This window comes from Lithobates pipiens, unplaced genomic scaffold, assembly GCF_037356315.1.
Source record: "Lithobates pipiens isolate NorthernLeopardFrog02 unplaced genomic scaffold, aLitPip1_a1.2 Scaffold_13, whole genome shotgun sequence".
NCBI classification, from domain to species: domain Eukaryota; kingdom Metazoa; phylum Chordata; class Amphibia; order Anura; family Ranidae; genus Lithobates; species Lithobates pipiens.
The window spans coordinates 418,666,882-418,955,239 of record NW_027507718.1 but is presented as its reverse complement, the minus strand read 5'-3'; the positions used below and the strand labels follow the sequence as shown (position 1 = coordinate 418,955,239).

General features: G+C 43.5%; 2 protein-coding genes across 5 annotated transcripts; both read left to right on the top strand.

Moving 5' to 3' along the window:
* Positions 1–30,248: 30,248 nt before the first annotated feature.
* On the top strand, positions 30,249–89,618 carry TMEM33 (transmembrane protein 33). Of its 3 annotated transcripts, none has more exons than XM_077477564.1 (8): positions 30,249–30,393; positions 56,567–56,622; positions 62,048–62,142; positions 71,165–71,352; positions 74,061–74,128; positions 79,702–79,835; positions 85,072–85,155; positions 88,530–89,618. In XM_077477564.1, exons 2-8 carry the CDS (start codon positions 56,578–56,580, stop codon positions 88,657–88,659), a joined length of 744 nt encoding a protein of 247 aa, XP_077333690.1. In that variant the 5' UTR covers positions 30,249–30,393; positions 56,567–56,577; the 3' UTR covers positions 88,660–89,618. The 3 variants fall into 3 exon arrangements, with proteins under 3 accessions (XP_077333690.1, XP_077333692.1, XP_077333691.1); XM_077477566.1 differs by having other exon boundaries at positions 30,303–30,388; XM_077477565.1 differs by having other exon boundaries at positions 30,321–30,402.
* A 61,640-nt stretch (positions 89,619–151,258) lies between these two features.
* Positions 151,259–285,777, top strand: SLC30A9 (solute carrier family 30 member 9). 2 transcript variants are annotated; one of them, XM_077477562.1, is made up of 18 exons: positions 151,259–151,448; positions 162,944–163,114; positions 178,861–178,923; positions 182,801–182,900; positions 193,244–193,336; positions 200,905–201,008; positions 209,280–209,338; positions 215,177–215,244; positions 217,763–217,865; positions 241,541–241,596; positions 248,382–248,517; positions 248,601–248,640; positions 257,145–257,216; positions 257,297–257,404; positions 262,182–262,347; positions 263,813–263,942; positions 266,157–266,270; positions 283,037–285,777. In XM_077477562.1, the coding sequence occupies exons 1-18, from the start codon at positions 151,349–151,351 to the stop codon at positions 283,079–283,081; spliced, it is 1,728 nt and encodes a 575-aa protein (XP_077333688.1). In that variant the 5' UTR covers positions 151,259–151,348; the 3' UTR covers positions 283,082–285,777. The 2 variants fall into 2 exon arrangements, with proteins under 2 accessions (XP_077333688.1, XP_077333689.1); XM_077477563.1 differs by having other exon boundaries at positions 151,262–151,448; positions 200,905–200,987.
* Positions 285,778–288,358: the final 2,581 nt, after the last annotated feature.

Here is a 288,358-nt window from a genome sequence, read left to right as displayed (position 1 = left end):
TCCTCTTTACATCTCAGTTCCCTTCACATAATAGCCCTCACCTTACATCACAGCCCTCTTTTCCTTGCATCCCACTCCCTTTCACAGCCCTCCTTTCCTTGAACCCCAGTCCCCTTCACAGCCCCCCCTTTTTTGTAAACCAGTCCCTTCACAGCCCCCCTTTCTTGTATAGCAGTTCCCTTCACAGCCCCCCTTTCTTGTAAATCAATCCCTTCACTGCCCCCCCTTCCTTGTATGCCAATCCTCTTCACGACCCCTCTTTGTTTCCTATTTCCTTTCACAGCCCCCCCTTTTTAATATCCCCCAGTCTCCTTTACATGAAAGCACCCTTCCTTACATCCCATTTCCCCCCCTTCCAATCATAACCTCTCTCCAAACTTTCCAATTCTACCTTGCACAGCAGTAGGTGGGTGGGAGTCAGCGTGTCTGGCTTTTCCTGTCACGCAAGTAAGTGGCCCACCTGTTACTCTTCCATAAATTGTTTACAATTTGAAAAATAACACCTCTGTTCTACATTCATCAGGGAAATATTCCTCGATGCATATTCCATTTGGATCAATTTAGCTTGAACCAGTGGACTAGAATTTAGAATAAATTCTCCTTCTGTTTTGGACACTCCCCCTAAAAGGTTAGATTACCACGGTCTAGATTTTGTTTAAAAAAAAATAGGAGTGTATGCCAAAAGAGATTACATTTCCGGCCAATCTATTTGGATTGATTATTCATATATATCAGTTATTATTCACAAAGGAGAATGATCTGATAAACTGTCTTGTTCTTGGATAGGCACAACACCCAGCCCTTGGAAACTACCCTCAGAGCAGACACAGAAGAATTTCATATAATCGGCATATGCCAGTAGAAAGGCTATAGAGAGGCTGTGGTTAACCATTCCTTGAGGGTTTTGAAAGCTTCCTCCTGAGTTTGGCAATTGGACTGGATAACAACTTGCCCTTCTGCCAAAGAGACTGTCCAAAGAGAAATTGTGTAAGAGGGGCTGCAATCAGAGCAAATTTGGTGAAGTGTCAGTATCAGCCTCCTAGCCCAAGCTGTCTCAGCTTTGAGGGCCAGCCAAACCCATACTGCCTGTGTCTTAACTGGGTCAGGGGACACCTCTCTAGCCTCCACTACATGGCCTACACACTGTATTTCTCATCAGATGACATTTGCTCAGCTTCAGTTTTAGCCCATATTGTGTTAACTGGGTGAAAACTTTATCACAATATGATTTTCAAAGGTTTTAAATAAGATGATGATGTTTTCTAAATAAATGAGAACTGTCACAAAGTTGAGGATCCCCAAGCATCATCCCAGGAGTCTCTGAAAAGTATGTAGCGCTACCCCTGGAAGTTGCTTGTCCCCATTGGTTGCCCTGACCTTGCAAGCTCCCCAACACTTCTGACACCCTGGATTCTAACATACTTAAAGGGGTTGTAAAGGTTTTGTTTTTTATTTTCTAAATAGGTTCCTATAAGCTAGTGCATTGTTGGTTCACTTACCTTTTCCTTCGATTTCCCTTATAAATGTTTTTTTTCCTTTGTTTTCTTTGTCTGAATTTCTCACTTCCTGTTCCTCCTCAGTAAGCTGTTCAGTAAGCTGTTCTGGCTGACTAACCACCAGCTCGGATGATGGTGAGAAGTTTACTGAGGAGAAACAGGAAGTGAGATATTCAGACAAAGAAAAAAAACATTTAGAAGGGAAATCGAAGGAAAAGGTAAGTGAACCAACAATGCACTAGCTTAGAGGAACCTATGTAGAAAATAAAAAACGGACCTTTACAACCCCTTTAACGCAAACATAAAATACAAAGACACAGATAATTAGTAGGATTTGCAAGTCAACACTTTACTGAAAGGTTAAGTCAAACAGACTATAGTGGTTACAGGTATAACCCAATTTGGGTGGTATTGCAGTAAAATAAGATCACAAGTTTTCTCTCAAAGTGTCTGCCTTGATCAGAGTGTATTCGTTTAGGCAGTGTCAGGATGAGCATGCCAGCAAACAAGATAACTCCTCTGTACAGGCTAAAACATATTCCCCTTTGTGCTCGCAAGATATGTGCACTGGCTAATACATATGTTCAAACCAGTGTGCACAAACAAGCCATTGCGCATTCTCATGCACGCCGGCGCTTGCGTGTACCTGTGACAGATGCTGGCGCCAAACAGACTATTTAAACTCAGCCAGTGGTCAGAATCAGTGCTGCTTTGTCTTCAGTAGGGATGAGCTTCGTGTTCGAGTCGAACGTACGTTCGACTCGAACATTGGCTGTTCGTCCGTTCGGCGAAATCCGAACATTTTGGTCCGTTCGTGTCAAATTCGCGTGGCGCTCATGGCCCACAATGCACTGCGATGGCGCAGTGCATTGCTGGCTCATGATTGGCTAAGCATGCACTGTGACCCCGCATGCTTGGCCAATCGCAGCGCCAGCAGCGAGGAGAGCCATGATTGGCCACAGGCAGTGCACGCCCCACACTATATAAGGCCGCCATCGCGGCGGCCTCGTGTAGTGTGTTGGCGTCTGAAGCAGTGGGTGTTCTGTGTACCTTCAACACAGTACACACCGATCGTTTTCGGACGATTTTCTATCTTGCTGTTGTGTAGTGGTTATTGTCTGCGTGCCCTGACCGCAGTATACACCACTATATTCACCTCACCTATATAGCTAGTGATCTATCTTTAATAATAGAGCTTGCAGTCAGTAGTGTTAGGAGATAGTGCGTGCTGTCTGCGTGCTCTGTACCCAGTACATACCGCTATATCCACCTACATAGCTGTTCTCTATTTGAGACCACTTGCCATCTGCAGGAGTTATTGGAAGTTGTGTGTGCCTCCAGCACAGCACAGTATATATCTGTATATACCCCTTTATCTCTGGTGTTCTCTGGTTATTGTCTGCGTGCCCTGACCGCAGTATACACCGCTATATTCACCTCACCTATATAGCTAGTGATCTATCTTTAATAATAGAGCTTGCAGTCAGTAGTGTTAGGAGATAGTGCGTGCTGTCTGCGTGCTCTGTACCCAGTACATACCGCTATATCCACCTACATAGCTGTTCTCTATTTGAGACCACTTGCCATCTGCAGGAGTTATTGGAAGTTGTGTGTGCCTCCAGCACAGCACAGTATACATCTGTATATACCCCTTTATCTCTGGTGTTCTCTGGTTATTGTCTGCGTGCCCTGACCGCAGTATACACCGCTATATTCACCTCACCTATATAGCTAGTAGTAGTGATCTATCTTTTATAATAGAGCTTGCAGTCAGTAGTGTTAGGAGATAGTGCGTGCTGTCTGCGTGCTCTGTACCCAGTAGTGTTAGGAGATAGTGCGTGCTGTCTGCATGCTCTGTACCCAGTACATACCGCTATATCCACCTACATAGCTGTTCTCTATTTGAGCCCACTTGCCATCTGCAGGAGTTATTGGAAGTTGTGTGTGCCTCCAGCACAGCACAGTATACATCTGTATATACCCCTTTATCTCTGGTGTTCTATAATAAAGGCATCTGCAGGAGTTAGTGGGTGTTGTGTGCCTCCAGCACAATATACACTACCCAACTGCTGTTTTACCCAACTCCCTTCAGGCCATTACCATGTCTGGAAGGCCAGCAAGGAGAGGCAGACAGGCGCGAGCTGATAAAAGAGGGCAAGCAGGCTCTGTGTCTAGAGACAACAGTGCTGGTCGTGGACACGGTGCATTGTCATCAGCACGTGGCCATGGGACATGCTTGTCCTTCTTTTCGGCAGCTGGACATGTTGAACCGCAACATGCCAACGACTTGGTAGAGTGGATGACCAAGCCCTCTTCATCCTCCTCATCCTCTCTCACCCAGTCTCAGGGTAGTAGCAAAGCAGCTGCCAACGCATCGTCTTCCCTCCTCTCAATGTCATCATCAGTGACTCCTTCCCTAGACCCACCACGTCCTCCTGAGGAGTCTCCTGAACTCTTTGAGCACATTGTTGGGTACATGCTCCAGGAGGATGCCCAGTGTTTTGTGGGCTCTGATGATGACACTCAGCTAGAGGAAGGCAGTAGCGTGAGCGCAGACAGAGGGGATGCTCAAGAAGGACAGCAATCTGGCAGTCATGTTCCACAAGCTGCAGCATACTGCCAGGTTTGCTACAGCGATGAAGAGGGAGGGGATGATGAGGGCACTGACTCCACGTGGGTGCCTGGAAGGAGGGAGGAGGAGGAGGAGGCACATGTCCAACGGGGCAGGATGCCCTCCGGGGGCCAGCTTAGGGGCAGCACACCGACTGAATCACACCGCAGAGCTCCGCCTGTGCAGAGCGCTGCCTCTGCACGTTATTCTAAAAGTTCTTTGGTGTGGGCCTTTTTTGAGACGAGTGCATCAGATCGCACCGCTGCTATTTGCAACATATGTCTCAAGCGTATCTCACGTGGCCAAAACATCAGCCGCTTGGGCACCACATGCTTGACCAGACATATGTTGACCTGCCATGCAGCTCGTTGGCAAGCGTACCTCAAAGACCCACACCAAAGAACAAAGCGGACCTCTCCTTGCTCCTCATCAGCTGGCATCTCCAACCCCACTAGACCTTCAGTCCTCTCTGAAACCTGCTCTGAGAGGAATGAAGGTGTAGAATTAGGTGTGTCACAGCCAAGTGCTTCCAGGAACTCTGCTAGCGGTACACCCACGTCCGATTATAGCAGGCAAATGTCCCTGCCCCAGCTGCTGGACCGGCGGAAGAAGTTCACTCCCAGCCATCCACATGCCCAGCGGTTGAATGCTAGCTTGGTTAAATTGCTAGCACTTCAACTGCTGCCTTTTCAGTTGGTAGACTCGGCCCCCTTCCGTGAGTTTGTACAATGTGTGGTTCCTCAGTGGCAGGTCCCCAAACGCCACTTTTTCTCACGGAAGGCGATTCTGGCTCTCTACCGGCATGTGGAAGGCAATGTCCTTGCCTCGCTGGACAGGGCGGTCAGCGGTAAGGTGCATATTACCGCTGACTCATGGTCCAGCAGGCATGGACAGGGACGTTACCTGTCTTTCACGGCCCATTGGGTCACTCTTCTGGCAGCTGGGAAGGATGCAGGACAAGGTGCAGTAGTGTTGGAGGTTGTTCCGCCACCACGCTTCCAAAATGCTACTATTGGTTGTGACACACCTCTCTCCTCCACCCCCTCCTCTTCTTCTTCCTCCATGGCCTCTTCCAGTGCTCTGTCCTCCGAACCAGCGGTGCTCCGTAGGCGTTCCAGGGGCTACGCAAGTACGCAGGCAAAACGATGCCATGCCGTGCTTGCGCTGGTTTGTTTGGGGGACAGGAGCCACACTGGGGCGGATGTTTTGTCAGCTCTGCAGGGGCAGGCCAAGAGGTGGTTGACGCCACGCCAGCTTAAGCCAGGAATGGTGGGTTGCGACAATGGCACCAACCTCCTCTCCGCCCTCTGACAGGGACAACTGACCCATGTGCCCTGTGTAGCTCACGTCCTTAACCTGGTGGTGCAGCGGTTCTTGGGCAGGTACCCCGGCTTACAGGATGTCCTGAAGCAGGCCAGGAAAGTCTGTGTGCATTTCCGCCGATCATTTAATGCCTGTGCTCGGCTGGCTGAGCTCCAAAAGGAGTTGAACCTGCCCAAGAACCGCCTTATATGTGACATGCCCACCAGATGGAACTCAACATTGGCCATGCTGCAGCGGCTGCACACGCAGCAGAGGGCCATCAATGAGTACCTGTGCGACTACGGCACCAGGACAGGGTCAGGGGAGCTTGGTTTTTTCTCACCACGCCAGTGGGGCATGATCAGGGATGCATGCACTGTCCTGTCACCGTTTGAGGAGGCCACAAGGATGGTGAGCAGTGACAGTGCATGCATCAGTGACACTGTACCTCTTGTCCACCTCTTGGAGCATACGCTGCGTGGAATAATGGACAGGGCACTTGAGGCAGAACAGAGGCAGGAAGAGGAGGACTTCCTTGCCTCTCAAGGCCCCCTTTATCCAGACAGTGTTCCTGCTGTGCCACCCATCACACAGGAAGAGGATGAGGAGGAGGAAGAGGAGGAGGAGGATGATTGTGTCAGCATGGAGGTGGAGGCTGGCACTCAGCATCAGCATCAGCAGCAGCAGCAGCAGTCCTGTAGGGATGATTTACAGTCCCAAGAAACACGTGGACTTGTACGTGGCTGGGAGGAGGTAGCTGCGGATCATGTTGTCCTTAGTGACCCAGAGGACTCCGGACCGAATGCCTCAGCTAACCTACGCTGCATGGCCTCCCTGATCCTGCAAAGCCTGCGGAAGGATCCTCGTATTCTTCGGATCAAGGAGAGGGACCATTACTGGCTGGCCACTCTCCTTGATCCACGGTACAAGGGTAAGGTTGCCGACCTTATCTTGCCATCGCAGAGGGAGCAGAGGATGAGACATCTCCGGGAGGCCTTGCAGAAAGGTCTGTGCAACGCGTTCCCAGAGACTGGGAGGTTACAAACTCCTGGTCCTGGACAACGTGTTGCTGAGGCATCGGTCAGAAGGAGCGGTGGAGAAGGTGGCCGTCTGACTGATGCTTTCAGACAATTTTTTAGTCCGCAGCCCCAAGGTATGATCGGTTCCAGCACCCATCGCCAGCGTCTGATTTACATGGTGCAGGAATACCTGGGGGCAAGGTCAGACTTGGACACCTTTCCCACCGAAAATCCTCTGGCTTACTGGGTCTTGAGGATGGATCACTGGCCAGAGCTTGCACAGTATGCAATTGAGCTACTGGCCTGTCCTGCATCCAGCGTTCTTTCGGAACGCACCTTCAGTGCTGCTGGTGGCTTTGTTACCGATCACAGGGTGCGCCTGTCCACCGAATCAGTTGATCGACTGACCTTCATCAAGATGAATCAGTCTTGGATCACCCACAGCTACCAAGCACCTGAAGATTTTGTAACCGAATAATTTTTTTTGAAATACCACATCCCTTCAAGACTGCCTATGCTGATGCTGAGTGACTGTCCTGTTATGTTGATTGTCTATCCTCTTCCTCCTCCGCTGATATGTTGGAAGAACATTTCTGGTTCTGGTTGATGCCATCAGCCCAATTTTTCTGCCCCTGTTTAACAGGGGCGTTTAAGTACAATTTTTGATGCAATGCTTTGCAGCAGGGCTAATTCCTGCAATCAAACAAGAGTATATGGGAGAGGTTGCAGTGTGGTGGCACCAGCACCAGTGCCTAAGGCCCAATTTTTCTGCCCCTGTTTAACAGGGGCGTTTAAGTACAATTTTTGATGCAATGCTTTGCAGCAAGGCTAACTCCTGCAATCAAACAAGAGTATATGGGAGAGGTTGCAGTGTGGTGGCACCAGCACCAGTGCCTAAGGCCCAATTTTTCTGCCCCTGTTTAACAGGGGCGTTTAATTACAATTTTTGATGCAATGCTTTGCAGCAGGGCTAATTCCTGCAATAAAACTAGAGTATATGGCAGAGGTTGCAGTGTGGTGGCACCAGCACCAGTGCCTAAGGCCCAATTTTTCTGTCCCTGTTTAACAGGGGCGTTTAAGTACAATTTTTGATGCAATGCTTTGCAGCAGGGCTTATTCCTGCAATAAAACTAGAGTATATGGCAGAGGTTGCAGTGTGGTGGCACCAGCAACAGTGCCTAAGCCCAATTTTTCTGCCCCTGTTTAACAGGGGCGTTTAATTACAATTTTTGATTCAATGCTTTGCAGCAGGGCTAATTCCTGCAATAAAACTAGAGTATATGGCAGAGGTTGCAGTGTGGTGGCACCAGCACCAGTGCCTAAGGCCCAATTTTTCTGCCCCTGTTTAACAGGGGCGTTTAAGTACAATTTTTGATGCAATGCTTTGCAGCAGGGCTAATTCCTGCAATAAAACTAGAGTATATGGAAGAGGTTGCAGTGTGGTGGCACCAGCAGCAGTGCCTAAGGCCAAATTTTTCTGCCCCTGTTTAACAGGGACATGTAATTACAATTCTTGATATAATATTTCACAGGAGGGCCCCTTCCTGTGCCCACCCAGAGTAACGGTGAGGACTTATAGTGTTGTGGCACCAGCACCACAACCACCAAAGGTCAATTTTTCTACCACTGTTCAACAATGGCATGTAATTACAATTCTTGATATAATCGTTCACAGCAGGGCGCTCCAGCGCCCACCAAGAGTCACTTTGAGGGCTTACAATGTTGTGGCAAAACCAACACCTTGTTCCGCCATTTCTGCAGAGCATATAGGGCAGGCCCCTACTTTCAAACATCCAATTTACAAACATCTCCTACTTGCAAACGGAAGGAGACAACAGCAAGTGAAATGAAAAAAGATGGACGACAAAACAAATTATACAGGGGTGATAACCCTTCCCTATGTTTTCCAAAAAGCTTTAAAATAGTTTTTTTGACTGGAGCTACACTTTAAAAATGTGCCAGTTGAAAATTACAAACAGATTCAACTTAACACAACAAACCTACACAGTCCCTGTCTTGTTTGCACCGCCTGTATACTGCTGTTCTGATATATAGGGCCTGGGGGCCACACGCATTTCCTTTTTTTAATATGGGTACGGGGTTCCCCTTAATATGCGTACAAGACCCAAATAGGCTGGTAATGGGCAGGGAGGGCTACCCATGCCATTTTTCTCAATGATTTTCAACCATATTGCAGGAACCAGATATAACATTAAAACCGCAAGCAGTTTTAAATGGTGTTATTTCCGTTAAATGTCATTTTGTGCAGGGACTGTTCTAAACACGGGAAACACGTGGCACTTCACAGGCATACTACAGACACCCCACAGGCACCATATTTAAAGGAATATTTCACTTTTTTTTCCCACTTTAATCGTCATTAAAATCAGTGCTCCCGCCAAAACGGCCATTTTTAAAACTTTTTTTTGCATTGACCCATGTCCCCTGGGGCAGGAGCCAGGTCCCCAAACCCTTTTTAGGACAGTATCTTGCATATTAGCCGTTAAAATTAGCACTTTTCATTTCGAACGTTCGAGTCCCATAGACTTCAATGGGGTTCTAACGTTCGTTTGAATTTGGGGTCCGTTCGAAAGTTCTGGTGCGAACCGAACCGGGGGGTGTTCGGCTCATCCCTAGTCTTCAGCCTCCGGTGTACCTGTATCCTGCTTCCAGTTGCTGACCCAGCTTTACCATTCCCTAAACGACCTGCATCAACCTTGGCTTGTCCCCTGATCTCTGCTTCTGTCTGTTCCTTTGGCTCCTGTTCCACTGATCGGTTCCAGACCCGGCTTGTCTCCTGACCACATTTCTGTCTGTGCCCTGTACCCCGATCTATCCCAGCTGTGTATGACCTGACCTTGCTACTCTGCCTGCTGTCGCCAGAACTAGCTGTCTGCCTGCTTGCTGAAGCCATCTGACGACTTCTGCCCAGCGAGGACACATTCCCTACTGCTAGCAAGACTTACAGGCACTTGTGCCACTCTGCACTGCTGCGCCTCCTGCCTACACTATCAGGGGCCCCTCAGAGGTGTAAGAAAGGTCTTCCTGATCATATCAGGCTCTGCTACCAGGTATGTGATAGGCAGGCTGTAGTGCACAAAGAACATTTCCACTAAAACTTTTGCCACCATGATGGTTTGTTGGTCTTGGATGGAATAGGCTTAAGCGTATCAGGTGAAATGGTCGGTCACAAATAGAACATTGCTTCTCTCACCAGCATTGGATTTCAGGCACAGAAAGTCAATGCAAACCAGTTCTATAGGCCCTTGACTTTGCAAATGTCCCATGGGTGCAGCTTTAACTGGCAAGGTCTTCCTTTGGATGTACAGTAGATAGGAGTGACAATAGCTCTCCACTTCTGCTCTCATGTTAGGCCAAAGTGTCCATGTTCATCAAGGAGAGCAGCCATGACAGTCTGTCTGTTACTCTGGGAGGAATGACTGCCACTTTTCTTCAGTCCTCTAAAGGGCCCCTCCTCTAAAGGAAGCCATCTTGTACCTGTGACCGGCCCCATTCTCTGACTACTTTGGAGTTCTCAACAGAGCTCTTTTGCAATAAACTCAGGTTTTGCTTGTTCAACGCTTCTAGAGCAAGATGGCACGAGTCCTCACTGATCCATCTTTAGATCCTTCTTTGAAAATCGAGGAAACACCTCACTTCTCACTTGGATAAGATTGCAGTAACACTTTGATACTCTGGTTGGGGTAACTCCAATGGCTTCTGCTCCAACAGCGCCCTTATGACAATGTGCAATACCCTGGCACAGAGCTTGCACTCCTTTTGATGTCACAGGAGTCCAACCCTTTGATTCCGGCCAGACTATGAGGCCTTCAGAACAAAGCATTAGCATCCCTGACCCTGGTCAGTATTTCAGGATAAACTGAAATCCAGCCATTGCACCATCAATGTTTGGTAGCATCCAGCTTAGCTGATGACAGTAAATACATCAGAAGGTTATTATCCATCTTCACCATGAAGGAAGCTCCATACAGATAATTTTCAACTTGTCTACCACAGCCCATTTTAGGGCCAGAAACTACAGGATAGTTTTTCACAGATGGGTTCGATTTTCGACTCACATACACTATGAGGTGTAGTTCATCATTCTGCTCCTGGTATAGGACCCTACCCAACCCCTCTCGGCCTGCATCCACATGAAGCTCATATGGCTTGGCTGCATCTGCATAAGCTAGTACCGGTGCTTCTGTGAGGCTTCTCTTGTGGTAATGAAAATCTTTCTCCCTTTGTGGGATCTACTGCTCTTGTGTAGACTCTTTAAACTTCCAAGCACCATGTTTTACTTGGCTCATTCTTAAACAACTCATTGAGTGGGTGAATGATCTTTGTAAAGTTCACAATAAAATGTCGATAATAGGAGCTGAACCCTAGGAAAGACCTCAATTCTGTTACGGTTCTTGGTCAGGGCCAAGTGGTGACTACTTCCAACTTCATAGGGTCTGTGGCAATGCCATTTGCAGAAACGACATGTCCCAAGTAGGTGACAGAAAAATGTCAGTTCTATCAAGTTTCTAACAATAACTTCAGTCCCTCTTCATGAAGGCTCTGTAAAACCTTCTTGAGCCTTGCTCCATACTCTTCCAAAGTCCTCCCAAAGACAATGATACCGTCAAAATACATCAGGACCTCGATCAGGTTCATCTCCCCAACTGTATGCTCCATGAACTGTACAAATGTAGCGGGAGCCCCCGATAGACCCTGGGGCATCCTAATAAACTCGAAGAACCCCAACTGACACATACCTTGGAGGTGGGCCTGACGTGCAGCGGGAGACCTCTCGTACAGCCCTGGCTCCGGAGTCACTGGAGTTGAGACAGTGACCGTAGGAGCATGACCCTGGGGCATCCTAATAAACTTGAAGAACCCCAACTGACACGTACCTTGGAGGTGAGCCTGACATACAGAGTGAGAACTCTCGTACAGCCCTGGCTCCGGAGTCACTGGAGTTGAGACAGTGATCGTAGGAGCATGACCCTGGGGCATCCTAATAAACTTGAAGAACCCCAACTGACACGTACCTTGGAGGTGAGCCTGACGTGCAGAGGGAGACCTCTCGTACAGCCCTGGCTCCGGAGTCACTGGAGTTGAGACAGTGACCGTAGGAGCACAGTGAGGTATGAGTGCCTGCAGGGTTCTCTTGGCTGGAGATGATGGCAGCTGAACAAGAGCCAGCTTTGGTGCGATGGATGCAGGATACAGGATGCATGTGCGCTTAGGGATGCAGGTCAGCGGATGCAGGAGCGTTGAGGGGCAGCAAATGCGGATGCACTAAGATGCAAGAAGCAGGCAGGAGAAAGATCAGACAAGCCAGGTCATACACAGCGGATCAGTCAGCAGAGACGGCAGATAAGTAAACAGTTAACCACTTCAATACAGGGCATTTATACAGCTTCCTTACCAGGACAATTTTTAGCTTTCAGCGCTCTCACACTTTAAATGCCAGTTACTCAGTCATGCAACACTGTACCCAAACAACATTTTTATCATTTTTTCCATAAAAATAGAGCATTCTTTTGGTGGTATTTAATCACCACTGGGTTTTTTATTTTTTTGCGGTATAAGTGAAAAAAGAGCGAAAATTTATACGGCTACATCTCTTTGGTAAAAATAAACCAAATTAGTGGATATTATTTAGTCTCTTTGAAAGTTATAGAGTCTACAAGCTATGGTGCAAATCATTGAAAATTGATCACATCTGATCACACCTGATGCACTGACGGCCTATCTCATTTCTTGAGGCTCTGAAATGTCAGGAAAGTACAAATACCCCCCAAATGACCCCTTTTTATAAAGTAGACAGTCCAAGGTATTTAGTAAGAGGCATGGTGAGTTTTTTGAAGTTGTAATTTTTTCCCACAATTCTTGGGAAAAAGAAGAATGTGTTTTTTTTGTTTTGTTTTTTACAAAATTGTCATAATAACAAGTTATTTCTCATACACAGCATATGCACACTTCCAATTACACCCCAAAATACATTCTGCAACTCTTCCCGAGTATGGCGATACCACATGTGTAGGACTTTTACACAGGCTGGCCACACAGAGAAGTCCAAAATGCAGGGAGCACCGTAAGGGGTTCTAGGAGCATAAATTACACCTCTAATTTCCTAATGACCTATTACATTTGTGAATGCCCTGGAGCACCAGGATAGTAGAATTACCCACAAAATGACCCCATTTTGGAAAGCAAACACCCCAACGTATATTCTATGAGGCATAATGAGTCTGTTGAACAGTTATGTTTTTTCCACAAGTCTTCGGAAAACGTGGAAAGAAAATGAAAACATATTTTTTTTTACACAAAGTGATCAGTTTATAAGATATTTCTAACTCAAAGCATGTACATAGCAAAAATTACACCCCAAAATACATTCTGCTACTCATCCTGAGTATGGCGATACCACATGTGTGTGAATTTTACACAGCGTGTCCACATACAAAGGCCCAACATGCAGGGAGTGCCGTCAGGTGTTCTAGGAGCATAAATGACACCTCTAATTTCCGGCCTATTACATTTGTGAAGGCCATGGAGCACAAGGACAATGGAATTACCCACAAAATGACCCCATTTTGGAAAACAAACACCCCAAAGTATATTCTATGAAGCATTATGAGTCTTTTGAGCAGTTAGTTTTTTTACACAAGTCTTCAGAAAACGTGGAAAGAAAATTAAAATCTTTATTTTTTACACAAAGTTGTCCATTTATAAGATATTTCTAACACATAGCATGTATATAGCAAAAATTACACCCCAAAACACATTCTGCTACTCCTCCTGAGTATTGCGATACCACATGTGTGAGACTTTTACACAGCCTGGCCATATACAGAGGTCCAACATGGAAGTGGTACCTTCAGGCGTTCTAGGCACCTAAATTACACATCTCATTTCGTTCCTACCTATCACACTTTTGAAGGTCCTGGAGCACCAGGACAATAGAATTACCCACAAAATGATCCCATTTTGGAAAGCAAACACCCCAATGTGTATTCTATGAGGCATGGGCTGCAAATAGGTACTCGGGTACTCTGACGGGCTGGTGACAGGTACTCTGTTACTCCGACGGGCTGGTGACAGGTACTCGGGTACTCCGAAGGGCTGGTGACAGGTACCTGGGTACTCCGGGCTGGTGACAGGCATTCGGGTACTCAGATGAACTGTGACAGGTACTCTGGTACTCAGATGGGCTGTGACAGGTACTCAGGTACTCAGATGGACTGTGACAGGTACTCAGATGGGCTGTGACAGGTACTCAGATGGGCTGTGACAGGTACTCAGGTACTCGGGTACTCAAATGGGTTGTGACAGGTACTCGGGTACTCAGATGGGCTGTGACAGGTACTCGGGTACTCAGATGGGCCGACAGGTACTCAGATGGGCTGGGACAGGTACTCAGGTACTCGGGTACTCAGATGTGCTAACAGGTACTCGGGTACTCAGATGGGCTGACAGGTACTCATATACTCAGATGGGCTGTGATGGGTGATGACAGGTACTTTGATGGGTGGTGACAGGTACTCTGATGGGTGGTGACAGGTACTTTGATGGGTGGTGACAGGTCCTCTTAATTGGGGGGGTAATCAGTGTGATTGGTGTGTACACTGAGCGGTAACGAGATGTTACCGCAATCTCCTCCTCACACACGATCAGTGTGTGAGGAGGAGAACCCGGTAACATCTCGTTACCGCGGTTTGTTTACATTCTGTGACCGGCTGTGATTGGACACAGCCGGTCACGTGGTAAAGAGCCAATTTCATTGGCCCTTTACTGCGATCGGGGTTGGGCTGTGTCAGGGTGACAAGCCGCATCCCCGATCGGCGCTCTGCACGCGCCCTATAACGGCACAGTACATGTGACCTGCTGTGATTGGACACGGCCGGTCACATGTATCGGGGGGGGTCGATGGGGATAGAAACCACACAGATCAGGGATGGGCTGTGTCCAAGGGACACAGCCCATCCACGATCGCCGTGCTGCGGGCCCCCGGAGGCCCGCAGGAGCGGCGAAAATACAGAGGCCGTCATATGACGTCAACCCAGGATGGGAGATGCCATCTGTAGCCGTCATATGACTATGGCCGGGTATTGAAGTGGTTAAGTAAGGTTAAGAGAGCCAAGGGTCTGGACTGGAGACAGCAGCGAGGTCAGGAAGCCGGGTCAGTATTAGATCAGATGCAGGCTCAGGATCAGGTCACAGGGTAGAGCTGCAGATCAGACAGCAGCTGCACTAGCGCAGCTGCTGTCTTTATATAGGCCATTTGGCACCAGCATTAATGGCTAACGTGTGTGCGTATTTTCACGCTTGCGCATATGCGTTCGCCTATTAGCGCTAATGTGTGTTAGCCTGTTAGCCAGGTTTCCACTTTAGCCTATGCCCGGCAAGACAGGCACCTGCTAATGCACATCTGCGCATTCCATGTCCCTGACACCAACAGGCAGATGAATGCCATCTTCACCCTATTGTTAGGGTGCATAGGGATCTAATAGCATCCACTCTAACACATTGAACCACTTTGCCCCAGACAAACACCGAAGGGCATCTTCAATATGAGGGGTAGTGTACTGATCAGGAATGGTCGTACTGTTCAAGGTCCTATTATCATTACACCCACAACGCCCTATTTTTATTCCTCACCACCACTATAGGGGAAGCAGAAGGACTCCTGGATTGCCAAATGACTCCTGACTTCTTCAACTCAGCTAGCTTCTCCCCGAGATCTTCCAGATCACTCAGTGATACTTGCCTTGCCCTTTCCCAGGAAAGATTTATCCTCCTGCAACCGAATCCGGTGCTCAGCACTCTTGACGCAACCCATGTCAAAGTCATTCTAGGAGAACATCTTCTCCCACCTAGACAACTGCTCTTGGACCTTTTCTTCCCATTCAGGGGCAACAATATGGATGAAGAGAGCGGTTCCCCCTCTAAATTCTGTCTCCTCTCGGTTATTTCCGTCAGGGTCACTGGTAGTGGCTGAACTCAATCGCCCAATCAGCATTCAGGGCCTAAATGAAACTTGATGATCAGTGACATTCCTGAGAGTGATACCTTCCCTCCATTCCCGGACAGGGCTTTGGTAGGTACTATCTCCGGAAACCAATTCCACACCTGCTTTACTTTGTTGAGAATCAGTCTCCAAGACAACGAAGTGACCTGGCTGATCTCAAGTCAGCTTGACAGTAGCCTTCATGCAAATGATCGTGTGTCAGGGCTGGCTTAGCCCTTCCTTCTCTGGGCTGGCTGCTCAGCTGTCGGCTAATTGCCAGCTCTCATCTCTCTCCACAGTTACCCAGCTGTTCCTGATCTTGCTCGTCTGACCTGCCTACTTAGCTCACTTCATCTCTGCCTTCGCTTTGGTCACATCACAAGAAACCATCTCCTGCGTAAAGACTGGTTTGCTGACATCCCTTCTGGCTCCTTATCCTGTTTGCTGTTTGCTCCACTTGGATCCCTGACTTCTGGCCTGGCTGATTACCCGATCTGGTTATTGAACTCTGGACTGGCTGACTACTCGATCTGGTTACTGGACTCTGGCTGTGCTTTGACTACACTTACTCTAATTTTTATTAATAATCAAGTGTGATTTAATTGTACTTCTGTCTCGGTCTGATTCATGGTTTCTGACATCTTGCCAGGCTGAAACACATCTCTCGTTTCCAGCCTCCATAGTCTTCCCACCCCCTCTACTGTGGCTCTCTGTACATGGACTAAGGCCGCGTACACATGCGGGGACTGTTCGCCCAACTTTGTCCGTCAAACAGTTTTGGCAAACAGTCCGCTCAAAATTAGCATGGACGGACATGGCCACACACGACGAACGAACAGTTTGCTGAAACCGTGCGCGATGACGTGAACGGCACGTACGACGGGACGAAAAATACGACGTCCTATACACTGCATTATAACTTTCGGCGTGTAAAGCCTTTCTGAGCATGCGCGGAACTTAGTTTGTCGAACAAGCCTACACACGAGGGAACTGTTCGCTGAAACAAGGTTTCAGCGGACAGTTTTTCGGAATTTCCGAAAAACCTTGTTCAGCGGACTGTTCGCTGAAACTGTCCGCTGAAAGCCCACACACGAGCGGACTGTCCGCTGAAACACTGTTCAGCGGACAAAGTTGGGCGAACAGTCCCCGCGTGTGTACGCGGCCTAACTGTTTAAGGGCCTTATGCAGTTGAGGATGTATCCCTTTAAGTGTAGAATTTTCCTTCCTGGCTAATGGAACCAGCAACTTTTCACCAGGTCAGTGTTAGCCCCAATTAGCATTGAATTTTATCCAACCTTTGGGGATCAAGGGTACACAAGAACAAGCGTGTCAAAGGTTTTGGTTTTCCCTGCAAAGGTGATCTTGACTGGAATATATCCATTTTAGGGGAATTTCTCAGAGCCAATCCCCCAGATCTCCAGCACTTCCAGCTTACCAAAGGGAATATGATTCAAATGCTTGTCATAGAAATCCCAGTATAGCAAGGTTTCCTGTGCTCCAGTATCTAAAAGTGCACTAGTGTATATGCCCTTTACTTGCACTGACACTGTTGAAGAGAGGCCTATAAACCTCTGCCATCAGTAAATGGCTGTTTTCCCCTGCATTCAGGAAGTGATGCAATTATTCCCCATGTTGAACACTAGAGGGAAAGTGATCCATGCATATCACATGAAGGAGTGTCACTGAGTGAAGGTAACACCACAGCCAGCACTTGGCTACAAGGGCTCTGATGATGAAGGAAATCCCTATTGAAAGGCGTCAGACTGCAGGGACCCTGGTGAGGTCACTATGCTTTGGTCATCGTTCAGTCTGAGAGTGTAAAGCCACAGAAAATGGCCTGATGAGCGCCATTACTACCTATGCTTGTGAGTAGTTCTTATTTATAATACAAGTTGTGGGATAATGCACATGAACCTTTCCCTGTGATATACACTTTCCCTAGCAAGAGGGGTCTCTGTCCTTGACCTACCACTTGCTCTAGGAATGCTCAAATTATGTGGGTCACCCTTTTTTATACAGTCCCACACCAAGATGGCTGCCGGAAATCTTGAGAGAACATAGGTTCCAATTGGACAGCTGACCTCCCTGAGAAACAAACAAGTGGACAATTCCTCTAAGGCCCTTTCACGCATGTGAACCATTCCTTTCAACAGTTCAGTCATGTTTTTTCAAAGCAAAGAACGAATTAAGTTGACATCAGTTTTTCCTTGCAAAAACTGACTTTTTGTCCGTTTACATGTCTTTCTTGTTCAATACATGGGTGGGTGGGGGAGATACAAATCAAGTATTTAGCAAATAACCTGCTGCTGCCATGGTGCAGATCCTCTCAGGGATTGCTTTAAGGGGGATGGTACCCCCACTTTCTCTGTAAATCTCTTTTCCTAAGGTTTTGGGAGAAGGGATTTCTTAGTTTACTTTGGTTTTGTCAATTCAATGTTACGGTTTGCGGGGTTGCAAAGTTAAACATTTAGCCAGTGCCGGCTTAATTGTTATGGGCCGCAGCTAAGATGTGGCTGGACATGTCAGTCATTTCTAAATAATGTTCTTACATAAAATGCGGGTGGCAATAGTGAGTTTCTGTACCCTGCTGTGCACAATCACTTTCCCCACATAGGGTTACACCCGTTAAGCGGCTTCATATTTGAGGTCACTAGGGTGTATTGAGACTAGGTCTTGCATACGCGCATAGCGTATTAGTTGTTTCTGAGTTTGTTCTTTTCTACACTTTCCTTTCCCCACTCCCCCCCCCCCCTTTTTTTTGTCCTTGAAGGTCTCCGGCCTCCGCCAGCTCTCACCATGCCCACAGATAGCAAAGAGCCAGCTCGTCTGCTCTCTATTAATGTGAAGGGGCCGAACACCCCAGAGAAGCGCAACATTGTTATGACTAATCTGAAACATATGAAAGCTCACATTTGTTTTCTGCAGGAGACACATTTTTGTGCCGATAAAATACCAATTCTCAGGAATCGCTTTTTCCCGATGCATACCATGGGCGCTCATCTGACTCCAGGTCCAGGGGGGTATGCGTTCTGATCCGCAACACAATTCCGTGGCTGGTGGAAGATAAGTGGAATGGCACGGAAGGCAGGGCACTGTTCGTAAAGGGAACACTAGGGGGTTCTCTGGTCACGCTAGTGAACCTATACCTCCCAAACACAAACCAAATCCCTTTCCTAGACCCAATCCTGACCAAGCTTGGAGCGTTTGCGGAAGGGACAGTGATTCTGGGAGGCGACATGATCTTCACCATGGACCCTACCCTAGATTCATCCAGGAAAACCTCCCAGCTCTCCTATGTGGTGCTGAAACACCTAAAGAAAAGATTCTATGCTTTCCACCTAGTAGATGTGTGGTGGATTCTCCAATCCAAATTATAGAGACTACACATTCTACTCACACCCTCACGAACTGATCTCATCATGACGTCTCAATCTCTCTTGTCTAAGGTTACATCTGTATCTATCAGTTCCATAACATTTTCGACCACGTACCGGTTCTGGTGGACATAGACCTCCTAACACCCACATCTAAACAGTGGACATGGAAGATCAAAAAATCATTGATCCAACTGCCAGAGGTAGTCGAAAAAGTGTCCAGGGAACTAAGACAGTTTTTTGCCGAAAACGTAAATTCAGAGACAGCCCCAACAATGATATGGGAGGCACAAAAGGTCTCTTAATAAAAATAGGGTCTCGAATCAAGAAAGCTAGAGAGCAACAGATTGTCAAACTTCTAGGCAAGATCCAGTCCTTGGAGGCCACCCATAAACAATCGCTAGCTACCTGAGCTCTGGCAGATCTAACAGCTTTGAGGAACCAGTTGTGCACCCTGGCTCTACACAGGGCAAAAGTAGTAATATCCAAATGCAGGAAAATGTTTTACATGCACAGTAACAAAGTGTAGCAAACTACTGGCATGGGCTCTAAGAGCCCAGCAAGCTTGAACGTTTATCCCCGAAATATACACTGAAAATCACAATAAGGTCCACACTAAAGAAGCCATAGCAGACCAGTTACAAAGGTTTAACACCACGCTTTACAACCTCTCACGCCCAACTTCGGACCATACGCCACCCTTAGAACAGGGCAATATACAAGAATACCTTCAAAGATCAGGTCTCCCCCACCTCTCAGATGAGGAACTAACTGAACTAGAGAAACCCATGTCAGCAGACGAAGTGGCCCTAGCGATGGCGCGCATGCAACTGGGTAAAGCCCCGGGCTCAGATGGATAGTCCCTTTTATATTACAGGACCTTTGGGGAGCTTCTGACCCCACACTTCCTCTCAGAATACAATGCTGTGAACCCCCCCCCCCCCCCACTTGGCCCATCCTTTCGAATCCCTAAGCTGAGGGGAGGTATTGCTTTGCCAGATGCTAACCTCTGCCTAATGGCATGCCATCCATCTGACTCGGGTTCTGGACTGGTGTCAACATGGAGCCCTGAAGCAGTGGGTACAAATAGAATGCTCCCTAACAAAGACCAGGTTGGAATCGTTGCCTTGGTGCCAAAAGCCCCTGCCAAACCGAATAATGCACCACCCTATGGTGGGAGAAACGTGGCAAAATGTCCGCAAAGCTTTCCGCGACTTCTTGGTCTCAACGCTTCCATCTCCGCTCACTCCCATTGTTGGAAATCCGGCCTTTGTTCCGGGACTCAAGGACTTTAGATTCCTGGAGTTGCTAGAGGTCGTATGATCACAGGCGAGACACTTCCTTATCAATGACCAGTGGAAGAACAGGCAACAAATCACTGGCGGGACTGTCTTTCTGGCAAGAGATACAGCTGGCCCATTTCATTGGATCCCTGCCTTCACCAGAGGCTTTTGGGAGGCAATTAACCTCCTATGAACAGTTGAGCCAGGAACAAACTCCGCTGAGACACGCTATCTTCCAGACCTACCAACTACTAGTAGCCCGACCCCCAGACTTCAGACCTCCCTACATAACCAGGTGGGAAAGTGACCTGGGGTGCAATTTACAGAGAAACAAATAGACCGGCTCTTCCTTTTCGCCCATAACACTTCTATTTGTGCCAGACATCAGGAAGCGGAATACAAGCTACTATCCAAGTGGTACTATACCCCGGAAAGACTACACAAGATCTTCCCCCAAAGTACAGACCTTTGTCAGAGATGTGGGGAGCAGTCCGGTTTGCTCCTTCATGTCTTCTGGTCCCATCGAGCCCTCCGGTCTTTTTGGACGGAAGTGCACTGCATAGTGAAAAAGTTTACAGACTGTGAGGTGCCAGAGACACCTGAATTCTTCCTTCTTCACCATCATAAGATCCCCACTAAAGCCTACAGGAAAACCATTATCCCTCTCCTGCTTACAGCAGTGAAGAGCTACATTACCTTGCTTTGGAAGCAGACACAGCCCCCATCGGTGGTGGCCATATGGTTGAAAAAAGTTTCAGAGATAAAGGCAATGGAAGACTTGGTGGTCACACAGAAAGGGCTCAGTGAGCAATTCTCAAAAAAATGGTTTCACTGGCACGAATTTGTCTACTCCAAGGAATTTACTGAGCTTCTGATCTAACTTCTCAATGCTACAATGATCGTTCACTCCCCCCCAGAGGGGCAGGGTGAGGCTAGATGGAGGCACAGACATCCTCCCTGATCCTTCCTCCCCCATGGAGGGGAGAACCCCCCTCTTTTTTTTTTATTTCCTCTCTTTCCCCTATCTCCAATTCTCCCCTTTCCTATTCTCTGTTTCTCTATCTAAAATACTTATCTTCTTCTACCTATTTTGGGACGTTTGACCCCGGGACCAAAGTGATCCCTGCTACCTTTTCTTTTTTTTTTACATAAAATACGTGATTGCCGTTTAAAGGTGGACACGTGGGGTGCAGAGCCTCACTATTTTTCTACAACTTGATGATAACCCACAGAGGGTGTAATTTTAATGTGTGACTATACTGTTTGTACTATTGAATGCCCTTGGGGAGTTTACTGTTCTGTACATTTCATTGAGATTGTATATGTGTTTTCACATGAATACCTTTCTAAAAATAAAGAATAAAAAAAAAAAACACAGAGGTGATCAAATACCGCCAAAAGAAAGCTCTATTCGTGGGGAAAAAAAGGACATAAAATGTATATGGGTACAGTGTTGCACGATCACGCAATTGTTAGTTAACCGCTTCCAGACTGGCCCGTGTACATATACTGCGGCAGGGCGGCCCTTCAGCGTGAAATGACATACCTGTACATCATTTCCTTTTCTGGGTCTGGGGTGCGCATGCCCGCCACTGGCAACCTGCTCCCGCTGTGACTGGACACAGCGGAAGCCAATCAGCGGGTCCGCTGGACCCGATGTTCGCCGCCACCCGGTGATCTTTCCCGAGAGAGGCAGAGTGGCGATCTGCCTATGTAAACAAGGTAGATCGCTGTTCTGTCAGAGGGGAAGCAGGCACAAGGATCTCTGTCTTCCCACAGTACAACCACCCCACACACAGTTAGCAAGCACTCCCAGGGAACACATTTAAACCTTTGATCGCCCCTGATGTTACCCCCATCCCTACCAGTATCATTAGTACAGTGACAGTGCATATTTTTAGCACTAATGAGTCACTGTTCCCAAAAAAGTGTCTTAGTGTCAGATTTGTCCGCCGCAATGTTGCAGTTCCACTAAAAATTGCAGATTGCCGCTATTACTAGTAACAAAAATAAAAAAATTGTAAAAATCCCATAAATCTATCCCATAGTTTATAGACACTATAACCTTTGCATAAACCAATCAATATACACTAATTGGGATTTTTTTCCCCAAAAATATGTAGCAGAATACATATTGGCCCAAATTTATGAAGAAATTTGATTTTTTTTACTGGATATATTTTATAGCAGAAAGTAAAAAATGCTGTTCAAATCTGTTGTTTTTTTTTTTTTTGTTTATAGCACAAAAAAATAAAAATACAGCTTTGCACAACTGCGCAATTGTCAGTTAAAGTAATGCAGGGTGTATCGCAAAAAATGGCCTGGTCAGGAAGGGGAGGTAAATATTCCAGAGCTGGAGTGGTTGTATGCCCTGAAAAAAAAAACACCTGTAAGGCAAAGGCATAATGAGCTTGTATGTACAGCATACGGACTTATTATGAAATACTTACCTTAGAACGAAGCTCCTGCACTACCCCCTGGTCACTGCTGAGGGGGTTGACATGTTACCTCGGCATTTCTTCTGGGTTTCCGTCTCTGGTGCTGTGAGTGGCCAAAGCCACAATGACCTCAATCCCGCACGGGAGCCCTCTTTCCGGCAAGGTCCAGTGTTCTGTCAAAATAGCCAACTCATCAGAAACTCCAACTACTTAACTTCCGGTTTCATCAGTAGTTGGAGATTTTGACGAACTGCTGTTTGGACACAACACCGGCAACTGAATACAGTTCGGTGCTAGAATTGCCACTTCATACCTTTAAACCCAAACACCTTTGAATTACACAGGTTCTGAGGCTAATTAAATGCAGATAAGGCACCAAGTGAGTTTAATTACCACCTTAATCAGCCACAGAACCTGTGTAATTATTATGTGTTCAGGTTTAAGGCTGGGTTCACACTACAGCGATGCGGGAACGCCGCGAATCCGCGGCGGGTTCCCGCATCGCATACCTCCCGGCGGCAGTTCACACTGCCCTATGTGAACTGCTGGGAGTGTCAGTGAAACATTAATGACACCCCCAGATCAGTTCGCATATCGCAGTGCGATCTGCAAACTCGGACAGGAATCGGATCGCATGGTGTGAACACCCATGCGATCCGATTCTGCTGCGGACCAAAAATAGGGTCCTGTGTGAGTTTTGGGCGGGTGCGATGCAAATTCAGCTATACCACCTGTATGGCTGAACTCGCATCGCACAGAGATCGGATGTGATTTGCACTGCAGTGCGGTGCGAATCACATCCGGTTCTCGTAGCCGCAGCAGTGTGAACCCAGCCTAAGGGATTAGGAGGCAACCTTATCTGGTGAATGATATTGTGAGCGGAGATCGTTACTCCACTCTGATACTAGCAAACAAAACGGCCGCCTCCGAGTCGGCGACAACTTTGTCCTCGTTAGCCACTGTGCTGTCAAAACAGCTATATCTTCCTGTACAGGACTGTATTCGGTAGCCAATGTTGTGTCCAAAGAGCAATTTGTCAAAATATGCAATTACTGATGGTTTAAATAAACCGGAAGTGACATGGTTGGAGTGCCAAAACGCATGCCAAATCGCTGTAACGTGAACCAGGGCTTAGAGTGTATGCGGCGCTGACATCAGTGGCTGCATGCAGGTGAATATCTTCTAAACCGTGCAGGTTTAGGAGATATTCATTGTACCTACAGGTAAGCCTTATTAAAGGCTTACTTGTAGGCAGGTTCGCCATCAGGGAGTACAGCCGTTACAAATGTAAGGGGCCTGCCCAGGCCAGAAGAAGGCAGGATGGGTGAAGGGGATCCGTGCTGTGCAGTATAGAAATACAGTTATATAAATATATATAAATCTATTAGGGCTGTGGAAATGAAAGGTTAATTCCTCTATACATTTTTTTGATCAATCAAAATTCTTTTGATCGTACTCACCTCTCCACCGGCTTCCGGGTCTTCAGGGAGTTCCGTCGGGGATCCGGTGACGTCACGGACATCAATGTCACTCGACTCCTCCCCCTTCACCAAGTGCCTCCATCTGCTAACAAAGGAAAGGGGGGAGGAGTCTGGTGACGTTGAAGTTCTGATTGAACGTAACGCATACGGGGGAGGAGCTACGCATGACATCAACCGCTGCTGCCCTACGGAACTAACACGATTGTCAGCTTTACATGCTGTGTTTTTATGATCTTTATGTGAGTAGTTTGTGTTTGAACACAAAAATTGAATCTTATACTTAAGCAGTGAGTACTTAGATCTTTTCTTTCTACCCATGACCTCGCTAAGATCTAAGGAGACGTGAGAGAAGTTTATGGTCCGTGTTAACCCTTTTGATACCCGCTTGCATGACCACCTGTTTGCACAGGGGTCCATGCCATAAGGTGAGAGTGATTAGTTAGACCGGAGGTGGAGGGATTGTCACGCTACTGTGGAAAAAAAAATTACGTCAGTGCTACAGTTTGAATTTAAAACGTATTTGTGTGAACTGTGAAGTTAAGTCATGGATTATGGAAAATAACTAGTGTCAGGTGATTGTATATAGTGTATACCACATTTACCACTGATTAATTCAGAGTTGCAATGCAAGGAGATCAGCTAAAAGTAGTTGGATCTGTATGTGCGTTATAATTAATCAAAATTTGTTGATTAATCGATTGTAAAAAAAGCGATTAATCAAACATGAAAACTTTAATCAGTAACAGCCCTAAAATCTATATATAAATCACAGTTTTTGCAGTTCTCGTATCATTGATTTTAGAAATTGAACTCTTTACTGCCACCTCTGGCTACTATGTGCATGTGCACCCCTCGTGTGATAGTGATCTGCCTGTACTATGCTTCTCAGCAACAAAAAATGAGCAGAAACCAAGTAGGAAGTTACAAGTAGGGGCTGTTTGTGTACAGGGAGGGGCCAGAGGCTTTTGTGTGTACAGATTTGTGTATGTGGGGCTGACATATATACAGGTGTGTGGAGGGGTGGCTGACAAATATACAGGTGTGTGTGGGGGGGCTCTGACATATATACAGGTGTGTGTGGGGGGCTCTGCCATATATACAGGTGTGTGTGGGGGGGCTCTGACATATATACAGGTGTGTGTGGGGGGCTCTGACATATATACAGGTGTGTGGGGGGGGCCCTGACATATATACAGGTGTGTAAGAGGGCGATGACATATATACAGGTGTGGGGGGGGGGACTGACATATATACAGGTGTGTGTGGGGGAAGCTGACATATATACAGGTGTGTGGGGGGGCCTGACATATATACAGGTGTGTGTGGGGGGGGGGGCCTGACATATATACAGGTGTGTGTGGGGGGTGCTGACATATATACAGGTGTGTGGGGGGGCACTGATATATATATACAGGTGTGTGTGTGGGAGAGGTTGAAATATATACAGGTGTGTGAGGGGGGCTGACATATATACAGGTTTGTGGGGGGCTGACATATATACAGGTGTGTGTGAGGGGGGCTGACATATATACAGGTCTGCGGGGGGCTGACATATATACAGGTGTGTGTGTGAGGGGGGCTGACATATATACAGGTCTGTGGGGGGCTGACATATATACAGGTGTGTGTGTGGGGGGGCTGGCATATATACAGGTGTGAGGGGGGGCTGACATATATACAGGTGTGTGTGTGGGGGGGCTGGCATATATACAGGTGTGAGGGGGGCTGACATATATACAGGTGTGAGGGGGCTGACATATATACAGGTGTGTGTGAGGGGGGCTGACATATATACAGGTCTGTGGGGGGCTGACATATATACAGGTGTGTGTGAGGGGGGCTGACATATATACAGGTGTGTGGGGGGGGGGGGCCCTGACATATATACAGGTGTGTGTGAGGGGGGCTGACATATATACAGGTCTGTAGGGGGCTGACATATATACAGGTGTGTGTGAGGGGGGTTGACATATATACAGGTCTGTGGGGGACTGACACATATACAAGTTTGTGTGAGGGGGGGCTGACATATATAAAGGTGTGTATGAGGGGGGCTGATATATATACAGGTATGTATTAGGGGGGCTGACATATATACAGGTGTGAGGGGGGCTGACAAATATACAGGTGTGGGGGGGCTGACATATATACAGGTGTGGTAAACTAAATAAACGTAGCAAAAACATATTGCATAGTAGTGGATCCCTTAGCCAGCTACGCCATATTGGCTAAGGGATCCAAAGGGCGAATAGTACCCACAAGTGATAAATACCAATTTGGTCAATAGGGAAAAAATAATTTATAATAATAAGAGGATACTTCTCCATTCGACATGGATGTACATGCGCTGTTATTATAAATTATTTTTTCCCTATTGGCCAAAATGGTATTTAGCCATTATTATAATCTGGCCTATCTTCATCGCTAGTGTGGGGGCGTATTTAATTCTTTATCCTCCTGTGGCCATAGTGGACCGGAGCTTGGTTGGCAAGAGGGACCCTATTGATGTTTTATTGACACCTTTCTCAAATCCTGCTGGTTTTATTATCATTACTATTGTGACTATGACTCAAACAAGCAATTTTTTGGTAACACTGGTAAGATTCCATGTGGACTTTTACACTACTGGGCAATATGTTTTTGCTACGTTTATTTAGTTTACAATTCAGTGCATGTGTATATGATTACAGTTCTTTATTTGTTATGAAGTCTTCTCCGTATCTTTCTATTGTCTCTAGCCCACTGTACAATGTACCTAAACTCCTGAGGAAGCTCAGATATGCGAAACACGTTGAGTGGTATTTGTTGAGTGGTAGTATTCGCTTCAATCAATTATTTTGTTGTGTACAAAATTTTATGTGGATATGCATTTTTAACTTGTTGTACATTAACTTATGATACTTGTAATAAAAACTTTTTTATGGATATTGTCTAATATCTATTTTGCTTAAGACACCTTAAAAGTTCTGGGGTTTGTTCACCCCATAGTCCTTTTCTTTGTGTCCATTCCTTAAGCACTTCACATCCCGGCTATTGTCAAATGAAGTCCGCAGGAGGGATCTCCCATCCTGGGCAGGCATTATATGATGTACTGGGCTTCCCGGCCATCTAGGGTGCCCGGCGGCCGCAATGGCCCCTGGGCACCCGCGATTGCCAGTAAAAGAGCCGGGACACAGATCCACGTCCTGTCAGGGGAGAGGAGACTGATCGTGTGTTCCCAGTACAGTGGAACACCAATCGGTCGCCTCCCCTTGTGAGTCCCCTCCCCCTTCAATTAGAATCAGTCCCTAGGTAACATAGTTAACCACTTGATCGCCCCCTAGTGTTTAACCCCTTCCCTGCCAGTGGCATTTATACAGTAATCAGTGCATTTTTTATAGCACCAATCGCTTTATAAATGTGAATGGTCCCAAAATAGTGTCAAAAGTGCCCGATGTTTCCACCGCATTATCACAGTCACGATAAAAATCGCAGATGGCCGCCATTACTAGTAAAATAATAATAATAAAAATGCTATAAATCTATCCCCTATTTTGTAGACGCTATAAATTTTGCACAAACAAATCAATATTTTCGCTTATTGCGATTTTTTTTTACCAAAAATATGTAGAAGAATACACATCGACCTAAACTGAGGAAAACATTTTTTTTTTTTTAATTGGGACATTTATTATAGCAAAAAGTAAAAATATTGTGTTTTTTTTTTCAAACTTGTCACTCTTCTTTTGTTTATAGCGCAAGAAATAAAAACCGCAGAGGTGATCAAATACCACCAAAAGAAAGCTCTATTTGTGGGGACAAAATGATAATCTCGCTGATAATAGCCTTCTTGATTCCCTTCAGTCTGGATTTCGTCCTCAACACTCCACAGAAACTGCTCTCCTAAAACTAACAAACGATCTACTAACGGCCAAAACCAATCGACATTATTCTGTACTCCTCCTCCTGGACCTCTCTGCTGCCTTTGATACAGTTGACCACCCCCTCCTTCTCAAAAAACTCCACACCTTTGGTCTCCGTGACCTTACTCTACGATGGTTCTCTTCCTACTTATCCAACCGCACCTTTAGCGTTTCTTACAACTCTACTTCCTCCTCTCCTCTTCCTTTCTCTGTTGGGGTCCCCCAAGGTTCTGTTCTTGGACCACTCCTATTTTCAATCTATACCTCCACCCTGGGTCAACTGATAGCCTCCCACGGCTTCCAATACCACCTCTATGCTGACGACACCCAAATCTATCTCTCTACCCCTCAGCTCACTCCCTCTGTCTCCTCACGTATCACTAATTTACTATCAGATATATCAGTCTGGGATGTCACACCACTTCCTCAAAATCAATCTATCCAAAACCGAACTTATAATTTTTCCTCCCCCATATGCCCCTTCCCCTGATCTCACTGTCAAAATTGATGGCACAACCATAAGCCCATCCCCTCATGCCAAGGTTCTAGGTGTAGTCCTGGACTCTGAACTCTCCTTCAAGCAACACATCCAATCACTGTCCAAATCCTGCCGCCTCAACCTCCGCAACATCTCCAAAATACGCCCCTTTCTAACCAATGAGACAACAAAGCTCTTAATTCACTCGCTGGTCATCTCTCGCCTCGACTACTGCAACTCCCTTCTCATTGGCTTACCTCTACATAGTCTAGCACCTCTTCAATCCATTATGAATGCCGCTGCCAGACTCATCCACCTTACCAATCGCTCGGTGTCTGCTACTCCTCTCTGTCAATCCCTCCACTGGCTTCCGCTCAGCCAAAGAATTAAATTCAAAATACTAACAATTACATACAAAGCCATCCAAAACTCTGCCCCCAGCTACATCACTAGCTTAGTCTCTAAATACCAACCTACTCGTCCTCTTCGTTCCTCTCAAGACCTCCTGCTCTCTAGCTCCCTCATCACCTCCTCCCATACTCGACTCCAGGACTTTTCCAAAGCCTCTCCAATCCTATGGAATGCCCTACCCCAATCTGTCCGCCTATCTCCTACTTTATTAGTTTTTAGACGATCCCTGAAAACACTTCTCTTCAGAGAAGCCTACCCCACCCACACCTAACTGTATTTTCATTTTCTCCATCAGCTCATCCCCCCACAGTTATTACCTTTTGTTTCAACTTGACCCTCCTTTCTAGATTGTAAGCTCTAACGAGCAGGGCCCTCTGATCCCTCCTGTATTGATTTGTATTGTAAGTGTACTGTCTGCTCTCATATTGTAAAGCACTGCGCAAACTGTTGGCGCTACATAAATCCTGAATAATAATAATAATAAAAATGTAATTTGGGTACAGTGTTGCATGACCGCACAATTGTCATTCAAAATGCAACAGCCCTTAAAACTGAAAATTGGCCTGGGCAGGAAAGGGGTGAAAATGCCCGGTATTGAAGTGGTTAAAAGGGATGTGGATGGAAGCGGATCGAAATAGACGATCGTGCGTTTTTTCATAGAGTTGTATTGCTATCCGTTCTGCATCCGTCCACGGATGGATGAAAAATAATCAAATGTATGAAAAGGGCCCAACAGACTCCAGTCCACCTTCACAGCGCCGCCTACAGGATAGAGGGGGACCTGCCTCAGTCCTCCCAGGGATGTGCTGTCAGTGTACACCCAATGTCCTCCTGGGTGTACAGTGACACAGATGATAGAACTCTCAGCCTCCATTATTAATAAAGGAGTGATCACACCAGGAGCGGACCTGCTCGCCGTGTACTCCGCCCAGGACCAGCCTTCCCTCAGTCACCATCACATGGCACCTGTCATCCACCTCTGAGCTCCCTCCTCGGCACACAGAATATTCCAGAACAGCCCCCTCCCCCTCCTCCGCCATTGCACAATTCCCGCTGTCCATCAACGTGACGTACACGAGGCAGGCCCCGCCTCCTTGTCATACCGGTGTTCTGCCTAATACAGTCCGGCCATCATTTGCTGTCCGCTCCGTACTGCGCATGCGCAGTACGGAGCAGCCGAAGCTTCGGAAAAAGTCCGAAGTTGAACGGCGCCTGCGCCGTGAGTGGAGGCGTAGCCCCACTATCCAAGCGGACATAGGGTTAAGAATTTTAGAGGGCCCCTCGCGGGCGAGCTTCGCTCGCCACGCTTCGGGCTCGGCCTCGCTCCGCTCGGCTCTTTTTTATTCTAACTCTATGTCCACTTGGATAGTGGGGATAGAACCTGGACTCACGGCGCAGGCGCCGTTCGTCCTCGGCAATTTTCGGAATCTGTGTTCCTGTGTACTGCGCATGCGCAGTACGCAGGGGACAGCTTCTGATGGGGGACTGTATTTTACAAGACACCGGCGCTTCCTGACCACGCCCCGTCCTCCGTTCCATTGGTGGAAGTGACGAGCCGCCGGAAGAGGTGTCAGTCCGGTGCGGGGAGCAGGGTGAGGTGAGGACGGTACGGTGACGGGGGTGTGTACGGTGTGTGTGAGGGGGAGGACAGCTGGAGTAGCCGGTAACCAAGGCTGCGTTGCTAGGGACGTGTGGTAGGCCTCATCCAGAATGAATGGAGAATGGGGGTTCATAGTGCTGCAGTGTCAGTCCCAGTGCTTGGCTTCTAAGGCCGTACAGCCAGAATGAGGGGGGAGGGGGCTGAGCTCCCTGACACCTGTGTGATCTCCACATCTCATGACATGTTCATGTTTCTCTGTGTATGTGGGGGATCTGATGGCCTCCACACAGTCACCTAAAGGATCAGTCCACCTATAGAGGGGGATGGGGGCCGCCATTGTGGAACTGCTTCTGAAAATGCCAGATACCTGGCTATGTCACAATCCAGTACCTATGAGGAAACTGCCATTACATAGCATGGGGATACAGCCTCTCACTACAAGGCCAAGTATAGACTGATAACAAGAGAGGGGACTACAGATCCCAGCACAACCTCTATACACTCTATATTATGGGGATGCAAATCAGTACCGGATCCCTGCATCGCCCCTGTATGTGTGCGTGGAAATATCATCTTTCTGTAAACGCACAGGGCAGTGTTGGATGTGGTGCCACCTGAATTCACAATTTTTGCTGCTTCCCGCATGGCAAAGATGGCCGCTTTGTGCAGGGTGTACACATGCGCCTCCACGTTGTGTTGATAAGCAGTGGCAGCTGGTGCTCCATTTTTTTTGGGGGGGGGGGGGGGGGGCGGCGGTAAACAAACCACTCCCCCAGAGGAGAATCAGGAAGACCATAGCGAATATTCACTATTGTCACACAACTGGGTGGGCTCAGGGCACAGTGCTCTAAGCCCCAAGCCCATCTATTTTTGAAGCCAATTAGAGCCTCAGGCTCTGATCATGTGCTTCAAAAAAATAAAACTCCATTGAAATCCATGCATCCGGTGCCCTACCTATAGATTAGGGGGGCGGCGCTCCTAATGGATGGGCCACCACTACTGATAAGTGTCACAGAGCAGAGTTTACTGCCAGACCGTTGTCCCTGTCCAAGCTCAGTGACATTAAAGTGGTGTTGCCATAAAAAAAAAAAAAAATATATATATATATATATATATTGTGGCTTCACAGCCGGGGGCCTACTGCACATGCGCGAGCGGCGCAGGGCGCTGTGATACGCCGCACAGTCATCTGGGACACGTGACAAGTCCCAGATGACTGTGCGGCGCGAGGAGAAGTGATGTTACCAGGCCAGGCAATGATCCTGTTGCTGGGGGGTCCCTCCTAATCTGCCTTCTTCATTGCCTGGGCTGGTAACATCACTTCCCCTCGCGCCGCACAGTCATCTGGGACTTGTCACGTGTCCCAGATGACTGTGCGGCGTATCACGGCGCCCTGCGCCGCTCGCGCATGTGCAGTAGGCCCCCGGCTGTGAAGCCACAGCCGGGTGCCCACAGTAAGAATGGCAGCGCCGCGATCGGAGTGGGGAACGAGGGGGGGCTTCGTTCCCCCGCATCGCTGGACCCTGGGACAGGTAAGTGTCCGATTATTAAAAGTCAGCAGCTGCAGTATTTGTAGCTGCTGACTTTTTTAAATTTCTTTTCTTATGGGGCATCCCACTTTAAACCTGCACTGTTAGGCCCCATTCTCACCTGTGCAACCCATCATTTTTATGTTCCTTTTAGTTTATGTGAATGGGCTTTGCTATGTGCGACAAAAGCATCAAAGTACCTTGTTTTATTTTTATTTCTTTTTTCGTGACAAAATGTAGGACTGCTATCAGCATTTGGGGTTCCATTAAAAAAAATAATGGCTCCACAAGTGCATTGCACATTTTTCTGTTCCTTTAGCGCCTTTCCAAAAACGTGGGCAAAAAAATGCGTTGCCTAGGTGTACATGCAGCTTTAACCATTTCAGTACTGGCATTTTCACCCCCTTCCTGCCCAGGGCAATTTTCATCTTTCAGCACTGTCAAACTTTGAACGACAATTGAGCGGTCATGCAACACTGTACCCTAATTACGTTTCTATCATTTTTTTTAGACTGATAGAGCTTTCATTTGGTGGTATTTAATCGCCACTGGGTTTTTTATTTTTTGTTAAATGGGGAAAAAAAAAATACTTTTGGGGGGGGGGAATGTTTTTCTTAGTTTCTGTTATAAAATTTAGCAAGTAAGGTATTTTTCTCCTTCTGGCATGCACTGATTAGGCTGCACTGATCAGTGAGCTGATAATTAGTGCACTGATTATCAGTGTAAACAATGTATTGGGAGCCTTACTAGTTATCAGCTTTCCTTTCCTCCCAGCTGGTGAGGGAGGACTGCCAATAACTGACAAGTCTGTTTACATGTGATTGGCTGTGATTGTGCATAGTTAAAGAGGAAGTAAAGCATCGGGGGGAAAAAAATAAAATAAAAAATACACACTGCAAGGCAAAGGCATAATGCGCTAGTATGCATAGTAGGCTTACCTGTATGGGTGCAAAGGATCGTCACCGATCCGTGATCCAAACGGGTCACCCCACTCAGATTGGCACACGCCATCCCTCCATACTCTGCAGTACTCTGCCGTACCCAGCCAGTACTCTGCCGTACCCAGCCAGTACTCTGCCGTACCCAGCCAGTACTCTGCCGTACCCTGCCATACCCTGTAATGCTCTGTGATACCCAGCCATGCTCAGCCGTACTCAGCCAATGTTACAGTGGGGGAGATTGTGGATATTAAAGTGGGGACTATATGGTGGTGGAATTTTCACAGGTTTTTTGCAAATTCAATTATTATTTGCTGATCCGAAAAATGATCCGATCCGTGACTCTGATCCGAGGAACGATCCGATCCGTGAGTTTTTTTGATCTGTTGCAACCCTACTTACCTGTAGGTGCAAGAAATATCTCCCAAACCTAAAAGGTTTAGGAGATATTTGCAGAAATAGCCACAGCGATGTCTACGGCGCATGCACGGGAGTGACGTCATCGCGGCTCCGGCCAGTCACAGCGCCTGATGTCTACGGCGCATGTGTCGTAGACATCGATGCGGCTATTTCTGCAAATATCTCCTAAACCTTTTAGGTTTGGGAGATATTTCTTGCACCTACAGGTAAGCCTTAATCTAGGCTTAGGCCTTCATGTGTGCCCCCAAGGCAGCTGCCTCAATGCAACATATTAGGGCTGAAACAACGAATCGATTATTAAATGAATCGATTACTATTTTCATAATTGATTAATCGGCCAGTAACAAAATGGGGTTAAATCAGGGCTCGACAAAACCCAGGCGCCAGGTCGCAATGGCGACTGAAAATTGTGTCCTGGCGCCTGGGTTACACTGCAGCAGTGGTTGGCATTCCTCCCATGTGGCCCCCCTCGCCGTGGGTGACTACAGTCGAGCTGCCCGATATTTGAGGCCACGGCTTTGTGGCCTGCTGGAGCAAATACACGCTCCTCTTGTGCGAACCAGCGCCCTCTGGTGGGTGGTGCTGCGATGAGCACGGCTTGCACTCACTCCAGTGGAGGAAGTCAGCAGCGGTGGCCGCCGATTGGCTGTTACCGGCCGCGCTGCATTCTGGGGTTTGTAGTCCAGAGCGCAGCACGTCAAAGGACAGATAGAGCTGTCTTTGGCCAGGCGAGGGGGACGGAACGGAGACGGGAGCGCTCCGCTGGTGGGCACTGATGAGGTGGCAGTGAATGTCATTATTAGGCTGTACTGGTGAACACTGAACTGTACTGGTGGGCACTGATGAGGTGGCAGTAAATATCATTATTAGGCTGTACTGGTGGGCACTGATGAGGAGGCACTGATGTGGTGCACTGGTTAGCTCTTATGTGATGCACTGGTGGGTACTGATGAGGTGGCTCTGATGGACACTGATAGGCTGCACTGGTGGGCACTAGTTAGGTGGCACTGGTGGTCTGCACTGGTGGGCACTAATGAGGTGGTACTGATGGACACTGATAAGATGCCACTGATGGGTACTGATGAGGTTGCACTGACAGGCTGCACTGGTGGGTACTAATGAGGTAACACTGATGGGCACTGATGTGCTGCACTGGTGGGCACTAATGGACATTGATAGGCTCCACTGGTGGGCACTGATGAGGTTGCACTGACAGGCTGCACTGGTGGGCAATAATGGATACTGATAGGCTGCACTGGTGGGCACTGATGGGTTGCACCGTTGGGCACTGATGTGGCACTGAAAGGCTGCACTGATGGACACTGACAGGCTGAACTGGTGGGCACTAATGAGGTGGCACTGATGGACACTGATATGCTGCACCCCACCTTTCCACCCTAAACAATAACCTCCTCCCCAGCTCTCCACCCTAGATTTTCTTAGAAGAAGGAAAAATAAAAAATAAAAATCGGCCGCAACATATATCGGCCTCCCCGATTTCGAAATATTGGCATTTTTTTTTTTTTTTAACTTGCCACCAAGCGTGAGCAATTCTTATTGCCCGACGCCCCAAACATGCAGCTCTAGGCACTGGGTAGCTGATTTAAAAAAAAAACTGGCTCCTAATTTTTTTAGCTGGCTCCTAGATTCTAAGCAAATTTGTCAAGCCCTGGGTTAAATTCACAATACAATTCACACGATATCCCCCCTCTAATGGTATATACACGATATCCCCCCTCTAATGGTATATACACGATATGCCCCCTCTAATGGTATATACACGATATGCCCCCTCTAATGGTATATAGTTTCATAGTTAGTAAGGTTGAATAAAGACACCAGTCCATCCAGTTCAACCTGAGTGAGTGTCTACAATTGTCCCTTTTCCCTATACATTGCTATACCCACATCAGTCCCTATCTTCAAGGAGCCCACAATCCAAGGTCCCCATTCATATACTAGGGCCAATTTTGGACAGAACGCCAATTAACCTACCTGCATGTCTTTGGATTGTGGGAGGAAACCGGAGTACCTGGAGGAAACCCACGCAGGCACAGGGAGAACATACAAACTCCAGGCAGGTAGTGTCGTGGTTGAGATTTGAACCAGCAACCTTCTTACTGCTAGGTGAGAGTGCTGGCTCCTAGATTCTAAGCAAATTTGTCAAGCCCTGGGTTAAATTCACAATACAATTCACACGATATCTCTCCTCTAATGGTATATACAGTATATCTTCAATAGTATATATACCCTCTAATATATACAGTATATCTCTTCTGTCTGTTATTCTCAGAGTGGATTATATATTTTGCTCCCTAACCATATAGTTGGGTATTTATATTTACCACTGCATAGAGATATTTAAGAATAAATTGCCTTTTTTTAAAACTTTACATATTAACTAAGGCTGCTTTCACACTGGGGCGGTATTCAGGCGTTACAGCGCTAAAAATAGCGCCTGTGTAGCACCTGAAAAAAACCGGCCCCTTTCCCTCCAGTGTGAAAGCCGGAGGGCTTTCACACTGGAGCGATGCGCTGGCAGGACGGTGAAAAAAGTCCTGCTAGCCGCATCTTTGGAGCGGTGAAGAAGCGGTGTATTCACCGCTCCTATACCGCTCCTACCCATTGAAATCAATGGGACACCGCGGCAATACCGCCGGCAAATCGCTGCTGCAGCGGCGCTTTGCGGGCGGGTTTAACCCTTTTTCGGCCGCTAGCGGGGGTTAAAACCACCCCGCTAGCGCCCGCAGACCGCCGCTAAAACGACGGTAAAGCGCCGCTAAAAATAGCGGCGCTTTACCGCCGACGCCGCTCCCGCCCCAGTGTGAAAGCAGCCTAAATTATACACCACACTTTTTTTAAGGTTATTAACCGATTAATCGAAACAATAATCGGCCAACTAATCGATTTATGAAAATAATCATTAGTTGCAGCCCTACAACATATCCTGTTGTACACGCTCAGCCGCATTTCTCAATAGCATATATATTTCATAAAGCAACCCTAGGTGTGAATTCTGTCCATGGAGGCCGACTCCACCAAGCCCCCCTACTGACCTGGGAGGACCTCCTAGTACCCTTATCGGTGACCTGCTTATGAGTCAGAGACCTGGAACTTGCATGTTGTACATGAGCATGAGAAAAATACCCAAATTCCTTGTCTTTATAGCTGATCTGGGTCATCAACTTGAGATTTTGAAGCTGCAGTATCAGGATGACAGCCAGGGGACACAGTCCCAAATAAAGGCTCCAGAAATGAGAGCCTACATTATTCACATGAGAAGTTTTGTTTAAAATTTCCAGCTCTAGGATTGTTTATTGGAGTTCTGTATGTATTCACCCGTTAACTTTTTGTATTTTCGTGTAGAGGGGAAATCTCCATGTATAGATGTTTGTGTTCGCTTCCTTAGTATTATATTAACGCTTTCATCATTTGAATTGGCTGTAACTATAATTTCTCAGTTTAACAGAAGAGTCTGCAGCATCATTAAGGCTCTGTTCAGTGTCACAGTGGTCTGCTTAATGAACTAAAATGAATTAAAAAAGGTTCATGCAGCATTTTTGGCATTGTACAGTGTATTACGATCACACTAACACCTGAACAGTAGTGGTGCAATGGATCAAAAAACTCACGGATCGGATCATTTTTTGGATCAGCAAATAATAATTGAATTTGCAAAAACCTGTGAAAATTCCACCGCCATATATTCCCCACTGTAATATTGGCAGGGTATGGTAGAGCATTGGCAGGGTATGGCAGAGCAGGCTGTCAAAGAGCGGCTCAGTGGGCACTACAGATGCAGCCCACAGCACTGCATCCATCCGATCTCTCCCCCTCCACTGTACAGATCAGTACACAGAGGGGGGAGAGGAATCGGCGTCATGACATGACACCGGTTTGTTTACAAGTGATCCCTCTATCATTTGATGGAGCGATCACATTGTAAATGGCCTGGGTGTAGAAAGATGCCCGCCGCTTCGGAGCTAGGTTGAAGTCGTGGCCTTTCCTAAGGCCGTGACCGCGGAGCGCTCCACGCATTGTGGCGTGTGCCGATCCGAGCGGGATGACCCGTTCGGATCACGGATCGGTGACGATCCGTTGCACCCCTACTGAACAGGCCCTAAAGCCTTGTACACACGATCAGGTTTTCGGACAACCATTTGTCTGTTTTTGGTGCATGCTAGTCTCATATCGAAAGTGAAGAGGTTATTCACCATACGAAAATTCTCGTATGACAGACTACAACTTCAGAAGTGACTTAAACCGTACTAATTAAAACTAAAATTAGACGTTGAGTTCACGTACGGCAAAAATTTTATAGTCTGCACATCCAGCTTTTGTCAAATGAAAAATCGCAATCGGCTGTCGAAAAGCACCATACTAATGATCCAAAAATCAGCAGATCGTTCGGACGAAATTTTAACATCTGATTTTCGTATCGTGTGTAAGGGCCTTAAGAGTCTGTATTAGTGGGCAAAGGCAGTGTACAAGTTTGAGATGCGTCTGCAATCATTCATGATTAATTGCTAATGCAGTTGACCTGCTTCAAGGCTAGGTTTACCCTTTTTTGTTTTATCTCTCTCTCAGCTCCCCTATGTACCTACCAATATACCATTAAAGCGGAGGTCCACCCTAAAATGGTCCTTCCGCTCATCGGAATCCTCCCCCCCCCCCCCCCTCCGGCGCCACAATTGGCACCTTTCAGGGGGGAGGGGGGTGCAGTTACCTGGATAATCCAGGTAACTGCACCCACTTCCGGGATAGCTCTCTGCGGAAACGGGCGTAGATTACGCCCCTTTCTGCAAGTGCCCGCCCCTTTCTGCAAGTGCCCCGCTGCCTGCTGGGAAAACACACAGATCCCAGAGGCAGCGGGGACCGTCCTTATTGCGCAGCGCGGCTCGCGCATGCGCAGTAGGGAACCGGGAAATGAAGCCGAAAGGCTCCATTTCCTGATTCCCATACCCAAGATGGCGGCGGCAGCACCCGAGAAACGATCTACAGATCGGCTTCGGGTGCCCACATCGCGGGCGCGCTGGACAGGTAAGTGTCACTATTTTAAAAGTCAGCAGCTGCAGTATTTGTAGCTGCTGGCTTTAAAAAAAAAAAAAAAAAAGCGGAGTCCCGCTTTAATGTACTTCTGTTGCAGAAAAATAAAAGCTTTCTTTGATTTTTAGAACAAGGCCTTACCTTAGCCCCTGCTATGTTCATACGCAGGATAGTCCTTTCAAGTGAATTGGCCCCCCAAAAAACATGTAAAGAGACGTGTATGTCTCTGTCCGCTCCCTCCTATGTACATGTATAGTGTATCTGCAGATATCTGACCTTTTTTAAGAAATCCGCATCGACTGATTTATTATGCAAATTAGGCCTATGCACGGTGTACCAGAGCCAGAAGGTGAGTGCGGGGATCGGAGGCAGGGTGGGCTGGGCCGGGGGCAGGGTGGAAATTTCCCCCCAGGCCGCCTACCTTCTATTCAAAATGGCCGCTATCTGCTGACTGTTTGTTTTTTGTGGAGGAAGTTGGCCTCAGCGGCCGCCGATTGGCTGTTACCGGCCGCGCTGCCTTCTGGGAGTTGCAATCCATCCATCAATCAATCCATTGAACATTCTTCCTGAATGCATTTTTTGGCTTTACAAAAAATGCTTCTAAACTCAACTGCCTAGAAACTACTATAAACGACCCTGTGTACATGTCCTGATAAGATAACATAGAGGAGCGTTCAGGAGCAGCTGATAAAACGCCCAACTGTTCCTAAACATCTGTTTAACCAGCAGCAGTGTACATGAGGCCTTAATGTGGCCTTAGATATAGCAGAAACGCTTTGCAGATTTTGCTTTCCATGATCTTCCAAAAGTTTCAACCCATGGCACTGCAGTATGTCTTGCGTGGCGATGATGCACATGAAAACATTGCTGTAGTGCAGTGATGGCGAACCTTGGCACTCCAGATGTTTTGGAACTACAATTCCCAGGATACTCATCTACACTGCAGAGTGCATGAGCATCATGGGAAATGTAGTTCCAAAACATCTGGGGTGCCAAGGTTCGCCATCACTGCTGTAGTGCATAGGTGTGAATGGGCTCTTACTGTCTTATCTGCCAATGGTTTTTGTAACTTCAGCTATTCTTGTGACATACACACACCCTGCTGCCTCCAGGGTCAGTTCATTGCACAATGGTGAAGATGCTGAATCGCTGCCAGTGAGAAGTTTGGAGAGGTTGATAATAGAAAGTTGAATTGCAAAATCAGAAACAACATATTTCACATTTCATCTGTCTGCCCATTCGTGTGTGTGTATATATTTATAAAATTTCAACTGTGTTTTGCTTTAAAAGCAAATTTAGGGTGTAACATGACAAATGGTCATGTTCCACAGCCTCCCCCCACCCAGACCTATATAGTAGAGCGGGACGATTAATCTTTAACAAAATGCGATCTCGATTCAACCCTGCTCACGATTCCACCCCCTAGAGACCCTAGAGAATAAAATGGAGGTTGTTGCAATATTTTATGTCACACTGTACTTGTGCAGCGGTCTTTCAAATGCAATTTTTGGGGAAAAAATACACTTCAATAAATTAAAAAGAAACTAAACAGTAAAGTTGGCCCAATTTTTTATTTTTAAGATGTTATGCCACCAGAATCTTAAGAGAATCGTGATCTTCTAAGCAAAAAAATTGTGATTCTTATTTCAGCCAGAATCGTGCAGCTCGTCAATATAGATTGTGGCTAAACTGGCTGTGTGGTGGGCTTGGCATATTTGGGGTGTGGGAAGAATACAATTTTGACTGCGAGATTGCAGCGTTAAAGTGGAACTAAAATCTTTCGATCAACATTGTTAAATCCCCATACTGCTAGCATTAGTAAATAAATAGGAAGGTATATTGTATTGACTTTTTTTTTTTTTTTTTTTTTTTTTTTTTTTTTTTTTTTCTACATTTAGTTTAGAATTGGCTTTTGGCCAGAAGTTTTCATGGGCTTTTTTTTTCTTCTGGAGTTGGGGAGGAAGGGCTTTCTGAGCTAATGCATACCCTCCTGTCTGCATGTCTGAGCTAAGGGAAGATGGATTCCAGAAAGTAAATGCTAAATGAATTGCCTGCCCTTGCTGAAAAGATGTCTGCTGCTAGAAATACTGGGGGGGGGGGGGGAGATGGAAACATGGGTGGATGGTGGAGTTTGCTTGGAATGTTACCAATTAGTTAAAGTGGAACTTCGATCTCTCAATCAGCATTGACTATTTTTAAGCCTCATGCTCCATATTTACTTGTTTTAAATCCTTTAACATTTCTTCAGTTATTTCCTGGTTTCCATGCCTAAGCAAATGATGTCCTACATCCCAGCAGTCTCAGGAGAGGAGGTTTTTTTTTCTTAGCTAAACACACCCTCTTGAGACCCTCTTGACTTCAGCAGCACATGCGCTCCGGGGATTCTCGGCTGAAAGTCCGGCAGCCGGGAAGAAAACGCCCACGCATGTGCAACATCGCGACTCCGGACACTCACAGCGCCGGAGCCGTGATACCCGGAAGACACGCTGAGGGAACATGTGAGCTCCCTCGGCGTGGACCGAGTGAGATGCTGGCACCTCCTTCTAAGGTAAGTATTTCATAATGACCATTATGCCGTTTCCCTTACAGGTGTAGAAAAAAAAAGTCAGCGGGTTTACTCCCGCTTTAAGCATGTAGCCACAAACTTGCCCCCACTACATGCTTGCTCCCATAAACAGTGCAGACATCATGGACATTTATGTTCTCATACATAACAAACATTTACTCAAGCATGGCTTCAGACATGTCAATTACTTTTGCTCAACAGTTATGGTAGAATGGCAGGGATTTTACGTTTCAGGACATAAATGTCTTTGTGCACGAGGCCTTGGGGAGCAAGCGTGCTTTTGTTTGGAATCAGTAGATAGACTGTGGCGCACACACACACCGCAATCCAGAGGTGAAAAAAAAGCTGATCGCTGGCTAATGTTAAAGGGACATCAGTCCCAAAGATTAACCTCTTGAGATCCGCGCTATAGCCGAATGACGGCTACAGCGCGGACCTCCTTTGCCGGGACTACGTCTATTGACGTCGTCCCGTGCACGAGCGGCCTGCGCGCCCCCTGAGGGGCGCGCTCTGTGATCGGCGAGTCAATGAGACTCGCCTGATCACCGATCCGAGCAAGGGGTCGATCCCGACCCCTTACCACATGATCAGCTGTCAGCCAATGACAGCTGATCATGTGCCAAAACAGAGCCGGTAGAAAAAAAAAGCCGATCACCGGCGGCCAGTGTATCAGGACCCACCTGCCCCCTGCCAGTAACCCCCAGAGCCTTAATAAAGTGCCACCCAGCAGTGCTCCCCATCAGTGACCATAATGCCACCCAGCAGTGCCATAATCAGTGCCCACAGTGCCATAATCAGTGCCCGCAGTGCCATACATCAGTACCCACAGTGCCACCTATCAGTGCCCACAATCTGCCTCAACAACATTGCTGCACCTCAGTGCCACATATCCGTGCCGATCAGTGTCATCTATCAGAGCCACCTATCAGTGCCCATCAGTCCCATCTATCAGTGGTACCTATCAGTGCCGCCCATCCGTGCACCCCATCCGTGCCACCTATCTGTGCCCATCAGTACTGCCTTATCTGTGCCTATTAGTGTCGCCTTAACTGTGCCCACCAGTGCCGCCCATCAGTGCCCACCAGTGCCGCCTCATCAGCGCATTTCAATGAAGGAGAAAAATGACCTGTTTGCAAAATGTTATAACAAACTAAACATGATTTTTTTTATTTTTTTATTTTGCATCTTTTTTTGTTTGTTTAGCAAAAAATAAAACTCCGAGCTGTAACTAAATACCACCAAAAGAAAGCTCTATTTGTGTGAAAAAAATGATAAAAATTTCATTTGGGTACAGTGTTGTATGACCGCGCAATTGTCATTCAAAGTGCATCAGCGCTGAAAGCTGAAAATTGGTCTGGGACTGAGGGGGGTTTAAGTGCCCAGTAAGCAAGTGGTTAAGGAACACAGGCACCTCATCTGTGCCAATCGGTACCCCCTTACATTGCCACCTGCCAGTGCCCACAGTGCCACCCATCAGTGCCCATCACTGCCGCCGCATCAGCAGGAGAAAAATTACTTGTTTGCAATTTTATTTAATTTTTTATTCAGTCTTTTTCAATATTTTTAACAAAAAATAAAAACCGCAGAGGGGATCAAATACCACCAAAATAAAGCTCTATCTGTGGGGTACAGTGTTGTATGACCGTGCAATTGTCATTCAAAGTGCGTCAGCGCTGAAAATTGGTCTGGACAGGAGGGGGGTTTAAGTGCCCAGTAAGCAAGTGTTTAACAGGTTTTTTGCTCTGCCAGAGAGACTATCGGGGATCTAAAAGCAGAGAAGCACACAAAGCGGCTATTCACACCCCTTCCCTCTGCTGCCCATTTACAGAAGCCAGAATGTGTTCACACAATACAAAGGCTTCTGTGACTGGGCAGGAGGAGGTGAGGGGCAAGAATAGCAGCTGCATGGACTCTACTGTTGAAGGTGTAGAGATCAGAAGAATACCTGCTCTGTGCAGTGGTTTTGCACAGAGCAGCCCTGGTCCTCCTCTTCTTGGATCCCCACTGGCGCTCCTGGCCCCTCCCTCCTTCCGAGTGCCCCCAGAGCAAGCAGCTAGCTCTGGGAGCACACAAGCAGGCTCACTCCCAAGCTGCTGCTTGGAATCTGTCCTGGAATTCAAAAAAACTATAATTGTACCGGCGCTCAAAACTACTCCTTCTTTCCTTGTAGGTGCGCTGCAAACCCAAAATGTTTTCCCCACCTATGTGAGCTAAAAATATGTACAAAATAAGCTTAGGGTTTGCGCCTCCTCTCACTATTATCCCCAAGACCCTAAAAAGTGCTTATACTATGTGTATACCAAAGCCACTTATAGTCACTCACTCTATTATTACAACATATAAATAGTGATCACCGAAGGGAACCCCCCCCAAGTATACATCAAAATCACTGCTCCTATTGATAATAGAAAACACAAAATTAGTGTAAGTGTATATCTCATTAGATCAAAGTCCTTATGCAATGGTTCTTTAATCCGGATCAAGCTGCTTGGACTCAGGTCTGATTCACCCTTTGATAAATATTCCACACGTGTCACCGAAAAAAGCCAAATTGTGCCACCACCACCTTTATAGAATGGCCACTCACCAGACTTCACCATACAATAAGCCTTCGGTTCATTCAATGGATAACCACTCCTCAATCCACTCTCCCGTTAGCAATTCCTCAATATCCATGTATTCATATAAAGGTAAATGAAACCAACATAGTGTAAAACCGTTTCACCTTTAGGCCGGGTTCACACCGCTGCGATGCGGGAACGCCGCGAATCCGCGGCGTTTTCCCGCATCGCACGACTCCCGCCGGCAGTTCACACTGCCCTATGCGAACGGCTGGGAGTGTCAATGATATGTTAATGACACCCCCAGATCCGATCGCATATCGCAGTGCGATCTGCCGACTCGCACAAGAATCGGATCGCATGGTGTGAACGCCCATGCGATCCGATTCTGTTGCGGACGAAAAAAAGGGTCCCGTGCGAGTTTGCTGCGGGACCGCTGCGAGTTCAGCCATACTATCTGTATGGCTGAACTCGCAGCGCTACGGAGATTGGATGTGATTTGCGGTGCGAATCACATCCGGATCTCCCCCCGCAGCAGTGTGAACCCAGCCTTAATTATGAAAATCTTTTAAAACATATCGCACTCACCTCTCAGTGTGTCTACAAGCCGACACCAAGCTTATCCAGCCATAAGTAAACAACATGGAATCGGGCAAGCCAATGATGTTCCGCAGGTGGTTCTTCCCTCCCTCTACTCAGCCAACCTGTTCCTGGCTCCTCCTTGAAGAAAGTGTATCTCCCACAGCTTCTACACGTTTCGCAGTTTTTGCGTCGTCTGGAATTCAGCTTTAAACTGTTAAAATGATTAGCATGCTACTGCTAGTGTTTGGTAGCAAAGAAAACGTGTAAACATTGTATCCTCTTTCACTTTCTACAAAGTGCGAATTCTAATTCTGTGTGCTGCAGCACATCGCAATCCACTGTAATGTGCTTCTATAAAATAATGCCTGATTTTAACATTATCACAAAGCATAAAGAGCAAAGGATCGTCTCTACTCCCTACCATCCAGGTGGATAAACGATAAAGAGCGGCCTCGGCCTTGATGCATATCATGCTGGTGTGAACAGGCCATATACCTGGAGTCTCCAATTTTTTTAAACAAAAGGCCAGTTTACTGTCCATCGGACTTCAGGGGGGCCAGACTGTGGCCAGGGAGAATAGTTTTTTTTTTTTTTGGCATCAGTGGAAGTAAACTATGCCTGATTGTTGGGGTCAGTGGGAAAAATAGCACCCCTTTGTTGGTGTCAGTGGGATAAATAGTTCCCTAAGGGATGGATAAATGCAAGCAAAGGGCCACATCTGGCCCTCGGTTCACAGTTTGGAGACCCCTGCCCTATACAAAGCGAGACGTTTTGTCTTGTCTTTGCATTGGAGCATGTGGTTTTTTGCAGCTCAGCTGAGGCTGGTGTGAACGAGCCCGAAGACTGATCTAGATATACAGTGTGTGTCTATAAGATGTCACCAAGTAAAAGACCAAAAGATACATAGTTCAAGGGTCAGTGAACCTTAATTGAATGACATAAGATGAAGCATATTTGTAATCTGATCAGGGTATTATCGCCTGTGTCAGAATGTTGGTAAAAAAAAACATACATTTGAGTGTGGATCCCTAGAAGACAGGCTCGCCATGTGTTTGTGATATCCATTCAGTTGCGTTCGACTCTATGGGTTGATTTACTAAAAATGGGAAAATGCTAAATCTGGTGCAGCTCTGCATAATAGCTAATCAGCATTTACCTTCAGCTTGTTCAATGAAGCTTTGCCAAAAAAAACCTGGAAGCTGATTGGTTTCTATGCAGAACTGCACCATATTTTGTACTCTCCAGTTTTAGTATATCAACCCCTATGAGTCTGTCAAAGGATTTGTGTTCTTTGTCTACCTTTCCCTAAGATTTACACAGCCCTACCAAAAAGCAAGGTTTGTACCCCCCGGCTTCTCTACTAGTAAATTAGAACAATTGGGCTTGTCCCTGTCTCCAGCCCTTGACAGGGCAACAAAGAAAAAAAAGAGAGGACTGATGAGTACATATACTCTGTCAGTCTGATCTTTCCTCTTATCAGCTTGTTCTTGTTGGGCTCCATTCACACCTTCCAGAACTTCTTTTGTACGACACGCATCCCACAAGTACGCGTGCTGCGATTTGTTATGCAACAAACACAGCAAACTCGCACCACCATTGGGAAATGATGGCATTACAAATGCGCGACCTATGTTTTTCCACAATTCTGAATCGCGGGCAGAACCGTGCTGATCCCACCTGAAATTCAAATCGCCCAGGAGTGATTGAAGCCTTCGCATATAAGAACTGCAGCACAACTGATTGGCCCCTAATGCTGTGGCTCCCTTTTGCATTATAAACTCTGTTATAAAGTGGATTGCATCTCGGCACTGCTGATCTTCTTTAGCCTCTTTGCAGCCCTTCCTGTCTGTAGGCATGCATTACAGCGATGGCTGCCTGGCATTTCTCAAAGTAGGTTTAGCAATGGTGACAACAGTGCAACATGCCTCATCAATGAAGTCTTGTAGTTTCCGTTGCATGCATGTATGGTACTGCAGGTTGACTACATAGGAGAACAATTGGGAAATGGGGACAAAGCATTGTCCCACTCTAACAGTAAGTGTCTGGACAAGGACATTTTTGCCAAGTTCACTCCCAGAAGTTTAAAATTCAGAAGGTATTTGAGTAATGCTGGCCATACAGGGATAGATTTTCAAACAAGAATATTGTCCAGTCATCAAAGGTACAAAGAATTTTAGTACCTTTTTGATGTAGAGCTGCACAATTGATAAGAATCGAGATTGTGATTATTATTTTTTTCCCCCCTTCGATCTTAACAAAGCATTTTCCCAATTCGATGCAGAGTTCTCTGCTCAAGCTGACAGCTGACAAAAACGAACAAAAAAACAAGCAGTTTGCCAAGTTTCACAACATTCCTCAGCTGCTATAAACATTGCAACGTTTTTTGTTCTTTAGATCAAAGGAATAAACTTTGGTCTGTAAATGAGGGAAGTTTAACCAATTAAAGACTTAACCCTTTTCTGACAGTTTTTTTCTAGAAAATTACTTAGGACCCCCAAACAGCTTTATTCTAAAAAGAAAATCGCGATTCGATTCAAATTTTTACCAGAATTGTGCCGCTCTAATTTGATGACTGGACAAATGTTTGAAAATTGCACTTGCTTTTAACATGCAATTTTAGAATAAATCTAATTCCCAAAGAAAACTGTATACACTATTCATAATTCATTCAAGAAAAAAAATTCATCCTGCTCCTTTTTCAATTTTCTCCTCACAGTGGTTGAAAATGAATGTTGATTTGACCCCACTAACAATTAGAAAATTAAAAGTTCTTAAAACGAGAGATTTCAAACAAAAATCTATGTGTATTGCCAGCATAAAATTCTCTATAACACAGTGGAGTTCAGCAGTACAGACAGCAGGTCATGTAAATATTGCTTGCTTTCCAAGGAGACATTTCATGTTAGAAATACAGGCAGAGTATGCTAAAAGAAAACTGTGGCATTCCATTGTAGCTCTGGCTGTGTGTTTAGGGTCGTTGTCCTGCTGGAAAGTGAACCTCCGCCCCAGTCTAAAGTCTTTTGCATAATCTAACAGGGTTTCTTCTAAGATTGCACTGTAATTTTTAAAAAAAACACATTCACCTCCAGTGCTAATAGATCTTCCCAGGTGAGGAGTAACAGATGTCAGATAAAATGTTGGTGTGAAAGGTATATATGGTATCCCAGAACTAGGTGGATGCTGCCTTCCTCAGATGGGGTAATCCGAAAGGAACTACAAGAAAAACATAAATGAAAGGTGTGCACACCTAGTGCATTACCAGAGATAATTTAATAAGAAATGTTTGTATAAAAGTGGGTACTCACAAAATACAACTAACAAAAGGCCATAAACACAGTACATGGACATGCGCAGAACACGGGTACAGCTAACGTGTTTCGGGGGTGCACTCCCTTCCTGGGCCAGTGCCAGTTATGGGGGGAAAACCCCAACAGACTCCAGCGGCGATTTCAAACCTGCATTTCAGTGCAAGTTGGGGGATTTGAAAGACATCTGTGTGGGTTCGTGCACAGATGTCTATTGAAATCGCCCCCAAAGTCACCAAAACTACTTTTCTTTTTCATGCATCATGGGACACAGAATTGGGCTAATATTCATTACCTGCTGGGTTATACTTCATCTCCAGGTGAATGGGCACTGGTAGACCAAAGGTCTTTAGACAGGAAGTGATCCCCCCTATATAACCCTTCCCATATAGGAAGTAGTTCAGATTTTTACCAGTGTCTACAAGGTGGATGGCACGATTGTTTGAGCCCTCTAGTCCCACAAACGGTTCTTAAATGAATCAAGGGATTGACCGATCGGATCCATTTGACACAGGCTTTATCTGCTAAGATATAAATGGTACCTGAGCCTTGCAAAGAAGACCCAAGATCCTGCAAGGTTTTGCCTGTAATGTGGCATCTGGGCACTGGACCCTGTGAAATGGAATCCTGGACACTAAAGCGCTAAGGCATTCCTGCAGGGGGCTGTATAGGTCCAAGGGAGTGAACCCTAAACCTGAAAAGTGTACCCAGTCCTTGAAGGTCCTCCAGTGACAGAAACCTGCCGTGAAAGGTGAAGATCGGGCTCTTAGTTTCTAAGCTGCCCTGCGCCTGGTCGGGTAAGTGAAAATCCCTCTATTATTATTATTGTTGGTATTATTGTAACAATCAGTCAAGCTAGCTAGAGGCTGGACACCTGTGTGCAGTGACCATATGGGGAGTTGTTGGGCTAGCTGCGTTTGTTTGCAAAATGTACCTTATTTAAGCTGTGTATGCCAAGCATGCAGTGCTTTCAGAAGGCAGTTGTGGGACACAGAGCAGGCTCTAAATCAGGCACTTGCAGCGGTTAATTTCTCCTTATCCGGGTCACGTGAGTCACCAGGTGTTGCTTGTCAGGCTAAAGGTGCTTAGCAGGATTGTTGCATAGGGGCTTGGTGAGCCCTAATAAAGGGTCTCCCTTCTGAGGTGTGTTAATGCTACACTCAGGTACTCCCTTTTTGTAGGCTAGTAACTGTCTTCAAAAAAGAAGAGCAGGACTAACACTACAGGAAAGGGAACACCTATGTCATCAGTAGTTCCTGATGAACCTACTTGTATCCCTCACATTTTATCTCCCGAAGGACCAGTGGCTTCCGATCAATCTGAGCCGCTGCGCCTATCTGGGATTGTGCCTACAGTCACTGCTGCTGCTTCACCCTTTACCACTAAGGGTGACCTGTCCTCAGCCCTAGTCGGGTTAGAGCACAGGATTGCTGGCACAATTGCCTCCATCCCACAGGGTGGTAAGAAGCATGATGGATCCCCCTCCCTGGAGCCTCCTAGTCTGGAAAAGGAATGGGTTGAGGATGGGGAAAAGCTTAAAGCTCAGGATTCTGTGGATGTCCTGGTGGATGAGTCTGCTTCCAAGCAATCTGCACAAGAAGATATCTAGTTGATGTTCTGCCTTTAAGTTGCCTCTTGCAGAGGTTACTGAGCCTCCCTTCTCCTCCCTTTGGGATCCCTGAGGCCTCTTTAGGCCACACAGGCTTTCCCCTTGCACCCTCTGTTGGAACAGGTGGTGTATGCTGATTGGGAACATCCTCCTAAGAGGTTTTCCGTTTTTAGATCCCATGAATGAAAAGTTTAAGAAGTGGAGCATGCCAGCCGTAGACGCAGCAGTCTCTTAAAGAGGAGGTCCACCAAAAAAAATTAAAAATTAAAAGCCAGCAGCTACAAATACTGCAGCTGCTGACTTTTAATAAATGGACACTTGCCTCTCCAGGGTGCCCGAGATGTCGGCAGTAGAAGCCAAGCAATCGATCGTCTCTTGGCTGCCCCCGCCGCCATCCTCGGTGAGGGAATTGGGAAGTGCAAAGTTGCGGCCTCATTTCCCGGTTCCCTACTGCTCACAAGCAAGTCACGGTCTGTGCCCGCACTAGTCCGTGCTGTGTTCTGGGACCTGTATGTTTCCCAGAACACAGCAGGGGGTGACGCGAAGGGGTGTGACTCCCGTGGGAGTCTATTCCCGGAAGTGGGTCCAGATACCTGAGGGTTCCGAAAAGTGGAGGTTCACTTTTTGTGTAAACCTCCGCTTTAAACGAGAACTTGATTTGTCCGGTAGATATTGCACAGGGCTTGAAAGACCCTGTTGACAAGAACTTTGAGTCAGTATTAAAGGCTTCCTTTTCTTTGGGCAATTCAGCTATTCAGCCAGCTGTTGCAGCAATTAGTATCTACCAGTCTGTAAAAGATCAGATCAGACAACCTGACAGGCCTAACCAGGAGGATAATCTGCCTGACAAGAAAGCAGATATTCCTCCAGCGTTGTTTCGCTGTTGACGCATTAATGGATTCAATACAGCAGGTTTCTTGTTTCTTAAGGCTTTTGTGGCTTAAGAACTGGTCAGCCAAGCTTCCTTGTAAGAAGTTATTGGCAGGTTTCCCCTTTCATGGGGAACATTCATCTGGTGATCATTTGGACAAATCTATCCAAAAGATTTCCAGTTCTCTACTTCCTGTGAGGAAAAGCACTAGGCATCCCTCTTTTAAAACTTCAGGGACTGAGTCCTCAAATGTCTCAGCGCCAAGGCAGTTCTGCTGCCAACAGGGCGCAAGGCCAGTGGCAAGCCGCAAGGCCAGGGCCAGAAAAAGCCCTGGGTCCAAAATTCTTTAAAACCCAGCACCAAGCCCTCCTTTTGAGGGAACGCCCCCACTCCATTGGGTGGGGGGAAGGCTGCTGCACTTTGCGGACATTTGGAGGACAATGGTTCAGGACGAGTGGGTCACTTCAACTATATCCCACAGTTACAAGCTAGAGTTGCGGGGGTTCCCTCTCAGAGGTTTTTAAGATCCAGCGTTCCCTCAGATCCTCCAAAAAGAGACTTATTGCTTCAGGCACTACATCATTTAGTGCATCAAGGAGTGATTGTAGAGATTCCTGTAGATGAAACGGGGACACAAGGCCCATTTTGGACCTAAGATGCCTGAACCGGTATGCACAGATCCAGTCCTTTCGGATGGAGTCTGTCCGCTCAGTAGTAGTCTAACTCCAGATGCCTCCATCAATATAAAGTATTTTATGTACCTATCTTTCAGCCTCATTAGAGGTTCCTATGATTTGCAGTAGAGGAACGTCATTTTCAGTTTGTGGCTCTACCCTTCAAGCTTGCTACAGCTCCCCGGTTGTTCACAAAGGTCCTAGCACCAATAAGGGCCCAAGGGATCCTGGTGCTCGGATATCTGGATGACCTCCTGCTCAGCGATCACTTGCTACAGGCTCTAGAACAGAGCATAACATGCACAGTGCGATATTTGGAAAGCTTAGGCTGGATCATAAATACCGAAAAGTCAACCTTGACACCAGCTCAAAGTCTAAAGTATTTAGGTCTGATCCTGGATACGGTCCAAGCAAAAGTATTCTTGCCACCCGCAAGGATCTGTGCCCCGAAGGATCAGCTGCATCAGATAAAGGGCACCAGACAAGCCTACTTCCGGCTCTGTATGAGTCTTCTAGGGAGGATGGTATCCTCCTTAAAGGCAGCGCCCTATGCCCAGTTCCATTCCTGGCCTCTTGTTGGCTTGGAACAGGAGAGGACAAGCCCTGGATTATCCAATGTTCTTATCTCCTTAGGCACGCTTAAGCCTAAACTGATGGATGCAGGATCAGAACCTGTGAAAGGGAAGACCCTTCCTCCCGGTAACTTTGAGAGTACTGACTACAGATGCCAGTCTCTCAGGTTGGGGAGCGACCCCAGAAGGGCTCCGAGGAAATGGTCAAGGACAGAACAGATCCTGGACAGTGGAGTTCAGGACTATCCTATCGGGGTTCAGTCCAACAATGCCACTGCAGTGGCCTATATAAACCACCAAGGTGGTACCAGGAGTTGTTCAGCTTTGAACCAGGTGGACCAATTGCTAGCCTGGGCAGAGGGACATGTGCTGGTTCTATCAGCAGTCCATATCCTGGGAGTAGAGAACTGGAAGGCAGATTATCTCCGCCGCCAGCAGATCTGCCAGGGGGAATGGTCCCTACACCCAGGAGTGTTCCAGGAAATTTGCCATTGTTGGGGATGGCCAGAGGTTGACCTACTGGCATCCAGGTTCAGCAACAAGCTACAGCATTTTGTGTCCCGAACAAAAGATCCTCTGGTAGTTCCATGGAGCCAGTACTCCCTGGTTTATGCTATCCCTCTCCTTCCACATTTGTTGCGCAGGATTCGAAGAGAGGGAGTTCCAGTCATTCTGGTGGCACCAGCCTTGCCCAAACCGCCCTGGTTCCCGGATATTGTGAGACTGACATCAGACGGGCCGTGGACACTTCCACGTCGACCCAATCTACTGTCTCAAGGTCCTATATTCCACCCCAATTTGCATGTCTCTAAATTTGATGGAATGGCTATTGAAGCCAGGATGTTAAAGGACCGTGGCATCTCGGGACCAGTGGTGTCTACCCTAGTGAATGCTAGAAAAGCTGTCGTTAGGAAGATCTGTCATAAGGTCTGGAAGACTTGTATTGCTTGGTGTGAAGCCAAAAAAAATTGCATCATCGGAAATCCGTGATTGGGAGAATTCTCTCTTCTACCATCAGCTGTGGAAATCACATTTGGCTTTGAGTACAATAGGAGGTCAAGTTTCGGTCCTATCAGTATTCTTCCTAAGGCCTTTAGCCTCCCATTCACTGGTCCGAACCTTTATGCTGGGGCAACTCTCTTGCCCCCCCCCCCCCCCCCAATTAGGTCACCTATATTTCCTTGGGACTTGAACTTGGAGCTGTCTCTGTTACAGAAACAACCATTTGAGCCTATCAAGGAAACTCCATTAGACTTGCTGTCACGCAAGCTAGCCATCCTGATGGCCATCACCTCGGCTTGAAGGGTGTCATTTGGCGGCCATTTTGTGCAGGGAACCATACTTGATCCTTCACCACAACAGGGTCGTGTTATGGCCTGCTCCATCCTTTTTGCCAAAACTGGTGTCGGCCTTTCATTTAAATCGGGACATTATTTTGCGTTCCTTTTTCTCTCAGCCTTGTTCAGCAAAAGAGAGATGACTGCATTGTTTGGACGTTGTCCAGGCAGTCAAGGTTTATTTGTCTGGATCTGCAGAGATCCGAGGATCAGACTCCTTTTTTATTTTATGGAGAGGACCCAAGAAGGGGCAAGCAGCTTCCATTGCTAATTGGATTGTGTCAATTGGTCATTCAGGCCTATGGTCTGATGAGAGCTCACTCTACCAGGTTGTATGAACCTCTTGGACTTTTTGCCATCAGGTATCTGGCTCAGATTTGTAAGGCTGCTACCTGGTCTTCAGTGCATACGTTCACAAAATTTTATCAAGTGGATGTTCGAGCAGCCGAGGATTCTGCGGGCTGGGCAGCCGTATAAGGTCTGATGGCTATTGTGTGGCAGGGTGTCTCCCTCCCTTCAAGGCTATTGCTCTGAGACATCCCAGCAGGTAATGAATATTGGCTCAACTCTGTGCTCCATGATGTATTAAAAAGGATTTTTTCATCATATTTACCTGTAAAATCCTTTTCTTTGAGTACATCATGTGGCACAGATGTCCTTCACCTCTTTTTGAGGATTCAGTGCTTGCTACAAAACTCCAGTACTTTTATCTTGGCATATAAAGCCTGTGTCAAATGTATCCGATTTGTTCAAACCCTTGATTCATTTAAGAACAGTTTGTGGGACTAGAGACTTGGAGCTCAGAGAGCTCAAACCAACCGTGCCATCCACCTTGTAGACACTGGTAAAAAACTGAAGTACTTCCTGTATGGGAGGGGTTATATAGGGGATCACTTCCTGTCTAAAGACCTTTTGGTCTACTAGTGTCCATTCACCTGGAGATGAAGTATAACCCAGCAGGTAATGAATATTAGCCTAACTGTGTCCCATGATGTACTCAAAGAAAAGTATTTTACAGGTAAGTATGACAAAAAAATCCTATTTTGGCAATTGGTGCGGCGTTGCGATTCGGAGGGTAGCCAGCAGTAGACATGTCAAATCGGCCTGATGTGAATGGTGGCTTATTGTCAAAGCGTATTAACCACTTCCCGACCGCCGCACGACGATGTACGTCGACAGAATGGCACGGGCAGGCATATGGGCGTACATGTACGTCCCTGCCTTCCCGCGGGTCGGGGGCCCGATCGGGCCCCCGCCCGGTGCCCGCGGCGGTCGGTATTTGTTCGGGAGCGATCCCGGACGAGGGGACGGCCATTCATTCATGGCCACCCCCTCGCGATCGCTCCCGACGAATGAAAATGCTCCATGACATCACTTCCTCTCCTGTAATGTAAACACAGGAGAGGAAGTGATGTAATCTCTCCTCCGTGTCGGTATTTTTCGTTCCGACACCGAGGAGAGAGGATCGGTGAGTTGCACCAACACGACACTACACAGTAGAACATGCCAGGCACACTCACACCCCCCCGATCACCCCCCCAATTACCCCTGCCCCCCAGTCACAGTGACACCAATGTCATTTTTTTTTTTTTTTTTTTTTTTTGCATTGGTGTCATTTGTGACTGTAATAACTGTTAGGGCAGTTAGGGTTAGTCCCCTTTATGCCCCGTACACACGATACGAAAATCGTACGGAAAATACCGCTTTCGATGCGATCGTACGATAATCGGATCGTTAGTACAGAGCTTTCGAGAGCCGATTCGAACAGTACATCCGATATTATTCTATCGGACGTGCACGGAATTTTTTTTCGTACGATGCTAGATCGTACGATTTTCGTGTAATCAGTACAGCTATCGTTCGAAAATGCAATACAAATGCATTACAACACATGACATCACGTACGAATTTTTTTTATGTCGTGCGGGAATTTTCGTGACTTTAGTAAACTCATCAGATTCGATCTGAGATTAGCATGCAATAAAAAACGGACGTTCATTCGTCCGATAATCTCATCGTGTGTATGGGGCATTAGTTCTAATGTACCCCCCTAACCCCCCCAATAAAGGTTTAACCCCGTGATCACCCCCGTCGCCAGTGTCACTAAGGCTGGGTTCACATTGCAGCGGTTTATGAGAACGAATGTGATTCGCACTGCAGTGCAAATCACATCCGATCTCTGTGCGATTCGAGTTCAGCCATACAGATAGTATGGCTGAATTCGTGTCGCACCCGCCGCAAACTCGCACGGGACCCTTTTTTTGGTCCGCAGCAGAATCGGATCGCATGGGTGTTCACACCATGCGATCCGTGTTTGCAGATCGCACTGCTATATGCGAACTGATCTGGGGGTGTCATTAACATTTCACTGACCCTCCCAGCAGTTCGCATAGGGCAGTGTGAACTGCCGCCGGGAGGCATGTGATGCGGGAACCCGCCGCGCATTCGTGGCGTTCCCACATCGCTCCAGTGTGAACCCAGCCTAATAAGCGATCATTTTTCTGATCGCTGTATTAGTGTCACAGGTGACGCTAGTTAGGCAGGCAGGTATTTAGGTTCGCCGCAGCTTTTTATAGCGCCAGGGACCCCCATATACTACCGCATAAAGCCCCCTGATTGCCCCCTAGTTAACCCTTTCACCAGTGATCACCATATAACTGTTACAGGTGACGCTGGTTGGTTAGTTATTTTTTTATAGTTTCAGGGCACCCGCCATTTATTACCTAGTCTCACTAGTGTACCCCTAAATTTAGGGGTGTCTACTTTCCAAAATGGGGTCATTTGGGGGGGGTTTGTGCCATCTTGGCATTTTATGGCCTTCAAAACTGTAACGCCCTTAGAAAGCCTGAAGGCGGTGCTTGGTTTTCGGGGCCCCGTACGCGGCTAGGCTCCCAAAAAGTCCCACATATGTGGTATCCCCGTACTCAGGAGAAGCAGCAGAATTTATTTTGGGGTGTCATTTCACATATGCCCATGGCATGCGTGAGCAATATATCATTTAGTGACAACTTTGTGAAAAAAAAAAAAAAGTTTGTAATTTTCCCGCAACTTGTGGCAAAATATAAAATATTCCATGGACTCAACATGCCTCTCAGCAAATAGCTTGGGGTGTCTACTTTCTAAAATGGGGTCATTTGTGGGGGTTTTGTGCCATCTTGGCATTTTATGGCCTTCAAAACTGTAATAGGTAGTGAGGAGTGAAGTCAAATATTTACGCCCTTAGAAAACCTGAAGGCGGTTCTTGGTTTTCGGGGCCCCGTACGCGGCTAGGCTCCCAAAAAATCCCACACATGTGGTATCCCCGTACTCAGGAGAAGCAGCAGAATTTATTTTGGGGTGTCATTTCACATATGCCCATAGCATGTGTGAGCAATATATCATTTAGTGACAACTTTGTGTAAAAAAAAAAAAAAAAAATTTTTTTTTGTCATTATTCAATCGCTTGAGGCAAAAAAATAAAATATTCAATGGGCTCAACATGCCTCTTATCAATTTCCTTAGGGGGTCTACTTTTCAAAATGGGGTCATTTGGGGGGGGGTTTTGTACTGCCCTGCCATTTTAGCACCTCAAGAAATGAGATAGGCAGTCGTAAACTAAAAGCTGCGTAAATTACAGAAAACGTACCTTAGTTTGTAGATGTGACAACTTTTGCGCAAACCAATAAATATACAATTATTGACTTTTTTTTTTACCAAAGACATGTGGCTGAATACATTTTGGCCTAAATGTATGACTAAAATTGAGTTTATTGGATTTTTCTAATAACAAAAAGTAGAAAATATCATTTTTTTTCAAAATTTGCGGTCTTTTTACGTTTATATCGCAAAAAATAAAAATCGCAGAGGCAATCAAATACCATCAAAAGAAAGCTCTATTTGTGGGAAGAAAAGGACGCAAATTTTGTTTGGGTACAACATTGCATGACCGCGCAATTACCAGTTAAAGCAGCGCAGTGCCAAATTGTAAAAAGACCTCTGGTCATTTACCAGCAAAATGGTCCGGTCTGAAAGTGGTTAAACAAGCTGAAGTTATAACTGATTAGTTACTATGTACAGCTGCATCAGATTCTGTGCATGGGTTTTAGTAAATCTCCCCGATAATGTCTGCTTTGAAGTTGAGGATCTTTGGTATGTTTACATTTTACGCTTTGTTTTCCCAGATATTGCAGCCATGGCGGACTCGGTTCCTAACACTCCTCCCCCAGTAGGGGCAGTGGTAAGTAATGTATATTGCAGTTTACCAATCCTTGGATGTGGTGGTTGAATTTGTATTTTTTAGACTTTTTTTTTTTTTCCCCCCCCTTCGTCTTCTTTTGGTGATCCTGCCAGTAACACACTTCTTGTACTAGGGTGACAACTCTTGCTATACTGTATCTGTGGAATAGCAGCATTATCACCCTAGGGTGATAATACAGAACCCCCCCCCCCCCCATAACACAGGAAGTGTTCTGTAGTTCAGAAGTGCAGGGTTGATAACACTACAGGGAGTAGAGGAATAGATGAGTCCACTGGATTTCTGGTAGGATCAACAGGTATTTCTTAATCGTACATCACGGGACACAGTGCCATAGTAATTACTATGTGAGTTATAGGTCAACTTCAGGTGATGGACACTGGCACACCCTAAGACAGGAAGTCCATTCCCTATATAACTCCTCCGACTACTGGGAGTACCTCAGTTTTTTTGCCAGTGTCTTAGTTGTTGGTACGAGTAAAGATTTGCTGTGCTGAGCTCCACTGGAATATTCCTTGCTGGAGCAGGCTATGCAGCCGGGTCCATTCAAAGTATCTTTTTAGGCCGAATTGAATGGTACCCGGGCCCGTGGCAGAATCGAGGTTTAGCCCATAACGCTTCTCTTTTTAGAGAGCTAGACCCCGGATCCAGTACTTTTGTTTTTTCCAGCCATAAGGTTTTTCTGGCGGGGTCTTTAACGGGTTCAGGAGTGTGGATCCCCCGATTAAAAAGGGGCCCTGGTTCCTGAAGTTTTTTAAACGGAGCCCACCACAGAAATCCCTGCGGTGGGAAAGGCAAGTGGGGGTTTCTAAGGAATTTTTAAGTTTCTTATGAATTGTCTCCTTTAAAAAGTAAATGTCATGCCTAAAAGTCACCACTGGGGGCTGTATAGAGCACTTACCTTGCCATGCTTTCTCAGATCATGCTGTGTCAGCAGACACTGACTTCTCTCTGGCTAGCATTCACAGGACTCCGGTAAGATGTTGGGGGATTTTTTTCCTAAAAGCTCTCCCCCTCTCCCTAAGAGGGAGAAGCCAGAACGATCAGCGGATGCCACTCCGTTCTCCACCACCTCTGTGGTTTGTGTCCGCTCTCCTCCTCACCACACACACACACACACACACACACACACACACACACACACACACACACACACACACACACACACACACACACACACACACACACACACTCTCGATCCAGCCGGATCGGAGGCCTGCACTCATGCGGGAAAACGCTCTTTTCTATTTTGTTCATTGACGGACACCGCTCATTTAAATCTTGACCTTAGGGTTATATCACCACCTTCAGGAGAGGAACATGTAAAACATGGCAAAACTGCACAGCACCGCCCAGGGGGCAGTCCCACTGGCTATGACTCCTCACTCTGCTTCCTGCAGCTCAGTTTTTTTTCTGCCTAATGTAGAAGGACCTAGCTCCTTCTTTTTTTTTTTTTATTTTTTTTTTTTTTTTTTTATTTTTTTTTTTTTCAATTTTGATCCTGTGATCTACAATCAACAGCCGGGCTGGGTGACAGGCTGGATAATATAGATTCTTGTAGTCTCCCCAGCCTGGCCATCGAGCGTGAGCAGACCCTAGCTACGTTCTAGGTTGGCCACGACATGCCCCTTTCTGGTCCAGGGGCGGCTGTTGAGCTATATGCTCCGGGGCACACACATGACCGGGCTACTGCTGTCCGTGTCAGTGTGCTGTGGCTGACAGCCACCCCGTACTGCTCAGGTGATGGGTCTGTGGGGGAATGCGTCCTGCAGTCTACCCTTCCTTGGTGAGCGGCTCTTTGGAGCCTCGTTGGAAGAAATCATCAAGAATGCCACAGGTAGGAAGAGTACCTTAATCTTACAGACCAGGAAGACTAAGGAGCCACGCCGTAGGCAAGGGCCCTCATTTTCCGCTCATAAACGGCTTTTTCGTCTTCCCGGGTACTTCAGCTAAAGGTCCCTAGCCTGACAGGACGACCTCTGAAGGACGAAAGCGTCCCTGGAATCACAAGCCTGCGAGCAAAAGTGCTACCACATGAAGGTCAGGGATGCCTGACGAAGGAGCACTATTAAGCGTTATCACGATCTGGACCCCTACAGACTGACTATCCTCCGCTGATCATTGCCGACCTCAGCCTGGGACACTGGAAACCACCAGCGCCGCCAGACGGGACTGCACAGCACAATAGGATCACCTTCTCTGGAGCCAGATTGCCCATTATACTTGCCCACCCGAACTTCATCATTAAGAAGTGCCTGTTTTTAACCAATACAGAGTGAGTGCATTTTGACTACAACCAAATAAAACGTGTATTGTGCTACTGCACTTAGGTTGGCGCTGCTTGTTTTTCCTTTTTGTATCTCTTCTCAAGGTCTCTTCTGCCTTCTGCCTTCAGCATGCTGCCTCCTGCCTTGCGTTAGCAATTTCAAATACATCAAGAGTCATAATAATTGAACGTTGACCAATTGCTGCCTTTTAACAGTATCCCATTCGTGGACATTTTCTTAATCCCCTCCGTACTATTATTTTTTTTAAACATATCTATGCACCAAGTTTTCTTTAGTTTTCTTTATCGCCTAGAGGCGATTCAGTTCGCATTGTGCGCTATATAAGTATTTCATTCATTCATTCATTCAGTGCACCAAAAATTATTGTCCTTCAGGTTTGCCCCCGTCCGTCTCACGGGTGGGGGTTCGCCTTCGGGAGTTTGCAGCCCAGTGGGCCTCTCGGCTGTCCGACCAATGGGTCTGCAAACTGATTTCCTCTGGCTGCAAGATAGAGTTCCTCTCTTGGCCACCAAACAGATTCTTCCCTTCCAGCATACCCTTACTCCCGGCTCACCGGGAGGCCCTATTGGGGGCGGCAAGGGATCTGCTAAGGGGCAGGGTGATGGTACCTGTTCCCGGAGTCGGAAAGGTTCCAGGAGTTCTACTCCAATCTGTCTGTAGTTCTCAAAATGGAAGGTGTACGTCCAATCTTGGACCTAAAAGACCTTAATTGCTTTGTGAAAGTACAGAGGTTCAGAATGGAATCAGTTCACTCAGTATTCGCTTCACTCCATCAAGGGGACTTCCTGGCATCTTTGGACATCCACGATGCTCACCTGCACACACCCATATGCCTCCGGCATCAGAGGTTTCTGCGATTCGCAGTTGGGGACGCCCACTACCAGTTTGTGGCTCTCCCTTTTGGCTTGGCATCAGCCCCCCGAGTCTTTACCAAGGTATTGGCGTCTGCATACATATTCCATTTCTAGGATCCTGCTGTTTCTACAGCGTGGAGTAGACCAGAAGTTGGCTTTGAGCACCATTAAAGGACAAATATCAGCCTTGGCATCTCACTCTCTAGTGAGCACCTTTTGTTCAGGGGGTCCGACATGTAGTTCCTCTGGTGCGTCCACCGTTACCCCGTGGGATCTGAACCTGGTGTTATCAGCATTTCAGAAACCGCCATTTGAGAATATCAGAGAAATTACCTTGTTGACTCTTTCCCAGAAAGTGGTCTTTCTAGTGGCCATTACATCGGCCAGGAGGGTTTCGGAACTGGCGGCCTTGTCTTGCAATTCGCCCTATCCGGTTATCCATAAGAATAAGGTGGTGTTGCGTCCGCAACCTTCCTTTCTGCCGAAGGTGGTTTTGGTGTTCCACATTAATGAAGACATTGTGTTACCATCTTTGTGTCCTAAACCAACACATCCTAAGGAGGTGGCCCTTCATTCCTTGGATTTGGTCCGGACTTTAAGAGTGTATTTGTCTGCCACCGCTCCCTTTTGGAAGTCAGACTCCCTGTTTGTTTCGGTAGCTGGTCCGAAAAAAGGTGTGGGGGTCTCGACGGCACCATTTCCAGGTGGATCAGACAGATCGTGGTACAAGCCTAGGCCTTGAAGGGGCAGGTGCCCCCCTTTCCTATCACAGCCCATTCCACCAAGGCAATTGGAACCTCTTGTGCTTTCCGACATCAAGCGTCAGTCGCTCAAGTGTGTAAGGCGGCGACTTGGTCGTCCGTTCACACTTTTACAAAATTCTACAAGGTGGATGTAAGCGCATTGGCTGATGCCTGTTTTGGCCACAAAGTTTTGCCGGGGGCCGTGTAATGTTGCACTTCTTCTTCTTTTTTTTTTTTTTTTCTGTTTTTTTGATAAGAAAATAGTTACCTTTTGAGTATAAGGCACTGTTGCATTGTTACCGCAAGTTCTGATGCAGTTAGATAAGGTGGTGACTTCCTTGTTAGGGAGCACTTCTGATTGTGGGTGAAGTTCTTTTATGCTGTTTCCCACCCCTCGTTATGACACTGCTTGGGGGCCTTCCCGATGGTCAAGAATAAAGGAGCTGTGTAGGTCAGTGAACGTAAGAGAAAATAGGATTTTTGTACTCACCGTAAAATCCCTTTTCTCTGGAGTTCATTGACACCGCACCCTCCCCTCCTATTGATTACGTTATACTGCTTATTGATGTACTGAGGCTGCAGAAAGCAGGGGTTGTTACTGAAGGGACCGCCCCTTGGGCGGAACTAGAAAGTTCTGTTTTTTGTACACGATAACATGTTCTGCCTAGTCCTCTCCTGAAGGTGGCATAACAACCCGATGGTCAAGAATAAAGGAGCTGTGTTCAGTCAGTGAACTCCAGAGAAAAGGATTTTATGGTGAGTACAAAAATCCTATTTTCTTAAGTACATCACAGGACACAGAGGTTCCCCCCACCCCCCCTTTCTGGTATACATGTGAGTTGCTTTGCTACAAAAACTGAGGTACTCCCAGTAGTGGGAGGGGTTTTATAGGGAGTGGACTTCCTGTCTTAGGGTGTGCCAGTGTCCATCACCTGAAGGTGGTCTGTAACCCACATAGTAATTGCTATGGCTCTGTGTCCCGTGATGTACTTCAAAGAAAAGGATTTTACAGGCAAGCTGTTAATATTTTTATATATTTTTTTTTTTTGCGTTTGATTAACAGATCTATGAAAACACTTTCAAAGATGTATTTAAAAACAAGAAAAGTGAGCAGAGAAAATGTCATTGTTACGGTTTACATACACTGTGTAAGTCAGTGTTTCCAATTTGAAGCAAATTGTACAAGTTATGAATCTTGCTCATGTTTTTTCTTCAAGCATAACTTTATTCATGGTTCTGAATATTGGATGTTTTCCAGAAAGCAGATACATGTAGCTATTGAAGCCTATTGATAAATTACAAATAGTGGTTTATAACCTGAACCATTTCCTAGGAAGGGCTCCATATTTCATGTTCATCTTTGTTATGGATTGGTACATCCATGGAAGGAAGGAATCAACCGCATCATGGGATATTTAGTGCTATCATGAGTGCTGTCACTAGTACCTGTATTATGTGTAAACTGTTTTATACACAAAAGTGTATTAATTGTGTTTTCTGTCTTCCTTTTTTTTTTCTGTAGCAATTTATGATGGCAAATAAACTTGACACTGCAATGTGGCTTTCTCGGTGGTTCACGGTATATTGTTCAGCATTATTTATTCTTCCTCTTTTAGGGTAAGCAATCACCTTTTGGTCTTGGCATAATGCTTTTAATTAAAACAGGGTTAGAATCTAGAGCTAAAGTTTAAAATATTAGGCTTAAAATCCTTTGCTTCACATGGGGACATAAAAAAAAAGAATCAACAGAATGACACCATAAGCTCGTAAACCGCAAGTTTGAGGTCCGGTGCATTCATTACATGTTACACTCTGATTATGGGTGTATGTAACATGTTATGAAAGGCGACATTATCCTTTTTAAACTTGGATGTTACATGGTCCCCATCAGGGTAACCAAGATGTGCCCACAAGCGTCTTCGACCCTTTCCCAATAATGTGGCCAGTTGAGCCCTATGTTGCACGTTTATTGGCAGTGACCAAACCTGAACAGATTTCAGATTAAACTTTTCAAACGCCTCCGCTTGGTTATGTGGGTGAACATACTTGGAACCCTTGAAATAGCCCTCTTTCAAAAATGAGATATTGCGGGGACCATCTTAAACATTTGAGGTGATCGGTCTTCTACATAATTCTCGCAGGTAGAATTGATTGCATGGAACTGGAACCGGTCAGTAGCAATCTTCAGTTATGCCAAACGGAAACTGAATTGGATCATAATTAATACTACATTTTCATGCACTCTTAATACCTAAACTAAATTTGACAAGATGGATACACGATCTGGCAACATGATTTTCTCTTCCTCTGTTCTGTTCTTATTTGCTCAGGTAACTTTTTTTTTTCTTTATAATTTTTCCTTTCTTTTTCCCTTTGTGTCACAAGTAGGGACTTGGCTTATCATTGTCACTTTGTGTGTAGGAGGCCTGTGTATGCATATTAAAACGATCTGGGATTAGCAGCAGAATATTTCTGTTGATACATGGCATATGTTCCTGCTAGTCATATGGTGTTATTCAAGCATTAGAGGGATTTACATTCTGTTCTAATTTAGTTTAGTTTAGACAAAAAACCCTCTGGTCGGACTTTTTAGGGCATGAACTTCAACATGATTTAAAAAGTTTAACAGTATACTTTATTGATATGGAAGCATAACAAAGGACAATATGAGACAAAAAGTACAACTGCGGTTCCAAAAGAAGTTGTCTGTGAATATGTAGGAATAACCAATTTCAGACCTCACATGACAGAGACCAACGAGTTTCGCACACTTAAAGTTTCTTCAGGGTTGGGTGGTTACAGTACAAAACTTTTCCTAGTAACTATTTCAATACTCGAATGTCTCATCAGTACCACCTGCTTTCAGGACTACTTCCTGGCGTTATGCCCTTTGTTCACACCCTTGTTCTGTATCTGTGGCTGGCTGTATTACTATGAAGCTCAGATGGCTTCTACGTAGGTTCAGAGGGGATTAGGTGGGTTTCCATCTAACTCCTTGTGGGGAGAGTGGCGCAAGCCCCAGTGTCCTGATAACTGGACTCCTGGCAACAGGCAGTGGCAAATAAACCTTTGTACTTTTAATTGAGGTGGCTACATCTGTTATGCATGTGTCTGCATGAAGAGTTTTTTACTGTAGCCACATACCCCTGAAGAAATTTTAAATTTTCGAAATGTGTCGGGCTCTTTCTGTCATGTGACAGTTTACATGGTTACAAAGTAGGTGAGGTTGAAAAAAAGACTCAAGTCCAAACTATGTGTGATTATATGTCAGTATTACATTGTATATCCCTGTATGTTGTGGTCATTCAGGTGCTTTTCTAATAGTTTTTTGAAACTATTGATGCTCCCCGCTGAAACCACTGCATGTGGAAGGGAATTCCACATCCTTACAGTAAAGAACCCTCTTTGCAGTTTAAGGTTGAACCTCTTTTCTTCTAATTTTAATAAGTGGCCACGTGTCTTATTAAATTCCCTTCTGCGGAAAAGTTTGTGGGGTTACCAGTATAGTATTTGTAAATTTAAATCGTATATCCCCTCTCAAGCGTCTCTTCTCCAGAGTGAATAAGTTCAGTGCCTGCAACCTTTCTTCATTACTAATATCCTCCAGTCCCTTTATTAGCTTTATTGCCCTTCTCTGTACTTATTCCCTTTCCAGTACATCCTTCCTGAGTTCTGGTGCCCAGAACGGGACAGTATACTCCCAGGTGAGGCCGGACCAGAGTCTTTTAGAGGGAGAATTATCGCTTTATCTCTTGAGTTAATACCCTTTTTAATGCATTCCAATATTCTTTTTGCTTTGTTAGCAGCAGCTTGGCATTGCATGCCATTGCTGAGATTACTAGGACCCCCAGGTCCTTTTCAATCCTTGATTTCCCCAGAGGTTCTCCACCTAGTGAGTGGATTACATTCATATTTTTGCTACCCAAATGCATTGTTTTACATTTTTCCACATTAAACCTCATTTGCCATGTAGTTAACCACGCCATTAATTTGTTCAGATATTCTTGTAGGGTTTCCACATCCTATGGGGAGGTTTATTACCCTGCTTAGCTTAGTATTGTCTGCAAATACAGAAATTGAACTGTTTACCCTATCCTCCAGGTTGTTTATGAACAAATTAAATAGGATTGGCCCAGCACAGAACCCTGGGGGACCCAAATTTCCACCTTTTTAACCATTCCGTGTACTCCTAATTTATCACCACCCTCTGAACTTGCCCTTGTAACCAGTTTTCAATCCATCTACTCGCCCTATGGTCCATGCCAATGGAGCTTACTTTGTACAGTAAAAGTTTATGGGGAACTGTGTCAAATGCTTTTGCAAAATCCAAATACACGTCTATGGGCCTTCCTTTTATCTAGATGGCAGCTCACCTCCACATAGAAGGTTAATTGATTTGGTAAGAACGATTCTTCATGAATCCATGCTGATTACTGCTAATGATACAGTTTTCATTACAAAAATCTTGTATATAGTTCCTTATCCCCTCCAAGAGCTTGTATACTATTGATGTTAGGCGAAGGCCTCATGTACACTGCTGCTGGTAAAAGGAAGTTCAGAGGCAGTTGGCTGCTTTTTTCAGCTGCCCATGAACTCCTCCAATGTTATCTTATGAGAATATGTACACAGGTTCGTTTAATGCCGTTTTTAGGCAGTTGAGTTTAGAGGCCTTTTTTGGAAAGCAAAAAAAAATAGTTCAGACGCTGAGTTTAGAGACATTTCAAGTGCCAAATGCTTCTAAATGCGGTAACTCGTGTTTTAACTGCGTTTTTTTTTTTTTTTTTTCAAACGCTGCAAAACTGACGTTTTAACCGTGGGTTACTATATGTCAAGTTAAATCGTTCAGGAGAGGTTGTAAAAACGTCCCGTGTACATTAAGCCTAACTAGTCTGTAATTCCCAGGGATGTATTTTTGGCCCTTTTTAAATATTGGTGCTACATTGGCTTTTCTCCAATCAGCTGGTACCATTCCAGTGAGTAGACTCAGTAAAAATAGGGAACAATGGTCTGGCAATTACTTGACTGAGTTCCCTAAGGACCCTCGGGTGTAAACCATCTGGTTCTTGTGACTTATTAATGTTAAAGCGGTTTTAAACCCTCATGTTTTTTCATCGAATGCAGTCTATCAGTATCTCTAGTTCTCCCATCTTGTCCGCCAGGCTCCTGGCATTGGTGAACATGCCACGTAAATAAGACCAGTCGCATACTGTCCACTTATTGGATGTTCCAAGATTGCAACTAGGACTTGTTACTATACTTACCTTGTTTTTTTGTATGCTTTAGTCAACCTACCTCTAATTCCCCCAATACCTCCCTCTGGAATATGTTCCACGTTGACTATCTCTGCCCTCTGGGCTCTCCTTTTAGTATGGAGGTTCTTCTTCGTGCTGACAGTTGCTTCCCTAGATTCATAACCTGGGCTTCCAGGCAAACGATGTGCTTACATTTTGCACAGCCGTATTTGCCCTATATCAGATTATTAAGGAACGCAACATGCTGCAAGATGTACACAGAGTTGCATCTCCACGCCCGCCGGGCATTGTACCTACTAATTTAATGAGGATTGGGGTTTATACCCTGTCCAAATTAACTAACGACTAGCTTCCTGACACTAATATAAAAATAGTGTAGTGCTAAAAACATTAGAATTATAGTATACTGAAGCGATAACAAATTAAAAAGTCTGTGTGATGGTATTCACTGGTAAATAAGTGTAGAAAAATACAAAAGGAGAACAGCTGAATGTCCATAAATATATAGTAGTGATTCTTCACTCAAAAGTGACGATGTGCAACAAGTGGTGGACAATAAAATAATGTGAACGAAATACAAAATCCTCTGTGGTAAGACAATGGGTGGATACTCTTACCAGATGTGGTGGACCCACTTGCCAGCAGTAATGGGTCAATCAAGCTTGTGTGGGCTGCATGCCTCAGTGTGGATCAGACAGGAAGAAGGAATCTCCTCAGCAGGCTATACCCAGTATGGTATACTTCAGTAATGGCAATCCTGACACGGTACCTGGATCCTTGTAGTTCACCGGTAATAATGCTGAATCTCCGCTTAGAGTACTGACCCTTAGAGTGTCGAAATGTGTAAAGGAGGCTAAGCCAATAGGGATCAACAGGAGAAAAAAAGGGAAAAGGCTCCATACGGTGCAGGTCAAACCAATTAGGTTTATTTAAAAAAGCGGTACATCAAAATGTAATGAGCACAAAAAAAGTGATCACAGGTAATTACAAATGGGGAAACAAGCAATATGAAAAGCATGCGTAGCCATGCAACGCGTTTCATCTAAAACAGAATTCAACTGGGGCATTTTGACACTAATGCTCAACACGCAGGTACTCAACAATACAATACACAGGTGCTCGTAGCCCTTGTGCGCTCACAATGCCCAAGTACTAACGATCCACACACAGTACTCAGATACTTAACACTACTCGGGTACTCTCAACACTCGCAATACTCGGGTACTCGCATACACTGTCAGTCAGGTTTTGTAGTTTGTGTCACTCTGCACAGCCTCCCCTTGTAATCTGACCCTAGCAGTCAGTCACCTTCAGTCCGTCACCTTCAGTCCCCCTTCACGGATCAGCCTCACACTCTCCCTCTGGTCTGCACTTTACTTACCCACCGCCTCTCCCTGTCAGCCTTCCACTTCCCGCCTCCTCTGTCCGCGTCTGTGGGTTCATTACTGTCCTCACCACGATGTCCCACTCATTTCTATTGGAACCGATTTTGTGGGTTTTTTTTTTTTGTTTTTGTTTTTTGTCTTATATTGTCCTTCTTTAAGCTTCCATGTCAAGGTATATGGTTAAACTTTTTAAATCACGTTGAAGTTTGTGCCCTAAAAAGTCCCACCAGAGGGTTTTTGTCTATGCTATTTAGAGAATAGGGATGCTGCCATAATCTCACACTCCCGTTCAACATCAGATCAATTTTATTATATATTCTAAATTTAGTTTTGTTGAGAAAATTCTGAATAAACGGATTGTAATATAAAATATTAGACTTTTGATCTAATGATGACCTGTTCATTAGGAGCGCATTTCATATTTAATAACTCCACCCAGAAATGTTGGTCTGAAGGTACCCAAACACATTAAATGATTGGTTCACTGTGGGGCATAGCTGACACTCTTATTTAGCCAGCTTTGTTGAATTTAAGGCTGAAACACAGTTACAATACAATGTGCTGTGGAACATGCGCATTACCACAACAAACATTGTTATGTGCAAAAATCCTGCCAAGCAGTGTAGAATGAGCGCCGCTTATTCTACACTGCTTGATAGGATTTTTGCACATTATTATTTATTTAGAGTGGCAGCAAGTTTGTTTTTTAGTGTAAGCGCAGTGTGCGAGGGCGGAAGTGTGTATTATTATTTTTTTAATTGTTATGTGCAATTCATTTTCAATGGCACCCCAACACACTACAGTAATGGCGCTCCGGTGCATATGTGTTGTAGCACCTCACAGTGCATGGTAAGCATGTGCGTTCTGGTGCATTGCATATCCGTTTTTGGTCTGTTCTTGTGTGTTCGCAGCTGAACTGCTTTAACACAACACATGATCATACATGACACAATGGGGGAGATTTACTAGAACTGGAGCACTTCAGCTTGTTCAATTAGGCTTTGACAATAAAACCTGGAAGCCGGGTTCACACTGGTACGACACGACAGTCGCACCACTTTGAATCCGACTTTGCCCTGCGACTTGATGTCCGACTTCAATGAACAGGGATCCGACTTTGATCCCCAGCAATACTAGGCACTGTTTCTGGGTTGAATCTTTAGGGGGAAATCCACACAAAATGTTAAAGAAAAAAACCGGCATGGGCCCCCCCCCCCTCCAGGAGTACTAGGCCCTTCGGTCTGGTATAGATTTTAAGGGGAACCCCTACGCCAAAAAATAGTGTGGGGGTCCCCCCAAAATCCATACCAGGCCCTTATCTGAGCACACAGCCCGGCAGGCCAGGAAAGGGGGTAGGGATGAGCGAGCCCCCCCCCCCTGAACCGTGCCAGGCCGAATGCCCTCAACATGATGGGGCGGGGTCTCCGGATTATGTCATGTAGGTGACCCTGCCAATATAAGTAGTGGCAGAAGGCGCACCCGGCATTAGAGCGGGGGGGCGGCATTAAGGCAACATCAGGAGAAGACAGCTGAAAAGACTGGGCAGAAGACAGCAGGCAGAGGGAGAAGAACCGGAGAGAGAGAGCGGAGAAGAACCAGCAGAGACAGAAAAATTCAGTGGAGGAGGCAGAAGAGCCAGAGAGGGGAGAAGTCGGATGAAATGCCGGATCTGCCTTAATAAATTATTTTAAAAACCTGTGTACTGCGTTTTTATTTTTGACACTTTTTTTATTTTATTTTTTAGATGAATGGGTAGGTGTACCCCATACTCATTCACATAGGGGGGGGCGGGATCTGGGGGGCCCTCTTGTTAAAGAGGGCTTCCAGATTCCGATAAGCCCCCCCCCCCCCCCGCGCAGACCCTGACAACCAACAGCCAGGGTTGTTGAGAAAGAGGCCCTTGTCCCCATCAACATGGGGACAAGGTGCTTTGGGGTGGTGGGGCGCAGAAGTCGGACCGCCTTGTGTTGGACCAGTTACGACGGCTCCCATAGGGAAACATTGATTTTCACACGACATGAAAATCACGCAACACGACATGAGTGCCCAATGTCGGAGCGTTTGTCGTACAAGTGTGAACCCGGCCTTAATCTTAGCTGACAAAAAGCTCTGTAATACTTACCTTTTAGTCGTTTTGTGCTACCTCCACCTGCTGGTACCTGAGGATAGAGGCCACCAGCATTGCACATGGTCAAATGATTATCTGTGTCTGAAATTAAAGCCAATGTTTACTGCATTTGAGCACTACAAACCAAAAACGCTATGTAATTCATTTATTCAAAGCTAACGCCTCCATCCATCCATGTCTCTATGCTTTATTTTGATGAGAAAGCACTTTGAAAAATACCCCCCTAGCATTTCTGCCTGTGGCCATCTTGTGTAAGGGCAAATGATTTATGTAGCATTTATTTCCTGGGATCCATCTGCCCTTAGCTCAAGCAGGCATGCAGAAGAATGTGCTTAGATGAGAAAACGCCGCCTCCTCTTTCCCCTCTTGAAAACTCCTGGGATGTATGACATCGTATTCCTAGGCAAGAAACCAGGAAGTAGCTGAAGAAATGTAAAAAAAAAAAAAAAAACATTTAAAACAAATGACATACTTTCCTATCTATTTACTAATGTTAGCAGCATGGGGATTAAAAATGTTGATTGGGAGAGGGAAGCTCTACTTTAACCCTTTTGATGGAGAGCATTTGACATACTGCTACTGCTTTGTGTGAGTATCGGCAGCCAAAGGAAGTCTAAAATTGTGGATTAGATATTTTGCAGCTTTTCTTATCCAAGTTTAGTATTTGGACAGTGAGAAGTGACAGTTAAACAGTTAAAATAGGGTTTAGGGCAGTTCTTAAAAAATCTTCACAAAGCTAAAACGAATGCTGAAATTATAATTTTAGAAATTATCACAGTACAGAGAGGCAGAACAGGGCGCATCCCCATTCTGACAGGGGTCAACACACCCAGGGAACACAGTTAACCCCTTTGCCCACTAGTGTTAACCCCTTCCCTGCCAGTCTCGTTTATACATTGAGCATTGCAATAATGTCACTGGTCCCCAAAAAGTGTCACTTGGGGTCAGATTTGTCCGCCGCAATGTTGCAGTCCCGCTAAAAACTGCAGATTGCAGCCATTACCAGTAAAAACATTAAAGAAAAATAAAAGTTCATAAATCTACCCCGTTTTGTAGACGCTAAACCTTTTTCGCAAACCTTTTAAGCTTTATTGTGATTTTTATTTTATTTATTTTTACCAAAAATATGTAGCAGAATACATATTGACCTAAACCTAATGAATACATTTTGTTGTGGTTTTTTTTGGGATATGTATTATAGCAGAAAACTTCTTTTTTTTTGGGGATATGTATTATAGAAAAAAACTCTTTTTTATGGTGCAAAAAATAAAAACCACAGAGGTGATCAAATGCCACCAAAAGAAAGCTCTATTTGTGGGGAAAAAGGACATCAATTTTGTTTGGGTACAACATTGCACAACTGCGCAATTGTCAGTTAAATCGACGCAGTGCCGTATCTCAAAAAATTGCCTAGTTATTAAGGGGGTAAATACTTTGGCTGAAGTGGTTAAAGGTGCAATGAATGCCAAGATCCTATGTTACTCCAATGCACTGGTCTTTTTGAACACTATAGTTTTGATTGCTGTGGGCTTGTTACATTTGATCAAAATCCATCGGATTGAAGCTTTGGGTAAGGCAGAATAATGACTGGAATTATGACCCATCATTTAGGGCAAAGTATTGTTGCTTATCTTGGGCACAAAATGTTTGACCGATCTCTTTTAAGGATGTGCCTAAATGACCCATATTGAAAACTAGCTGTCACTTATATGCATTCTAAAGGGTAGTTTATCTTTAAATGTACCATATGCCAGATTTAATAAATGTAAATGATGGCAAGAAATGCCATGCAGTATTTTTTTTAAACACTTTTAAAACTATCCTTTTGTTTTATTTAGTGTGGTCACCTGTAATTGTTTTTTCTTCATTTGCAGATTAAATGAAGCTGCCAGTTTCTATCAACGTGCCTTGTTGGCCAATGCTCTCACCAGTGCTCTTCGGCTGCACCAGCGGTTACCTCACTTCCAGCTGAGTCGGGCATTTCTGAGCCAGGCTTTGTTAGAAGACAGCTGTCATTACCTGTTGTATTCACTCATCTTTGTCAACTCATACCCTGTCACTAGTATCCTTTGCCAAGTGTCCCCTTTAGACAGCACCTTAGTCTCCCGAATTGGTTACTCTCTGAGTTGGACTGAATTGAGTTGACAATCTTTACACAAATTCTGTGCATATTCATTCAGTTATCCAATCATGGAAAAAGCAGTTCTTTTTTTACCTATTTGACCACAATTGGATAATCTAAAGTCATTCTAAAGGCTGAAGGGCTTTTTTTTTTTTTTTTTATTTACCTGTATGCATGAAGGTAAAAAACCCTTTGTGTTTTGCTCCTACCTGAGCCCCCCCCCCCCCCTCAGATCCAGCGATGTGCACAGGAGCCCCAATTGTCCTGGGTCTCTCTCTCTTCAATGGCTGACACAGCAGCGGGAGCCACAGCTAGTGAGCTGCGGCTCTGAGATCTATGGATGCAATGAGCTGAGCTTAGGAGTGAGTACACACCAGTGCCTCCATAGCAAGTGGCTGGCTATTGGGGTCATCGGTCAAGGGGAGGAGTGCTAGTGGGGGACCTGAGAAGATGATCAAGGCTGTTCTGTGCAAAACCGTTCAACTGAGTAGGTAAGTATGACAGATTTTTTTTCTCCTTAAAGTGATTGTAAAAGCTTGTGTGTTTTAAAAAAAAAAAAAAATGCTATACTTGCCTTCTCTGTGCAGTTGCCATAGATCAGCCTGGATCTTCCTCTTCTCGGGTCCCTCTTCCCTGATCCTGGCCTCTCCCTCCTGGCAAGTGCTCCCACAGCCAGCAGCTTCCTATGGGGGCACCCGAGCAGTGTCACAGCTCTGTGTGTCCATTCAGACATGGAGCCCTGAACCCCCCCCCCCCCCCCCCCCCCCCCCCCCATTGGCTGACTGAATTTGACAGCCGTGGGAGACAATGGCGTCGCCGTTGTGCCTCAGCCAATCAGGAGGAGAGTCGTGGACATCACTGGAAAAAGATGGGGCTTATGTAAGTAATTAGGGGGTGCTGGGGAGGCTGCTATACACAGAAGGTTTTTTATCTTAATGCATAGAATATATTAAGATATAAAAACCTTCTGCCTTTACAACGTCTTTAAACAAGGGTGGTGTGCCTGTCATGCTGACCCTTTTGCTTCAAAACTTTCAGTTACTAATCTGAAAGCAAGTTTGCTGATCAGGACTTTCTATTTTTCTGATCTGCAGACCTGTTCCAGGTCAGAGTGTCAAAGTATTAAAGCCAGGGCAAAATCGTACCAACTAGTCAAATGGCTTTTTAGGAAATTGGTATTCTCCATATTTGTCATTTACAGGTTTGCCTCTGGTATTGCTGCACTCATTTACTCATTATTGTTAGTTTTATTTAAAAGCATAATCGCCAGAATAAGAATCTATATCTGATTTTTTTATTTTTTTTTCCCCCCCAATGAGATGATTAAAAAACAGTACATACAATTACAACCATGGCCAAAACTATTGAGTGACACAAATATTTATTTTCACAAAGTCTGCTGGTTCAGTGGTTTTAAATCTTTTTGTCATTTGTTACTATGGTATACTGAAGTATAATTTCCAAGTATTTCATAAGTGTCTAAGGTATTTTTTTTTTTTTTTTTGCCAATTACATTAAGTTTATGAAAAGAGTCAGTATTTGCAGTGTTGGCCCTTCTTTTTCAAGACCTCTGCAACCTCTGGTATGCAGTCAATCAACTTCTGGGCCACATCCTGACTGATGACAGCCCATTCTTGCATAATCAATGCTTAAAGTTTTTTAGAATTTGTTCACCCACCTCTTGAGGATTGACCACAAGTTTTCAATAGGATTAAGCTTTTGAGGAGTTTCCTGGCCATGGACCCAAAATTTTGATGTTTTGTTCCCCAAGCCACTTGGCTATCACCTTTGCCTTATGGCAAGGTGCTCCATCATGCTGAAAAAGGCATTGTTCATCACCTAACTGTTCTTGGATGGTTGGTATTTTCCTCTCGGAGGATTTTTTTGTACCATACATTCATGGCTGTGTTCTTAGGAAAAATTGTGAGTGAGCCCACTCCCTTGGCTGAGAAGCAACCCCACACATGAATGGTCTCAGGATGGTCATCAGGACTGATGGTAGCACTCACCTTTTCACCTCCGGACAAGGTTTTTTACGGATGCCCCAAACAATCGGAAAGGGGATTGATCAGAGAAAATGACTTTATCTCAGTGGCTTCTTTGCTGCCCTTTTTGACACCAGGCCATCCTCCAGAAGTCTTTGCCTCACTGTGCGTGCAGATTTAATCACACCTGTCTGCTGCCATTCCTGAGCAAGAGCTGCACTGGTGGTCCTCTGATCGTGCGAAATCTGATCACTGATGGTCCTCTGATCCTGCTAGCTAAATCAAATGTAGGAGATTGTCCTGGCGCTTGCTGGACTTTCTTGGGTGCCCTGAAGCCCTCACAAATGCAGTGGAAATATTTTTTGGGGGATGAAGTTCATTTTTATGGAAAAGAGGGGCTTGACAAATCATCTGTCTGATCACTCTTCATAACATTCTGGAGTATATGCAAATTGCCATCATAAAAACTGAGGCAGCAGACTTTGTGAAAATGTAATATGTCATTCTCAAAACTTTTGTCCACGGCTGTAGATTGTATGGAAAAAAATAACAGAACAATGACAAGAGGGACTGTCTTTTGCCTAGGTTGGCTAGTAAAAACTCGTCAAGTATAAATTGAAGAGAAATGAATCATGTTGTGTTTTTCTTAATACCTTTCTTCAGTGAGCATCTTTCCTGTTCTGCTCTTTTCAATGCTTCATGCATCTTCATGGACAAAAAAAATCTTGGATGTAAGTATTCTGTCTGAAGCTTTAGGCAGCTTGCACTGCACAGCAGTAATAACCTGGGAATTTACAATATGTTATTACTAACATGAACTTGTATGTATTCTGTGTCATTTTATTTAGTCAGTGTTGATTATTAATTTAAATACGACAAGGACAATATATAACAGCTAGGGCTGCAACTAACGATTATTTTCATAATCGATTAGTTGGGCGATTATTGTTTCTATTAATCGGTTAATAACCTTAAAAAAAAAGTGGCTCAAATTGACGTTCATTTTCAACCACGGTGACGGGAAAGTTTGGAAATAATAGAAAACTTCTTGGTCAAGGGAATTTTTAGACAGTGTATGTGGTTTTTGTTCAGAAATTAAGTGAAAATTTCAAACAAAATTCTTTCATACAACGAATGTACAAAGATTTTTCATCTGAATATTCTCACCTGAAAATTGATCTGTGAGGCCAGCATAAGGCTCGGTACACACCTTTACAGTGTTTGCCCCATGATCTGTTTCTGCGTTGCTTTTTTGCTGTCCGTTTTGATTTTTGCGCACGTGATTTTACTGTAATTTGCGTTTTTTTGCATATTTTTTTTTTTTTTGGCATATTAAAAAACACAAATTGCTGCAAAAACACATTACATTCTTTTCTGCAGCTTCTCCATTGAAGTACCTTGAACCAAAAAAAAGCACCGTTTTGCCTTAAAAGTCCCTGACCCTTTCCAAATATGCAGCGGCTGAAAAGAGCACAGATATGAACATGTCCAATAGGAAACCATGTAAATGAACTGTAGTGCGTTTCTGCAAAAAGCACCAATAAACATAGATGTGAACCAGGCCTAAGACGTTTAGTAACATAATGTAGTTAAAAAGACTAATTAGCCCTTTATAGTACAAAAAAGGGGATAATCACTACTGGAAGGGGTTCATTTTATTTTTTTTTTAACTGTAGAACTGTGAAAGTGGTATTTACAGTAGTGATTATATTTTCGTACTATAAAGGGCTCATTTTAGTTTTTTTTTTGTTTTGTTTTTTAACCCCATTATATTACTGGCCGATTAATCGATTATGAAAATGGTAATCTATGTCATAATCGATTAGTTGTTTCAGCCCTAATAACAGCGGTCACCAGCCAGTGGTCCATGGGGAAATTTTGGTGGTCCCCAGGGGTTCTGCAGCAACTCAACAATGTGGTGGATGTATACCGCCCCAATGTTTCCCGTGTTGTTCTCAATGCACTCTGACAGTCAATACTGCCAGCGCGCATTGATGCGCAATGTCTCCTCTGTAGTTCTGGCTCCTTTGAACTCAAAGGGAGGCCACAGGAGTAGTGCAGAGAACAGGAGGGGACTTTCAATGGCAGTACTGATCACGGACTGGGAGGGAGCACTGAGCTCGAGCAAATGGCTGAATAACAAGGTGAGATCCAATGATGAGTCTGTGCGAGGCTGCAGTGTGATGCAGAGTGGGGGGGGGGGGGGGTGATCCACGGGATTCACAATTGTGAAAATTTAGTGGTCCGTGAGGGCTGAAAAGTTGGCGACCACATATATATATATATATATATATATATATATATATATATATATATATATATATATATATATATATATATATATATATATATATATACACACACACACACACACACACACACACACACACACACACACACACACACACACACACACACACACACACACACACACACACACACACACACACACACACACAGTATCTCACAAAAGTGAGTACACCCCTCACGTTTTTGTAAATATTTTATTATATCTTTTCATGTGACAACACTGAAGAAATTACAATTTGCTATATAACAGTAAAGTGTCATGTTATATCAGTGAATCAATCCTAAGTATCATGCAATTAATACATACATACATAGATATAAATTCAGATATCATATAAAAATAAATTGCTAATGTGCTTAAATATTCAATATCATTCTGTGTAAAAACATACAGTCCATAATGAACAATGTGTAGACAAAATACATATAACATGAGTATAAAGTGAAGATCCTTGTGCAAAAGTGCTTCCGCCTTCGTGATTGCCCTTCCCTCCAAGTGTGTACAGTTTGGTCTATACATGTTGATGAACCACCCCTGGGCTCTATAGGTAAGGCTGCTCAGGTGTCCTGGAATGGTATCCTTATAGTAAAAGAAATGAACTGCATAGTGTAATACCATTTAAAATCCTTTATCCTTTAAAAAAAAAAAAAACATAAAAAGGGGTAATCACATATTGAAGGTGCTAACAGTGCAACAAACTTTAACAGACCAATCTGTGTAAATCCGTGGAGATATTCCATTTTGCAGTCTCCGCTGACAGCATCAGAGCAGCTGCTCCTACCCACACTGTCCTGTCCCTTCCCCAACGCGTGTCGACACAGGAAATCACATGTTTTCCTCAGTGCTGTCCCCATCAGCACCCAGCCATTAATGTCTAAACCAGTGGCAACAAAAGTGAGTACACCCCTAAGTGAAAATGTCCAAATTGGATAATATAATATATATATTAGTTTTATAGTGTTGTTCATCATTTTACAGGATGTTCCAAAAGTCTGGATCCATTGGAAAAAATGCACTTACAATTTGTATTGCAGTAATTGCTCAAATTGATGGACTTCACAGCACAAAAATACTTACTGAACATTTCCTAATGTAGCAGAACTTATGCTACATGCAGAGATGATTTCCTCCTTTGGGGCCATGCACATGGATGTATTTGCAGACGTAAAATATTCCTGTATTTCAGCACCCAGGTACTCCAGCTGCTGAGTAATTTTGCCCATAAAAATGAATTTAGAAAATATGTTGTACATGGGGATACGCTTGTACTTGCATTTACAGGTGCATGCATATGGACATATTTTCCAGAACGCAAAAGTATATACGGTACATATTATACTTTTAGGAGAGGGGGGAAAAATGGATCTCATAAATTGTTAGTGACAAACGAGCACACTAGCAAGTTTTTCATAGGTTTGCTTTTGCTAAAATTTGAATGACATTGTGTTTGCTGTGAGCATTGATGCTTGCGCACTGAACACAGATGTCATGCAGATCATCCCACATAATTGTTTGAACCCGTGGCCTAATATTACATTGTTATTGTCTAGGGATGTGGATCTGGCCAGAGGGGACCTGATCTAGACTTGCCCGGGCTAGAACAACTGTCCAGGTCCCCATACTGAATCGGAGAACATTGATGTCCCTATACTCCCGATGTAAACAGAATGTGGAAGCATTCTGGAAACTTTTGATTCTACGGCATGCTCATTTGGAGCAATCTGTAAAAGCATTGGAGGCCCAGGACATAATTAATTCTGCATTTGGGCTTAGTGCTGGATGCTGGCTGTTCCAAGTTGCACCGAGACTTGGACTTGAAGGGGCCACTGAAACCAGGTACCCGGTAAAATGTATCCACATTCTGATTGGTAATAGTTGGGTGGTTCTAATGAGGTGCCCTTTGGGGAGAGCAACAAATGGAAATAAAATATAGATTTTTGAGGAACTGAGGCTTTGAATTGTTATGCAAAAATAAAGAAAGAAAAGTTTAGTGAGCAAAGTTCAAATTGATAGCATTTGTACATATAGACATCATGTAAGGAGTTGTAGGCCAATGACTCACAGTGCCTTGAAAAGGTTTTCACACCCCTTTACATTTTTTACATTTTGTCATGTTACAACCAAAAACGTAAATGTATTTTATTGAGTTTTTATGTGCTAGACCAACACAAACATAATTGTCAAGTGGAAGGAAAATGATGAATGATTTTTAAACATTTTTACAAATATCTGAAAAGTATGGCATGCATTTGTATTCCGCCCCGAGTCAATACTTTGTAGAACCACCTTTCACTGCAATTACAGCTACAAGTCTTTTGGGTATGTCTCTAGCAGCTTTGCCATTCTAACCCATTAATATGCTCGATCTAAAACATTCAATTGTAGCTTTGACTGTATGTTTAGGGTCGTTGTCCTGCTTGAAGGTGAACCTCTGCCCCAGTCTCAGGTCTTTTGCAGACTCTAACAGGTTTTCTTCTTCCCATCAACTCTGACCAGTTTCCCTGTCCCTGCTGAAGAAAAGCATCCCACAGAATGATGCTGCCACCACCATGTTTCACGGTGGGGATGGTGTGTTCAAGGTGATGTACAGTTAGTTTTCCACCACACAAATCATTTTGCTTTTAGGCCAAAAAGTTACATTTCGGTCTCATCTGACCAGAGCACGTTCTTTCACATGTTTGCGGTGTCCCCCACATGGCTTTTCGCAAACTGGACTTCTTATGGTTTTCTTTCAACAATGGCTTTCTTCTTGCTACTCTTCAATAAAGGCCAGATTTGTGGAGTGCATGACTAATAGTTGTCCTGTGGACAGATTCTCCCACCTGAGCTGTGGATCTCTGCAGCTCCTCCAGAGTTACCATGGGCCTCTTGACTGCTTCTCTGAATTATGCTCTCCTTGCCCGGCCTGTCAGTTTAGGTGTGCAGTTGTGCCATACTGTTTCCATTTTCGGAAAATGAATTGAACAGTGCTCCATGAGATGTTCAAATCTTGGGATATTGTTTTATAACCTAATTCTGCTTTAAACTTCTCTACAACTTTATCCGTGACCCGTTTGGTGTGTTCCTTGGCCTTCATGGTGCTGTTTCTTCACTAACGTTCTCTAACAAACCTCCAAGGGATTCACAAAACAGCAGTATTTATATTGAGATTAAATTGCACACGGGTGGACTCTATTTACTAATTAGGTGACTTCTAAAGGCAATTGGTTCCACTAGATTTTAGTAATGGGTATCCGAGTAAAGGGGGCTGAATACAAATGCACACCACACTTTTCACATATTTATTTGTAACAAATTTTGAAAACCATTTATCATTTTCATTCCACTTCACAATTATGTGCCATTTTGTGTTGGTCTATCACATGAAATCCCAATTTAAGTTTTTGGTTGTAACATGACAAAATGTGGAAAATTTCAAAGAGTTATGAATACTTTTTCAAGGCACTGTCCCATATGCACATGGGAATACCTACGTAGCTCACTAACGCGTTTCATCCAGGTATAGTTATAGAGTTTTTGAAGACAATATCCAGAGCTTGGGTGCAATAAGGTCTCAGATAATCTTCCAATTGTACCTCCTAGGGTTTGTGTGCTGGACAAGCCCCGACAATAAGGTTATCTGTAGTGGCACTTTGGGACTTTTGTGTGATGGGGACTGAGTGTTTTGAAGGAGGAGTTCACTTTTGGGACCATGTCGGATGGGCAATTATTTTAATTGTTTACAGTTACCAGTGAAGGCTTGATTGTTGTCTGCTGCTTCCTGAAATACTTAAGAAACAAATTGTCTAGTGATGGAACAACAAAGACTAGTTCAAAGTGTCACTTAATGACGGGACAAATCTGATATGGCCCTTAAAATGGAAAATGGCATACCCTGTGTTTGCATATGCTTTTGAAATTGTTTAGGTAACATGCAGAGATGTAAAGCTGAATGGTTTTGTTTACTGATTAAACTTTCATAATTAATCCTTGTATTTTATTCCCTTGGTTTAGGCCAAAGATGCAAACAGCATGGCACTTGTCAGGTCTCTTCTGGACAGAATTAATGCAAATCAGCAAAATATACTGAAGTTCATCGCTTGTAATGAAATCTTTTTAATGCCTGCAACTGTTTTTATGCTGCTCAGGTAACTCCTCTTTAATCATTTCTGAATTGTAAGTGGAAGACAAGGCGCCCGAATAAAACCGTTTATATAGTAGAGCAACATGTTAAAGCCTTCACTTATATTATGGTACTTCCACAATGTAATTTTATAATCTTCTAAAATCAGGTCACATGATCTTACTGTCTTGTTTGCTGTTATAAAACATTCAGCCTGGGAGGGGTGTTGCTGCAGAGATTTTAGGCCAGGGGTCTTAAATTAAAATGTATGGAGGTCCAGTTGGTAAAATTTTCCTGCAGCAGAGGTCCAAATCTCATGTTTGCCCTGTAACACATCACAGCAGTGCTCTCACTCCCTCCCCCTACACATTGCAACTCCCCTTAACATCACTGCACCCAATTACACTGCAGTCCCCTTCACGTCATAGTGCCCCATTACACATAACAGTGTCCCTTTATTACAATACACCTTTGCACACCGCAGTTCCCCTTATCACAGTCCCTCTTTACACATCAATATCACCCCATTACACTGAAATCCCCTTCACGTCATGGTACCCCTTTAATTTCCAGCCTCCCCTGCACCATCCTACCAGTGCAGAGGCACTTATCGGCCTGACTGTCCTCTTCCCAGGCCCAGTGCTGGTATCATCCTTACAGCGGATGGGAGCAGGAGGTGCTGTAGATCTGGATGAAGGGCGGGAGCTGCCAAACTTCAAAATGTCAACAAGCGGGTGATCACCCAATTGTTAACTTGAAAAGACTCCCGTACTTTGCCGATCTGCAGCACCTCCCACTCCCACCTGCTGTGTGAATGATAGCGGCAGCCTGGTGGGAGACCCGGGAAAAAAACGCACAACTTTTTAGGTGGCACGGCCACATTCCGGACAGGACTGTTGCTCAGTCTGGACCACGGTCCGCTATTTAGTGATCACTGTTCTAGGCGATAACATCCAGTTACATGACAATGGAAGATGAAATTGCACTCAAAAGGGATAATACAGAGCGATTCTCTGTTATTGATTGGCCTCTGAGAGCAGGGAAAGAAGTTTCCACTTCTAGTTCATGTATTGAGATGTTGTGGGAGCAGAAGTGGCAGAACTGATGCCATTTTATTGTATTTCCACCAGTACAGTTCTTGTTACTCATGTTGGGGCCTGAGATATCAATGATGCAGAGTAATAGTTTTAAAAAGTAATGTACATCGTCTTGGGCTCCTAGCAGTGGAAAATGTGCACTCAAAAAAACATTTAATTTTATGTGTTCATGTTGGCTTGTGGCTTTGCTTTGCTGTATCGTGACCTGCATGCATTTTCTTTTTTTTATGAAGTAAATTCAGGAGTAAAAACGTAGGATTCTGAACTTTTTCACTTTAAGCCAGATAAATATGAAATTGTGTATAAATATTTGATGTTACCCCAACCAGCCAGCAGAGGGTGTGTAACCTGTTTCTTCAGGGTTTCAGAAAGCTGGCTTACTGCTGTACTAGAAATATAGATCCAATAACACAATCCTAGGTTGCACATTCAGCTGAATGATTAGTGGGAAGGAATCCACTCTTCCACTTTAAGCAGAGAGGGCTGTCTACATGTATGTCTAAGTATATGTTACTTTAACAATGATGATTGCTTATGTGCTGGATTAATTAAGTTCCTAAAAACTGCCCCTTGCATATTTTTTATTTTATCTGTTCTCACTAAGTACCTGATGATGCAGTTCCCTTTTTTAAATTGACCATGCCAAGAACAGAAGTAGATCCTTGCTGGCATGGTCAGTTTGCATCCCTGGGATCAATGTTGTGAGATGTAGGATGCCATGCACATGCATGGCAAGCCTGCATCTCCTGTGGTCAGTTTTGAAGCCACGCCTGCCCCTGCCCAGCGCTGTTTCAGGTGCAGCCTGTAGAGGGTTGGATCAGCCTGCTGAAACAGCGCACAGACTGGGGACGTATGTCCCTCCTCTGTGCTATGTCACACTGGCTGTACAGGCACCACCTCTATGGGGAAGGAGATGGAGGAGGAGGAGGAACTGTTACTTGACCATGGACTAATAAAAGGTACACAGCAGTTACTTTTGGTAAACATACAGGCAATTTCAGCCTACAATTAGGGTTTGCTGTTTTGCTACTGGCTTTGAAGCTGGTGTGTTCTAATACTTTAAACCTGCAGGAGCAGCCACCAAGTAAAGAGCCCTGAATTAAACTTTTATAGGGATTTTATACCAATAAAAACTGCAATAATATTATTTCAGCTTATAAACCTATAGGCTACTTTCACACTGAGGCGATTTACAGGTTTTATCACTAAAAATAGCGCCTGTAAAGCACTTTCACGCTGGAGCGGTGCTCTTGCAGAACACTAGAAAAAGTCCTTCAAGCAGCATCTTTGGGGCGGTGAAGGAGCGGTGTATAAAGCGTCCCTGCCTATTGAAATGAATGGGCCGTGGTGCTACACGGGTATTATTAACCCCTTCAGCTGCTAGCGAGGGGTTAAAAACCTCCCTGCTAGGGATCGAAAAGTGCCGCTAAAACAGTAAAGCGATGCTAAAACTAGCGGCGCTTTAAAGACGAAGCTCTCGCCACCCCAGTGTGAAAGTAGGAATAATGTTCAGTTTAGTGACTGTTATCCACACAGCTGATCTAAGAATGCTGTTACTAAGCATGTACCGCCTACTGTCTGCAATTGGTGAATATGAAATGGCTAAATATGTATTTTATACTTTCAATTTACTTACAATATCCACATCATACAGATCAATAGCCACAGGAATACTATAACAGCAAAATATGAGAGCAGGATTCACAAGTTTAGGTAAAGAGATTAGGAATCGTAAGCCTAAAATAAAATCATTCAAAAAGAGCCTCAGAACGTTGTGTGATTGTGGAGATTTTCTTTGTATACAGTAAACATTGACAAAGGTAAAAACAGCCTTTTTCACTTCCACATGAATGCCTTTATGGTCTTACAGAACCCGTATAATGGGAAAATCGATGGTAAGAATGGTGTAGTCCAGGGGGGCCCAACCTTTTTAAGAGCGAGGGCCACTTAAGCAACTTGGTAACCAGTCGTGGGCCACAATGAGTGGAGCAGGCGGATGACAGGTCACGGCTACTTTATAGGCCCTCCGATCCACGCAGATGGAAGGGGGCGAATTCCCTTCTATATTTTTTTTTTTTTTTTTGTTATCGTTTTTTAGGACCAGATTGGAGGCAGGTGGGAGTAAACAGGAAAAAAAGTCTGTTTACATCTGCCGCTCTGTAGAGGGGAATTGAGGGTCCGATTGGGTAGGACCGATCGTGTGAAAAGGGCTTAAACTGCTTTCACACTGATTACCCACACCGCAGGTGCAGCGTAGTGCACCTGTGTCTATCCTGTGGGTTAACTGAACTTTGCCATAGACTCTGCCGGTGGCAAAAGCCGGCGCTGTACAGGAAGCATCGGCTTATGGGCTCTGCTCTGCAGCCGTTTTCTTCCTCTACCACCAGCTTCATTCACAACACCGATGCTGTGGTATGACGGGTCGGCAACCTGCGATCTGTGCTTGCTAACCTGCCATTCCATCGCAGGAGGTCGCGGGCCACATCAAAGAGTTCCGCGGGCTACTGGTTGGCCACCGCTGGTGTAGTCAATACCACTAGGTTGTAGAGGATGTGCAAGGTTGCTCATGAGTCGAAACTCTATTTCCATTTCCCCCAAATTTTGTTAGTGATTGTAAAGTCTCTAGATTTTTCACCTTAATGCATTTGGTGAAAAACCTTCTTAGCTGCAGCTGCCCCCCAGGGCCCCCCTTTTTCTTACCTGAGACCATCTGATTCAGGGATGAGCACAAGTCAGTGGCTCCAGCCGCTGTCTCTGTCCTCATTGGACAGATTGATAGCAACAGGAGCCATTGGCTGTGTCAATGGACGCAGTAAAGGGACTCAAACGAGCCCACACGAGTGCCCCCATGGAAAGCGTCTTCCCTTGGGGGCACCCGATGAAGGGGAGGAGCCAGGAGCACTGGCAGGGCACCCCAGAATAGGAGGATCGGGGCTGCTCTGTGCAAAACCCTTGCACAGAGCAGGTAAGTATAACATGTTATTTTTTTTTTTTTAAAGAAAAAACCTCCAGGCTCATGTTATTCTGTAGAGGGAGTATCCACTAGTTTTTTCCAGACATTAAAGGAGAAATACAACCACAGCTTGTTTGGCTGTACTTTTCCTGTGGATCACAAGTGCAGTTTGTTGTGCACTCCTGTGACCCGTTTTCAGTAGAGAGCGGGCTGTATCCTGCTGTTTGCTGACGTCACAGAGCCGGTTCAGGCTTGGGCATGATCGTGACATGGTGTTTGTGGTGGTGTTTGAGCTGGCGGGGGGGGGGGCAGATTCAGCATCGAATTAATGCTGCATCCACCTAGGTAAGTATGATTCTGGGAAAAAAAACACATCTCTTTTGGTATCCAAGAGTGCTGTTCAAATCCAGCATTAGCATTAAAACGGAGTTCTAGTCCCCAAACACTTTTTATTTTAATTTTTTTAAAGCCTGCTCTGTATTTTCTCCAAACATGTCTATAAACATTTACAACATGTCATACCTGTTGCCCTTTTACTTTCTTTTAAAATAGTTTATTACTTACAGATCTTGGTAGTAGGGAGGTTCCTTTTTGCTGTGGGCATCTGAAGCCCTCTTGTCTTAATTTCCGGGATTTCCTCCCAAACTCGCACATGCGCAGTAATGCCTCAGCGCGGCAGTTCTTGTTTCTAACATGTTGCAATGTCAGTGGAAGTTCCCACCCCATTGCTATAGCAACCTGTCAGTCCAGGGGGGAAGGTAATAAGTCGGATCTCCCATTCGCGTCATTTGATCTCTGCAAACAACGCATGGATTTGGCAGCAATCGATTCCCAAGGACTCCTGGGATACATGACGCCGCTATCCCAGGAACCCTTGCGAATCGCCTAGTGATGTAATCGCCTAGGCAGGGACGGATGGAATTAGAAGAGGAATACAACTGAAAAAGTTACTTCTAAGTAATATTTAAAAAAAAAAAAATGTTTATGAAACAGGATGAGCTAAGGGGGGATACAATAGGGAGAAAGTTCATAAAATGGGTGGAACTCTGCTTTAAATAAAAGTAGTCTCAGGTCTTTTAAACACTTCATAGATCCAGATCGCCAAATATCCTTTTAAAAAAAGTACGTTATTTCTAGCTGTGAATTTAAAGAAAATGTATACAAAACAATTCTTCACCCCTTTTAACGATATCTGTATTTTTCTTTTCTAGTGGTCAAGGGAGCCTATTACAGCCATTTATTTACTACAGATTCCTGACCCTGCGTTATACTTCCAGAAGAAATCCATACTGCCGGTAATTTTATGTGCTTCATACTGTATATACAGCTGCTGTTGCAAAGGGTTAGATAGGATAGAAAGTGAAAGAATTGGCCTCCTGGGAAGAATTCCGTTGGTCTTAATAGGAAGACCATAACCATGGCATGGCAAAAGGTATTGCTTTCTCTCAGGCAACAAAATAAAAGTTAAGTAAGAACAGTGCAGTGCCTAAGTGATCAAGAATAAATATAACAATCTTATAATGAAAAACCAAAGTGTAGACAATATACCTGTAACAAAAACGTAACTTTAACCACTTCACTCCAGACCTTTTTCTGACACTGTAAAAATCAGTATTTTCTGCTTGAAAATTTGTTAAAACCCACAAACCTTTTTTTTTAAAGCAGATGCCCTAGAGCACAAATTGGTGGGTGTTTCAACTTTTTTTTATGTCACAAGGTATTTGCACAGCAGTTTTTACAAACAAATTTTTTTTTTAGGAAATACTTTTATTTTTTTTAATTATTATTTTAATGCAAAAAACAAACAATTTTTTGGGCAAAATAATGTGGTTATGTTACACTGAGTAAGTAGGAGGAGGAGCATTTGGCAGGTGGGAGTGGCCAGGAGCGCCTGCGGGGGACTTGATACGAGGAAGATCTGGGCTGCTCTGTGCAAAACCACTGCACAGAGCAGGCAAGTAGGACATGGTTGTTGTTAAAAGAAAAAAAAAAATTCTTAAAATCACTTTAAAGGACATGTAGTCTTGATGCCCAGTGTCTTTGGAAGTAATTGTGTATGTGCTTCCCAACTGGAAGTTGGTGGAACTGCAGCACCAGCTATAAGCAGGGGGGTGCTTTTTAAATAAGGTTTACTAAAAATAGTAAAGTAGAGCCGATTAAATAGGGCAATTTTTTTTGTACACAGTAAATTGACTTACATTGAGAGCTTATTTTTCCATGGAGGGTTTAATACTATTTTAAAAGGTTAGTTCAGGTCTACCAAGTTATCTGACCGCCTCACACAATTATATATCCTACATAGGACCTATCTGACTCCGCTTCGCCTGGCTAAATACAAGCCTAACCATAACCCACTATGTCCCAGATGTAATAGCCCTGATAGCACATTTTTCCATATCCTCTGATCATGCCCGGATATACAGGATTATTGGACTCCAGATTGTAAAATTTATCCAACTTAACAGTTTCCCCAAAACGGGGCCTACTGGGGATACTTCCAGACCCTGACTCTGACAAGTTTCACAAAATATTCCTCCAGGAATCACTCTTCACTGCTAGGCTCCTTATAGCTAGAAGGTGGCTGCAACCTATGTCCCTGACTCTCCAGGAGTGGAGGTCTGCTGTTAATAGGGTTCTCCCCTAAAAAAAAGAAATATACGCTCATAGAGGCTGCCTGTCCAAATATGGCAAGATATGGGACGCCTGGTTGGGTAACGCTGCTACCTGCAATACCATTTCTACATAAGACTTGTGGGTTTGTCTGAGCCTCTTGCCCCTCCTTCCCACCTTAATATGTATGCCAGTTGATATATTGTGCTTATGTCTGTACCTATTGGACCCACTTGCTATATCAATGTATGTTGTGCACGACCAACGCAGATGCCCTTGGGTTCTCCCCACCTTATCAAATGTATACTAAATGCTGTCACTAAGAATTGTAAGTTGTAAACTGCCTTCGTTTTCACAAATAAGTTTTGTTGTTGTAAAAAAAAAAAGTTCAGGCCAAGTCATTTCATCCAGTTGGGTGGGTCACTACATGGTTTCTTCTTTGTCCTTGGAACAGTTGAAATGTTCCAGTGTTATCCCTCCTCATAATACCTGTAATGTCCCCGGGGGCTCAGGTGATCCCACCACCTAATTCCCTAAAGCAGGCCATAGATGATTTGTTTGTTTTTTCCTTCCACCATGGGTTGCAGTAAAGAAAATTTCTTGCAATGTCTCCCACAGTACTTTTGTGTTCTGCCGCTGTGGGGGCACAGGGAGCCTTGTCAGGCAGCAGAGCACAATCATTACTGCCAGCAGCTATAGCCACTAGCAGTTATCGTATGTAAAAAATCCGACAGGTTGGTTGTACCCATGTCGATTGATGGATCAACTTGGGTACAACGAGCCTGCCCATAGATCAGATTTTGTCCGGTCCCTGCCGAACTGGCTGAGATTTGGTCCACCTGTGGCTGGTTTAAGAGACTAAAAGAAACAAATGATTGTTTAACCTCTTCCCTCCCAAGGTACGTCATATGACATCCTTGACTTTGAGCAGGTATATCTGAATGATGCCTGCAGCTACAGGCATCATTCAGATATCGTCTTTATCATCCAGCGATTCCCTACGCCATAAGAGTGATCATAGCAGCTGTTCCGCCGCTTGAACGTTCTTATGAGCGGTGAGAGGGGACGTCCGTCCCCCGTCGCTTTCCGGTGCTTCTACCCACTTGCTGCTTCCATCGATGAGTCAGAACGGATCCGCCGGCCCTGGATGTTTTACCATAGAGATTTACGGCTTCCCGGCCTAGAGGTGAGATGTGAGGTCTTATTGACCCCCATATCTCACTGTAAAGAAGACCAATCATGCCATATTCCTATTACAAGGGACGTTTACATTCCTTGTAATAGGAATAAAAGTGATCAAATTTTTTTTTTTTTTTTTTTTTAGAGTTTCAAACTAAAAAAATAAAAGTAAAATTAACAATGAAAAAAACAACTAAAATTGAAATCGCCCCTGTCCTCGTGTGCTCACACGCAGAAGCGAATGCATACGTAAGTCCCACCCACATATGAAAGCGGTGTTCAAACCACACATGTGAGGTATCGCCACAAACGTTGGAGCAAAAGCAATAATTCTCGCCCTAGTCCTCCCTCTGTAACTCAAAACATGTAACCAGTAAAAAAATGTAAAGCATCACTTATGGGGATTTTTAAGTCCCGAAGTTTGTGCAATTTTGAAGTGTGACGTGTTGGATATCTATTTACTTGGCATAACAAAATTGGGCTAACTTTAATGTTTTTTGTTTTTTTTTCAAAGCATGAAACAAAAAAAAGTGTTCGAAAAATTGCTGCGCAAATACCGTGAAAGATGAAGGGTTGCAACGGCCGCCATTGTATTCTATAAGGGTCTATGCTAAAAAAAAAAAAAAACTATATAATGTTTGGGGGTTCTATGTAATTTTCTAGCAAAAAAAATTATGAATTTTACATGTAGAAGAGAAATGTCAGAATTGGCCTGGATGGGAAGTGGTTAATACTCCAGCATCTACCAAAAATTTAAATATCGGTTTTGGGGGACTTGACTGATAGATTTATGTTAAAACAAATTCATTATCTCCTACAGCAAAGTACTTTTTTAAAACAGACACTTAACAAACAATTGTGTTTAATTCCACATTTACAGGACTCTGTTCACGGAGCTGAGGATTATCATGGAGCACCTAGTTATGAAGCCAGCGTGTCCGGACTTTGTCAGAAGACTGTGTCTCAGCAGCATTGCTTTTATCAGCAGACTGGCACCGACTGTTGCATAACTTATTCTTAACTTATACAATGTGTATGTAAATGAGCATTAGCAGCTGGTATTTCTGCTCTCTGTATGGTAATACGGTCGTTTTACTGCAACCTAACGGCATCCAGACCGGTCCATGCGAAATGATGCTCCTAATGCCTTTTTATAAACATCTTGCTACAGTATCTTAGAGTTTTTCTGTGACAGTGTCCCCAGTCAGTGAATGTAGACTTCATTCTTTTTTGTAAATAATACAAATTGTGGTACCAAACCTTGCTTGAGCACTATCCGGGATCTGATTTCCAATGATCGCCTTATAGAGTTGCAGCCTCAGGTTTCCCTGCCCCAAGCTGCAGAAATGCACAGACCAATTTATCAGAAACAGACTGTTTGTGAATGAAAGGTAGTGAAGTCTAAATGTTTTAGCTCTATATATTCACTGGAATACACTAGATTGAACATTGTGTATATTAAAAAGATTTTACTTTTTTTGCCCCACTTATATTCTTTGTATGAAGATTGCTATTGAAATGTAAATTAGAGTAGAGGAAACAAATTTATTTTAGAGCATTTGGGGTATCTAGCTTTCTGAGATGTCAAATTCATTGTATTTTCTTTTTTTCTTTTTTTTTTTAGTTTATAAGAGTGTACAAATAAAAGGAAGAAAATGCAATAAAATTCATACATTCGCCATTCATAATAACTAATGTTTTAGTTTATTTTCAGTGATTGATCACTGCATGATTTTGGTTGTTTTTGTATTTAATGCACAGGTTAGCTCTTGGTTTATATCGACAGTCGTCATTACAGTGAAATTCAATATTCATTCTAAATGAATAATAATAAAAAGTCATTGATACGTCCTATGTTTATACATGTTTTTATTTGGTGATACACCTTGTTTTAAAACTACCTCAGACTTGTGACATTCTTTGTGTATGTGATTCAGCCTTACTCAATAAAAACTGCAGTCTGTTCTGGTTTGTGAGTAGCAGTATCTTCTCTAAAGGAGGTGTGCTTAAAATGCTTCTAAAAGTTCATTTAATTTTTTTTTTTTAAACAAAATAACAAGCATGTCATACCTGCTCTGTGCAGTGGTTTTGCACAGAGCAGACCAATCCTCCTCTTCCCCCTCTGGCGCTCCTTGCTCCTCCCCCTTGGCCAGTGCCTCCAATACAATCCACTTGCTATGGTGGCACTGGTGCGTACTCACTCCCAGACCCCATTCTATGCTTCCATAACACACACAGAGCTGTGGTTAGGCAGCCCCCGGTACCCACCCGTACGTGTACACACGCACGCACACACACACACACTTTCTCCTCATTGGCTGTGATAGCAGTGAGAACAAATGGCTCCCACTGCTTTATCAGCCAATGAGCAGAGAGGGACCAGGAACAGCTAAGGCTCTCATGCACATCACTGGATCAAGAGGGGGCTCAGGTGAGGGTTTGAGGGGAGCAGCAAACAGGAGACTTTTAACCTTCATGTATAGTATTCATGAAGGTAAAAAAAATCTTCAGCCTATACAACCACTTGACAATGCCTCTATCCACTTTTATACCCAGGAGGTTGAAATTGTATTTGTTTTGCATCATCAATGGTCCATGTCTACAGTGCCTTAAAGTATTCATACCCTTTGAAATTTTCCATATTTTGTCATGTTACAACCAAAAATGTTAAATGTATTGGGATTTTATGTGATCAACACAAAGTGGCACCTAATTGTGAAGTGGAACGAAATAAATAATTTTCAACTTTTTTTTACAAATATCGGAAAAGCGTGGCGTGCGTTTTGTATTCAGCCGCCTTTACTCTGATCTTCCTAACTAAAATCTATTGGAACCAATTGCCTTCAGAAGTCACCTAATTTAGTAAATAGAGTCCACCTGTATGTAATTTAATCTCAATATAAATGCAGCTGTTCTGTGAATCCCTCAGAGGTTTGTTTGAGAACCTTAGTGAACAAACAGCATCATGAAGGTCTGGGATAAAGTTGTGGAGAAGTTTTTAACTACTTATGGACCGCCCGCCATCATTATACGTCGATACTTTGAAGTGGACTATCGTTGTTATGGCAGCAGCTAGTTGCCATAACCCCGGTATCCTCTTCAGCGGGCAATCTGTTTTCAGATAAAAGTGGTCTCTGTGGCAGATTCGCCGCAAGATCACTTTTATCAGCGATGGGAGGGGCCCCTCTCGCCGCACTCCAGTGCCCTCCGACACGCTCTGGAGCCGTCGATAGTGACGGAGGCAATCTGGTCCTCTACCGTGTGTGGTGTGTAGATGAGTGAGGGGAAGTTGGCCCCCACCTGTCTCCATACCATTGCAGGGCGGAAGCGATGTCAAAACGTCACTTCCGCCCATAGCTCTTAAAGAGATTTATTTTTTAATTTTTTTTAAGTGACATTCAATTTTATTTATTTTTATTGCATTTTCGTGCAAATATGAGATCTGAGGTCTTTTTGACCCCAGATCTCATATGTAAGACGTCCTGTCATTATATATATATATATATATATATATATATATATATATATATATATATATATATATATTTTTATTTTATTTTTTCTATACAGGGATGTTTAAATTCCTTGTTATAAAAATAAGTGACACAATTTTTATTTATTTTTTTTAACCACTTCAATACCGGGCCATAGTCATACGACATCCCCCATCCTGGGTGGCTCGTTACCATGTGACCGGCTGTGTCCAATCACAGCCGGTCACAGAATGTCAACAAACTGCGGTAATGAGATGTTACCGGGTTCTCTTCCTCACACACCGATCTTGTGTGAGAAGGAGATTGCGGTAACATCTAGTTACCACTTAGTGTACACCAATACACTGATTACCCCCCCCCCCCCCCCTTAATAGGACCTGTCCCCAATCATCATAGTACCTGTCACCAGCCATCATAGTACCTGTCATCACCCGTCACAGCCCATCTGAGTACCCGAGCACCTGTCAGTCCATCCGAGTACCTGAATATCTGAGTACCTGTCGCCTCCCACCTGAGTCCCCTAATACCCGAGTACCTGTCACAATTCATCCGAGTACCTGTCTCCAGCCCATCAGAGTACCTGAGTACCTATTTGCAGCCCATGCCTTATAGAATACACGTTGGGGTGTTTGCTTTCCGAAATGGGGTCATTTTGTGGGTACTTCCATTGTCCTGGTGCTCCAGGACCTTCAAAAGTGTGATGGGTAGGAATGAAAGGAGATGTGTAATTTATGCTCCTAGACCGCCTGAAGGTACTACTTCAATGTTGGGCCTCTGTATATGGACAGGCTGTGTAAAAGTCTCGCACACGTGGCATCGTCATACTCGGGAAGAGTAGCAGAATGTGTTTTGTGGTGTAATTTATGCTATGTGTTAGAAATATCTTATAAATTGACAACATTGTGTTAAAAAAAAAAAAAAAAAAATTTAATTTTCTTGTGTATAAAAATGAACCATTCAAAAGACTCATAATGCATCATAGAATATACTTTGGGGTGTTTGTTTTCCAAAATGGCTTAATTTTGTGGGTAATTCCAATGTCCTGGTGCTCCAGGGCCTTCCCGTAAGTGTGATAGGTCGTTGGGAAATTAGAGGTGTAATTTATGCTCCTAGAACGCCTGACGTTGCTCCCTGCAAGTTGGGCCTTTGTATGTGGCCAGGCTGTGTAAAAGTCACACGCATGTGGTATCGCCATACTCTGGATGAGTAGCAGAATGTATACGCATGCCAGAGCTAACGTGATGCAGACTGGAGGGGAGGAGCCAGGGATGTCGGCCGCGTGAGCGTGTGGAGAGGATGCGTGGGAGGGGGCCCGTGCGGAGTGAGAGCCTGCACAAGCCCTGAAGGTGATCCTCCGGTTCCCCGCGAGCCCTCGCAAACCCCATACAAGCCCATGCAGTGCTGAAACGCCTGGCAGCTGAAGACTGATGGCTCAGGAGCGGGAATGCAGTAGCCCTACAGTTTGTCAGCAAGACAGGCTGTACTACACCCAGCAATTCCCTGGAGATTTTGGGTGACATCTGAGCAGCCAGAGACCGCACGTCACGCAGGCAGGCAGGCTATGGTAAAGGGCATTTGATTCAGAGAACTAATAAGATAAAGCTTTCAGTTTTCCTTCAGCATACAGTAAGTGACGTTGCCGTCCCCCCCCCCCCCCCCCCCACAGGAAGGAAAAAAAAAACGCTGAATACCATAAGCCCCTAAGTTCAAGGTTCCTGAGCCTATAATAGTACGTTTTCTTTTTTGTGAACATTCACATTTGACATGATTAACTTGGTGGCACGTAAGAACCAGTAGTGACTGAGTGTTTGGTTGGCCCAGAACATTGAACCTTTAAACTACTCTCCTTTTTTGGGGGGGGGAGGTAGCTACATGTGCCCTTACTATTAGAATACGGCACAGTGGCATAAATGGTCTTTTTTCCTTTCTCTTACAAGGGGTGAGACGAGGTTTAAAAAGCATAGTGTTACTTAGAACTGACAAAGCTGACCAATCATGAAAGGTCGTTCCCAGAGAGGGACGGAACCTAAGAACACACGGGATAGCTTAAACACTAGCTTGAGTCAGAAATATCTTAAGGACGGCAATTTAAAGAGCCCTGGTATGAAAAAGAAGCAAAGTGCGACTAAATTAAAAGAAAAGAGTTGGAGAAACAAAGAGCAGAACAGGAGAAGATACGGAATGAAATAGGTTTAGAGGGAGCCCGGGCACCAAATGAGCCAGTTGAATTAGGGGATATGGTACAACTTTCTATGAAAAACTGAAATTATGGAAATGTTTAACAAACTAGAAATCTCTATTAAATCAGAGAGCAATAATCTAAGAATAGATATGGCTCACCTGTTAAGGAGGGTGGAGGAAGCGGAGGAAATATCTGGTAAGCAAGCACAAGAAATAAGGGGACTTAAATCTCAAGTGAAGGCCTTGCAAATTAACAACAGAGCAGGAGAATCAAAGTAGACGTCAAAACCTCCATATCCGATCCCTACAAGAACAACAAGGGGAAGACCTGTCAGAAAAAATGGAAAAGCTATTCAACCCAATCCTAGGCAGAGGAGGAGAACAGGTTTTAAAAATAGACCGGGTTCACAGGATTAGGAAATCCCCAGGGCTAAGAGAAGGGATCCCTCGAGACGTTATAGTCAAGTTTCATGCGTACGAGGATAAAAATAAAATTTGGAATAAATTGAGAGGAATACCCCCACTAAAATTTGATGGAACTTAGATCCAAGTTTTCTCTGATTTGTCAGACGGGACACTAGCCTGGAGACAAAAATTGAAGCCTCTCTTAGGTTTATTGAGTGCGGCAAATTTAAAGTATAGTTGGGGATTCCCATCAATGTTAATGGTTCATAATGAAGGGAGGACAGCCCGACTGAGATTCCTCGAGGATCTTCAAGAGTTTTGCAAAAGCTTGGATATCCCTGTCCCTACTATTCCAAATTAATGGAAAGAGCTAAGAAAAGCGGGGCGGATAAAGGGGGCAAAGGGGGTCGCAGTTGGGTTTTCGAAGAAAATAAAATTTACGGTAACTGAAAGAGTGACTGTCCCAGAAGGTTGTTTTCTATTTATAAAAGGCAAATTGGGTGAGCGAATATACACTCTGGCTAACCTTTACTGCCCAAATAAAAATCTGATTTGTTTCCTGAAGCAGACGTTGAACCACTTGGAGGGGCTTAAGGCAGGGTAGCTTATCCTAGCGGGGGATTTAAACATCAGCCTGGACCCCTTGATGGATAGTACGTCCCGTGCTCAGGGGACGAGTAAGGTACAATTAAATGCGATAAAATCTAAATTGCATCAGTCCCAAATTATAGACATCTGGTGGGTGAAACATGCTGAGATCAAACTTTATACCTTCTTCTCCCCTGTGCACGGGACTTACTCTAGACTAGACTACACATTTGTAGATCATAGAATGATAGAACGAGTGATGGGATGTTAAGATAGAAACAATGTCTATATCAGATCATGCTCTGGTCTCGATAAAGCTAAGGACCTTCAGTGAAAAAAATAAAAAATAAAGCTTTTGGGAACTATTACAAAGAACTTTATGCAGTTAAGAAGAAGGATCAGTCTGTGCAGGATGAGGAAGGAATAATGAGAGAATTTCTAGATAATGGTGCATTAACGTCATTATCAGAAAGTGACAGGATCAGTATGGAGGGACCAATAACAGAGGAAGAAATTTATGAAGCCTTAAAAAAGTTGCCCTCGGGCAAAAGCCCGGGGCCAGGTGGTTTTTACAATGTTTTATTATAAAAAGTACAAAGAAATATTGGTCCCAAAACTCTGCCACTATTGGAACAAATTAGGAACAGAATGCGTAATGGGAAGAGATGCTCTGTTGGCATCAATAACAGCTATATTAAAAGAAGGTAGGGACTGTAGTCTCTGTTTGAGTTACAGACCTATTGCCTTACTGAATACCGATATTAAATTATATGCAAGTGTATGGGCTAACAGATTGAAGGAGAAGATGCCCAAGTTGGTCCATCCAGACCAGGTCGGTTTTATAGCTGGTAGAGAAGGAAGGGATAATGGTGGCACTACTGCTCCTACAGGCTGCTAAGATCGGGGGTGACCCCAGCCTACTCCTGTCGATAGATGCCGAAAAGGCTTTCGACAGGGTAGACTGGAGTTATATGCTTAAATCGCTGGAGGCCATGGGAATTGGCCCCAGGATGGTCAGCTGGATAAAAGTGTTATACAGGGACCCCCAAACGATGGTAAAAGTGAAAAGTTTTCAATGAAAAACGGTACTAGACAGGGGTGCCCACTGTCCCCCTTATTGTTCATACTGTCCCTGGAGCCTTTATTGGCATACATCAGGGACAGTGTGGACATTGGGGGGATTAGGGTGGGAGAGGAGGAGCACAAGCTAGCAGCATTTGCTGATGATGTGCTCTTCTTCATAACAAAGCCTAGGACAACGATCCCCAACCTGTTAAAAGTATTTAAAAAATTTGGAGAAATCTCAAATTTTTTAATAAATCCGAACAAGTCAGAAATATTAAACATCAATATAAAGAAATCAGAGGAAGGAAATCTTTCAAAGGAATTTAATTTTTCATGGAGAAATGATATCAAATATCTAGGAGTAAAATTAACCCACACCTTAAGGAAAACTTATATGATAAACTACATACCTTTACTGGACGAGATAAGAGAAATTAAAAAAATGTCAAGTTGCTCTCTGTCATGGTTTGGGCGAATAAACGCTGTAAAAATCACGATATCCTCCAAAATCCTCTACAAATTCCAGATGCTCCCCTTAAAAAATCCGCAATCCTTTAGAATTTTTAAAGGTATAGTATCTAGCTTTATATGGCGCAATAAAAAACCCAGACTTTCAGCCACGATTTTAAACCTATGAAAAAATCAGGGAGGCCTAGCGATGCCGGATTATAAGAAATACTATAATGCGGTGATACTCTCACGATTAATTGAATGGGCAAAAGAGAGCAGTGATAAAAGATGGATAAATATAGAATATACATTGAGTAATTCACATTTAGGTCACATAATATAGAATCCACCTCAATTTAGAATACTGGACCAAAATACACATGATATTACACGCACAATATTTAAGGTATGGGACAGGTTACATATTCACAAAAAATGGAAGTATAATTCACCGTTGATCTATTTAAAGGAAAATTAATATTTTGAGCCCGGGAGGAGGGAAGTAGGGGAAAATTGGATTAAAAAAGATAATGTGCAAGTGAAAGATATAGTAAAAAAAATTGTCAAATACGTACTTTACAAGAACTTCAATTAGACACGGAGGTGATGAAAATTGACATATGGAGGTTCATCCAATTGAAATGTTTTCTAGAGACATTACCAACTCCAATTAGATTTGGAGAAGAGTACACCCCGTTAAAGAGGTGGATCATGAAGGGGAACTCTAAAAATAATATAACATGTTTGTACAAAATTCTCTCTGAGGGATATGGATTGGATGTCCCTCCATATGTCAAGAAATGGGAAAGGGAAATAGGAACTAAATGCACTACACAGAGATTAGGGAAAATTTGGAAATTGACTCACGGATATGCGATAGATGCCAAGATGGCAGAAACAAATTATAAATGTTTGGTAAGATGGTATCTCACGCCTGATAGAGTTAGTCACTTCCAGCAAGAAAGGTCCTCCGAGTGTTGGAGAAGGTGTAAAAATAAAGGTACAATGTTCCACATTTGGTGGGACTGTACCATCATTAAAAAATATTGGTGGGAGATACTAGACCTTATAAAGCTAATCACTAATGAAATAATTCCAGCGGATCCATGGACGTGTTTATTCCATGGGACTAATAGATCAGTGAGGCAATATAAAGCTTTGATAATTCCAATCCTGCTTAACTTAGCAAAGAGCCTAATTCCCAAAAAAATGGCAGGAAACAGAAAGTCCTAAAATCCGGGATTAGATATTCAGAGTTTTTTGTGATATATATTTTTGTATGTTGGAAAATTGTAAAATTAAATAAAGAATTAAAAAAAAAAAAGTAGCAGAATGTATTTTAGGGTGTAATTTTTGCTATGTACCTGCTTTAAGTTAGAAATATCTTATAAACTGACCACTTTGTGTAAAAAAATGTTCACAAATGTAATAGGTCATTAGGAATTTAGAGGTGTAATTTATGCTCCTAGAACCCCTGATGGTGCTCCCTGCATGTTGGACCTCTCTATGTGGCCAGGCTGTGTAAAAGTACCACACATGGTATCGCCATACTCGGGAGGAGTAGCAGAAAATTCTTAATTTTCCCAAGAATTGTGGGAAAAAAATTACAACTTCAAAAAACTCACCATGCCTCTTACTAAATATCTTGGACTGTCTACGTTTCAAAAAGGGGTCATTTGGGGGGTATTTGTACAGTCCTGACATTTCAGAGGCTCAAGAAATGAGATAGGCCGTCAGTGCATCAGGTGTGATCAGATGTGAGCAATTTTCAATGATTTGCACCATAGCTTTTGGACTCTATAACTTTCAAAGAACCTAAGTAATATACACTAATTTGGGCTATTTTTACCAAAAAGATTTAGCAGTTTAAAATTTGGCCCAAATTTATGAACAAAAATGACTTATTTGCTAAATTTTATCATAGAAACTAAAAAAAAGTTTGTTTTTTTTTTCAAAATTTTCACTCTTTTTTTTACTTATGTCGCAAAAAAATAAAAAACCCAGTGGTGATTAAATACCACCAAAAGAAAGCTCTATTTGTATGAAAAAAATGATAAAAATGTTGTTTGGGTACAGTGTTGCATGACCGAGTAATTGGCATTCAATAGGTGAGAGCGCTGAAAGCTAAAAATTGGGCTGGGAAGGAAGGGTGTATAAATGCCCTGTATTGAAAGAACAGTATAAAAGGTAAAATAAATAAGGAAAAAATTTTTAACATTTTAAACACGCCCCCCGTCCAGCCAAGCTCGCATGCAGAAGCGAACGCATACTCGAGCAGCGCCTGCATATGAAAAGGGAGTTCAAACCACATATGAGTTATCGCCACGATCGTTAGAGCGAGAGTAATAATTATTGCTCTCGCTCTACCAATCGCGGCGATACCTCACATGTGTGGTTTCACTACCGTTTTCATATGTGAGCGCTACTCACATATGCGTTCGCTTCTGTGCGTGAGCTCGTCGGGATGGGGTGTTTTAAAAAAAAAATATATAATTCTTATTTATTTTACTTGATTTTATTTATTTTTACACTGTTTTGAAAAAAAAAAAAAATTGGATCACTTTTATTCCTATTACAAGGAAACCCCTTGTAATTTAAAAAAGCATGATAGGTCCTCTTAAATATGAGATCTGGGGTCAAAAAGTCCTCAGATCTCATATTTGGACTTAAATGCAATAAACAAAAACCCAAAAAAATGTAATTTGAAAAAATGACATTGAAAAAATGTGCCTTCAAGAGTTATGGGCGGAAGTGACATTTTGACGTACATTGTCGTGCGTCGGTCGTACCGTGGTTAACCACTTCAATACAGGGCACTAATACAACCTCCTGCCCAGACAAATTTTTAGCTTTCAGTGCAGTCGCACTTTGAATGACAATTGCGTGATCATGCTACACTGTACCCAAACTACATTTTTATCATTTTTTTCACACAAATAGAGCTTTCTTTTGGTGGTATTTGATCACCTCTGGGATTTTTATTTTCTGCTAAACATATACAAAAAAAAATGAAAATTTTGAAGAAAAAAAGTTTTTGTTTCTGTTACAAAACATTGTAAATAAGTAAGTTTTTTCCTTCACTGATGGGGATGCACTGACGAGCACTGATGATGGGTACTGATAGGTAGCACTGATATGTACACATAGGTGGCACTGATGTACACTGGATGGTACTGATGGGCATCACTGATTGGCAGGCATCCATTTTGGGCACTGATTGTTATCCCTGGCGGCCATGGTTGGCATACCTAGTGATGACTAGTGGTGGGCATCCCTGGTGGTCCAGTGTGGGCATCCTTGGGGGGGTAATAATCAATAATCAATCAGCATAGACCACCCCCCCCCCCCATCAGAGTGTGCAGGAACTACTGTTTCTGGCACGGGCTCTGAAGGTCCGGCACTGTAAACCAGACCTTCAGAGCACATGCGCCGATGATGTCATTGGCTGTATGTACTCTGAATATCTCCTAAACTGCAAAAGTTTAGGAGATATTCACAGTACCTACAAGTAAGCCTTATTATAGGCTTATCTGTATAGTAGCAAAATCATTAATTCAAATTCTTTATATAATTATGTATATTAAATTACAGGGCAATGCTCTATGCAAGGATCCATGCATACCATAAGTCATTCACTGAAAATAACAAGTATGATAAACTGACATAAGTCTTCAAGGGGAGATTCCCATTATCTTTAAAAAGGAATAAATCATAAACAGAGATTTCCCACATATCAAATCACATGTATCGTTACCTAAAACACCAAACTACAAAGGACATGATATCTTCTTCTCAATGTACTGTAAGAGAACTTTGCACAAAAATTTTTGGGAGAAGGGAAGAAAGAGTTGTTTTCTCCCTTGAATAATTGACATTCACATTATATTTAATAAAGGTCTTATTTTCTTATGACCAGCAAAGTCCACGATATTGGGACAGTGCGCCAAAGAGTTATGAAGGCGGGCAATCACTGTCAATATGATGCATATTAACAATATGGTTCATAATAATGCCAGATTATATGATAGGACAATCTGAATTCCAATTATGTAACTGAACTGACGACTAGTGGGCAGAAGGAAAATTAACAGTTACCGCCCAATTTTGAAACCAATTAGAAGAAAGTAAATATTGATCTGGTAGTCGTCATTAGAAACAATAGATCCAGATCATATATAAGAGATTTCACTGCCTTAAAAAGAAAAAAAAAGGGGGGGAGGGGACACGCACACTTTCTGACACTTCCTGGATGACACTGAGAAGCCTGCTGCCCGTTGACCACTGCCAATATCACTGACCTCTTGCTGCTGAGACGAACCACCATCCCATCCCATATCTCTTTGAACATTTTTTCTTTTGAAGCAGCGATGAGATAACCTAAGTACCGTATGTTTACTAACCTCTTTGCTTCTAAGATCGTAGAAATTGTATTTAACTGCTAGAGTTTTTATATATAATAATCTACATTGTGTGGGGCAAATTTATCAGTTTTTTCCCACGTATTTCGTATGTTGAAATTGTATCGTGTATGGTTAAATTGGATACAGGTCTGTGTTGCAACTAGGTTGCTATTGTTGGTATACTAGGTTAATTGTTTATTGTTCATGCAAATTTAACAGATCTATTGACTTTAGAACTTCTTTTGATTATAGTAGGGTTTTGCTCTTTGAGGAACATTTCTTTCCTTCCTACAGCTGTGGAAAACAAGAAACTGCCTTAAGAGTGTTTAGGTATTTTATTTTGATATTTTGAATCAGGGTTTATCAAATTTTTCTTGTTGGTTGTATCTGCTTCTTCGTTTTCTCAAATTTAAAAAGTAATTCCATTTCAGTTGTGTTGATTTTATTGATCGTGTATTTGAATAATAATCACCAGTAATTCTAATTTTGTAAGTAAATATATAATTATACTTGTATTTTAATAAATGATCTTTATTTATTAATTTAATCGGAGGATATTTATATATTGGTCAGAAATCACCATTGGCTTAAAGAACTCAGAAAATTGTTGTGGTATACTATTGAGTGTCTGAACAAAATTCATATTGTTATTCGCCATAATCGGCTGGAGGCACTGTCTATCAACTTTATTTATAATTTAGGCACCGCCCCTTTATTAATAATTTAGAATTCGCCAAGCCCCTACTTTTTATTTAATTACATATTCCCCATATTTATCATAATTCGATTTTATACCACACACTCACGACACAAAAAGTTGATCGATCAATCAACTCGGTACATTCAGCCTGCCCATACATGGTTTGAATCTCGGCAGTTCCTTATGAACTGCCCGAGATTTGAACCAACTATGGCCGGCCCAAGTGAAAAGGTGAGAGAGGGGGAAACCAGGTGATTGCTAAGAAATAAAGAGAATTAACTGGGGGTTTCTTGTGGTTTGGTCCAAGATAGAGAGCTGAGCTATGAATAGCTAAGGCTAGAGTGAATCATGAATGGAAAGGCATTAGTAAGCTAAATTTCTGAGATTTTCTGAAGGTTCCATGACTTTCATACTTACCATCCTGTTTGTGGACAATCAACATCTGCCATGACCAGTGATGTAAGTAACTGAGTTAAAATAAACTTACGTTACGTAACGCAGTTACTTTAGAGGGTAACGAGTAATCTAACTGATTACTCTTCCCCTCATGGTAACTCAGTTCCCATTACATGGGCGGCATTACCTTAAATACATCTACCGCCTAGGAGGCCCACTGTGGCTGCGCTGCCTGGCCGTTCGTTCTGCCGCGGGGAGGGGAGCTTTTGCCCGCTGAGCTGAGAAGAGGCTGAGACTCAGAGAGACTGTCTGGACCGCCCCATCCTGCCCAGCCTATCCAGAGAGAGCATGTAGGGAGGCGGGGCAGACACAGAAAAATGAAGTCAGCTGACAAGCTGACACCAATCGAGTGAAGGGGAGGGTCTCTCTCTCTCCCTATGAGGAAAGGCATCCCTAGAGGCATTCAATTAAGTGACTGATGATTCGAATTGCAGTGCAATCGATCCATCCCAAGTCCTCCACCACCTCTGCTTCTTACTGATCCCATCCCTACCCACCCACCATCACTTCTACAACAGAGGTGATGGGGGGATAGGGTAGGGAAGAGATCAGTGGTGGTGGGGGATGAGATCAGTAAGTGGCAGAGGTGGTGGTGGTGGGAGAGGATGGCACCACCACTGCTGCCACCCCCCCAAGTACCACGCTGGCTGCCACCCCCCCAAGTTCACCCCCGTTGCCATCCCCCAAAGTACCACCACTGCCACCCCCCCAAATACACCACCACCACCCCCCAAGTACCACCGCTGCCACCCCCCAAGTACACCACCACCACTGTCACCCCCCAAGTACCACCGGTGCCACCGCCTCAAGTACCACCGCTGCCACCCCCTCAAGTACCACTGCTGCCACCCCTCAAGTAACACCGCTGCCACCCCTCAACATTTGGGTTCAAATAAATACCATATGTTCTAAAATACTGTATATAGTATTTTTATTCTTCAATCAGTTAATATAAACATCTTTGATATTATAGATGTTATAGAACGCAATTGCATTATAGAATATTTAAAAAAAGTCACAGTTACATTGCTGATGACCAATACTGGCCATGACACATTCCATGATGAATGGGTTAAGGTGTTTGTGCTACTTGTATGGATATAAATTCTGGGGTATTTTCCTGACACCCTTTAGAACTGAAGTGGTGTGTACAGTGGCTAAATCTTCAGCATTACAGAACAAATACAGTTGAATGTGACTAATGGCTACAAACTGTGTAAGCTGATAGTTTTCCTGCACACTTTCACAGTTCACTAATAACACCCACTCATGTTTGGTAAAGTGAAAGGGTTTTGTAGGACAAGTACAATAAACAAGACTAAAAAAAAATAGTCTACAGCTATATCACATAACATGTAAAACCATGGGTCTTTCCTCAAAAGCATTATATTTATAATGGACACTGTTTTGCAGTCCACCTACCATGCGTATAAAGAAAAGTAAAAAGGATAAGTGCAGATTTTGAAGCATGTTACACATTACACCCATATTTAGGGTGTGACATTTAAAATGCTCCAGCACGTGTCCACCTCACCCTTCCAATCCTTCCCCCTTCAACCACTGTCACATTTTGAAAACATCACAGCTGTGCAGGGCTCTGCCTGCACAGCTATGTCATTCACTCACAGGAATCTGTAAATAAGAAAAATACAAGTCCTGTCTGCCACTGTGGCAAGTCCCATCTGCCACTGCGACAGACAGCTTGTAGTTCTCAATGAACTGGTAGGGCGCTGATGAGATTGCTCGCAGTTCATTCATAAGCCCTGCAGCTTTCAAATTGGCAGCACATACAGAGCTGAAAGGCTTGTCTGCAGGAGCCTGGCATTGCACCCATGATTACCCGCGATCAGTTTTCAAATGATATTATAAATACTGTATACCCTTTACAGCTTTAATTATTTTTTCTTGTATTCTCACCCTAATGTATCAGGAGGAAAAGCCAAACAAGATATACAATCAGATCTTTTCATTTGACTTCATATATTGCCTTCATTATACAGTATGTAATGAACAAAAGCCATATGAAATATTCCCTTTTTTTCCCACATCTATTTGTAATATCTTGTTTCCTCTTCTGTTTTCTTTGCTATTGAAGAAATCAGAAAAATATATTGAAGAAAAAATAAGCACATATTACAGTTTTAAAGTTTATATGATGTAACTCTAATATGGAGCATAGTAAAGGCTGAATTTATTAATGCAATATCCTGTGTGTTAAAGCTGTTCCAAAAACTGGCCCCACAAAATAAAAATAAAAAATACTTAAAGCCCAGCTCCAGGAAAAATAGGGAATTTAAATAGCTCATTGTAAATCAATTACCTTACTCCTTAGTGTTGATTTCAACACCTCTTCCTAAGCCAATCGACAGTATAATGGATTATTGTTGCAGTTCCCTCTATAAGTAAAGCTAATATTCTGCCCTGAGGGCCAGCATTTTTCCCTGCTCGTTATCTTCTTTGGCATCGGTCCCCTCACTGCCCCTGTGAGTTTTCCTGCCTTTAAAGCCTATCAGAAAGGACTCCACCGTTGAAAGTGTTGCCAACACAAATAAGAGGTGTCCACATAAAGCAGGCAGTATAGATCAAAGTTGGACCCCTGGAAGTAAAAAGAAGAAGAGAGAAGGATCATCCCATGACTGTGGTTTCAGGTAGATCTTTGAATAGGTTTTTATTTTCATACCAAAAGGTTCGTTTAACTCTTTCGCTGCCAGTCCCTGTGCTCCATTTTTACACTCAGTGGCCAGGCCATTTTTGCAATTTTTCCATTGTTTTTTATTTTTCCCTTACAGCTTTCAGAGTTTGTTAAAGACCCCCCAAGCCATATCTTTTCTTAAAGCACATGACCAGTAGAATACAAATAACGTGCTACTGATTTTTTTTTTACAATAATATTTGTGCAAATGTTTATCAAAACAATATGCTCGCTAAAAACACCCTAAAATCAGTATTAGCAGAGAAAAACACACAGTACATTTTACAAAATTCCTACTAAGGCCCCTTTCACACAGAAGGGATCAGTAATAATCCACCCCGTGAACATCCGCTTGCTCAGCGGGGATCGCTCCGTTGTCCCCGCTGAGCCGGCGGATAACAGGACGGTCCCGGCACACTGTACCGGGACCGCCCTGTCAGCTCTCCGCTCTCCTCTATGGGGGATCGGATGAACACGGACCATCTGTCCGTGTTCATCCGATCCGCTCTGCAGACGGATAGAAAAATAGGATTTTCCTCCGTCTGCAGAATCGGACAATAGTGGAGGCAAACGATATCGGGTGTCTGCGGATGTTCATCCACAGACACCCGCTATCCCATAGGGATGCATGTATGTCTGTATTTCACCCGCTAATGGATGGATGAAATACGGACATACGGTCCGCATGTGTGAAAGGGGCCTAAAGGTAAAAACTTAACCTGTATTGAGTTAATAAATAACAAATATTTGTAATTTTAAAATAAAAAATCTGAAGGTTTTGATTGTTCCTTTACAGCTAATGATCATTTAAATTACGCCTTTTTGCAAAATGTTGAAAACTGAACGTACGCAAAAATGTAAATAACCACATTTCTCAAAAAATCGGAAGATTTTCATTGTTCCCTTACAGCTTTCAGAGTTTAATGACCCCCCAAACCATACATTTTCTGAAAGCATAGGACCAGTAGAAAAAAAAGATGGTGCTACCCATTTTTAATGCCCCACGATATTTGCACAAATGTTTACCAAAGCAATATTTTCACTAAACATACGCTAAAATCATTATAATGCCTCATACACACGATCAAACAATCTGGTGGAAAAGTCCGGCGGACTCAAGTCCGCCAGACAATCCCCCCGTGTGTGGGCTCCGGTGGACTTTTTTTACCCAAAAGTCCGGCGGACTAAGAAAGTATTTTTGTACTCCAATCTGTACGCCGGACTCTCATTTCGGCGGACAATCCGGCTGTGTGTGTGCCAGTCCGCCGTACTTTTGAAATGAACAGACTTTTCCCGCCCGGAGAAAAGTCCGCTCATTTTGAGATCATCTCCAGGTAGCTGGGGCCAGCGAAGGAGGCGTCGCTGGGCCCGTCACCTGGTATGGAGTTAAAGGGGAATCCCTACACTGAAAAATCGGCGTGGGGGTCCCCCCAGGTCCATATCAGACCCTTATCCGAGCACGCTACCCGGCCGGCCAGGAAAGGGGGTGGGGACGAGCGAGCGGCCCCCCTCCTGAGCCGTACCAGGCTGTGTGCCCTATACATGGGGGGGTGCCTTGGGGAAAGGGGGGCCCCCCACCCCAAAGCACCTTGTCCCCATGTTGATGAGGACAAGGGCCTCTTCCCGACAACCCGACAAGAACAGAAGACGGCGGCAGTGGCAACAGAAGACCGGGCCACCACCTGTAAAAGAGCTAGAAGAAGGCGCAGTGGCCCAGCAAGAAGAACCGAAGAGGGGGACAAGACCCCCGAAGTCGGAAGAAGAGGGCGGCGACAAAGAAGAAAGCCAGGCTCCTCCGCTAGTAAAAGAGCTAGCAGAAGATAGCGGAGGAGTCCGGCGAGAAGTCCCCCGAAGACGGAAGAAGACCCCCGGAGCTGTGCAATAAACTATTTTATCCCTTGTGTGTTGTGTTTTTTTTAAACTTTTTTTCACAGATGAATGGGTAGGGGTACATTGTATCCCATACTCATTCACATAGGGTGGGGGGCCAGGACCCGGGGGCCCCCTTATTAAAGGGGGCTCACGGATTCCGATAAGCCCCCACCACCCGCAGACCCCGACAACCAACGGCCAGGGTTGTCGGGAAGAGGCCCTTGTCCTCATCAACATGGGGACAAGGTGTTTTGGGGCCCTTTTCTGGCCGGCCGGGTAGCGTGCTCGGAAAAGGGTCTGATATGGACCTAGGGGGGGACCCCCACGCCGATTTTTCAGCGTAGGGATTCCCCTTTAACTCCATACCAGGTGACGGGCCCAGGGACGCCTCCTTCGCTGGCCCCGGCTACCTGGAGATGCACTCAAAATGAGCGGACTTTCCTCCGCGTGTGTGGACGAGTCCGTTCATTTCAAACGTACAGCGGATAGTCCGGCGGACTTAGTACGCCGGATTAGTCTGCTGCAAAAGTACCGTGTGTGGGCAAGTAGCTCGTTCGGAAAGTCCGGCGGAAAGTCCGCCAGACTAATTCCGCCGGATAGTCTGCTACGTGTGTACACGGCATTAGAAGATACAAACACAGCACATTTTACAAAATTCCTGCTAAATTCCTACTAAATATAAAAGCTTAATCTGTATTGAGTTAATAAATAACAAATATTTGTAAATTTTAAATTAAGAAACAGTGAAAATCTTAAAAAATCTGGAGGTTTTCCTTTTTCAATTACAGCTTTCAGAATTTGTAAAAGACTCCCCAAACCATACATTTTCTGAAAGCACATGGCCAGTAGAATAAAAAGAAGGTGCTACTGATTTTTAAGGGACCATGATATTTGCAGAAATGTTTATCAAAACAATATTTTCACTAAAAATACCCTAAAATCTAAAAAAGTAATCGTGGATTCATGCATGGCAAAATGTACAAAATGCCTGCTAAATTCCTAGTAAATATAAAAGTTAAAACTGTATTGAGTTAATAAATAGCAAATATTTGTACATTTTAACCACTTCCCGACCGCCGCACGACGATGTACGTCGACAGAATGACACGGGCAGGCATAAGGGCTTACATGTACGTCCTTGCCTGCCCGCCGGTCGGGGGCCCGATCGGGCCCCCTCCTGGTGCCTGCGGCGGTCGGTATTCGTTCGGGAGCGATCCCGGACGAGGGGACGGCCATTCATTCATGGCCACCCCCTCGCGATCGCTCCCGACGAATGAAAATGTCCCGTGACATCATTTCCTCTCCTGTAATGTAAACACAGGAGAGGAAGTGATGTATTCTCTCCTCCGTGTCGGTATTTTTCGTTCCGGCACAGAGGAGAGAGGTTCGGTGAGTTGCACCAACACACCACACATACAGTAGAACATGCCAGGCACACTCACACCCCCCCTTTACCCCCCGATCACCCCCCAATTACCCCTGCCCCCCCAGTCACAGTGACACCAATTGCTTTTTTTTTTTTTGCATTGGTGTCATTTGTGACTGTAATAACTGTTAGGGCAGTTAGGGTTAGCCCCCTTTAGTTCTAATGTGCCCCCTAACCCCCCCAATAAAGGTTTAACCCCGTGATCACCCCCCGTCGCCAGTGTCACTAAGGCTGGGTTCACATTGCAGCGGTTTATGAGAACGAATGTGATTCGCACCGCACTGCAGTGCAAATCACATCCGATCTCTGTGCGATTCGAGTTCAGCCATACAGATAGTATGGCTGAATTCGTGTCGCACCCGCCGCAAATTCGCACGGGACCCTTTTTTTGGCCCGCAGCAGAATCGGATCGCATGGGTGTTCACACCATGCGATCCGAGTTTGCAGATCGCACTGCGATATGCGAACTGATCTGGGGGTGTCATTAACATTTCACTGACACTCCCAGCAGTTCGCATAGGGCAGTGTGAACTGCCGCCGGGAGGCATGCGATGCGGGAACCCGCCGCGGATTCATGGCGTTCCCGCATCGCTCCAGTGTGAACCCAGCCTAATAAGCGATAGTTTTTCTGATCGCTGTATTAGTGTCACAGGTGACGCTAGTTAGGCAGGTAGGTATTTAGGTTCGCCGCAGCTTTTTATAGCGCCAGGGACCCCCATATACTACCGCATAAAGCCCCCTGATTGCCCCCTAGTTAACCCTTTCACCAGTGATCACCATATAACTGTTACAGGTGACGCTGGTTGGTTAGTTATTTTTTTATAGTTTCAGGGCACCCGCCATTTATTACCTAATAAAGGTTTAACCCCCTGATCACCCGGCGGGTGTCATTTGTGACTGTAATAACTGTTAGGGCAGTTAGGGTTAGCCCCCTTTAGTTCTAAGGTACCCCCCTAATAAAGGTTTAACCCCGTGATCACCCCCCGTCGCCAGTGTCACTAAGGCTGGGTTCACATTGCAGCGGTTTATGAGAACGGATGTGATTCGCACCGCACTGCAGTGCAAATCACATCCGATCTCTGTGCGATTCGAGTTCAGCCATACAGATAGTATGGCTGAATTCGTGTCGCACCCGCCGCACCCGCCGCAAACTCGCACGGGACCCTTTTTTTGGTCCGCAGCAGAATCGGATCGCATGGGTGTTCACACCATGCGATCCGAGTTTGCAGATCGCACTGCGATATGCGAACTGATCTGGGGGTGTCATTAACATTTCACTGACACTCCCAGCAGTTCGCATAGGGCAGTGTGAACTGCCGCCGGGAGGCATGTGATGCGGGAACGCGCCGCGGATTCGTGGCGTTCCCGCATCGCTCCAGTGTGAACCCAGCCTAATAAGCGATCGTTTTTCTGATCACTGTATTAGTGTCACAGGTGACGCTAGTTAGGCAGGTAGGTATTTAGGTTCGCCCCAGCTTTTTATAGCGCCAGGGACCCCCATATACTACCGCATAAAGCCCCCTGATTGCCCCCTAGTTAACCCTTTCACCAGTGATCATCATATAACTGTTACAGGTGACGCTGGTTGGTTAGTTATTTTTTTTATAGTTTCAGGGCACCCGCCATTTATTACCTAGTCTCACTAGTGTACCCCTAAATTTAGGGGTGTCTACTTTCCAAAATGGGGTCATTTGGGGGGGGTTTGTGCCATCTTGGCATTTTATGGCCTTCAAAACTGTAACGCCCTTAGAAAGCGTGAAGGCGGTGCTTGGTTTTCGGGGCCCCGTACGCGGCTAGGCTCCCAAAAAGTCCCACACATGTGGTATCCCCGTACTCAGGAGAAGCAGCAGAATTTATTTTGGGGTTTCATTTCACATATGCCCATGGCATGCGTGAGCAATATATCATTTAGTGACAACTTTGTGAAAAAAAAAAAAAAAAAGTTTGTAATTTTCCCGCAACTTGTGGCAAAATATAAAATATTCCATGGACTCAACATGCCTCTCAGCAAATAGCTTGGGGTGTCTACTTTCTAAAATGGGGTCATTTGTGGGGGTTTTGTGCCATCTTGGCATTTTATGGCCTTCAAAACTGTAATAGGTAGTGAGGAGTGAAGTCAAATATTTACGCCCTTAGAAAACCTGAAGGCGGTTCTTGGTTTTCGGGGCCCCGTACGCGGCTAGGCTTCCAAAAAGTCCCACATATGTGGTATCCCCGTACTCAGGAGAAGCAGCAGAATTTATTTCGGGGTGTCATTTCACATATGCCCATAGCATGTGTGAGCAATATATCATTTAGTGACAACTTTGTGTAAAAAAAAAAAAAAAAAAAAATTTTTTTGTCATTATTCAATCGCTTGAGGCAAAAAAATAAAATATTCAATGGGCTCAACATGCCACTTATCAATTTCCTTAGGGTGTCTACTTTCCAAAATGGGGTCATTTGGGGGGGTTTTGTACTGCCCTGCCATTTTAGCACCTCAAGAAATGAGATAGGCAGTCGTAAACTAAAAGCTGCGTAAATTCCAGAAAACGTACCTTAGTTTGTAGATGTGACAACTTTTGCGCAAACCAATAAATATACAATTATTGACTTTTTTTTTACCAAAGACATGTGGCTGAATACATTTTGGCCTAAATGTATGACTAAAATTGAGTTTATTGGATTTTTCTAATAGCAAAAAGTAGAAAATATCATTTTTTTTCAAAATTTGCGGTCTTTTTACGTTTATATCGCAAAAAATTAAAATCGCAGAGGCAATCAAATACCATCAAAAGAAAGCTCTATTTGTGGGAAGAAAAGGACGCAAATTTTGTTTGGGTACAACATTGCATGACCGCGCAATTACCAGTTAAAGCAGCGCAGTGCCAAATTGTAAAAAGACCTCTGGTCATTTACCAGCAAAATGGTCCGGTCTGAAGGTGGTTAAATTGCACCTTTTTGTGAAATGGTGAAAACTGAAGGTATGCAGAACTGTAAATAAATATAATTTACTCTAAAAATCCGGAGGTTACCATTTTTCACGTACAGCTTTCAGAATTTGAAAAGACCCCTCAAACTAGACATTTTCTGAAAACACATGACCTGTACAATAAAAAAAGTGCCACAGATTTTTTGGGCCCGCAATAATTGCACAAATGTTCATCATATCACTATTTTCACAAAAAATACACTAAAATCATTAATATGCACATAAACACAATGTAACAAAATTCCTGCTAAATTGCTACGAAAGCATCGTTCACATGTGGCATACTAATACTAATGTAAAATTGGGAGAAAAAGCTCTGTTCGTGCAGTGGCTACATCCCAGATTGCATCAATGGGACTGCCTGCACAGAGACACATGGAACAACTGTGCATCCCTGTAAAGGTGCGCTGTGTATGCCCTGTGTGAACAAGGCCTTAGGCCCCTTTCACACAAGCGGACCACCCATTATTCTCTATAGAGAGGCTGAAGTAAATGGACATGTGTCGTTTACACCCACCTGTATCCGATCCAGTCCAGACCACTAAAAACAAACGGATGAGCATTCCATTCCCCACACATCCAGCAGATCGGATCGGATGGTATCTGATGGAAATGGACAGGCGGTCCATTTCCATCCGACCACCCCATAGAGAACAGCAGGCTGTTTCTGTGTCCGCTCTGTATCAGTGGAGTGGACACAGACCGAGCAGGCGGATCTGCTTGACAGAGTCCACTCCATGTGACAGGGGTTTTACCAGGAGCAGCTGGTCCATCAGGGGCGCAGGGGTGTCGCCCCTCTGCAGGGCACCGGACCCATACGTTTGTATGATTTTAATTTTATTTTTTTCAAGCCACATGAGTAGAGCCTGAGGCTCTAATTGGCTTGAAAAAACATTTTTAACAATAGTGAATTAATATATTAATATTCTCTATTGTCTTCCAGCTTCTCTCGAGGAAGCCGTGGAAGGGTGAGTGCGGGGGGAGACCGTCACCATGGAGGAGTGAGTTCGGGGGGGGGGGGGGTGTTACTGTGCCAGCGGACCTGGGGGGGTTGCCATCCCCCAAAAAAGTCACTGGGTCTTACTATGTTTTGTTATTTTTTTGCATTTTTTTTATTTTGGGAGGGGGGGTCTTTGGTGAGATATCAGAGGTCTAAACAAACCCCCATATCTCTTTTTTTTTAGACAGATTAAGTCCCTTTCTCTGCAGCACTTTACATGAATGAATAAGGATCTGTATAGAGATTCCTAATTCATTCATAAAATGACAGTCTGATACATAGTAAAACTCGCAGTTTACTATGATCAGCTGTCAACTGTGGGACATCTAGGAGCAATCTGTAGTGATCGCTACCTGTGCCCACTCTACTATGGGGGGCTCAACTTCACCCGCACCGCTCCCCCACCCTCCCCCCTCCGCACTCCCCAGCCTGACAACTCGCCAGAGCTCAGTGCAGGTAGAAGCTGCAGGCTGTGGGAGGGAAGAAGGGATGTTGCTTGGAGCAGGCACGGGGGTGCGAGGGTATTAAGGGGGTGATCTGAGTGATAAGGGAACACATTTGGATCCCCCCAAGCCCCATGCAGCACCTGAAGCCGGGGAGAGTGGAAGAGGAGGGATGCTGGATAATGATGGTAGCTGCAGTGTGTGGCCTGTCCGGCAGACCTCCGCTGCAAAGTCCAGAGGTTTGTCCGCCAGATAGTCCGATCGTGTGTACGCGGCATGAGTGTCAGTTGTTGTCTTGATTGTGAAAATAATGCTTCAGGGAATGCTTGTGCATGCACTGTTAAATCTGATACACCCTACTGGGACTGGTATTCATGAGTGTGCATCTGGAAAGTCCACTAAATGACCCCTTTGATGGCTGCAAGTATAATGTTGCGTACACGCGGTCAGATTTTACGATGGGAAGTGTTGGATGTAAGCTTGTTGTCGGAAAGTCCGACCGTTTGTATGCTCCATCGAACATTTGCTGCCGGACTTTCCGACAACAAATGTTTGCTAGCAGGTTCTCAAATTTTCCGACAACAAAACTTTGTTGTCAGAAAGTCTGATCTTGTGTACATAAGTCCATCGCACAAAAGTTCACACATGCTCTGAATCAAGCAGAAGGAGCCACACTGGCTAGTGAACTTCCTTCTTCTTGGCTCGTCGTGCATCTTGTACATCACCGTGTTCCCACATTCGGAATTGTTGGCCAACATGAGTGTAACCATGTGTATGCAAGACAAGTTTGAGCCAACAACCTTTGAACAAAAAAAATTCACAGTTTTGTTGGCAGAAAGTCCGATCGCGTATACGTGGCATAAGACCTCAGAATGCAACCAAAACTGTCCTAGAAGTTCCAACTCGAATGTAAGAAGCAATAGGTCATGCAATAACATACCTAAATAAATAATTATTCTTGTTGTTTATAGTCGATTTCCTACAGACAAATTGATTATAATATATCTAGAATATTATTGGTTGCCTCTAGCACATCCTCTTAGCTAGATGACTGGTAATGAACGAGGAAATGGCAGCTCCTGGTAAGCGTCAGTGTCCTGCATCAATAAAAAAGTCCCAGCATGTCTTGGTAGTCACTAACTTGCACAGCATGCTGGGACTAATGCTGCGCTGAATATCTGACCAGCCTCAGGTTGCCCATAAACGCTCAAGTGCCTGCACTCTTATGAACTGAAACTGATTTTTTTTTCTCTATTCAGTAACTGAAGAACAGAAATGCTAATGCCGGACTCCAGGGGAAATATAACGCTCCTGCATATTTGAGAAAATGTGAGGCCCATTCAGTGAAATCTAATAAACATAATAATCACAGGCTGCTGACACTAAAGAAAAAGGACCTCATTCGACTTTTCTTCTATGCAGCGATTTACTGCTCCCCAATGATTGGAAAATTGGATCAGAGCCGTAAATTATCCATACCTCTAGCAGGCAATGAAAGTTCAGGGATCCATATTTGTGAAGCAATGTGCTTAAATCAGCAGAAATGATACATTTCACAGTGTAAAATTGGAACTATCAGGGGCTTTACAGCGTGACTGAGGTAAACAACAGCTTACTTGCAATTTGGTGTTGCCCTTTTTCTCAGCATTTGTTTGGTATGGTAAATAATATTTCAAGACAAATTGAATTGCTGTGTTCTCTGCTGGGCAGTCGCATGCAAGCTTTATTGATGTCGAGAAAATGAAACTGCTTAATGTGATTTCTGAGTAGATTTCGGACAACTATATTAAGGTTTGTTTGCTGATGTAGTTATTTATTGTAGTAAAAAATTAATGCTGATGATTATTCGGAGTAGAACCCCTTACTTACTTTTTTCCGAGGGGTCATAAAAATGTATTTAAATTGCTGAGATGTATAAAAAGGCAAGGGAAAGGAAGTAACTGGGGCTGAAGTTTACTGTAAAAACTCAAACAGCGGGATGTAAATCTGGGATTAGACTACACTTTATGTTACATTGTATGGCAATGGAAACATGGAATTCTAGGCAGAATTAATCCATTTATAACAATGATTAAATTGCAATTTGAGGCATCAAACACAACCAAATTACCAATTTACTTGATTCCCCCTCTCCCTCTTTTTCCTCCCTTCCCTCCTACCTGTATAGCTGGGTTGTGCACAAAAGGCCTACTCGGGCCTGGTGATCTAATGATGTTCCCTAGAGATCTGCTGCTTCACTGCAGCACACCCGATCCTGCTCCGTCATCTTCTTCTGACATCACCAGGGGGGCGTGTGATATTTCTTCCAGGTTGTGGTGCAGCACCAAGGTGACACGCATGCGCAGCGTCATGAGGGGGCAGGTGCAAAAACAATAAATAGACAGCCAGCCCCCATTATGGTTCGGTGCAACCATGATGGGGTGGATGAAGTTCTGCTTTAAATAGACCTTGTCCCTTAAAGAAGAACTCCATGCACTATGAGTTTATTATGATGTCAGCAATGTACTGCATTTGCTTTGTGTAATTTTGCATGCATTCCACGCTAATAATTATGTTACCAAAATTAGAGTGTGCTGTAAATTGCCTCCAGCATTGTTCCTGTTTATTCTTCCTGGAGGCTACCATTTTGCTGAAGCCCATAGCCGAGCAGCAGTAATTCATAAAGTGGAAATAAACCTATTGATTTAATGGATTAAAAATAACAGTTAGGGTCCTTTCACACGGGGCGGATCAGTTCTGATCCGCCCCGTGGATGTCCGTTTGCTCAGCGGGGATCACTCCGCCGATCCCCGCTGAGCAGGGAGATGACAGCTCCGTCTCTGCACACTGCGCAGGGACGGACCTGTCACAGCGCCGCTCTCCCCTATGGGAGATCGGATGACGACGGACCGCAGTGCCCGTCGTCACCCGATCCGATCCGATGACGGATGGAAAAATAGCTTTTTCCTCCGTTACACTTTTTCGGATCGGAGCGGGTCGGATGTCAGCGGACATGTCACCGCTGACATCCGACGCTCCATAGACCTCTATGGAGCACCCGTTCAGGTCCGCCTGAAAAACTGACAGGCGGGCCTGAACGGGACGTCAGTGTGAAAGGGGCCTTACATTCCTGGAATGCCGGGATTGGTAACTGTGAAATTTGCTTGTGTCCTCAAGCAAACTGTCAAACCATCAAATAGCTGGTGTCATAACTGATCACATGCAGCACCATGGCAGTTGCAGATCAAACTGAAGCAGCTTCCCTGGCTGTAAAGAATAGGAGGGTTTAATTCCACTTTAAGGCTTTCAGCAGATCGGCCTCTACAAATTCAGAAGTGCCTAAAAATGCCTAAACACAGAGGACAACTGAGCATGTGCAGAGCAAGGTGAGGCCGTGTATTACTGGATTATGAACAGTATAGACACAGATTTTTAGATTTTTAATGTTTTACATAACTATACCTGCAAAAGGGGCTAGTCTGAAATGATCTAACTTTTCTGCCTAAAGTTCCACTGGAGCCTTTTCTGGCACTTTTTGTTTCACTAAAAATCTGCATTTTTTGCTGGAAAATTACTTAAAACCCCCAAACAGTTTATATATATATATATATATATATATATATATATATATATATATATATATATATATATATATATATTTATTTATTTATTTATTTAGCAGAGACCGTAGAGAATAAAATGGGGATCATTGCAATTTTTTTTTTTTTTTCAAATATAAATTTTATTAATTTTCAAACAATGCCCAACATGGGCATGGACATATCATACAACATAGAAGTGGGATACATAAAGGGGAGGGAGGAAAAGGGGAGCACATATTGAACAAATGTGCTGAGAGCAAGGGAGAGGTAGGATCATAGAAAACACTGTACATGGCATACCCATAACACCTCCATGAAAGACCTAAGTCAATCTGTCATCTGGGGAGAACCGCGTGTCTACGCATAAAATCTGCATTAAGAAGTCAGAAGTGTACTCGGGAGCCTAGATCCTTTCAGTTCCCCCTATCTCCGGCTCTCGTCAGAACCTCGACACCCCGGCAAAAACCCAGTACCAAGGGCAGAGACCATTAAGGGTGGGGGAAGGGACACCGACAGGGGAGACTGAGGGGGGAAGGAGAGGGAGGGGGAGGAGAGGGAGAGGAGGAGAGGGAGGGGAGGGGGGGGGGATTCTGGTTGATTCAGGACTGCCCTAACCCACATGCAGTATATATCGCTGACCATATTACAAGATCCTCAGAGATACCCCTTCGGGCGAGAAGATAAATTGGTGCCAGAGTGCCCATGTTTTCCTAAATCTTTCCTGCTGTTGCCTCCCCGTAAGCACCAGGTCCTCCAGTTTACTAATGTCCTCCACCCTACGAATCCAGGGCGCCACCGATGGAGGGGCCTGGCTTTTCCAGTGGAGCGGTATACATGCTCTTGCGGCATTTACTAGATGACATAGAATGGATTTTTTGTACTTTTTAGTGGACATGGTATTTACGTGCAGGAGGAAGAAGGCCGGGTCGTTGGGGACATTATACTCCGTAAATTTTTGAATAACGGTCCTAACTGTGGACCAAAAGTGAGACAACTTCGAACATGACCAAAACACATTGTCATGGTTATGCATTAGAGTTGTTCTCCTTACCTGTCTGCATGTGTTCATTTCTAGAGACCAGCTGAGCTTCACCTGACTGCTTTTATTTCCTTCCTCTGGAATGGCTCCACCCTAGCCCCTATCAGACTACACTATATTAACCTTTGCACTGCTAGCCTATCCTGCTGATCAACCTTTGTGTATTAGCTTCCTGTTTCCTGTCGTGTGCTCTGCTTCTGATTTCCGTTACCGACCTTGGCGTGTTCTGACCATCCCTGCTTGCCTGTGACCCTGACCTATTGGCGTGTACCCGACTATTCTGTTCTGCTTGTGGCCCCGACCTTGGCTTTGTCCCTCACCATCCCTATCCTCCTGTTACCTACTGTGGGTGTGAGCTGGGGGACCCTGGGGGTCGCGACCTGGAGCCAGTTGCAGCCAAGACCATCTTCACCACTCGAAGCTCTGGTGAACACCAGCTGGCTCTTAGACTCCGCGCCCCGGGGAATCTTATGCTCTTACCCCAGTGGGATCTGTCCCCCGTCTGCAGCCATCAGCCGTAGGGTCCACAGCCTTGCGGTGCATCCCCAACCCTACGGTGTGCACCTGTCACCTGGGCTCTAGGTGACCTGACAGTTTGATCAGCCATGGACCCGGCTGACGTGCCGCTCCCTGCAGTCGATCCATTGCAGGGCATAGTGCGGAGACTCGAGACCCAGGAATCTAATCAGACTCAGGTGATGCGATTCCTCCAGGATCTGGCTTCTCGCTTCGAGCAGCTACAGGCTTCCTTGGGAACCCCGAACCCGCAGCCTCAAGTACAGTCTGCGACTGCACCTATCGCACCAGTCGCATCCACACATTCATTAGTACTGCCTGCTCCGTCCCGTTTCTCTGGGGACTCCAAGGCCTGCAGGGGCTTCCTCAGCCAATGCACCATTCATTTTGAGCTCCAGCCTCAAAACTTTCTATCCGATCGGGCAAAGGTAGCCTATATCATTTCCCTCCTCTCCGGTGAAGCTTTAGCCTGGGCTGCCCCCCTGTGGGAGAAAAATGATCCAGTGGTTTCCAGCCTGTCCGACTTCTTGAAGCTCTTTCGTAACATCTTTGAGGAGCCAGCTCGGGTTTCTTCTGCGGCTAGTGCCCTTTTACGCCTTCGCCAAGAATCTGGTTCAGTGGGCCAATATGCACTTCAGTTCCGTATCCTTACAGCGGAATTGAGCTGGAACAATGAGGCCCTGGTCGCAACCTTTTTACATGGCCTCTCAGACCGAGTGAAGGACGAATTAGCAGGAAGAGCTATCCCCGCCGGTCTAGACGAAGTTATTTCCTTATGTAATCAAATTGACATTCGCTTCCAGGAGAGGTCCTTAGAAAAAAGACGCCAGCACCCCCCAGGTTCTAGTCAGCCTGAGCTTTTTCCCCGTCGCCCTGTGGAGCATCCTCCATCTGCTGAGGAGCCCATGCAGCTGGGCCGGACCAGACTAACCCCCGAAGAACGTGCTAGACGCAGAACTCTGGGCTTGTGTCTTTATTGTGGGGGAAAGGGTCATTTTCGTGACTCCTGCTCGCTCCGTCCGGGAAACGCTCGGGTCTAATACATTTGGAAGGTGGAGTATTGGACCCAGAAACATCACCTTCTCGTCTCCTTCTTCCGGTGTTCCTCCATGTAGGCACTTCTCCCCAATCAGTCCTAGCATATCTGGACTCCGGGGCTGCCGGCAATTTTATGGACTGGAGAACTGCCTCTTCTATGAAGCTTACCCTTTCTCCCCTCGCTACTCCACTAGTAGTCTCGGCAATTGATGGCACTGTGCTCCCAGGGGGTCCTATCCATTTCCAGACGCTACCTATTAGGATGTCGGTAGGGATACTCCACCAGGAGTGGATCTCCTTCCTCATCCTACCCAAGGCCTCTACCCCCATTGTATTGGGTCTTCCTTGGCTGCAGCTCCACTCGCCACATGTGGACTGGGTATCTGGGCAGATCCTGGCCTGGGGTCCTTCGTGTTTCTCGTCTTGTCTTTCCAAGGTGACCCCCAAGAGGAAACTTCCCATTGCTACCACATCTGTCTCGTCCGATCTTCCTGCGGCTTATAGCGATTTCCGGGATGTGTTCTGTAAGAAGTCTGCTGAGGTACTTCCTCCTCACAGATCTTTTGACTGTGCTATTGACCTTGTCCCTGGAGCAACCCTGCCCAGGGGTCGTACCTACCCTTTATCCATTCCAGAGACCCAAGCCATGTCTGAGTATGTCGCTGAGAATTTGGAGAGAGGTTTCATCCGGAAATCCTCATCGCCTGCAGGAGCAGGGTTCTTTTTCGTTGCCAAAAAGGATGGCACCCTCAGGCCCTGCATTGACTATAGAGGTTTAAACGCTGTGACTATTAAAAACCGTTACCCCTTACCTCTAATATCTGAGCTATTTGACAGGTTGAAGGGGGCTTCCATTTTCACTAAATTGGATCTCAGAGGTGCATACAATCTCATTCGAATACGAGAAGGTGACGAATGGAAGACCGCATTTAACACTAGGGACGGGCATTACGAGTACTTGGTTATGCCTTTTGGTTTGTGTAATGCTCCAGCTGTGTTCCAGAACTTTGTCAACGAAATATTCAGGGATCTACTGTACCAGTTTGTTGTCATCTATCTGGATGACATTCTCATCTTTTCCCAAAATCTGCCTGCTCACAGAAACCATGTACGCACCGTACTTCAGCGCCTTAGAGAGAACAATCTCTATGCCAAGATGGAGAAATGTTCCTTTGAATGTTCCGAGGTCCTGTTTCTGGGATGTTTTGTTTCTAGTGAGGGTCTTCGCATGGATCCCGGAAAGGTCTCTGCCATTACCAACTGGCCCCTTCCTGCTAGCCTCAAGGCCACACAGCGCTTCCTTGGCTTCACAAATTATTATAGGCAGTTCATAAGGAATTACTCTTCCATTGCTGCGCCTATTATCGCTTTGACCAAGAAGGGTGCTAATGCCAAAGACTGGTCTTCCGAGGCTGTCTCTGCGTTTCACGATCTGAACCAGGCCTTTGTCTCTGGACCCCTCTTGAGGAGACCAAATCCTGAAGACCCATTTTTTATTGAAGTAGACGCTTCTTCGATGGGGGTGGGAGCTGTGCTTCTTCAGGACTTTGAGAAGAAACGTCAACCATGTGCGTTCTTCTCCAAAAAAAATTCTCAGGCAGAGAGAATTTATGCCATTGGTGATCGGGAACTTCTCGCAATTAAATTGGCGTTGGAGGAGTGGCGTCATCTCTTGGAAGGTTCCCCTCACTCCATAACGATCTTTACTGATCATAAGAATCTACAGTACCTACAGAATGCTAAACGTCTGAACCCCAGACAGGCCAGGTGGAGTCTCTTCTTTTCTCGTTTTAAATTCACGATTACGTACAAACCTGGTTCCTGCAACGGTCGAGCTGATGCGCTCTCTAGGTCATTTGACACCTTGGACGAGGAGTCCAACCCTGATCCTGAGCCGATCATTCCTACCTCTTGCATTGTTGCCCATTCTACCACCCTGGAATCAAAGATTCCTCCTGGTAAGACCTTTGTTCCCACGGAGCTAAGAACCAAGATCCTTCGTTGGGGACATGATTCCAAGATGGCAGGTCATGCTGGGTTCCTCCGATCCTTCCTGCTTATCAGTCGTCACTACTGGTGGCCTAATCTCCGCTCGGATGTTAAAGACTATGTTAAGGCTTGTCACGTCTGTGCTCAGTCTAAATCTTCCACTCAAGCCCCTGCTGGTCTTCTCATGCCCTTGCCCATTCCTAAGGAGCCCTGGTCTCATATCGCCATGGATTTTATCACTGATCTTCCACTATCGGAGAATAATACGGCCATTTGGGTAGTAATCGATCGGTTCTCCAAGATGGCTCATTTTGTTCCTCTTCCTGGTCTCCCTTCTGCCCCTGCCTTGGTTCCCATTTTTGTACGAGAGATTTTCCGCCTTCATGGTGTTCCTTCGCATGTCGTCTCGGACAGGGGTGTGCAATTTACTTCTCGTTTTTGGGGAGCCTTTTGCAAATCCCTCGACATTACCTTGGATTTTACCTCTTCTTATCATCCCCAATCCAATGGCCAGACTGAGAGAGTTAATCAGGAGTTAGAGGTCTTTCTCCGTACCTTGGTCTCTGCCCATCATAATGATTGGGCATCACTATTACCGTGGGCTGAGTTCTCCCACAATAATCATGTTAACGTCAGTTCTCAGAAAACACCCTTCCTCACTGTTTATGGAAGACATCCTCAGCTTCCCCTTCCTATGATTTGTTCTTCTGACATTCCAGCTTTGGCTACTGTTCAGGAATCATTCAATTCCATGTGGGCTGACGTTCATGATTCCCTCCAGAAAGCTGCCAACAAATTCAAGAGTTTTGCTGACCGTCGCAGGAGTAAGCCACCCTCTTTTCAGCCAGGAGACAAAGTCTGGCTCTCCACCAGGAACATCAAACTCCGGGTTCCTTCCCTCAAATTTGCCCCAAGATTCATTGGTCCATACACCATAATTTCTAAACTGAATCCGGTTTGTTTCAAGCTCCAGATTCCCAAAAGCCTCAAAATCTCTAACTCCTTCCATGTTGCCCTTCTAAAGCCGTTAGTCCTCAATAAGTTCTCTCGTCCTTCCCCTACCATAGCACCGGTCTCTGAGGATGATCAGGAGTACGAGGTTAGCCAAATTTTGGATTCCCGACTCTGTAGAGGCATTCTCCAGTACCTCGTGCACTGGAAAGGTTTTGGTCCTGAGGAGAGGTCGTGGATTTCGGCTTCCGAGGTCTTTGCACCTCGTCTGTTGAGGAAGTTTCATTTGAAGTTCCCCTCTAAACCTGGTCCCAGGCGGGGGAGGGGGAGGCCTCGTAAGAGGGGGGGTACTGTCATGGTTATGCATTAGAGTTGTTCTCCTTACCTGTCTGCATGTGTTCATTTCTAGAGACCAGCCGAGCTTCACCTGACTGCTTTTATTTCCTTCCTCTGGAATGGCTCCACCCTAGCCCCTATCAGACTACACTATATTAACCTTTGCACTGCTAGCCTATCCTGCTGATCAACCTTTGTGTATTAGCTTCCTGTTTCCTGTCGTGTGCTCTGCTTCTGATTTCCGTTACCGACCTTGGCGTGTTCTGACCATCCCTGCTTGCCTGTGACCCTGACCTATTGGCGTGTACCCGACTATTCTGTTCTGCTTGTGGCCCCGACCTTGGCTTTGTCCCTCACCACCCCTATCCTCCTGTTACCTACTGTGGGTGTGAGCTGGGGGACCCAGGGGGTCGCGACCTGGAGCCAGTTGCAGCCAAGACCATCTTCACCACTCGAAGCTCTGGTGAACACCAGCTGGCTCTTAGACTCCGCGCCCCGGGGAATCTTACGCTCTTACCCCAGTGGGATCTGTCCCCCGTCTGCAGCCGTCAGCCGTAGGGTCCACAGCCTTGCGGTGCATCCCCAACCCTACGGTGTGCACCTGTCACCTGGGCTCTAGGTGACCTGACACACATGCAACATCGTGCCCTGTTCCAGTCCGCATCTCCAACAAAGCGCAGAGGTGGTTGGGTAGAAAGAATGCAAAGCCTGAGGAGTTAAGTACCATCTCGTCAGAAGTTTATAGTTTGTTTCCTGTATGTTCGTACAGACAATGTAGATTTCAGGGCCAATGTTACAATGTTTTGAGTCTGGCTCGGAGTAAACGTACAGTTCAATTCCCTCTCCCATTTTGTCAGGAAGGTCAAATGAGCGTCATCCCCGGGTGTGATAAGAAGATTGTACATTGTGGACAGCGTTCTTGGAAGCACCCCGTTGCCAGAGCAACATTCCTCAAAGGCGGTCAATGGTTCGTCAAATCGAAGGGGGGATGGGAGGGCTAGAAAAAAGTGTCTAAGTTGGACAGCAGTCCAAAAGGCTAGTTTATAGGGTCCCGATGTATTACAGAGCGCCTCTATGGACGGCCAGTCCCCATTTGTCCGGAAACATCGTGCTTGTGTGCACTTGTTACTGGACATGGCCTGCAGAAGACGGGGGTCCATTCCAGGGGAGAATTGCGGGTTCTCCATAATAGGAAATAGCGGAGAGCTAGGCGTGGATAGCGACTCCTTTGAGCAAATCTGTGACCCCACCCGTAGCGTCGTCCCTATCAGGGGATGCCTCTTCATGTGGGCCGGGAGGTGCTTATAACACCAGGCAGCCCCTGGTAACGGCACCCGGACCTGGGCCTGCTCCAACTGGATCCACAGCTTCAGATCCCGGTGTCGGCACCAGTCTACAATTCTACCGAGGTGTACCGCCTGATAGTATTTCTTCACATCTGGAACGGCGAGGCCGCCGAAGAGTTTGGGCATGGAGAGCAAATTCCGGGCCAATCTCGGTTTCCTATATGCCCAGATAAAGCCAGTAAACAAACCGTGTATCTGTCTAAAATATATCGTAGGGACCGAAATAAGGAGTGCTTGCAGCAGATATAAAAATTTGGGCAGGATGCACATCTTAAGCAGATTACACCTGCCAAACCATGAATGGAGGCCTTTATTCCAGGATTCCAAAAGAGTCCTGGTTCTGGCCAGCAGGGGAGGGAAATTAAGTTTAAAGACGTGATTTAGATTTGCAGGGACAAAAGTCCCCAGGTACGACAGAGCCGTGGACGTCCATTTAAAATGAAAGCTGGACCGAAGCCCTCGCATGGTCGCTTGCGACAGTGCTACTCCCATGGCTTCCGATTTAGTGTAGTTAATCTTTAGATTAGAGACTTGCCCGTATTCCTCGAATTCCCGGAGGAGATTTGGGAGGGATATCACTGGATTGGAGAGGGAGAACAGCAAGTCGTCCGCATACGCAGAGACCTTGAATTGAGCATCACCCGCAACAATGCCTTGGATATCGGGGTTATTCCTTACTTTACATAGAAAGGGTTCTAGGGAAAGGGCAAAAAGAAGGGGTGACAATGGGCAGCCCTGCCTGGTTCCATTTTTAATCAGCAGGGGCTCCGACAGTATCCCATTCACTTTAATTTGTGCCGTTGGGGCACCGTATAATTGGGCTATCCACCTAATCATTTTCTCACCTAAGCCTATATGGTGGAGGACAGGGAACATATACGCCCAGTTAACCCTGTCAAAGGCTTTTTTCAGCATCTGTATTTAGGAAAACGGAAGGAGTGGGGCCCTGGTTCGCGATGTGGATCAAATTCAATACCTTGGTTGTGCTGTCTCTGGCTTCCCTCGTGGGAATGAAGCCCACCTGATCCTGATGGACTAGGGACTGTACGTGTCTGGCCAAGGGGGTTGCTAATATCTTGGTGAATAATTTAAGATCCGTGTTCAACAACGAGATTGGTCTGTAGCTACTACAGGCCAAGGGGTCTTTGCCTTCCTTGGGGATGACCGTGATATGGGCCCGAGTGGTATCAGTGACGAAGGTGGCTGTGTTCCCTATGTCATTAAAAAAGGTCACCATATGAGGGCTAAGGATGGGGAATAATGTCTTATAATACGGGAGAGTGAAGCCATCCGGTCCAGGTGCCCTCCCAGGTTTAGCCGTATTAAGCGCCGACTCCAACTCTTCAGGAGTTATCGGGGGCCTCCAATTCAGCTACGCTGTCAGGTGATAATGTAGGGATCTGACTAGAACTTACATACGCCTCCATCAGAGGTCGTCCTCCCGGAGGGGGTGGCAGATTGTAGAGGGTATTGTAAAAAATTTTGAACGCAGCCGCTATCTGATGCGGGAGGCCGACATCCACGTTCGCTTCTGACCGAATTCGAGGGACATAGGTCTGTGTCTTAATGTCTCGGACCGCCCGCGCCAGAATACGCCAGCATTTATTTCCTGATACACAGCCACCATATATGAGCAAATGACCCCTCCCCCAAGCAACCTCTCCAGCATGACCGGGGGGTCGCACTGCATATTTTATTTCCTTGTTGTGGGGTTATGTACCATCTTGTTAAAAGTTTATATGACATCTCTCGTGTTTGTGAGTCTATAGCAACCGAATAGGTTCGTCTAATTATCCTATTTCTATGATGATCGTTACTTAAGGGCCCAATTTCACTTTCCCACTTTTCTAGGTAGGGGGGTAGTTTTGCTCTATTCTTTCTATTAGGATTTTATAGAGTTTTGAGATCCTTTTTTCTAGGCACTGACGGTTCACTAATAGCTTCTCCAATGGTCTAAATTGTTCCTTACCCCGTAGTGGCTGTGATAGAGACTGAATGAAATAATATAATTGATAATATCTCCATTTATCTAATGGTTTGTGACCCCATTTCCCTATAATTTCCTCATATGTGCAAATCCTATTTCCTTCCATCACCTCCTGTAATTTAATGTTGTCTTTCTTAACCCATCTACTATAATATAAATATTCCTCTTGACCTGGGATAAAAAAATTGAGTGTCCAATAGTGGCATTAATGGTGAGTTGTGCTCCCAGTTATGTCTCTTATTTATTGTGTCCCATATCTGAAGTAGGTTTTTTGTCAGTGTATTTGTGCTATGGCCTAATTCTCTATATTTTGCAGGTATCCATACTATTTCCCCTAATTCCCTTCTACTTAACTTAATTTCTAATTCCACCCAGTCCTTTCCCTTTTTATTGTGTATCCAATCCGGGATTCGTGAGATTGCTATGGCCTCATAATACTTTTTAAAATCAGGCATTGCCAACCCTCCCCTATCTTTACTTCTTATCAAGGTATTCAGTGCCACCCTCGCCGCTTTTTTTTCCATATAAATCTATTAATCATAGTTTTAAGTTTATTTAGATAGACCTGTGGTAACGCTATTGGGATCATTTGGCATGTATAAGTGAAAATTGGTAAAATAAACATTTTAACTACGTTTATTCTACCTGTCCATGATAGAGCTTTATATTGACACTTTTCCAAATGTTGTTTAATTTTATTTAGTATGGGTATATAGTTGGCCTCAAACAGATCACTCATCTCTGCTGTCAACCTTATTCCTAAATAGGCCAATTCCCTCCCACACCATCTAAAGGGAAATTTAGATTGGAGGGTGCTCTGCTCTGTTATTGGCGTGTTTAGATTCAAAATTTCGGATTTAGTTATATTAACCTTAAAGTTAGAAACCTTCCCATATTTTGATAATTCTTCCATTATCGCTGGTATGGAAGACCCAGGGTTGGTAATATAGAGCAAAAGGTCGTCCGCAAACGCCGCGACCTTGAACTCCCTCTCAACAGCCTGTATCCCATGAATGTTTTGATTCATCCTAATGGCCATCAGCAGGGGTTCAAGCGACAATATAAATAATAATGGGGATAGCGGGCAACCCTGTCTTGTCCCGTTGAACAACTCAAGGGGACAGGACAGGGCCCCATTTATTCTTATTTTAGCTTTAGGGTGGGTGTATAGGGCTTCAATCCAGCCCCTCATCCGCTCCCCTAATCCATACCGTTCCAGCACTTCGAACAGGAACCCCCACCCCACTCTGTCAAATGCCTTTTCCGCATCTATCGACATGAGTACCGTGGGGGCACCCTGTCTTACGGCTTCTTGGCATAACATAATGGTCTTTAGTGTGTTATCCCGTCCTTCTCTCCCTTGAATAAATCCAACCTGATCCTGCAGTATCCACTCTGACACATGGGGTCCTAATCTTTCAGCGATAATTTTTGCAAACAATTTAATGTCTGAGTTTAGTAGGGAAATTGGCCTATAGCTTTCTACTGCAGTTGGGTCCTTTCCCTCTTTCAAGATCAGGACCACATGTGTCAAGAGTGTTTCTTCTCGAAATTTTTCGCCCTTCCCCACTGCATTAAAGTAGTCACATAATTTTGGGACTAGCTGTTTTTGGAATTGCTTGTAATATGAAATCGGGAAACCATCAGGCCCCGGGCAACCTCCCTTAGCTGTATTTTTGATCGCCCTCTCAACCTCCCCCCTTGATATTGGGGCTTCTAGTGCTTCCATTTCTATTTGCTTGGCCCTGGGGATATCTATCCGATTTAAGTAATCCTTTATTTCCTCCCATCCTCGATTCTCTACCTTATCCTGTTGACCGATATTATAGAGGCCCCGATAATATGTATAAAATGTGTTCACAATATCATCTGGCATATTTTGTATGTCCCCCTCAGCATTTCTCACTTTTGGGATAAAAGTTCTACTTTTCTTTTCCTTCACCCTCCTAGCCAGCCATTTACCTGGTTTATTCCCCCACTGGTACCTTTCTCTTCCCAAAATATGGTAAGCAGTTCTCCTATCCTGCTCCAAGCAATCATCTAGCTCTCGTTTTTTTATTATTAAATCTTGGGTGTCCCGAAGCCCCCTTGGTCTCCTCATCTGCTCCAATCTCTGGATTTCCTCATATAGTAGAGTTTTCCTCCTCTCTCTCTCTCTCTTTTTCCCTGCACCGATCCCTATTAATACCCCTCTTATGACTGCTTTGTGCGCTTCCCATAATACAGGGCTAGAGATTTCCGGTATGTCGTTCAGACTAAAAAATTGTGCAATCTCATGCTCGATCCTTCCTACTGTATCTTTATCCTGTAGTAGAGATTCATTCAGTCTCCAATTCATCCTCGGTCCATGATCCTTCCTGATCTCCAGCTGGATCAACACAGGTGCGTGATCTGAAACTGTTCTTATTTTTATTTCGGCCTTCTTAAGTGCCCTTAGGAATGAGTGTTCCAAAAAGATATAATCTATTCGGGAGAAGGAACCATGGACCGAGGAAAAACATGTATAATCCCTATCTTTTGGATGCAGTGTTCTCCAGGTATCCTGTAATTGATATGCGGTTAACACCCTTAAAAACATTCTCTGTTTATGTTCAGATATCCTGGGGCCCGCCCCTGTAGTATCTATTTTAGGGTTCATACTCCAATTGAAATCCCCTGCCAGGATTAATTTCCCTTCTTTAAAGTCTTCTATTTTATTCAATACTTTCTTCAGGAATCTACCCGTATTCTTGTTTGGGGCATATATGTTGACAATTGTACATTTAAAATTAAACAGCCTGCCCTTTAGACACAGGTATCGACCCTCCGGATCCACTAGTCACTCTTCTAGGTTAAACCTCGTTGTTCTACTGAAGCCTATCGCAACCCCTCTCGAGTAGGGGGATGGGGAATCCCCATAAAACCAAACCGGAAAATTAGCCGAATTCAATCTAACCCCAGAAGTGCATGTTATATGCGTCTCTTGAAGACATACTATATTTGCTTCCATGTATTGCAATTCATCGTTTATCCTATATCTTTTCCTTTTTGTATTTAAACCCCTTACATTATAAGTAATAACGTTAAGAACTACCATACCTCCCTACCCGGGGTAATTCCCCCTCTTTTTTTTTTTTGAGGCGTCCAGTGGATCCAGTGGTACCTGTCCCTACTAGCCCTATGGGAGGACCGAGTGAGAGCCCCAAGAAGCAACCAAAAACACCCCCCCTCCCTCTCCCTCTCTCCCCCCCTCTCCCCTCCCTCCTCCCCCCTTGTCCTATAACGGAACGTCTTGTTAGACTGGGTAGGACACCCCCCTTCCCGTTAGGCCTATGGCACTGGTGGACCGATATTTGTATTCGCCTCACCCCCATAGTGTCCCTGGGGCTCGCACCCTTATCCGTCTGAGACTCCCCCAGCCTTCCCTCCCACCCTCCCCCCATCTCCCCTCCCCCCGCACTCCTCAGCTCCCAACGTGGCCCATAACTCAACTCACTTCAAGTAATCGGATTCTTTCGTCTCCAAATGCTCGGTCCATCCTGCCTCTTCCTCCCCTGGGTGCTATTCCCCTCACCCCCTAATGCATCTTCACAAGCCCATTCTATCTGTGGGGCAGGATGTATACCTAACTGCTCACAAAATTCTGGGAGGTCTTCTGGGAAGCGTAGAACTGCAGATCGTCCCTCTTTCTTTCCTATGAGGCATGCTGGAAATCCCCATTGATATGAGATGTCCGCCGCTCTCAATAATTCCGTGAGTGGTTTTAAGTATCTCCTTCTTCCCAGTGTCTCCCCCGCTAAATCAGAGTAAATCTGCAGTTCCGTGCCCTCATGGACCACCCCAGACTGTATTCTCACTCTTCTCATTACCTGCATTTTTTCTGCTACGTGATGAAATCTCACTATGACGTCTCGAGGTGCTTCTGATCTAATTCCCCGAGGTCGTGTCGTTCTGTGTATTCTATCAATTTTCAACGGGACTGTAACTTCCTTGTCCAGTAGGGGGTTAAAAATCTGTTGAGCTATCCCTCCAAGGGCGGAACCGCTATATGTCTCAGAGAGACCTTTTATCCGTATGTTCTTCCTCCTACTTCTATTTTCTTGGTCCTCCAACTTATATCTAATTGTTCTATTTGCCCTCCGAAGGGCTGTTATCTGCTCTAAAATTCCATCCATCTTATGCTCTTGAATCTCCACTCTGTTTTCTATCTCCTCCACTCTCCCTAAGACCAAACCTATATCACTTCTTATTGTTGCGATATCCGCCCTTAGAGAGACCTCCATTCTCGAGAACATCTCAGAGAGCATCTCCCTAATTTGTGGGGGCTGGGGGGTTTCCCCATGACTATCCGAAGCCATTTCTTCTGCCTCTCTGTTAACCACCTCCACCTCTCCCCGGGGATTATTCTGACCTACTTCTTCATTCTGTGGGTTTACTCCACTTTTTTTTTTAAGCTCACTTGACTTTATGGCAGGATTTTTTACCCCCCTACCCTCTTCCCCTTCTGTCTACTAGGGCCCAAGCGGGATGGCTTTTCTGTCCTGGGGCTACCGGTCACTTCATCCTCTCTTATACTAGAATTTGCAGCCATGTATTTTTGGATTCCGACCGGGTTTGCAGCCGGGGTGATCGTCTTATTTGCTTTACCTGTCTTTCCCCTCATTTTGGTAGGACCTAGGCTCCCCTCCCACTATCTAACTATCACCAGGTTATTCTCTTTACTATTTTCCCCCTCCCTTTTTCCTCTTCCTTCCTTTCCCCCCTATCTCCACCCTAATCTAATATACCTCCCTTCCAAACTGCTGAAAATCTCCCAGGGATCCAATACCACCCACAATGAGGTACAATTAAATCAAAAGTATCGACGACAGCCGTTAGCTTGCTTTTCAAGGAAAAAAAAAAAAGAGAAACAAGAAGGGGACATAATTCAATTACTTTCCACGTTATGAGTAAATCCTCTGTCCAAGTCCATACCGTATAACTCCACGGTTTACTTATAGCGTAGTAAACTAGGTAACAGAAAGTTATTGATATTAATATTGTTATAGCTGTTATAATGAATTCGGCTTACACTGGTAATAAATTATCTCGCCCTAAAATCAAAAAGCAGAAAGCGATATCAAATATATCCAGTCCTTTAACTACCAGATGGAGGCGAGCAAAATAATCACACAGCAAGGGAAGGTTTTAAATGCATTTTTCCATTTTTCCAGTGAGAGAAACTCTTACGTCAGACATTAAACTTCAAGATACATCCAGTGCCTTCTGTTCAAAGCGGCACAGACTTCACCCTTTGGTTATATACATATATATTAAACTGTTCTTTTGTGTTCAAAGGGGGGTTCAAAAGATGGAGCAGGTTCCAGCAGCAAACAGTTTATTACTTTTCTCTTCTTATCTCTTCCCCCTCTCCTCTCCAACAACACTTAAAGCATAGCTGCAACAGGTATGGGGCATGCAGGGGAAGTACTGTCCTTCGGGGGTCCGCATTCAAAACCAGCCTACTTGTTCCATAAAGGAGCAGGGGGGAGGGGTACACTCCCAATAAGCCCGAGCTATAACCAGGGGGATATCTTCCTGTCTGATATACTGTCCGTGCCCTCCTCCAACCTTAGGCTGCCCCCGTCCCCGTCTGACCGCTTGCCTTACCGCTGTCCCGACATCATGGATCGACCGCCAAGCACAGCTCCTTAGAACAGCAGCTCCTCTCCAGGCGCCAGGTTCAGCTGTCTTCTGGACAGGGGTCTTCCTCGCTGAGGGGTGGGCATCCGCCGGACCTTCCACCGATTCACGGGCCCGAACAGAAGCAGGATGTGAGCGTTTTACTGTGTGTTAGAGCTCAGGCCGCGCCGGCCAGCCGACTAGCGTGTGTGCCAGGGCCACGAGAACCGCCGCAGCCGGTTCGAATCGGCGCGGCGTTGCTGGAGCTCTCCGTGGGCCAATAGAGTGGCACGTAGTGCAGCATCGAGAGCACGCCGGGGGGGAGACAGAGCGAGGTCCTCAGGAGATCCGGCGAGCGGCTGCTTCTACGTCATGGCGCTCCGCCCCATTCCCCGGTCAATCTGACCACTGCTGGCGCTGTCAATTTTCGCTCTTCTTAAGTCGTGCATCAACATACGGCGTTTCTCTGGGATGTTAAGACCTTTCGCGTTTAAGGAGTACAGTGTCAGGCTGTCCATCCTCAACCAGAAGGGGAAGAGAAGGAAAAAAAAAAAAGAGGAAGGGGGGGGGAAGGAAGGGGGGGGGGAAAGGGAAGGGAAGGGGGGGGTAAGAGTGGGATAGGGAAGGACTAAGACACGACAGGGAAAAGGGAGGGGGGGGGAGGCAGTGGGGCGGAGTCAAACTAAGCCGCCAACGGGGGCCCCCACTATCCTCACAGCAGGGTGTCCCCTAAGCCCAAAAACAAAAATGCTGCCAGGAGAGGTATGGGAAGGTAGGGACGGAACAATAGGGGATAAGGGGAGGGTAGAAACTAAGGACAAGCAAAATGCTTGTGTGGCACGTCTCTACCAGAAGTGGCCGAGAGCGTGCCGGTCTATGTGCATTGCAATTTTTTATGTCACACGGTATTTGCGCAGCGTTTTTTCAAATGCAATTTTTGGGGAAATAATACACTTTTAATGCAAAAGAGCAAAATATATAACCCAATTTTTTGGGGAAAAATATAAAAGCTGATGTTACCCGAGTAAATAGATACCTAACATGTCACACTTTAAAATTGGAATAGCAGCAAACTACAATACCTAAAAATTCTCAAAGGCAATGCTTTAAGAAAAATTACAGGTTACCTGTTTAGAGTTACAGAGGAGGTCTAGGTATAGAATTATTGCTCTTGCTCTAATGTTTGCAGCAATACCTCACATATGTGGTGTGAGCATGCGTGCGTGACTTATTTATGCGTTCACTTCTGCGCGTGAGCACGGAGGGATGGGGGGGTCTTTAAAAAATAAATAATTATTTATTTATATATTTTCTTACACTGTCCGATATATACATTTTTTTGTTATCACTAAACTGAATGAATTATTTTACAAGGTGAGGGTTTACATATACTTTAAAGGAGATTTGCAGCCAAAAAGTGAACTCCTGCCCACCCTTCCTCTGCTCTGCTACATGTATAGCGGCTTTTTATTTTTTCTAAAATAATCTTTATTGGAATTTTATCAATACACTGTGATAAACATAGAGCAGTAGACTCATATATAGAAAAGTACATTCAAATGCTTATTCACAATATCATGTAAGTAGCCTGTTCACATTAATAAGTAGCATAATTGAGCATTTCAATGGATTTTGTAACTACATAACATCGATTCAATAGTAGTACATACAGTCCCTTGAAAAAGTATTCATACCCCTTGAAATTTTCCACATTTTGTCATGTTACAACCAAACACATAAATGTATTTTATTGGAATTTTATGTGATAGACCAACACAAAGTGGTGCATAAATGTGAAGTGGCAGGAAAATTATAAATGATTGTCAAAATGTTTTACAAATTTTCCTCCCCATCCTGTCGCCTCATCTAGTGACCCTGTATAACTCGCTGCTTCTAGGTAAGTCCCCTCACCAACATTTTCTTCACTCCTTCATCAAGGTCATACCTAAACAGGACAAGGACCCGACCCTACCAGACAACTACAGACCTATAGCCCTTTTAAATTCAGACTACAAACTATTTACAAAAATCCTTGCCAACCGTTTGTCCCAATTCCTGACGAAGCTCATAGACAGAGACCAGGTGGGCTTCGTTCCTACCAGACATGCGGGTGACAACACCTGGCGAACTATAGACATAATTGACATGCTGAACAGGGTTCGCCGCCCTGCCCTGATTCTCAGTCTGGATGCCCAAAAGGCGTTTGACAGGTTAAGCTGGCCCTACATGTTCGCAACCCTCACTAGATTTGGACTACGGGGACCCTTTCTCTCGGCACTACAATCCCTATACTCCAACCCCTCTTCCCAGGTCCGATTACTGTCCTTCACCTCCCAATCATTCCTTATGACAAACAGGACGAGACAGGGTTGCCCTCTCTCCCCGCTCCTCTTTATACTCTGCCTAGAGCCCCTGGCAGAGGCTATCAGATCTCACCCTGATATCAAGGGGGTACCCATGCGGCAAAGGGAGTATAAATTATCCTTATTTGCGGATGACGTCCTCCTTACTCTGACCAGTCCCCACATTTCCCTCCCTTCCCTGCATGCCCTACTCACTCAATTTAGTTCCCTATCAGGCTATAAGGTCAACACGGCAAAGACGGAGGCCCTCCCCCTCCATGTTCCCCCGGAGGAACTTCTGCATCTGCAAAATACATTCCCCTACCGATGGTGCACATCGTCCCTCAAATATCTTGGGGTTCAGCTAACGACTTCCTACTCCGCCCTTTACCCGACCAATTACATCCCTTTGTTTAAGTCTATCAACAGTATGTTATCTCGATGGACCTCCCTTCCTCTGTCCTGGATAGGCCGAATTAATGTGCTAAAAATGTCCATCATGTCAAAACTGTTATATTATTTTGAAACCTTGCCTGTCCCCATCCCGATGTCACAGATTAAGTTGCTTAAGCGCTAGTTCTTGAAATTTATTTGGAATGGCAGGGCCCATAGAGTGGCCGGTTCGGTGGTTTTTGCCCCCAAGGATCAGGGGGGCATGGGTGCCCCGGATGTCTACAAATACTATCTGGCATCTCATTTGCACTTGATAGTCTCTTGGTCGTGCCTGAGACCTCCGAATCGCTGGACGGAGATTGAGATGGGTTCCCTATATCCGACCCATCCTTGCTCCTTGGCGTGGTCGCCGGGGCACAATGGGGGACCCCGGGCTTCTGGATCTCTGCCTGGGTCCCATGTTGTTCACGCTTAGACTGTGGCGTTCCTGCTCTTCCAAATTTGCATTGTCATCACCCTGTCCCCCCCTCTCTAATGTGCTGTTTAATCCTTTAGTTCCTGACAGTCTATCGCATGTTCGTATGTTTCCCTGGGCTAAAGAGGGATTGTTCCAACTCCGCCACTTCGTTCACCCTGTCACGCGTAAACTTAAGCCCTTTTCGGCCCTCCAAACTGACAGTCAACTCCCAAACCACATGCGGTATTCGTACCTCCAGATAACTCACTACTTTTCAACTCTTTCCCCCTCTCTCTCCCTCACCACACCGACGCCTTTTGAGCTGCTCTGCTCCCAGGGCCCCTACCAAGCAAAGCTTATCTCTAGTATTTACCATATACTGCAGCAGAGGTCCTCTCTCACTGCCCTATCCCACTCCTACATGGACAAATGGACGCAGCTCCTTAATCAACAAATCACTCTCCCGCAATGGTCCAGAATTTGGTCCTCCACCTCTAAAATTTCCAGATGCGTGGCACAGAGAGAGACAGCATATAAAGTCCTACTGTTCTGGTATAGGACCCCCGAGGTTATTCATCGGTATGACCCCTCTCTTTCTCCCATGTGCTGGAGGTGTGGGAGGACCAAGGGAACGCATTATCATATCTTTTGGCAATGTGCTCTAATGACTCCTTTCTGGTCCATGGTATCTCACATGCTCCAGCAGATTTTTGACACCCCCATTCCATTGGATCCTGTCCACTTTCTCCTAGGCCTTCCCTTCCCGGAGTTGGGAAAGGCAGCTAATAAATTAGCCTCCTATGTGCTGCTTGCTGCTAAAAGAGCTATCCCCTCTAATTGGTTGTCTACTCAGCCCCCAACCCAGACTCAGCTGATACAAACCATCAAGGACATACGCAGGATGGAACATTTGACGGCTATGGTGGAAGATGGGATTGACCGGTTTGGCGTGATTTGGACCCCATGGGATGCCTCGACCTTTGGGCTCCCACGGGTGCACTTGGTACCCCTAGCCACCTGGTCGGTGTCCATCTCCTAGTGTTCCCTGACCTTCTCGCTCCCCAATGTTTTGTATCTTGTCGGTACTTTAAGTCTTTTTCTGCTGGCCCAATGGCCACTCAAAGCTTACCTTATGTCTTGAGGAAATTTATAGTGGTATGTAGCCCTCTTTTGTCAGATATTAGTCATGTTATTGAAGCACCAGTTCAAGACCCCAACCCCTGCATTACGACATATATGATGTCTCTCAGTCTTTCTTTTTATTTTAATATTGTTTTACGTAATACTTTTCTGTTGTTTATTTCCTTTATGCGTTTTGTTTTGCTTTGTTTTCTTTTAGTTATTTATTTTTATCCTTTGACTGCTACTGTATATCTGTAGCCACCATGAGGTTATATCAGTCTCTCCAATACGGTATGCTCCAGACTTTCTCTGTCTATTGTCAGTTCTGTATATTTTCATTTTCTGTAAAAAAATTCTCTCAATAAAAACTACAATTTAAAAAAAAAAAAAAGTGTGGGGTGCATTTGGATTCAGCCCCTTTAACACTGATACCCCTAACTAAAATTTGTGGAACTAATTGCCTTCAGAAGTTACCCATTTAGTAAATAGAGTCCACCTGTGTGTAATTTAATCTCAGTAAAAAAATGCAGCTGTTCTGTGGAGCCCTCCGAGGTTTGTTAGAGAACCTTCGTGAACAAACAGCACCATGAAGGCCAAGGAACACACCACACAGGTCAGGGATAAAGTTGTTGAGAAGTTTAAAGCTGGGTTAGGTTATAAAAAAAAAATCCCAAGCTTTGAACATCTCACGGAGCACTATTCAACCCATCATCCGAAAATGGAAAGAGTATGGCACAACTGCAAACCTACCAAGACATGGCCATCCACCTAAACTGACAGCCTGGGCAAGGAGCGCATTAATCAGAGAAGCAGCCAAGAGGCCAATGGTAACTCTGGAAGAGCTGCAGAGATCCACATCTCAGGCGGAAGAATCTGTCCACAGGACAACTATTAGTTGTGCACTCCACAAATCTGGCCTTTATGGAAGGGTGGCAAAAATAAAGCCATTGTTGAAAGAAAGCCATAAGAATTCCCGTTTACAGTTTGCGAGAAGCCATGTAGGGGACACAGCAAACATGTGGAAGAAGGTTCTTTGGTCAGATGAGACCAACATAGAACTTTTAGGCCTAAAAGCAAAACGCTATATGTGGCGAAAAACTAACACTGCACAACCCCCTGAACACACCATCCCCACTGTGCTGCCCCAATGGGGCATAGAATTTCTAATAGATTGTTCCTTAACCATTTTCTATGGACTTTTATATTTAGTTCACATGCTGCCATGGTCTAGTGACCTTTTGTGGTAATGCACTTGTTTCTTATGTTCTTTTTCCCTTATGTTATAACACACTTCCTTTTATATGTAATGCTCCACCATTCTTCCCGTGTTTGTACTTCCTATGTCATGGTTGCAGCTACAAGTCACATGTAGCAGGGCCCATGTATTCTGCATTGTAAGCTACAGACAATATCATCTTTTGACCACATAAATACTACAACCTATTTATCTGTTTGTATCCTGTCATCTGCTGTAACCTGATGTTCAGAATAAAAGCATCTTGTGGATGGAATCGGTATTTGGTGAGTTCAAACTATCCGATGAGGATTGTCCTCAGTGATTATATCTTATACAGGCCAGGCATCACAAGAGATAGCCGCTTCACAACAATCGGAGTCAGAATAGTCAAAAGATGTATAGAATTCCCACAGGCTGCTGTGTATATGTGTGCGCCTGATCTGCAATCAAGCTCAGTGCCATCTGCCATCTTGTGAAGTACATGGTTGCATGAGTTTACTGCACTTCATGTGATTGTTAAAAACTGTTTCTCTACATTGAACTGTGTTATCCCACCTGTCTAAGCTGCTGTTCATCTTCTTAAAGAGACAGTACCGTTTATTGCAAAAATATGAAAAAAGTCTAGACAATAACCTTTTCTAGCTGAACCAAAGCAGATTCATGATGCCTATGAACCCACAGATGTAAAAGGAGCAGATTCTGCAGATATTTCCGAACAGAGCGTAAGAACCAAACGTACAATAAAACCAAGACACTGCTAGAGATGAGTTCTCCAGCAAAATGTCAGACTTATGGGACAGAACTTCACACTGCATGTCAGTTACACTTTAATGATTGATGAGCTGAACTAAAAGACTCTATAGATCGCTTATCTGTTGCGTATGAATGTTACCAGTGGCTGTTTGCAAAAAATACACAGTAAGACTTGAGAAAGCCTATGGTAGTTCTGAAGCCATAGAAAGTGACTGCAAAACTTCCCAAAAATAGGGAACAAAGACTATCGAAAGCTCCAATCAGAGTGATCTTCTCATGGAGCTGGAGTTGGCAAAGGCAGACCCATGTCTAGACTAAGCTTCCTGGACACTAGACTTGTGCACAATGGAAAATTTTGTTTAGTTTCGGTTCGTTGTCATTCGTAAAATACATCATTTCGTTCTGTTATATTCATTATGTTACGTTAAGACGTTTTCGGATAGTTCGTTATTATTCGTAGAGTGTCGAATTCATTCGTTCCTATTCGTTGAAATTCCCTTTTTATGTATGTATAGACATTCGTGATAATGATTCGTAGTTTGGAAAGTCGTTTGTTTACTGAATCTTTTAACACACACAATGACAACGTCTCTTCTCCTCGGCTCAAATACAATACAACACCCTTCTAACTCAGTTCTCAGGAATGCACTTTGCCAGTAATCCATCCTCCGGCACAAAATTAATTAGCTGATTGGACTATAAGATTTACTTTGAGCTGACCTTTTGTTTCATTAGATCTTTAAATAATTACCAAATTCATTTGAATTCATTTGAATTCATTCGTTATAATTGTTTCTTATTCGTTGTTATTCGTTATTTTTTTATTCGGACATTCGGATGCATCGATTCGTAGTTTGGAAACTCGTTTGTTTATTGAATCTTTTAACACACACAATGACAACGTCTCTTCTCCTCGGCTCAAATACAATACAACACCCTTCTAGCTCAGTTCTCAGGAATGCACTTTGCCAGTAATCCAACCTCTGACACAAAATTAATTAGCTGATTGGACTATACGATTTACTTTGAGCTGCCCTTTTGTTTCATTAGATCTTTAAAGTATTACCAAATTCATTTGAATTCATTCAAATTCATTCAAATTAATTCGTTATATTTCTTTCGTATTCGTTGTTATTCGTTATTTTTTTATTCGGACATTCGGATGCATCCGAATGTCCAAAAGATGCAAAATTCGGCCGAATTTAGATTCGTTACGAAACGAATTGCACAAGCCTACTGGACACTGCTCATGTTGTCAATCCAGTGGTGTCTAAACTGCCATATGGCCTGTAAGAGAAATGGGCACAACAAAGCTCAAGGTACAAAAAAGACTATAACGTATCTTTTCCTCCATTCCCATATTTTTGCAGGTTCATCAGTGATCAAGCCTGGATGAGAAATTATCCCAGCTTCAGCTTCATTGAAACCAACTTGCCTGCTTCATCTTCATCAAGGAATGATAAAATAGCAGCTAAGCGTAGAGACTTTAATTTTTCAATATCTGTTAAAAGGACAGACATCTCATTACCCATATCCTCTCCTGCTCACAAGAGCGATTCGGGTGACAGAGATAAAGACCCTAATCGTCAGTACCCTATTCACAAGAAGCCTCAATCCCTAAAGAAATGTTGTGGGCTTAGGGCAAAGATGCTACAAGAGCGCAGGGAGATTCTTCAGAAACTTGGAATACGCTACAGGTGCTGTGCTTGTTATGGACATTTTGCTAAAGACTTTAAAGTTGTCATCAAGTGCACAGAATGCAGTAGCGACAGAAATGTTACAGCTATGCATCTGGACCCACCATCAGACAATTCACAGCAGCCTTCTACCTCCAGCCCTGTCTCAAGTCATGGCTCCAGCCACAGCTAACGTTTCTTCTTCATGTAGAGAAGTCTGTGGAGAAGGCTTAGATCACAAATGCTGTGCTAAGATATGCCTAGTCAAGATATACCCAAACCTGAGGAAGTTATTAGTATGTATGCCATAATAGATGAACAGAGCAACAGATCCCTGGTTAAGCCTAAATTCTTTGAGATCTTTGGTATAGAGGGATACACATCACCGTTTACTCTCAGAACCTGTTCTGGTCGTGAAGAGACCTTCGGTAGAAGTGCCGATGAGTTCATGGTCTCTCATATCAATAAGGGAGAGGGCATACCCCTACCAACATTAGTTGAGTGTGGCCAGATACCAGATGAAAGGGAAGAAATTCCTACTCCAGATGCTGCATATCAGCATCCTCACTTGAGGCACCTTGTTAATGAAATTCCAACAATGGACAGAATGCTGATATATTGATCTTGATAGGAAGAGACATTCTCAGACTACACAAAGTACTAAGCAAGCAGTGCAGTGGACCTTATGATGCCCCTTACGCACAAAAACTTGATCTAAGCTGGGTAATCGTGGGCGACGTATGCGTGGATAGAATGCATACGTCATCCGAGATCCACTCCTTCAAAACTTACATATTAGGAAACGGACGTGCATCCCACTTCAAACAGTGCCCTCGCCATTATGAAGTAAAAGAGAAGCCTCTTGACATTATCCAAGTACCTGATGTCACTCCTAACCTTTGTGATGACAACCTAGGTAACACAGTGTTTTGTACTACAAGTGATGACAACAAAATAGCCTTGTCAGTCAAAGACAGAGAGTTCATCAAAATAATAGACATACCACCTGTACAGAGAAGTCTGGGCCTACGGTGGGTTTAAGTTTTTTTCTATTATGGTTTTTCTTGGTATAGTTAAGGGGGAAAAAACTGGAATAGCACTATTTTCAGTTTTTTATATTTACGTGATGATGTCAAAATCTTTAAATATAGTTTATTGGAATATTCGGGGGGTGGGCAATCCTACCAAAAAGGTCATCGTGCTATCTGCACTGGAAGCCCAGAAGGCAGGTCTGATATGTCTTCAGGAGACATACTTAACTAAAGACACCAACACACAATTTAATAGAAAGCGGTTTATAAATCAATATCACTCAGTGTACTCCTTTTACTCTAGAGGGGTGAGCATACTGGTTAAGAAGGAGGTGTAATTCTCCTGTAGAGATTTCAGTATTGACCCACATGGTTGCTATATTTTTTTGGATTGTTTGATAGAGAGTACACCATATGTATTGGCGAATAGTGTGTATATCCCCCCCCCCCCCTCGTTTAAACTTGAGATTCTATACCGGTTATTAAAGTTTGTAGAGGATAAGGTGAATATTCCGATATTAATTATGAGGGATTTCAACGCAGTCCTTGATATTAGTCAGGACAGATTCCCACCAGGAAATAAGACAGTTAGGCCAGCGGAAGGTCGTTTGGGCCAATTTCTGGAGGAATTGGGTTGGTGGAACTTATAGAGAGTTAGAAATCTTAACTCCCGGCAATACTCCTGTTTCTCTAGCACATACCATGCACTCTCCCGCATAGATTTGGCAATGGGTAATAGTGAAGCATCTCAATTAACCAGTTGCCGACCAGCGCACAACGATGTACGTCGACAGAATGGCACGGGCAGGCAAATGGGCGTACATGTACGTCCCTTTAAATTTGCCGCCCTGCCATCGGGAGCGTGCCGCCGGCGGCGCGCTCCCGCACTGTTCGGGACCCCCGTGAGTCCGGTCGGGGGACCCGCGGACTCGATCGCCGCGGGCATCCCCGCGATCGTCTCACGGAGCGGCCGAATGGAGAAGTGCCGTTGTAAACAACATTTCTCCATTCTGCCTAGCAACTAGTGACGCTGATCTCTGCTCCATGTGATTGGAGCAGAGAACAGTGTTCACTAAATGAAAGCCCAACCCCCCCACAGTTAGTAACACACCCCTAGGAACACTTAACCCCTACACTGCCACCCACTGGTTAACCCCTTCACTGCCAGTGTCATTTACACAGGAATCACTGCATTTATATAGCAGTGATTACTGTATAAATGACAATGGTCCCAAAAATGTGTCAAAAATGTCCGATGGGTCCCCCACAATGTCGCAGTCACAATAAAAATCGCTGATCGCCGTCATTACTAGTAAAAAAAAAAAAAAATAAATAAATTATTAATAAAAATGCTATAAAACTATCCCTATTTTGTAAACGCTATAATTTTTGCGCAAACCAATCAATAATCGCTAATTGCGATTTTTTTTTACCAAGAATACGTATCGGCCTAAACTGAGGGAAAAAAATGTTTTTTTATATATTTTTGGGGATATTTGGGGATATTTATTATAACAAAAAGTAAAAAATAATGCGTTTTTTTCAAAATTGTCGCTCTATTTTTGTTTATAGCGCAAAAAATAAAAACCGCAGGGGTGATCAAATACCACCAAAAGAAAGCTCTATTTGTGGGAAAAAAAGGACGTCAATTTTGTTTGGGAGCCACGTCGCACGACCGCGCAATTGTCAGTTAAAGCGACGCAGTGCTGAATCACAAAAAGTGGTCTGGTCTTCGACCAGCAAATTGGTCCGGTCTGAAAGTGGTTAATAAAAAGCATAGAGTACTGGCCAAGGGGAGTATCGGACCATTCTCTTCTAGTTATTACTGTAAATTTAAACGTCAGGAACACACTAATAAGGTGGAATATAAATCCACTATGGTTGAAATTAATAGAGAATCCAGAAGAAATAACACTGAGGTTAAAGGAATTTGTGGAAACTAATGAAGGGACAGCGTCAGCGGGGGTGATTTGGAAATACTTCTAAAGCCTTCCTTAGGGGGTTGTTAATAGAACAGGTTGCAAGAATTAAGAAGAAACCTAAGGTGTGGGAAGAAAATCTAAGAAAGGAAGTAATGGAATTAGAGAGACAACATGTATTAGACCCAACCTCAAAGAAGCAAAAAACATGGCTAGTTAAGCAGCAGGAATACAGGGAGGCCATAATAAGAAACACTGAAAATAAGAGACTCTTTTGGAGACAGAACTCCTTTGGAGAAGGGGAAAAAATGGGCCGTCTATTGGCACTTCTTGTGAGGACTAATTCCACTCCGTCGGGTATACCCTCGATTAGGACCCTCCGAGGAGAAGTTACATCCGATCCCGGGCTGATCATGGATACTTTTTCAGAGTTCTATGGGGAATTGTATAAATCGCGACAGAGCCCAGACAGTGGAGGGATGGAGAGGTTCCTGGGGAAAATAGAACTACCCACTCTCTCGGAGAATAATAGGAATATGCTTGATTCTCCAATAGAGTTGAAGGAACTGACACGGGCAGTAGCTAGTATGTCCAATGGAAAATCTTCTGGCCCAGATGGGCTGCCACTGGAAATTTATAAGCAATTTGGGGGGGTTTTACTTCCAGAACTCCTAAAGACGCTAAGATGGGTAGCCAAGGGGGGAAGGTTACCACTATCAATGTCAGAAGCCACCATTACAGTTTTACAAAAGGAGGGGAAAGACCCTCTGGAAGCATCTGCATATAGACCAATATCCTTATTGTGCTCTGACATTAAAATAGTGGCAAAGGTGCTGGCATTCAGGGTAAACAAATGCATATCAAAACGTATTCACGAGGATCAATCAGGGTTTATCCCAGGAAGATCCACAAGTGTCAATATAAGAAGGGTCTATATGAACCTCCAGGTCCCGACAGAGGTCGCTGGCTCGAGAGCTGTCCTGTCCTTGGACACAGCCAAAGCGTTTGTTAGCCTTGAATGGGGCTACCTCTGGCGGGTCCTGGAAAGGTTCGGATTTGGCGAAAAATTTATTCAATTGCTAAAAATTTTATATAGATACCCAAGCGCAAAGTTAAAAATCAATAATGAGTATTTGGAAAGGATCCCGCTGGAGACAGGGGTGTCCGTTGTCGCCTTTACTGTTCGCATTAGCGATGGAACCCTTGGCGTGTACAGTTAGGTCCTCAACGGCGTTGCATGGATTTCAAAGGAAGTGTGGGGAGGAGAGGATAACTCTGTACGCGGACGACGTCCTGTTCTTTCTGGGGGACACTGAAGGGTCATTAGTCGAGGTAATGCGTATAGTGGAAGAGTTCGGTAGATTTTCAGGATTGGTTATTAGCTGGGAGAAGTCATCACTTATTCCAGTTGATTTACCAACTAATCCCACTCCTATACGAATACCCCAGTTAAAAATAGTTGACAAAATGAAATATCTTGGGATAGCGATGTCAAAGGCCCCGAACCAATATATTACTGACAACTTAGTCCCCCTACTGCAAAAATGTAGACAGAAATGTGACATCTGGGGGGCGTGGCTTGGTGCGCAACAGAGATGGACGCCTAATACAACAGCTCCGACAACACCGCAGCCTTAACCCGCCTTTCTGCAACCAGATCGCTGTATCATGAGCAAGAAACCCCATGGCACACCTTGCACAAGATCCCGGAGACTAGCAGCCGAGTACCGGGGGAGAAATATCTTGGATCTCTTCAGGAATCCATCGGCAAACAAACACAGCACGCCGGGGGGGGGGGGGGAAGATGGCGGCGCCGCATGCAGAGGAGGAATACAGCAAGGACTCCCAATCAGCACTGGACGATGACGGTTGCCACTCTTCCATAAAGGCCAGATTTGTGGAGTGCACAAATAATAGTTGTCCTGTGGACAGATTCTCTCACCTGAGCTGTGGATCTCTGCAGCTCCTCCAGAGTTACCATGGGCCTCTTGGCCACTTCTAATATTAACGCTCTCCTTTCCAGGCCTGTCAGTTTAGGTGGACAGCCATGTCTTGGTAGGTTTGCAGTTGTGCCATTTTCAGATGATCTATTGAACAGTGCTTTGTGAGATATTGAAAGCTTGGAATATTTCTTTATAACCTCACCCTGCTTTAAATTTCTCCAGAACTTTATCCCTGACCTGTCTGGTGTGTTTCTTGGCCTTCATGAGGCTGTTTGTTCACTAAGGTTCTCTAACAAACCTCTGAGGGCTTCACAGAATAGCTGTATTTATACTGAGATTCAATTATACACAGGTGGACTCTATTTACTAATTAGGTGACTTCTGAAGGCAATTGGTTCTACTAGATTTTAATTAGGGGTATCAGAGTAAAGGGGGCTGAATACAAATGCACGCCACACTTTTCACACATTTATTTGTAAATCAATTTGAAAACCATTTATCATTTTCCCTCCACTTGACAATTATGTGCCACTTTGTGTTGGTGTATCACATAAATTCCCAATAAAATACGTTTTTAGGTTATAACATGACAAAATGTGGAAAATGTCAAGGAGTATGAATACTTTTTCAAGACATTGTATACGGACTGCATATACTTGTGTCGCTGAAGAGTTCTACTGCTTTGATCAAGCGACCATCCCATAATATCCCTATTCCAGTTTAATCCCTTAAATAAAGTAACAAAACAAAGCGCTGGACTGTTCTTCTGACTCAAGTGTGCTGTGAAGATGCCGTGTGCCTGGTTGTGCAGGGTGGGGAATCCCTTTCTGCTTGCGGCTCCTTAGGGGGTGCTCTATAAAAGGCAGAAGGCATATTACTTCTGTAGTACTGTCTCCTGAAGAGCATGCGCTATGTATTTTTCAAATTTAAGGTTACACCTGAACTGCAGTTTGGTTTGGGTAAAATTGTCTAAATCTGGACCTCAGCATCAGTCTGACTGGACCATGAGATGTTCGGCCTGACCACAGGGGGCACTGTCTCTTCTGGCAGGCATGGAACTATGGTCTGGTTGGGTGCTTAAGTTACTCTCTCTCAGAGCCCGTCCAGTGGGAGTGGCGCTCTTGCTGTGCTTTCTGGGAGAGGGTATTTAAGATGCGGATGTCACGTGTGTCACAGATCAGCTGCGGAGCTGATCTGTGTCTCACCTTTACTGCAGTGGGTCGGCTGGCATCTGTTGTTCCACTGTCGGGTGTTCAGCTCTGTGCACTCTGCAGCTATGGGTGTCGCCGCCCTTCACCTGTTGCCTAATATATGTTTCCTTCCTGCTACTTCCTGTCGAGCCCCTCATGTGCTTCTCTATTTAAATCCCTTCCTAACTAGCTACCATTGCTTGAGCAATGTTTGTTTCTGAAGCTCCCTTGTGTAACCTGTTTTACCTGACCTCTCGTGAACTGATCTTTTGTGTACCGACCCGGCTTGTTCTGATTACATTGTCTGCAGCCCGCCCTGACCTTGGCTTACTATCTGGCTCTCCTTGCTTCATCCATCCATCCTTGTCTACAGTGTCTTCTGGTACTACCCTAGCGAGCAGGGTGAACCCGGGGGGTCGTGACCTGGGGTCAGTACGCAGCTAAGTCCAAACCTTCGTGAGAGGGTTCCTGGCGGAACACCGGCTGGCTCTTAGATTCCACGAACTGGGGCATCCCGTGTCACCTGCTCGTCTGTGGGTTCACTGTAAGTAGTACCGTGACAACGTGGTTCGGGGTTCCGGTCCAGAAGAATGTATTGACTTCATGTTCCTGGTCCTCCTGACCAGCCCCCAGTAAGGCTATGGCCTGGGGTGCGGATCCACCCGATCATGTTGTCTCAGGGCTGGCTAGCCCTAGGCAAGGAAACTAAAGGAGGATTCTGAGGTGTTTGGGTGCCGTCTCCGGTTTGGGAGAGACCTAGTGACTTCACACTATCCAGGGGAGGACTCTTCAGAAGAAGGCCACCTACGGGTTGGTTTCTTAGCAAGAGCCTGGAGGAGCTGAAGTACCTAAGAGAATCCGGTCTGGTGGATATCGCCAAGCTGGCTGAAAGAACCAGGTATCACACGAGTGTTCTACAAGTTTAGTTTTCCTACGTGTTCTACAACAACGTCTGTGGCAGAGACTTGTTCCTGAGTAAGCACCTTGTTGGCTGCTAGGCCTTGTGAGAGAGGGACTGTCCAACTTGAGTGAACATCCATTAGTGAATGGCTATTCTCTGGATGCAGTCAAAGTAAGCAAATCCCTTGTACACACGGTCGGAGATTCCGACGGAATGTGTCCTATCGGACCGTTTTGTAGGATAATCCGACTGTGTGTGGTCTCCATCGGACTGTTTCCGTCGGAGTATCCGACGGACCAAGTTTTCCAACTTGTCCGTAATATTTTCCGACAAAATGCTCCGATCGGACATACTCCGATCATGCGTAGCCTACTCCGACGGACAAAGTGCCACGTATGCTTAGATCAAATTCCTAGACCAAAGCTATTGGCTACTAGCCTGAATGTAGTTCCATCTTAACGAAATAACGTCATCACGTTATGTACAATCGGATTTTCTGACAACTTTGTCCGACCGTGTGTATGCAACAGTTTCGGACAAAATCCATCTGACAAAATCCGTCGGACAAAATCCAACGGATTTGGTTGTCAGAATGTCCGACCGTGTGTAAAAGGGCTAAGAGTACCTGAACTTCCTTTCCAACCCTCTGATCCCATTTTAAGAGACTGTTCATTGTCTAAGTTTTTGCAAATAAAATCCATTTAAGTGGATCTGTCGTCAGTCTCTCAAGTTACTGAGTCATCTACCACTGGACACGCCTAGACGTGAAGTGTGGAAAAAGAAGGTAACGGTAAGCCCAATCTAACCAGCAGCTCCTTCAGGTGTTAGTGCTACACTTATGTGCTGGTGTTCCCTGCCTGAGTGACTACTACAGAAGGTTTGCTCTTATGAATGGCAAGGTGTGCTGAAGAGCTCTGTCAGTATGTCAGTGTGATGTCACCACTATCTGCAACAGTGCAGAAACTATAACTTTTGTGTGGACATTCTATTCTTGAAAATATAAAGGCCAATGGACGGGGGATGTATTGGGTAGGCCTCTGGCAAGTAGATGGGCACAAAATGGTGAAGGCTACTAAATACCAGCAGTGTGTCATTGTCTTATCCAAGAAGAGGCAGGATGGGAGCTTGGGTCATTTGGCATCAGCATTAGGCCAATTAAAATCCCCTTTACAGGCTTATTTATACACCAGCACAAATTGACCACATTTATATTCCTGGCAGCCAAAAAACTATAGCTCCTGCTTGGAACACAATCCTTCCCTTCCATGAGGTCAAAACCTGTTTACATGGTTTCATGATCAATGAGAAGCTATCAATCATTTTATCAGACACCAGTGACAAATTTCTTAAACGTCACCTTGGGCTAATTGTTATCTCACCCCTGTGGACCCAGACACTCTCACAGTGTTAGACCACTCATAGGTCTTCCTAGGACCCGGGATTGTGACCTAGACCACCATGTGACCTTCCCACCCCCCTCCCATTTCTTCTTCTATTACTTGATCCCCGTCCTCCTCTTCCCAGTCTGTCTATCTAAGCTTTTCTCTGCCTCTCTTTCCCTGACACTTATAAGTCTCTTGATTTACATTTACCCTCCCTAAACTCATGATATACTTACCTCACCTTACCTTTAGAGTGGATTGCCGCCCCTGTCACTATAGACTACACCTTTTGGCTTGTATTTCATTGGGACAATAGTTTAGGTTTTATGTATTTTTTTTTTTTATAAACCCAATGATCTCATTTATAAATGTTTATATTGTGATGTACAATATGTGATAGCTTTTGTCCTACTACCAATAAATTGTAATTATGAGGAAAACCACTTGGTGGTGCACTCTTACACTTCAAAGGACCACTATACCATAAAAATATTATGTACACCCATCATACAGAAAAAGAGAAGTTCTATTGTACATAGGGAATGGAAACTACAACCAGCATACAGAAGATGTGAAATTCTACTTTACCTTTACATAAAAAGAACAAAAACTACTGAGAATTCTATATAGTATGAATCACTAACAAAGTAGTGTTTTGCCATGTCCATTTGTAGATGTCAACATTTACTTTTTTTTGTTTCATTCATTTTTAAAGCGGGAGTAAACCCGCAGATGTTTTTTTTTTGCCACCTGCAAAGGAAAAGGCATAATGAGCTAGTATGCACCGCATACTAGATCATTATGAAATACTTACCTTAGAACGGGGCCCCGACATCTGGCCCGATCCACGCCGAGGGAGCTGACATGCTCCCTCTGCGTTTCTTCCGGGTATCGCGGCTCCGGCGCTGTGAGTGGCCGGAGCCGCGAATATCATCACTCCCACGCATGCGCGCAGGAGATTTCATCCCGGCTGAGTCCGGCCACTGCCAGGCTTTCAGCCGAGAATCCCCTTGTGCGCATGCGCCGCTGCAGTCAGCGGCGCATACCGAGGGGAATATCTCCTAAACCGTACAGGTTTAGGAGATATTTTTTTTACCTACAGGTAAGCCTTATTATAGGCTTTCCTGTAGGTAAAAGTAAAAAAAATGAGTATACAACCGCTTTAATGAAAAAATTGTATATAGTGACAAACAATACATCAAGTGTTTTAAACAAATGTTAACAAGTGTTACACATTTTTTTATCAAAACTTTTTTTTTATTGACAAGAAAGACAATTAAGTGCTTGTACAATATAGATTTGGAAAGCATAGATGTCAACCATCAACATTTGCATTGATTATTAAATATAGGACCAGGTACAAAGCATCATATTCTATATAAGGCATATCCAAAACCTGTTTTCCTTCATTCTTTTACTGTGCAAAATGTACAGAGATAGTTTATGGCCATACATTAGATTTAGGCAGCAGCAAGGCCACACCACTCTTTTACAACTGGGCCTAGATCCGCACGTTTAGCTATTGAATCTTATGTGGATTCTGAGTGAAAACAATGATAAATAGACCCACTAGTGTACAATTTAGAAAACCCAGTAGAAGTCCAACTAGGCAGCTCTTTGCGTAACACATTAGCAAGGTCCCCTTTTCCAGAAGTGTATAAAACCCAAGGAAGGGGTCAAAGTTATCCTTTAACTTCTTCAGATCCACGCTACAGCCGAATGATGGCTACAGCGCGGACCTGCTTTGTCGGGAGTATGTCTATGCAGGGCGCACCCAGCGCGCTCTGTGATCAGCGAGTCTATGAGACTTGGGTGATCACAGATCAGAGTAAGGGGTCGATCCTAACCCCTTACCACGTGATCAGCTGTCAGCCAATGACAGCTGATCATGTGATGTAAACAGAGACGTAATCGGCTATTTTTTCTCCTCGCGCTGACAGCATGAGGAGAAAAAAAAAAGCCGATCACCGGCGGCCGTGAGAGGTACATCAGTCCCGATCCCAGAGATCTGCCACCAGCTCCTCAGTGCCCATGTGTGCCACCTGCCACTACCACCTAGCAGTAGACAACAGTGCCACCTATCAGTGACCACCAGCGCCACCCATCAGTGCCCACACTGCCAACTATTAGTGCCCACAATCAGTGATTCATCAACTGTGCTGCACATCAGTGCCACCTATCAGTGCCCATCTGTGCCACCTATCAGTGCCCATCAGTGCCATCTATCAGTGGTACCTATTATTATTATACAGGATTTATATAGCGCTGACAGTTTATGCAGTGCTTTACAACATTAGGGCAGACATTACAATCAGAGGTCCCTGCTTGTTAGAGCTTACAATCTATCAGTGCCCATCAATGCCATCTTACCAGTGGCCATTAGTGCCGCCTTATCTATGCCCATAAGTATCGCCTTATCTGTCCCCATCAGTGCCGCCTTATCTGTGCCTATCAGTGCTGCCTTAACTGTGCCTATCAGTACCCATCAGTGCAGCCTATCAGTGCCCACCAATGCAGCCTATGAGTGCCGCCTCATCAGCACATATCAATAAAGGAGAAAAATTACCTGTTTGCAAAATTTTATAACAAAATATGAGAAACATGATTTTTTGTTCTAAATTTTGCATCTTTGTTTGATTAGCAAAAAAAAAAAAAAAACAGCTGTGATTAAATACCACCAAAATGTCATTTGGGTATAGTGTTGTAATGCCTTAATGCCAAGCAGCCACATAAATGTAGTTGTAAATGTGTAAACTACTGCACTGAGAGTGCACTCCATGCACGCTGCGAGCATGGAAGCCGGCAGGGGTCGCTAAACCTTAACGAATAACTAACTGTAGCAAATGACATTTTGGATAAAATGTCATACGGATGTAAATTTAGTTTTTGCCTCAGAACAGTAGTGGGGTTCTGAGTGTTAATTAAGTAGGTAGGCCTTAACACCAGTCTGGCCAGGCTGTGTTTGGAAGTTCTGCCTGATCATGTGAACGGTGAGGTGCACATGACAAGCCAAAACCAGGTTTGGTTGGATGTTTAAGTATCAGCCTTCTCTGAACCAATCAGTTGGAGTGTCGGGGCCCGCTGAGGAGTCTGGGAAGGGGTACTTAAGGGGTCTGGGTTATGTGTTTGAGGGAGAGGAGTTCGTGGGACCCGTGGGGTCTGGTCTGGTTCCAGGACCGGGGTAGCCCCATGAGGGGTCACGGGGTATTCAATACCCCACAACATGTTCCTGTGGAAGGCCCCTGATAGACCTGTCTGGTCTGGGGTAGGGATCCATCTGTTCCCGAGTCTTGGACCCGGCTGGTTTGAGGCGCAGTAACTGAGGGAGGATTCAAGGTGTCCGGGTGTGCTCTTGGCTTGGAGAGGCACCACAGCTCGTCGAAGTGACGCTTTTCTAGTACCATTAAGGAGATGGGAAATGTTCCGGGTACTGAGGAAAAGGTTCCTGTTCAACTTTAGTTACAACTTGTCCATGTTCACGGGACTGTTTCAAGTTTTTGAATCAATGTGCTGACTGCCATGATCTCTGGCTGGAGATCTGTTCAGCCCTGAAGTACCCAGCTGCGAGTGGGTACTCTCTGGGTGGAAATAGAGACTTTGCTAGGCCTGCAGTTCAAGGTGCCTGAGTTCTTCACCCTTACCCTCTGTTCCCTAAAAGACTGTGTTGTCTGGAAGTTATTACCACAAAATAAAACCTTTTAAAGAGGACTTCATCTGTGTCAGTTTTCAAGTCGTTGGGTATCAACCCTGGGAACCCCTAGACGTGGAAGAGCAGGCCGAGAGAAGGTAACTGGTAAGTCCAACAAGTTAAGGCCGCACAGCAAAGGTTGTGGCCGCTACATAACGGCAAAACTTTTTTTTTCGTTTTGGATAGAGTGTAGAGGAATAAGAATGCCTGTAATGTTTTTGTTACTGTCTGTGCCTCCATTTAGGAGATTCGCCCTTTCTATTTGTCCTTTTTACCATTATCGTTGAAAGCGAAAGTAAAGGAAAATCCCACATTTTGAGTTGTTCCCAGAAAAGTAATAGAGGTGAAATCTTCCAAAGGAGACACTGGTTCCGGTGACCTGGGGGTCCCCAAGGAATTTCCTTAATCTGCATTGGATTTCCTCTCACTTCCTTTTTGGCTATGGGACAGGAAGTGAAGGGAAATCTCTGCAATGGGCCACAGATGGCAAAAAAATCTAATCCTTGCATTGTGCATGCAGATCCATTGCCAGAGAGGATTTTACAGTTTTCCAGAGTTGGGCTTTAAATTCCAAACTTTCTGCAGTACAAGACAACACTCTACTAATAACATGTGCTGACTAATCACATGGCATTCTGAATGAATACAGTACATCTATATTGTACAGACACGCAATACAGCTATATTCAGACAGTCCTCTGTACTTCTTGTGGCTTTGTTAATAAAGTTGGGTGAAATGAAGCTGGGAAAACAATTTCTGACTGCTGAAGAACTTCCTGACCCTCTGATTGGTGGACGAGTGCAGCGGAATATCACAAGTCTACAAACACTGACGCCTCCTTCTACAAGAGATAGGATAACACTCTGTATTGGAGTAAAGTCCGTACCGGTGTAATGGCTCTGCCATTACATTGTAAAGGGCGGAGTCATTTTTTTGAAGACCAATGGAATTGAAAGCCGCGGCCACTCTCTGGGAAGATGTCTGCCGCACTGGAGACAAAGCTGTAAAGTGTGTGTGTCCTCTAGTGTGCGGAGCTGCTGACAGGTACACAGACATCCGTATGAGCGGACTTATCAGCCCGGAGAGATCAGCGGTCAGATGGCGGGGGTGTCTGCCCAGAGCCGAGGCTGGTCCTCACTCTGCAGGCTCTACCTCCGGCTTCATGCGGTCAGAGCGAGCCCCGGGACAGTCTGCCATGGTGAGTAGGTGATTGGTGGAGGAGGGAGAGGCCATACAACGTCTATCGTTACCCCTTGGCTACTGACATCACAACTTCATTCCAGCCAACGCATCTACAAGTCTGCTTCATAGATAACTCAGTGTTCTGTATTATTTAACCGCTTCAATCCTCTTCTCCCAGTACCCAGGCATCATAGGGATCTCCTTGATAAAAGGTATCAGTCAGGAGAAGGTACAAAAGAATTTCCAAGACATTACATATACCATGGAGCACAATGAAGACCGTCATCATCAAGTGGAGAAAATATGGCACATATGACGTTGACAGTGACGTTACCAAGTACTGGACGTCCCTCCAAAATTGATGAGAAGAAAACTGGTCAGGGAGGCTGCCAAGAGGCCTACAGCAACATTAAAGCGGTAGTAAACCGCTGGAACCCCCCCCCCCCCGAAAGACTGGCATAATGTGCTAGTATGCATTGCATATTAGCACATTATGAAATACCTTAGAACGAAGCTGCCGCAGCGGCGCTTGGTCGCTGCTGAGGGGGCTGACATGTTTCCTGGTGTTTTTCTTCCGGTTTTGGGGGCTCCGGCGATGTGAGTGGCCAGAGCCACGATGATGTCACTCCTGCCTATGTGTGCGGGAGCCCTCGGTTCCATTTCAAAGCTCTGACGGTCCGGCACAACACGCCGGACCTTCAGAGCGCATGCGCTGCTGAATATCCCCCTAAATGGTGCATGTTTTAGGAGATATTCATTTTACCTACAGGTAAGCCTTAGGCCCTATTCACACTTGTACGTCACGACAGTTGTATGACTGTGGATCCAACTTCAATGAACAGGGATCCGACTTTGATCCCCGACAATACCAGGCCAGTGTTAATTTTGGCAGCATATTTTGATTTAGTTTTAGTCTTAGGACTAAAATGGCATTTTCGTTTTAGTCCCATTTTAGGATTCTGCAATTGATTTAGTTGACTAAATCTCCAGTATATTTTAGTCGACTTAAACTAATTTTAGTCGTCTAAAATCGAATGGGTGTAATTCGATTGTACTGCATTAGTTAACAATTCTCTACAATTTGCAAACTCATTATATACTGCTGGAGTGAAAAATCGAATATGTTATTTATTATTACATTGAGGTATGAATGCGCACTACAGACCAGTGTTGATTTTGAAGTAAAATTTCAATTTAGTTTTAGTCGTTGACTAAAATGGCATTTTAGTTTTAGTCTTTTCAGTTTTATATTTATGTCAGTTGACTAAAATAATAATTTAGTCGACTAAAATGTTTTAGTCAACGAAATTAACACTGTACCAGACACTGTCTGGTATGAATCTTAAGGGGTAATGTTTTAAAAAAAAAAAAAAAACCCGGCATGGCTACCCCCTCCAAGCACATACCAGGCTGTTTGTTCTGGTATGGATTTTAAGGGGAACCGCCACGCTTAAAAAAACTGCATGGTGGGTCCCCCCAAAATCCATACCAGACCCTTATCTGAGCACACAGCCCCGCAGGTCAGGAAAGGGGGTGGGGACGAGTGCCCCACCCCAAAGCACATTGTTCCCATGTTGCTGAGGACAAGGGCATCTTCCTGAAAAACCCTGGCCATTGGTTGTCGGGGTCTGTGGCCAGGGAGCTTATCGGAATCTGGAAGCCCTCTTTAACAAGGGGGGGCCCAGATCCTGGCACCCCAAGAACCAAACAGGGCTAGAAGATATCAGCAGAGCAGGGAGAAGAAATCGGAAGACCCTGGAGCTGCCCAATTACTTTAAAAACCCATGTACTGTGTTTTTTTTTGTTTTGTTTTTTGACACATTTACCCCATACCCATTCACATGGGGTGGAGGGGGGGGGACTGGAATTAAGATAAGCTCCCCACCTGCAAAGACCCCGACAACCAATGGCTAGGGTTGTCGGGAAGAGGCCCTTGTCCTCATCAACATGGGGAATAGGTGCTTTGGGCCAGGGGGCCCCCCCTGCCCCAAAGCCCCCACCGCCCCATGTTGAGGGCATGTGGCCCAGTACGGTTCAGGAGGGAGGGGGCGCGCTCGCTCGTCCCCACCCCCTTTCCTGACCTTTCATGCTGTGTGCTCAGATAAGGGTCTGGCATGGATTTTGGGGGGGGGGGAACCCCACGCAGTTTTTTTTTTTTTTTTTCAGGGGGGTTCCCTTTTAAAGTCCACACAAGTCCGAAGGGCCTGTATGCTCTTGGAGGGGTAACCCATGCCGGGTTTTTTATTTATTTATTTTTTTTACATTTTGCGTGGAGTTCCCCCTTCAAAATCATCAGAGCACAAGTCGCATGCCAAAGTCGGATCAATTAAGACAGTGATCTGACTTTGATCCGACTTCACTGATATTCAATGGGCTGAAGTAGGATCAAAGTAGAACCAAAGTAGTGCAGGGCCTACTTTGAAATCGGCACGACTTGTACTTGTATTACTATGAATGGTAGTCATTGGAAATCATGGGGAACGACTTGTCATATGACTTTGCAGTCTCAAGTCGTAAGACAAGTTGTACAAGTGTGAAAGGGTTCTTGTGTGCATAAAGCAGCGCAAATGAGCCTATAACATATCCCATGGTCTATAGTCCATCGACCATTCCCGGAGAAAGCAAGATAGGATGGCCAGATTCCTCCATACAGTAGCACCATGGAGAACAAAAGTATCCACCCTCCAACAGAAAGCTGGATCACAACAGAAAAAAGAAAAAAACAAATGGAATTTGGAGGCTGAGTTAAGAATACATACTCCAATAGAAACTGAATTGTGTGTCCCTTTAACTACTTTCTGCCCGGCCTATTGTAATAATACAGCCAGACGGCGCTTTCTTATTCCGGGCGGATGTCCTATGACATCTCGCCACTTGGGTGCACCCGCAGGGACGCTCAGCAGCACGGTCTGTGTTCGATGTGTGCCTTGGCTCATTACAGATCAGGGTAAAGGGCCAATCGCAGCTGCCCTTTAATATGTGGTTGCTCTGTCCAATCACAGCGAATCCCACAATTTAAACAATAGCCAGTACCTTGTTGTTACCAGTTCTCAATCCTCACACACAGACTGTGTGAGAGGAAGGTCTGTACCAGGACCTGCGAGTTTAGCAATTCTACTGCAATTTACTGTGAAATCATACTGAGACAATGACGCACACATAGCCACCTGTCAGTGCCCTGATTGCACCAAGTATACCAGTCACACCAGTGGAGCTGCCTTCAGTGCCCCGATCAGCTAGTCTACCTGCTGCACCAAAATGTGATGGGTAATCCCCTAGAGCGATTAACGGTGCTTCTTGGATGTTGAGCCTCTGTTTAACCAGGCTGTATAAAAGTCTCACACGTGGTATCGCCATACTCCATAGGAGGAGTAGCAGAATGTATTTTGGGGTGACGTTTTTGCTATGTACATGCTGTGTGTTAGAAATATCCTATAAATTGACAACTTTGTGTTTTTAAAAACAGAATGCGCCTTTCCTGCACTGCATTTTAAGCTGAACTCTGGGAATTCAGATACTTTGTAAAAAGGGTTGGATTGCTAAAGGTTAAGTCCAATGAGACAAGGTGCATGCCACCCCATGGACTTCTCTCTTTATTTTACAATTGGCGTTTTTATTGAACATCGGGCGTACAGCTATCGCTATACTACTTGCGCTCTGCTGAACTTTCTTGTCACTTGCATGCAGCCATTGTGCTTGCCACACTCCTCCACTTTATCCCCAATCACAGTGCGCTTTGTATTATATGAACCCACATTCTCCACATACAAAGCTGCCTGTGAATGAACAGTGGAGGGAAGGGGGGGGGGGGGGGGCAGAACTGTGTGTGTGTGTGTGGAGATTGCCTCTCCTGTCAGAGCTCTGGTGTGCAGCAATAGCTGTAAATAACAAAAGTCCAAGAGGTGGCATGCGCTTTGTTGGATTTACCTCATAGTAAACCTGCACATTTTAATGGTGGCTGAATTCCTGGAGTTCAGCTTAAAGTGATTGTAAAGCTTTGTGTTGTTTGTTATTTAAGAAAAACAAAAATGTCGTACTTGCCTGCACTGTGCAGTTCTTTTTGCGCAGAGTGGCCCCGACTTCTGGGGCCCCCCGGTGGAGCTTCGTATAACCCTTAGGAGAAGCACTCTCCTGGGAGGTCACCTTCTGAGTGTGCTGCCGAGTCCAGCATTTGCATCCATAGATGCAGAATGCCGGACTCGGTCCCGCCCCCTGGCGCCTGCGTCATTGAATTTGATTGACAGTGGGAGCCAATGGCTGTGCTTCTATCAATCTATCCAATCAACGGGCAGAGGGGAAGAGTGTGTCTCCGGCATGGGAATTACGGGGCTCAGGTGCGTAAAGCTGGGGGGCTGGTCAGTGACAGAAGTTTTTTCACCTTAATGCATATGATGCATTAAGGTGAGAAAACATGAGGGTTTACAACCCCCTTTAAAGTGATTCTAAAGTCAGTTTTTATTTTTTTAAATGACAAACCATATACTTACCTGAAATAGTTTTGCACAGAGCGCCCTGGATCCTCTTATGCAGGGGTTCCCCCGTCGGAGCTCCTGGCTCCCATACCAAGCCATTTGCTAAGCCATTGTCTGTCAATCTCGCTGGTCACGTGATCTTAAGCTGCGCCACGCCTCCTGATGCTAAGACAGACAACTTTAGGTCTTAGGGCTCGTTTACACTTGCTTTGGCTTCAACAAGGCTTCAGACAGGCTTTGTTGAAGCTCTTATTATTATTATTCTGTAAAGTGCAGTGCGAACTGTTATAATAATGGTGATGATATACTATAATGATGATAATATCTTCTAATTGAGACAACCAGAATAATTTGTTGTCTAGGATTGCCCTGTTTTAGGAGCATTGGGAGGGGTGCAGTTGTTACATTTCTATGCCTGACATCTGAAACCTTTCATACTGAGAAGTAGGATGGCAACCCAGCTCCTGGTGTGTGTGTGTGTGTGTGTGAGACACGCTTCCATAGGTCCGTTCTTTAGAGCAGTGGTCTCTAAACTACGGCCCAGGGGCCAGATGTGGCCCTTTGCTTGCTTTTTATCTGGCCCTTGGGGCAATATTTCATTCACTGACGCCAGCGAAGGGGCACAATTCCTCCCAATGACACCAAACGATGGAACCCAATGATACCAATGATGGGGAACAATTCCTAACAATGGGGTACAATTCTTTCCAATGACGCCAATAAGGGGCACTGTTCCTACCAATGATGGGGCACCATTCCTACCAATAAAACCAACCATGGGGTCCAATGACACCAATGTGGGGGCACTGGTTACTTCAACTGATGCTGGGACATTTTCTCCTGCTGGCCACAGTCTAGCCCTCCTAAAGTCTCTGGACAGTAAACCGGCCCCTTGTTTGGAGACCCCTGCTTTAGAGGGACACATGGCCATTTTTCAGCTTTCTCTGAAGTTGCGTTCTAGTTATATTACAAGTGTAGATGTAAAAAGGACTTCAACAGACTTATTATTATTATTTATTTTTCTTTTCTTTTTTTTTTTTTTTTAATGCTAGATTTACATATTGGCCTTCACCTGCAAAAAACTAACTTGTACTGTCACAGCTGAAAAAAAAAAAAAAAAAAATCCACTAATCCAAATGTTATGTAGGTGTGAACTGGCCATAATAGAAAAAAATCTTCTTTTTATTATTATATATTTTTTTTATTCTAAATGGCAGGAGCTTTTTCTGATCTGACGTTGCACTGTATGCACAGATGATTCCTCTGAGGTTGGCATTTTCTCTGAATGTCTGTGTGGCATAGAGGTTTCTGGTCCCTCGTCCTATAGTACAGTCACATGACATGCAGAGTGCTGGCTTTTCTAGAATTAACATTGAGTGTTCAGTTATAGACTTTCTAGTGTCACATGCAAGCATATCTCCTCTATCCTAATTCTGTGGTACAGCTTTTTATATCATATAGTGCTTTTCTTTTAATGAATTGTTTCTTTAAAAAATCAGCACCGCAGGTGTCATTTTATCAATTGATGTATCCGTCAAGGGAGTTGAATATAATGCTGAGGACCTGTCAAAGCTGTAGAAAACTAACAGACCTCCTATAAGCTTGGCTTGGCTTCCAGTGCAGGAGATCTGCCAGTACACAGATTATCTGACCTTTAAAAACCAGACACTGGGAATAACTTGTCTGTGCCTAAACCTCTTCAAAGCAGAAGTGTGTGTGTGTGTGTGTGTGTGTGTGTGTGTGTGTGTGTGTGTGTGTGTGTGTTTTTTATTTATTTATTTTTTTTCCTGGGATTTAGGATCAGTAACACCACGTACCTCTGAAACATATCCCACATAATGCTGATTGCTTGTTAGTGTATAAATGTTCCCCGCAGGGATGACAGGTCCTCTTCTTAGCACTGTAGGAGTTACAGCTAAGAAGATGTGCCCTTTGCCACATTCCAAATGCGTTCCATACAGAAAAATATGCAACATATGCTACTTTTGTTGACTGCACTGTTGTGAGCTAGCGCCATTGGAATCCATGTTGAACAATCTGTGCATTTTTGATGCAGAATACCAAAGCACAGGACTGCTGTAAAGTAAATCTATAGGCAAAACGTTTTCTCTTGTTTTCCATAGCGTAAGGGAGGGTTATATCCCCCTGTCAATTATTTTATTTTTTCCCCCCTGTGCCCAATTGGGGAGATTTCCCTTCACTTCCTGTCCCATAGCCAAACAGGAAGTGAGAGGAAATCCCTGTAAATGAAAGTGATATTAAAGCTTTGGATTTATTTACAGTAAAATAACAAACATGTCATACCTGTTTTGCACAGAGCACGCCCAGTCCTCCGCTTCTTGGGTCCCCTGCTGACGCTCCTGTTGAGTGCCCCCATAGCAAGCAGCTATGCTATGGAGGCATGCAGACAGGCTTGATCCCGAGTCATGGCTCTTCATGTCCATTTACACTAGGGTTGCCACCTCATCCCTTTAAACCCAAACCCATATTAATTACACAGGTTCTGTGGCTGATTAAGGTGGTAATTAAACTCATTTGGTGCCTTATCTGCATTTAATTAGCCTCAGAACCTGTGTAATTCATATGTGTTCAGGTTTAAAGGGATGAGGTGGCAACTCTAATTTACACGCAAACTTTTTTTTTTTTTTTTTTTTTTTTTTTTTTTTTCTAAAACCTATTATGTGATCTGATCCAAAACTAAAGAAAAAGTTTTGCCTATAGTTATACTTTAAAGAGGAAGTGAACTCTCCCACTCTGATGCTTCTTGTCATTTAGTCCATTATAATAAGTAATTATCAGACTATAGCCACTGTAATCCAACCCAAATTGCATATTATTACTTACTGTTTAAAGAAACTTAAAAAAACTTGTTTCCAGGGGTTAGGCAGCGCCATCTTAAGTATTGTTTTGAGTCCACAGTAGAGTGCATTTCCGCCCTTACATTGAGCACTTCCTGTACTGTTAACCAAGCCTCCTTCTCAATCCAATGTTTCTATGGCAACCCTGTTTCTCTGTTCATAGCTGACTTGTTTTATTTCATAGTATTTACTTGTGCTGATTATCTAGTGTTTGCCTGTGCGAGTCCATCAGCTTCAGCTGATAAGACTGCAGTAATGCTGTCCAATGCCCTGCTTTACACTGCATGTGATGTCACATGGTGTGTAGGAGGAAGCTCTGAGTGATTATGCAGCCTCCTGGGAGTTCAGTGGTGTGCCGTCAGAAGTCCTATAAAAGATAGATAAGCACATAGAGAGTGTGCTGTAAATCAGGGGAGATCTGGGCATGCTCAGTGACGTCATTCTAAAGAACAAAAAGGATTACAACAATACTAAGCAAGTAAGGAGATATCTACAAGCAGTGTTCATTGGGGTTTTTTATGCTGATTTACATGGGACAAAGTTGTGGGGAAGGGTTTACAACCACTTTAAGAAGTCCAGTCAGCCACCTGCCCTTTTCTGTCCTCTCCTGTGTTCAGAAAAGGCCTTGTATTGTTTTTACAAAATGCAACATGTTCTGTGAATGGGGAGAGGTGGATAAATAACAGGATCCACTCACAACTGGAGTTGTGCTTTACCCATGGCTTCCTGGTGGAGCTGGGCTTTAAGCATGGTTTCCTGGCGTGGGTCACCTTCTGTAAAACATTTCTTGATTTTGGTAATATAACTTGCCTGTACCCTTGTAATTGCGTGTTTAGCATTTTCTAAATCCTTTCTGTTTACTAAAATGTAGTTTTTCATTTAATGTATTATTTGCTACATATTTAAAGTGGTTACCAAAAATGTATTTTTTTTTAAAGCAGATGTACTCCGTTGGCCTGTGTGAAGTACCTCCCTGGGGGGGGTAACATACCTTCCCCGGTGACAAACTCCAGTATACCAGGCACTTCCCCGTGTGTCACTTTTATTGGAATAAGAAGAGCTCCCAGCAGCCGGGAACCAGCCTTACCGCTCTGAGCAGGGGAATGCTGGTTCAGACTTGTGTTATGTGAAAGTAGATACTGAAAATTCAACGTGACTCTTGTACAATGATTTTCCTAAGTGACCAGGATGGGTCATGCGTGACATATCATTGCTCAGAAAATTAACTTTAATCAGGAAGTACCATTATTGATTTCACATGACCATCAATTTATTTCTACTTTGCTAAATTCTCCTTTCCCTCTTCTCTCTTTTTTTTTTTTTTTTTTTTTTTTAATTTATTTTTTTGCAGTGATATTTTGGAAGCATCATTTAGAAGGCTGCCTTGTTCTTATGACAGGGATATGCAATTAGCGGACCTCCAGCTGTTGCAGAACTACAAGTCCCACGAGGCATAGCAAGACTGACAGCCACAAGCATGACACCCAAAGGCAGAGGCATGATGGGACTTGTAGTTTTGCAACAGCTGGAGGTCCGCTAATTGCATATCCCTGTTATGATGCTTCTAAAATATAATACTACAAATCTGTACTGTAAAATTAAAACAGAGGGATAGGGTGCGCTATGGAATCTGTTATACAGAGAGTATATAGTGTAATATAGGTAAGAGCAGCCTCTATTATGTTTCCATCCAGATGGATGGAACAGTAAAGTAGGTGAAAGAAGGAGAATAGATGTGGCGCTATACCTTATTAAACTCACTAAAAAATATAAAATATAATATAATATAAAATAAAATTGTACAAATTTTCCAGCTTGCTGGCTAGTATTTTTTAAAACCAGCGAGAAACCTTAATGGACTGTATAGTAAAATCAATAAATAATAATAAAGTGCTGGGGGTTAATCCTTATTAAATAGTGAATGCAAAGTGAATATAAATTTTCCAGCGTGCTGGTCAGTAAATGCAATAAAACTGTACGGTCCACTCAAATTAGGTAAAGGTGAATAAATAAATAAATAGTAAAACTATCATGAATCAATCAATACTCAATAGTGAAAACTGCTAAAGTTGCTTGTGACTGTGATTGTAGCACAACCAAATAAATGGACACAAGGGGAACAATCAAAACTATATAAACGTGAATACTGGTGGGGTGGTGGGTGTAAACACACTGTGTCAAATCTCAAAACATGCCAAAAATACCACAATATAAAAAATAGAAAATTATATGCAGATAAGAAATAAAAAATAAAAGATTAAAAAATTTAGTCCAGAAAGTAAAAAGTAAAAAAATCTTGCGGTAACAAGTCTAATGTGAAAGTCCAATTGAATAGAGTTTAAAATTAATATTTAAACATGAAACGAATATTTGGTGATGAAAAAGGTAAGTGAAGAAAGTGACTTCGATATTCGTTCGCAGTGAACGTTTGCAGTGAACGTTTGCAGTGAACGTTTATGGATTTTGCTCTCACCAGAGATATGACCCCGTCCGGGGTGGATCAGCCTCCACAGTATAAGCCACTGTGTCGCTTCTTGGGCTGTCTCTGCTATGCTGCTGGGGAGATCCTTCGTTCTTCCGTGGGGATGTTGTACCTCGTTTACATGTGATAGAAAAGAGGACTGCCCATGGTGTAGTATGTTTGAAACTCAGTTTATTTGAAACAACCTTAAAAATACTCACATTTAGTGCGAAAAAAACACATATTGTATTAAAAGCGTTCGGAACATCCACTCGGCTGACACGCCGTTTGTGCTGAAGGTGTACGTATCTGGCCACGCCCTACGCGTTTCGTCATTCAGACGTCATCTGGAGCGGCCATCTTCATACACCTTTCCACCTTTACTGCCTGCTGGGCCGGCATAACAATAGGCTTAGCATTGACAATTCCCTCAGCCAATATGGCAGCCGGGCCGGCATAACAATAGGCTTAACATTGATAATTACCTTAGCAAACATGGCGGCTGTGACCCCCGCACATGCGCGATTGGTCACTATACCCTATAAAAGTGGAAAGGTGTATGAAGATGGCCGCTCCAGATGACGTCTGAATGACGAAACGCGTAGGGCGTGGCCAGATACGTACACCTTCAACACAAACGGCGTGTCAGCCGAGTGGATGTTCCGAACGCTTTTAATACAATACGTGTTTTTTTCGCACTAAATGTGAGTATTTTTAAGGTTGTTTCAAATAAACTGAGTTGCAAACATACTACACCATGGGCAGTCCTCTTTTCTATCACATGTAAACGAGGTACAACATCCCCACGGAAGAACGAAGGATCTCCCCAGCAGCATAGCAGAGACAGCCCAAGAAGCGACACAGTGGCTTATACTGTGGAGGCTGATCCACCCCGGACGGGGTCATATCTCTGGTGAGAGCAAAATCCATAAACGTTCACTGCAAACGTTCACTGCGAACGAATATCGAAGTCACTTTCTTCACTTACCTTTTTCATCACCAAATATTCGTTTCATGTTTAAATATTAATCTTAAACTCTATTCAATTGGACTTTCACATTAGACTTGTCACCGCAAGATTTTTTTACTTTTTACTTTCTGGACTAAATTTTTTAATCTTTTATTTTTTATTTCTTATCTGCATATAATTTTCTATTTTTTATATTGTGGTATTTTTGGCATGTTTTGAGATTTGACACAGTGTGTTTACACCCACCACCCCACCAGTATTCACGTTTATATAGTTTTGATTGTTCCCCTTGTGTCCATTTATTTGGTTGTGCTACAATCACAGTCACAAGCAACTTTAGCAGTTTTCACTATTGAGTATTGATTGATTCATGATAGTTTTACTATTTATTTATTTATTCACCTTTACCTAATTTGAGTGGACCGTACAGTTTTATTGCATTTACTGACCAGCACGCTGGAAAATTTATATTCACTTTGCATTCACTATTTAATAAGGATTAACCCCCAGCACTTTATTATTATTTATTGATTTTACTATACAGTCCATTAAGGTTTCTCGCTGGTTTTAAAAAATACTAGCCAGCAAGCTGGAAAATTTGTACAATTTTATTTTATATTATATTATATTATATTTTATATTTTTTAGTGAGTTTAATAAGGTATAGCGCCACATCTATTCTCCTTCTTTCACCTACTGTACTGTAAAATGCCTTAGTCTTGATACCAATGCTTTTGTTTCTTGTTGCAGGGTGGCAGAACACTCTGAAGAGCAGAGGAGTCCTATGCTTAATGCCATCTGGTCGACTGCCAGTACAAGCACAAATCAGACTTTATACTTCTGATGATCAGAAGGAAACCAACAGACCAACAGAACCCAGTGCCACAAGTTCCACAGATAAATTCGCAGCAGGTACACCAGGTAATACCCGTCCTCCTTCTTCTTCCTTTTTTTTTTTTTAATTTTTTTTTTTTCTAGCTTCATGGATGAAATGAAAAATGGACACACATTGCATCAGCTGCATGACACCTGACAAAAGAAGATTGTTCATTCTTTAGGCTGCATTCACACCTGAGCGTTTCGTTTTCAGGGAGAAAGTTGTGCCTTTTTGCCACGATTTTTAGTTTTTTGCCGTGATTTTGTACAGGTCAAAGGGTCACCAATGTAAAAAGCAGAAAAAACGCCTGTAATCTGCCCAAAAAATAATCTGTACTTTTTTTGAGCTTTAGGCTGCAAAATGCTCAGATGTCAACAGGGGCCATTTTAAATTAATGGGATCTTGCTTGTTGGGCGTGTTTTACGAACGGAAAACGCTCAGGTGTGAATGCTGCCTTAGCAATACAATAGCAGAGGATGCCGTATAAAGTTTAAAACATCATACATATAAATGGGTTAATGAGCAGTGTCACTTTGCTCATTCAGAGCAATGCCTCCTTTATTAGCCACTTACGCCATATAAGCCACTGTTGCTTAAATTGAATGGGGATTCTCGGTACAGGGGAGTATAGGACCGCCTTTATATGATAGTCTTTTGGCCGGAGTGGCCAGTCTCCAGGACTGTGCATGGTCACGTTAGCACAGTAGTGATGCCATTCACTCGGGGTAGACAGCTGCAGTAGGGAGTGAGCATGAATTGACGAGTATACTTTTCTGGAGAGTTGCGCTATCAGGAGGCACTTTCAGTTTTTCTTTGGGCAGGTGACAGTGTCTCTTTAAAGTGATCCTAAACCCACAACAGTAAAATCAGTCTGTACTTTCAGTAAAGCATGCTTGTTATACTCACTGTGGAACCTAAGGGGTTAATCCTGCGCATTGCCTAAAAAGGCTGTTTGATCCTGTCTTCTCCGATCGTCCCCTTTCTGTTACTGTCTCCAATCCATCTCCAGATAGAACAGAGCCTTGGCAGCACTCTACACATGCTCAGTTTGGTGTGTGTTTGTGTTTGTTTGTTTTTCTTTTTTTGCTCTGTGCTGATCACATGCACTCACCCATCAGCGCTGTTCAGACGGGGTCAGGGGTCCTGCAGCCTCATAGAACAGTCAGAGTAGAATGAAAACTCCTGCTACAAACTTTAACCGGACACTCGAAGTCACAAGATTGCTATATACTGCTGAGGAGAAAAGTTATTTAGAAGAGCTGCAGGAATAGCGGTTAAGAATCGAGATCGCAATCTTAACAAAGCATTTTCCCAATTCTATGCAGAGTTTTCTGCTCAAGCCGACAGCTGTCAAAAAAACAAACAAAACAAAAAAAAAACAGGCAGTCTGACAAGTTTCTTAACGTTACTCAGCCGCTGTGATAACTAAACATGTAACCTTTGTTCTTTAGAAGATTAAAGGAATGAACTTCGGTCTGTAAATGAGGGAAATTTAAAGGGGTTCTAAACCCTCGCCTTTTTTACCTCAATGCATTGAAGTGAAAACCCTCTTGTAGTCCACCAGCCCACTAGAGCCCCCCTTTACTTACCTGAGCCCGATCGTTCATGCGCCGGGGACGAGCACACCTGCTCTAGCCGGTGTCTCTGGTCCTGATTGGATAGATTGATAGCAGCGCAGCCATTGGCACCCGCTGCTGTCAATCAAATCCAATGATGGGGCGGAGCTGAGTCCTGCTGTCTGTGTCAATGGATGCAGGAGCAGGAGACGGGAGTGCGCCGGCACTAGTTCCCCGAGGGAGAACGATTCTCTGGGGCACTCGAGAAGAGGAGGAACCAGGAGTGCTGCTGAGGGACCCCAGAAGAGGAGGATCAGGGGCCACTCTGTTTAAAATGAACTGCACAGTGGAAGGAAGTATGACATGTTTTGCTTTTGTTTTTTAAAACTGAATCTTTTTTAGTTCACCTTTAACCACTTAAAGACTAAACCTTTTTCTGACACTTGGTTTCAAGTTAAAATCATTATTTTTGCTAGGAATTTATATACTTGGAACCCCCAAATATATATAATATAACTGAGACTGAGACTCTGGGGAATAAAATGGCAGCTGCTGCAATATTTTATTTCACACTGTATTTGCGCAGCGGTCTTTCAAATTTTTTTTGGGGGGGGGGAATAAACTTTTTAATTAAAAAAAAAAAAAATATATAGTAAAGTTAGCCAAATTTTTTTGTATAATGTGAAAGATGTTACACCGCGAGAATTGTGAGCGAATTGTGATCTTGATTCTCGTTTTTCCCAGAATTATGCAGCTCTAGTATTTAGCACTGAAAAAGAAAGTAAACTGCGCTTGTGTAAACGTATTAAACTTGTATAGCAGCACCACTGACGTGAGATATGATCACATAAAAAATCTTTAGCAGAAGTGTTGCGCTAATATTTATTTTTGTTTAGCGTAACACTTTTTCTATATACTTAGTATTTAGCAGGTTATGTTTACTAAAATAATTCCATTTCCATGTTCTGTGGGAGACCATATAATAGTGAATGCAGGGTCCTGGGTTTAGTAACACTTTTAACCACTTCAGTACTGGACACTTTCACCCCCTTCCTGCCCAGGCTAATTTTCAGCTTTCAGTGCTGTTACTTTGACAATTACTTAGCCATGCAAACTGTACCCATATGACATTTTTATCATGGTTTTTCAGACAGCGCTTTCTCTTGGTGGTATTTAATCATCACTGGGTTTTTTATATTTTTTGCTAAATAAACAAAGACAAATTTTTCTGGGGGGGGGGGGGGAAAGGTTTTTCTTAGTTTCTGTTTTATAAAGTTTTTATCAAATAAGTAAGTGTGGGGTTTTTTTTTATTTTATTTTTTTCTTCACTGACGCGGTAAACGACTGCATCGGTCACAGACACTTCCTGATGTATGTACAAGTGAGGACATCCAGGGATGCCCTCCAACAACTGGAGAACAGCCGTGAGGCCGTATATCCCTTTTAGACCCTGAATGTCTAACGAGAACCTTACAGAAAAAAAATCATCACACGCCTATGTGTTGCACCCAAGTAAATAAAATATTTCCTCCGCCAAAAAAAGTGAGGCTCCCCCACCCCAACATGTACACACATACAAACCTAAACGCATGCAATGTGCTCCGAGGTCTGAAAACGTTGATTGCAATAAACATATTACATATCCCTGCACATGCTAGAATGAGAGCAATAATTCTAGCACCAGACCTCCTTTGTAACACTAAACTAATGATTATAGGGTACTGACAAGTTTTTGGTATATAGTTACGTAGTCTGGTTTAAAAAAAGACACAAGTCCATCTAGTTTAACCACTTGCCGACCGCTGTTGGCATATATACGTCTGCAGAATGGTAAGGCTGGGCAAAGTAACGCGCTCGCCTGCCGCGAGCTCAGTACCCGCGGACTCTATCTCTGCGGGGATACCCGCGGTCGTGTCATGGAGCTCAAGAACGGGGAGATGCCGATGTAAACGGTATCTCCCTGTTCTGCCTAATGACAGGACACTGATCGCCTGCTCCCTGTCATCGGGAGCAGTGATCAGTGTGATGTCACACACAACCCATCCCCCAGACCGTTGGAAACACTCCCCTAGGACATACTTAACCCCTCCTCGTCACCTAGTGGTTAACCCCTTCACTGCCAGTAACATTTTTACAGTAATCAATGCAATTTTATAGCATTGATCGATGTATTAATGCCAATGGTCCCAAAAATGTGTCAAAATTGTCCGATGTGTCCGCCATAATGTTGCAGTCACCATAAAAACGCTGATCGTTGCCATTACTAGTAAAAAAAAAAAAAAAAATATTAATAAAAATGCCATAAAACTATCCCCTATTTTGAAGCCGCTATAACTTTTGCGCAAACCAATCAAACGCTTATTTTACCAAAAATTTTAACAAAAATGTAGAAGAATATTTATCGGCCTAAACTGTTTATAGCGGAAAAAAAATAAAATCGCAGGGGTGATTAAATACCACCAAAAGAAAGCTCTATTTGTGGGGAAAAAAGGATGTCAATTTTGTTTGGGAGCCACGTTGCACGACTACGCAATTTTCAGTTAAAGCGACACAGATCCGAATCGCAAGAAGTGCTCTGGTCAGGAAGGGGTTGAAGTGGTTACCAACCAAAAACAAAAAAAAAAAAAAAAAAAAAAAAAAAATCATACAATCCCATTGACACAATCCTATACCCACAGTTGATTCAGAGGAAGGCAAAAACCCCCAGCAAAGCATGATCCAATTTGCTATAGCAGGGGAAAAAAATTCCTTCCTGATCCTATGAGATTCAATTGGAGATTCTCTGGATAAACTTTTATCTGTAAACGGGGCTGGATTAACGTAGGGGCTATTGGAGCTGCAGCTCCAGGCCCCTACCTTAATATAGGCCCAGCTACCCAAAAAAGGACAGACTGCCCATCGAAAGCAATGGGTCCACGGGAAGAGATCTCCCCCGACGGGCCCTGCATTCCACATGCAACGCCTGGGCAGGGTGGTGCAATTGATAATGGGCACTGCATGAGCAGTCCTAACAGAAGCCTGGGGCACGTCAATGCAGGGCTCTTGCATAAGTCTGGGGCTTCCATAGCATTAGGTCTGCGCAGCTGCACTCTTTCAGCCCAGAGTGCATTCCGATGCACAGCCCTTACATAAACTTGGCAAATCAAATGCCAAGCTTTCTTAGTGTTATGCCTGTGTGGCTGTGCCCTTTTGAGTTTGGGTGCATGCCAGCACAGGCTCTTGGAAAACAGAAGGGTGCCCAGTAAAAGTCCACCAAAATCCTCAGCACCAAGCACATGATGCTCTTAATCTGGCCCGGTCTCTAAATGTTTCCAGTTATATTATGTACATTTAGGAAATAATCCAGGCCTTTGCTTTAAAAAAATAAAATAAAAAAATATATATACGGAGCTGGCCAGAACCACCTCTGGAGGGAGTCTATTCCACATTTTCACAGCTCCAGCACTGGGAGTCTCAATACAGGGAGAAACCTGTAGAGAAAGAGAGCAACATTGTGCTGGCAGTATTGTGTGTGTGTGTGTGTGTGTGTGTGTGTGTGTGTGTGTGTGTGTGTGTGTGTGTATGTATATCTATCTCTTCTTGATAGATAATAGACCTAAATGCATTTGTGGCAGCACACTGTGAATGGCTTATTGATTTGAATGAAAGCTTGATGGAAAAAAGTATCTGCTGTATTTGCAAGAAAAGCAGTGAATAAACAGGGTGCATAAATGCCAGACAAAGGAAAATGCAGTAAAACCTATATACTACGTACTAATTCACTACAAGACTATTGTTATGATTGCTTCATCATCCTTTTAGGCTCCATGCACACTGGAGCTCATAAATGGAAGTTTTTTTGGGATTTTGGGCATTTTATTTTTTTTTTTAAATAGCCCATAAACTCCACTCTATTATCTTATGTGTCCATGCACACATGGACATTGTTGGATGTTTAGCAGCAGTGGAGTTTATGGGCTGTTTTCTGAACGCCATAAAATCGTGCTCAAGAGCAGTACTGGAAATGCCAGACACGTGAAAAAGGTGTTAAACGAGGGTTAACGCTGTAAAAAGAGCATTAAGCCTCGTTCAGCGTTTCTCTGCCTCTATTCAAAATCAATGGTTCCCTATGGGAGCCCATTGATTTGAATAGAAGTCGGATCATCATGATCCGACTTGCGGTGTGACTTGTGTGTTGAGGATGAAAAAAAAATTGGCGTGGGGTTCCCCCTTGGACGATACCAGGCCCTTTGGTCTGGTATGGATTTTAAGGGGAACCCTCTTCCCCGAAAAAAACTGAGTGGGGCCCCCCCCAAAAATCCATACTAGACCCTTATCTGAGCAAGCAGCCCGGCCGGTCAGGAAAGGGGGTGGGGAGGAGCGGTACCGTACTGGGCCACATCCCAAAGCACCTTGTCCCAGTGTCGATGAGGACAAGGGCCTCTTCCCGACAGGAGAACCCAGGAACCACCAAAGCAGAGAGAATGGCACCCCATGATCACATAATCATGATCAGGTGGATTTTTAGCTGCCCAGATTACTTTCTACATGTGTCAGAGCCTGCTTATTAAAACTAAAACAAGCTTATGGCTGCAGTAGTGCTAGACACTTTCAAAATGCTGAGGAGGTTGAAACCCATCTCAACACAAAGGTAACCAATGGATCCACCACTGCAGTCTTCTGGGTTCCAACTGGATGCCTTTTCATGATATTGTAATGGCACTGCAGTCTTCTGGATCCTGGGAGTGCCCACCGCTGGGTCGCCAATAGGAAATGTCAATGTCTCCCCGGCAGATGCAAAACCCTGAAAAGGACCCGCATTTGCATGAAGAAGCTAGAAGACTTGGGACCCGGTGCGTCACGTCACAACAGGTAGGCAAAGGAGGTTTCAGCTTAGTTTTTTTTTTTTTTTTTTTTAAACTAAGAAATTCGTTTTAAGGGCCAAAGGGTGAGGAGGGAGTTTATGCCCAAAGTTTAGCTTCAAGTCCTCAAATTGGATGCTTTTCCCTGGAAATGAATGCATGTGTGGGTGTTTTTTTATTTTATTTATTTTTTTGCTCATATGGCTTTTTACAAACTGTGGTCAGCAGTAAGGAAGTCGGCTTTTGCATATGAAAAGAAAGTTTAACTAAAAAGCATCAAGTATAGAAAACAGCTGACCTGCTTCCCAAGTTTATAAATATAAACCATGTATCAAATGCACTGGAAGAGGCTACTTATGGTGACTGTATAGATGTAGCAGGTAACCCTGAATGTCGGTGTGTGAGCGGCTGCTACTGTCGGCTGTTTCTCTTCCTTGATTTTCTCACCAGAGAATTTATTTTCCTTAGAACTGTAAATGCCACATCAAGCACTTTGCTCTTTTGTTAGAATAAAGGCTTTGTTTTCAAAGCTTTCCTTTAGACTGCTAAGTACTTATGCTGGCAGTTTAGCTGTTCTAAATGTCGTTTTCTATGAAAAGACGATGAAAATGTTTCACACAAAGCCTCATAAATGTTCAGGATTTAACACAATGGGATTGGTTTTTGGTGTGTGTGTGTGTGTGTGTGTGTGTGTGTGTGTGTGTGTGTGTGTGGAAAAAAAAAACGCACCCCTAGTTTGTGTATGTATGAATGTCAGTTAGGGACCTCAGATTGTAGGGCAAGAACTATTGTGAATATAAAAATAAAATAGATCTCCTATCTGTCCTGTTTTTTGTTTTTATCAATTTACAAAATGCAAAGTGAGCAAAAAAAAAATGGGGGGGGGGGGGGGGGGGGTGAATCAAAATCAAATCCTCATTTTATGCGACTACCCTTTGGCTTCAGACCATCATAAATTCTTACACTTGCACACTTTGTAAACTTGCACAAAGTTGGGGATTTTGTAGGATTAGCGTCGGGTGTACAATAAACCAATTATACCAATCGGGGGGGGGGGGGGGGGCTAATGATCATCAATTTCATATGTAGGTTGAAACTAGTGGTCGACCAATATGGGTTTTTCTTTGGCCGATGCCGATATTTAGAAATCGCGGCGGCCGATGGCCGAGTATATGATGCCGACTTTTATTTTTATTTATTTATTTTTATTTTTTTCCCCTTCATCTCATAAAATCTAGCAGTTAGACACCTTTCACACTGGGGCGTTTTTCAGGCGCTTTTGGGCTAAAAATAGCACCTGTAAAGTGCCTGCAAAACTACTCCCCTGCAGTCTGTGTGAAAGCCCGAGGGATTTCACACTGCGGCGATGCGCTGGCAGGATGTACATCGCTCCTCCACCACTCCTGCCCATTGAAATGAATGGGCACCGCTGCCGAAGCGCCTGCAATGCGATTTGGCAGCAGCATTCCCGGGCGCATTTAACCCCTTCCTCAGCCACTAGCTGGGTTATAAGTGCCCCGCTAGCAGCCGAATAGCGCCACTAAAATGATGGTAAAGCGCTGCTAAAACTAGCAGCGTTTTACTGTCAACGACTGCCCGTTCCAGTGTGAAAGCAGCCTTAAGTAATAAGTGATACAGAAAATTTCTTACATTTAAACATTTATTAAACAAAACAAACCTCCAATCAGTTCACTTATATGTATAATTTAGATTAAAAACTATATATTAAATACACAAAAACAGGTAATCAAAACTTTTGGATGAAAAAAATGGGCTGTCTTTATTATTTTTTAGTGTGGTGTGTTGTTTTTTTTTATTTTTTGTGTATTTTTTTCCAAAAAAATTGTGTTTGAAAGATCGCTGCACAAATGCCGTGTGACATAAAATATTGCAACAACCACTATTTTATTCCCTAGGGTCTCTGCTAAAAAATATATATAATTTTTGGGGGTTCTAAGTAATTTTCTAGCAGAAAATACAGAATTTCTACTTGGAAGCAACGTGTCAGAAAAGATTTAGTCTTTAAATGGTTAAACTGAGAACTCTACACACCAAGTTCAGTCTGTTGAAGAAGAAACATTGTATCTCTTTGGTCTTTTCTTGGCAGACTGCCCAGAGAGAAGACAAGTGGCTCCACAGACTTCAGGCAACTTGCATTGACTTCTATTACAGAAGTCTTTTGCAAGTGGTGTTCAAGATATAATTGCCTTTTTTTATCAGCACAATCGGCAGATGCCGATTAATTAAACGCCAAATTTCAGCCGCTATATCGGCCGACCTCTAGTTGAAACGCAGTCATTAACTGAAACAGTTTTGTGTGGGAGGCTTAAAACTAAGGGAGGAACAGCCAAACGCTGCTGCTAAGATGAGGATATGGAGATCAGTTTCATATCACGGGTCATACACCATGGCAAGACTGAGAACATCAACAAGACCCAAGGTAGTTATACTGCATCAGAAAAGTCTCCCCCAGGCGAACATTTCAAAGCAGACTGGGGTTTCAAGAAGTTCTGTTCAAGCTCTTTTTGAAGCAGCACAAAGAATCGGACAACACTGAGGACCGTAGACGCCGTGCTCAGCAAAAGAAACTTAATGCAGCAGATGAAAAATGCATCATGCTTCCCTTCGGCATTGGAATATGACCAGCAGTGCCATCAGCACACAACTGGTAGAAACCAGTGGGACCCAATTACATCTGTAGCACCGGCTCCTGAAGAGCACGCGCTATGTTTCTTTTATTTATTTATTTTTTTATTTTTTTTTAAATGTAAAGTTACACCTAAACTATAGTTTGGTTTGGGTAGTATTATTCCAAATTTTGACCTCCACATCAGTCTGACTGGACTATAGGGTGTTCGGCCTGGCCATAGGGGGCACTATCTCCTCTGGTAGGCATGGAAACAGTCTGGTTGGGTGCTTTAAGGTTACTTTCTCTCTGAGACAGCCCAGTGGGAGTGTCACTCTTGCTGTGCCTTCTGGGAGAGGGTACTTAAGATGCGGATGTCACATGGTTTGGGGTTTCCGGTCCTCCTGACCAGCCCCCAGGACGCCTATGGCTTGGCGTGCGGATCCACCCGACTACGTCTCGGGGCTGGCTAGCCTGAGGCGAGGAAACTAAGGAAGGGATTCGGAAGTGGTCCTGTGCCATCTCAAGTTGTGGAGAGGCCCAGCAACTTCGTAGTTATCCAGGGGAGGACTCTTCAGAAGAAGGCCACACGAGGGTTGGCTTCTTAGCAAGAGCCTGGTAAAGCTGAAGTGAATCCAATCTTGTTGCGGTATTGCTGGACCAGCTGCAAGATACTGGCACCACACGAGCGTTCTATACGTTTTCCAGTTTCCTTGTTCATGTTCTACAACAAAGTCTGTGGCAGAGACTTGTTCTTGACTCAAGCACCTTGTTGGCTGCTAGGCCTTGTAAGAGAAGAACTATCCAACTAGCGTGAACATCCAGTTGTGAATGGCTATTCTCTGGATTTATTCAAAGTAAGAAAGTTCTTTATACTGACTTTGACACTAGGAGTACTTGGACTTTTCCCCTAACCCTCTGATCCTATACTAAGATACTGTTGTTAACTACGTTCTTGTAAATAAAAATCCCTTTGAGTGGATCTGTTATCAGTCTCTAAAGTTTCTGGGCCATCTACCATGGGAAACCCCTAGATGCAAATCAAGGTGAAGAAGGTAACGGTAAGCCCATTAAAATCAGCCGCTCCTTCGGAAGTCAGTGCTACACACCCGTCTATTGTCCCCAGAAGTCTGGCCAGAAGTGGTCTTCATGGAAGAATTGCAGCCAAAAAGCCATACCCCCGACATGGAAACAAGGCTTAGGGACTCAAATATGTACAAAAACATAGAAACTGGGGTGCAGAAAAATGACAGCAGGTTGCTCTGGACCGATTGTGTCAAAATCTAATCTGAAATATTTGGCTATAGCAAGAGGCAGTTTGTTTCTCAAAGGGCTGGAGAGCGGTACAATACCTGTCTGCAGGCAACAGTGAAGCATATGGTTGGTGGTTCTTTGCAAGTTTGCCGCTGCATTTCTGCAAATTGAGTTGGAGATTTGGTCAGGATGAATGGTGTCATCTATGCTGAGAGAGAAGTGATCACTGTCATGTGAGTGAAAGCGCTTCTACCTAGGACACACACACACACACACACACACACACACACACACACACACACACACACACACACACACACACACACACACACACACACACCCTTCATTGCCCCCTAGTGGTTAACGCCTTCTCTGCCAGTGTCATTTACACAGTAATCAATGCATTTTTATAGCACTGATCGCTGTATATATGGCAATGGTGTCAGAATTGTCCAATGTGTCCGCCATAATGTCAGTCCTGATTTAAAGATCACTGCCATTACTAATAAGAAAAAAATGATAATAAATGCCCTAAAACTATCCACTATCCTCTTTTGTAGACACTTACTTTTGCACAAACTAAGTAATATATGCTTATTGAGATATTTTTGGTTAAAAAAAAAAAAAAGTAGAATACATATCGGCCTAAACTGAGAATTTTTTTATTTTTTTTTATTTTTATTTTTTTTGTTTATAGCGCAAAAAATAAAAAAAACGCAGAGGTGATCAAATACCACCCACCAAAATACATCTCTATTTGTGGGGGGAAAAAAGGACATCCGTTTTTGTTTTTGGGTTCATTGTTGCTCAACCGCGCAATTGTCAAAGTGGCACAGTACCGAATTGAAAAAAAGTGCTCTGGTCAGGAAGGGGGTAAATAAAACCTTCCGGGGCTGAAGCAGTTAATAACCCAATGTGAGATTTTTGTTTAGCACACAATTTTCTTCTACATGTTTATTGTGATTTATATCTCACTTTTGTGGTGCCGCTGGACAATTTACACTGTAATGGTGGTGTGATTCTTCCTTTTTATATAATAAAGCAGCCCAGACCTTGCTGCACTGGTGTAAGGCACACATGTAGGCTCTTTTTATCTGAACCGCTTATGGCACGTGTACCTGTTTTTGTCTGTTCATTAACTTTCTTTTTTTTTTTTTTATTGTTAACGGCATGTTTCTAAGCATAAGTAATGCAAGTGTTTCATAATATGCTTTAAAATGACTGCAGCTATTATATTCAACCCACGTGAAAAAGTAGTTTCTGGTAACAAAATAGTCACTTATTGCAAATTCTGAATATCTGAACAGCATTACTTCAAGCCTCATCTCCCACGGATAAGATTTATAAGACAAAAACATCTGCCATCATTAGCAAAACAAACGGATATTCATTTTCTTGCAATCCATTAGTCGTTTTGTATTTTCCAAGAAGTTTTCTTTTTTATTGTGTATGATCACTAATGATAAATGTAGGCCTTTAAAATTTATCTTATGCACTTTACCAGTTGATATTCTGACAAATTTGATATGTAACCACAAAACTTGCTGTCTAGCTATTTATAGAAGACCTATGATGTTGGTGCCTCATTTTAGCAGGCCATAGGTGGGTCAGTTTTCTTTTGTTTGTTTTTTTTTTTTTTTGTTCTTTTTCGTTGAACCAGCAGATTCAATGAAAAAAATTGACACACGCTTGATGTGGAATCCTCCCCTCTGAGCTATTGCATTTTGATTGTGACCACTTCCCTGCCATTGGAATGCACTGATCAGCATTGCAGGCTGTAGCTGACGGCACTGATTGAGTGAGGAAAATTCTACAGGGCATTTGTACAGAAGTCGATTGGTAGATCAACTTCTGTGCAGCATCCCTGCCCAAACACAGATTCTTAGCGCCGCTTTACTATCATTTTAACCCCTGCTAGCGGCCAGAAAGGGTTAAAACCACGCTTTGCCAGCGGTATAGCCATTGATTTCAATGGGTAGGAGTGGTTTAGGAGAGGTTAAAGATGCTGAGGCTAAAGATGCTGCTAGCAGGACTTTTTTTATTTATTTTTTTATTTTTATTTTTTAACTGTCCTCCTAGCGCACCGCTCCTCCGGCTTTCACACTAGAGTTACATAGTTACTCAGGTTGAATAAAGACACCAGTCCATCCAGTTCAACCTGAGCGAGTGTCTACAATTGTCCCTATCCCCGTACATTGCACATTCACACTGCTTCCTACCCTCAAGGAGCCCACAATGCAAGGTCCCCATTCATATACTGGGGCCAATATTGGACAGAAGCCAATTAGCCTACCTGCATGTCTTTGGAGTGTGGGAGGAAACCAGAGTACCCGGAGGAAACCCACGCAGGCCCAGGGAGAACATGCAAACTCCAGGCAGGTAGTGTCGTGGTTGGGATTTGAACCAGCAACCCTTCTTATTGCTAGGTGAGAGTTCTAACCACTACACCACTGTGCCGCCCGAAGTGACAGGAGGCACTTTTTTCAGGTGCTATTTTTAGCGCTGTAGCGCCTGGAAAAACGCCTCAGTGTGGAAGGGACCTAAGTTAGCCTTAATGTAGTACCTTGTCTGTCTGGATTTCCTTCTCTAGGGCCCATTCTATTTGTCTATGTACCAAACATACGCCACCACTTCCACCAATGTTTCACAATTCCCAGGTTCTCTTCTACATTTCAAATAGACCACCTGAAATTATTCCTCCAACCAGTATTATCTACTGTATAATAAAAACAATTGGTGCTCTCATTGCAAAGGCATTTAGTTTGCAGAGACCAGATTTCAGGGGCCCTGAATTCCCTGCGGTATGGTGCAGTGCATTTATCAAAAGTCAAGTAGGGCATGCACTACCCTTTGTACATTCTGGTGGTGCAGTTTGCAGCCCATTCAAATAATAAATGGGCTGCCGAATCTCCCTGCAGGGGAAATCGCAGGAATGGGGATCACGATCCTGGGCGTGTTGGCCCTCAATACACAACATTACTATAGTGGAATGACCTATGGAGAACAGAAGGCTTGAGGGTGCGTTTTTTTCTCTCCAATCAGCTCTCTGAGCTCTCCACCCCCCCCCCCCCCTCCTCCTCCTCTGCTCTGACCGCTTAGACAGGTTTTATACATTTTGGACTTTGAACCAATGTAGACCAGAGAAGACTGCAGACAGACCGATCTAGACCATTTCATTTCTTTGTATGGCGTGAGGATAGTTACTTCACTGGGCATATCATGACATCATTACCTTCTCCTCTCTTAAGGACTCCAGCGGTGACATTTCTTTTACCATTTTTCCCAGCTCAGGCCAGTTTTACAAGCGCTACACTCGCCAGCAGAGCAGCAGAGGTGGTTCTAGGCTTTGTGCGGCCTTAGGCAACACTTCGATTCTTAGATTTAAAGCCCCACTCACACCCATAATATTGCGCCCCCCCACCCCCTTGTGAATGTGTATGGGGTACATGGAAAATTTTATTTATTTATTTATTTATTTATTTTTTAAATGTCCCTTGTGGAGCTGCCAACCGCCACCGCTGACTGGAAAGAGGAAGAATTAAAAACCTCCCAGTCCTGACGAAGACTCCAGCCGTCAGATCGCTCTTAAATGACTATGGGGCAAGGGCCACCCGGTAATGTCACTGGGTGGCGCCACCCACTTGTGACATTGCCAACCCAGCATGCCTTCGGTTGATGACGTCACAAGGGAACGGGTTCACCGGGTGGCCCCGTCTCTTAGTTGTTTAACCACTTAAGGACCGCCCGCCGTCATTTTTTTACGTTGCTACTTTGAAGAGGAATATTGTTACAGCGGCAGATTTTCAGATAAAGGTGGTCTCTGTGGCTGATTCACCACGAGATCACTTTTTTTTTTTTTTTTTTTTCCTTCTATTTTTATTGGGGGTGGGAGAGGCCCCCCCCCCCCCTCCCTCCATGCTTCAGTGCCTTCCGCCGCTTACCTGAGCCATCGGCAGAGGCAATCAGGTTCTTCTCCCTGTTGGGCATGGAGACAAGTGAGGGGAAGATGGGGCCCCCACCCGTCTGCATATCATTGCATACCATAGCTCTTAAAGGGACTTATTTTTTATTTATTTATTTTTTGTCATGCGTGTGTTTTTTTTTTTTTCTTTTTTTTTTTGTTTTTTCTTTTTTTTATATTACAAGGGATGTTTACGTTCCTTGTAATAGGAATTAAAAGTGACACTTTAAAAAAAATTAAAGTGTAAAATGAGAGAAAATTTAAATGCTCCCCGTCCCGCCGAGCTCGCGTGCAGAAACGACCGCATACGTGGGTAGCCCCGCATAACTCTAACTCAAAACATGCAACCTGTAGAATTATTATTTTTTTTATTTTTTTTTATTTTTTTTTATTTTTTTTTTTAAACCTTGCCTACGGAGATTTTTAAGGGTAAAAGTTTGTCGCCATTCCATGAGCGGGCTCAATTTTAAAGTGTGGCACGTTACTATTTACTCAGCATAACATTATTTTTCACAATATAAAAACAAATTGGGCTAAGTTTTACTGTTGTCTTATTTTTTTTTAATTAAAAAAAGTGCACATTTTTTTGGGGGGAAAAAAAAAATACTTGCAAGACCGCTGTGCAAATACGGTGTGACAAAGTATTGCATTGACTGCTTTATTCTCTAGGGCAGTGATGGCGAACCTTGGCACCCCAGATGTTTTGGAACTACATTTCCCAAAATGCTCAACTACACTGTAGAGTGCAAGAGCATCATGGGAAATGTAGTTCCAAAACATCTGGGGTGCCAAGGTTCACCATCACTGCTCTAGGGTGTTAGAACGCCCAAACATATATTTTTTTTTCTAAGTAATTTTCTAGCAAAAAAAAAACATTTTAACGTATAAATACCAAATCTCAGAAAGGGGCTCAGTCCTTACATTTTTTAAGAGCTGTCAGACGGCGGGCTCCTTTTGTTGGGACTGGAGAGGTGTATGGGTTTTTTTTTTTTTTTTTTTTTTTTTTTTTTCTGCAGTGGCGGGGGGGGGGGGGGGGGTTTGGGGGGACGTGATTTTTCTGCCACTAAACTCTCCTGCCAAAATGAGTACAGCAGCGTTGTGATCCCCATCCTTCAAAAGTGTAAAAAGGTAATGTGTTAGGTAAATTAGGTGGCCACAAGACCCCTGTGAGCCGTAGACGACCGCTTAATTTGCCTAATTAATGAGCCGCCTCTGCTCATCAGGGTTTCACAGCTTTGCTGCTTTCTCAATTACCAAATAACTGAAAACCCAGAAGGTGCATATATCACATCATGATTTGTTACTTATTCTTTTGCAAACCCTAAACTAGGGCATGGTCTTTATTTGCCTAGCAGTGCAAATCAGACTGTTCCCTATAGGCTGCTACCCTATAATACTGTATTATGAATTTTACAGTAGTAGTAACAAATTGACATCTAAGAGACAGTTTTAATAGAATATTAATCTAAAATGGGATTGAGAGATAATTCTGAAAGCAATAATTTGTAGGAGCTCATGTGTTTTTGAATGTTTGTTTTTTTTGTATTTACAGGGCAGGATCCCAGCAAACCAGAACAGAAGGGCATGCTACCTTCCGATCCTATTCAAGTCAAAGGTTTGTGATTCAGTAACTTTCTGCTCATCAGTATAGTGGGTGGACTCTGTTGAATAACAGTAATTTTGAGTAAGGCCCCTTTCACACGGCTGTTCCGCTGACATGAGTCTCTGCTAAGCTCCGTTTTTTTTTTTTTTTTATGACAGTCGAAAAATGGATGTTGAAGCCGCCCCCCCACCCCCCCCCCCCCCTTCCTTCTTTTTTTTTTTTTTTTTTTTTTTTTTATTATTCCCCTCATTAAGCACACTGTATATAGCTGGTTGCTAAGGAGGGGGTCGGGAAGCTGGCTGCCGTGTTCTTAACCAATGAGTCATCCGCTGTAGGGACCTCCTCAAAATCCATACCAGATCCTTATCTGAGCATGCAGGTCAGGAAAGGGAGGGGATGAGCGAGTGCTCCCCCCCCCCCCTCCTGAACCATACCAGGCCGCATGCCCTCAACATGGGGGGGGGGGGGGTGCTTTGGGGTTCCCACCCCAAAGCACCTTGCCGCCATGTTGATGGGAACAAGGGCCTCTTCCCGACAACCCTGGCCGGTGGTTGTCGGGTCTGTGGTCGGGGGGGGGGGGGGTTGGCTTATCGGAATCTGGGAGTCATTGTCAAACGTTGACAATTCCTTTATTAATAGCTCTGTCTCTTCCTGCCACCATCTTCTTCCTTGCCCACGGTTACCCAATAAAAAAAGCTGCTTTTCTTCAATTGCCGTCATCCGCTGTCTGGCATCTGTTATATAGCCATGGAGCATGGCTATCCGCTGATGTCACCTGGAGAGCCGTCCCTTGTGACATCACAGGGGGCAGGCTCTCCATTTGACGTCATCTAATGACCATGGCTATATAGCAGATGCAAGACGGTGGTCGACAACATAACAGAGGAAGACTGCAACAGAAGAACAGCGGCTTTTTTTATTTTAATTATTTTTAGTGGGTAACCGGCAGCAAGGAAGAAGATGGCGATGGGACAGAAGGCACCAGGAGAGACAGCAGGAGAAGACAGCGGCGGAGAGGATGGCACTGACAGAGCTATTAACCACTTCCCGCCCGGCCTATAGATTGACGGCCGGGAAGTAGCTCTGTTATCCTGACTGGCCGTCATATGATGTCTAGCAGAATAACATGCCGGTGCAGGTCAGTCTGGCACACCGCATCTCCGATTGTGATAAGGAGCCTCTGTCAGGTGGTGGTTTTTTTTTTTTTTTTTTTGTTTTTTTTCCCCTGTAACTGAACAAAAAATGGATCCTCTGTGTGAAACCAGCCTTTATTAGAAACTAACAGTATTTCAGATCTTCCTTATTCGTCAGTGAAAAACCGGAAGCCCCCTGCTGGCACCACATTTCCACTTAGAATTCCTAATAAAGAACACTGGGATGCTCATATTTTTTTTAAATTGTGTTTAAATTATTAGATGTAGTTATGTTCCCAATATTTACATTGCATACGGACATTAATAAGCATCTGATCTTGCCTGCAATGACAACTGGAAGTATCATTTTGTTGGACTGTGTGTTATTGAATGCTATAGGTGTAGGCCATTTACGTACCTCCCGAAGCCTGTCCAAAAATCTCCCAAAGATAGCCTCTCCTATACTGCTTTACTAGAATGCTGCTAAGATACTCCCAGCCATTACCCACTATCACAGGAGCGAGCTTATTCTCTGAGTCAGAACACCTTGCATGCGCTTTCTTTCTGCTTTTGCAGTAGCGCTAAGCTCAACAATGCTTCAACAAAGTAAATGGTGAACCGCTTATGTTTGGTAGTTTGAGAGTTCACTCCTGTGATGGTGGGAGTGTCTTAGAAACCAGGCAGGATGGGGAATGCAATTTCTGGAAGTTTTTCAGCCAGGCTTTGGGAGGTAAATGGATAGCCTAGCAAGGGCGTTGCCTAATTTTAGTGAAAGCTGCAGTTTGGTTTTATCTACTGGCAGTTTTAGCTTTGGCAAAAGCGAACTAACCCTTTAATGCACTTGCACTCACACACACTAACACCCACACCCACCCTGTTTGCTAAACATGTGTAAAGCATTTAGACGCATTAAGCTCTTGGGTGCTAATTAATTTCATTGGCCAAAATAATTTTTTCTATTCACTGAAATTAATGCTCAAGTTCTTAATGTGCGTCCAACTGAGTTTACATGCTTCAAGTGTTTTTTCTGCTAAGAAGCTGCTATTCATGGACGAGCTGGCAGTGGGGTTTTTTATTTATTTTTTTTCTCTGCCTTTAAACATGCCGACCCTAAACTCATTTGTGTGTGTGTGTGTGTGTGTGTGTGTGTGTGTGTGTGTGTGTGTGTGTGTGTGTGTGTGTGTGTGTGTGTGTATGGATACATGTTTAGAGGCAGGAAAAAAAAAACATGCCGGATGCCCCTAACCGCCATATTTAAAAACATCCAGTGTTCATGAGGCCTTACATTTATATTGCATCCATAAGTTCAAGGAGTACATTCCTTTTTTAGTCTTGCGATCAGTATGCTATAATGACTAGATATGAATTTTAATTAATGGAAAAAGAACTGCGCTATTCAATATAAGTAAGTACTAGAAAGCTGCAACTCTAAAGTGATATACAACACAAACAAAATGGTAGAACATAAGGAGCTGCGCTAGTGATGAACAATAAATGAAAAAAAATAAGTGAAATAAAAACACAATTAAAGTGCAATTGTGCATATATATATATATATATATATATGTGTCTGTCACACCAGAGTTGTCATAATATTGGTGAACCCTATTGACTGGATCAAAAATGCATTACAAAAAGTCAATGTTTCTGGTGATGGAGGCAAATATGCACAAAACAGTCAGTGACAGTAGTAATCAACGCGATGATGATGTTGTAACACCCTGTGACAAATCTTCCTGGGTCAGGAAACAATGTGATTCCACCGCCTTAAGGGATGCAGGCTTGCCAGATTCCCAGCTGAAAAGGGCTTGTCACCCAATCCTGGGTAGTGAAAGTCTCCCACTGCTGCAGACGGCCGCTACAAACGACTCCCAGACCTGGCGTCTCCCGAATTTCCAGTTTAGGCAATCAGACAATCCCGCTATATCAGTATCAGCTGACACACTAAATAATTGGTGGTGAAACACTGGGTCCAGCGGAAGGAGAAAAGGTAAGGTTCCCTCTTTCTCAACGGAACCCTCACTTCCTTTCTCTCATCCGTTTGTCCCTCCGCTTCCGCCGTACGTGTCACACCACCAGATACCAGTGGCATGACACGTGACAAGTACGGCACAAGCGGAGGGACAAATGGACGAGGGAAAGGGAGCAAGGGTTGCGTTGGGAAAGAGGCAGCCTTACCTTTTCTCCTTCCGCTGGACCCAGTGTTTCACTACCAATTTTTCAATGTTTCAGCTGATACTGACATGGAGATTGTCGGATTGTCTTAACTGGAACTTCGGGAGACGCCAGGTCTGTGAGTCGTTTGTAGCAGCTGTCTACAGCAGCGGGAGACTTTCACTACCCAGGATTGGATGACGAGCCCTTTTCAGCTGGGAATCTGGTAAGCCTGCATCCCTTAAGGTGGTGGAATCGCATTGTTCCCTCACTAATGAATTTTAATTGCACTTGCTTTACAAGTCTGTGTTCTCTGTTAGAAAAATTTGTAGTGTTGGATTGACTAGTGGAGGAGAAATGGTTGTAGAATTGAGGAACCATTCAGGCCGCTCTGATAAACCACACTTGTCCTTTTTGTTGAGAGCAGTGGAAAAGATAGGCCCTTGAACAACATCCAGTACCGATGCCCTGTCATCTGGGTTATTTAAGATAATGGTCTCTAATAAATTTTATTGAAGATTTCAAACTCCTCCCCCTTTATTTTTTATTTTGAAATGGTTTACATTTTTTTTTGTTTTTTGATACATATTTGTTTATTTCAGTTAAGGCAGTTCTTAAAAAGAGAGATTATGGAACAAAATACATGAAGAATAACTTCATCACGGGAGTACGAGCAATGAATGAATTCTGCCTTAAACCCAGGTATGGAATACACATTACAACTGGTTGCACACCTTATTTAATTCTAATCCTGTTTGTCCTACAATCTTTCTTAAGATCTAGTCGTGGCTGGCAGGTAAGATAGAAATCCTTGCAGGAGGGAGATGGAAAAATGGTTTTCATGAGCTGGAGCTTCCCTTTTTAGGTGCGATCACTTCTTGGCCGTACTTGTAGGAATTTTAGGGCTGTGAGTGTTAACATCTCATAGGATACTAGGCATGCTTTCCTAAAGCTGAACTATAGGCAAACCACTGTTTCTGTCCCATTTTTTTGAGATTTGCACAGCTTTGCCTTTATGGTACAGTCCTGTCTAGAAGGCTAGGCGATCTTTCACTTACAGGTCCTCTCTCCGTCCCCTCCATTGCAACATTGTGACCGGTTAGTAACTGCGCACTGCTGTACGGGATTTAAAGTGAAAGACAGTCAGATCCACGGACTTGAACTGCTTTCATAAAATAAATAAATAACTGCCTATATTGTTTAAAGTCAAGTAATACGCTGAGGTTACTAAAGTTAAATCGACCACACTTTGTAAAGTGCAGTTGCTCCAGAGCTTAGTAAATTAGGTGAAGTTTCACTTTGCATAGAGTACCCAATCACTTAAAAAAAAAAAAAAAAAAAAAGGCATTTTTGCTTGCACATGATTGGATGACGGAAGTCAGCAGAGTTTCTGCTCATTTACTAAGCTCTGCATCCTGCAAATAGGATTTTTATAACGGCTTACCTGTAAAATCCTTTTCTTGGAAGTACATCATGGGACACAGAGCACCATTAATAACTGTATGGGTTATACGCCACCTTCAGGTGATGGACACTGGCATAATTAGACAGGAAGTCCACCTCCCTATATAACCCCTCTTACACAGGAAGTACCTCCGTTTTTGTAGCAAAGCAATACATATATACATATCCCAAAAAAGAGGGGAGGGACCGCTGTGTGTCTTGTGATGTACTTCCAAGAAAAGGATTTTACAGGTAAGTGGTTATAAAAATCCTATTTTTTTTCGTACATTACGAGAGACAGCGCACCAGTAATAACTGTATGGGATGTCCCAAAGCAATGCCATCTGAGGGGAGGGAGATGCAAAAAAAAATGCAGACTGCCGCCAGACATGAGTGCCTATACTGCTGCCTGCAGAACAGTGCGCCTGAAGATGGCATCCTCTTGTTGACCTACACCCACCTGAGAGAATTTTGTGAATGTATGTACTAATGACCATGTTGCGGCCTTGCAAACCTGAGCCATGGAGGCTTGGTGATGAACTGCCCAAGAAGCACTCACTGCCCTGGTAGTGTGTGCCCTAGGAAGAAAAGACGGAGCTTTTCCTTTTTTAAATCGTAGGCCTGAATAATGACCTGATGGATCCACCTAAAAATAGTTGATTTTGACGCTGCTTGCCCCTTTCTGGGACCTTCTGGTAGCACAAAGAGTCGGTGTTCCGTATCTGAGCTTGTGCTTTCAGATAGAATTTAACCGCCCTTACTATGTCAAGGGAGATTAGTAAATTTTCCTCTGCAGAATGTGGTTCTGGAAAAAACGAAGGTAGAGAAATAAATATCCTGGTTCACATGAAAGCTGGATACTACCTTAGGTAAAAAGGATGGGCAAGGATGTAAGACCACCTTAAGTATGGCTGTTTACAAGAGAGAGCTGCTAACTCAAACTCTCCTTGCGGAGGTTATTGCCACTATAAATACCAATTTCTTTGTCACAAGGACAAATGGAGTATCACATATTGGTTCAAAAAGAGATTCCTGAAGGACCGATAAAGACTAGGTTCAAATCTCATGGACACAGAGGTGATCTGACTGGAGGATTTATATGTGATACTCCTTGAATAAAGGCCCGAACTAAAGAATGAGGTTTTTGGAAGAAAACTGACAAAGCTGAGACTTGACCCTTGATAGTTCTTGTAGCTAATTTCATCTCTACTCCTGATTGCCGGAAACCTCCAGCTGTTGCAAAACTACAAGTCCCTTCATGCCTCTGCCTCTGGGTGTCATGCTTGTGGCTGTCAGTCTTGCTATGCATCATGGGACTTGTAGTTCTGCAGCAGCTGGATATCCACTAATTGCATATCCCTGCCCTATAGTATATAGCTCTAGAGGCTGGTTTTCTATCATTAATCGAGGTAGTTCTTACTGAACTTGAAATCCCACGACGCTCTAGAACCAGGGTCTCCACAGCCAAACCGTCAAATTTTAGCGTTTGTAAGGCAGGATGGAACACTGGCCCAAATCTGGGTCAGTACTGGAGAGTCCAAGGATCCCCTATTGCCATCCTCGCGATTTCCGCATACCAGGATCTCCTGGGCCAAGCCAGAGCCACTAGGACTACAAGATTCCATTTCCCTTTTAATCTGCGTAAAAGATGTGGGAGCAAGCGCACTGGACGAAACGCATAGATTGGAGAAAACTGATCCCAAAGAGTTACCAATGCATCTGTTCCACAAGCCAGTGGATCCCTTGCCCTTGACACAAATTTTGTCCAACTTTTTGTTGAACCTGGACGCCAACAGGTCTACGTCCGGGGTGCCCCCACCTTTTGGCATATGGCCTGAAAGACATTGGGGTGCAGAGACTGTTCTCCTGGGAGCAACCTTTGGTGACTTCTGCCTGCCTGACAATTTTGCACTCCTGGGGATAAACACCGCAGCTAGGCAGGGCACATGCTCTTCTGCCCAAGAAAGAATATGGTTTACCTCTTTGGGCAGCACGACTCCTGGTGCCGCCCTGATGATTGATATAGGCTACTGCCATGGCATTGTCAGACTGAACCCAGACAGGACAGTTTCATAGACTGTCTGTCCAGGCCTTCAGGGCCAGGCGTGCTGCCCGAATTTCTAAAATGTTGATGGGAAGGAAACTTTTGGAATCCGCCCATTTCCCCTGGACAATCTTTGTTTTTTTTTTCCAAGACTGCTCCCCAGCCCAAGCGGCTGGCATCGGTCGTCATTATATTCCAAGTGACGGGTATGAAAGTCTTCGCTTTCTGTAAATTTTTGGCTGGCAACCACCAATTGAGACTTTGACAAACACTTGGAGTCAAACTCATCGGACAATCCAAATCCTGACTTTTCCTGCTCCAGGCAGCCAGGATACTGTTTTTCAGAAACCTTGAATGAAACTGGGCATAGGGAACTGCCTCTAATGAGACTACCATCTTCCCTAACAACCTCATGCAAAGACCGGACAGAAGACCTCTCCTTTTTGTCCTGACTGAGAGTACCAGATCTCTTATGGCACAAATGATTGCCTGGGGTAAAAACACTTTCTTGTGGGTAGTATCTATGACTAAACCCAAGTACTCCAATCTTTTTTTCTGGTCATAAGGACGATTTTTCTAGGTTGAGAACCCAACCTAAATGTTTCCAGGTATCTGACTGTGCTTATCACATGCTGATCTAGCCCTGCCATGGACTTGTCTATCAGCAGCAGGTCGTCCAGGTACGCCACCACTGTCACACCCTGGGCTCTCAATCTTGCCAAGAGCAGAGCCAGGACCTTTGTAAACACCCAAGGTGCAGTGGCCAACCCGAAGGGCAAGGCCACAAACTGAAAATGCTGCTGTTCTACTGCGAATCGCAGGAATCGTTAGTAAATATTGGAACATGGAGATATGCATCTTTGATGTCCATTGATGCTAGAAGTTCTCCTCCCTGAAGGGTAGATACCACTGAGCGAATTGTTTCCATGCAAAACGAACAATTGTTTAGGAATTGGTTTAGACCCTTGAGATCTAAAATGGGTTTGATGCTTCCAACCCCTGTTCTCTTAACCCCCCTGACGGTATTCCCGAGTGTGGCTCGGGGTGAGATTTTTGTACCATTAGCGGTAACCCCGAGCCACACTCGGGATTGCATCGCTGGATCCAGAAAGACATAACTTACCTTGTCTCTGGGATCCCGCGATGTATCCCCGCTGTGTACGGCGGTCGGATCTTCCGGACCTTCCGCCCGATGCACTGTGTGACCTGGCTTCCGTTCCCTGCGAGCGTAGCGACGCAGGGAGGTGGAACCAGCGCCAAATTCAAAAAGTATAAAGCACAAACACACTGATACATTGTAATCCTATTGGATTACATTACTAAATAAAATAAAACTGACCTTAGCTTGCCCCCATTGCTTTATCCAGTGCCCCTGCCTGCAGTTTTACTATACTTTGTGTCTGGAAACTGCAGAGCGACCATGGCATCAAAAAAGCGCGCCTCTACCTCAAAAGTGGCATACGACCTGTTTGGAAACAGCGACAGCGATGCAGAATCCCTTGCAGAAGTCAGTGATAGCGATTCGTGGGGAAGTTCGTCGTCAGGCACGGAAAGCGATTTTAGTGATGATCCTGCGACTTTGCCAAGTGATGTGCGGACTTGGTGCTCAATTGATTGCGGTACGGAGCATGCAGCGCCCCCAAGATTTCCATTTACTGGAACACCTGGTATCAAAGTGGATGTGGATGACAACCCATTGGCATATCTCCAACTATTTTTGACCGATGAGGTTATAGAAAAAATTGTTATGGAGACAAATCGGTACCACGAACAACAAGCTGCTACGCATCAGAGGTTTGCAAGGAGCAGAAAGTGGGAACCTGTAACCAAGGAGGACATCTGGAAGTTTCTGGGCCTCATAATTCTACAGGGAGTGGTTGGTAAACCCCTGCAGAAGTGGTACTGGACCACTAACAAATTGCTCGCAACTCCTTTTTTTGGCACCGTCATGTCGGAGTACAGATTTTCCCTTATAATGAAATATCTGCACTTTGAAAATAATGAGGAATTCGACGAGACTTCTCATCCAGCACCAAAACTAAAAAAGATTTGGGGGCTTTACCAGATGATTCAGAAAAATTTCCAGAAAACCTATATACCCGACAGACATCAGTATCGACGAAAGTCTGATGGCCTATAAAGGAAGACTCAGCTGGATACAGTTTATTGCGTCCAAGAGGGCACGTTTTGGAATAAAATCATTCATGCTCTGTGAATCCAGCACTGGGTACATATGGAATTCTATACTTTACACCGGGAAAGGAACCAAGTTCAAGGAGACATTCAGTAACTATGGACTGGCAACCGCTTCCGTGCTTACTCTAATTGAACCGCTGCTGAATCAGGGCTACTGTGTAACCACAGACAATTTTTACAGTTCTCCAGAACTCTATGAGTTCCTTTTGCAGCATAAAACAGATGCATACGGGACCGTTAGAGCTAACCGGCGTGACTTGCCACCAACCTTTGTCAATAAAAAGCTCAAGGCAGGAGAAATAGTTGCCTGGCAAAAAGGAAAAATGATGGCACTGAGATGGCGCGACAAAAAAGACGTGTGCCTAATGAGTACCATTCACAACACCTCTACTGTCATGGTACACACAAAAGGTGGAAAAGACATCATGAAGCCCCAAGTCGTGATGGACTACAACCATACTATGGGAGGTGTTGACCGTGCTGACCAGGCCATGACTTTTTACCCAGCCATGAGGAAGCAACAGAAAAAATATTATAAAAAAATCTTCAGGCACCTTCTGGAGCAGTGCCTGTGGAATGCTTTCATTCTTCTAAAAAAAAATAGTGACAAGCCTGTTGTTCATGCGGACTTTGTGTGGAAAGTTGCCAAACTTATTTTCCTCAGGCACCAAACACCAACGTCTGTAAACAGATCTGGCCGTCGTGCTGCTGGCGTTGTGAACCCGGAACGCTTGACTGGTCGGCACTTTGTGGACCACGTTCCACCAACAGAAAAGAAAGCAGCACCCACAAGGATGTGTGTCGTTTGCTGCTCTAAGCGTGACGACACTGGAAGGAAAATTCGAAAAGAAACAAGGTTCTACTGTCCTGACTGTGATGTTGGACTTTGTGCTGTACCATGTTTTAAAATTTTCCATACCAGAGACGTTTACTGAAGCAATATGACTACCAATATTTTTGATTATATTATTTACTAAAATTTATTGAATAAAAAGTATGATTATTATATTATTTTGTATTATTTACAGTTATTTATTATATTATAATTTATGATTTTGTGTTTCAAACTTTATCCTACCCGGCATGTCTACTAGACTTTGGTTTAAACAGATTTCAGTGAGTTATTCCTAAGAATTGCAGGCTTACAATATAAAACGCCAAATTTCCATTCAAAATAATGGTACCGCTTTCAGCACCTAAAATCCGAAATAATCATACCGCCAGGGAGGTTAAGGGAGTCTCTGACAACCCCTGAGATAGCAGCAGGTCTAGTGCCTGATATGAGGACTTTGTTTTTATTGGGTCCTTAGGAATGCTCAATCTTAGAAAGTGAGATGGTGGAAACTCTAGTTTGTACCCCAGAGGCACTGTGGAGATGACCCATTTGTCCTGGATTTCCTCCCGCCACACTCCTGAGAACTGTCAGAGCCTTTCCCCCCACTTGATTGAGCGGGGGTGCCTCTTCATAAGGAGGCCTCGGGACTCTGCTTTGCAGACTCTTGCCCCCCCCCCCCCCCCAGGGCTTCTTCTGACCCTGTGTTTTTGGTTCTGAGGCCTTCCTCTTGGAGTTGACGGTGGAGGCCTTCATAACTGGAGGCTGTTACCCCTGGCGGTGGAGAGGCAGAACGTTTGAAAGAAAAACGCTTACTCTTCCTCTTTACCAGAAGAAGAGTACTTTTTCTACCAGATATCTTTTGGATATATTTATGCAAATCATCCACAAATTATCGTTCCCCATGAAAGGGAAAACCAGTCAGCAGCTTCTTACAAGGCAACTCTGCTGACCAATGCTTAAGCCACAAAATCCTGTGCATGTGAACTAACAGAAGAACAAGGCGAGATGCCTGATGAATAGAATCTTTAATAGCGTCAACTGCAAAATAAAAAGCCCTGGGAAATTCTGCCAAATCTGGGACCTCTTCCCCTTTTTGATGACTTGTTTTACTTTGTCATCGAGAGATTGGCAGATGCTAATTGCCGCTTCAGCAGGCTGTGCAACTGCACTAGCCATGGAAAATGGCTTTAAGCAATGTCTCCAGTCTTTTATCTGCTGGATCCTTAAACACCTGAACATTGTCTACTGAACAGGTAAGACTCGTATTCAGAGAGGAAACTGACACATCTACTGCTGGCAAACTCCATTTTTAGTGAACTTCTCCTCCATAGGATAAATCTGAGAGAATCTTTTTAGGAGGAATAAAATGCCTATCTGGATGATCCCAGTCAGCATAAACTGTTCCAGCAACAGGTGTATAGGAAAAGCATGTGAACCCGGAGGAGGTTGCGTTGAAACCAAAGAGGAGAAAGGTGCTTCAGCCGTTTCTGCTAAGGGTAATTTATAACAAAAACACACTGTTTCAGTGAGCGATTGAACAAACAACTTTTGTGACTGTGAAGCTGAACCCGAATCCTCTGGGATAGAGTCCTCCAATGAGGAACCATCCTCCTGCCCCTCTAGTGGGACCACCAGGTGCACATCCGACTTCTTCTTTAACCACTCCTGATCCGCAGATGCCGAGTCCAGGGCAGGGGAAGGGGATCTTTTGCGTTTCCTCCCAGCCTGGCAGGAGGATGTGAGAAAACTAGCCATATTTCCTTCCAAACTAGCCAGAGCTGTAGCCAAATTGTCTTTAGTGGCAGAGGCTGGAATGTTGGAGGTAGCTACAATGCCTGATGGCTCCAATCGCTCGTTGGCCGCTTCAGGACTTTCAGGAGAGGATGATACTATGGAGGAATGACTAGGGGGTGCTCAGACCCTGACCGCTGCACTTTTGTGCTACTTCTCCCTGTTTTTGTCCCTCTCTTTTGGGAATACATAGTCCTAAGCACACATCAGTGGTACTATTACCATGCATCTATTGCTGAGCTCAGTCTTGGCAATGGTTAATATGCCGCTATCAATGTCAGCAAGATGCTAAGTAGATGTGTCTGAATTGCCTGTAGCCAATCGCTCAGTAAAGTTCTGCTTTAATGGCTGTCACTCTACAAACCAATGAAAAGGGTTTCTGTGGAGAACATTATATATATATATATATATATATATATATATATATATATATAGTGAAAGTGGCCACACTTATTCATCCAATATAACAAAATGTCATCTGTCAGGGGTACATTGAACAGGGAGCTGAAAAATGCAATATATTTATCACACTCAAGGTACTCCAACTATGTTGCAGGGCATTGCTTTGTGCAACACAGAACACTGCTTCATTTTTTTTTTTTTTTTTTTTTTTTTTTTTGTATGCAGGCATTTCTGTTGCACCAGTTCTATTTTTAGTAGCCATACAATAATTCTTATTGCTGATTCTCCATTAGCATGTTCTTTATTTACTAAGCACCTGATTTAACCAATTAAAGATCGGACCTATTTTTCAGACTTGGTGTTTACAAGTTAAAAAAAAAAATTACTTAGAACCCATCCCCCCCCAAAAAAAAAAGCTTTTAACTTGGTAAATAAAGTACATACTAATTATTAAATACATATTTTTTTTTTTTCCTTTTCAGGCATCCTAGAGAATAAAATGGTTATTGCAATACTTTGCCACACCATATTTGCGAAGAGGTCTTACAAGCACAATTTTTTTATTTATTTTTTACTTAAAATAAGACAACAGTAAAGTTAGCCCAATTTTATTTATTTTTTTAATATTGTGAAAGATGGTGTTAAATTGGGTAAATTTGATACCCAACATGTCATGCTTCAGAATTGCACCCACTCGTGGAATGGCGACAAACTTTTACCCTTAATCTCCATAGCCAACAAACATTTCTACAGGTTACCAGTTTTGAGTTAGAGGAGGTATGTTGCTAGAAATATTGCTCTCCAATGATCACGGCAATAGGCACAAATTACCGCTCCAACCTTCGAGATCCAGTGCTCACCCTAATGGAACTCACAGGTGCTGGCTCTGCTCAAGATTAGAAAAATAATTCCTGGATGGCAGCACATCAAAAAAGGCATCTTTATTGGCAAACTATTAAAATCCAAGTACAGTCACCTCATAAAAAATAGGGAAAACAGGACAAATGGCTAACGCGTTTCACGCCCTATCATGGCACTTATTCATAGCTCAAAACCTCACATGTGTGGTTTGAACTCAGTTTTCATATGCATACTTGCTTATGCTTCTGCGCACAAGCATGGCGGGACGGGCGATTTTTAAATTTTTTTTTTTTTTTTCCCTTTTACACTGTCCGTTTAAAAAAATAAACAAAAATTTTGAGTCACTTTAATTGCTATTGCAAGTAATGTAAACATCCCTTGTAATATATATATAAAAAAAAAAAAAAATAAAAAAATAAAAGCATGACAGGACCTCTTAAATGTGAGATCTGGGTCAAAAAGACCTCAGATCTCATATTTACACAAAAATTCAATTTTTTTTTTTTTTTAAGACTGGAGGGAAGAAGTGACATTTGACGTTGCTTCTGCCCTCCAATGTTATGGAGCGGAGCAGGGGTCATCTTTCTCTGCCTCCAACCTGTGAAGGGGAGAGGACCAGATCGTCTCCACCGCTACTGATGACTCCGGTAGCCACCTTGTAGTGGATCTGTTGCTGAGACCACTTTTGTCTGATAGAGGACTCTGTGCTCTTGAAGAGGATACCGGGGTTATGGCAGCTAGCTATGCCATAACAAAGATATTCCTCTTCAAACAGCTGACGTAAAACAACGGTGGGCGATCCTTAAGTGGTTAATTCAGCAGTGATCTTTTGCAGGTACTCTTGAAAATAAGATTTGAACAGTTTAGGGCCCTTTCACATGGATGTTTTTGATGCCTTCCCATTGACTAAGGGCTTTTTATAACTGATCCCTTTTTCAGTTAAAGCGGAAGAAAAGCAGAAGAAAAATGCATCCCTTTAAAAAATAACATGTGGAATTCTTCACACCAGTCGTTTGCATTTTAGAAGTCCTGCTTGCTACATTTTTGGTGGATGTTTGCGTGTTCAATGGCCCTTTCATGCTATCAGTTTGAAGGCAGCATTTGGCTACTTTCACACTAATCCATTGCATAAATGCATATGCATTTCCGGTGCATCCTGCACCTGTGGGAAAAAGAACATGTGACTCATAAACCGCACAAAAAAAATAATGCAACCACAGGTTTTTGCCATATTTATTTTTATGCAGTTTCCATTCATTTCAATGGGGAGGTGCAGTGTGTGTGTGTGTGTGTTTTAAAAAAAAAAAAAAAAAAAAAACGCAAAACTGATCAACGTGAAAGCAGCCTTAGGGTTGATGACTTCAATATAGCTGCCTTGGATTGGTCTATTCTGTGCTGTGAGGTCTGTGTTCTGATCTTTGAGCTTGATGAGCTTCTAATCTTCTTTCATTTGTTTTCCTTTTTTTGCATCAGTGACCTGGAACCACTGCGGAAGATTAGACGGAGAAGTCCCCATGATGACACTGAATCTTTTACTGTGTTCCTAAGGTCAGATGTAGAGACCAAGTAAGTGATATTGATGCAAATAAAAACTTTTTCCTGTGTGTGACTTGGATGTGTTAAATCCATAGGAACCCAATTTAACCCAAGGTGCAAAGTGAACATTTCAATTATCAGAACGCAGCTGCTTTTGTTGTATTGTAGCTCTCTAGGGGCACCATTAAATAAGTAGTATTTTGTATCGAGTGTCAGCTGCTGTCATCTCTATCAACTTTGGGGAATCTGTCAGGGTACCTGTGTTGGAAGTCTCTGATGGAAGCAGTCATTTTCTGACTCCCAACAAATTCTGGGGCGGTGAGGTTCCATCTGAGACTGTTCGATATTTTTTTTTTTTGGCATATTTGATAAGTTGTCTAAGAAACTATATTAGGACATCATTTTCTGTAAGCTTTGCTTTTAATAATCCACACATGTTTTACAACTTGATCCCTGAGCACCTTTCTTTCTCACCCTCCCTTCCTGTTTGGAACAAGCAGAGCATGTTAGTTGTGATCATATGCACTGCTCTATGCACATTACATATCTCATAGAACATAGTCCCTAATCCATCTCCAGAGTGAGCAAGAGAGGGTGGCTACATTCATTGGGGCCATGGAAAACAACACACAGTCGAAAAAACAAAAGGGATTGGTAGATTTGGAGGAGGCTGAGAGTAAGACTTTTTTTTTTTTTTTTTTTTTTTTTTGAGTTTAGAATACATACTTAGATTTTTATCATTTTTTAATCCAGAGTTTAATTTCACTTCAATGAGGAGGTACACTCCTCTGGGGAAAAAGTTAAGTCATCAGCTACAAATCCTGTAGCCTGTGCCTCTTCACTAGCTTCTGGGTTCCTGACGCAGACATCTTAACTGTGGGCAGCTGGCTATGCTGCTTTCGGCTTCACAGCTGGCTGCCCACTGTGCATGATTGAGCGCACTCAACTTTGTGAATTTCCTGCAGACTTCTGGGACCTGTGACGTGTCCCAGAAGACCGGGGGAGAGAGGAGAACTTCCTCTTAGAACACCTAGGCAAACCAAGTGGTAGTGGGAGCGGGTACCTGCTCTCACCCAAAAAAAGACACGCCAAATTTGGTTGGGGAGGAGCGGTGGTGGACTTAAAGCCGAACTTCTCATTTTGGGTGAAGTTCCACTTTAAGGTTCCAGTATTGAGCAAAATGCTTTTTTTTTTTTTTTTTTTTCCTCTCTCCTCTGTAATAGCAGTAAATTATAATCCAGGTTAGTTTAACCAACAAGAATTGTGACCCAAAAGAAGATGGGGGGGGGGGGGGGGGGGGACCTTGCTGATACTGGTGCTAAGTGAAGTATCCCTGTATACAGATATGCCTAGATGGTTTCTGTCTGTTGTGCTGACTGTAAACCAGTGGTGGAATTACCAGGGTCGCAACAGTCGCTCTTGGGACAGGGTGACACTGGCATTGTCCGTTCTATCTCCCCTCCACCCTCTCTCGCACGGGATGACAGAGGATACAGCTGATCTATTCCTCCTTTTTCCCCCTCCCGTCTCCTGTGTGTGCTCTTTGGGAAGTGTGAGCTCGTTCGCTTTGTATTTGACTGTCCGTGGAGCACACAGGACAGGAGAAGGGAGCGGGGAGAAGGGGGAGCAGATCAGTTGTGTCCTCTGTCATCCTGTGCGAGAGAGGATGGACGGAGGGGGAGATGGAACTGTCAATACCGGTGTGTCTGTGGTGCTGTTCCATGAGAGTCACACTCTCTGCTCAGAGCCGTGCTATCCTGAGAAGGCAGACATTGATGGGCTTCATTGATGAGCACTGATGGGCTTTGAGGAACACTAATAGGCAGAATGTAGGCAGTATTGATGGGAGGCACTGATGGGCATTGAGGACCACTGATGGGCAGAACTCAAGCAGCATTGAAGAGTACTGATAGGTGGCACTGATGGATGCTGTTAGGCGGCATTAATGAGCACTGATTAGGTGGAGCTGATGGGCAGAATCGCTGGGCTCAAATAGGCGGCATTAATGAGCCTTGATGGGTAACCCAAATAGGCGGCATTGATGGGCACTAATAGGTGGCACTGATGGATGGCACTGATGATTGGGGCACTGATTATCAGTGTAAACAATTTACTGACATTCTTGCCTGTTAGCGCCTCTCCTTTCCTCACAGACACAGCATGGGAGGAAAGGGCCACAGATAACCGGCAAATCTGTTTACATGTGGTCAGCTGAGCACATGGTAAAGGGCTGCTGTGATTGCGTTGGATGTGCGTCCCAGGGGGCATGTGGGAAGCAAGGCTCAGGGAGGAGGTTCATTACACCCTCCCACAATTGGAAGGGAGGGGCAGGGGGGCCCATCATGTTGTTTTGCACCAGGGCCCTGAAGGTTCCGGTTACACCTCTGCTGTAAACATAAACTAAAGCTAATGACCGTCGGGTGATTATTAGGCTGAAAGGGCATCAATTAAAGGCAAGTAGGAGCCTGAGCACTTGAAGAACTTGCACGCAAAGCTTTTCCACTCTATTTGTCTAGGTGCTGGTTGTTCCCTTTTTTTGTATAAAAGGAAATGAGGCTTACACCATGTGTATGCAGCATACACAGGTCAGCCCAGTCATGGGAGTGGATCGTGGTGGATCTGGGAGGTATAGTGGTCCATCAGAGGACAGTGAACTCTTATTTTGCAGACATTTCTCAGGGTAATACCATTTTACATATGGAACACAATTATTATTAAGTACATCCTTGGTATGCCACTTTTTGTCCTCTCCTACATTCTGAGTGCACTATAAAAACATGGAAGTCGCTACCCCATTTACTGACCTCTGCACTGCTACCAAAAATAAAATAAAAAAATATAATGTATATATTTATATTCTATCCCTTTTACCATGTGATTAGCTGTAGCCAATCACAGATCGCATACTGTTTATGAATGGTTACCCTATTATTGAAAGCTAAAACTATTGTTAAAATTCAGTCTATCAGCGCACACCTAATTTGCATTTGTAATGAGAAACTCAAAGTGGTGGTAAAGCTTTTTACCTTAACCACTACAATACAGGGCACTTTCACCCCCTTCCTTCCCAGCCCAATTTTCAGCTTTCAGCGCTCTAGCGCTTTCAGTGACAATTGCGCGGTCATGCTACACTGTACCCAAATGAAATTGTTATCATTTTGTTCGCACAAATAGAGCTTTATTTTGGTGTTATTTATTCACGACTCCGTTTTTTTTTTTTTGCGATATAAGCGCAAAAAAGCGGAAATTTGGAAAAAAAACAATATTTTCTTTTTTCTATTTGAAAAGAAATCCAATAAAATCAAATTTTGTCATAAATTTAAGCCAAAATGTATTCTGCTACATGTTTTTGGTAAAAAAAATTCCGTTAAGTGTATAATAATGGGTTTGTGTGATCACGGACATATGTACGCAAATGATCATGTACATATGTGTGCAGGTGATCACGTACATATGTGTGCAGATAATCATTGGGACATGTGATTTTAGTGGGACATATGTGGGGGACATGTTTTTATTATTAGGGACATGTGTTTTTATTATTTGGGGACATGTATGTTTTGGGGACATATGTGGGGACTGTGTTTGTACTGTGTGGTGTGTTGTGTGTTTACACTACACTGATGATCAGTGAGTAAAAAGCTGTAAAAAGCAGCCCATACTCACTGATCATCAGCCGGCTGCAGCGTTCTGCTCTCCTCTCCTCAGCGGTGACTTCCGTGTGAGGAGAGGAGAGCCGATTGCCTAGCAACCGGCTGTTTGTTTACATCACATGACGGCCGTGATTGGACACGGCCGTCATGTGATCAGGAGGGCCAATCACAGAGCCCTCCTGCCGATCTGAGATGTGCCGTGTCCGGGTGACGCGAGCACATCGGGATAGCGCCGCTGCGCGGGCGCGATCCCGCTACTCCTGAATGACGTTCCTGAACGTCCTATCAGGAGTAGACGGCTCCCACCCGGCCGTATATATGCATTGGCCGGGTGGGAAGTGGTTAATGTGTTACTAAACCTAAAAACTATTTTTACCTTTTTTAATGCATTATTTGCATTACAGTAAAAAAAGGTTTTCAGTTACCTGTGCGCCCCCCTCCCTGTGTGAAGGGGAAGAGGGGAGAATAGATCAGCACTGTGCAGGACACTATCTTTTCTCCCCTTGCTCTTTACACTGCAATCAAGCAGCAGCAGCAGAAGCCATTGGCTTTTGCTGCTGTCATATAGAGGAAGTGGGGGAGCGGGCCTAAGTCCTGTTGTGTAAGCCTATGGAGTGCGGCTCCCTAGACCGCTCAGGATCGCAGGGACTACCTCCTCCCATAGCCATGTGCAGACCCCCCCTGACTACCTTGAGGTGGGAAAAGTATTTCATCCCCCTGCTGATTTTGTTCATTTGCCCACTGACAAATGATCAGTCTAAAATTTTAATGGTAGGTTTATTTTAACAGTAAGAGACGGAACAAGAAAAAATTCTGAAACATGCATTTCAAAAAAGTTATACATTTTATTTACACTTTTTTAATGAGTGAAATAATTATTTGACCCCTTCACAAAACATAATTTAGTACTTTGTGGCAAAACCCCAGAGGTTATGGCAATCAGAGGTACGATGTTTCTTGTAGTTGGCCACTGGGTTTGCACACATCTCAGGAGGGATTTTGTCCCACTCGTCTTTGCAGATCCTCTCCAAGTCATTAAGGTTTCGAGGCTGACATTTGGTAACTCGAACCTTCAGTGCCCTCCACTTATTGTCAATTGGCTTAAGGTCTGGAGACTGGCAAGACCACTCTAGGACCTTAATGTGCTTCTTCTTGAGCCACTCCTTTGTTGCCTTGGCCTTGTGCTTTGGGTCATTGTCATGCTGGAATACCCATTCATGACCCATTTTCAATGCCCTGGCTGAGGGAAGGATGAATTTGACAGTATATGGCCCCGTCCATCATCCCTTTTTGATGGTCCTGTCCTCTTAGCAGAAAACACACCTGAAGCAGAATGTTTCCACCTTCATGTTTGAGTTGATGCCAAAGAGCTTGATTTTGGTGTCATCTGACCACAACTCTCTAACCCATTTCTCTGAATCATTCCGATGTTCATTAGCAATCGTCAGACGGGCCTGTACATGTGCTTTTCTTGAGCAGGGGGACCTTGCGGGTGCTGCAGTATTTAAGTCCTTCACAGTATAGTGTGTTATCAGTTGTTTTCTTGGTGACTATGGTCCCAGCTGCCTTGAGATCATTGACCAGATTGTTCCGTGTATTTCTGGGCTGATTCCTCACCATTCTCATAATCGATGAAACTCCATGAGGTGAGATCTTGCATGGAGCCCCAGTTCAAGGGAGATTGACAGTTATTTTGTGTAGGGCTGAAACAACTAATCGATTATGAAATTAATCGATTACTAATTTCATAATCGATTAATTGCCCAGTAACATAATGGGGTTAAAAAAAACTAAAATGAGCCCTTTATAGTACAAAAAGAGCAAATAGCTACTGTAAATATTACTTTCACAGTTCTACAGTAAAAAAAATGAAAAGTAGGGACTATCTGCTTTTTTTACTATAAAGGGCTAATATTAGTCTGCCTTAGACCTGGTTCACATCTATGTGTTTATTGGTGCTTTTTGCAGAACTGCACTACAGTTCATTTACATGGTTTCCTATAGGACACGTTCATATCTGTGCTTTTTTTTCATCCGCTGCGTATTTGTAAAGTGTCACTTTTAAATGCAAAACGGTGCTTCTTTGGTTCAATATACTTCAATGGAAAAGCTGCAGAAAAGCATGTAATGCGTTTTTGAAGCAATTTGTGTTTTTAATCTGCCCAAAAAAAATACAAAAATGCAAACTGCAGTAAAATCACATGCACAGAAATAAAAAAACGCACAGCAAAAAGCACTGCAGACACAGATCAAAAGCAAACTGCATAGGTGTGCACCGAGCCTTATGGATCAATTGTCAGATGAGAATATTCAGGCGAAAAATCTTTTGTACATTCGCTGAATGAGAGAATTTTGTTTGAAATTTTCACTTGTTTTTAAAATTAATATAATTTCTGAATGAAAACCACATACACTGTGAAAATTCCTTTGACCAAGCAGTTTTCTATTATTTCCAAATTTTCCCGTCACTGTGATTGAAAATGAATGTCAATCAGAGGTTATTAACCGATTAATCGAAACAATAATCAGCCAGCTAATCGATTATGGAAATATTCGTTAGTTGCAGCCCTAATTTTGTGTTTTCTTCCATTTGCAAATAATCGCGCCAACTGTTGTCACTTTCACCAAGCTGCTTGACTGTTGTCTTGTAGCCTATTCCAGCCTTATGTAGGTCTACAATCTTGTCCCTGGCATCTTTGGACAGCTCTTTTTGGTCTTGGCCATGGTGGAGAGATTGGAATCTGATTGCTTCAGTGAACAGGTGTCTTTTATACAGGTAACAAGCTGAGATTAGGCACACGCCCTTAAAGGGAGTGCGCCTAATCTCAGCTTGTTACCTGTATAAAAGACACCTGGCACCCAGGAATCTTGCTAATTGATAGGGAATCAAATACTTATTTCACTCATTAAATGCAAATCAATTTTTATAACTTTTTTGAAATGCTTTTCTTGATCTTTTTGTTGTTCTGTCTCTCACTGTTAAAATAAACGTATTAAAATTAGATAATTTCTTTGTCCGTGGGCAGACATACAAAATTGGCAGGGGATCAAACTTTTTTTTTTTTTTTTTTTTCCCTATACCTAATCTTATCCAGCACTGTGCCATAGAGAAGTGCTGTTCTCTCTCTCCCCCTTCTCACTGGACTCGGTCAGGGCAGTGGGAGCCATCAGCTCCTGCTTCTGTCGAGCAAATCCAGCGGCTTTCTATGGTGCAATATGGAGAAAAGAAGCCTGGAGCGCCAGCAGGGATCCCAGAAAAGACGGATTGGGGCTGATCTCTGCAATCCAGAGCAAATAAGTATAACATGTTTGCTTTAGAAAAAAAAAAAGGAACTTTACAATGACTTTAAAGGGTAATTGCACTTTGAAAATGCAAAAAATATATAGCTTTAGAGATAGATAGATATCTCATATATTCAATTACTACACATATTGTAATTTTTAAAGTGGTTCTAACCCTTTTATTTTTTTCCTCTAACATAAGAGGTTTATACTTATCGGCTCTGTGCAATGGTATTGCAAAGAACAGCCCCGACCCTCCTCTTGCCGACACTTTCTGCTCCTCCTCTTCTGTGTATGAACTCCTACCAGGCTGCTATGGGAGCACACATGTGGGCGTGTTTCAGAGTCAGGCTGTTTACGTCCTTAGACACACAGCGTGGCATGCTTTGGGCCCATTTCCTAGTTCTCTCACAGGATTTGACTGACAGCAGTAGGAGCCAGTGGCTCCCGCTGCTTTCAATCTGTCCTGTGAGAAGAGGAAGAGAGACCAGCGTTGCTGCATTCAGGTAAGGTTCTCTTGGCGTTTTTTTAATTAAAATTATTCTGCATTGGAGACTTTTTTTTTTATGTTCCTGTTATTTAGCAAAAATAGCACATTAGCAGTATAATTCTGTATGGTGTGACTTTGTGCTAATTAGCAATGTTAAAACCTTCTTTTCATAGGGCGGTGGAAGTTTGGGGGAGTCCTGAAGCCATTTTTAGGGAAAGAAAATTAAGAAAAGAAGAAGAGATTGCATACAAAGAAAGTGAGTTGCTTATCTCCAATGGTAAGATAAATATCCAGTACAGCATATACAATGCCACTTATTATCATGTGATGAGCACCAGCTTCTAAAAAGAATAGTTCATTCAGGTGTGAATACTCAGGAGCATGGCTGTAAATTCAATTTTTAGAAGCCCCTAATTCAGAACATAATTATAAACTGTATGACAGACAATTGATTACTGTGCTGATGTACAGCGTTTTTGTTCTTATTTTGGCTTAGCGAAAAAAAAAAAAAAAAAAATCTGACTAGACATATAACATTCCCTGTAGTTGTAAGTTACTTCATCGCATTAAGGGCCTCTCAAGGTCCACTTCTTTTTATGGTGACTCATGTCACTGAACATGTAAAGCCAACTGTTATAAAAGGTGTACCATTTTCCAGCAAGCTGAGGTGAAATGATGCCATAAAATAGGATGATGTATATAACAGAATAAAATTCCATGGTATACCATTTCATAACAAACTATGTTGAAATCCATTATCAACTAAAATAATGTAAAAAGAAGAATGAAATGCAATTAAAAAGAACACAGGACCCCCCCCCCCCTTTTTACCCTTGCTCCCCATCATTCATAACCCCCCCCCCCCAGACCTGGAGGAACCCCAGGCGTTCTCTTGGCGGCCCTCACATGGCTACCCACGGGTTCAAAACTTTCTTTCCTCATGCTCCTTCCCATCCTGGGAGAATATTCGAGAAACACATGGTGCACCAGCTAGTGAGCATTATCGTTTCATTCAATTGAAACACTGGATTGCAGCCTTGCGTCGCATGTCCACTTACCCGTTTCAAAAGACCTTTTTTGGACACGCATGTCAGCACGCCCCTGGGTCCCCCGGCCTCATCTCGGCTATCTATGCATCCCTGAATGGACGCCCGCCATCAGCACTCCTCTTATATGGCCCAATGAGAAAGGGACCTCCAGGCCCCAATAGACTTGGAAGACTGGAGTAAGGCCTGGAGAATGGTAGCCAAATGCTCGTTTAATACAAATAACCTAGAAGCAACATACAAGGTACTATTCCGATGGTACTGGGTACCGGCTTGCAAAGCTCAGGCCTTCCCAGGAAGTACTGACAGATGGTTTCGCAACTGTGGACAGCGGGGGGATGTTATACACACAGTGGTCCTGCCCAAGACTGGTGGGGTTCTGGTCTAGGGTTTTTGGTTTACTGCAGACACTCTTCCATCTAACAGTCCGAAGGGACATTAGGCTAGCTCTACTACATTGTCCAATACCTGGTTTGCACGTTCCTCAGCAAAAGTTGGCCACTTGCCTCTTTATAGCTGTCAAACGGACCATAGCCCAAGCCTGGAAGACTCAGAGTAGATTTCCAAGGGGTGAAGACACGTATGACTGCTATGCTACTTCAGGAACGCATGTCCAGCATTGCGCATGATTCACATGCCAAATTCCTCAATCTGGGAGCCGTGGATCTCTTATGAGTTCCCTAAACTCCAAGCATCATGCCTGGTCTGACTCCCCTCAGTGGGGCATCCGCGTCTGAGTTTCCCTGTCCCTTTCCCCCCTCACTCCTTCCCCTGATCTTCCTTCTCTTGCCTCTTAGCTCTTTACGCTTTTTTTTTTCTAGTCTTTCACTTTCCAATCTTACTGCTGCCCCCTATGGAAGGGGGTAACTGGAGAAGGGCTTCCCCTTCGGAGACGACATGGGGGATGGGATACCTTACACAGTAGCCAGTTTTGATACCATCCCCTGCTTTCATTATGCTATGTGTTATTTGTGAAGGTTTGCTCTTTGGAATTGTATTCATGTTTTGTAGCCCCTGCGAGGGCATTTAATAAGCGTATTCTATTTTCTTGTTTACTCAAAATTCCAATAAACATATTGAAACAGAAAAGAACACAGGACTTTGGGCCTGCCATAATAAAATGTACTGGTATTTATATTGTAGCCTTTGAAATAGGCTGCACCTATTTTAGCAAAAGAAAAAGACTTGGGCACACACTATCTGCAGTATACAATGCTCTGTTTCAGTGTGCAGCTGGTGTCCTCTGTGTAGCAGTGACAAGTGGTGTCTTGCATTTTACAAAGCAAGGCACTATTTGCTTTTTTTTTTTACTTTTATTGGAAGTGTATGCTTCATTCAGGTCTCTGAAATGCAGCAAAGTGACATTGCATTCGCCCTGGAAAAGCAAAGCATGTCTGCCTTTTTCCGCACCACTCACACCAACGTTTTAGTGTAAGCAATTGTTTTATATGTGCCTTTGTGGTGACTTTTATGTTCATCCAGTGTGGAAAAATGCAGGTCACTGCAGTATGTGTGAACAAGCCCTTTAAGTGATACTAAACTCTGGTTAAAAAAAAAAAAAAAATCTATTCAAGTTACAAACACATTTGGTAAGGTTGAGACAACCAGTCTATCAATTTCAACCCATGTGTGTTTTGTCACTACCATTTACCATATCCTTATATATTCGCTAAGCAGTTCTCTCAAAAATATCTTCTGTTGTGTATAGCTTCCTCCAAATCTGTTTTGCTGATGCTTCTTCCTGTCAAAGGGTAGCTACCTTCATTCTCCATTGCCCCACTGCTTGTAGGAAAGTAGCCACCCTCTCTTGTTCACTTCCAAGATGGACTAGGGACTGTGGACTATGGGATTTGTAGTGTGCATAGAGCAGTGCACATGACTGCAACTAATGTGTACTGCTCATGCGATAGCACAAAGTTAATTAACTTCACACACTTTATTGGAATTTTTTATTTTGGCAGACCAGCTAGGAACTGGCTGGCCGAGGCCCCTCCAACACCGTGGCTAAATCAATCAGGTTTTACAGACCCATGTTGATGATGTCGGGGCCAATGTCTGATAGATGCATTGGGTCGTGCCTAAATAGACCAGGCAAAAACCCCTCAAGTTCAACATGTCGATATGATAGTCCACCAGAGGAAGCTATAAAATGGACTGTCCTTTTCAGGCATCTCCAAATCTTATCAATGTAGTGAAAATTACCCTGTCAAGTTCACATAAGCCTAGGAATCATCTGAAAATAGGCCAGAACAACATGAGGGAATAGTGGTTTTTAAAGAGCAAAAGTCCCTTTTCATCTCCCAGAGAAGATCCTAAGTCTTTATTTTCTCAAAATCATTAGCCCCAGTGTGAATAATTAAAACGTCGGGCAGGGGCCAAATACTTGACAAATGGATCAGTTGGTCTCTAACATTCCTTCGTCAGAGGCCTCCAATGCCCCACCAAAGAATCTAGAATACATCACAGTTCAAACCTAAATTGTCAGAATAAGTCCTGGTCTGAGCTTGATTCTTGGCCCAATAAATAAATGAGTGACCAACTATCCAAATTGTTTGCTTGGAAGAACCTGAAAAAGGAACAGAATGAATTAACAAGTTAGGACGGATATACATTTTGTACCCATCTAAGATCAGCATGGGAGAAACTTAAATGATTGGCAGTTGTGGCAGCACCAATCCTAAAGGAATGGGAGGTAAAGTGGAAACTGGAAAGATTTTAGACCTGAAGAAAAAATCGCCGAAAACAGAATAAAGTAATACATCTGCCCACTGAGTCTGTTTTTAGATCCAATAAAGAATATTTTAATAGAATTAACATCAAGAGACGTGGGAAGATAACAGCTGGATGACTATTTATTTGGAGCGGTGAACAGTTCTTGAGGGTGGCAGAGATCAATCCCAGATCAAGCCCCAGAGGAAATCTGGGCAAAGGAAACCGATCAGATCTGCCTCTGCAGCCATCTCTTGGAACCTGCAAAACTGAAAATGGGTTAAAGCATCCGCTATGATCTTGGCTCTTGAAATAAATCTTGCCTTTTAAAAAGATACAGCATTAAACTTCATGAAATGTAACACAAGAAAACCTGAGTAATTTAACAACCAATTCTGATCTAGAGGATGACTGATTAATTGAATATAATACACCCTTGTTATCTGCATGCAAGAGAATGCACTTATTCTTGAACATATCACACCAGATAACCACCAAAGCTACCACTTGACATAGTTTTAGTAAAACTAAATTATGTAGAAGTCCTCCAACTCTTGTGCCATTCAGCAGCACACCAGTGGCCTTGCAGAAATGCACCAAAGCCTACAGAGCCGGTAGAATCGGTGAAAAATTTTAGGCTGAAGTCATCGGTCAATTCTTCCTGCCATATAGTAGACCCATTAAAACTGCTCAAGAAAACATTCCAAATCTTTAAGTCTTAATTTGTTTAGAAATAGTAATATGCGCAAAGGGATTTTAAATGCCCCTTGTAGCAAAAGCCAATGGACTAGAAAATATTCTAACCACTGGTATCACCCTAGCCTCAAAAGGTGAAAAGACCAAGAAGGGGTTGGATTTCCTTTAGCAAAGCTTTATGCCTAGACAGGAAGGAAGTGTTTATGAACCTCATACGCACCAATTTATTCATAGGTAGCCTGAACTCTATATTATAGGAATCAATAATACCAAGGAATTCAATAATGGTGGTTGGCTGTCTTTTTTTTTCTTTTTTCTTTTTCTTTTTCTTTTCTTACATCAGGGGACACAGAGCCATAATAGTTACTATGTGGGTTATAGGGCCACTGATAGGTGATGGACACTGGCATGCCCTAAGGCAAGAAGTGTACCCCCTATATAACCCCTCCCACTACTGAGAGTCCTCAGTTTTTTCACAAAGGTGTTGGTCACGAGTAAAGATGTGCTGTGCTCCACTGGAGGCAATCCTTGCTGGGGCTAGCCATGCTGACCGGATCCGTTCTGATGTCTTCTCATGGGCTAAATGAATGCTACCCGGCATTGTGTCCGAAGAAACTAGGTTTTGCTTGCCAACGCTTCTCTTTAGAGAGCTGGGCCCTGGGATCCAGTACTATTTAGTAGTAAAGCCATAATGTTTTTACTGGCAGGGTGCTGTCGCAATTCCAGGGTTGTGGGTAACCCGGTTCCTGAAGGTTTCCTAAAAAGTCTCGGAGCCCACCGTGTAGGGTGAAGATTGGGTCTTTGATTGGCTCCCTGATTCCTGCAAATGAGATCTGAAATAAAGCTGGCCTTGACTTCTATCAAGGGCCAGATCCCGGCCTTGTCAGTGTTTTTTCAATGGCCTCTTGCCGTTGAAGAGCAGGGGAAGAGAAAGCAATACATTCCCTTGATGTAGTAAGAGTGATCAGAGTCTATTTAAAGGCAACCGCTCAGGTTCGCAAAACACGTGTTTTGTTTGTACTGCCAGAAGGTCCAGAATGTGGACAGGCAGTGTCAAAATCTACTATTTTTTTTATTTTTTTCTAAATGGATCCGTCAAGTGATTGTTCAAGCTTCGACTTAAGAAAATTCTTCCTCTTTATGCTAGAGCACACTCATCGAGGGCGATTAGTGCCTCTTGGGTGGTGCATCATCAGGCCTCTGTCTCAGATCTGTAAGGCCGCGACTCATACGTTTATCAGATTTTATCAAATTGATAATAAAGGTCATGAGGATATTGCCTTTTGGGTGCAGTATACTGCAGGCTGCAGTAGAAGTCCTCTGGCCTCCTGTGTGTGTGTGTTTTTTTTTTTTTTTTTTTTTTTTGTCTCCCTAACTTCAGTTGCCATTGCTATGGGACATCCCACATAGTAACTACTATGGCTCTCTGTCCTCTGATGTAAGAAAAGACAACAGGATTTTTAAAACAACTTGCTTTTTAAAATCCTTTTCTTTGATGTACATCAGGGGACACAGAGGTCCCTCCCTTCTTGGTATACACTTGTATTGCTTGGCTACAAAACTGAGGACTCCCAGTTGTGGGAGGGGTTATATAGGGAGTACACTTCTTGCCTTAGGGCGTGCCAGTGTCCATCACCTATCAGTGGCTCTATAACCCACATAGTAACTACTATGGCTCTGTGTCCCCTGATGTACATCAAAGAAAAGGATTTTACAGGTATGTTGTTTTTTAAAAATCCTGTTTTTCCTGTGCCAGCGGGACCCCAAATGATTTGCAGGTATTAAAGAAGCAGGATAACCTCATAACAGATACTCGAACTGGGAGGGGCCAACAAAAAAAGTAATCTAAATAGTGAAGGAATCCACCCGTCGATGTATTTTCAGAAAATACCCATTGTAAAAAGATAGATGGAGAAGGCTTCGAAGTAGAAACATGACAATGAAAAGCCAATAGGCATACATCTATTGAAGTAAAATGAGTCATTCAATTTGAAAAAACAGAAATTTGGACCCCATAGGGTCTACATGAAGAAAGACTATTTTTATGTCTGCTTTGGCTAAGAGGGCTGATTTACTATAGCGTCTTAATAAAACCAAAGCCTCGTCAAAAGATGTATAGGATGCAGATGCCTCCATATCTCCGACCTTGTCATTAAGGGACTTATCGGGGAGAGGACACATGGTGAATTAAAACTAAAAGCCCCCGACGGTTTTGCAAGTGAAGGCTTTCTTAAAGCATCTAACAGCTGAGTGTGGCCAGCTACAGTAAAAACCAGCATTTCCAGGTGGTAGGGACGTGGGGGGGGGGGGGGAGGACGCTCGGTGATGCTTCACTTCTGGGAGCAGGGTCAGGCAGGCAGTGCTTCGCGGAGCATGCGTGCTCCTTCATCATGCTGATGTGGGTTCTGATTGCTTGGTGCCGACCAATTGGCATGCACCTAAATGTACCTCCTGACAGGGTACGTTTTGGAGATTAAGCCAAGGGGAGGGGGGGGGGGGCTTAAGATGAACTTACCCTTTTAAGGAAAAATCCTAATGAAATGATGCTCCCATGGTTACAGAAAAGGTTTGTACCTTGCTGTTCCCACCCACACTCCTGAGTTAATTGCTCATTTAAACTAGGGAAAGCAGATTAAGGTGTAAAAACCTCCCCAGGCTCCCTCCAGCACTGTGACCGGGCCCCTGCAGGTTCTCTCTAAGCTGCAACCAGCATTCTCAATGTACCATACCAGGCTAATGTCCTTTGATGTTCAGTGATGGTGAGGCTCTGCCCAGATTCTGCGGGAGGCGAAAAGTGCCAACGCAGGCCTGGAGTGAGGAATCCTAAAAGCGAAACTTCCTTTGAAACTCTCCCCTAGACATAACGAGCAATAAACCCTTGCAACGCATCTATCAGTGTGCTGTGTAATATTACCATCTGGCTGAGACCAAGTAATGGAGAAACACAGCACTGCTGGCCCCACAGCTAGGAGGACCCTGTTATTATGCCCACTGATCTGCCATCCCATCCTTCTCTTCGTCTTCCAGCACTACAAATGTCCTATTATAATGAATGCCTCTCCCCTCCTGCCCCTGAGCTAAGCACCAATCGTGATTATCCTCACCTTTAAGTCCCACAGTCCCTGAGCATGGCTGTCACCGTTGGGACTGCTCATGTCCCAGGTGTCCAGAGGAGGTAGGTGGCTGTGATGCCCGGGGATCGGTGATGCTTTCCTTTGGCTGGCAGCGGGGAGAAGGAGATCCATCACATCTTCCCACTCACCAAGCTGCCAATGCAGGTTAATGCGAGCCCCGTGATCTACATAGACCAGGGGAGGGGGGGGGGGGGGAAATCTGTCATACTACACCTCAGCCTCTGCATCCATGGATGCTCACCTGTTTTATCTTGGCACCCCCTACTGGTCAGTCCACCCCTGGTTTTGTTTACATTTCAGCTGTCAGCAGGGGAACCCTGCTGACAGCTGAATGAGTCATTAATTGTTGACCATAATTGCCAGCATTCTTTTGTTTACATTTCAGCTGTCAACGGGGTTATCCCACTGACACATGACAGAACCGAGCCTGAAGGTATCGGTGCATTTGCAAATGCTTAGTATAGGCACCGGTATTGGTGCAACCCTACTATTTAACTTATTTGAAACGGGTACTGCATGACATGTTTGATTGTCCTACAAACTTTTTGGTGACTGGAAATCTTTTAGGCCTGTATTCTTTAACAAGATGTCACTTTTTGTATTAACAGTGCCTGTGTGTTTTTTTTTTTTTTTTTTTTTGTACATGTTTTTACATGTCTTTAATTAAATTTATTATGCATCAGCTTCTTTCAAAGTGTAAAAGCTAATTGCTGGCAGTTACAAAAAATTCTGTGCAGCAATTTTTGTAAATGTCAGCTATTGTTTTAAAGAGCAGAAATCCATTCATATACTTTTCATCTGTCATGCAGCAAATTGATTAATTGTACATTCTTTTTTTCATGCACTGAGAGATGTCTTTCTTTAATAAATAGCTTTTATGGGTCCTTTTCTTTGAGTCTACTGCATTATTTACTAGGAAAATAAGTTTTACTTTTGTTCTTTGTCCTTTTTTCCTTCTTTTAGATACGTTTAGAAATAAGAAATTATTAAAGGAATACAAGGATTTTCTAGGAACTACAAAGGTATGTATGTGTGGTTGAGCTGTTAAATTTAACTCCTATATAGTTTAAAGAGTCGTGTGTGTGTATATGTGTGTGATTTTATTTATATATATATATATATATATATATATATATATATATATATATATATATATATATATATATATATATATATATATATATATATATATATATATATATATATAAAATTTACACATTTTATATTCTCACAAAAGTGAGTACACCCCTCACATTTTTGTAACTATTTTACTATATCTTTTCATGTGACAACACTGAAAAAATAACACTATGCTACAATGTAAAGTAGTGAGTGTACAGCTTGTATAACAGTGTAAATTTGCTGTCCAATCAAAATAACTCAACACACAACCATTGACCACTTCAGCCCCGGAAGAATTCGCCCCTTCCTGACCAGGGCATTTTTTGCGATGCGACACTGCGCCGCTTTTAACTGTCAATTGCACGGTCGTGCGACGCTGTACCCAAACAAAATGTAAGTCCTTTTCCCCCACAAATAGAGCTTTCATTTGGTGGCATTTGATCACCTCTGCGGTTTTTATTTTTCATGCTATAAACAAGAGGAGCGGCAATTTTTTTTTTTTTTTTAAAAACACCATCTTACTTTTTGCTATAATAAATATCCCAGATTTAAGGTTTTGGCTGATATGTATTCTTCTAAGTATTTTTGGTAAAAAATAAAAATAAAAAAATCGCAATAAGCGTATATTGATTGGGCCACTTTCGGCCCAATTTGGACATTTTCACTTAGGGGTGTACTCGTGTTGGAAGCGGTATAATCATTAATGGCTGTGTGTTATTTTGAGGGGACAGCAAATGTACTCTGTTATACAAGTTTTACACTCATTACTTTACATTGTAGCATAGTGTCATTTCTTCAGTGTTGTCACATGAAGATATATTAAAATATTTACAAAAATGTGAGGGATGTATTATAAATTATTCTGAAAGATCACCAATGAGCCATACAATTGAACCCCTCCAATATAATAGAAGGGAAAGGCACATGCCGTGGACAGCAGAGAGGGAGTGGTTAATTTTAATATATCTTTTGCTGTGGTGACCCTTAACATGCCACAGCTAATGGAGCATCTGACATCATTCTATTTAGCAGTGTGTCAGTGTCCAGAACCCACAGACAAGTCTCTAATATCCTTTTGCAGGCCCAGAAATATAAAATGCATTTGTAAAAGGCAGGCATAGTTAAATTGATTACAACATTGTATAATTATTACTAAATTTTGCCTTCCCTGGAGTTCCCTATTAAAGCCCTAGCATGGTTGCAGCTTGATGTCCACAGGGAGGTACCCTTCACAGAGAGACATACTCACCACGGTTCATGAGATAGGAGGGGGAGGTTTCTGGTGGTGGTGTTACTGAAAGTGTCCAATTTGAAGCCAGCTTTAAGTATAACTAGAGGAAAAACTTATTTTTCTATTTGTTTTTGGTTTTGAATCACGTGGAGGGGGATTAGAGCACTTGTCAGTTTATTGCTGTCTGTGTCCCTGTTGGGTAAGTTCAGTCTCTGTTTGTCCTGTCCCCCATTATCCTTGTCATTGAAGGTAAAAGAGAATCCCCAAATTCTGGGTTGTCCCCAGAAAAGTCATGGTAAATATTCCAATGAGGACGCTAGTTTTGGTGATCTGGAGGTCCCCAAAGAATTCCCTTTAATTTGCAGGGATTTCCTCACTTCCTGTTTGACTATGGGATAGGAAGGCTAGGACTGATCCTCCCCATTGGTGTGGACTTGGGGGCAAGGTAAAAAAAAAAAAGAGAAGGAAAAAGGAGAGGAAGGAAAAGGGAGAAGCAAAGAGTAAGGGAAGAGGACCCCCACAGGTTCCAGGCGAAAGGTGTGAGGTAAGAGGCACTGGGGGTCCAGTCAGACTGAGAGTAAAGCAGTGTCTAGATGCAGATGAGTGTTGTCACAGACTCTCAAACATGGCATTGGTGTCATTAAGTATTTAAGTGAGCTTCTCTTGTACCATGACCCTCATAAGTCATTGCTTAAAGTCTGTAAACCCTTACATATACCCAGTGAAGGGACTAGCCTCAGGTCATAAAGAGTTGAAACAAATCCTCCTACATTGGTTGATTTCTTAATTTATAAGCTTCTCTTAGAGTGCAGAAAAAAGGGGGCAGAGAGTCAAGTAATGCTGGCCATACACGGTTCTAAGTTCGAAAGAATTTTCTTTCAAAAATTGTATCTAAGAATTTTTGTACGAATTTCGACCCATTAGTGGGCTGCAGCACCAGCCGATTTTTCTTACGGCAATCAAATTTTGAGGAATCGGAGATGTTGGAAATTTTTTGACAAAGCAAATGATTTTCTAATCAATGCTGTGAATCGTGGGAGAAATGTAATAAGAGAAAAAAATGTGCATGTGCAAGAAAATTTTCGAAAAAAAAAAAAAAAGCTTCCCGGCCACAAATTATTTTCTGCTGCAACATGAGGTGAAATCGAAGGCTTGGTTGGCCGAATTTCGAAAATCAATAGTGGCATTATCGGATCACAAAAAAAAAAAAAACAACTTTCTGATTTTGAAAAGAAAATTTGTACGAAATTCGACCATGTATGGCCTGCATTATACTCTGCAGGACTCATTGAGAACTACGATTGTTGATTGGAGGGAAGGGACACGCTCCCCTTCACACAGCACACAGGAACAATGCTGAGGCAGTCACTCAGCTGGAGGTCCCTCCTCGTCACCTTTTTGTAATCTTGGTGTGAGGATAACGTATCCGAAGTGATTCATGCTGATAGCAGAGGAATGAAGCAGCAGACAAACGACACCTAGTGCTCTTAATTGAGACAAGTAGACACTATAGAGGGATATGTTTTGTTCATATTTCATGTCTGAGGTTTACAACCAATTTAACCTCCCCTAAAAGGGAAGGGAGGTGTTCTTGAGCATTTAAAGTTTCAATCTAGTGCTCAGATGGCTGGGACCTATATTGAATTTGCACGTTTTGTAAAGGTGGTCTACGCTTTACACTGAAATCAGGTCTTGAAAATGCTTTAATACTTCAGACCCAGATCAAATCAGGAAAGTTTGGGGGGGGTGGGGGGTGGGAGAGAGTCTGCGCTCCTTTCGGGGTCATTACTTCAGTTTAACAGCCGGGCAGCTAGGATTTTTAGAACTTATTACACTATTTTTATACCCATTTCTCTTTCATTAAATATTTCTGGTAAAGCGCTAGTGGTAGTCTGTGACTGTGGGCTGCACATGTCTTTTTGATATTAAGGCTAAGTTCACGATTGCAATAAATTCTAACGCTTACACTAGCATGAACCAACGTGCCTATAGCATGAACAATAGTTTCTGACACGGTGAACGCCCGCTACGTAACGCATCATGGATGCCCTCCGAGGGATATTTTATTTTATTTATTTATTTTTTCTTAAGGGGAAATTGTTATGATATTTTATAAACACTTCACTTCATTCTTGCTGTGAACGCTACAGGTGCGTTAACGGCAGGTTTCAATAGAATTAAATGAAAGACTATTTTTATTGAAGCATAACAACTCGCATGTCAAGGTACATAAAAAAAGCGCTACTGAATTCTCGAATATAAAGCATTAAGTAACACATCAAGTATGAATAACAATAAGGAGTTGGTACGGATGTACCAATGTGTAACGGAGGTGGTTCCAAGACAGGGGGTGTCAAGTCCACATGGAAGAAGTAATACAAACATTGTAAAAACTTTACTGTGGAGTGACAATCAGTACCCCGAATAGAGAGGGGGTTTCGTCTAATGTTGGACAGAGGAGTTGACAAGCTTTAACTCCTACCAGACTTGACATGCAGCTTCATTTTTGCCATTTAGTGATTTTGAATGACACAAATGCTACATGTTTTTTCAAACGTAAACAGCTCTGTCCGCTGTCCATATGATCCATTCTAGACTGCTTTGCTGGGCATTCGGTGGGTGGCTAATGCCAATGGGAAGAGGGCCTTAGTGAGTGGTCCTCAAGCTCCAGGGTTCCTCTGCTTTATGTGTTTTTATTCATATCCGGTGAAGGAAAGATCCTCATTAAACTGGCTTCTACTACTTGTTAGGTTTTTCTTTTGAACCTTCTTACTTTTTTTTTTCTTTGCTTTCCATTCTTTTTTTTTTCTCTGGTCTTCTATACGCCTTTGATCTTTTATAGTATATCTTTCTGCAAGGAATATAAAATTTGGCGCATGTATTTTTCAAGGGCCAGCGGTGAACACAAATGCAGGATCAATGGTTCTGTAAAAGGTCTGTCATCTCTAGCAGTCTCTAGTACAAGTGTGTCTCGGCACACTTGTAAATGAGCATTTGAAAAGAAAAAGGAAATGCATAAATCTGATTTATTGCTTCATTATTGTATAATATCACAGGTCGTTGCCCTAAACTTTTATTGTATAAGAGATAATACTTTAGACTGCACATTTGTGGGTCTAATAGTTGTCCGTTTCAATGCATTCCAGGGAATACTGTGACCTCTACCTTGGAGAACATCAGTTTTCCTTGTTAAATGATATTAGAGAAATATGGAACTTAAAGCAGATTTTCACCCACTTTCTCTTTCGTGCCCCCTTATTGGTACCTGCGCTTCCTGTAGGTCCCCTCAGTCTCTGCACACTCTGGACTTCGGAGGGTAAGATTGGATGAGACAGACCTGTGATTAAGGTGCTGTAGGTCTGGCCTTACAGTGGCCTAAATACGCTTTCTTAGTAACTCCTCCTGCGCTTCCAGCCCACCCACCCCCCCAGCTGCCCTGCTCATGCACTGCGAAGCATCTTCAGGGGTCCAGCCACATGGACCAGGAAAATAAAGCTGGCCACCTGATTGCCTCGAAGCCTCCTGGGAGTGATGCAGTTATCCAGCCTCCTTTGGATAATTGAATTACTCCCAAGAGGCTTTGCTTTCTTTTCCTGGTCCATGTGGCTGGCTACCTGATGACGTGTCGCAGTGCTGGAGTTATTAGGGGGCTGGTTGCATGAACCAGGAGGAGACAGACTGGATAGATGGTGACGTGGGACTGAGTCATCAACAGAGCAGCCTGGGCAGCTGATTCGCTTGGTGTAAGAGTATGTTTATTAAAGTGGTATTAAACCCAAAAGCAAACATTTATTATATTGCAGCTTACCAATTTTTAGATGTGATGGCTGCATTAGTTTCCTTTTTTAGGCTTCCTTCCTTCTATTTGTATCTGGTGATTCAGCAAGTAAGTCTGTTGTTTTTTCAGAAGCTCAAGCTCTCCAGCAGAATGTTTGTTTGCTACATGGATGAGAGAAACCACATACCACTGACAGGGGTGATTTAAAGGAGAAGTTCACTTTTTGGAAAAAAAATAATGCACATTTATTTTTGCAGGTAAAAAAAATGTGCATTTTATCATTTATTTTTGGTGCCTTTTAAAGCAAGGCTAGGCAACCCCGGCATTCCAGCTATGGTGAAACTACAAATCCCGCCATGCCTCTGCCTCTAGAAGTCATGCCTGTGATTGTCAGGGTCTTGCAGTTTCAAAACAGCTGGAGGGCCAAGTTTGCCTACCCCTGATCTTAAGCATTGCACCAGCGATCAACCATGCAGATCTTCCAGGGTATCTGCTTGCCCATACATCTTGTAAATACTGTTTGAAGGGGAACCAATTAAAAAAAAAAAAAAATAAAAAAATAAAAAAAAAAAATCGGATCAAAAAACATTAAGAAAAGGGGGGTAAACTACTTCTTTAACACACCCTTGATATAGCTGCTTTAAACTTCATAGATTAACCTCCTGTAAGTAATGTGTGACAATAGTTGAGAAGAGGAGTTTGTGACCCTTTCTATCTGTTTTCTTACAGCCTCGTTTAAGCACATCCTCCATTTTTCTCAAGGGCCCTGGGAAAGTCGTTATGGTTGCAATATGCATGTAAGTTATGGGGGCTGTTTAGAAGTGTTTTAACACAAGATTAACACAACTTTCATCCAGCATGCACACATTTTCTCACTTGAATTCTATTAGAAAAATGTGTGACTCTTGGGTGAAAGTTGTGTAATTCTTCTATAAAACGTATGCATTTTTTTATTTTTATTTTTTTTACTGCTTCTGCTGTTAATTTGAAATTTCAGATACATTTGTTTTGTATAGAGTGGGAAAATCGCCACTCGCGTCATGTGCTGGTGACAGGTGGTTACTGGCACAGGAAGCGAGTGCAGATCTATTCTAATTGGACAATGAATACAGAAGCATGGAGGTTCATATCATTGTGCAATATTCAATGTATTCAATGGTCATGTAGGAACTCCTTAGTTGAGGTTATTGAATAGTTGTACGAGAATATCTGTTTTCTTGTAATGTAGTAAACTCTGAGCTGCGGAGGGAGGAAATCCTAATTATGGGAATCTCCCTGTGGCTCAGACAAATGGAATATGTAACTCAGGGGAATGGAAGGCTAGAAAAGAAAGAGCAATGTAGGGGGAGTTGGTAAGAAGGCAGTCTTCAAAAGGCAGTGGGAAACATGGGTAAGGAAGAGTGGAGGTGGAAGCTTGACAAGCTGAAAGCGGAGCTCCAATGCTTGTTTACCTTCCTGATTTCCCAGCCATGTCATTCATTCACATAGATCTGAATAAATCAACTACAAGTAACTGCTCGTGCAGACAGTAAGGGCAGACAGCTGTACTGAGTGTCTGTCATCTGCTGCTTGTGGGTGCAATGCTCCTGTTCATTTTATTATTTTATTTTTTATTTAACCTACAAAAAATGTGTGTGTTTTTTTTTTTTTTATTTAATTTTTATTTATTTTTTATTTCTCTTTGAGCTTGGCTAGTAACCATTTTTTTTTAAAATTTTTTTTTATAAAGGTATATAAACAACCATTAAATTTTTTTTTTTTTTTTTTAGCCACTTCATCCTTACCCCCTTAATGACCAGACCAATTTTTGCAATACGGCACTGCATTATTTTAACTGAGAATTGCATGGGAGTGTGATGCTGTACCCAAATAAAATTGATGTCCACACACACACACACACACACACATACACACACACACACACACACACAAATAGAGCTTTCTTTTGGTGGTATTTGATCACTTCTGCAGTTTTTATTTTTTGCACTATAAACAAAAAAAGCATTTTAAAAAAAAACAATATTTTTTTTTTACTTTCTGCTATAAAACCCAATTAAAAAATGTAAAAATCAGATATCTTCTTCATTTTAGGCCAATATGTATTCTGCTACATATTTTTGGTTAAAAAAATTCCAGTAAGCCTATATTGATTGGTTTGCACAAAGGTTATAGCATTTACAAACTATAGGATATTTTTATGGAATTTTTTTTGTGTGTGTGTGTGTTGTTGTTTACTAGTAATGGTGGCGATCGGTAATTTTTTGTGGGATTGCGGCAGACAAATCGGACACTTTTTGACACCTTTTTTTGGGAACAAAAAAGGGGGAAAAATGACATTATTACAGTGATCAGGGCTAAAAATATGCACTGTTACTGTACTGACACTGGCAAGAAAGGGGTTAACATCAGGGATGTTCAAATGGTTAATTGCGTCCCTAGGAGGTGCTTGCTAACCGTGTGGGGGATTGACTGGGTGAGCACAAGGATCCGTGTTCCTGCTTAGCAGGAACAGAAGATCTGTGTCCTCTGTCAGAACGGCGATCTGCCTTTTTTACATAGGCGGACCATGTTCTGCCTCTCTGGGGAATTATCACGGGTGGCCAGACATCGGGTCCGCAGGACCCGCTTATTGGTTCCGCCCCTCTGTCCAATGGCTGCATGCACTCCCACAGTATCTATTACACAAAATTACATACAGGTACATGATTTTGCACAATAGAGCCGCCCCAGTTCAGTATATATGCGGTGGGTCGGTCGTTAAGTGGTTAATATTCGACACCCTCAGACCACTCTTTAACTGAATAGCTCTACTTAAGCAGCAACTTATCTTCATCTCACTGTTGGGTTATTTTCTAAAACTGGAGAGTGCAAAATCTGTTGCTGCTCTGCATAGAAACCGATCCATTTTAAGTTTTTATTGTCAAAGCTTAATTGAACAAGCTGACGTTGGAAGCTGATTGGCTGCCATACACAGCTGCACCAGATTTGCACGCTCCAGTTTTAGTAAATTTTCCCCTGTGTGTATTTATTAAATGGACTAAACAATTGTTTTATGTGACAACCTATGCAATGCCCCATTTCCCCAGCAGGGGGCTTTGGTAATAATGACAGATGGTTTGAGGGTGAAGAATAAGTTAGAAAAAGAATAAAACCATTTATAAACTGAACAGGTTTGTTTTTGTTATTTTTAGATCACTAGGTATATTGTATTTTTTATGCATAGCATATGGTAAATTAAGTCCTTTTGTCTGCCAAGTTATATGAATAATTCTGATTCATATATGTATTACTTTTTTTTTTTCTTCCTGAATACAGAAATGGACTAAACTTTTTCTTTAAACTTTTGGCCTGGGTGTACACCGGCTCTTCTAGCATGTTTTCCGAAGCCATCCACTCCTTAGCTGATACATGTAACCAGGTAAGATGATTGGCCTCTTGATTAGGTCTTGGCGCATACATTTTGTTGTATTTCTTCTCATCCTCATTAATGTATTTTCCATTCAGAGATTAGCAATTGTTCCTTCCCTAGAGTATCAAGAGTAATACCTGATAAGTCTGTAATGTTTAGGCTTTATCCTTTTCATTGCTTTGTCTGTAAATGTCTTCCCAATGGATGGCAGAAGTGACATAATTCCATAGTCTGTCCAAATTAACTATTCCAATTCTACCACTAGATGGCACTGTGCTTCATTAATGTTCAGCCACATTGCAAAGCATTGCTTTCAAGAATAATTCTTGTCTTGGTTCTATATGTAAAGTATTTAACCTTTTCATACAGTTTTCTTTTGGCAGCTAAGAAAAGTTTTGTTGCTAACAAACTATTGTACATGTTTTAAGTCTTGTGCCAGGATTATTGTGGGTAAAATAGATAAAAGGTGTGTATTTCTCATTGAAGGTTAAACGTAAAATGTTACTAAACCCACAACAGTAAAATCAGTCTGTATATGCAGTTAAGCATGCTTGTTGTACTCACTGTGGAACCTAAGGGGTTAAATCTCCGCATTGTGTAAAAATGTCACAAGACTGCTATATACTGCTGAGAAAAGGTATTTTGCAGTTTTATATTTACTAAAATAATTGTCTCCCACTGTGTACTGCTGGAGGCCAGATATAGGGAATGCAGGTTCTAGGTTTATTAACCCTTTAAAGGATATCCTATAGTCGCAGCATACACCTTCTATTTATACCATCAGCATTGTAATACTAATACAAACAAAAGTTGTTGTTGGGGGAAAAAAAATATATAAGCTTACCTGAAAGATCTCTTTTTATGTGAGTTCTGCCTGTCTGCTGGCCATCTGTTTCCACAACTTCCTGAAATCCCTGCGTGCTTTGCAGCTTCTTCTCTGCTGTTTACTTTTTAATTTCTAAGAACTACATATCCCATGGTACCTTGCTGCCCGCAAATTGTGATTTCCCTACTGACTTCTCCTGAAACTCCTCTCAGCACCTCTGTAGTTCAGAAGACGGGCTTTGTGAAATGTGTGACACAGCACGTCTACTCACAGGGCTAGTTCACACCACATGCATTCCGGTACCTTTTTTTTAATTTTTTTTTATTTTTTGCATTTCGAATGCATATAAAGTTGGTTAATTGGTTTTCAATGGCATTGTTCACGCCAGTGCTTGCCGTTCCAGAAAAAAAAAAAAGACTGGAATGTAGTAAATTGCATCAAAAATGCACTGGACCCCAGTACAATGGGGGGAAAAAATTGAAAAAAATAAGGAAAAAAAAGCATCTGGAATGTATCAGAAAACGCATTAAAACCCACTGGAACACATCAAAAAGCATCAAACACACATGCAGTAACGTATCCGGAATGGATCTGGAGTATGGTTTGGTGAAGTGAACTAGCCCACGGGATTGTGAATACATGAAGTAAATGTTTGTTATTGTGAAGTAAATGTGTAAGGATCTTACAAAGTAAGTTTAAAAACTTTAAGATCATTCAAATTATTAGAAGTGGGCTAGACCAGAGATGCACTTTAAAAGTTATCTAATAAATTGCCCAAGGCTATCTGCTGCTGTAAACATGTATCCACATCTATCTGCACATGCAGTGGTTACCTGCAGGTAGGGATACATTTTTGCCCTTCTCTCTGCATCCAGGGTCAGAAATTTGTCCCTAACAGCAGCACTGTGACCCACGGTTTGTTAGCATGTCACTCAGTCGATGTGGGGAGTAATGTAGATGATACCGAATGTGCTGCAGGAGTGTCAGCAAGGGATGGAGCTCATCCCAGCTCCTGTAGTTACTGAAGGGAAGAGAGAAGAAAAATTCCTGGTACCGCAAATCCAGAGTCCCATGGTAATGTAATGGGAGAGTCTACCTCAGCCCGGGTTCCCGCCAGGCCACACCCCAATGTGTTTTTCTTTGTCCCCCGGGGCGTAAACATGGGGACCACTAGATGTACAGATACATGTTAACAGCAGTGGCTCTTTTCAACCCATCACTTAGGTGAACAGGCTGAGCAGCTGCCAAAAATTGGAACATCTGAGATCCTGGCTCTAGGTATTCAGGGTATATTTGCCATTCCATGGCTATTTAGAACATATGAATGAGATCTAAAGCCTGGTTCACACGGTAATTCTGTTTTTAGTTTAACCCAGCGGGCTGAATGGAAAAAAAAACTAGGGAGCTTAGGAGGAGCTTGCTGTACTAGTGAGTACACTACTGCGCGCATTGCGTTCTATTCAGTTGAGTGGGGATACTTTTTGCTGCAAAGTTTCATGGCCCCACTTTGCTGTCACATGATTTAACTGTACCTCCCCCAACATAAAAGTGTAAATGATGCCTTTAACCACTTAACAACCGCCGCATGCCATTGTACGTCATCACAATGGCATGTACAGGCACAAGCACGTACATGTACGTGCTTGCCTTCCAGCGGGTGGGGGGTCCGATCGGACCCCCTCCCGCTGGAATGCGGCGGTCCGTTTCGCTTCAGGAGCGATCCGGGATGAGGGGATGGCCGTTGGTTTCTGGCCATCCCCCTCTCGATCGCTCCTGGCGAATGAGAAGCTTCCTCCCACTGTGTATTGTATACACAGGCAGGGAGGAAGTGATGTCATTCTCCTTGGGGCTGTCCTTTTGACCGGACTACGAGGAGAAGACTAAAAGTAAGTGCACCAAACACTACACTGACACACAGGCACACAGATCACCCCCTCTCCCCCCAGTCACAGTGTCACTGATTGCAGTGATCATTTATTTACTGATCACTGCATTCAGTGTCAGTTGTAAAAGTAAAAACTGTCAGCACAGTTAGTGTTGGGTCCAGGGTAGCCCCCTACCACCCCCCCCAATAAAGGTTTAACCCCCTGATTGCCCTTAGAGTAAACCCTTTCACCCCCTTTTGCTAGTGTCACTAAGCGATCATTTTTCTGATCGCTGCATTAGTGTCACTAGGTAGCTAGTTATTTTTTTAGGTTCAACGCCAGGTTTTTATAGCGCTAGGTACCCCCATATACTACCCAATAATGGTTTTAACCCCCTGATTGCCCCTAGTTAACCCTTTCACCAGCGATCACCGTATATGTGTCACTGGTGATGCTGGTTAGCCAGTTAGTTATTTAGGTTCCCCGTCAGGTTTTTATATAGCGCCAGGGACTCCCATATACTACCTAATAAAAATTTGAACCCCCTGATTGCCCCTAGTTAACCCTTTCACCAGTGATCACTGTATAAGTGTTACGGGTGACTCTGGTTAGTTAGTTGCTTTTTATAGCATCAGGGCACCCACCATTTATTACCCAATAAAGGTTTAACCCCCTGATCACCCGGCGGGTGATATCAATTAGGTTTTAGGGTCAGGGTCTGAGTCGCCCCAGGCAGCGCTAGGCTAGTGCCAGTACTGCTAACACCCATGCGCAAAGCATACACCTCCCGTAGTGGTATAGAATCTGAACAGATCAATATCTGATCTGATCAGATCTATACTAGCGTCCCCAGCAATTTAGGGTTCCAAAAAAACGCATTGTTAGCGGGATCAGCCCCGATACCTGCTAGCACCTGCGTTTTGCCCCTCCGCCCAGCCCACCCAAGTGCAGTATCGATCGATCGCTGTCACTTACAAAACACTAAACACATAACTGTAGCGATCGCAGAGTCAGGCCTGATCCCTGCGATCGCTAACAGTTTTTTATGGTACCGTTTTATATTTAAATTCGGAAGACAGTGCTTGGTTTTTGGGGTCCCGTACGTGGCTAGGCTCCCAAAAAGTCCCCCACATGTGGTATCCCCGTACTCGGGAGAAGCAGCAGAATTTTTTTTTTTTTTTGGGGTGTAATTTGACTTATGCCCATAGCATGTGTGAGCAATATATCATTTAGTGACAACTTTGTGCAAAAAAAGAATTTTTTTAATATTCCTGCAACTTGTGGCAAAATATAAAATATTTCATGGACTCAACATGCCTCTCAGTAAATAGCTTGGGGTGTCTACTTTCCAAAATGGGGTCATTTGGGGGGGTTTTGTGTTATTTTGGCATTTTATGGCTTTCGAAACTGTGATGGGTAGTGAGGAGTGAAATCAAAAATTTGCACCCTTAGAAACCCTGAAGGCAGTGATTGGTTTTCGAGGTGCCGTACGCAGCTAGACTCCCAAAAAGTCCCACATATGTGGTATCCCTGTACTTAGGAGAAGCAGGAGAATATATTTTGGGGTGCAATTCTACATATAACTATGGCATGTGTGAGCAATATATCATTTAGTGACAACTTTTTGTAAACTTTTTTTTTTTTTTTTTTTTTTTTTTGTGTCATTATTCAATCACTTGGGACAAAAAAAAAAAATATTCAGTGGGCTCAACATGCCCCTCAGCAATTTCCTTGGGGTGTCTACTTTCCAAAATGGGGTCATTTGGGGGGGGGGGGTTGTACTGCCCTGCCATTTTAGCACCTCAAGAAATGAGATAGGCAGTCATAAATTAAAAGCTATGTAAATTCCAGAAAATGTACTCTAGTTTGTAGACGCTATAACTTTTGCGCAAACCAATAAATATACACTTATTGACCTTTTTAGTAAAAAAAAAAAAAAAAAAAAAAAAAAAATGTGGCTGAATAAATTTTGCCCTAAATGTATGACTAAAATCGAGTTTATTCGATTTTTCTTATAACAAGTAGAAAATATATCTTTTTTTTTTTTTTTTTTTTCTCAAAATTTTCGCTCTTTTTCCATTTATATCGCAAAAAATAAAAATCACAGAGGCAATCAAATACAATCAAAAGAAAGCTCTATTTGTGGGAAGAAAAGGACGCAAATTTCATTTGGGTACAACATTGCGTGACCGTGCAATTACCAGTTAAAGCAGTGCAGTGCAAAATTGTAAAAAGACCTCTGGCCCTTAGGCTGAAAAATGGTCCGGGGCTAAAGTGGTTAAATATGAAAGACCTGACCCCCCCCAGGGAAAAAAAATAATCTACAGCCCTGTTCCTCCTAAGAGGTTTTCCCTTTTATAGCCCATGGATGAAAAGTTCATTAAGAAGTAGAGCATGCAAGCTGTAAATGCAGCAGTCTCTTCCTTAAATAAGAACTGGTCTGGTAGATAACGCACAGGGCTTCAAATACCCTCTTGACAAGAAATTGGAGTCATTATTTAAAGCCTTCCTTTTCTTTAGCCAGTTCAGTTATTCAGCCAGATGTTGCAGCAATTTGTATCTGCCAGTCTGTAAAGGATCAGATCAGATGGCCTGACAGGCCTAACCAGGAGGATGCTCTGCCTGAAAATAAGGCAGATATTCCTCGAGCGCTGTGTTCTGTTGTTGACTCCTTTAAAGAATTCAATACAGCAGATTTCTCGTTTTTGCTCTCTTGTCTGTACATATGCGCAGACTTTTGTGGCTTAAGAACTGGTCAACCGAGCTTCCTTGAAAAAAGTTATTGGTAGGTTTCCCCTTTCATAGGGAACGTTTATTTGTTGATCGTTTGGACAAATATAGCCAAAAGAGTTCTGAGGGAAGAGTTCTCTACTTCCTGTGAAGAAAAGCACCAGGTGTCCCTTGTTTAAAACCTGAGGGACTTCTTCCTCAAGTATCTCGGTGCCAAGGCAGTTCCACTGCCAACAGGGAGCTAGAGCCAGAGGTAAGCCACAAGGCCAGGGCTAGAAAAAAAACTCTGGATCCAAAACTCTTCTAAACCTAGCACCAAGCCCTCCTTTTGAGGGGGCGACCCCACTCTATTGGGTGGGGGAAGACTGCTGCACTTTGCAGTATTTTAGGTCTGATTGTAGATACGGTCCAAGCAAGGGTATTCTTGCCACCCGTAAGGATCAGTGCCCTGAAGGATAAGGTGCATCAGATGAGGGGCACCAGGCAACCCTCCATTTGGCTCTGTAGGAGTCTTCTAGGGAGGATGGTGTCCTCCTTCGAGGCAGTGCCCTATGCCCAGTTTAATTCCAGGCCTTTACAACAAGACAGATTGTTGGCTTGGAACAGAAGAGGACAAGCTCTGGATTATCCACTGTTCTTATCTCCTAGGGCACGCTTAAGCCTAACCTGGTGGTTGCAGGATCCAAACCTGCGAAAGATAAAATCCCTCCCCCTGGTAACTTGGCGAGTACTGACTACAGATGCCAGTCTCCCAGGCTGGGGAGTGACCCTAGAGGGGCTCACAGCTTAGGGGAAATGGTCAAGGACAGAACACAGAACAGATTCTGCCCATCAACGTCCTGGAATTACAGGCAGTACGTCTGGGCCTCATGGTGCTGGACGGTGTAGCTTCAGGACTGTCCTATTGGAGTTCAGTCCTACAATACCACTGCAGTGGAACTGGATGTACTGGTGTCTTTATTCAGCCTTACTATGTATCTATGTAACCCCTCTTCTCCCACATTTGTTGCGCAGGATTTGGAGAGAGGGAATCATTCTGGTGGCACCGGCTTGGCCCAAAAGGCCCTGGGAGAATTGTCTTTTCTACATGCAAGCAAGCCTTCCTGATGACAATCACCTTGGCTAAAAGGGTGTCGGAGTTGGCGGCTCTTTCGTACAGGGAACCATACATGATCCTTCACCAAAACAGGGTTGTTTTACAGCCTGTGCCACCCTTTTTGCCAAAGGTGGTGTCGGCCTTTCATTTAAATCGGGACATTATTTAGCGCTTTTTCTCAAGTCATCTTCCAGGACGGCACACCTGAGAGATGAGAGGCTCCTCCCTACAGGAAACACAATCAATCGACAGCTGTTTTAAGTCCCCACCCTTCCCCTTGATCCTCAGTTTTTGATTGTGTTTCTCCCTACACAGCGAAACTGTTTGTTTTTTTCCAAATGACCCGAAGCCTGGGGCTGGTGGTCTCCCCCTGGGAGCCGGACCACAAGCCTGGGAAGCCTCTGGGTCTGGTAGGATATTCTTGTCCTTCCTGGGGGGTTCCCCTATCTTTTCCTCAGGGCGGGCAGCAGAAATTGGAAGAGCCCCCCTGAGAGCTGAAGGACCCTGGGTACAGTGGTGTACCCAGAACTTCAGGGGCCATTATCCTGTCTCCCCCCTCCTTACCTGTACAGGTGGCTGTTCAGACAGGGGTGCTGGCCATCGGTTCTTTCCAGGGGGCTTGTCCCCGACTCCTGGGTCCCCGGTAGCTCGCGTGGGCTGCCGGAGAGGGCGTGGCAACAAGCACCCGCGTCATTTTCAAACTTCGGGAAAATGGCAGCGGCGTTCTTACCCAGGAGGGAAGGCTGAGAGTCAGTAGGAGCAGGCGCCCACATCCTCCTTTCTCTAGAGCAAGGAGGCACCAGTTTACTACGGTGGATGTCTGCCTTAACCACCTCAGATATGAAGATGGGAATGAGGAATGGAAGGCATTGCCCCCCCCCCCCCCCCATGTATATAGACTGACTTCCCTATGGGGACAGCAGTTGGGGGGGGGGGAGCACTTTGGCGGCTATCCTCCTTGCGTGTGGACCATAAGGATGGAAAAGCAAGCCCGCTGGCTGTGGCAAAAAGAGGAAGACGACAACGGTGAGTACTTTACTTTCCTTTTGCCGTGGGAATTTAGCTGCAAAATCCCCAATTCCAGCCAGAGGGTTCCTGGGCATTTGAGATCTCACCTGGGGTCTGGATTCAAATAGCCCTTAAGCTTCTGCTAAAAACACCAGCCGCAGCTCCCTCTTACATCAGAGAAGCTGTATGGTGGACAGGTGGTGCAGAGGAACGAGTGTGCCTAAACCACCTCAGATGAGAAAGAGGTAGGTAGGCCATTGCTCCCCCTTCCCCGTGTATATACTGACTGGTGCAGTGCAGAACCTGGGGTCGGGATACAAATAGCGCAGACGCCACTGCTAAAACCACCAGCCACAGCTCCCTCTTACAGCAGAGACACTGTGGTTATCGCAGCAGTAGGTTGCCAGCCTCTCCCTACATGCCCAGTTGTGGTACATTTAGTAGGGATGAATATAGCGTACAGAGGGGACCTGGTAGATACAAAGTTACTTACAGGCCAGGTATACCACTGAACAGGTTATTAATTGGGCAGTGGTTGGTGGATTCAGAAGCTCCCCTGGTCAGCAGGTGCACTAGGTTACTGGCCCTACTAGCCCAGCTGCTAGGAATCTGAAGTTGCTTCACAATGTTTAAAAGCTGACCTAACATTCAAGGATGGGCAGAGACCAAGCTACTGTGTGGCACAGTAGGGGTTCCCTTGTCACAGATCCTCCTTTTGGGGGTTGCTTGCTATAGTTAACTTTCATAAGCTCCAACCTCCCACTCCACCTTTACACTGTGTTTATATTATAGTGTAGGAGGTAAGAAGAAACTTTTTTTATTGGTTTGGGCTACAATCCACGCAGTGGCAGATCTAAAGGCGATTCACCATAGATCGCTCCCTACATCCGTTTAATTGAGGATTTTCTGTGCAAACCTATGCAAGAGCTACATAATTAATTGTTTGAAGCCTGCAAATAGCTATTTACCTCCCAGGCTAAACTGGTAACCACCTCTTCTAGAGAGGTCTTAAATTGGTCTCTAGGGCTGGGCTCATTGAGACTTTAGTTGCTAATCAGCACCACCTGGATATGTGCTGGCTAGCGTTTGCTCAGTCTATGGAGGTAAGGTAGGACAACAACTACTACTAATAGTAGGGTGTCCAACCATTTTAGGATCTGTTCCTTCTCTGGTGGTGAAGGTTTAGTATCTACAGCCCAGGCTATGCCGATGAAATAAATTGCCTGTTGGTTATTTCATAAAGGGATAGACCATGACTCCTCATTGGCTGCACACCAGTAGACCTCAGTAGTGAAGGTTTGTGCTTGCTGGGATGATTTTATGGCACAGCAGAAATACACATTGAGATTTGTGACATCTCTGCTTATAAGGGCTATATTGCTGTACATCAGAAATGCACTGCACTGAAGCTTGTTTGCTGTCCTTTATATACTAAAGGTACTGCTTTGTTTGGCTACAGATCAGAAAAATACAACAGTGAAGGTGGTCTGTACTTTCTGGTTTTGTGTTGCACAGCAGAAATGCACATCATTGAGTCTGGTGACATCTCTGCTCATAATGGTTATATTGCTGCACATCAGACATACACAAGATTGAGGTCTGTCTGTGGGGCTTTGTGTCCTGTTTTACTGCCTTGTTGGTTACTTATCAGAAAGGCAGCAGTGAAGTCTGATGGTCCTGATTTGCGTGGCGCTGTGCTGATTCAGACAGTGCTATTAACAGCAATGGCTGCCGAGTTTAAACATGCGATTTGACATGTTGAGTCGCATGACAAATCATTTCAATATGGATGTGCTATCTCTATTCATAGTGTTTTATTGTTGCACATCAGATTTATACAGCATTAAGGTCTGTGAGGTTTTGTGTCCTGTATTACTGCCTTATCAGAAAGGCAGCAGTGAAAATTGATGGTTCGAATTTGTTGGGCTACATAGTAGAAATACAAATTGAACCCCTGCCAGGTGTAGTACATATACTGCCTTTGGTAATCCATGTAGCACCACAAAGTGGTGTTGTGCTGATTTTAGCCATGCGATTTGACATGTTGAGTCGCAAGGCCAAATCGCTTCAATATGGATGTGCTATCTCTATTCAGAATTGTTATATTGTTGCACATCAGACATATACAAGATTGAAGGTTGTCTGTCCTTTTATGTCTTGCATATACTGCCTTATTGGCTGCATATCAGAAAGGACACAGCAGTGAAGGTTGCTTGTCTTTTTCTGTTTTTGTTTTTGCTGCTCAGCTGAGAGACACATTGAGGATGGTGGCCTCTCTGCTCAGTATTGGTATATTACTACACATCAGACATACACAAAGATTGAATGTTTGTGTCCTGTATGTCCTATATTTGCTGCCTTATCGTTTGTATATCAGGCTAAGCAGTGTTTCTCATGGATCTACCTTTCTGCATCTTAGGGATACACAGCAGGGGTTTGTTGGCTGCAATCCTCCAGGGAGTCACAGCATTGGGGACCCCTTACTTGTTCGACCTGAAAATTGCTATTTGTTTTTTTCCCTGCGACCTGTGTAATCTTGAGGTCTGTGGATCCAGGAATCAGGGACTGCTGGTGTCGCACAGACACAAATGGTACCCATTGGAAGCCATAGTATATGACTTCTCATGCGTCTTGCAGTCCCAAGTCGCAGGTTGGGTCGCACGGGTGTGGGAACCCTAAACTTATCTGTCCCTTCTGATTGAGGTTTTGCTACACAGCAGGAATACTCATCATGGCGTTATTGTTTTATTTTGCAGCAGACCAGAAAGATTGCAGCTGTAAAGGCTGTCTGTCTTTTTCCTCAGTGTCTGCTTTTATGTTGTTGCACAGCAGAAATACTCAAGATTGAAGCTTGTTGGTACTTTCTGTTTCAGAAAAACACAATGCTGCAGGTTGCTCGTGTCCTTTCTCAGTGTTGGTTCTATCTGAACTACACTACAGAAGTGCATGACAGAAAGGATTGTCTTGTGTTCCATATTTTTCCCTGTGGCATAGCAGAAATGCACAACACGGGAGTTGGTGTTCATATTAATCTTATAACTGTGGTGGTTTGTCAGAAATACACAACATAGAAGTTTGGGTCTTTCTGTCTTTATAGCCTTGTTTTGCTGTACATAGGTAAAGCACAACAGTAAAGGGGGTTCCTGTCCTTTCCGTATTTATATATCAGTTATGACCTAGCTAGCTGCACTAAAGAAATACGCAGCATTTAGGGTTTGCTTGAGTCTTAATGTTTTTACGTCTTGGCAGCACATCAGAAAACCAGACTATGAGGACTGTTTGTCTACGTTGAGGTTCAGATTTGGGTCTCTTCCCATATTTGATATATTGGTTTAGCTAGTCACACTCAGGCACACAACATTGTTGTCTATGCTTGTGTCCTTTCTGTCTAAATCTATTGTGCCGTGCCCACAATCTATGATCATTTTATTTGTGATATTATTAATGCATGTATCACCTTTTTGTATTTCAGCCTTCTTTTCCATGGAGGGGCCAGGAGTTCGGGCTGCAGCTGCCACATGTCAGAAAACCTTGACCACTTGCATTCAGGGATGCCAGAACCATTTCCTAGGGTTGAAGCCCTGTAGGGTTATGGGACACTGGAGGAAGGGGATAATGAATCGCCCTGTTTAGTAAGAACTTGGAGAGTTCTGTTCAGAGGAGTATTAGGGCCTGAGGATGAAGTATAAAGATGTATACCCGATCGAATAGGTTTCGGCTCGGTGCATGGCCTTCATTTTGCCCTTTTAGCAAAACTAGACATAGCAATATGGGTAGTCTACTCCTGCTAGGGACTTTAATCTCCTGAAGAAGGCTCTCAGGCGTAAGTAAGGACATAGATTGGGCGTGCCTTAAACCCAAGGTTCAAGCTTCTGTTAATCTATTTCCCTTAAGTAGGCTTCCCTTTAGTCTTTTGCTGACATAAAGATAAAAAGGAAGCAGTTTTATTTCCCTCAACAGGATAGTGTTAAGACAGGCCCTCTTATTGATTAATGTAGTGTCCTTGTCTTACACAGGTCTCTTATTTATCTTTTTAGTGGTTCTAAGTAGCACCTACAGGCATAATAGGCCATGGTTGTTAGATGTGTGAGATAGGCAACATTGCTAACCTACAAGTTTAACATGTTTTCTGATTCCATTTTTAAGAGCCCATTTCACCTAGATACTGCATCTGAAGCGGAAAAGGCAGGAACATCTGTGGAGCAGACCTGCAGATCAGCCGCATGATCCAGCTAACATGCCTTCATCAAGCATATGAGCGTATGGAGTGGAGGTAAAGCTCACTGCAGAGCCAAGGTTCGCCAAGAGGGTTTTGCAGTGGCCCCACCCTAAGGTAGGCCTGAGGTACTTGTTTATCCTCTCAGGTGTGCCGTCCTGGAAGATGACTTGAGAAAAGTACCAGTTACTTACCGGTAACTGTCTTTCTGGGAAATCTTCCAGGACGGCAGGCCTACTTCCCGCCCGTTGGAGGAGGGAAAATTCTAGAACACTAGAAGGTGAGTACCTATGAGGAATGATTTCCCTTGTGAACCTGGTTCAGGAGTTACTTCTCTACAAACTGAGGATCAAGGGGAAGGGTGGGGACTTAAAACAGCTGTCGATTGATTGTGTTTCCTGTAGGGAGGAGCCTCTCATCTCTCAGGTGTGCCGTCCTGGAAGATTTCCCAGAAAGACAGTTACCGGTAAGTAACTGGTACTTTTTTTTTTTTTTTTTTTTTCTCTCCGCCTCGTTCGGTGGAAGAGACTGCTGCATTTGTTGGCCCTTGTCTGGGCAGTCAAGGTTTATTTGTCTAGATCTGCGGAGATCCCAGAATCACTCTTTTTTTTGTTTTACCAAAAGGACCCAAGAAGGGGCATGCAGCTTCCAAGGCTTCCATTGCCAATTGGGTTCATCAATTGGTCATTCAGGCCTATGGTCTGAAACGTAAAGCTCCTCCCTTTAGGGTGAGAGCTTATTCTACCAGGGGTGTAGGAACCTCCCTGGGCTTTTCACCATCAGGTATCTGTTGCTCAGATTTGTAAGGCTGCTACCTGGTCTTCAGTGCATACATTCACAAAATGTTATCAAGTGGATGTTCGAGCAGCCAAGAATTTTGGCTTATGGTCGCAGTGTACTGCGGGCTGCCGTATAAGGTCTGATGGCTATTGTTTGTCTATTGCTCTGTAGGTAATAAATATTAGCCTGTGTCCCATGATGTATGAAAAAGAAAATAGTATTTTTTCGTCATACTTACCTGTAAAATCCTTTTGAGTACGTCATGGGACACAGAAGTCCCTCCCCTCTTTTTGAGGATTCAGTGCTTGCTACAAAACTGAAAAGTACTTCCTGTATGGGAGGGGTTATATAGGGGATCACTTCCTGTCTAAATACCTTTTGGTCTACCAGTGTCCATTCACCTGGAGATGAAGTATAACCCAGTAGGTAATGAATATTGGCCTAACTCTGTGTCACATGATGTACTCAAAGAAAAGGATTTTACGGGCAGTATGATGAAGAAAAATCATATTTTCAGTAAATTTACCACATCAAAAGGGAACCTTTTGGTGGTACGAGTTTATATATACTTAAAGGTCAGTAAAATAGTTGGAAAGGATTTGGATTTTTGGATTCAGGTAAAGTGATTGGCCATTGCAGCACTTTCCTCAAACTGTCTAAGTGAAATGACATTTCTGGGAACGTTCTGCACACATCACATACAACCTACAACACAACAAATTGCTATGGTCTACAAGAAGCGGTTTTGGAAAATCATAGCCAGCTAAATTAAATGGAAAGGTCATTCTAAAGCCTTTAAATTGCAAATGGAATATTTTTTTTTTTTTTACAAAAGTTTTGTATGTCATACTTTTATTGTTTTAACATATTAATGAACACTGCGAATATTTGCAAGTATAAACTTTAGCCTCCTGCCTTTTTATTTTCCTGTGTTTTGTGAACAGTCCTTACTTAGGTTAGTGGTAACATTGCTAACCTTATAGTTAACCTGTCTGCATAGTACAGTGTTGAGGTGCACTGAATGTAAATTTCTGTGCCAAAACCGAAAATGCAGGATGGCCGAAAATTATTATTTTTTTTTAAATGTTTTTATACATAATTGTATTCAAATTTTTTAATTTAATATCAATTCAAATGATGAATTTATCGTTGGTCATTATTGGCACCTTTTTTAGTGCAAGAAAAGCTCAAGAAAAGTGTATCCCTTTAAATTCTATGACTGCAAACGGGTCTTTTGTCAGGGAAATTCTAAGCTCGTCCCTATAAGCATATCAATTCTTTGTGCTTAAAAGCACAAATACATCCCTCCTTATTTAATGCTGTAAAGCACGCTAGTTTATCTCAAACACATGCTGGTATCCCCTCGAGCTCAGTATAGCCAGGCTGCCTTTATACTAAACACATGAATAACAAGAGCGTGGTGGCTTCAGAATCGGCCAATCAGACACTTTGTATTCATTCAAAATCACACACGTGTGTATATATTCAAATAGAGATCCAGTAGTGACGTGTACAAAACCATGCGGCAAGCACATGGTTCTGAACAAGATCGTGTGCACATTCCCACTGCTACCAATGATGTGAGCCATACTCTATTATGGCTGTGGGGCGTCATTTTGTATGGTTATACTATGGTTCCCAAGTACGCAGATCTGCTTACTTAGGAGTTTAAATGCGATTGCAATGGAGTGGCCAGTCCCTTGGTTAGGCATAACCATTTTTTGCGCTATAAACAAAAATAGAGCGACAATTTTGAAAAAACGCATTATTTTTTACTTTTTGTTATAATAAATATCCCCCAAAAATATATAAAAACATTTTTTTTCCCTCACTTTAGGCCGATACGTATTCTTCTACATATTTTTGGTAAAAAAATCGCAATTAGCGATTATTGATTGGTTTGCACAAAAGTTATAGCGTTTACAAAATAGGGATAGTTTTATAGCATTTTTATTAATAATTTTTTTTTTTTTTTTTTTACTAGTAATGGTGGCGATCAGCGATTTTTTTTTTTTTATTGTGACTGCGACATTGTGGGGGACCCATCGGACATTTTTGACACATTTTTGGGACCATTGTCATTTTATACAGTAATCACTGCTATATAAATGCAGTGATTCCTGTGTAAATGACACTGGCAGTGAAGGGGTTAACCAGTGGGTGGCAGTGTAGGGGTTAAGTGTTCCTAGGGGTGTGTTACTAACTGTGGGGGGGTTGGGCTTTCATTTAGTGAACACTGATCTCTGCTCCAATCACATGGAGCAGAGATCAGCGTCACTAGTTGCTAGGCAGAATGGAGAAATGTTGTTTACAACGGCACTTCTCCATTCGGCCGCTCCGTGAGACGATCGCGGGGATGCCCGCGGCGATCGCCGCGGGTCCCGCGACCGGACTCACAGGGGTCCCGACCAGCGCGGGAGCGCGCCGCCGGCGGCGCGCTCCCGATGGCAGGGCGGCAAATTTTAAAGGGACGTACATGTACGCCCATTTGCCTGCCCGTGCCATTCTGTCGACGTACATCATCGTGCGCTGGTCGGCAACTGGTTAAAAGAGCAAACAGATCTGCTATGTCCACTGGAAAGGTTTCTGCATCCAATGGTCTTCCACCAGCGTCTGTATTCCACTCAGATTCACAAAACAAACCACTTTTTCTTCTGAGCTGAAACATTTAGGAATCTGCAGAAAAGTTTAAAAGCCCTACAATGCCCATAGAGGGCATTGTTTTCTACTTTTTAAGAAAAAAACGTTTTCTTAAAAGTAGCGTTTCTCTTTAAACCCTTGCCGACCGGCTCACAAAGATATATACATTGGCAAAGTGGCATGAATACGCAAAACAATGTACCTGTATGTCAATGCGTCATCTGCAGTTAGCGGGCGTGTGTGCCCGTGGACTTGTGGCACGAAGAGGCAGAATGGGGAGATGCCTATGTAAACAAGGCATTTCCCTGTTCTGCCTAGCAACATGACAGGGATCTACTGCTCCCAGTGGTCGGGAGCAGTAATCTGTTATGTTCTAGTGAGCCCATCCCCCCAACAGTTAGAACATGTTGCGGAAACTGTTAACCCCTTGATCGTCCCCCTAGTGTTTTAACCCCTTCCCTGCCAGTGACAGTTACACAGTAATCGGTGCATTTTTATAGCACCGATCACTGTATAAATGCTAATGGTCCCAAAATGGTGTCAAAAGTGTCCGATCTATCCGCTGCAATGTCGCAGTCATGATAAACATCGCCGCCATTACTAATAATTTTTTTTTTATAAAAATGGCATAAATCTTTCCCCTATTTGTTTTGCGCAAAGGTTATCGTGTTTACAATCCATATACATTGCCCTTTTTTTTTTTTTTTATATGTAAAAGAATACATATTGGCTTAAACTGTGGAAGAATTTTTTTTTATTTAATTTTATTTTTGGGGGATATTTATTATAGCAAAAGGTAAGAAAAAACGGAAAATTCCTATCAAAATACTTACCGTAATTTTCCTTTCCTGATGGACTCCATGGCAGCAACGTGTGGGTTGAAACTCGCCTCCACTACCCTATAGGACACTACTCCCATAAATCTTTGCTCCCTGCCCATGGCCGTGTTCGATAACTAGCCTACTCCAGCCATTTTGGGAGGGAACTCCTGCTGCCATGGAGTCCATCAGGAAAGGAAAATTACGGTAAGTATTTTGACAGGAATTTTCCGTTTTCCTGACAGACTCCATGGCAGCAACGTGTGGGAAATAACTCGCCAAACACACTCGGGTGGGCAAAAAATGCTGAACAAAAATTTATTTAACACTGTCCACCGACAGCACCTTTAAACCAAAATCAACGGAAGATAAACTGGCAGGTTCAACACAATAGTGAGCCATAAATGTATGAATGGATGACCAAGAGGCAGCCTTGCAGATAACCTCAGGAGCCACATGACGTGAAGCTGCCCAAGAAGTAGAGAGACTTCTCGTGGAATGTGCCGTAACCGCCTCAGGAGGAGCCAAGCCCTTCTCATTATAAGCCCACTGGATCGCCTGAACCACCTACGTGGAGATGGATCTGACCGAAGCCCTAAGGCCTTTGCTTTTACCATGAAAAAGAACAAAAAGATAATCTGATTGCCGGAAAGAAGCTGTCACCTCCAGGTATCGTTTCAGAATAACTCCCATGTCGAGAGGATGAAGATCCTGACTCCCAGCAGAATTAAAGGTAGGAAGGGTAATGTCCTGATTTTCATGAAAGACTGAGGTAACCTTTGGGTTCGAACCCAGCATTGGCACTAGGACCACTCTGTCAGGGAAGAATGTGAGGAAAGGTTCCTTTGATCCTAAAGACTGAATCTCAGAGACTCTTTTTGCTGAGGATATGGCTACCAAAAAAGATGTCATTAGGGACAATTCTTTGACTGAAAGTGTTCTGTCCAGATGAGAGAAGAAGTCGAGAACTAGCGGTAAATCCCACTTGGGGAATCTAGGTTTCCTCTGTGGTCTAAGTCTAATTGCTCCTTTAAAAAATTGCTGAACCAAGGGATGTTTAGCCCAGGATACTCCAGAAAAGGCCGAAATTGCCAAGACTTGCACACGAAGAGGGCTGACAGATAGGGGAATGTCTAGTCCGGACTGTAAGAAACCCAGAACATCCTGAACCGTCAAATTACCATTGGAGCAAGACCTGGAAGACAAGTGACTTGTGAATCTAGACCAAATCCTCTCATACACCTGGTTGGTACTTTTCCTCCTTGCACTCTTGAGAGTAGGAGTGGCCTCCTTTGGACAACCCAGAGCCTCTAACCTTCCCCTCTCAAAAACCAGACCCTCAGACATAGATGGGCCGGGCAGGGATGGAGCTTCGAGCCCTGGGATAGAAGGTCGGGTCTGAGAGGTAAGGGAATCGGCTCTCTGACACTGAGGAGCATTAGAAGCGGAAACCATGGCCTGTTGGGCCAATAAGGTATTACAGCTATCACCTCTACTGCTTCTGATTTGAGTCTCCGCAGGGACTGTAGAATAATAGGAGTTGGAGGAAAGGCGTAAGCTTTGTTGAACAACCATCGATCCGTCAGAGCATCCACTCCGTAGGCCTGAGGATCCCGAAACCTGGAATAATACCTTGCCAGTTTCTTGTTGCAAGGGGAGGCAAATAGGTCGACCTCTGGGGAGAACCACAACATTAGAATCCACCTGAAAACTTCTTCGTGAAGGGACCATTCGTTGTTGTCCAGACTGACCCGAGACAGAAAATCTGCTTGGACGTTCTGCGTTCCTGGAACATAAGTTGCTGTAATGTTGACCAGGTTCTTCTGAGCCCAAGACATGATTGGCTCTACCTCCTGAAGAAGGAACAGACTCCGAGTACCTCCTTCTCTCCTTATATATGCCACTGCTGTTGTGTTGTCTAGTCTGAGTAGGACCGAGGTTCCTGAGACCAGATGACTAAAGGCTAGGAGCGCCTGGAAGGCTGCCCTCAATTCTAGAATATTCGACACCATCCTCCTGGAAGGAAAGTCCCAGGTGCCTTGTGCTACTTCCGTCAAACAGTGGGCGCCCCAGCCCCTGTTGCTGGCATCCAAAGTTATTGTTACCCATGAGATGGGGAGAATGGAATGACAATTGAATAGGTTCTCCTTCCGAAGCCACCAGAGCAGAGAGATTCTCATTGAAGATGTGATCCGGATAGGTTGAGTCTTGTCGCCTAGCCATTGGTGAAGAAACCCTTTTTGGAACGGTCTCATCTTCCATTGGGCCCACTTCACCATTGGAATCGTGGCCACCATAGTGCCAATAATTCTCAGGCACTGAAGAGCCGGAAGATGGGAGGCTGAGAGGGCCGGACGAATTCTGTCCCGAATTACCACTACTTTCTCTTCGGGTAATGAGATGGTACCCTTCACTGTGTTGAAGAGTGCGCCTAGGAACACAAGAGACTGGGAAGGAATTAACTGACTCTTTTCTAGATTCAGGATCCAACCGAACTCTTGAAGAGTGGAGATAACCTGACCCTTGTGCAATAACAGACGGTCTCTGTCCTGGGCTAGCAGCAGAAGATCGTCCAAATAGTGGTGAAGACGAATTCCCTTGGTTCTCAATAGAGCCACTACGGCCAACAACACCTTTGAGAACACTCGGGGGGACGTTGAAAGTCCGAACGGGAGACATACGAACTGGAGATGTAGTTTTCCTACTGAAAATCGCAGAAACTGCTGAAAATCTTCTGCCACAGGGACATGAAAGTAAGCGTCCTTTAGGTCTATTGAAATCATCCAGTCGCCTGACTGGACTGACTGTTGTATTGTTGACAAGGTTTCCATCTTGAACCTTTCCTTCTTGATAAAATGATTCAGATGTGTAAGGTCTATGACTGGTCTCCAAGAACAGTTTTTTTTTTCTTTTGGACCATAAAAAGAGGAGAATGAATTCCTCTCCCTCGTTGATCGTCTGGCACGGGTACGGCAGCGCCTTGAGCCAATAAAGATTTCACGTAGGCCAACAAGATCTGCCTTTTTTCTTCTGTGGCTGGAAAGGAAGTGGGAACATACTTTAGTCTTGGGGACCTGCTGAAGGTCCAAGAATGGCCTGAAGAGACCGTTCTGACGGTCCAGAAGTCCTGGATTGAGGCCGCCCAGACATGCCGAAAATGTAGAAGACGAGCCCCCACCTGGCCTATCTGAGCGGGCCCAATCTGAAAAAGATTTGGTTGGTTCCCTCTCTCCTGTCGCACTGCTCTTGGCGGATTTCTTGAAGGATGACTGCCTTGATTTCCATGATCTGGAATATTCCCGACCCGGTCTATAGCTACGGGCCTCCCTGGCCTACTCTTGATACTGCTTTTTAGGAAAAAATCTCCTCTGGCTTTTTAAACGTCTATCCTGAGGAAGAAACCCCGACTTACCACCAGTGGCCCGGGTTATGGCATTATCCAATTTATTCCCAAAAAGGGAAGAACCCTCGAAAGGGATACGGCACCACACCTGTTTAGATGCTGGGTCAGCCAGCCAGGGACGGAGCCAAAGGGCCCGTTTGGCGGTTACAGCTGAAAGCATAACCCGGGACACTAGGCGGATGATGTCAATCGAAGCCTCCCCCAGAAAAGCCGAAGCAAGCCGTAACTCCTGGATAGGAGAGTTTTTAGCGACTTCATCCGAAATGTTTCTGAGGGTATCATCCACACCGTCCGTCCAGACTTCCATGGCCTTGGACATTGCCGCTAAAGCCAATGCTGGCTTGCATGCCGTACCAGCAGTGAGGTAGACTCTCTTTAAATCGGAATCAATCCGCCTATCTAAGGCATCCTTGAATGAAACTGTATCCTCCAATGGAAGGGTCACATGTTTTACTAGTCTTATCACCGCTGCATCCACGAGTGGAGCTGATTCCAGATACTTGACCTCATCCTCCTTAAAGGGATATAACCTTAGGACTTTTGAGAGCATACTATTCTTTTTCTCAACTTTACTCCATTCATCCATGATGACCTCACCAAGTTCAGACAGGAATGGAAAGTTAAGACGCTCCCTTTTAAGTTGCTTGAAATACTTCCTTTGTTTGGAAGGATTAGCCACCTCATCTTCCCAGTTCAAAGCCTCTCTGATGGCCTTCACCAAGGGGGAAAGTAAGGCAAAGTCAAACCCCACACAGGGACTATCTTCCTCAGATTCACTGTCTGAAGCAGCAGCTGAATGGTGGCTTGTTAAAGAGGACTCCCAGAGCTCTTGAGCATGCGACTCCCTGACTGGTGACTGAGGTGATTCTGACTGAGGCACAGGGGTCTGACTGGCCCCGATCCCCTTGAGGGATTCTTTCACCACTTTTTCCACAAGGGATCTTAGTTGCTGGTCCGTACCCCCTCTCTCACTAGAGGCTTTGGAAAAGCAGAGGTCACACAGGGATTTCCCAATAGGAACTTGCGATCTGCATCCCCAGCAAGTATTAATAACTAAGTGGCTGGAATGAGCCCTGGAGGAGCGAGATTGATCCTCGCTACGGTGCCCAGATCTTGAGGGTGAGCCGTGATGTTTAGACTTAGAAGAATCCTCTGTGCGTTGCGCTGCGTTGCTGTTCTGATCTAGATGGGCTAAGACAGAGATAGAAGAGACATGCAGATAAGGAAAGATGACACACTGACTAATACCGGACCCCCCCCCCCCCCCAGACAGTACCTATTATGAGAGGGCTGGCCACATACAGGCGGAGGTGAGTCCATATCTCTAGGGGTTTCCATAAATGCTGCAAAGACAAGGTGAAGTCACGTAATAACCTGCAAGCATTCCCAAAGCTTGCAGGCTATTTTCTATGTTTAAATAGGGCGCCTTAATGACGTCATCACCGCGTCCTGTGCACCGCTACTGCGCATGCGCGAATAGCGTCATTTTGCCGCTATCGCGCATGCGCGAACCAAGCCTCGATCCTGTGCCGTACTCGCGCATGCGCAGAACGAACGTATCAACGAAAACCAGGAAGTGAGCGGCGGCTGGAACGCAGGCTAATCCGGCCGCCATGCCTATACCCACATACATAGACACAGAAAAACGAAAGGAAAATGAAGGAGAAAAGGCAAGGAACAAACACAAACTGCTGCCATGAAAAAGAGGAACAATCTTACCGCTCCCACACGATCGTCTCCAGGCCGAAGGTAAGCACAATACATACCGGACTTCTCAGGGCAAAATAGGTCACCTGCTATTTAGCTGGGCTATCCGACCGAATGCGCAGCCTGCCTGCCAGTGGCTAGGCTCCTGGCTTTCCTCCAGCGCTTATATCCAAATGCCCACTCCATACCCCGCTAGTAGCTAGGGCTTAACGGAGTCATGCGACAATTCCATCCACAGTCGCTATTCGGCCAAACCAACAACGGAATCATGTGGGAACAATCTTCAGGTAGAAAGACCGTAATGGGTCCTACGGAGGAGGAAAAAAAAAAGAACACGGCCATGGGCAGGGAGCAAAAATTTATGGGAGTAGTGTCCTATAGGGTAGTGGAGGCGGGACTTAACCCACACGTTGCTGCCATGGAGTCTGTCAGGAAATGCATTTTTTTCCCCCCAAAATTTACGCTCTTTTTTTTTTTTTTTTTTTGTTTATAGCGCTAAAAATAAAAAACGCAGAGGTGATCATATACCACCAAAAGAAACCTCTATTTGTGGGGGGACATTTATTTTGTTTGGGTACAACATCACACGACTGCGCAATGGTCAGTTAAAGCAACGCAGTGCCATATCGCAAAAAAGGGCTTGGTCAGGAAGAGATGAATCCTTCCGGGGGTGAATTGGTTAACTAAACATACTTGCCATAGGGGCTGCCTTCTTCCAGCATTTGCTGAGCAGTTTATCCAGTGATTACATCAGCGTAGTGCAGTATGTACTGTAGGAATAATAATTTTTAGGGCTCTTGTCACTGAAGACATTCCATTAAATAGGTGCATGGAGCAAATGCCCTCCTTGTTGACTTTCCTGGCCTGCAGTCATATTGCATACTGACTGCACGAATGTAAATAAAATGGTGTTTGCTTGGCTTATGACAACGCCTCTCAACACGGAGGAAGAAAAGTCAGGTAAACTGTTATTTCTTAAAGTGGAATGCTGGGATAAAACGAATCATTAAGACCCCTTTCACACCACACCACCCATAGCGCGGGCGGTAAAACGCCGCTATTTTTAGTGGAGTTTTACCGCCGGCTTTGCGGACCATTTCGGCCGCTAGCGAGGCACTTTTACCCCCGCTAGTGGCCGAGAAAGGATTAAAACCACCGGCAATACGCCGCAATGGCGGCGTTTTGACGGAGGTATTACAGCGCTGCCCCATTGATTTCAATGGGGAGCAGCGCTGGAGGAGCGGTAAACGCACCGCTCCTTCACCACTCCAAAGAAGCTGCTGGCAGGACTTTTCCTGACGTCCTGCCAGCGCACCGCTGCTACAAACGATGGTGCAGCTTTTTTAGGGCGGATTGCAGGCGCTATCTGACGCCATAGCGCCTGCAAAACGCCCTGGTGTGAAAGGGGTATAAACTATTCCCACACCCTTCTAACATCTATACTTAACTGCCATGTAGAAGAAAGATGCATATACTTGCCTATTTTCTGGATGGTTTGGTCATGTGATCAGCTCCCCCCTGTTAGCTAGTGGTGGCTTCAGGAGAGAGGAGGCAGCACCAAAAATGGATGGCCCAAGATTAAGCCTATGGGTGACGTCACTGCTCTGGCATTCCAGCCGTTGTCAAAGCTCTTTACGCTCCTCCTCCCCATGCTGGTTGAGGAGATCATGTGACCAGGCCGGAGCAGCCTGAGAATAGGCAAGTATTTGCATCTTTCTTCCAAATGGTGCTTCCTATAGGTGTTTGAGGGAGGTGGTTCAGTTTTACGATTTGCATTTACAATTTTATTTTGCAATTCTACTTTTAGGAGTTGATTGGTGTCCCTGGACATATTAAACTAACAAGCTTTCAAAGTATATTCAGAGCTTATTTTCGAAGACGTTGAATTGAGATTTATCTAAGATCGTTTCACAGCGGCATACTGTATAACCTTCAGTTGACCTCCATAGGACTTGCATTTGACCTGCTTCAAGTAGGTTCTTCATTCCCATAAGTTTGAAGCAAACAAAATCCCACAGGCAGCGACCCTTGTACGTCTTGAAACGCATTCACACTTTTCTCATGTTTTTAATGACTTTTGGATCTGTTTCATATAATGTATCATTCAACCCTGTAACAATGTTTTTGCTGGAAACCATGCCAAAAATGCAACACGTGGTATTTTGGGGGAAAAAAAAATGCCCTACACTAAAACTCATAGCGGTGACTGGGGTTTGGGATGTTGTTGAGCTTTTGCCTTTCCTGTCATTAGTGTACTAGAGAAAAAAAAAAATACCAGAGGACTTTGCAATGCAAAGTGTTTACCAAACCGCAATCCCCTAACCTAACCCTTCCCAGTCAGTCCTTTTCATAGAACTGTATGGAGAGTTGAAGTGCTTACACAGGCCTGCCCCATAAGATGCTGACGAACGGCTCGCTGGCTTCCCTGCATTAGATAGCGGAGTTTAAAACTTGCAGGAGGGGCTGTGGGCAGCTTAATATACAGTAAGTGTAACTGCACCAAAGTGATGATTTCATTTCACAACTTGCCTATATACTTGCAGTATAAGAGAATATTGTGTGTTTTTATCATCACCTATTGTCTCTTCCTTTCAGGCATTGTTGGCACTGGGTATAGCACAGTCGGTGCGAACGCCAGATCCTGGACATCCGTAAGATATTTTTGTCATTGACATCACTAATTCTGCTTTATCTGATATTTATTATCTTTGTTTTTGACATTTGGGGATAACGGAAACCTATACAACATGTTGTTGCATCTGATTTGTTGATTATATATTTTTTCTAAAATTACTGGGGGAATTTTTCCTAGACATCTGTAAAAGCTTTGCATAGTCTCCTGGAAAAAATGTAGCTGATGTACTTTTCTTTTATCCTAGTGTACGAGTGTATATCCTTTATCTCCCATTACCTTCCTCATAATCTAGTCCAGGATTTGTGAGAAGGGTAATGAGTGGAGAAGAATTTGATCATCGGTCAGGTCTTTACTATAGTGTATACCCAAGTAACTAGTGCAAAACTTTGTTGAACTTCCTGTTACTGTCTGAATTACGTTTCAGTATACTCCCATGGAGAATACGATAAAGTGCCTGTAAACCTCAGTCATGAAATGTGAACAAAGCACACATCTGAAGTGTGTACTTATCTTTCTCCAAACTTTTAAGTGTGGTTTTTTCTTAGGTGCTTTGTTCCTCTGTTATCAGCATGAGTTACTTCTGAGAAGTTTTCCGACGCATGAGATAAATTTGTGATGTGGAAGAAGAGCTTAGCCCAGAGCTTGTCTACTCAGTACACAGCTCTGTATCCTTCCTTAATTCCTGTTTGCTGGGGGGAGGGGGGTTGCGTGCCTTTCCTCCAGTTATCACACACTGTTACTGCAGGTTTCCACTCTCTCCTCTGTGAGTTGTGACTGCAGATAAACAAGTAAAATGTATGTAAGAGGATTTGTTTCATAATTGTATCATCTGAAGCTATTCACTTCACTGGGTATATGAGAGGGTTTACAACCACTAGCCGCCCACCCACTATCAAATGACGGAGGAGCAGTGTGTCTCTCATTGTAGGAGGACATCCTATGATGGCACCCCAGAACTGCTGCTCTCGCACGCCCGCAGGAACACAACATGACCCCGATCTTTGTAAAGAGCCGATGATGCTGCTCTTTAACCATGTGATCGGCTGTGTCCAGTCACATGTAAATGCATGGGAAACCAGGGCAGGTAATTGGGGCACTAATGTGATCGTCAGTGCCCTGATTACAGTAAAGCCCCAGCAGTGGCCATTAGTGATGCCCATCAGTGCCAGCAATAGGTACTCATCATTCCCGCCTATCAGTGCCACTTATCAGTGTGGCATATTAGTGCTTCCTCATCAGCATCTAGCAATGCAACCTCATCAGCGCACATCAGTGAAGGAGGAAAAAATTACTTCTTTATAAACTTTACTGATGGAAACTAAAACTTTATTTTTCAAAATTTTCTGTCTTTTTTTTACAAAAAAACCCCAGCAGTGATTAAAGTGGTTGTAAACCCTAAAAAAAAGACATGATGCAATGCATACTAGCTCATTATGAACTACTTACCTGAGATCGAAGCCCCTGCAACGGTCCTCATTCCACTCTAGTGACCGACTTCGCTCCCAGAGTTAGTTCCGGGTATCGCAGGCTCTGGCCGGAGCCATGAAGACATCACTCCTGCGCACGTGTGCAGTAGCCCGCCGGTAACAGCACAGTCGAACGTATCTGTCGTTTCAGTTTGCTTCAGTGCGCATGCGCCGATGATGGCACATGAAAATATAGGGGCTATCCCCTTGCAGGTTTAGGAGATATCCAGTGTAGCTACAGGTAAGCCTGATTATAGGCTTACATGTAGGAAACAATTGTTGTAAAGGGTTTACAACCACTTTAAATACCACCAAAAGAAAGCTCTATTTATCTGAAGAAAATTATTAAAAATTTATTTGGGTACAGTGTTGCATGACTGCGCAATTTCCATTCAAAGTGTGACAATGCTGAAAAATTGCCTGGGCAGGAAGGGGGTGAAAGTGCACTGTATTGAAGTAGTTCGGGGCTGTTGCAAATGTCAGGGACTCAACCAGAGTATTTTGAGATTGCAGAAGTAAGGGAAACTGTAAGCAGGGTAGCAACATAAACCTCTTAAGAGGCTTGTTACTTTTAGGCAGAAGCTGGAAAATCAATGTGCATTTCCCTCACCTGTTAGATTCCCTGCTTGGAAACCCCATAAAGCACCTATTTTACCAGGACTGCCTAGCCCCATCTGTGTATATGTGATCTGTTTACTTTTGTGTGATGCAGTACAGCCTGGGACAGTTGTTTCTTTTCAATTCAGGATATTCTAATTTTGTTTGTGCGCATGGATTATAGTGGTACATCCAATTGCCGTTCGCAGTCAGTGTCACTGTTGCTAGGCAGAACAGGGAGATGCTTGTTTTACTTTAGCATCTCCCCGTTCTTCCTCTCTGTGAGGCGATCGCAGGTCTCCCCGCGGTGATCGAGTCCGCAGCACCCGCGACCACACTCGCGGAGCTTCCCGAGCGAGCACCCCCCCCCCCCTGCAATGTACAGGTACGTGATTTTGCCTGTACGGGCCCTTCTGCCGACGTATATCGGCGTGAGGCGGTCGGGAATTGGTTAAAAGGTTGAATTAGACTTTATTGCTAGATGGTCAGTCCTTAACCTTATCAGAGACTGCAGCTCTCGTACATGGAAGGCATGGGGGTTAATTTACTAAAGCTGGCGTGTGCAAAGTCTGGTGCAGCTGTACATGGCAGCCAATCCGTTTATAACTTCAGCTTGTTCAATTAAACTTGGACCAAAAAAAAAAAAAAAAACATGGAAGCTTACTGAATGGTGCAGCTCTGCACCAATCAGATTCCATGTTGTGTTTTTTTTTTTTTTTTGTCTAAGCTTAATTGAACAAGCTGAAGTTATAAGCTGATTGGCTACCCCGCACAGCTTCACCAGATGTTGCATTCTCCAGTATTCATAAATCAGCCCCATCGTATTATTTGAGCACTCTCTCATCTTGGCCATTTACAGAGCGCAATGTTTTCTGTATGTTCTCTTTGGACACAATTTTATTTACTCATTTCTGACCAAGAAAAGGACCAGAAAAGAAGCAATCCAGATTTCTGTCTTCTGGGGCTCATGAGAAGGAGGAACTGATCCCCCATCTCTGCCACCTGTTATAGATTTAAAACTCATATAAAAAGAATTGTTCTGATATCACCTTGAAAAAATTCTGAAAGCAGAATAAAGCAAAAGCAAGCCATTGTCTACACCTACTAACCAGATTTTGGCTCTCGCAATTATTCTGGTTACTATTTTTTCTGCGGCAGGTTTCATACATTGGCCCCTGTACTTTGTTACAGCCCAAACCTCCATCCCTTCTACTTCTCCAGCAGCCGCTCTTACACAAAACATCTTTGCATGGAAAGCACAATAAGCCTTTTCGAAGCCTGTAATTACTAGCTCTTTGGACTTTTAAATGCAAAAAAAAATAATATAAATATGAAAATGTATTTCCTATATTAAAACATCTAAAATTACACATAACGACACAAGGAATTAAATTTGGAATTGTATTCAGCAAATATTTAAATGCTACCCTGTTCATTAAACATCTGAATGCATTAAAAAAAGGGATTAAATCAATTTCATCAGCAGCTGTGGTGCATAACATTAAAGTAATAAGATTAGATCTAAATAGCCTATGCAGGGAAGGGATTAGAAAAAAATACAGGATGAAATTACTTTTTTTTTTATATGAAACACTGAAAAGGGCATGGAATTATAATACTATATTAAATGGCTCTGCCCCGCTCTTAATTTGTGTACTTTTTGCGATGTTCTTGTATTTTATTTTAATATGTGTATATTTTTCTAGAGCCTAGAGTACATATTTTTACTGAATCTTAAAATGCACATATTGCCCATTACACATACTCTACAACGTACATTTCAATTACATCCTGCAAACACAAGACCAATATTTCTTAAACAAATCTATATTTTATTCTCTCACTACCTATGCAGGCTCCTTTTTTATTTCACATGTTAAAATCAGATTTTTTTTTTTTGCTAGAAATTACCTTAACCCATCCCCCCCAAAAAAGTATGTGTGTGAGTGTATGTATGTATGTATGTATGTATGTAGATATAGAGATATAGATAGATATCTCTCGCATTTTGGCAGGAATAACATTCTAAAGTGAATTTTAGCACAAACACATAATACCCATTTTTTTGGGCAAAATATAAGACTATTGTGTCAAGTAAATAGGAATTCCAGGAATTCAGCTACTTTGTAAAAACTGCAGGCATACCATGAGATTTAAGTCTAAATAATGGGCCTGCCATCTTGTAGACTTATCTCTATTATTCACATCTGACAGGTTTATTGAGCTTCAGGAAGATAACTTCAAGAGCTCCAACATTGATCACTGTGGTCTCAGTTCCTTCAAGAACAGAGTAGCTGGAACTGCTATGCCCACCCCTCCCCTCCTTCTGCCCATTCACAGAAGCCTTTGTATTACATGAACCCGTTCACAAAATACAAAGACTTCTGTGATTGGGTAGCAGAGGGGAGGGACAAGAATATAGCTATTGTTGCTTCTCTCCTCTAACAGCTGAGGTGTATCCTCCCGGAGTACAAAAAAAAACTGTCCCATATACATAATAGGCATAGATCCCGGAGGTGACATGCACCTAATTGGACTTAATTCATAGTGTGCCTGCACTTTTTGCAAAGTTTTTTTTTTTTTTTTTTCTTTTTGAGTTCCTGCAATTCAGCTTTAAAATTTCACACACCTGTGAAATGGCAAAAATCTGCGGTACCAAAAATTGTCGATCAGTGATGTTTGGAAAGCCATTACAGCTGCCTGAATCGCTGAAAGCTGGTCGATGGATGAAAAAAAAAAACAATACTATACCAGCAATACATGTTAAGCAGCAGTCATTAGCTTGTTTTAACCCCTTAAATATAAGGACATTTTGGGAGTTATTTACTAAAAGTTAAGACTGCAACTCGGCATAGAAACCAATCTGCTTCCAGGTTGTATTGTCAAAGCTTAATTAGCTACCATGCACAGCTGCACCAGATTCTGGGTGCACCAGCTTTAGTAAATCTAGGGTCATGGTACAGCTGGTTGTAGTTGGTCACATTCAGCTAGACTTAATCTATAATATTGAAGATGTTTGATACCCATCCAAGTAGCATTCTCAGCTCTAAAAAGTCTCAGTAACATACCCCAGGGTTTATAGCCATATGGGTAAAGCTATGCACGTGCAGATTTTTGAACAAATGTTTGTATAAATAGTCATACGAACCATCATCTTTGTACATTTGATGACTGACTGTTGTTGGAAAGTAGTTCAACATTTAATTTGCTTTAAAGAGGAAGTAAACCCTGATGGGTGTTTCTTCCTCTTTCATTCCCTGCAAAGGCAAAGCATAATGGACTACTATGCATTGCATAGTAGCCCATTATATGTCACTTACCTGACACAGGAGCCAGCGAAGTCACCGCTGTCCCCTGTAGTCCGCCGCATCCATCTTTTCGGTGGGTCTCGCAGCTCCGCCGCTGTCATTCGGCGAAGCCGCGATGACGTCACTCCCGCGCATGCGCACGGGAGCCGAGACGCGCGGCATCTTCGTTATCGAGGATGCAACGCTCAGTGCGCCTGCGCGCCGCTGTCTAAAGCCCAGTCCGGGGGTGTAGGCAGTAAAGCACCTCTAGTTTTAGCAGCGCTTTACCATAAATTTGGAGGCATTTTTTGGCTGCTAGCGGGGTGCTTTTAACCCCCACTAGCGGCCGACTAAAGGGATGAAAGCGCTGCTACCGAGGTGCTTTGCAGGTGCTGCCCATTAAATTCAGTGGGCAGTGCCTCAAAGATGCTGCATGCAGGACTTTTTTTGATGTCCTGCCACCGCACCGCTCCAGTGTGAAAGCACTCAGGCTTTCACACTGGGATTGCAAAATGTGGCATTTTTCAGGCGCTATTTTAAGCGCTAAACGCCTGAAAAATGCCTCCAGTCTGAAAGGGGTCTTACAACCAAGGAAGCTGCTTCTATTTGAAACTGCAACTGTCATGGTGCTGCACATGTGATCAGTTATGACATCAGCAATTTGATGGTTTGGCAATTTGATTGAGAACATGATCAAATCAAACTGTCTTTTGAAACTGGTAAATCAATAGGTTAAGTTCCGTTTTATAATTTACAGCTGGGGCTCTGGGCTTCTGCAAAATGGCAGCCTCCATCAAGAAAAATCAGCAACACTGCTGGAGGCAACACGCTCATTTTGGTAGCATAATTATTCATTTGGAATGTATGTTCCTTGCTAAAGAACATTGAGTTGTTGTTGGTAAAGTTCCACTTTTAGGACCATGTTAAAGTCACAGTATGTAAGTGTAGGTTGCAATAATTAGAGTCAACATGTTGCTGGGCCTGACTTGACGAAGTTGCCAGCTAGGAGCAAAGTACTAGTTTGTAGAAAGGGTACAGTGCAGGGTAGGAGAAAGTACATTGGGGTCACTATAGGAATGAGAGGTGGCGCTGGCCAGGGACCATCTACAGCAGGGATCTCAAACTGGCTGCCCTCCAGCTGTTCAAAACTACAAGTCCCATGAGGCATAGCAAGGCTGACAGTTACAAGCCTGACTCCCACAGGCAAAAGCATGATGGGACTTGTAGTTTTGCAACAGCTGGAGGGCCGCATGTTTGAGACCCCTGATCTACAGGTCGCAGGGGTTTTAAAACCCAAAAAAATTTTTATTTCAAACTAATCTGTTTGACGTGTGCATCTAAACAAATGCATAGATAAGACTACATTAACCTTTAATGTCCTCTTCAAACTCCAGATAGCTGCATAGCTTATCTGTCCAATTTCCATATTTCTTCACTTTTTCATTTCACAGGTATGGTTTTACAAACATGCGATATATTGCTTCCTTGATCAGTGGTGTAGGCATTTTTATGATGGGTTCTGGATTATCATGGTACCATGGTATCATGGGCTTAATGCATCCTCAGCCAATAGAATCGTTTCTATGGGTAAGTGCATGTCTTTCTTTCTTTTTTCTATACCCTGACGACTATTTCTGTGCTTGCTAAAGTGTTTCTTTCTTCTTTTCCAGGCATATTGTATACTTGCAGGATCATTAGTTTCTGAAGGAGGTAGGCAGTCTTTCGTTTTTGATTCTTAAAGTAAATATAGCACGAGTCTTATTTCTTTGCATGGTCTACACAATTGAAATCGCGCAGAATAAGCTAGTTAGTGTTTGTTTTGCTTTGTTTTTTCCAGCTGTGTGAATGAGCAATAAATATGCAAACTGATAAAAGGCTCATATATACAATAGATAGGATCAGTTGATAATGTAGTTTATAGGGCAATGTTTCTCAATTTTAGTCCTCAAGTACCCTCAACAGGTCATGTTTTCAGGCTTTCCATTATTTTGCACAGGTGATTTGATCAGTTTCATTGCTTTAGTAATTACCCCAGGTGTTTCATCTGAGGGGATTCCTGAAACTTGACCTGTTGGGGATACTTGAAGACTGGAGTTGAGAAACATGGTTATAGAAGGTATAGCATAGAAAATATAGACATTTGGCTTGTGTTTAGTATAATTCACAGATTTGCCATAATTTTCTTTCCTCACATTTCAGGTTGTGGTTGATTTTAGACAATTCACAGACCTAGGCAGTACTTGCTATATTAAGCCCCATACACACTATCCGATTTTCTGCTGATTTTTGTCTTCAGATTTACCAACACCATGTAGTGGAAGGGCCTGCCTGATTGCATACCACTTAAAACTCCTAAAGTTTGACCTCATATTATATGGTTTTGGTAAATCTGAAGGAAAAAATCAGCAGAAAATCTGAAAGTGTGTATGGGGCTTAAGCTATACAAGTATGCAATGAAAAGGCAGGGCTTACAGGGTAAACTGCATGTCCAACAATTGGAGGATGTAGGCATATAGGTCTCCATTACAGTGCTTGTATCTGCCCGCTACCTTCTCCCATGCCTCCCTAGCGGTTATTGCGCCACATATCACTTTTAGTTTACATAATCAATAAAAATGATTGGGAAGTGTGAAAAGGCTCGTACAAGCTTAACCCTTATGGAAAAAATCACTTTCTGAAAAGTACAGAGGGTTAAAATCCCGTGTCCCCATCTGACTAAGGTCCAACACTTTTCCTCTCAATAACAAACAAACAAAAACTTGGCTTTAGATGCATTTTAACCACTTCAGCCCCAGAAGGATTTACCCCCTTAATGACCAGGCCATTTCCTTGTTCATACATCATGGGACACAGAGTTAGTCTAATATTCATTAACTGCTGGGTTATACTGCATCTCTTGGTGAATCTACACTGGTAGACCAAAGGTCTTTAGACAGGAAGTGATCTCCTATATAACCTTACCATACAGGAAGTACTTCAGTTTTTTTACCGGTGTCTGCAAGGTGGATGGCACGGTTGTTTGAGCCCTCTGAGCTCCGGGTCTCTAGTCCCAAAAAACGGTTCTTAAATTAATCAAGGGTTTGACCAATCGGATCCATTTGACACAGGCTTTATATGCTTAGAAATAGGGTACCCAAGCCTCGCAAAGAAGACTCAAGATCCTGCAAGGTTTTGCCTGTAATGTGGCCTCCGGGCGCTGGACACTGAAGTGGAATCGTGGACACCACAGCGGTAAGGCATTCCTGCAGGATGCTTTTACAGGTCCAAGGGAGTGGGCCCTAAATATGAAAAGGGCACCCAGTCCCTGAAGGTCCTCAAGTGACAGGAATGTGCCATGAAGGGTGAAGATTGGGATCCTTAGTTTCTAAGCTGCCCTGCGCCTGGACGGTTAAATGAAACCCCTTTTTATTATTATTGTGGGTTGTCCCAGTGATTGTAACAATCCATCAAGCTATCTAAAGGCTGGACACCTGTGTGTGCTGAGACCATACGGGGGAGTTTTTGGGCTAGTTATGGGTGTTTGCAAAGTGTACCTTTTTTTCTTATGTCTGGCAGTTTTTTTTACCTATATGATTGCGCACGACAGTGCACCATTTTGCTTTGGTACACCATGGCATACGTGCGTTGGCAAAAGCACCACTGGGCTCAGCAGTTTTGCAGCCATGGCTCACGTGGCTTCACCTTGCATGCGCCGTAGACTTAATCTGGGCGCACAAACGGGAGGAAGGTATCCCTTCTAAATGCATCGGCCAGCAGTGGTTCATATGTCCTCCCTTGTCATCTGAAGACTGCTATTAGACAGATTGCCACAAGTTAAAGGCTTTTATATTGTGGTTCCTTTCATGTGCTTGTGAGTAGTTTTTTATTCTTTCCTTTTTAATAAACTTATCAAAGGATAATGCACAAGGCTTGTGCTCCCTCTCTTTTCTATTCTTTCTGATTGCTAGGATACCCCTATCCTGGATGGCAGCAAGGCCTGAGACGTTATCCACCCTGAACTTTAGATCATCTGATCAACACACTTGTGCGCAAGAGTATTTGTGTGCTGTTTCCAGAAGTCAGCTGTGGGACACAGAGCATGCTCTGAACCAGGCACTTGCAGCGGTTAATTTCGCCTTACCTAGGTCACGTGAGTCACCAGGTGTGGCTTGGCAGGCTAAAGGTGCTTAGCAAGATTTTTGCATAGGGGCTTGGTGAGCCCTATGAAAGGGTCTTCCTTCTGAGGTGTTAATACTACACCCAGGTACTCCCTTTTTGTGGCTAGTAAACATCTTCAAAAAAAGAGGGCCGGGATTAACAATACAGAGAAGGGCGGCACACCTATGTCATCAGTTCCTGAGGAACCTAGTCGCTTCCCTAGTGTTGTACCCCCTAAAGGTCCAAAATGTCAACCTTGAGACCAGCTCTGAAGGCGGCAAACCACATACTAGCCTGGATTCTATCGGCAGTCCATATCCTGGGAGTAGAGAACTGGAATGCAGATTATCTCAGCTGCCAGCAGATCTGCCCAGCTGGGATGGTCCCTACAGCCAGGGGTGTTCCAGGAAATTTTGCCAATGTTGGGGATGGACAGAGGTCGACCTACTGGCATCCATGTTCATCAACAAGCTACAGCAGTTTGTGTCCCCAACAAGAGATCCTCTGGCAATCGTTGTAGATGCTCTGGTAGTTCCATGGAGCCAGTACTCCCTGGTTTATGCTTTCCCACCACTCCTTCCACATTTGATGCACAGGATTCAGAGAGGGGGAGTTCCAGTCATTCTGGTAGCACCAGCCTGACCCAGAAGGCCCTGGTTCCCAGAGATTGTGAGACTGATAATAGACGGGCCATGGATGCTCCCATGTCACCTCAGTTTACTGTCTCAAGATCCTATATTCCACCCCAATTTACAGTCTCTAAATTTGACGGCATGGCTATTGAAGCCAATGTGTTAAAGGACTGTGGCGTCTCGGGACCAGTGGTGTCTACCCTAGTGAATGCTAGAAAAGTTGTCACTAGGAATATCTATAATAAGGTCTAGAATACTTATATTGGTGTGAAGCCAAAAAAATGGCATCCTCGAAAATACGTGATTGGGAGAATTCTCTTTTCTACAGTCGTCTGTAGAAATCAAATTGGCTTTAGTACAATCAGAGGTCAAGTTTCGGCCCTATCAGTATTTTTCCAAAGGCCTTTAGCCTCCCATTCACTGATCCGAAATGTTATGCAGGGGGCAACCTGCTTGCTTTCCCCCCCATTAGATCACCTATATGTCCTTGGGACTTGAATTTGGTGCTGTCTGTGTTACAGAAACAACCATTTGAACCTATCAAGGAAATTCCATTAGACTTGATGTCACGCAAGCTATTCTTCCTGATGACCATCACCTCAGCTAGAAAGGTGTTGGCAGCCCTTTTGTGCAGGGTACCATACTTGATCCTTCACCATGACAGGGTCGTGTTACGACCTGTTCCATCCTTTTTGCCAAAAGTGGCGTCGGCCTTTCATTTAAATCGGGACATTATTTTGCCTTTTTTTTTTTTTTTTTTTTTTTTTTTTTTTTTTTTTCTCAGCCCCATTCGGCAGAAGAGAGAAGACTGCATTCTTTGGACGTTGTCCGGGCAGTCAAGGTCTGTTTGTCTAGATCTGTGGAGATCTGAGGATAAGAGTCCTTTCCTTTTTTTTTTTTTTTTTTTTTTTTTTTTTTTTTACCAAAAGGACCCAAGAAGGGATAGGCAGCTTCCATTGCCAATTGGGTCCGTCATTTGATCATTCGGGAGGGGAGAGCGAACAATGGGGTGGGACTTTAAATGAAGCACAAGGTTACGGTAGATTAGTTTGGTGATTTGATCATTCGGGTCTAAGGTCTGAAATGTAAAGCTCATTCTACCAGGGGTGTAGGCACCTCCTAGGCTTTTCACAATTGGGTATCTGGGCCTCAGATTTGTAAGTGGATGTTCGAGCAGCCGAGGACTATACTTTTTGGCCGCAGTGTACTGCAGGCTGCCGTATAAGGTCTGTTGGCTATTGTTTGGCCGGGTGACTCCCTCCCCTCAAGGCTATTGCTCCGGTATGTTCCAGCAGCTAATGAATATTAGCCTAACTGTGTCGTATGATGTATGAAAAAAAATATACCCAAACAAAATTGTCCTGCCCCCCCGAGCTTTATTATGGTGGTCTTTGATCACCTTTGCGTTTTTTTTTTTTTTTCTTTTCTTTTCTTGAGCTACCCTGTTTCCAGCAGAATACATATTGGCCTAAATTGAAGAAGAAATTACATTTTTTTTAATTTTTTGTATATGCATTATAACAAAGTGTATGTATGTGTATATATATATATATATATATATATATGTATATATGTATATATATATGTGTATATGTGTGTGTGTGTGTGTGTGTGTGTATGTATGTATGTATGTATATATATATATATATATATATATATATATATATATATATATATATATATATATATATATATATATATATATATATATATATATATATATATATATATATATATATATATATATATATATAAAAAAAGTTTTTCAAAATTGTCGCTCTTTTGTTTATACCGTATAAACAAAAAAGAGGGACAATTTAAAAAAAATATATATATTTTTAATTTGTTATAATACATATCCCAAAAAAATAAAAAAATTATTTCTTCTTCAATTTAGGCCAATATGTATTCTGCTACATATTTTTGGTAAAAAAAAATCCAATAAGTGTATATTGATTGGTTTCCACAAAAGTTTTATAGTGCCTACAAAATAGGGGATATATTTAGGGACTTTTGAAAAGTTTTTCTGGTAATGGCGGCAATCTGTGATTTTTTATTTTTTAGCAGAAGTGCAACAGTGCGGCGAGCAAATCTGACTCTTAAGTGACACTTTTTGGAAAAAAATGCACTGATCAATGTATAAATAACACTGGCAGGGAAGGGGTTATCACTAGGGGGTGATCAAGGGGTTAACTGTGTTCCCTGGGTGTGTTCTAACTGTGAAGGGGGGGGGGGCAGGCGGTGGGCTTACTGGGACAACACAGAGATCACTGTTTCTACTAGGAACAGCCGATCTCAGTGTTGTCCCCTGTCAGAACGGGGACTCGCCATGTTTACATATAGCCTTGAAAAAGTATTTATACCCCTTGACATTTTCCACATTTTGTCATGTTACAACCAAAAACGTAAATGTATTTTATGTAATAGACCAACACAAAATGGCACGTAATTGTGAAGTGGAAGGAAAATGATAAATGGTTCTCTAAATTGATTACACATATCTGAAAAGTGTGGCGTGCATTTGTATTCGGGCCCCCTTTACTCTGATACCCCTAACTAAACATTAGTGGAACCAATTGCTTTTAGAAGTCACCTAATAAATAGTTAGCCTGTGTGTAACTTAATCTCAGTATAAATAAAGCTGTTCTGTACAGCCCTCAGTTTTTTTTTTTTAAAGAACCTTTAGTGAACAAACAGCACCATGAAGGCCAAGGAACACACCAGATGGGAGGGATAAAGTTGTGGAGAAGTTTAAATCCGGGTTAGGTTGTAAAAAAAAAAATATCCTAAGCTTTGAACATCTCATGGAGAACTGTTCAGTCCATCAGCCGAAAATGGAAACAGTATGGCACAACTGCAAACCTACCAAGACATGGCAGTTCACCTAAACTGAAAGGTCAGGCAAAAAGAACATTAATCAGAAGCAGCCAAGAGGCCAATGGTGACTCTGGAGGAACTAAAGCTCAGGTGGGAGAATCTGTCCACAGTACAACTATTAGCTGTGCCCTCCACAAATCTGGTCTTTATGGAAGAGTGGCAAGAAGAAAGCAATAAGAAGTCACATTTGCAGTTTGCGAGAAGCCATGTTGGGGACACGGCAAACATGTAGAAGGTGCTCTGGTCAGATGAGACCAAAATTGAACTCTTTGGCCTAAAAACAAATGTGTGACAGAAAACGAACACTGTACATCACCCTGAACACACCATCCTCACCGTGAAACATGGGGCAGTATCATATTGGGGTGCTTTTTTTCAGCAGGGACAAAGAAGCTGGTCTGATGTTGAAGGAAAGATGGATGGTGCCAAATACAAGGCAATCTTTGGCAGATTAACAGGTTTTCTTCTAAGATTTGAGACTGGTGCAGCTGTTTACCTGCAGGACAACCACCCTAATCGTACAGCCAGAGCTACCATGGAATGGTTTCGATCAAAGCATATTCATGTGTTAGAATGGCCCAGTCAAAGTCCAGACCTAAATCTAATGGACAGAGAAAGGAACTACCAATGGGTCAAATTTCGGTGAAGTGGTCCTATCCCAATTAAACTTTACAAAAAAAGATTCCCCCCTAAATGGGTGGGATTTTGAATGAAAATGACCTAAATCTAATTTGAGAATCTGTGGCAAGACTTGAAAATTTGCTGTTCAGACACTCTCCATCCAGTCTGACGGAGCTTGGGCTAGATTGCAAAGAAGAATGGGCAAACGTGTCACTCTCCAGATGTGCAAAGCTGGTGGAGACAAAAAGGCTTGCCACTGTAATTGCACACACTTTTCACATTTATTTGCAAAAAAAGTTTGTAAACCATTTATCATTTTCCTTTTTTTGGTTGTAACATGAAAATGGGTATGAATACTTTTTCAAGGTACTGTAGGCAACCCTGGAGAAGTGGATATCAAAGGCTACCAGGGCACCATTATGTAGTTGTTGGTTTTTTGTTTTGTTTAGAACACCAACTTGGCAAGATGCCTATCTAAAGGGAATTTTGATGGGCATTGGGGGTTTTTCTCCTCTTTTCTGTACAATCTATTTGGGATGTGGTGACTGAGAACAATATTTTCTGCGATTATTGGGATTCTTTTTCCCATCAAAAGGGAAGGTTTGAGGAGTTCAAGTGTCAGGCGTAAGGAACGCGCAGAGCATATTCTGCTTTCGCTTTTCACTGCTGTTTACAAAATAAGATTTATGGCCAGTTCACACCACATGCATCTTCTGTATCAATAACACATGGGAAGTAGGTGATGTGGCTTCTGATGACATAGTTCCCACCAGAACAGTCAGTTCCAGAAAAAAAGGGGGGGGGGGACCTGGAATGCACGCGGCAGCACATTAAAAACATGTTGAAAATGTGCATGCAGAAACGGATCTGAAGTGCGTTTTTGTGGTGTGAACTGGCCCTTGTTGGATTTCAAGAGCTTCCTCACTTTATCTACCTCCCTGGCCATTAACCATTTCCCTCTCTCAGGCAGCTGCCACTTTAATGCTGGATAAGTGCTGATGGTGCTGGCAGGTACACACATACACCTCCATTGCAGGCAGAAGAAAAAACTGCCAATCCCTACAATCGGCACTCCAACACCCCAAAAGGTGTTCATCACCTTCCTTCCCTTTCACCCACTTTCAGCCTGCAGGGACCCTCTCTGCAGTACTTGTTCCCCCAGGCCCATTAGACCTTCCCGTCACCACTTTAACGCTGCTACGCCTAGTGTTTTGGTAGTGCAGGCTGGACAAAGCCTTGTACAGCTCACCGATTGATGTCAGCTCTATAATTCCTGGAGTCCGCCCCTACCACTGACCTGGGACTTCCATTGGCTCTGCCCTGATTTGAGAGGCAGTGCAGCAGGGTCACGATTCGCCATCAGATGATCGCAATTGTCAACCCTCAGTTTATTGCATATACTTCTATGTGTAATCTGTGTGCCTGTGTAGTATATGAGCGCAGTGTCGTGCATTTCTGGTATAGTTGTTTAGTCTGCAATAAAACATTCATTTATTTATGCACTCGTACAAAAGGCTCAGAAAAGGCTCCTAAGTGCACATCCACACAATGCAAAACTACCCAAATGTAGAAAAATCCCTTTTATTTCTCCTTCCTTTACCATACAGTACTTCTGCATGCTGAGAAAAATACACACTCAACAGCCCTAAATCAAAGCCATTGTACTGAGCTCTGTACATTTTCTAAATCGATTAAGACAACAGCTGAATTAGAGGACAGACATTTCTATTGATCCTGCTGGTTGTTTTTGTACCAGATCCAGGCAGCAATATATAGAAGATTGAGGAATAAATGCAAAGTTAGAGAGATGAATAACTATACCGCTATGTTAAGTGTTATCTGATTATGTGTATCACATAACCCCCGCCACCCCCACCTGACAGAGGGCATTGCTGACTGCCAATGGTTTTCAATGTTCTCACAGCTTGTAATGGTCTTTTGTTCTAGCTACGCTCCTTGTTGCTATTAATGAAATTAGGAAGAGTGCAAGGGCAAAGGGATTGTCCTTTTACGAGTATGGTATGTATGGTATGGGGTCATTTTTATTTCAAGTGCTGTCTTTATTTTTTTCTACAAGTTAATGCTGCTGTTCTTTTCAGTGATTCAGGCTCGGGACCCAAGCACCAATGTAGTCCTGATGGAAGATGCTGCTGCTGTTTTGGGGGTTATGATGGCTGCCTCCTGTATGGGGTTGACGTCACTAACTGGTAATATTTTTTTTTTTTTTTTTTTTTTTAACTATGTGGTATTCCTATTGGTATAAGTGTGTGTATATGTATATATGTATATGTATATATGTGTGTGTGTGTATATATATATATATATATATATGTATATATGTATGTGTATGTATATGTATGTATGTATATGTATGTATATGTGACAGGTGAGAGCAGCTCCACTCAAAGCGGATTTCTGCATTGTGGTTGGAGTTTACTCTTCTCAACAATTTTTGTCATCAATGTACTTGGGAAGATAATGCTCTGCTGCAGGTTACACTCTCCTCTCCGGCAGCAGGGGTAGGCTCTCTGCGGTCCTGAACCATTAGATGTGTAACACTTCAGTAATACAAAAAAAGGGAAAGGGGAGCCACTCGCCATAGAAGCCAACTTCATTGACAATCGAGATAGTGCCACATCAGCCCTAATGCATTGCTTTGATTCAGTAAATTCAAGTTGGCTTTTTATAGTGAAGGACTCGACGCTTACATTTTTGGATTACTTGGTTGCATGGATATTCTTTCATGGTTTTTGTCTCTGCACGGTCCTGTGCCGCCATGCTCGGGTGTTCAGACAGTGTTGACAGGGGAATCGGCAATTGTCTTTTTTCCGGCAGGCGGTAGAAGCTGTCCCTGCCAGGAGAAGACGGTGATTATTGCTAGCAGATATAGCAGCTGCTAGCTATAATCGCAAGAGAATCTGGCAGGCTGGTTGTACTCAAGTGATCAATCAACTTGGTACATTCAGCCTGCCCTTTAACGATTTGGCCTCTCGACTGCTTCCTGCCAAACCAGCTGAGAATCGAACAGTGTATGTTCGGCCTTAAGCTGGCCATAGATGATGCAATTTTCTTTCCTTCAACCAAGAAAAGAAAATCGCTCTATTTCTCCCATCATCATTGACTTTTTGTTATCCTTCCTGCTGCACTATAGTAGTCTGACAGTGGGAGGTTTCACAGAATGCAATGATCACTGCTGGTGGGTATTGCTGCAGGCAGCAATCGCATGAAAAGAACCTGACAGGCTGGTGGTACTGAATTTGATCAAAAATCTTCTTCAGTCACATTGCCCTGCCCATAGATGTATCGAAAATTTGCCTGGTTCTTGCTGAACAGACCGAATTTCGATCAGTCTGTGGCTGGCTTTACACTGTCGGAATGAGCAGTAAAGCACAGCTGTTGTTGCACTGCACAGCAGGAAGCAGAACCTGCATATGGAATGAATGTATAGGACTGCCTCATGTACATATATACAGTGCATCTGGAAAGTATTCACAGGGCTTCACTTTTTCCACATTTTGTTATGTTAGTCTTATTGCAAAATGGATTAAATTCATTATTTTCCTCAAAAGTCTACAAACAATACCCTATAATGACAACATTAAAGAAGTTTGTTTGAAATCTTTTCAAATTTATAAATAATAAAAAAAAATCACATGTACATAAATATTCACAGCCTTTGCTCAATCCTTTGTTGAAGCACCTTTGGCACCAATTAGAGCCCCATATCTTTTTGAGTATGATGCTACAATCTTCTTTTTTTTATTTTTTAGGCACACCTATTTTTGGGCAGTTTCTCCCATTCTTCTTTGCAGGACCTCTCAAGCTCCGTCAGGTTGACTGGGGAGCGTCGGCATACAGCCATTTTTAGATGTTCAAGTCTGGGCTCTGGCTGAGCCGCTCAAGGATATTCACAGAGTTTTCCTGTAGCCACTCCTTTGTTATCTTGGTTGTGAGCTTAGGGTCGTTGTCCTGTTGGAAGATGAATCGTTGCCCCAGTCTGAGGTCCAGAGCACTCTGGAGCAGGTTTTCATCAAGAATGTCTGTTAATTGCTACATTCATCTTTCCCTCAATCCTGACTGGTCTCCCAATTCCTGCACTGCAAAATATCCCCACAGCATGATGCTGCCACCACCATGCTTCACTGTAGGGATGGTATTGGTGTGATGAGCAGTGCCTGGTTTCCTCCAGACATGACACTTACCATTCAGGCCAAAGAATTCAATCTTTTTGTTTCATCAGATCAGAGAATTTTTATTACGAATGATCAAAGTCCTTCAGGTGCCTTTTGGCAAACTCCAGACGGGCTGTCATGTACCTTTTTACTGAGGAGTGGCTTCTGTCTGGCCACTCTACCATACAGGCCTGATTGGTGGAGTGCTGCAGAGATGTTGGTTCTTCTGGAAGGTTCTCCTCTATCAACAGCGAAACACTGAAGCTCTCTGAGTGACAGGTTCTTGTTCACCTCCCTGACTAAGGCCCTTCTCCCCCGATCACTCAGTTTTGCCAGGGTGCCCGCTCTAGGAAGAGTCCCGGTGGTTCCAAACTTCTTCCATTTATGGATGATGGAGGCCACTGCTTATTGGGACCTTCGGTGCTGCAAACATTTTTCTGTACCCTTCCCCAGATCTGTGCCTCAATACAATCCTGTCTCCGAGGTCAACAGACAATTCCTTGGACTTCATAGCTTGGTTTGTGCTCTGACATGCACTAACTGTGGGACCTTATATATGTAGCGCTGACATATTTTTGCCTATTATGTGTTTTCATGCTACAATCACAAGTCTATGGACATTTCTTTGGCTTAGTATTTGGCACCATCTAGTGGCCAAATACTGGTACTGAACTTGAATGTTTATTGCTTTGAATACATATACAGGAAGTGACTGTTTTGATTAGATGGTTGACCTTTTTTCCAAGGAGGCTTGATGACCTACCCATGAACACTTTCTCTGGCAGTGCATGCTGGGTAGGACATAAAAGGACCCAGAGCGGACATTTTAGGGCTCTTAGGATCGTGTGGCCTGCCTGTGAGGATGCCTTTCATGAGAAGGGCCCTACAGCTATTGCAGAGCATAACTCCTACAGTTTGTGTGAGTGACCTGACGGTGCCGGAGAACCAGTGACCAGATTGGAGAAATCCAGAGACACTCGTTTTGAGCACCGGAGGACCAGGTTCACCCAGCATAGCGGAATGGAGTGACCGAGCCAGTTGAAGGAGGAGCAAGCTACAGTCACCGGGCCGAATCTACTATACTGAGTTCCGATCCAGTTGGTGAGTGGGTCACAAACCACAGTTTAACTTTCATACACAGGTCTCACTGAGATTTATAGTTCCAGGAAGGAGGAGCCAAGTTACTGACACTGAGCATGTTTGAAGCCTATCTACGTTTCTGAGTTTTGTAACCTAATTACCGAAGTTACACCAGGAGCACCTTTACCTCAACTTAACTTACATTAATCTGTGGATTACAAAGAATCAAAGAATTACTTTAGCTAGCGAAGACAAGAAGATCAAAGACTAAGTACTTTAAGTGAGATCTCACGCATCGCTTTTAAAGTAGGGGGAGCTCCCAGGTATATATCTAAATATGTATATTATTTGCAATTGTTTACGTTGAAATCCGTTGTACTGTCGTTCTATGTTGGGATGACAGCACAATTACTGTAACCACCTTTTCAAACATATTCACAGTAAAATATATTTGGTTAAGTATCCAAGTGTGTGGAGTGTTTTCTCCCAGCAGGTGGAGCCAGTGAATCCTGAGGTTAAATACAGGTATATTATATTTATTGTACTGTATTGCACCACAGCTGTGTCAAGGGGACTGAGCCAATTCAGGGAGTTTCATTAGCAGAGTGCAGGCCCGAATCAAATTCCAGCAGCTCCTTCGGGGGTTAGTGCTACATATAGACAGGTGTGTATCTTTCCAAATCATGTCCAATCAACTGAATTTACCACAGGTGAACTGAAATCGAGTTGTAGAAGCATCTCAAGGATGATCAGTGGAAACAGGATGCACCTGAGCTCAATTTTGAATGGCATGGCAAAGGCTGTGAATACTTCTGTACATGTGATTTTTTTATTTTTTATTTTTGTTTTGTTTTTTTAATAAATTTGCAAAGATTTCAAACAAACTTTTTTCACGTTTTCAGTATGGGGTATTGTTTGTAGAATTTTGAGGAAAATAATGACTTTAATCACTTTGGGAATAAGGCTGTAACATAAAATGTGGAAAAAGTTAATGCCCTGAATACTTTTTGGATGCACTGTAGTTATGAATTAGAGAAAAAAATATTTAAATCAGCACATACTTAGGCTTATTTATATCAAGCACGTTTTACATATTTAATTTTAATTTCATTTTTCTTAATTCTAGTATGACTTTACTGTATTTAGTCATATAGGGCAAGTATAGATTATAGGGTAAAACTCTTAATAGAAAATAATTTTTTAATGGTGAGATGGTGTTCTTGTATCATGTGGTAGAACTATTCTCCCGTCCTGTCCTGTCCTTTTTTTCTTCTGTTGCACATCAGCGCAGGAGTGAGGCAGTTAATTCTGAAGATGCCATCTTTTTATACCAGTCTCATTCCCATCATTGGGTACAGACACCCAAGGCAAATCTTCATGAGTTATGTGTGTACTCGGCTGTTTTCTGATCTTTTAATGCTATCTTTCTCTTCATAAATCTCACCAGCCACATCTGTTAATTCTACAGACTGCAAGCACACGTCTCCTTGTTTTATTGTGCGTCACCTGTCACAGAGACAGGTTCAATTTTAAGGTTTCTAATACTTTTATCCGCTCTGCTGATCTCTAGTGTTGTCTGCTATGACTTTCCACTGACCTTCTGATCACAACAAGAAACTTCTGTGAAACTTGTTGCTAGCATTAGAAGGAATGTTCTGGATATAGAAGATGTAAATGTTTATGTTAATGTGCAGTCTGACCTAAACCAATATGTCATTGTGGTTTTTACTAGGGAACCCTTTATATGACAGCCTGGGCTCCTTGGGAGTTGGGACGCTGTTGGGAGCAGTTTCTGCTTTCCTTATCTACACCAATACAGAGGCCCTCATAGGTCGATCGATACAGCCGGAACAAGTGCAGCGTCTCATCGAACTGCTAGAAAGTGATCCTGCTGTAAGGTAGAAATTCTTAATTATGAGTTTTCACACGAACAGTATAATAATTTTCAATTACTTGTGTGTGCTCTTGATGTATCCATCGATGGGAACCTTGTGGGAAATGCAGGCATATGGAATGCTGTATTTGTGTCTATGCTCTGTATTTGCTTTTGTAGACAGTAGAAGCTGACCACTCTGAGGCATCTTTCAGGGATGTTGGTGTGTACCATGTAGAGATGGGAAGGGGAATGGCACTGTAGACCTCTCTGGTGCCCACTTAACAGGGGAAAGGAATGGTTTACAAAACTTAATTTATTACTTTCCCCCTTCCCCTCCCTCCATTAAAGCACACAGACATCCTATCCAGCTATGTCTATTGTTCCCCTTACTGTAGACAACTGTGCCTATAGCTATTCATTCAGAAACTTCAAGAGCATGTACACATAAAAGGTGGGTTGGTCATATTACATTTTTTTTTTTTTTTTTTTTTTTAATTAATATTTTCGATTTTTTTGGATTTTTGTCATTTTCAAATTTCCAAACTTTCGGAATTTTGGTTAACAGGTTTTCATTAATTTGCATATTTCCGAATTAACAAATTTAGTTGAAAAACAAATTCAGAACAAAAGAAATTGCCCATGTCTACAAATAAAGATGCTCACAATCTGTGAATTCTTTGTTGCTGCCCAGCACCGTTTTCACTCCACCACTCTAAGACATAATACAAATAATGATGAAGTGCAACTAAGTGTCTTTTTTTAACTACTTCCTGCCTGCGCTATAGCTGAAAGAGGGCTTCAGCCAGGAAACGGTCAGCCTGGCCCACCCCTGCTCTTCACTTGCCCTGCACTAAATTCCACTCGCAAAATGCGAGCAGGCGAGTGGCATTTTTGACAGCTGGATGAATTGTTTTGGCTGTCTCTTATTTTTGTTAGGAATTACAATGGAGAGATTTAATTGTCTGTTGTCAGATGAGCATCTCCACAAAGCCTTACAATAGTTGCTGCTCAGCAATCCTGATATTAAATAAGAATGCTTGCACATGAATCTCTGACCACCAGCTGCAGTGGTGCTTTGGAGAACTGTACCAGATTTGCTTTTTCTTTTTAATATATATATATATATATATATATATATATATATATATATATATATATATATATATATATATATATATATATATATATATATATATATATATATATATATATATATATATATATATAATATATTTTTGGTTTTAAAACGATTGAGGCTCAGGTCTCTTCTGTAGAAGTAAAAGTTGGATAGCCACTGAGTTAGTGAATTCTCCATCGGTTCCTATAGAATAGGCAAGTACAGTTCTGCCTCGGTTATGTCCAGAGCAGGAGTAGAGCGAGATGTTCAAGTGCGGAGATGTCTTCCCTCAACTGGTTTAGCTGAGAACTTTTAGCATACATTTTAGAAAGTTTTGTCACTTGTTTGATCCCTAAAATGTGTTTTACAGGGCTATTCATGATGTAAAAGCTACAGATATGGGAATGAGTAAAGTACGGTTTAAAGCAGAAGTGGATTTCGATGGACGGGTTGTAACCAGATTATATTTGGAAAAGCAAGATATTGACCAAATGCTTCAGGTAAGTTTTAATAGAATTGAATTCCTTAAACCTAGCATTTATATAAATGTTTTGAGGAACTCAAGACAAGCCCATAGGACAGGCAATATGTGTGGCGCTTTCAGTTATTGGCCAGCAGTCCAGTCAAGGATTTTTCCACCATGTATTCCCAGTGGTTTATACACTAATTTGTAGCCATTGAACTTGGGTTGTGTTCAGATCTAAAAAAACAAAAAAAAAACAAACACAAACAAAACTTGCATCCTTTAGAACAGGGGTCAGCAACCTTTTTCCACTTAAAAGCCGGATTCAATCTATGTGAATGCATGGAGGGCCACATTCACTGCTAATAATAATGTTTGGGGGAGGGTGGTACGGGGGGGGAGGGGGGAGATACAGAGCTGGCTGGATGAGGGGGGACCGGACAGAAGTGGCTGTGAATGGGGGCTACAGAGGTGACTGGGAGGTACAGAGGTGGCTGTAGACTGGGTCCAGACAATATTAAAGATGGCCCTGAATATTCCATATCTGCAAAAGTGTCATGATAAAACTGCAGCTATATACCTCGGCACTCAGATTACTCGCCGCCTCTCTATTCCTCGTCTGACAATTCGACGGGTGGGCCCGAGAATGAAGTCAGGCAGGGAGGAGAGAGGCAGCAAGTAATCTGAGTGCCGCTCTTAATGAGGTATATAGCTGCAGTTTTATCATATTACAGACACTTTTGCAGATAACCGTATTAAACATCCAAACGCTTGTCCGCGGGTCGGGTGCCCGTGAATTAATCATGGGCACTGACGGGCCGTAGATTTAGCGGCGGGCTGCCGACCCCTGCTTTAGAACCTTTTTACTCCAACTGGCCCATATGAAGGGAACACTTGCCTTCCTCTTTGCTTTGCTTTAAATTCTTTTAAGGCAACTTAAACTATTAGGACTAGATCCTGTGGTAGACTCTTCCTACATTTTTTTTTTTTTTTTTTTTAAACAGCTCTCACAGTAAAGAAGCCTTTCGGTATATGGAGGTAAACCCTTTCCTACAGTCTGTATATTACCTTGCCGAGGGTACATTAATCTTCCACTTAACCTAGAAGCCAACCCAGTGCACTAATGCTACTAGTCAGACCAAGCTGGCACTGAGCTTCAGTCCCAATTAATGATGAGGCCAATCAATTTGCGTCTTATTAATTTGTTTTAATAGGTCAATAAGGATATAGTGATTACATGAAGTCTGGGGGCTTTAATCATATAACTTCAGCCTGCAGATGGCAGTGTGCCCCTATTTAACACTGTAATTGTCAGATACAATTATAGTATTAAAATAATTAAATATTTATATCTTGCATCGTTTTTTTTTATTAAAATGGTGTACCAAATAAAAGCAGTGTACATTAGTGTTATGTTTTTAGAAAACGATGAATATTTCTGCTGCTTATGGAGTCCTTATGCTTGTAGCTTTTATACATGTGAGCATATTTAAAGAAGTTACTGGTTATTGGCCAATTTTCACCTGATGTATTGTAGGTAATGGTGATGATGGGCAAAGACAAAGCCATTAAAGTGGAACTTTAGTCAGAAAATTAAGTCCTGCTAGATAACTTCAGGATGGCCCCTTTTGCAGGTATAGCTATTGTTTTTACTTAAAAAATAAGTGCCTAGTACTGTTTAAAATTCAGTAATATACTGTTTCGGTCTGCACATGCTCAGTTGCTCTTCATTTTTTGGCATTTTTAAGCACTGTTGAGTTTGTAGAGGGCAGTCAGCAGTTACACATACTGTTAATATTAGGACACTTGCCTGTCCTGGAATCCAGCGATGTCGGCACCCCAGCTGATGTTTCCGTCGGCTCTCGGGTGCTGCTGCTGCCTTTCTTGGTAAGGGAAACCAGCAGTGAAGCCTTTCCGCTGCACAGCCGTTCCCTATTGTGCATGCGCAAAGCGAGCTGAGCTTTGTGAATGGCTCGGCCGCTGGAGAAGGATAAGTGGGCCAAACGTCCAAGTGATCCTGCCGTGGAAAAATCTCTTGGAAGCGGGGATGTGTACCTGTCAAAACAGGTTATTCATGTGGAATGTATGTTCCCTGCTAAAGAGCGTTATTTTTATTTTTTTTATCACATTGTTATGGGTAAAGTTCTACTTTAACCTTATTGAGCAAACACAAAAAAATAATCTACAAGTCTGGTTTTTGACAAACTAGTTTGTTTCATGTGTGAAAGCCATTATCTCACTTATTTTCCAGGAAATTCATCAGGTGAAGACCCCAGAAGATTTAGAGGCTTTTATGCTTAAACACGGGGAGAACATTATTGACATGTTGGGGGCTGAAGTAGACAGACTTGAAAAGGATTTAAAGGTAAGAGCATAGTGTCATAGATGAAGGCACATCATTACAATGGAGGTCAAGGGTATATGTCTTTTTAGGGCGAAAGTGTCCTGTCCATTTTAACCACTTCAGCCCCGGACGATTTGGCTGCAGAATGACCAGGCCATTTTTTTGCAATTGGGCTATGCAACGCTTTAACTGACAATTGCGCGGATCATTCGACATTGCACTCAAACAAAATTGACGTCCCCCCACAAACAGAGCTTTCTTTTGTGCTGTTTTTATTTTTTGTGCTATAAACAAAATTAGAGCGACAATTTTGAAATAAAAAAACAATTTTGTACTTTTTTGCTGTAATAAATATCCCCCTTTTTTTCCTTTTTGCTTTAAAAAAATAATAAAAAATTAATTTTTAAACACAATAAGCGTATATTGATTGGTTTGCACAAAAGTTATAGCGTCTACAAAATAGGGGATAGATTTATAGCATTTTAAAAAAATTTTTTTTACTAGTAATGGCGACGATCTGCAATTTTTTATCGTTTCTGCGACATCATAAAGGGAACACAATTTTGAAACATTTTTGGCACCATTGGCATTTTATAGAGTGATCAGTGCTATAAAATGCATTGATTACGGTAAAAATTTCATTGGCAGTGAACGGGTTAACACTAGGGGGCAATCAAGGGGTTAACTGTGGAAGGTGATCCTAACTGAAGGGGGAGGGGACTGACTAGAGGAAGTGACAGATCGTGGTTCCTAGCTAATAAGAACACACCATCTGTCATTCCTCTCGGAAAAAATCATAGATTTGTGTGTTTACACACACACACACACACACACTTCCGTGTTCTGTCCCTCGTGCTCGCGATCGCTCGTAGCCAGCGGTCATCACGACCGTCTGCCACGAGCATCGGGACCCCCGCTGTGCGCCTGCGATCCCTTGAGCCAACGTATAGCTACAACAGTTCGTGGGATGCTGACCTGCCGCAGTATAATGACGGCGGCTGGTTGGCAAGCAGTTTACCAATAAGATCTTAGCTGCCTTTTCTATGCTCATTTGGCTGAAATGTGATTGGCTGCTTCGGGCAGCACACATACTGTACTTTTCTTTTCTTGTCTCTATTTCAAGCATTGCTGATTTATATTGAATTTCACTTTTAAATATGTCTGTTGTTACTAGACCCCAAAGTCCCCAGTTATGCAACTCAAGATTAAATGAACCGCTTATTTTTTTTCGACATCCAATTCCATGTTTCTGCGACAGACTTTGCTCCTTCTAATTTATAGTTGCTAATTTCCTCACTATTCAACTTGTCAGCTCCCCGGAGAGTTTATTTTCAGTTTTGTGTGCATGTGTTTTGCCATGCTGTGCTCACACAGTATTTTTTAAGAATCCTCCTACATTTAGGAAGTTCTCTCTGTAATTGAATTTTGGTCTTCTTTCCTAGTATGGCAAATGTAGCTCTGAAATGACTTTCCCTCGCTTTAATAACTACACAGTGATTACAAATATAATGTGCTGAATACATCTATAGAAACAGATTACTCTGCTATTTAATAAGACGCTGCATAGATCAGTGAAGTGCAATAACAGCCCAACCTCTTCTCAAAATGACTGAAACAACAATTGCATCCCCTAGAAAAATAGAAAACAAAACAATGGTGTATGGTCCATGATGCATTTTTTTTGCACTGACTTTTTAGGACACGCTTTTGGGGTTTAAGCCATACACTACACTGTTTGGACCAAGAAGAAGGGAAACATGAAAGCTTGCTGTAAAATTTTTAATTTTTGTTGCCAATACAAGTACAATAATACGGCTACAATCACCCCTAGAGACCAGTTTGACTGGTTTGTTTGTCGTCATCAGTCATCTTGATGCTATGTTTCACGAAACATTACCTTTTTAATTCATTAAAGTGTAACGCCACCACTAAAAATCTCCTTATATCCATGATCTACAATGCATGGATTTTAGCAATTTTAATTACATTCTATATTCGTTCTTCCTTGCTGAATACTGCAGGTCTTCCTCCTACAAACACGTTTTCAGCCCCAGTCTTGTTAGCCAGTTACATGTGTTGGATGTTAAATTTTTGGTGTTTTGTGTACACTAACAGGAGTTGGGCATACAATGCCTCCAACTTGAAATGCTTATAAAGGCGCTTTCTTTATCATACATCACGGGACACAGAGCAGCCATAACTGGGTTATACGCCACCTATTGGTGAATGGACACAGGTAAATGAATCAAACAAGAAGTCCTCCCCTATATAACCCCTTCTACAGAGGAAGTACCTCATTTTTTTGGCAGTGTCTGTTAGGTGAATGGTCACTGATGTGATATGTGCTCCTTGGAGTGTACTTGGAGGTCTGGACGGTTCTATTAGGAATCATGGACTTCAATCAGATCCATTCGAAAAAGCTATCAGCCAAAATGAATGGTACCCGAGCCTCATTGGAAGGAGAGAAGATTCTTTTGAGGTTTGCCTGTAATGCAGCCTTATGACACTGCACCGCTCTCAGGTTCAGTGATCTGGTAGTGTCCACAACGCCCCCCCCAAATGGACAGTGATGTTAGATGCATCTGAGCCACTGTGATGTTTGGCATTGCAGAATTTTCCTTCTGTTTCAGGTTCTGTCCATTTAGTGTTGATCTCCTGCGAGAGGTAGGTATTGAGGTCTATAGTCGTCCAATGGCGCATATCTTCATGTACCGATTTTTTTTTTATTTATTTTTATTTTTTTCTGGATTTATCAAGGGTTTTTGCAAATTGCAGCGCAAAGGCGTGTTTTTTTTTTTTTTTTTGTTACTCTGCTCTTTGGGCTGGCCACAGCTCCGAGGGGTCATGAAGCTCCAAGCCCAGTACTGGCCTTGCTGAAAATGCAGATGTGCCAATCTAAGTTTGCCTCAATAATCTTTGTTCAGGAAGCAATCTGTTCCAGATTTTCCTTCGATACATTTCTTCAGGAGGAAGTTGTATCTAGGTCAAGGCACGTTCCTTACTTAGTCCTACTCTAGGTCTTTGGTAGAGGATCATTGTGTCTGGGACAAAAGTCTCACGGCAATAGGGGCAGATGCACTGGTAACACCTTTGCGACCAGTTCTCCCTTATTAGATGCTTTTCCTCTGTTTCGACTTCTCACATCTTTTGTGAAGAATCTGGGAGGTGGTAACATTAAGTGTTAGACAAATTGGCCTAGGAGGGCTTGCTACGCTGACATGGCGAGTCTTGTGGGGCTCGCTCCTTGAACACTCCCAGACCTAATGGTCTTTAGTCCTGTATTTCAACACTGTTTAGCCCTGGAAGCTGGTTTCAGGGAACCTTGATTACAGGACTTGGAAATGTTTTGCCTGGGGGAAGCCAGGAAGTGTCACTCACAGGAATGAGTGGGAAAGGTTCTTATCTTTCTCCCGTCAGTAGGGTAAAGGAGATTGGCCTTAAGCACCATTAAGGGTTCGAGTTCACCCCAATCCATTTTTTCCAGAGGCCATTGGTTTTTCACTCCTGGATTCATACTTCATACAGCAAGTAGTGTAGATGGTCCCACATGTCAGGCCACTCTTGTGTCCATGGGACTGGGATTCCCTCTTGGCTATCTTTGCAGAGGCCATTTTTGAACCAATTGGGAGACTGTTAGTCCCTTATCTCATAAGATGGCTTCTATGGTTGCTATCACTTCATTAAATGGAGTGTCAGAGCTGGCGGTTCTTTCATGCAAGGAGCCATTCTTGGTCACACATAAGGTGATGTTGCATCCTAATCTATCTCTATTGCCTAGAGTGGTTTCTAGTTTTCACTTGAATCAGGACAGTATCTTGCTTTTTATATTTTTCTTCTAATCCACAGTCAGTCGAAAAAATCTAAAGGTAGTTCAGACGCTCAGGGTCTACTTGAGTTGTCAGCACAGGTCAGGAATCCTGATTTGTGCAGCCAGAAGAGCCCAGGAAGGGCAGACGGCATCCAGGTTAAATGTTTAGCAGTGGATCTGGCAGTTTATCAATAATGCGGAAGACTGATGTTCTGCTTGTATTGGCAGAAGGTCCCAAGAAGAACAGACAGCATCTAAGTTGACTATTTTCGCCAAGTGATTGTTCAGGAATCTGGATTAAGGGTTAAGGCTCCGCCTTTTCCAGAAGAATGAGTGCTTTATGGGAAGTTCATCATCAAGCATCGATTGCTCAGATTTGCAAGGCTGCTACTTGGTCTTCACTAGGTTTTATCCAGTGAATGTTGGGACTCAGGAGGATGTTGTGTTTGGACGCAGTGTACTGCAGGCAGCAATATAGATACTGTTGTTCTAATGGGGGTTTTTTTTTTTTTGTCATAATGGGTTCCCTCCCCTCAAAAGCATTGCTTGGTCCCAGTTAGTTATTATGGCTGCTCTCTGTCCCGTGATGTACGATAAAGAAATTAGGATTTTTTTTTTCTACACCTTACCTGTAAAATACTTTTCTTGGAGTACATCACGGGACACAGAGATCCCTCCCCCCTTGTTTAGGAAGTTTATTGCTTGCTACAAAACTTCCTGTGTAGGAGGGGTTATATAGGGGAGGATTTCTTTTTTGATTTAACCATGTCCATTAACCAATAGGTGGCGTGTAACCCAGTTAGTTATTATGGCTGCTCTGTGTCCTGTGATGTACTCCAAGAAAAGGATTTTACATGTAAGCTGTAGAAAAAAAATCCTAATATTCCTTGTTTTAGGTGTAATCATGAAAATTACTCTTTTAGGCCCACACGATCTGCCGGTGCATTTTTCAGGCGGATCCGAGCAGGCCACCCATTAACTTTTTTGAGCGGGTGCATATCAGCGGAGATGTGTCCGCTGACGCTCGCTTGCCATCCAATCCAACCAGATCCGCTCAAAACAGACGTTCGCCATCCATCCAGTGGATCAGATGAAAACTGACAGTCTGTTTTAATCCGATCTCCCCATAGAGAACAGCGAGGCTCTGACAGGTCTGTCCCTTCACAGTGAGCGGAGACGAACCTGTCATCCACCTGCTCAGCGGGGATCAATGGAGGGATCTCCCGCTGAGCTAGCGGAATCCTTCCAACAGATCCTCTCTGTGTACACTCAGCCTTATGTTCCAGTGACTAACTGTACATCCAAAGCCCCTTGTGTGCAATACAGATACAACCTCATTAAACAAGCGGTATATACTTCCACTTGCATACAACTCTGAAGGTCGAACCCAAATCCTGCAATAATGCGCACATCTAGTACAGGCTGCCTATTCGGCTCTTCTCTCCAGCTTCCAGTGAAGTTCCTCCTGTTGATGAGACTCCCCCTTGTCATGCAGCCATGAAAAAGTAGAACCTCTACAATTATTTGGACAGTTATGTGATGGGACCAAAGACTCAAAGTAGAATTCCAGCTTAACCCTAACTACTCTTGTCCCCTTACCCCTCCTAACACCAATTCTTACTAATTAATGTAAGAAAGATGTACATGCCTACTTTCAGACCGCTCCAGTTTGTTTACGTGATCCTAATCCCCTGTGTCAACCAGCGTGGCTGCAGGCAAGGAGGGAAAGCAGACAATTGATGGGCCATAATAAGCCTATGAGTGACGTCACGACTGAAGGCTTTACTAGCCATTGCTGGCGCTCTCCTCTCCTCCGTAGCCGCCACTGGCGAACATGGGAGATCATGTGACTGGACCAAAGCTGGCTGATAGGCAAGTATCTTTATACAGAGTTGATAAGAGGGCTAAGGGAACATTTAGACGTTAGGGTTACGCTGAAATTCCACTTTAATATCAATGCTATCTTTCAACCCCCACAAACAAATCGCTTTTTTTTTTTTTTTTTACTTAAATGTGTGGTCACACCAGATCCCTAGTCCCTAGTCTTTCATCTTCTGGACTGCAGAGTGGAAGGGTTTCTTCTTTCTGCATGCCCACATCATTGTCTGGGTGACCTGAACACTTTCCATTGGTTCTCCAACGGTAATGGATCTCTCAAGCTCCAGAAGACTGCAGGGGTGTAATGATGTCACAATGGGGGGGGGGGGGGTCCTGCTGGCGGTGGGGTCCAGACTGCAGCACTGGATTCACTATCTCCACTCCCAGAGGAGGTGCCGGTGTGGCTCATGTAACACCGGACTAGGTTAAGTTAAAAGAACCATGAAGGGCTTTTTAAAAATAAAATAAAAACCTCTTGTTTAATAATGGGAGCAGGAAGCCGGAGAGGCATGAGGGTACTAAGGGTAATAAACCCCAGGTGCAAAGATACCAGCTTGAACTCAAATAGAAATCTAATGTTTTGAAGGTTATTAGTATTGTTGGCTTATACACTTTGGTGCATAGGATAGGTTCATGTTAAAGCTGTGGTTCTATGCATGTTATAAATATCGTTTTTGAAAACATACATTTACATTTGTGTAATTGGCACAAATTTCGGATAATAACAGTTTTGATACCATATGTTTTGCCATGTAAATGGACTTGACATCCAAAGGTTGTAGTGTAAAATTGTTAACAAATCACTTTTTAAATCTAAAGTATCTTTATATACAGAGTTTTAAATCGTAACAAGATCTCATCAATGATTTAATGTCTTCTCTTTTAGCAGCACAAGTGCTTAGATAGCTGCACCAACACTTCTGTTTATTTTTGTCATTAGTTTTTCACATTTTCCATAATGATTTATTTAACTGGTGTAATCGAGATGCAGCTCTGCTCCATCTGAATGAGCATTAGACCGTGCAAAGCCTAATGTGTCTGCTACAACTGTGTCTAGAGTGGTTAGTCTGCCCATGTTCAGACATTTGTAGTTTTCTTTGGCTTGGGAGGTGCAAGTCTAGCATGACAAGTTCTTTATTGGGGAACAGGCAGCTGGAGGAAAACTTCTCCTTCTACCCTATTTTAATCACCCCTTTGCATGCACTATCCACAATTCCCCCTAGTTTTAGGGGCCTGGTCATTTCAAATGTTTGTCCTATTTTAAAAAAAAATGTTATATTATTGTAATAGGCCAAGCAGCACCTGTGTTATCAGTTGTTAGCGGTAACCTGTCATGACTTGAATGTTCAAGCTAAATATACGCTCAGCCTTCTAATACCTTTTTGTTATTTTGTTGACTTCATTGTGTTTGGGAAGCCTTTTATCAACTTCGTCCATGGTAACTGAGAGAACTCTTCTAAGGATGGGAAGTGCAAAAATACCAACTAGTCTAAAAAAAGGTCCCCTGTCCTCTCCTCCTAACATCTATGCTGGCTAACATGTGTAAAAAAAAGATGTATATACTTAAGTTTTCTCAGCCTGCTCTGGTCTGGTCACGTGATCCAGCTTCCCTGTGTCAGCCAACAGTGGCTGCAGGGAAGAGGAGGAAGCGCCAACCACGGATTGGCCATGGGAGCCTATGGGTGATGTCACCATTCCCAGTCATTGCCAAGCACTTTCTCCTCTCCCCTTCAGCCACCACTGACTGACACGTGATTGTGTGACCAGAGCGGGCTGAGAATAGGTAAATATATCAAAAAATGTATTACACAGGTTATTCAGCATGGGTGTTAGGAGGGGGAGGGGAAATTTTTAAGACTAGTTGGGTTGGGGCTGGAATTTTACTTTGATCGGTGCTATTTATACTTTCTATAGATCAGGAGCAACCTCTGCGTAAGTTTCACGACTGGAGTTTTTCTAAGAAATTTTAAAATTTTTCTTATGAATGTCTCCTTTTAAGTTGGTAAATGTTGTCATGCTTGTGTCAGCACTGGGGGCTGTATAGAGCACATACCTTTTCGCGCTTCCTCAGAGCTCACATTGTATCGGGAACAAGCAAGATCAGAGGCCCACGCTTCCGCGGGAAAACTTTTTTTCTTTTGCAAGAGAGGAGTGGGCTGTAGGCGAAGGGGGGGGGGGGGGGTGGGGCTTAGCACAGCATTGGTGTCCTTCAACAATCAGCGCCGGAAAGTGTTTGTGTTTTGTTTGTGTTTTGTTTGTGTTTTGTTTGTGTTTTGTTTGTGTTTTGTTTGTGTTTTGTTTGTGTTTTGTTTGTGTTTTGTTTGTGTTTTGTTTGTGTTTTGTTTGTGTTTTGTTTGTGTTTTGTTTGTGTTTTGTTTGTTGTTTTTTTATTTTTTTATTTTTTTTTTAAAGCACTAGTGTTATTGCTGCAAGCTGCGGAGGGACACAAATGGCATTCTCCCCTGAGATGGGGTTGGCTGGTCAGAGTGAGCATCGGGGACCATGAAATGTTTGCAACGGTTTTCAACACTGTAGCCACTGTTCTTTTACTCCTTTTTTTTTTTTTTTGGTTTTCCTCAGCCATGGTAGGTTTTTAAAAGAAGTTGAGTGACTTTAATCGCATACCAGAGTGGTTAATCGCATCCCAGTGTGGTCAAGATGCGACAGGTTCTCTTCCATTTTCCCAAGACCCTCAGACTGAGGAACTAGGGGGCAGGAGAAGACTATTCCCTCGGGACCGTGGTGAGGCTGATAACTCCTCTTCTGCGGTGTCAATTGCGGGTACAATTTCTTGCTGAATGATCTGCTCCACATCAATGTACCCTTAACTGAGTGTTCGCTAAAGCCTCCTCAAACTGTGTATGCTTTTTCCTGTCCCTTCATTGCTGAGGAAAAAAATGTTGCATCTGGAAGATCACCCAGATAAGCTTTATTCCATTCTAAAAAGTTTTTCACACTTTATCCTATGGTAGAGAAAATTCTCTAAGCGGGGTATACCAGCAATTAACACTACTATATCCTTTGTAAGTTTGACTTGTCCAGCAGACATTACTTAAAGTGGAAGTAAACTCCCCTATCGTTTTCATCCACGGAAGCTGCCATCTTTGCCTCTGTTTAATCTTCAGCTGCCACATGTGATCCGTTATGACACCAGCCATTGGGTGGTTTGACAGTTTGGTTGAGAGCACAGCCAATGTGCAGTGAGCATTCCCGGCATGCCGTTTTTTTGAAACTGTTTAAATCGATGGGTTTACTTCCACTTTAAATACTTAGGGATCCGATAGATAAAAGGTTGGAATTCCTATTTAAAAAAAAAAAAAAAAAAAAAAAAAAAAAAAAAAAATTTCGTTGGCAGGTTGAGTGTCTCAGCCTGCGCTGACAGTAATTGGTTAAATCATTGAGACCAGTTTTAACAGGTGTTTAACCTCTTTCAGACTGGACCATTTTGCGATTCGGCACTGCTTCGCTTTAACTGACAATTGCGACGTAGCTCCCAAACAAAATTGAAGTCCTTTTTTTTTTTTCCCCCACAAATAGAGCTTTCTTTTGGTTGTATTTGATCACCTACGGTTTTTATTTTTTGCGCTATAAACTTAAAAATAATGCTTTTTTTTTTTTTTTTTTTTTTTTTTTTTTAAATTGTCGCTTTTTTTTTTTTTGCTATAATAAATATCCCCCAAAAATATATAAAAAAAAATATTTTTCCTCAGTTTAGGTCAATATGTATTCTTCTACATATTTTTGGTAAAAAAAATGGCAATAAGCGATTATTGATTGATTTGTGCAAAATGTGAACACTGATCCCTGCTCCAATCACAGGGAGCAGAGATCGGTGTCACTTGTTGCTAGCAGAATGGGGAGATGCTGTTTACTTCTGCATCTCCCCGTTCAGCCTCCCCTTGAGACGATCACGGGTATCCCCGCGGCAATCAAGTCCGCGGGACCCGCAGCCAGACTCACGGGGGTCCCAACCGGAACGTGCGAGTGCCGCTGACGCACACATGCGATGGCAATTTCAAATGGACATACCTGTACGCCAGTTTGCCTGCCCGTGCCATTCTGCCTACGTACATCGTCGTGCGCCGGTCGGGAAGTGGTTAAGCACCATAGTGGCTCAGCACCATAAAGGTCTGATCTAGGTAGTCGAAGCAAGATGTTTTTTCTCCTATTCAACTTTGTTGAGAAAGATGGTGGCTTAATTCGAGGCCATTATTTATGCTCAGGATACTGCTTTCTGCTCTAGAATGAGTCTATCTGCTTGAAACAGAGAATTCAAGCTCTATATTCCCAATGTGTCTGACTCCAAAGCCTACGGCCACATCACCCTGATGGCACTCGATTTCGTCTATTCTTGGAGGCTAAGCAGGGTCGGGCCTCGTTAGTACCCGGATGAAAGACCACCTGGAAATACCAGGTTCTGTAGGCTGAGTGTGCCGGAGCCTCAGTTTATGGTTAACATCCAAAAATCTGTGAAGGGGAAAATCCTTCTTTCAGTTACCTGGGAAATAGTATCAACATATGCCAACCTTTTTTTGTTTAGGTTGGGGGACAGCCCTGAAAGAGGCAACTGTCCAGGAGAAGTGGCCTAGATCATAAGTGACTTTGCCCATTAACATTTTAAAAATTCAGGCAGAACACTTGGTTCTGAGGCCTGAACATTCAGTTTAAGGTATTCTGCTGTTGTAGTCAATCCGTTTATGCCACAGCAATGGCCTATATTGATCACCAAGGGGGCACAAGAAGTTGTGCAGCCCAGAGAATGGTGAAGCTTATCCGATCTTGTGAAGAAAACAATGTACTTTAAGAATAGAAAATTGGCAGGCGGACTACTTGAGTCACCAGCAGTTTTTCCTGGGAGAATGATTCTTCACCCCGATATCTTCCTGCAATATGTCTAGGATGGGGAATCCCAGACATAGATCTGTTTGCATCCAGGATCAACAAATAAAATTTGACAACTTTGTGTCAAGAACAAAGGATCCGCTAGCATGCAGAATGGATGCCTTCCTATTCCTGTGGAATTGGTTCTCACTGATTTGTGCATTCCCTCCTATTCAGCCTGCATCCACAACTTCTTCACAGGATCAAGCAGGAAGGGAAGGTGCTGATTCTTGTAACCCCAGCGGGGTCCAGGAAATCTTGGTATGCAGAGATGGCAGTAGGGAACCCATAGACCCTACCTTCGTGGCCAGAACTTCGCTCGTAGGGTCTGAAGTTCCATCCTACTTTACAAACAATAAATGTAATGGTTTGGCTATTGAGGCCCACACTCTGAGGAAACGTGGGCTGTTAGATTCAGTAGTTTTCTACCTTGGTTTATGCAGAGCCAGCCTCCGTGGTTATATATTATGAAGTCTGGGAAACCTATGTCTCCTGGTATGAAATCCAGGAGCTGCACCCCAGGAAATAAGTCTAGGTAGAGTCCTTGATTTTTTTATTTTTTATGCACATGGGGTGAGAAATAGAGCTGGCCTTGAGTGCTTTCTAAGGACAGGTCTCGGCCTTATCGGTATTATTTCAACGACCACTTGTTTCGCATTCTTTGGTCCATAAATTTATTCAGGGGGTAACTTGGCTTAATTTCTGGTTAAGTAACCCCTGAATCCTTGGGAATTTAGTTGTCGGCATTACAAAACGGCCTTTTTTGGGCCGATATGACATATTCCCTTGGTCCTTTTTTTGACAAGGAAACTATTTTCTCTGGTAACCATATCTGCTGCAAGAAGAGTATCACTATTGGCTGCTCTTTCTTCTAAAGAGCCATGTTTTTGTTGTTCACAAGGATGAGGTAGTATTGCGTCCTCATCCTAACCTTTTACCAAAGGTAGTATCAGGTTTTTCTCTAAACCAGGATATTGTTCTACCGTCCTTTTTCCAGAACCCTGTTCTCTGGAAGGAAAATCACAATAATTTTTTTTTTGATGTGATTAGAGCAGTCAATGTCTACTTAAAGGCGATTGCTCAGATTCGAAAAACTGATTTTTTTTTTTTTTTTTTTTTTTTTTTTTTTGTCATGTCTGAAAGTCCTAAAGATGGACAGGCAGCATCGAAATCTACTATTCTTAATAGATTTGACAAGTAACTGTTCAAGCTCATGGTTAAAGAGGTGGATTCCACCCTCTCAAATCAAAACGCACTCCTCTAGGGCTGTTGGTGCTTCCTGGGCAGTGCATCCATCACGAAGTCTCCATGGCTCAAATCTGTAAGGGTGCCACTTGGTCTTCAGTCTATACATTTACCAGAGTCTATCAAATAAATGTAAAAGATCATTAGGCTATCGCAGGGTACTGCAGTATTAGTCCTCTAGTCTCTTATTGCCCTACTTTTTGTTGTCTCCTTCCATTCAGTTGGCATTGCTATGGGACATCCCACATAGTAACTACTGTGGCTCTGTGTCCCGTGATGTATGTTAAGAAAATAGGATTTTTAAAACCGCTTACCTGTAAAATCCTTTTCTTTGAGGTCCATCACGGGACACAGAGGTCCCTCCCTTCTTGGTATACACGTGTATTGCCTTACTACAAAACTGAGATACTCCCAGTAGTGGGAGGGTTTATATAGGGAGTGCACTTTTTTTCTTAGGGTGTGCCAGTGTCCATCACCTGAAGGCCTATAACCCACATAGTAACTCCTATGCCTCTGTGTCCCATGATGTACTTCAAAGAAAAGGATTTTACAGGTAAGCTGTTTTAAAAATCCTATTTTTGCTAAACCCTAAAATGACGGTTGGCAGGTTTGTATTAGACTACAGTCGTGCCTTAAGCTTATTCTTAGGCAAGCCTTGGAACAAAGGGCCAAGTCAGTCTCTGGTAGTAGTGATGTGTCTGGGATTTGATTGATCCAGGATCCATATTGTTTATTATTCTTCTGAAAGGCAGTGGATTATCTGCCTTGGAGTTGTTGTGGAAACCTGATGACGCCATTTGGACATGTATCCATGCATTGATTGTGGATAGCCGTGATTGGCTGCTTGCTGGCATGCTAATGAGCCACAGAAGTCAGTCTAGCCATGAAAAGGCTAAAAATTCTGCATTTACAAAATGGTTAACATGTATCTGGCTATGATCACACTAGCGCTCTTCATCATTACAGGCAGCCAGTAAGTATTGGACAGGATCATTCTTTGTTCTTTGGGAATAGCACAATACCAGATTCTTCTGACACAATTATATTCCGCTCTTGTAATGCACTTACACGTTTCAGAAATGCTTTTAATAGCAATCTCAAAATTAATTTGCTGATCTGGATCGCTGCAGGTTAATGTATCACATTTTGACATGCCAGTTATTAAAGATTAATTGTTTGATTATTACTGCTATGCTTTTATATTATTTTGAAATATGGATTTTGGCTTCTTTGGAAATTATAAATACGACTATTCATTTGTAGCGTTTTTAAGAAAGTACATTTGCAATAGCGACCATTTATTTTAGCTGTTACGTTTATAAGTAAAGAATGGATTTTGGTAAATTAAAGGTCCTGAACGTTTGTTAACTTCTAAAATACAGAATTAACCCTTCTTTAGGTCCTGTCATCAAAACCGTCATCAGCTTGTTCAATTGATCTTTGCCAATCAGCTTGGTTCACACCTGTGCGGGTGATGCCGCTGCGGGACCCGCACAACTTTCCCACAGCTGCAACCACTCGCATAGTGAAATGCGGGACCCATTAGATCGAATGGCATGCCGCCCGCACTGGAAATCGCACCCACAACTTGGGCTGCGATTTAAAAAAAAAAATGGTGCAGAGACTTTTTTCCTGCATGTCACAGGGCATGAATTGGTTCATGTTCCTGTGCAAACTGCGGCCACACAGGTGTGAACCTAGCTCAAAACTTGGAAGCCGATTGGTTTCTATGCAGAGCTGCACCAGATTATGCACTGTGTAGTTTTTAGTAAATAACTCCCACGGTTTCAACTTATCAGCGTCTTGCATAGAGACATGATGGCATTTGGCAATACCAAAATCTCACTTCAAAATAAAAACCTGGGGTAACAACAAAAAAAATATATATAAACCAAAATGGTCAGAATAGTGCAATTCATTGTTCCTCGTAAAGAAGCATAGGTAGGAGAGAGAGAACGATCTGACATGGCAAAGTATATTATTCAGTACCAAGTAGTCCATGGCTGTCATAGTGCAGAAGCATGGGATTTTTTTTTTTTTTTACTGTTTCTATTACTACATGTAGCATAATTTGAACTGTTGAAGTCACTAAAGGTACATTAATAAATACAGTGGTGTGAAAAAGTGTTTGCCCCCTTCCTCATTTCCTGTTCCTTTGCATGTTTTTCACACTTAAGTGTTTCGGAACATCAAATCAATTTAAACAATAGTCAAGGACAACACAAGTAAACACAAAATGCAATTTGTAAATGAAGGTGTTTATTATTAAAGGTGAAAAAAAATCCAAACCATCATGGCCCTGTGTGAAAAAGTGATTGCCCCCTAAACCTAATAACTGGTTGGGCCACCCTTAGCAGCAACAACTGCAACCAAACGTTTGCGATAACGTGCAATGAGGCTTTTACAGCGTCCTGGAGGAATTTTGGCCCACTCATCTTTGCAGAATTGTCCTAATTCAGTTACATTAGAGGGTTTTCGAGCATGAACGCCCTTTTTAAGGTCATACCACAACATCTCAATAGGATTCAGGTCAGGACTTTGGCTAGGCCACTCCAAAGTCTTCATTTTGTTTTTCTTCAGCCATTCGGTGGTGGACTTGCTGGTGTGTTTAGGATCATTGTCCTGCTGCAGAACCCAAGTTCGTTTCAGCTTGAGTACAAGAACAGATGGTCGGAACATTCTCCTTCAGGATCTCTTGGTAGACAGCAGAATTCATAGTTCCATTTATCACGGCAAGTCTTCCAGGTCCTGAAGCAGCAAAACAGCCCCAGACCATCACACTACCACCACCATATTTTACTGTTGGTATAATGTTCTTTTTATGAAATGCAGTGTTCCTTCTACGCCAGATATACTTGGACACACACCTTCCAAAGAGTTCCACTTTTGTCTCATCGGTCCACAGAATGTTGTCCCAAAAGTCTTGGGGATCATCATAATGTGTTGTGGAGAAATTGAGACGAGCTTTGATGTTCTTTTTGCTCAGCAGTGGTTTTCTCCTTGGAACTCTGCCATGCATGCCATTTTTGCCCAGTATTTTCCTGATGGTGGAGGCATGAACGCTGACCTTAACTGAGGCAAGTGAGGCCTGCAGTTCCTTGGACGTTGTTGTGGGGTCTTTTGTGACCTCTTGGATGAGTCGTCGCTGCGCTCTTGGGGTAATTTTGGGCGGCCGGCCACTCCTGGGAAGGTTCACCACTGTTCCATGTCTTCGCCATTTGTGGATAATGGCTCTCACTGTGGTTCGCTGGATTCCCAAAGCTTTGGAAATGGCTTTATAACCCTTTCCAGACTGATAGATCTCAATTACTTTCTTTCTCAATTGTTCCTGAATTTCTTTGGGTCTCGGCATGATGTGTAGCTTTTAAGGATCTTCTGGTGGACCTTACTGTGTCAAGCAGCTCCTATTTAAGTGATGCCTTGATTGTGAACAGGTGTGGCAATAATCAGGCCTGGGTGTGGCTAGAGAAATTGAACTCAGGTGTGGACAACCACAGTTATAGTATGTTTTAACAAGGGGGGCAATCACTTTTTCACACAGGGCCATGATGGTTTGGATTTTTTTTCACCTTTAATAATAAACACCTTCATTTACAAATTGCATTTTGTGTTTACTTGTGTTGTCCTTGACTATTGTTTAAATTGGTTTGATGTTCCGAAACACTTAAGTGTGACAAACATGCAAAGGAACAGGAAATGAGGAAGGGGGCAAACACTTTTTCACACCACTGTACCACTATTGCTAGTTTTGTCACTGGCATAATATTACTTTTTAATCTTATGTCAATTTTAATTTGTGAAAAAAATATTGCTCTGCTACTGTTGCAGTATGTACTTAAACAGGCCCATATCCAGATATTCTGTTAAAGGGAAAAAAAATAAAAAAATAAAAAAAAAATAGAAAAACACACCCTGCAAGGCGAAGGCATAATGAGCTAGTGTGCATAGCATACTAGCTCATTATGAATAACTTACCTGAGAACGAAGCCCCCAAAGCGGTCCTTCGTCTTCCTCTTCGCTGCTGCCATGGATCCCGGAGCTGTGATTTGCCGGAGCTGCGATGACGTCACTCCCACACATGCGCACGGGAGCCGACACTCGCGGCATATCGCAGCGATCTGAGGCCTGCCCAGTGCGTCTGCGCGCCACTGTCTACGGGTAAATATCTCCTAAACCGTATAGGTTTAGGAGATATTTCTTGGAACTACAGGTAAGCCTTAATCTAGGCTTACCTGTAGGTCAAAGTGGTTTTGTAAGGGTTTACAACCACTTTAATAGTCCTGCTGCAATTGATCCTTATTGATTGATATAAGTACTGACTTTGGTTATAGAAACGCTGTCCAGGGCTGCATCTGGTGGTCGGTCATTTGATCGGTGAGAGTCAATGGTGACCTGGTCTTTTTTTTTTTTTTTAAAGGCAGAAAGCAATATACTCTGATCCTTGGCCTTCCTTAAACAATTCTCCCTATTGACAGAGCTCATGTGGTCATTTCCACCAAGTGTGGTTTTCTCAAGCAGAACTGTTTCAGCCCTTTATCTAGCTATTATCTATTGCAGTAAGGCTGCTAACATGTAATGTAATCACTGAGTAGAGATGAACTTTAATGGCTCAGCCTTCAAGTTCTTCATCTAAAAGCAGCTTCTGGTGGAGGTGTATAGGAGCTAAACAGAGAAAGCATGGTCAGGGAAGAGCCCTGCTGGTACCAGCTGTGCCGCCTTCTGTTTCCCCATCGTGTCGTGTACAAACAGCTCATAGCAAGAGGAGAAGAATGTCTAGTATTAATTATGACCATTAGTAGTCACTTACGCCCTGAGCAGATTGTGGCTGCAGAGCACGTCTCCAGTCCTGCAGGCTGGGGGCATTTCTCCCTCAACTCTTATCTCCTAGAGATAAGACTATTTCTCTATTGCCAAGCTTGGAATAATGTATCCAGGATGCTAATGTTTCATTAATTACCTCTCCCCTTTGTTTCAGCAATGCAATCCTGAGGTTCGGCATGTTGACTTGGAAATTTTATAGAAGCGGAAGAATTTTCTATTCATAAAATTCATGAAGGAAGGAAGGAAAGAGGAGACTGTAGAAGAAGCTTCATTTCATTTTCCAGCGTGCATGCTCCATGACTAAATTGTAAATGAGTGCGAATCGCCCTACAATGCAAATTCTCTGCATATGAAGTCATGTTTACAAGAGCATCTTAGAGTCTGTTGTTGTCAAATTATCTGCAATCACTTTTTTGTGGCGAAAAAAAAAAAAAGGCAAAAGCAAAACTAACATCATTTATTAGTACAACTGCCTCACAGAAGGAAATTGCGTTGTTTTCTTTCATTCCATCTACATGCGTGACATTGACCTTGGTTGCTGGGTTTTCTTTAGCTCTTACTGGGCAGCCTAAGATAAGGAATCAACCATTAACACTCCTGCCATTCCTCCTTCCTATTTTATGCTCATTGTATATAGAACAAAGATTGTGATGCTTTTATTTTTTACTGGAAGTGATTGAAAAGTTGTTTTTCAAGAATTGTTGGTTTGTTTGTTTTTTGATGCTACCAAACAGTTGGCTGCCTCCCAGGACTCATCCAATTAATTAAGATATATTTTTTTTTGCTGTACACTACAGAGGTGATTGTTATTATTAAAACATTATTAACGATCATACATATGTATAACAAGAGACAAAAACATAAAACGTAGTGGAATAAACTGTAAGATTCATAAATGGCAAGAAATATTCACATTTCAGAAGTATCTTCTAAACTGAGATAAGCAAACTGATGTGAGGTTTATAAGAGATGTGACAAATCGGAATGGATCTGATTCTCTGGAAGAAGCAGCAGTTGAACATCTAGCCTGCAAACATGAAGATGGTAATCAGCCCAGTCTTCAACACATCAGGCAAATTGGCAGATACATCTGAGCCACAGTGACCTATAGATGGGGGGGGTAAATTCCTGCAGTTGAGCTGTACTTGTACCGCCCTCTTTGGCTGCAGAGGAAACCAATCACTCTTCAGAAACCAAAGCTCATGTGAACAGGCCTTAAGGCAGGCCATACATTATGCAATAGTCTTTCCTTCAACCACAGTTTGAAGGAAAGGAAATGGCTTGATCTCCTCATCAGTTAGTTTTGATGGGGGAATCCCTCCTATGGCGCTATTGTTTTCTGACACCAGGGAGCAAAATACAATGATCACGGCCGGCAGTAACTGGGTAGAAAAAACCCCAACAGGTTGGTTCAAATTTCAAACCCTCTTTGGCTAGCTTTAGCTCCCTGAAGTAGGCCATTTAGGCTACTAAAGGCTGACCATATTGTTAGTGTGGTAGCTGACTATTGTTGATTTGTCACCTATTTGCGTGCTGTTATCTGAGCCATGATGTCTTGTTGGGTAAATGGGATGGTTATGTAAGCTCCAGGGATTTTGTTATAATAATTCTGATTATTGCTGCGATGGAGAAACACTGCATCCAGCCTCGTGTAGCCTGAAATGGCTGATTACTTACCAATCAGTTAACCTGCATAGCACTCAAATTCTGTACAGCTCTGAATAGTGCACACATCTTTGTGACTAGTCCTGGGTAAGATGATTGTATTTTGTGTTTACTGGTCCACTGAATGGTACCATGCTTGTGACTTACCCAAGATCCTGCCCACAGGATTTTTTTTTATTTTTTTTTTTATTACCCCGGTAAGACCTCTTTTTGGCCAGATACTATTGCTCAATGAAACGTTTAAGTGGAGGAAACATTGATAACAGCTCCAAAGGATCTCTGATTCTACCAAACTGATAGACACACAGTAATCTGCAAAGAAAACCCATTCGCCTCTGCCATGTTTTATATCAGTGCCTGCTTGTCATTGTCTGACAATTAAAGGCCAAATTACTTGCTAGCTTGTATCTTTCAGGGAAGTAAATGGCAAGCTTTCCCTGTAGTGATAAGCAAGGCTTACGCTTGCTTACTGCCAACACACAATAATTCATGTTCCATGCATTGGTGTATAGTGGTGTCATTAATTCTGGATGGTACACCAATATACTTTCTCAACAAATGTGTGTTATGGAGCAGCACAATGTGAGGCAATGCATTTATATGCGTTGTGCTGCTAAGATTGCCACATGCACATTTTATGGTGTGTTATGCATTAGGCAGCCTAAGCTTAACAATAGTAACCGCCACAAGTTGGGCTTCTATCGAGCGTGGAGCAGAAAGCATGAAAACAAAGAAGGGATTTTAATAGCGGCTCATCATAGAGACACGAATGTATGAATTTGAACCAGAATTTTTAATGCTCATTTCTCTTGTGGTAGCCACATGGAACTGAACTATCATTCTGGATGGATTTTTAGTTTTAAGAAATCTCAGTCTTGATGCATATACTAGAGTAAGTATTCCATTTCACTAAGATATCCAAAACATTTCTGTTAGATCGCATCCCTCTGCTTTAGGCCCCCCCATTGATATTCTAAATTCGAGGTTTCAGCAATCTTATCCCCTCTAACATTATCCTGTATTGCCTAGACTGTTTTTGAAGCAGTTATACATCTTAATTTTCTTCAGTTTTAACATAGACTGTAATATGCTCTCTCTGTATATTTATAATTTTGCATTTAGGAAAGTATATTTTTAATTTATTTACAGACATTTATTATTAGATGTCCAAACAAAATTGTAATAAAAATGTTACCTTAGGATTTAAAGTAAATTTCTTCTAGTGAAAAACCGGCATATGTGATTTTTTTTACCTTTGTACAGAGTACATGCATGTACTGAAAGTGGGTGTATGATGAAATGGCTGGTATAAGGCCTAATGCATATGAATGTAGCAGGTCCTGTGTTCTTCGATTAAAAAAAAAAAAATCTCTGGCACTTTCTAGGAGCATCTGCATTTTCCTATGCATGCTTTAGAGTGAATTGCGAAACACAAACTTGGTGCATTCTAAGCATACAGTCACTTATTGTGTTGATGTCTGCTGGGACAGGAAAGGGCGGGATTATGTGCCTCTGCACACGGGAGCTGCTATGCATCTGTGCACATGAGGCCTTTAAGCTGAACTCCAGCTTTTGATACACTTTACAAGATGGTCCTAATGAACTGTCCCACACTAACATGTGAGATTGCTGTATCTGCGGTATACACTGTATGTAGCTGAAGCTACACACAGCATTCCACACTGTTTTCCGGGTTTGAGCGGAGACTTCCTGTCTCATACCTGGAACATAGTAGAGTCTATCTGATCAGTGCTCAGCCATTCAAACAAAGCAAAGTATTCTAGCAATGAATATAGAACTTCCTCTGGTTGAGTCAGAGGTTGTGACATCATCAGCCTGCTTCTCTGACTGAGCCAGAGGAAGTTCTATATTCATTGCTTAATGGCTGAGCGGTGCTGTGGTAGACCCATCTGTGTTCCAGGTAGGAGGCAGGAAGTCTTGGCTCAAACCCAGAACACAGGGCTGTATGTAGCCGCAGTTCGTTTATACCGCACATCTAGGGGCATCAAATGTTAGTGAGGGTCATAGTTCATTTGGGCCAGCTTGTAAAGATCAAAATCAAAATCAAAAGCTGGCGTTCAACATTTAAATTGACATATTGTAAGATTTCACATGCTTCTCCTTTATTATGCATATTGCAATCTTTGCTATCCATTGTTTGTTTATATAGTAAGAATTTCAGTCTGGTTCCATGTAAAAAAAAAAAAAGTTAACTTTCTCTTTTGTAAAAGAGAAAAAAAAATTTTGTATATTTTTTTTTTTTTTTTTCTTTTAGTTCAACCTCAGAATGTAACATGTAAAATCCATGTCTTTTATATACTAGAACATCCTCTGGGTCAGTCTTGTGTATTTGTATGGGTTGTCCCTGCGGTTCTGGAATATGAGAGAATGATTTGCAGTCCTACGTGTGTCCAGTAAAATCATCATGTTCTTTTATAATAGGTCTGTGTACTCTTTAAGGCAGTTTAGCTGGGTGGCATAGTTCACATTTATATACAGGGCACCAAGCAATAGGAAATGCCCATCAACAAGTAATAATTTGTATATTATAGATTTTAAAATAATTCCAACATGGTAGTGAAGTTTGACTTCATCAATTCATTTAACTGATGTAATACTAGATGACTAGATCACAATGACATGACAATCGTCTGTGTTTTGAACCTATGTGTCTCCATAATGGAATTAAGGAAAAAAAGAAAAGAAAGCACTGCTGTCTATTCACAATTCTGGGTAAGTTAGCAGTGTTAATGAAATGCAGGAACCCTTCAGTGTGTTACAGAGCATCTTTGAATTCTCAACACCTGTAAGGCTGGAATACTAAAGCTGGCCTTAGATGGATCCAAATTCAGCTGGTTCAGCAATGACATGACTTGATCTATGTGTGGAGGATCCTGCTTCACAGAAGTCAATCTAATGATAACATTTTTGCAATTAGTGGCAGCAGCCGAAGTCACACTGTCAGAATACAATGGCACAGTAGGGAAGATTCCTTCATTCCCCTTGCTTGTGTGGATGTGAAAATCTGTAGCTTTTTTTCTTTTTTGCACTGATCAAAAAAAAAAAAAAAAAGTCCTCTATGGCCAACCTAAGGCAGGAATGACATGACATGTTCAACTTGATGTTTGCATATTGGTGTGCCCTTAGTTTCATCCTTGTAGCGTAATTTGGGTGATTTATAAATGTATACACATAAGATGTGTACATGTAGATATATAGTCATGGTAAAAAAAAAAAAAAGTACAGCCCATAGAGGGAAATGATTTGCTGTTTTTAACATATTAGAACAGACGCACATTAGAATTTTATTTAAATAGTTTGTTATATACTTAAATGATGCATAATGATCCATTGGTAAGGTGTATTAATTTTCATGATCTAAATCATGAAAAATGCAGATTTTTCATAAGGGAAAAAGTACACCTCTACATTAACCACCACTTCAGTTTCATGAAATTAGAATCCGGTGTTCAGGTTTAACTGTTCATGAATAGAACCTCCTTAAGGAATATACAGGTGAGACCTGTCTTATTCAGCCATTTAGGATCTGGTCTTCTGTTTGCTTTTGACATGTGTGGTGTCCTCCATGCTAAGAGCAATAGAGCTCTTTAAGGCCCTCGGAAAAAAAGTTGTACGGGCCTAACACCCCTTTCACGCTGCAAGTGTTTTTCAGGCACTTTTTAGCGCCTGAAAAAAGCGGCTCCATTCACTCCAGTGTGAAAGTCTGAGGGCTTTCACACTGGAGCGGTGCGCTGGCAGGGCGTCAGAAAATGTGCTGGCAGCAGCTTCTTTGGAGTGGTGAACTCACTGC

Excerpts from the sequence above, each read along its gene's own strand:
- TMEM33 (XM_077477564.1), top strand. The coding sequence starts at position 56,578 with ATGGCGGACTCGGTTCCTAACACTCCTCCCCCAGTAGGGGCAGTG. Across the intron at positions 62,143-71,164 it reads TTTATTCTTCCTCTTTTAGG|ATTAAATGAAGCTGCCAGTT; the intron begins GTAAGCAATCAC and ends CTTCATTTGCAG. Across the intron at positions 74,129-79,701 it reads GGACAAAAAAAATCTTGGAT|GCCAAAGATGCAAACAGCAT; the intron begins GTAAGTATTCTG and ends CCCTTGGTTTAG.
- SLC30A9 (XM_077477562.1), top strand. The coding sequence starts at position 151,349 with ATGGCGGGGGTGTCTGCCCAGAGCCGAGGCTGGTCCTCACTCTGCAGG. Across the intron at positions 209,339-215,176 it reads ATTTTCTAGGAACTACAAAG|CCTCGTTTAAGCACATCCTC; the intron begins GTATGTATGTGT and ends GTTTTCTTACAG. Across the intron at positions 217,866-241,540 it reads TAGCTGATACATGTAACCAG|GCATTGTTGGCACTGGGTAT; the intron begins GTAAGATGATTG and ends TCTTCCTTTCAG.